This window comes from Lissotriton vulgaris, chromosome 7 (assembly GCF_964263255.1).
Source record: "Lissotriton vulgaris chromosome 7, aLisVul1.2, whole genome shotgun sequence".
In the NCBI taxonomy this organism is placed as follows: domain Eukaryota; kingdom Metazoa; phylum Chordata; class Amphibia; order Caudata; family Salamandridae; genus Lissotriton; species Lissotriton vulgaris.
The window spans coordinates 491,315,727-491,536,270 of NC_141695.1; the positions used below are offsets into that span (position 1 = coordinate 491,315,727).

The 220,544-nt window shown below is 46.7% G+C and overlaps 1 protein-coding gene across 1 annotated transcript; it reads right to left on the bottom strand.

Annotated features, from left to right (window-relative positions):
* Nucleotides 1–56,317: 56,317 nt before the first annotated feature.
* On the bottom strand, nucleotides 56,318–187,030 carry SCO1 (synthesis of cytochrome C oxidase 1). Its single transcript, XM_086930560.1, has 7 exons — nucleotides 186,791–187,030; nucleotides 180,032–180,160; nucleotides 156,276–156,366; nucleotides 117,433–117,630; nucleotides 89,623–89,715; nucleotides 88,865–88,980; nucleotides 56,318–56,975 (listed from the first exon to the last, which is right to left on the bottom strand). The coding sequence occupies exons 1-7, from the start codon at nucleotides 186,965–186,967 to the stop codon at nucleotides 56,841–56,843; spliced, it is 939 nt and encodes a 312-aa protein (XP_086786686.1). The 5' UTR covers nucleotides 186,968–187,030; the 3' UTR covers nucleotides 56,318–56,840.
* Between the last annotated feature and the right edge of the window lie 33,514 nt (nucleotides 187,031–220,544).

The following is a 220,544-nucleotide window of genomic DNA, read 5'->3' on the forward strand; positions in this document are numbered from 1 at the left end:
TGAGAAGGCAATCTATACAACTCACAATATTGTTATCAATCCAAGGCATTATCAAACACTTAAAAAAATGTATGAGCTCCATAATGTTCCGTACCTGTGAACCTTACTTGCTAATATTCATCTGAGAGCTAAATTATGAATATACTAAGTAGTTAAGTCACATATGCTCTTTGATAGGTCAATAAATGCAAAGTTAAATACATTTTATAATGAAAAAAAGTGTCATGGTCACATGTTGAGCTTCAAGGGCAACTCCTAGGGACACACCAAAGGTATACAAACCCAACATGGCTTTTGCAAGTGGGGACAAAGATGGCTCCGTTGTGCACATAACTGTGTGTAAGAATTCGTTGTGATACCAAAACATTTTTGGAACTGCAGGTTCCCAGCTTTCCAGGCGCAGAGGCCATCCTGGGTGGTTCCGTTAAAAACACCAAAACCAAAACAGGGTCTGGGCTCACTGGCAATAAGGACAAGCCTCACTATCAGTACACTATAAACCAAAACATAACACCAGTATTGCCAACTTGATTATACTTGGACCACGGGTGATCACTCGAATCACTGACTGAAACAGTGACTCTCGGAGAACAGTTTTGTCCGAAATAAATCAAAAATGTTTTTATTTTTTATATATCACATCTACCATATCAATGGGCAATTTTTGTTTTTTAGATATACATTTGGATAACTCCACAGTAATATGTCAAAACAACAAATGAGAAAACGAATACAAAAAGACACTTTTTAACAGATTGACACCTTGCATTCAACATTCATACGGGACAACAAACATATAAATAGACATATATACACAATTGAACAGTTGTATTTACAGGATATATTTTGAAAAACAACGCATTGGAACAAACAACTAAACCATTGTCATATGTTTGGGAATAGATCAACAATTCCTAATGCTGGATAGAGAAGGTCTACGCGTTTCGATGACCCCTTGTTGTGGGGAAATCTCGTCAGGACCAAAAAAGCCTGTGAATGGAGAAACAAGATTGGGTCAGCTAAGGGGACCGGACTCTACCTCTCAACGTATCAGAAAGAATAAGTGGAACTAATCCTACCTTAGAGTTGCTGGGGGCTCATTTGAGATTTAAACTGTAACAAAAACGGAACCTGTGTTAACCCATGGTTAAAGACGCAGAGAAACCGCAATCGCATTTACATAACTATCTCATTCACTCGTGAGTACTTACATAGTGTGGCGCGGTGTGCGCTCTCAAAAGGTTTTGTTCTCATCCATACGTGGAAGTGGAGATCTAAAAAATGGAAGGACTGGTAAGAGATCTAATGGTTTGACTGGTGGTAGCAGCTGTCGGTGAACCGGGGACTACTTACATCAGGTTGAAGCGTGGAGACGGGGCTGTTTCCCGGATCCGCACGGTGAAACGCCTTGTAGGATTAGTTCCTGAAATGAAAGGGAATGCTACTGTCAGTATTGTTCGTGGAGACTACGTGGGCGGGATAACTGATCAATCACGGCTTCGTCAAGTTGTTCGGATCTACCTGAAGGTTTTTTGTATGATGAATATATCTGGGGGTCCACGTTCATCGGTCTCTGTCAAGTAAATGCAGGTACCGGCATCATCCAGTTCGGTGCTTCTTGTCTCGTGTGTCCTTGTATTTAACTCACTTCCTGGTCATAGGATTTGTGGGGATTGTAGTTTTTTTGATTCGTCGTCATGGAGACGTTGTTTCTATCAAATGACCTTAGGTGTTCTCATGTATCCTGGTATTGTGGGAATTGTAGTCATTGGTATTCGTCGTCATGGAGACGTTGTGTCTGTCATGTGACCTTGTGTAGTCGGGCTCACAGTCCGCGCAGGAGACGGTAACTCGAATCTTTCATTGTATAAATTTATAGACGGTAAATCTCAGAGAGTTCGTTAAGGCCATTGGTAGCTGTATTGAACTTGACAATAAGCATGGCTTCATGACGAGATAGTTTTGCCTCAATATCTCCTCCTCTGGGATCCTTTTCAATTTTTGCGATGACTGTCCATTTCAAGTCGTCTAGTGTATGCTCGTGACTGATCCAATGATTGACCAGGGGAGCAGTAACGACTTTCTTTTTTATGCGAGATTTGTGTTGCGTGATGCGGCATCTAATTTCTTGGCTTGTTTTTCCAATATATAGCATGTCACAGGGACATTTTATGCCGTAGATGACGTATTTAGATTTGCAGTTCGTGAACTTTTCGTGTTTCCAAAAAAGTTGTTTATGTTGAAAAGGATCCCAGAGGAGGAGATATTGAGGCAAAACTATCTCGTCATGAAGCCATGCTTATTGTCAAGTTCAATACAGCTACCAATGGCCTTAACGAACTCTCTGAGATTTACCGTCTATAAATTTATACAATGAAAGATTCGAGTTACCGTCTCCTGCGCGGACTGTGAGCCCGACTACACAAGGTCACATGACAGACACAACGTCTCCATGACGACGAATACCAATGACTACAATTCCCACAATACCAGGATACATGAGAACACCTAAGGTCATTTGATAGAAACAACGTCTCCATGACGACGAATCAAAAAAACTACAATCCCCACAAATCCTATGACCAGGAAGTGAGTTAAATACAAGGACACACGAGACAAGAAGCACCGAACTGGATGATGCCGGTACCTGCATTTACTTGACAGAGACCGATGAACGTGGACCCCCAGATATATTCATCATACAAAAAACCTTCAGGTAGATCCGAACAACTTGACGAAGCCGTGATTGATCAGTTATCCCGCCCACGTAGTCTCCACGAACAATACTGACAGTAGCATTCCCTTTCATTTCAGGAACTAATCCTACAAGGCGTTTCACCGTGCGGATCCGGGAAACAGCCCCGTCTCCACGCTTCAACCTGATGTAAGTAGTCCCCGGTTCACCGACAGCTGCTACCACCAGTCAAACCATTAGATCTCTTACCAGTCCTTCCATTTTTTAGATCTCCACTTCCACGTATGGATGAGAACAAAACCTTTTGAGAGCGCACACCGCGCCACACTATGTAAGTACTCACGAGTGAATGAGATAGTTATGTAAATGCGATTGCGGTTTCTCTGCGTCTTTAACCATGGGTTAACACAGGTTCCGTTTTTGTTACAGTTTAAATCTCAAATGAGCCCCCAGCAACTCTAAGGTAGGATTAGTTCCACTTATTCTTTCTGATACGTTGAGAGGTAGAGTCCGGTCCCCTTAGCTGACCCAATCTTGTTTCTCCATTCACAGGCTTTTTTGGTCCTGACGAGATTTCCCCACAACAAGGGGTCATCGAAACGCGTAGACCTTCTCTATCCAGCATTAGGAATTGTTGATCTATTCCCAAACATATGACAATGGTTTAGTTGTTTGTTCCAATGCGTTGTTTTTCAAAATATATCCTGTAAATACAACTGTTCAATTGTGTATATATGTCTATTTATATGTTTGTTGTCCCGTATGAATGTTGAATGCAAGGTGTCAATCTGTTAAAAAGTGTCTTTTTGTATTCGTTTTCTCATTTGTTGTTTTGACATATTACTGTGGAGTTATCCAAATGTATATCTAAAAAACAAAAATTGCCCATTGATATGGTAGATGTGATATATAAAAAATAAAAACATTTTTGATTTATTTCGGACAAAACTGTTCTCCGAGAGTCACTGTTTCAGTCAGTGATTCGAGTGATCACCCGTGGTCCAAGTATAATCAAGTTGGCAATACTGGTAGTCCGTTAAAAACACGGCCCAGCTAAATACAAGGAACTCATTATTCTGAGAACTGCTTCTGGAAGAGAGTTGCAGAACATTTGCCTCCGCAAAGGGATTCCTCCTGATTGAGGACACTGCTCTTGTACTTTGAAAGACGCTTGCTCATCTCTCTAAAGGCGCTTGTGCCTAGAACTCTGAAGAGTAAACTTTGGTAATCAGAAAAGGGTGATTGAGTTCATAAATCAGTGCCTGAGGGTCAGAGTGAAGAGTCTCTCAGCAAAAACCGATTGTATTAGAAGTCTGGGACTCAGCGAAGAGGAGAAGCGTACATTTGGTTCCATCCTTTTAGGTTTCGACCATACAGATACAGACAGTGCAGTTACTATGTAATCTCAACCTATATATGAATGTGCACACTAATGTTTCCCTTTCAGTGTCATCAGATTGCAGTTCTCATCTATATCTGGACTTGTATTATTTGAATCATATTGTTAATTCTTATATATTCACATATTGATTTGAATAGTAATCTGCATTTAAACTGAATATGTATCTATAATCATGTATTTAAACGTGTACTGAGATTCTTGCCATGTTAATTTGACCAAAGGCCTTAGCATTTGAATTTTCTGTTTAATCTTCAACGTGAAAGTTTTCTGTAGTTGCCATGTTTGTCTTTCCTCTGCAGGTGCAGTAGTATGATTTCATTAAGAGAGAAAGGCACATTTCCTGGAGCCACGGCAGAGTTGCTGGCACAGGCCACTTCTGGGACGCAGATGGGTGCAGCCGGGCTTGCCTTTGGTGCGACTTCTGCGCAGAGTCTCTCCTTAAATGCATGTGGCCCAAGGAAAAGCTAGAGTACACACTGCCAAAAATGGCGCCTCTAGCTGTCCCTAAGTGAGAAAAATGGCTGACTTAGATGAGTAACGTTTTAGCTACTCCCAACTTCCCTATCGATGTGCAAAACTTGCAGCTGCAAATACAATATGGCAACATGGAAAATGTTATAAAAACTGGCTTTAAAACAGGGAAAATCAATCGTGTGCCAATCGAAAAGAACCTCAATACTGTTGCATATACTAAGTGTCTCTTTTTTTTTTTTACACTGAGGGAGACACATGGTGCAGTGAATACCACTAGCATAGGGGCGGATAATATTATAGCTACAGACACCCATCTGGGGGTCGAGAGAGGCAACGGGTCAGAATATGCAGGCTCAGATGGAAAATTTTACTCAATGTCAGATCTGACCACTCCATCAGATAAGGAAAATGAAGAAAATGATGAAGACAGCCTAAGTAACCTTGGTGACTGGGGGACAATGCCGGGTGAGGAAGAACATGACGGTTATGAACACGGCATAACCTGTGAGACAGTCAGGAAAGTGGCAGAAGTGGCAGGAAACCTAGACCAGAACCAAGGCGACCCATGTGCCCAGTTTAATCTGGATAAGGAGGAGATTACCGAAGATGCAGTCACTTTAGGGCTGATATACAAAAGCGTAATGGCTCACCGGAATGAGACCAGAGCTGAAGGACTGCGGACACAAGGAGCGGTGACGAAACTCCAGAATACAGTAAGGCGCTTAGTGAAAACCTGTACCGAGATAACCACCTGGGTGACGGAGGTGGAACAGCGAGTTTCCTCAACTGAAGACAGCCTGGGAAAACATCAATCGGCCATTGAGACACTGCAAAAGTCAAAGTCGGACACAGACTGGAAACTCACAGATCTTGAGAATTGCGCTAGGCGCAATAATCTACGTGTCTTGGGCATCCCGAAGGTAAAGAGGGGTCGAACCCCCGTAGTTTCATCATTCAGGCGTTCAGGGAGGCCTTTCCGGAACTAAAATCTTGGAACTGGGACATTGAAATTGTTCACGCACATAGGTTTCTGTTTGCGAATCATCGGCGGCGTGACAATGGTCAGAATGCATAGCAAAGGGCCATTCTGATCTGTTTGAATAACTTTCTTTTAAGGGAGGCTTTGTATGATCTCGCACGCCCAGAGAAAAGGAGTAATGGGGGTGGGAGTGAGTTTTTTGTCCGCCCTGACTTTTGCCCAACAACGGTGAATGAAAGATGGCAAATGCAGAAATTAATTGCGCCGTTCCAGGCAAAAGGCGCCCAATGCTTTCTACTCAACCCGGCTAAACTGAAGACTATATTTAAAGGACAAACTCGATATTTCACTTCTGGGTCTGAGACTCAGCTATATTTGAATCAAATGGACAAACAGGCGAAATTTTAATTCCAAGTACTAGCCCTAAAAGCTATAACGGACATGTTGCACTTGTGGGAGGGCGTTTGAGTTGAGGTGTAATCTAAGAGGGTGACTAAGGGTGATCAGGGGTGTCGGGGAGGTAACTTCGTTTTGTTTTTAGACTATAGGCTCTGCACATTTAATGGTTTGTTTTCCCCCATTAAATTTTCTTTTAGGCAAATTTTATTCTGGAGTCAGCATTGGAAACTTAGTGCAGGAATATTGGATAGGCAATTGGTACCCTGGGGACAAGGGCCTGAAATACTACAAACATGATGTAATGTTTGACTTGGTCGTAGATAGAGGCCTGATCCCTTAGATTATCTGTGGATCAGAGAAATACTATATGTATGATGTAATGCTTGATATGCTGGCTCTTGAGTTAGAGTTTATGGGGGTATACACCTGTTACAACGCATTTGTTACAACGCACTACTGTTACAACGCGACTTTTACAACGCATACCATTACAACGCATTGCGCTGGGGGGCGCTCTAGGATAGGGAATAAGTATAATTTACTATCCAACACCTTCCCTAGGGTCCACGGGGACTGGAGTTAGAATAGTAAATTATACTTACCACTATCCAGCACCTCAAATCGCTATGTGTTGTAATAGTATGCGTTGTAACATGGTACATCCGTTTATGGGGGACATCCTGAAGAGGATATAATAAGCCTGAAGCAAGGCTGGTGATTCAGGGTGTGGAGCGACCGAATCTGTGGGGGGAGAAGGGGAGTCATGATATGCAGTGAAGGCACTTCTACATCGCAGAGGACATGGTCCTTAAGCCTCGCGAAGGGTGGTGGCGAGGGTGGGTGGGTGAGGGCGGGGAGGGAGGGGGTAAGGGGGTGTGGGGAAGTGGGGTGGAAAAAGAAAATAACACATGAGTTAAGGTTGGGAAGAAACTTGTATTTTGTTGCTGTCGGTGAGCACTTTGCGAAAATTAGTTTGATCAAAGGCGCAAAATTTGAAGTGGCTAAATGGCAGGTAGGGGTCTAAGGGTGGGCACGCTGAATGTTAGGGGGCTGAACTCAGTGGAGAAAAGACAAAGAGTTGCACAGGAGATACGGGCTTTGCAATGTGATATCATATGTCTACAAGAGACCCATAAGGTTTGGTCTAAGAGACAACTTTTAGCAGAACTACGGTTTAATATAATTGTATGCACTAAATATTCAGGGGCGGCTAGAGGAGTGGCAATTCTTGGCAAGAATTATATAGGTACTACAGGGAGGATACAATCTGATGGGCTAGGATATTGTGTAGAAAAGAGGGGTCCCAGTAGAGCTTAATGCATTTGTTTGGATTTATTGTAGAAAAATCAATCAAATATAAAAACAACAAGCAATGTCAGTTAATCACAATGCATGAGCCATATCATTTAGTAAAATAAAAGTGCCCCAAGAAAGGGAGGGGAGTGGGATAGCGTGATGCTGTGAAGGAAAAGGACAGTGAGGGAATAGAGTTGGTGGCAAATTATATATTGCAAAGTTAATTCAAAATGCAATATGGTTTCATGGCTTCAGATCCCTGAGCCGTAGAATCGGGGGATTATAACATATCCCAAAGTTTTTAAACTGTTTCTGTTGACACCGAAGTACTCAAAATCATGGGGGAGTGTCAACCGAACAAGATATGGAAGTAGCCGTTGACGTTTCGACCCCACGCTACACTTGTAGGCGTATATATAGCCTTACATCGGGGTCTTCATCAGGACAGGGTAAACAGCAAGGGAGCACTACAATATCTGCTCAGATAGAGCAACTTGCATGGCTATGTCCACATTGTGCACGCTGGACCGGATTTAAGCGTGGCTGGTTGCAGTCGGCAACCCCGGGAAGGCTGAAGTTTTGAGCTCCGTGATCGTTTATATAAGATGCGGCGAATTTGAAGCGATCGTTAGCGACGCTCCGCCGAGACATATCTATGAGATGGCATACCTCGTACTCTCACGGGCTATATAGATTCCTGTGTGTTCGAGTAACGTGACTTAACCTCCTCAACCAGCCACGCTTAAATCCGGCAGTCAATAAACGCGGAAAGGCTTCGAATTACAACTTTGTGAATTATAAAACAAGATGCAGCATATCCGTTGTGACCCTTAGTGCAACACCGCCGTTGCTAAGCAAAATTAGAAGAGCAGGATACTCGTAACCTTCGTGGTCTTTATAGATCCTGTCTGTTGGTCCAGCGTGCACAATGTGGACATAGCCATGCAAGTTGCTCTATCTGAGCTGATATTGTAGTGCTCCCTTGCTGTTTACCCTGTCCTGATGAAGACCCCGATGTAAGGCTATATATACGCCTACAAGTGTAGCGTGGGGTCGAAACGTCGACGGCTACTTCCATATCTTGTTCGGTTGACACTCCCCCATGATTTTGAGTACTTCGGTGTCAACAGAAACAGTTTAAAAACTTTGGGATATGTTATAATCCCCCGATTCTACGGCTCAGGGATCTGAAGCCATGAAACCATATTGCATTTTGAATTAACTTTGCAATATATAATTTGTCACCAACTCTATTCCCTCACTGTCCTTTTCCTTCACAGCATCACGCTATCCCACTCCCCTCCCTTTCTTGGGGCACTTTTATTTTACTAAATGATATGGCTCATGCATTGGGATTAACTGACATTGCTTGTTGTTATTATATTTGATTGATTTTTCTACAATAAATCCAAACAAATGCATTAATCTCTACTGGGACCCCTCTTTTCTACACCGTATAGCACCCAGGTCCCATGTGGATTCCTTGGGTAGAACCCCCCCCTTAGTACAAAGGGCTAGGATATTGGGCAATAGCAGAATGTGTTGTGGGCCACACTAAATTTACTGTGTGTGTGGTATATGGGGCAAATCTAGATGAAGCGGAAACTCTCAATTTTCTAAATGTAGAATTAGCAGCTTGGCCCACACCATTGATCATGTGTGGTGATTTTAATATAAACCTAGCACCCAACGCGTTAAATAATGAGAAGTCGAGATATACTGGCAGGAAGCCGAGAGTATTTAAAGCCCTACAGGCCTCATGGGAGCTCATGGATTGGTGGATGTGTGGTCGTTTTTAAGGGGTGGGTCACCTGGGTACACTTTTTTTTCTTTTCCACATCGGACCTTGGTTCGATTAGATTATTTCTTTACTTCTGTATTGTTGTTAAATCAGGCTGCAATTCAAGTATATCCTAGAGTGACATCAGACCATGGGCCAGTTGCAATGACTCTATCTAGCATCATTTCTAGTGAGCGTCCACAACAGTTCTCCTTTGATCGTAAATTATTGACCGAACAATTCTTCATTGAGTATATGAATGAGTGGATCGTATCTTTTTTTAACATTAATCGCGGGAGTAGTAATGAAGGTTGTGTGTGGGACTGTTTCAAGGCTGCCTTTCGTGGGGAGACACTGAGTTTGGGTCTGTATAATCAAAAAAAGCAGACAGCTGAAATAAAGGTACTCTACCAGGAGTTGATTAGGGCCGAAGAGGCGCTCATGGTGGCGATACAGGCAGGGATTAATATAGATGATGAGATCAATGAAGTAGCGCATCTGAAGGCAAGGGTGAATCTGAGGTGGTCCCAGGAAGCAGCCAAGAATTTTTTTGCTAAAAAACAAATCCACTATGAATATGGCGAGGCAAGTGGCAGATGTCTCGCCCAAAAATTAAGAGCAAAAATTGCAGCCCAGCGCATTGATGAGGTACTAGATCAGAATGGTGATTCTGTCAAGGACGAGCAGGGTATCTTGGAGGTATTCAGGCAGTTTTACGTTATATCAGAGTGAGGAGTATAATGGTGATAATGCTGCGTTATTGATTAGTCAATAAAGTCTGAAGGATCTTTCGGTAGATGATAGGGCAATGCTGGAGGGGTCCATTACTTTGGAAGAACTAGCGGTAAATGGATTGGCTCTGGGAAAGGCTGCAGGCCCAGATAAATTACCATTGGAAATATACAAAACGTTTTTTATTTATTCATTTATTTAAAACATTTGTATAGCGCTGCTGTCACCTTACAGGCATCCTGGCGCTGAGAATATCTCCAGAGGGGGAAGCATGGGGGGGGCAGCAATAAAGTGGCCAGCAAGTTAACATTTAGGAAACAGCCAGGTTTTGACCCGTTTCCTGAAAGGGAGGAGTTCTTTCGTTTGACGGATGTCTAGGGGCATGCTGTTCCATAGTTTAGCAGCCGCAACTCTGAAGGATCTGCCTCCGGTCCTGACTTTTTTAAATCTCGGTACTTTTACAAGGCATGCCGTTGTAGAGCGAAGGGCTCTGGTTGGGATGTACCAGTCAAACATGGCTTGCAGAGAGCTGGGCCCAAGGCCCTGCAGGGCTTTGAAAACGAGACAGAGGGATTTGAAGGCCACTCGCTGTTTCAATGGGAGCCAGTGTAGTTCGGCCATCGCCGCTGTGACCGATGATCTCCTAGGCCAACCAAGGGCCAATTTAGCAGCGGCAGATTGTACTCTTTGGAGTCTGTCTAACAGCATGGCTGGAGACTCGAGTAGCAACGCATTGCAATAGTCGAGGCGACTAAGAATAGTACACCTGACTATTAAAGCCCGGGCCTGTAAGGGAAGTAGTGGCAGGATCTTGCGTAGGGAGCGAATGAGGGCCCATGAAGGTGGACACTGTTTTCGCAACCTGGGCTTCCATGCTGAATTTGTTGTCCATCATAACACCCAGATTGCGAACAGTGGTGACCGGCTGGGGTTTTTCCGAGGATTCAGGGGGCCAAAAATCCACCGGGAAAGGGCGAGGGATCCGACTTCCGGCACAGAACAAAACCTCGGTTTTGGAGGCGTTGAACTGTAGTGATTTGTTGTGTAGCCAGCCAGCCGTGTCTTGTAGACAGTCATGAAAGGATTCCAAAGGGATCGATTCCTCACCCTCCCAAGAGAGGATGAGTTGAGTGTCGTCAGCGTAATTGATCGCCTTTAGCCTATGAGATTTTATCAACGTGATCAGTGGTTTGAGATATACGTTAAATAAAATCGGGCTAATGGACGAGCCTTGAGGCACCCCGTGAGATACCGGGGAGAAGTTTGATTGAAACGGAGGAAGGGACACAGCCTGCTCCCTATCCCGCAGGAAGGAGCGAAACAAGTGCAGGGCAATGCCACCCACCCCGGCCTCCCTCAGTCTCTTCAATAGAATCCCATGATTTACCGTATCGAATGCGGCAGACAGGTCCAGCAGAATCAGAGCTACTGCCTGACCCCTGTCTGCACGCATTCGAAGGTCCTCCATGGCGGTGAGTAGGGCTGTTTCGGTGCCATGGGCAGGGCGGAAACAGAATTGTATTTCGTCCAGGAAATGATGCTGCTCCAAATGTTTGGAGAGACATGAGCTCACCCAAAGCTCAGCAATTTTTGCAGGGAATGGTAGCAAGGAGATGGGTCTGTAATTCTGTAGGCACTCTGGGTTTAGGGAGGTTTTCTTTAGCAATGGCGAAACAAGAGCTTGCTTCCAAGAAGCAGGGACTGAGCCACTACGCAGAGATTGGTTACAGATCCTGCAGAGTAGGGAAGAGTTCCTCTCCGGAGGCCTTCCAGATTTTGTGGGGGATAGGGTCCAGAGGAGATCCAGATGAGATACTGTGAGCCAGTCTGTCGAAGTCCACCTCAGTAATAGGGGGGAGCTCCAGCAGACAATCCGCATGCTGCCATCCTGGGTTCTCCACTCCGATGTCTATAATACCTTCCCCAGAGCAAGGGGGGCAGACCAGTGTAGGGGAGGTGCTCAGGTTGCGAATGATGGCTTCTATTTTTTCATTAAAAAACACTTTTAAAAAAGGATCTCTTAGCAACAATGCTAGCAGCACAGAAAGGCTAATCTTCCAAATCATGGCAAGAAGCAAGTATAGTGGTATTTCATAAAAAGGGTAAACCAGTGAATCTACCGGGATCATACCGCCCTATATCGCTCCTAAATGTAGATGGAAAAATATATTCAAAGATTTTAGCGAATAGACTTTCCATGGTCATCTCGGGTCTTGTATCAAAAACACAGCATGGGTTTATCCCGCAGCGGAGCACTACTAATCATGTTAATCAAGTGATAACTTTACTTGACTATGCTAAGGCAACTAGGGAACCCTTTTGTTTAATTTTATTAGTCGCCGAGAAGGCCTTTGACCGCGATGCATGGTCTTTTCTGTGGGTTATTTTGAAGGGTCGAGGATTCGGTCCAGAGTTTATTAAATCAGTACACGTCCTGTATCATCATCCGGTAGCCCGGATTAGTACCATGGGTTTGGAATCGGCGGTAGCACAAATCTGTAGGGGGACTAGGCAGGGTTGTCCCTGCTCCCCCTTATTATTTTCTTCATACATTGAGCCTTTTTTAAGAATGCTGGATACTAATATGCATATAACCCCGTTAAAGGTTCATATATATCAGGTTAAGCAGACCCTCCAGGATTTCGCGATTTCGCGGTTTGCCGCGAAATCGGCACTTTTGAAAAAATGCCGCGATTTTTACAAAAGTGCCCGCGAAATCGGCACTTTTGTAGAAAACGCGCGGCATTTTCACAAAAGCCGCTATATCCTGGGGGATCTGATGCTGGCCTTGTAAGTTTGCTTTCGTTGGTGTGTAGGTCCCTGCAAAACCCAGGCCTCCAGGCCCCTTCGAAAAAAAGTAAAACGCATCTCCCGTGTTTGAAAGTTTGACCTCGCTGGACAGAGCAGGGGGTTACTCACGTACTTCGAGTTGTAACATGCATTTGCGGTGTGTTTGGATGTAGCCGCCTTTACTGGCTGCACGGCCGGGGCCTGAATCGTGGCGTCCTTTAGTCCGAGAAAGGCAGAACCAGAACGATTAAGTGTTTCCAAGGCACACTTTTTAAAGTGGACTGCCATCTACTGATTGGACGCGGCTCCTGCGACGAATAAATCAAGGGGGTGTCGCCGAGAGAGGAAGAAGTGGTGCAAAGGTTGCAGTGACCGCCCAGGACCCAGATCACATTGTATAACAGCGCATGTGGTTGCTGAGCGAGCTTGTGACAGGGCCGGAAATGACCAATTATTTAGTCATTATTCTCCTCACTGATGCTTACTGAAGACTGAAACCGCAAAAGCTGACGGCTAATCGGCCTACTGATAAGAGAACTATTTATTTCACACATACACACACTGAGCATGCCAACAAGCGTGGTTCCCTGAAAGAACACCGTCACAGTCACACATTCTTAGGCAGAGAACGATGTGGAAGGAGGGGTGACGAGGGAGGGACCCAGCAAATAGCACTACAGCGTCACTTCAATAAAAAGACCTTTACAGGCTGATGTGACATTTATTTTACAGTGCTCCATAAAGCAACGTGCACCTGTGCTGGTAAGAAAGGTGACGTCAAAAAATGAAACTGTAGATGATTGCATGCAAGTACAGCCCTGCTTTTAGTGGATGGCGCACCATAGGATTTTTACCTTGCAGAACAAAGTTCAGAATTGATGCTTCGTCATCCCATTGATTTGAATGGTGAGTGTGCTGACAAGGGGTCAGTGGGATTTCTTCAGGACCACCATTTGCAAGTCGGGTGTGGGTGGTAGGCATGTGGGGTTGATATCCAGCTACAGGTATCAGTGGGATGGTTTATTGCTAACCCATTCAAGGACTTCATTGGTTTTGTATACCAGTTTGTGTAGGAAAAATGGCTAAATAAAATGCCGCTAAATTGCCGCTAAATTTCCATATTTGTGCCGCTAAATTTCCATTTTTGTGCCGCTAAATTTGCTAATCCATGCCGCTATATCCTGGGGGGTCTGGTTAAGGTGTTGGCATATGCCGATGACGTGGCAGTGGTCACGTCCAAACCCATCATGGCAATGCAAGCTATCAAGCAGCTGGCGTAGAATTTGGTAAATCGTCAGGATACAAGTTGAATTCGGCCAAAACCCAGTTACTCAGTATAAATATACCAAGCTATACTGATTCAAGACTATGCCAAGAGGTGGTATATTTGGGAGTTACGTTACGAGCATGTACAACTTCTTTAGTTAAAGTTAATTGGGATCAACTCCTGGTTGGTGTACGGAAAAAATTAGACCAGGCAGAATGCTTATATCTCTCATTAGTGGGACAATGTAACCTATTAAAAATGCTGATTCTTCCTCAAATTTTATATTTCTTTCGATGTGTACCCCTAGAAGTTCCCAAGACAAGTTTAGAACAACTGCAGGCAATATGTATGCGCTTTATGTGGTCCGGCGGTAAAGCACGAAGGGCTAGGCGCTTTATGATTCTGCCAAGAAACTTGGGGGGCTGGTCGGTACCAGACTTTACATTATACTACTACGCTTGTATGTTACAAGGAATGGGAATTTTACTAACCGGCAAAGGTTCAGCAAGGCCTGCGGATTGTCCTTCGATCTATCAAATGTTGCTGGGGGTAAAAGTTAAAAATTGCCTATTTATGCATCTAGAACAAAGCTATTACAAACGCACGCGCTTTAAGACAATGGAGGCTGCATATAGGGTTTGGCGTATAGTTAGGGGGCTACTGGGCCTGGAAAAAATAACGTGGTACACTCCATTGTCATCGTCGTTCTTCTTACCTGTAGATGTGTGGGATAGAGTAGTATACAATTGGAGGGAGAAAGGTATTGGAGTGGTGGGTGACCTGTATGATGCTAGCTATTTTAAATCTTTTGAACAACGAGAACAATATCTTCTCCCTAGACAACATTTTATGAAATATCTACAGATTCGAAATTATTTAATGTGCACTGGGAGTAACTTTAAACCGAATCCTGTGATTGAGGACATTATGAAAGGGGCAAGGATTGGTGTTCTATATAATCATATGTTAAATACTAAAGAAGATGATATAGAGCAACAGAATAGTAAATGGGGCGCTAAACTTGTCAGACAGGACATTCAAATAGAAATTTCATTAGGTACGGCTAAAGGCTTATTCCTGTCTGCAAAGTTGGCGGCGCAACATTTTAAATCAATTTACAATTTATATTACACCCCAGACAAAGTGTCCAAATGGCCGGGTAATGCAATAGGGAAATGTTTTCGTTGTGGGCTTGCTTCAGCGGATGATGTCCACATTTTCTGTACATGCACTGTATTAGCTCCCTTGTTCTCTCAGATAGAAAATTTTATTTCGGCAGTTGTGGGTAGCCAGATACAGTTATCAGCAACACAGATATTATTTGGTGTTGAAATGGGCATACCGAGCACCAACATTCCGAAGAAGCATGTTAAGTTAATCTTCTTAGTGACTGCAGTCTATAGGCTGTGTATTGCATCTGCATGGTTGCAACAAGAACCGCCTGCTTTTGAAGCTTGGCGGTCCCGGTTTTTTTCGGTACATAACATGGAGCACAGCTTGTATGTTTTAAAGGGCTCCCGCAGAAGGAAGATCGGGGAACAGATATGGGGGTTAGTTACAAATTATTTGGAGATGTAAGGGGGGATTTAAGGGGAATGTCTATAATTTATCTCGGTCCTAATTGTGGTTGCCCTTATGGAATGTATACCTAACAGCTGGGTTTTTTGTCTGCTTTTTCTCTGTCTTTTTCTTCTTCCTTTTTTTCCAGATCATTCTTGTAACTATATGTGTTAAAATGATATGATTTGAATTTGCATGTGCTCGACAAAAGGTCTTCTTTCTCCTTTTTCTGTTTTTGTACCAACCGACTCATGTGTTTCTGTATAAATAAATAAAAAATAAATAAAAAATGTCTTTTTAATGCATGTGGCCCAAAGAAAATCTAGAGCACACACTTCCAAAAATGGCACAACTAGCTGTCCTGAAGGGGGAAAAATGGCCGATTTAGATGAGTGAAATTTTAAGCTGCTCCCAACCTCCCTACTGAGGTGCTAAACTCACAGATTCGATTATAATGGGCCAACACAGAAAATTTCATGAAAACTGGCTTAAAAACAGGTAAAATCAATCGTGCAAATCGCAGATAGCCCTAATGCTCCCGCATCCATGCAGCAACTCTCTTTAAATGCATGTGGCAAAAACAAAAACAAGCTAGAGCGCACACTGCCAAATATGGCTCGTTCAACTGTTCCAAGCCATCTCTAGCTTAAATATTAAGCCCCTTATCATGTGAAGTGCAACGTGCACCTCAGGATGATTTAGCTAATATTTGAAATCAGGTTTTTCCTATCTGTCAAAAGAGGGATTTGACTTATCTGTGCCGGTAGCAGGATTCAAGTTGCTGCTGTCAGGCTACACAGGGTAGGCCTGGAGTCTGACACTATAGTGGGTAGTACAGCAGGTGTTGTAGTCCACAAGAGGCGTTTAACTTTCCATCCATGCCAAGTGTGTATTTTTACACCATATACTCTGGCTTTCTGGGTAAGTTAAATGTGGCAATCAGCTTTTAACCCAATGTTGACATGTTTTACGGGTCCGAGATCACATACCGGATCACCGGATAGCAGCGACCCAGTGTTGTAGCTCAAGATTACCAGCAGGCGAGTCCCCCTAAAAAAGGAAAAACTAGGAATTACCACACTAAAGGGTTTACTGTAACTAGAGACAATAAATCACTGACACAATTATTAGTCCTCCAGTTTTGAAAATGAAGTGCACTTCTTAGGCAAGTGCATTCTTCTAATTAAGTGCCATCACTCACAGTGGAAGACAGCCAGTGGTTGAAGGTTCCTCACCCATTGCCCCATACAGTATGCTGTGGTGGGATAAAGCAACATTTGAATGACAGTTGAATAGACCAATGGATGAGGAGGACTGATCCAAAACACCTTTGTATTTATAAATAAATACATGTGTGATTTGCATGTATGATAACTGTGATTTGCATGTATGATGACTAACTAGAGACAAAAAATCACTGACACAATCATTAGTCCTCCAGTTTTGGAAATGAAGTGCACTTCTTAGGCAAGTGCATTCTTCTAATTAAGTGCCATCACTCACAGTGGAAGACAGCCAGTGGTTGAAGGTTCCTCACCTATTGCCCCATACAGTATGCTGTGGTGGGATAAAGCAACATTCACACAAAAATACACAAAAAAACACAAAAAATCACTGACACAATTATTAGTCCTCCAGTTTTGGAAATGAAGTGCACTTCTTAGGCAAGTGCATTCTTCTAATTAAGTGCCATCACTCACAGTGGAAGACAGCCAGTGGTTGAAGGTTCCTCACCCATTGCCCCATACAGTATGCTGTGGTGGGATAAAGCAACATTTGAATGACAGTTGAATAGACCAATGGATGAGGAGGGCTGGTCCAAAACACCTTTGTATTTATAAATAAATACATGTGTGATTTGCATGCATGATATTTTTCATTACATGACGCAGAACATATCTATGGCAGTCTTTAGACCAAACTTAAAAAAAGCCTTTTGCAGACCAGGGCGGATTTATTAGGGAAGCCGTGCTTGGATTTTGCATTGATTTACGAGGAACGTCCTAACCCGGAACTGCATGCTGCAGATACAGCAGGGGTCAGTTCTGGGTCCGATGATCTACGTACAACAAAATTCACGTGAGACTCAGAAAGGGTTACCCAAACAAAACAAAAGCACGTCTCCATTAGTCATGTCTCCTGGTTCCAATGCTGTACAACTTACCCGAGCGCACCACGAAATCTCAATGTGCTGCGCGGGGTCCTACAAAACAATAACCTAATAGCATTAATAATAGGAACGTAGGGTGTATAACAACAATATACAGGCAAGCTGGTTTGGTGACAAGCTATTCAAATCTGTCAGATCACGCATGCGCTGCTGTGACATGCAGGTGACGAATACGAATCCTGGGAGGCCACTTCAGGCGTTCATCTTTTGGAGGCCTAGAGCGTGAGAACCGGTGAACTGGGTAACGTCAAGAGACGTCAAAACTGTGAAATGATTGCTAAATAAAAATAAAACACGTAGTTATCATAAGGATCATCTAATACAACTGAAAATCTGAGCAGACCAAGCCAGAAAGATTAACAAATAAGCAGCTGTACAGTAGTCTCACTTGCAGAACATTGGAAGCCAGCTGCTGCTGTAAGGCCGAGACAGGCCCGGCTTGGCTTTGTTTTGTGCCGCATTCTTTCCAGAGCGCAGCGTCTGATGACACCTACAATTGCTATGGGGTATGCCTCGCATCCACGGAAAGAAATGTCTCCCATGTGACTTTGACATTACGGGTTTAAGCAGTGCTATTATAGAAGGGGCGCAGGCTGCCAAGGGGCGTCAGTTTCCCCCTTAAGAATGTCACAGATGTCGTTGATGCAACCAGATCCCCTGTGTTCTTGTCCCTTAAAGAGCCGACAGAGGAGGGGGCAAACCGCAGTGTGAAAACATTGTACTGTCCCTTCATTTTCTCTTACAACAGCCGCGTCTTTTTGCCAAGACCTCTCTTATTTAAAAAAAAAAATAGATTTTGAGGCATATGTGGCACCTTTAGTAGTCTCCATTGACCGGCGTTCCCTACAAAGGGAAATGCGTCCTCACCTTTCTCAGGGTCTTCGGGCCTAATATCTAACACAACCTAAAACTTCCCAGCGCCTTGATGATATAGCGCATAATCACAACACAGACTATGTTCCAAGCTATAGCCAGGGACACGGGTAATGCCAACATTGTTTAGATCACAAACTCGAAAACTCTCTCCTCCAGGCATTTAAATGGTCTATTCCTATAATGCAGTTTGGCAATTTTACAGCTACTGTAATAATTGTGACTGTCAGCAACGAACTCCGGTGCTGGACTTGGAAACGCTTTACTTTGAGAACTCGCATATATACGGGGTGGGGGGTAAACGGGGAGCGTGGAATCATTAAGAGCAGCGTGTAACCCACTGTTCACAAAACCTGCCCCAAAAAAACTGGCAACGAGGAATGATACATACAGTAAAGCTCTTTTTCGTATTACTATATCTGTGATAAAGAGGCCGCTTTTTAATTTAGCTTAGGTCGTTAAGCCGCCAGTTATCAAAATCAAGATAGAGAATATTTGTGTTTAATTATGATAAAATAGCACAGATGATTTCACATTAGCTTCCCACGGCTTCGCCGGAGGTGACGTCGGAAAGAGCGTGACGGTCCTCTCACAGGGTTAATGCAGCTCTATCCAAGCTTATCTGAGGACCAAAGAGGTCAAGAATATAAAGGACGAGGCCTACAACGAGAACATAACGTAAATCGAATAAGCTATAAAAGCGTAGCATGAAGGAATGTATGAGACCTTGTGTATCCTTCAGAAAAAAATGTTGCAGATGAGTAACTTGTTCTAATGTTTATTCGCCCTTGCAGACCTCTTAAGTTAACCTCTGCTGCAGCAAGAGGTTAGTTGTAAATCTACCACAACTCTCTGGAAGACCGAAGGACAACGCTACCATATCAAGACTTGTTTTGATATACCATACAATAATGACTAGAGAAGGGCACTGACGTAACGAAACTTGAGGGGGGCCCCTGCAAAGTACGTGGAGGGGCCCCCTCCGGTCTTAATCAGAGGCTCTCTGGCCAGAGTACTGTGCTGAGGCTGTGAGAGCCTGTGGTACGCCAGGTGCAATGAGGACCAAGTGACAGCATGACATATTGTTTATATAGGAGCCCCTATCAACAAAGCATAGGTGGCTCGCACGACCTCGTAGAATACACCCCAAGCTTTCTAGTGCTGGTTTGACTGCTCTCGCTGCAGTGATGTACTTTGAGGAAAAGCTATGAAAATATTGTTTGCATTTTATCCATTTTGCCTGAGAGCACTAGAATAAAGCAAATAAATTGTTACCGGAGACATATGCAATTCAGTGGCGACTTTGGGAAGAAATGAGTTTGTATCATAAGGACGTCAGAAAAGACTGATACGGCCTATAACTATCTTCCCTGACAGCTGACACCCTGATGTAATGTCCAGAAGAAATGCAATCGACGAGTGTAAGGCTCAAAGGGCAAATTCATTGTGCTACTTAGAGGAAGTGTAGTAAATCTTTCCTAGAGGTATCTAAGGAATTGAGAATCAAATATGAATTTAAATAATGAGCTTCAATCAGGAGTGAATAAACCAGCAAAAGTATCTGTTAGATATCCCTTTACTGTCCCACAGCATAAATCCTTCTCCACCAGATAAGAGAGCACTGCAGTGTGAAGAATATCAGATTCCAATGGATCAATGCACTAGTATGTACGCTATCCAGAGTCGATAAACCACATGCTCTCTCCACTGAGCTAGGACCTACTTAATAGCAGCTGCAACCTGGACTTACTTAATGGCAGCTGCAGGGCAGACGTATAGCAGATGCGCTGCTGGCGCACCAAATGCGCCCTAAAGGCAAGCCCGTCTGCGACTGTCCCGATTCTACCTGTACCCATCGCTACCCTGCTGAAATTCTGTGCTTACAACACTGGCCACTGCTCACAATACTGCTGCCACACAATGCATGTAGTTCCTGCAAGTGTTCACATACACCTGTTGAAAGTTCTCATACACTGTCCCACACCCTACACCCACCACTCCTACACCAACACCAACAGCACCCAGCACTACACTCACTCACTCTCATTCATAAAACAGCCATATGCTTACACTGACGCCAAGACCAAATACCACTCACACAACACGTCACACTCACATGCATGCTTCTCAAGACCTGCTCACTAACCAAACTCGCTACAGAGATATTGGACCTACTACACGACCACACTCCCTCACAGAATCACGTCTAAACCCAACCTGTGCACCAGACATCATTACAGCCATCCCCACCAGCTACAGGATCACCAGGCAAGGTCCGCACAAGCTCGGAGGAGGAGTCGCTATCATATTCAAAGATCCCATCAGTTGCATCACCTAAACAGACACCCGCACCATCTACATGGAACACCTTACATTCAAGATACGCATCACAGCCAACTTCTCTCTGGGGGGAACCCTCATGCACAGACCAACAAGACCCTGCACCACTTTCACCAGCAACATCCTAAAGCATCCTCGCACCCCTCATCATCAGCACCAGCACCTTCAACCTCCTCGGAGACTTTCATTTTACCTAGAAGACCACACCAATCCAAACTTTACAGCCCTTCTTAAAAACCTCAGAAATCTTGGCTTTATCCAGCTAGTTACTGAACCCACCCGCACCGCCGGGGACCTATTGGACCGGATATTCCCCTCAATCAACAACCTAACAGTTGGCAAGCGGGCAACCATGACCTAAACAGACCTCTCCCTCATCAGTTTCATTCTACACATACTGCACCACCACAGCTGGAAAACCATCACAGGTCAGTTGGTACACAGAGGAACTCAGGCTCATGAAACGCCACTGCAAGTAACTGGAGCGCATATGGATCTTATCTTATCTTATCTTAGGTGCTATTTGTAAAGCGCACTGACGCCGAAGCTTCCTGGCGCAGTCATATCAAGTCAAGACCCCACTGATAAAGACATCTTCAAATCAGCCCTAAGAAGCTACCACCAGCAAATAAGTAACATCAAGTGCGCAGTTCTTGTATATTGCATCAATGCCAGCACTAACAGCAGCAAGGAAAACTTTGCCATCATAAACGATTTCACTGTGCCTTCTACCGCATTCAGAAACATCACCCATTCACAAGACTGTTGCAAGAAGCTTTTGAAATATTTCTGTAACAAAATGACTTCCATATACAACTTCAATACTCAACTGCATCCCGTCACCATCGCAACTCAACTTCCCATAATAGCTGACACTGACCTTGTGGCATGCCATCGCCACCATCATTATCGCTGCTAATATGAAGACTGTGAGAAATTGGGTTGTTAGTTGAGGGGGGGTGAAACCTTACTCAAGCAACAGCAGCAATCCTAGTCAGCGTGAACCACAAAAAGGCACCAAATTAATCTGTGCTTAACGCTGTGGTAGACACAAAGGAAGAAGGTAACCAGGTAAAATTCAGGCGCACAGCATAAGTATGGCAAATAGTAAAGCACACACAGTAACAGAGTTCTCAAAGCAAGAAAGGGAAGGTCACCCACTTCCCCACAATCCCAAAACGATAGTTCCAGGTGCAACAAGCTTGATAGTTCCTTGCTGAGCTCTCCTCCAAAATGGTGTGTCATATACAGTGTCACTCCAAATCTCCAGTGATTCAAGTAGTCCACAATATCAGGTAGTCCAAAATATAACCAATAGTATCTAAATAATGTTCAATGGCCACTTCAGCTAAGACACCAAGGCTCGTCGTAGTTCACAATTCCAGTTTATTGAAAATCCTTCCAATCAGTATAAAGTAATTATAGCAGCCAACACGTGTTTCGTCAGGCATTAATATCATGCCATACCGACTTCTTCAGAGCTGCAAGCCAAGAAGATGTATTAGCAATATAGGAGACTGTACAAAAGACTGTTCAAATTTAAAAAAAAATTTACACTTGGACAAGTCACCATCTGCGTGAAAAAACATAGTCCTTAGGTGATCATATTAGAAGGAAAACACCGATAAAAATCACTGGAGATTTGGAGTGAGACTGTATATGACACACCATTTTGGAGGAGAGCTCAGCAAGGAACTATCAAGCTTAACGCTGTGGTAGCTTGGCAAAAAAGCAGTCAGGCTTAACTTAGAGGCAATGTGTAAAGTATTTGTGCAGTAATCAAATAGTAATTAAAGGAAAAGACAACACAAGAAAACTCCCACACTAATTTAGAAAAATAGAGTACATTTTATTAAATCTTCTGACACTAAAATGACAAGAATCCAATTGGTAGAGCCAGAGTTATGAATTTTTAAATTTGAAAGTGTAAAATAATGCCTAGAAGATCTAAGTGTCAAGCGTTGACATCTAGTCGTGCGAGACAGGGGAAAAGTCAAAAGTTATGGCTGACCGCAATGGAACGCTGTTTGCATAAACCAGGTGTATTGGGCCCAGTCTTTGCTTAACTTCGGACTTGGAAAAAGTTTTTGAGAAAAATTTCCGAGAAGGTACAGTTCAGTGGGCCAAGGAAGCCCATGGAATCAGAGGAGGATGCGCCATCATCAGGGAGTCTCTAGATTAAGTCACATTGACAATTTCTACATTTGAACTTAGGATGTCTTTTTTTGGAAGTCGAAAATCACCAGCGGGACGAAGCTGCAGGCGGTAGCTGACAAGGACTTCACAAGGGTGGATATCTCTTTAGGCAGCAAGGCAGTTCTAGGGGTGCAACAAGGCAGTCCTCTGGGTGCAGCACGGCAGTCCTCTGAGATACACAGCAGGCTTGTGGAGAAGTGTGGCTCACTGGTTAGAGGAGGCAGACCTGGAAGCAGAGGTCAGCCCGGGACCAGGGTTCAATTCCCGGCTCGGCGTGGTCTTGAGTCCTAAAATGTCCATGGACTTGACAATTCTCGCTCCGGTGCCTACTCGATTCACGGGTTCACACTCTGCGACTCTGGGCAATAGCTTGCTTAATCTCCACAATGGCCCCTCGTGGCGGGATGCCTGGCTTTCACCTTGTGGATACCCTGCCGGGGTTATCTCACAGGGGAATACCAGGATGGGTTCCCTAAGCAAGAGCTTAGAGACCGGTTGGTGATTTGCGCTATATAAATTCCTGTACATTTACATTTACAGGCAGCAGGGCAATCCTCAGAGTACTTCTGCAGGTAGTGAACTGATTTGAAGAGTGGGTCTGACAGTCCTATTTTTATACCCGATACCTGCCGTTAGTGGAAGAAACTTCAGGAGGTCACACCCACAGAATTGTCTGGAATTTCCTGCCATTGTGTGGCTGTCCGGGAGGAAGATGATCAAATAATAATGACAGTGAGGCACACAAGTGTATTCCAAATATTAGGTCTGTTGAAAAAATGAAACTTCATGGGTGCTAACGGGGTGTCTCCTGGCCAGTCCGGGAGTGAGTTCACAAATGTAAATAGCACTGAGTGAAAGTCCTTAGTGTCCCCCTGTTGCACTCCCTTGAATGGTCCTAACAGGACCTTAAACAAATTCCTCCACTATTCTTTTTGTTTCTTCAGAAATCATCCGGATCGTTCGAAAGGAGGACCCATAAGTCTGGTGAGGACAATATTTAAATTGCATACTGGAGATGGTGGTATTCTGGGAGGAATTATTCTTTTCAGTCCTTCCATAAACGCTTTGATTGCAGGTACTCTAAACAATGACAAATGTTGTCTGTTTTGAAGATATGCTGCTATGGCAGCAAGATGTAACCTAATTGAGGAGTACGCTAAGTTAGATCTTTGCAGATGTAACAGGTAGCATATGATGTTTTGTATGGAAACATCTAAGGGGTTGACGTAATTTTACAATACACAACAAACCTTTTCCAATTTGCTGCATAACAAGCTGTAGTGGTAGGACGTCTTGCTTCTTTAATGACATTCATGCAATCAGGTGGACCTCAGGAGCCAAATCGCTAGATTGAGCTGCATTGGGTCTGGATGCATAATCTCTCCATGGTTCTGTGGTAGTAGATGTGGGGAGAGTTTTAATTTGTGATGTGGTACTACTGAGAGCTGTAGTAGTGTGGTGTACCATGGTTGTCTTGCCCACGTTGGTGCTATGAGAATCAATGTGAGAGAATGTAGCTTGCGTACCACTAATGGAATTAGTGGGAGAGGTGGAAAAGCGTACGCAAATTTGTTTGACCAGTTCATCCATACTGCATTGCCTTTGGATAATGGGTGTGGGTATCTGGCAGTGAAGCTTGGGCATTTGGAGTTGTGGTGTGTAGCAAACAGATCTATCTCTGGTTGACCCCACTTTTGAAAAAATGGTTCAAGAACTTGAGGATGAATTTCCCATTCGTGTATCTGTTGTCTCTGACGACTTAACAGATCTGCCACTTGATTGTGAACTCCTGGTAGATGTTCTGCTAACAGAAAAATATTTTGAGGAATGGCCCACCTCCATATGCTCTGCGCCAGCCGGGAGAGCTGTAGGGAGGGTGTCCCTCCTTGCTTTTGAATGTAGTACATTGCTGTCATATTGTCTGTTCGGACTAGTCAGCTTTCTTTGATAGGTAATGTTGAAACGATTTTAGAGCTAGACAAATCGCTAGTAACTCCAGATGATTTATGTGGAGTCGTTTTTGTTGCAGGGTACATGTACCTTGTACTGTGTGTCTTTGTAAATGCATTCCCCATCCTGTGAGAGATGCGTCTGTGGTTAGTATTATTTGTGGAACAGGTTCTATAAACGGCCGGCCCTTGGAAAGGTTTTTGGTGCTCCACCATTGCAGAGAGCGATATGTCCGGTCGTCTACCACCACCAGATCTGTTATTTGTTGCTGAGCCAGATTCCATTGACTTGCCAAGCATTCTTGTATGGGGTGCATTTGTAGTCTTGCATGTGGTACTGATGGAGCAAGTATTCGCACGTTACACGACTTGCTTGAATTCAAAACCCTCGCATAACGTTTAACGTAATAACAAATTTGTTTCGTTTATTTTTCATGCACTTTTACACTACACGCGGGTGTCCCAGAGACGCTTGCCTATGTGTTTATTAATCCTAACTACGCTTGCAACTAATATGGTCGCTGCTATGCGGGATTTCAGTCTGCGCATGCGTCGGTCATACCCATGTGATGTGACGCACTCGTAGTTCTGGAGAGATTTTTTCGCTCATGCGCAATATTGCTAAAAATGGCCGCTTTGTTCTAACATGCTCTTCGCTTGCCACCGCTGCTTTTGCTCAGCTGTTTATTCTGCTTAACTCCTAATGCTATAGATATTAGAAAGTAATGGTATACAGTCATGGTATACAGTGTATTCATTTTTTCTGTATTTCTAATTTGTTTTCGCTTACTTTTCATGTATCGCTTATTGTGGGCCTGGGAGCGGGGAGCCACTCCATCTTTGAATCCCGGGTAGCCCTAACCACGTGATGAAGGAAAACTGAATCATGCAGTAGTGGAACTTAGCCAGCTGGCTGCCGTAGCTGAGATGCTCCTGGGATTCAACCTACGACCCAGCGAGAAGAGCCGAACTGCACCTGAAACTGTTACATTTTGATATTCCACTGTGAGCTCTATTGTATTCTATGAACCGTATGCCATAAAAACTGGAATGTAAGGGGTGGGTTCAAGAAATTGAATATTAATTGTGGGAAGACCACATTCTAGGTGGTGACAATGACCTAACCATCTCTCTTGTCCAATCAGAAGTTGGGGATCCTTTCACTTGCAACATTGGTGGGTGGTCTACTGACCCGAAAACAGTATAACTAACCTAGGTTTAGCTAGAGAAATTGTCCGACTTGTCCGAATAGCCGATCTGTCACTGACCCGAAGACACCGTCCACATGATGAACTCCGTCCACTCCGGATCTCCGACCGACCCCTGCCCTCACCACGTCTTCAACAAAGCCGACGCTGTCATCGCACCCCACCTGCGGGACATCATCAGCACCTCATTCGACACCGCCACCTTCCCCGAGAGCTGGAAGCACGCCGAACTCAGCGCTCTACTCAAGAAACCTACAGCAGACCCCACCGAACTCAAGAATTACCGCCCCATCTCTCTACTCCCGTTTCCAGCCAAAGTCATCGAGAAGACCGTCAACAAACAGCTGGCCGCCTTCCTCGAGACGAATGGATCCCTCGACCCATCGCAGTCCGGATTCCGTGCCAACCACAGCACCGAGACCGCCCTCATCGCCGCCACTGACGACATCCGAGCCCTGATGGACAACGGAGAAACAGCGGCCCTCATCCTCCTAGACCTCTCCGTGGCTTTCGACACGGTCTGCCACCGCACCCTAGTGCAGCGCCTCAGCAACGTCGGAATCCAGGAGAAGGCACTGGAATGGATCGTCTCCTTCCTCGACGGAAGAACACAAAGAGTCCGCCTACCACCGTACAAGTCAGAGGCCACCGAAGTCATCTGTGGCGTCCCTCAAGGATCCTCGCTGAGCCCTACTCTCTTCAACGTCTACATGAGCCCCCTCGCGGCCATCGCACGCCAACACAACCTCAACATAATCTCCTACGCCGACGACACCCAGCTGATCCTCTCCCTGACCAACGACCCCGCCGCCGCCAGAGCCAACCTGCACGAAGGGATGAAAGAGGTAGCCGAGTGGATGACGACGAGCCGCCTGAAACTGAACTCAGATAAGACGGAGGTCCTCATCCTGGGCTCCTCGCCCTCCGCCTGGGACGACTCCTGGTGGCCCCCCGCCCTGGGCACCGCACCCAAACCGACGGACCACGCACGCAACCTGGGTTTCATCCTGGACTCCTCCCTCTCCATGACCAGGCAAGTCAACGCCGTCTCCTCGTCGTGCTTCAACATCCTGCGCATGCTTCGGAAGATCTTCTGGTGGATCCCCACAGAGACCAGGAAGACCGTCACCCAGGCCCTCGTCACCAGCCGACTGGACTACGGCAACGCACTCTACGCCGGAACCACCGCCAAGACCCTGAAGAGACTCCAGCGCATCCAGAACGCCTCAGCCAGACTCATCCTCGACATCCCACGACACAGCCACATCTCCGGACACCTAAGAGACCTGCACTGGCTCCCGGTCAACAAGAGAATCACCTTCCGCCTCCTTACCCACGCACACAAAGCTCTCCAGGATCAAGGCCCGAGCTACCTCAACAACCGCATCAACTTCTACGCTCCCAAACGCCACCTCCGATCTGCCAGCCACGCCCTCGCCGCCGTCCCACGCATCCGCAGAGCCACTACAGGAGGAAGGTCCTTCTCCTACCTGGCCGCCAAGACCTGGAACTCCCTCCCGGCCGACCTGCGCCTGACCCAAGACCACCTCTCCTTCAGGAAGAAGCTCAAGACCTGGCTGTTCGAGCAGTAGCGGCACCCCCCGCCCCCAAGCGCCTTGAGACCCTACGGGTAGGTAGTGCGCTCTATAAATGTCTTTGATTGATTGATTGATTGACCCTACGAACTCTATAGGTGATTGATACAGAGAGCTGCGGAGCACTCTGTCCGTAATTTCCACAAACTCAGTCTGGGGTGGAGAAACCTTTGAGTGCTGGCAAAGCACTTTGCTGGGAGATTCGAGAACCCAATCAGGGTTATTCTTGATATTACTTTAAACAAAGCTTGTATGAATATCACTTGTGTCTTGATAATGCGATAAAATCTGCATACATTGAGTCAAGCAAGAGGGGGAGATATACATCGAAATTGGTATTATTTATAGGCACATTAAATTCAATGAAAAAACAGTACCCAAAATTCAACAGTTATTAGACTGAAAACAAGAGTAATAGATTATAACCACACTCAGGGTTCTTGTTATACCAAAATTGACATATTTATTTACATCTTCACAAAGTAATTATAATTATAAACGGCGCAAGAGGACTATCACAGTATAGTCAGTGAGAAGGAAAGGGGTGCTCTCGTGATTTAGAGAAGAAGGAAGGAAAGATAGCATTTATAATATACAATATTACTATTTACACAACAAAAAGCAGGAAAACTTCCGCTGTCAGTTTTTTGGCCTGTCCGCAACAATTCAAAAAGGGGGGGGGGGGGGATGAAATTGGACTGGGGGAGGTACAGGCAACCAAGAATGTGACCGTTGACGTTTTGACCCTGGTGCTGGGAGCAGTTTGGATATCTGGAGTTAGTGGCCCTTGGGAGATGGGCTCTGACCCAGAATTTTTCTTTTCCCATCAGTCAGGTGAACTGTCTCTTAGAAGCTCGGACGAAGGTCCAACCTGATCAGCATCTTTGGTATTGTACCCGCCAATTTACATTAAACCACACTCTTGTGCTTTTACACTAAGCAGTATCTAACACCCACCTCGTCCTTGTACCGTAGGTGTTTGATCCAGACCATCCGTTGGATCACGGCCACTCTCTTCCCTCCCTCCCCCCCACCCCCCTCGCCCCTACCCCACCTAACCATCATTGTCCTGAAGAAGACCCACAGCCGAGGTCCTAAATACCCCAGGAGCACCAGGGTCGAAACGTCGACGGTCACATTCTTGGTTGCCTGTACCTCCCCCAGTCCAATTTCATCCCCCCCCCCTTTTTTTAATTGTTGCGGACAGGCCAAAAAACTGACAGCAGAAGTTTTCCCGCTTTTTGTTGTGTAAATATTAATATTGTATATTATAAATGCTATCTTAATGTCAATTTTGGTATAACAAGAACCTTGAGTGTGGTTATAATCTATTACTCTTGTTTTCAGTCTAATAACTGTTGAATTTTGGGTACTGTTTTTTCATTGCATTTAATGTGCCTATAAATAATACCAATTTCAATGTATATCTCCCCCTCTTGCTTGACTCAATGTATGCAGATTTAATCGCATTATCAAGACACAAGTGATATTCATACAAGCTTTGTTTAAAGTAATATCAAGGACCACCTTCTTTTATATCATTTATACCCAAGTCCTTTGATTCTGTGGGTGATACCCCATTGATTTAATCAGGGTTATTGGCAGATTCCTTGCAGAGAGAGCGTAGCGCAGGCGTTGCATCCGAAGCTGCAGGTGTTGGTCATACCCTTCCGTGAGCCCAGTCCTGATCCAATCCTGGGGTGAACGAAGAGGAAGAGTTCTCCCAGTTAATTTAAGGTCCAGAGGGGGGGAGACAAAGGCAAGCAAAACATAAGGGATACCTCTAGAAGGACCTATATTGCTTTTACAAGGAATACATCCTGACAATATTCACAAATAGAAGGATGCTAAACAGGAAAGTCAGAACTTCAAAATATTATCAAAACATATTTTTATTTGTTTTTTCGTATATTTTAGTTTGAAATATTTGTGCATCGGTACATTTCATTTTGTCATATAACATCATTGACAAAAGTTCATCAACATTCATAATACAATTTATATAATTAAATAAAGTGCAAGTTAAGAGAATGAGAAAAAGAAACGTGCCCCTAACATTCTAATATAATCCTAGCATACATGCATACATACTTACATACCAGTCATATCTCTACAGTAGTTTAAAAAAACATACCTAACAACATAGATACAAAGACTAAACACAATAAGACAAAAACCCAAAGGTGTACTTGATGGTTTACAGTTAGAACCTAGAAATCATAGTTCTGCCAGTTGTTCATTGGTCTGTGTGTCATTGACCAATCTATATCCAGATTGTGGATGTACGGCCGACGTACGTTTCGGTGATGATGTCACCTTCCTCAGGGCCAAGAAAACAAGTAACAAGCTAACATATAATCTCTACAGGGGTTAAAAGGACAGGGGCATTGCAAAGTTTATTCTTTTTCTGAAAATAAAGAAAACATTTATAAATATATAATCATTCAATAAAGTTTGCATAAACATTAATAATCTTTAGCATCCTATACATGCAATGGTCACATTAAATTAGTATTTTCTGAAGTATTTGCACTGGCTGCTCAGAGGTAGCACCTATAACCTTGTTACTATGGGGTCTAAGTAAGATGAAGACTTAAAGGCAAAGCAGAGAAAGGGTAACTTGAAAGCAAGGCAAAAAGATAGAAAGTTAGACAAAAGAGTTTCATCGAGATTGCACCCAGTGCGGTAATTCTGCTATACTAGTAAGCAGTGCTCTGTTTCCCAAAGATGTGGAGCAGGGGAGTATAAAAGGAAGCATTTTTACCTATTTGAGATTCTTTTAGATACACATTGGTAGGGTGTATGTAGAAAAACAGCAGTAGATACTGCGTCTAGCAGTTGTTGGTAGAGAGATTTCTGAAATTTTTTTTATTGAGACTAGTAAGCGGATGTTGGGGAAGGAGCTGAGTCTGTAAATGAGGGATGTGCTGAGGCGTGTTACCTGTGCTGCATAAAGTGCATAACATAACAGGATCCACAGGTAGATAGCAGAAAGTTGCTCCGGTAGGTGATCATGCAGATTGGCGCTTGTATATGGGTGAAGTATTTCATCTATTCATTCTGCATGAAAGAGGGTGGAATTTCTATAAATGCTCTTATTCCTTAGATACATTAAGATGAGTATAAGTGCGATGAGTGAAAATTAAAAGGTGGAAAGTATTGGATACACCTGGTCCTTTGACATATCACTCCCGAAGTGTGAAATTTCATGTGGATCAGCCACTACATCTGTAATAGAATAATGAGGCGTTGTAAATAAATCTATGTTGAATGGTTCGCGTTTTTTAGAAGATTTAGATATGTGGATTATAGCCTGTGGTTCTCTTCGCCTACTCATATGGGAATTAAAACTTAATGATAGTGATATAGAGCGACGGGCGCTGGGACATGAGCGTATTATGCGCTTATGCTAACGATTATACAAATGGGGCCGCAAGCAACACAGCGGGGAACTATGAGATATGGGCTAATAGGGCACCTTTGCTGACAATTATAAGAGCGGAGCCGCCATTAACATATTAGCGCCATTAAGTGCAGTGTTATCAAAAGATGCGTGCATACACTTGCAAAAGAGAGCCTGACTAAAGGTTGGAATGCAGCTATCACGGTTGTCGATATATCGAGAGCGTAGAGTTATAATAGGCAAATTGTCGCTCATTAAATGAAAAACATGTTTTTTCTTAGTGTACCTATATCAGCGCATGCATGCTGGCAGGACAAATGCATAAACAGAGATCGGTTGTTGGACCCGTAAAAAAGCCTTGTCAGGCGCCGATTATTACCAAAGTTATTCGCTCTGTCAAAATATTAGGTGACTATGTGAGGCTATCGCAGTAAGTCACCGAAGTTTGTAGATAGCATGTGTGGTAAGATTTAGAGGCTACAAGAGATAGTAAAGACGCATTGTGTTTAATGCTAAGAAAGCGTATGTGGCGCAGTAGGAGTCTTACCTTTTTAAGCAAGGGCTAACGCCGTGGCATGGGGTTCCGGGTCTATCCTGAAGTGAAGATAGCTATTGAGGGTGGAGACGCCGAGTTTAAATAATGTAGTGAGCGCCGGTTGCTGAAAGGGATCGATTACAGCTGAGTGAAGTACAGACATAGGCGTAGGATTAGTCGAGAAGCTCCTGAATTCTAATAGGGCTGTGGTGAACACAGAGGAGGGACTACAGGGGCAGCAGTCCGGGGGGGCCATATTGGAGTGAGTCCCCATGATCGGTCTGTGAATGGAACTGAAGGGGAAATGAAATAATTACTGAGACATGATTAATCTGTAATTGTTGTGAGGTAAAGACAAATATTCAAAGTAAAATTATTTACATAAAAAATGAGCGGATGAAAGGACGTCTAATGACTAACAAGTATTTATGCTGAAAAAAGATAAAAACGAAACATAGATTGTGGGCCTGTGGGATTTGTGGAGGTCCATAATTGTGTGATACAGAATTGGTTCTCAAAAGACACTCATGGGCTTAATGCTTAAATGAAGATAGTTTTTACAGGTAAATTCCTTCGGTGTAGGCAGATGGATGTTAGAGCTGGACCATACATGCTGTTATAGTGTCACTATCCAGGAAATTTCTCCGTTGTGTCCATATCGGACTGTGTCAAGATGGTATATCCAGAATGTCTCGCGTTTCTTTCAGACACTCATCGAATCTTTGCCTGGTGGTACATGGACACGTTCTAAAATCTGCCATCTCATATCTTTCTCTGTGTGGCCATATTGTTGAAAGTGTGGTACCATAGGAGAATTTATTTTTTGAGTTCTAACTGCAGATTTATGTTCAGAGAATCTCGTGCGAAATTCTCTGGACGTTTCTCCTATGTACCCTATCTCACATGGGCACTTGATGAGGTATATGATATTTGCAGTTCTGCAGTTGGTAATTTCTTTTAGATTTCCTTTTTTTTGGCCATATGTCCATTTATCTCCTGGGATTATTTGGTCGCATGCGTGGCAGTTACCACATTTGTGATTTCCTTTGGGTAGTGGGTTCCCATCAATTGTGCTCTGTTTGTTGGCATCTTTGTTTTTCCATCTGCTGTGTACCAATTTGTCACGTAGATTTTGATTTCGTCTGAATGCTATAGTTGGTTTGCATAATTCTCCTTCTTGGTCATTGGTGTTAAGTATCTTCCAGTTGTTGTTGATCACCTTTCTTATCTTGCTGTTGATGGTTGAGTGATTTAGAACACAGACAAGCTTCTGATCTGGGGATTTTGGTGTTGAATTGAGCAGGGCGTCTCTGTTGTAATATTTTGCTCTCTTCATGGAGTTGCGTATCAGGCGTTTGGGATACCCTCTTGCAAGTAGGCGTTCTGTTAGTTTGCTTGCATGTGTCATGAAATCTTTGATGGTTGTACAATTTCTTTTTATCCGTAAAAATTCCCCAAACGGGATGGAATCCTTCTGACAGTTGGGGTGAAAACTTCCATGTTCTAAAATGGTGTTTTTGGCTGTCGGTTTTCTATATAGATCGACTATTAGTTCTCCTTCTGTGTGTCGTATCCATATATCGAGGAATTCTACCTTGTCAGGTGAGAAGTTGTAGGTGAATTTTAAGTTTGTGTCTGCCAGATTGAGCCATTCAATGAATTCTTTTAACATGTCTTCTGTCCCCGACCAGATGAAAAAGACATCGTCAATAAATCTGTGCCATCTGGAGATGTTTTCGAAGAATGGTGCGATTTCATTGAAGATGTTCTTGAGCTCGAATTCTCCCATATAAATATTGGCTATGCTGGGGGCACAAGAGGCCCCCATGCTGACACCTTTGACCTGGTGATATAGGTCATCTTTGAATTAAAAAAAATTGTTTTGCAAGACTAATCTAAGACACTCCAGTATGAATGTGTTAGGTCTGGGTCCTGGTGTTCTAGTTAGAAGTGCTGCTACTGCTTCAACAGCTTTGTCCTGTGGTATGTTCGTATATAGAGATTCAATGTCACATGTGACAAGCAACTGTGTGACATTGTTGAAAGGTGAGTGCTCTAGGACTCTAATCATGTATCCAGTATCTTTGATATAGGAGGCATAGGTGGTGGTGAGTGGACATAAGAAGGAGTCTAAGTATTTCGAAAGAGGTTCCGTGCTGGAATTGATGGAGGCAACAATAGGTCTTAGTGGGGGGTCAGATATATTTTTGTGTGTTTTTGGAACACCGTAGATGGCGGGAACCACTGGATTGGTGTTGATGAGATAGTCCATTTCTTTCTGGCAGATGTATCCTTCAGTGAAGGCTTTGGAGACCGTTTCCTTTATTTCTTCTGCTAGGGCAGTTAGGGCTCGTCTGTTTGTTCTTTTGTACTGCTCTTCTATTCTTAACATCTGGTTGATTTTATCCGTATAGTGGTTGGTGTTCATAATGACAATTCCTCCCGCTTTGTCGCATGGCTTGATTATGATGTCTGGATTTTCTTGTAGTTTTTCAAAGCTAGTCGTTCTTTTATTTCTAAATTGGTGTGGGGTTGTGGAATATACTTCAGCACAGTACGTCGGCTGTACATCCACAATCTGAATATAGATTGGTCAATGACACACAGACCAATGAACAACTGGCAGAACTATGATTTCTAGGTTCTAACTGTAAACCATCAAGTACACCTTTGGGTTTTTGTCTTATTGTGTTTAGTCTTTGTATCTATGTTGTTAGGTATGTTTTTTTAAACTACTGTAGAGATATGACTGGTAAGTATGTATGCATGTATGCTAGGATTATATTAGAATGTTAGGGGCACGTTCCTTTTTCTCATTCTCTTAACTTGCACTTTATTTATATAAATTGTATTATGAATGTTGATGAACTTTTGTCAATGATGTTATATGATAAAATGAAATGTACAGATGCACAAATATTTCAAACTAAAATATACGAAAAAACAAATAAAAATATGTTTTGATAATATTTTGAAGTTCTGACTTTCCTGTTTAGCATCCTTCTATTTGTGAATATTGTCAGGATTTATTCCTTGTAAAAGCAATATAGGTCCTTCTAGAGTTATCCCTTATGTTTTGCTTGCCAATCCTGGGGTGATCCTGTCCTGACTGTCCATGAGCTGTACCTGCTTGCCTACTGGCATCCTAAATCCTTGAGGGTAATTTCCCGCCTTTCCCAACTGACCCGTGGCCAGGGTTAGTCTCCGTCCTGTTCTAGGTAAATATAGTCTGTGTGGGTGTTTGTCTCTCAACTCTAAACTCTCAACTCTGAACTCTCAACTCTGAACTTTGAACTCTGAACTCTCTTCTGAAATAAAGCAAACTTGCCCATGTTACTTTCTCTATCTTTGTATAAAATTGACTTTTCATGCAAATGGTTTTCTAGCCTGTTCCATATTTCTCCCTACCTTTAGTCCAACCACTGAAACTGTTTTCATATAAAGTATGTCCCAGTCTTACCCTCCCTATAGGAAATAAGTACTTGTTGATATAGAAACTTTCATGAGTGACGTTTTCTCTTTAACTGATAGCATATTAGGAAAGTTACTTTGATTAGCGTGTTCCCTTTCTTTACCCGCCTTTAGTAACTTTTTGAAGGTCTATTTACTATAATAGCGTGTTTCTAGTTTCCGTCCCTTATATTTTTCCTAAAATCTAAATGCTTCTTACATTGATTCATAGCTACACTGTATTTCTGATCTTAGTCATTGATAGTCTGATCTGTGTAAATCTTATTCTCATGGCATATGATAACGAAAATAATAGATAAAGGTTTTTGAAACTTCTTGAGTGTGTGGTTATTACAAGGTATAAACAACATTTTAAATGTATATAATATTGGTGTTTATCTACTTGAATCTCAAATTCAGCTCCTGATCCATGGTAATCATAGGTACCTGTTCTTGAGGATTGGTAAGTCAGGTACACGTAAATAAATAGAAAGGAAACTCGAATTACTGATAGCGGTGTGTAGGTTACCTGATTTATGAAATAGTGGTTAAACACGTTATGGGCCCAGTAGTGCATATTTGGTAAATCAGAGTCGGGTGACCTGCACGCTCTATCAGTAATTTTCTGGTAGCAGAGCTATGGTTAGGACTAGTTGAGACAAGTAGATAGGTCAATTGTTGATAAACCGTGAAATTTAAATGTGCTGCTAAAAATATTTTATTTGCAAAAACGATCGATCGACTGTAAATATATTGTTTTGAAATGCTATGAAATGTTTTCTTTTAGGTTGTGATAAAAATGCTGCTATATTAAATGTTTATTAACAAATTGTTAGTGATTGTTATATGTTGTCTGGAAATTCCCCGGGGGATAGAATAGCGGGTGGTGAGTAGAATCTACTCCGCAGCAAGGTCACTGGCTGTGAGGAAGATTAGTTCATGGTTAGGCAGAAGTGGAAGCGCTAATTAGGGTTTTTCTGAATGAACAGTTGAATAAATGGTAGCAACGAGTCCGCTAATGAAACTTCAGTTGTGATATTACCTAGTAAGGGTCACACGAGGAAGGAGTAGTAGGTTCATCGAAGCTTGAGTGATAGCAAAGGAGTTCACTGGTGAAACTTTAGACTTAGTATATATCCCGGATAGAGTGGATGAGTCAGAAGAAGTAACAAGTTCTCTAATGCTTGTGTGAAGGGTAGGCATAAGGGTCTATCCGTAGTGTATGAAAAGTAGACAGAAGAGGTTTACTTGCAGTGAAACAAAGCGTTCTTTATAGACACTCGAGTACAGTGGCGAATGTTATACGTTGTATATTAAACTAAGCACTTGCACTTTAAGAAAATTCAAAAGTTTCCGTTACCTTGTGAAGGAGGGAGTCGGTCGCGGAGCAGCGCTGACGTCACTCTGTGTCGCGCTGGTATTGGTCGAAGCAGCGGGTGTGTAACAAAGCTAGTATTGTAAAGGAGGGGTGAGTGCCGGAGCGTGAGACAGTGTCTCGCGAAAAGGCCACGCACCCATTGGTCAAGGATATTTGCAACCACAGTGTTGGTTGGTTGGTGAAATTTATAAGACGCGCTAGCATTGGAAGCACATTTGTAAACAAAAATTATGCACTCAAAGCTTGAAGATAGCTTGACGAGGTGTATGTGGTATCCCGAATTTTTACCTGATCCGAAAAATCTAGGTTTCCATAAGGAGCAGATGCTAAGAGGCAGACCTTACAATATGTACGGAAACAAGAGGAAAATGTCATTTGCTGACAAAATCAGAAATTATTTCAAGAAAGACAAGCCTATTAGAACTAGAGAAGGTGTAATCATTCCACCACCTAATACTCCCGCATCATTTATGTTTGACAAAGGTTATCATACCTGCGTATGGTCGGAGAATTGGGTAAAGTATACCCAAGACGATGGAATCCTAGCATTTCCCTTAGATGGTACCTTTAATAGTAGAATTCTGTTTAATTTGAGGACTCGAATGAATGACTTACATCCCAGACCAAGATTAACGCAATATGAGGCTTTGGAAGAATGGGAGATTGAGGCACTAGAGCGAGACAGACCCAGAATGGATAAGGGAGTGAGTAAATTGTACCCGAAATTACAGGGGGAGACGAAAGAGAAAAAGATGAAACAGTGGAGACAGAATATTATGGTCGAGGGACTAGTTCCAGTATTTGGTATAGAGGAACCTGTAGGAGAAAAAAGCCTAGAGAAAACTAGACACCTAATGGCTGCAGGTGATTCAGAAGATGAATACTTGGAGGATTTGTTTAAGAAAAAGCCACCCCCTTATGATGAGGAGTCAGGGTCTTTGAGCTCGAAAAACACATTCTTCAGACATCCTAGAAGGAGAAGTGCTAGTGAAACAGATACCGCAGGTATAGGCAATAGGCAAACAAATAAAGACGGATTTTGCAGACCTGACCCTACTGTCCCAAATTATAGACCGTTCGGTGATGAGAGATCAGGTGTGACAGCCCCAACTGCCCCGAGTCTGTATCCTCCTTTAGTTCCACAAGTATTACATGACGCATCAATCGACAAGGCTTTACATGAACGGGAAAAGGAAGCCTTAATCAAACAGCGAAATGAACTCATCCAGACCATAGGTCAGATAAATCCCAGCCCTGAAGCTTTGACAATTCCAGTAACTATTGGTCCCGTTGTTCCTCTTTATAGGGATAGACAGGCTAGTCCAAAAACTCCAGTTATTGCACCAGCTGTAGCACAACCCAGAAAAGAGCCTCTCATAGTTGACGATCAGGCAAGTGAATGCGAATCTGTGGTCTCCCTGTTGGATCTGCCCATAAGGGAACCAGAGAGCAGTGTACCTCGAACGAGAACACAGACTAGTGCAAGGGAAGTCCTGATAGACACAGCTTCAGGTACTCGAAGTGCCACAGTGGTGACTCCGGAAGAAATAGATCGATGGACCAGAGAATTAGAAAAGATAACTCCCCAGCCAAAACCATTAGATATTTACAAGCTAAGAATAGAGTTGGAAGAACTAATGGCTGGAAACGTGGGACTAGACAGACTGAACACTCTTAGTGAGGAAGAATTACTGTTCATATGTGTTGGACTTGGCCCTTAAGGCAGGTTCACCCCTAATCTTTTTGGTTTAGATCTGTGATCTGTATGGATGATTTTCTGGTCTGTGCGCACTTTTTCCCTGTGTCCCAGAGTAAAGTGCGTGCATGTAGTTAGGCTGGCCTGCTCTCCCATAGGGATGCATGGGGAATGTCTGTGTCCCTAGTAGTTCCTGATGCGTGGGGAGTGCAAGCACGAATTTGGTATGTGCGAGCTCGTGGGAGTGAATGCTTCGGAATGGTGTATGTGGCATGTGTGTGTTATGTGTAGAAATGCCACTACTAGGACTTGGCATATTAATGGAAAATATGCCTGCCGTGTGATTGGCTGTAGCTGGCTGGTGAGCCTGGCTCCAGGAAGGCTGGATGGGTCTGCCCGGTGGTGAGTGTGAGATTAGCATGTTGATGGCTTGGGAGGAGTGCACCTGGTCCCTGATGGGCCTGGACTTTCCCCACACAATGCTGGCTCCACCCCCTGTAGTGCGACTGATGTCCCTAGCCCTGCCAGTGAATAGAGAGGGTGGTTGAGGTAAACAGAGTACTTCAAAACCAGCTGCGACTGGTTTTCCCCCACCCTGCACCCACAGACAAAGGACATTTACAGTATAAGAAGGGGCTGTGTCCCCATACAATTGGTCCTTGGATCTTGTTGTGGATCCTTGCCAGAGGGGGCTGCTGCTGCTGCTGGGGCCAGGAGGACCGCCACTTGGACTGTCTCCCTGCCTGGAGACCCAGTGTGCTGGCTCTGGCCCTGCCTTGCCCCTCTGCCTGCCTCCAGACCTTGCTGGAGCTTTGCTGTACCTGGAAGCGCTCTTATTTTGACTTATAGCGCTAGGAGCGCTTTATTTTCCTTTTAGGGCTGAGCGCGCTTCTCTTGGCGCTTGAGAGCGCTGTACTTTGTCCCTGAGCGCTGGGGAGCGCTCGTTGTGCAGCCGGTGCCCACCCGGCATCTGCCTGTTTGGATTTGCCGTTTTTTTTACTTCGAGTGCCCACCTCGGATTATTGCCATTTTAGAAGGCCGGTGCCTACCCGGCATTGCCCTGTGTTATTTTATTTATTTCGAAGCCGGTGCCCACCCGGCATTGCCCCGAGATCACCGCCGCAGCCCAGGAGTGTGTGTTGCCCCTGCCGGGTCCGCCTCCTGACCCCCAGGGCCGCACTGCCATTGCCGGCCCCGGCGGAAGTGAGGCAGAGTGCACCGTGACGAGGCCAGGCGGGAGACGAAGGAAGCTGGCTGCCGCGTCCGCGAGGCTCCCCGAGTGAAGAGGAGCCCCGCGCTGCCCAGCGAAGGTGAGCTAGCAGTGTCCCTGCCCTCGCAGCTCCAGCGAGCACCCGGTGAGTGCGGGGGCGGGTCCTTGGGATTCTTCGAGCGGCCCCAGTTGGCAGAGGGCCGCTCCAACGCTGCAGCATTTCTGTGTGGGAGCAGAGAGGCTCCTGGGGGCATTGTTTGATTCCTGAGCCCCCCGTGAGGGACTCCAACAAAGCCTTACTTACAGTACGAGCCCCGAGGCTCAAGGGGGCAGTTGTTTTACGAGCCCAGAGAGGCTCCTTGGCAACATCTATTCTTTGAGCCCACGAGGCTCCTGGCCACATCGATTTAGAGCCCTGAGAGAGGCTCTGTGGGCATTTCATTTGTGTAGAGCGCTGAAGCTCTTAGGTGCCAGTCACCTGTGTTCTTGAGCCCACGAGGCTCCAACGTTGCTCATCTTGATTTACAACTGTCCAGCACTTAGTGGACAGTTGCTACGTTTAGGTTTGTGGTTTGTGCTGCCTGCGCAGACCCCCTGACATTGAGACTCAGGGCATTCAGCCCCTTTCGAGGCCAGTTGGCCTGCGGGATAAGTTCTAGTGTTGTGCTACATGCACCCTGCGCATTGTAAGTTACTGATGTATGTGATTCTTGCGCAAATGGAAAGCCAGATGGGCAAAGAAAAAGGAAGACAATAAGGCCAGACCGAAGACTTCTGAATATGTCCTAAAGGAAGTCGATAAGCCAGAAACTTTGTATCCCATGAGAGAAGTGCCAGGGGGAAAATATGTACATGTACCATGGTCCCGACAGGATATTGTGTCTTTTACCAATGATTTCCCGAAGTTAAGAGAGAAGCCTGTTGAGTGGTATAGGCAGGTCGAGTGATTCGTCAAAGTCCAAAAGTGCCTCCTGAAGGACCTAGATTGGTTCTTCGACATTGTAGTTCCTGTAGATTTATGGACAGAATGTAAAATTGCAGTTGATTGGCCCAGTGAGGAGTATGAAAGAGACTCAAGAACAGGAGCTCCCACTCCGAATGTAATGAGGCAGTATGATAAGGTAATACAATATTTGAAAGGGAAGGTGCCAGCCGAAGAAACTTATTGGACCCGCATAGATAGAACTACCCAAAATCGTGATGAAACTGTTCACTCCTATTATGAACGGCTGTTGCAGGTATTCAAAACCTACAGTGGAATTGATAACATTGAAATGAAGGATATGACCCATTTCATTTATCGATTTGTGTTGGGATTGAGACCTGAAATCTCCCAGTGGATTAGAGATAACAAATTCTGTTGGCAGGGAAAACCCATAGATGAGGTCCTGAAGTACGCCAAGTACTGTGAAGATGAGCTGGAGAATAAACGGAAGGCCTTAAAAGAAAAGGTCATGTGGGCTCATGTGAAATTGGCGGAACAACAAGAAAAACATTTAAGTAAAATGAATAATAATACCCCGAACACAAGCTCTGGGGGAGGAGGGAAACCCAGAGTTAAAATGAGTCGAGAAGAGGCCATGAAGAAATTTCCCTGCCACAGGTGCGGTCAGATAGGGCACTGGAGTGATGAGTGTCCACTGCTACAAAACAGTAATGTCCAAAATAATGGTTTAAATCCACAGGTGCAGAAAGAGGGGCCACGAAAGACCCAGCAACAGGTAAAACAGAATCAGTTGCCTCGCGCTCCTAGACCTAACCATAAGAACCAAGCTCAGCAGAATGAGGGGGTCGAGGAATGGGAAGGAAGGGAGGCTAGAAATGCAGCAACCTCGCAATTCCTGTTGAATTATACATTTCTCTGTGATGAACCTTACTGACGGGGCCTGAGGGGGGAGGACGCGGAGTGCGTACTTGGCGCCTCCTTGCCGGTAGACAAGACAGGGCCATACATTGAAGGAAAGGTTGAAGGAAATGACGTCACCTTTCTGTTAGACACTGATGCTACCCGTTCTACTGTGAGAACAGCAGACGTTCCTAACCTACCCCTCTCCGGAGAAGCTATCCAAGTAGTAGGCGTGTCAAATCAGATAATTAGAACCCCAGTAACTGAACCCATGGAGATCTCAATAGGAAATTTTAAAGAAATGCACAGATTTGTTGTCTGTGATTCTAGTCCTGTGAACTTATTGGGACGTGATTTGCTGTGCAAATCTTTTGCACACTAAAAGGCGTTGAAATCCAGACTCCAGTTGAAGACGGATTGTACAAATTAATGTTGCTAAGGCCTGACTCAGAAATTAAGAAATTGACAATGCAAGACTTACCTGAAGAGCTCCAACAGACAGTGATACCCGAAGTGTGGAATTTCACTGGAAAAGATGTAGGATTAATGGCAAATGTAGACCTGATTCAAATAGCCATAAAACCAAATGCAGTTTACCCAAATACCAAGCAGTATAAAATGAACGCAGAAGTGAAAGCCGGAGTTGCCCTCGAAATAAAAAGATTGCTAGAAGCCAACATCATACAGGAAGTAATGAGCAGTCCTTGTAATTCGCCCATAATTGGAATCAAAAAGCCTAGCGGGAAGTACAGGGTAGTGCAAGACCTGTGCAAGGTAAACAAGATTTTTGTTCCTTGTTGTCCTATTGTGCCAAACCCCGTAGTGATTTTGTACCAAATTCCATGGAATGCTGGATGGTTTACCATCATTGACTTGTGCCATGCATTCTTTTCTATCCCATTGCATCCAGACAGCAAATTTCTTTTCTCATTTGAATTCGACAGTCATGTCTACGTCTGGAATCGTGTCCCTCAAGGGTACACAGAGAGTCCTTCTATTTTCAATCAGATTTTAAAAAGATGCCTTGAATCATTAGTCTTACCTGGAGAATCAGTTTTGGTCCAGTACATAGACTACCTCCTGGTGGCGTCTAAAAGTCGGAACGACTGTGTTACTGATACCATTGCATTGTTGAACCATCTAGGTAAAGGAGGGCATAAGGTGTCGCCAGACAAATTACAGTTCTGCAAAAATTCTGTGAAATATCTGGGGCACCAGATAGAAAAAGGTATCCGGAAAGTTACTTTAGAAAGGATTAGGATAATTTGAGACATGGAATTACCCCGTACTCAGAAAGACATCAGAATGTTCCTGGGAGTAGTAGGATACTGTAGACAGTGGATTGTGGGATTTGCAGTCCTAGCCAAACTATTAATAAAAATGACCAAGAAAGGAGCAAAGGATCCAGTCGAGTGGGATGATGAAAGCATGACATCCTGGATAAAATTACGAAACTGTCTGTGCTCAGCTCCTGCATTGGGAATGCCTGACTATTCAAAGGACTTCGCCTTGTTTTGTGACACACGAGACAATTGTGCACTTTCAGTCCTGACTCAAATTCATGGTCTAATTAGATGTCCGGTGGCATATTTTTCTGCTACCTTAGATCCAGTGACTGCTGGATTGCCTGGGTGTCTGAAAGCAGTAGCTGCAACTTGCACGAGTCTTGAACAAAGTGAATCCATTGTCATGGGACATCCAGTGACTGTGTATGTTCCACATGCAGTAGTAATCCTTCTGACCCGGACAAAGACTCAGGACCTCACACCTAGTCGGCTGACTAAGTATGAAAGGATTTTAGTGGGTGCTGCAAATGTAACTATCACTAGATGCAATATACTGAACCCAGCAACTCTATTACCAAATACACTGGCTGCAGAAGTCAGGGAGGAGGTTGAGCATAACTGCATTGATCTCACTGAATACAGCACAAAACCACGCCCAGATATCAAGGAAACAGCTTTGCCCATAGAAGACTGTGAATTGTTTGTAGATGGCTCTTGCTTAAGACATGAAGATGGAGGTCTAAGTGCTGCCTATGCTGTGGTCACTCAAGAAAAAACAATAGAAGCATCCTACCTATTTGGAGTAAAGTCTGCACAAGTAGCCGAATTGGTTGCATTGACAAGAGCGTGTAAAAATGGGAAAAACAAAAGAGTAACCATATACACTGATAGTCAGTATGGTTACGGGGTTGTGCATGACTTCGGCCAATTGTGGCTGCAAAGAGAATTCATGACTTCCTCAGGTACCCCTATCAGAAATGGAAAAGTGGTACAGAACCTACTGGAAGCAATCCAGTTACCAAAAGAATTGGCTGTGGTCACGTGTGCTGCTCACAAATCTGGCAATGACAATATGACAGCTGGTAACCGTTATGCTGACCAAATAGCCCAATATTGTGCCCGAAACAAAATGTCATTGAACATCACTTTGGGGGGAGTCGGAAACAGCTGCCAACTTATGGTGTTTGAGGATGTATCAACTTGGGAGGAACTGAAAGGGTTGCAACTAGCAGCAGAACCAGAAGAAAAGGCAAGATGGGAGAAAGATGGCTGCCAACCAAGGGATAGAGATGGTGTTATTGTCTAAATGGATGGTATGCCTGTGTTACCAGACAGCATGGTTGCTTCTATGGCAAGACTGATACATGGAGACTCGCACATAGGGAGAGATGCGATGGTTCGTGTTTTTAGACAAACATGGTACAATTCGAAGTTCAGGAACATTGCAGAGGCACTTTGCCAGAGGTGCTTAACTTGTCAGCAGTTTAATCCTGGAAAGAAAACAGTGGTGTTACCAAGTACAATTGGAAAAGCAGAGGGTCCTTTTTTATCAGACTACAAGTTGACTTTATTCAGTTACCCATTTGCAGAGGACATAAGTATGTTCTTGTCATAGTCTGCCTATTCTCAAAATGGGTGGAAGCTTACCCAGCTAAGAAAAATAATGCCATCACTGTAGCCAAATTGTTACTAAGGGAACTGATACCTAGGTTCGGTTTTCCAGTCACAGTTGAATCAGACAGAGGTGGGCATTTTGCCAATGAAGTGATAACTCAGCTCTTCGAAGCATTTAAAATTACCCAAAAACTGCACTGTGCATATCATCCAGAGGCTTCTGGAGTAGTAGAACAGCTGAATGGCACTATAAAATCAAGACTGGCAAAAATGTGTAACTCTACTGGATTGAATTGGATAGACGCTTTACCCCTTGTCCTGATGGGACTAAGAAGCATCCCAGACCGAAAAACAGGCCTGAGTCCCCATGAGATACTAATGGGAAGAGTGATGCGGCAGGCATGGGTACCAGGACACAAACTGCTAAGTATTTCTGATGATTTGGTACTAGAATACTGCAAGCAGCTGGGTGACCAAGTGCGTTCTATCTCTCACCAGATTGGGGAAGACGCCGTCGCCAGGCCAACAACTCCAGTCCATAATCTGAACCTAGGGGACTGGGTTGTGCTTAAGAAACACACCCGAAAGAGTTGCCTAGCACTGAAGTGGGGAAAGCCAAGGCAAGTGATTCTTATCACTACAACTGCGGTGAAGTGTGCAGGAGTGCCAAAGTGGATCCATGCAAGTCATACCAAGAAAGTGACTGAAAAAGAAGCGGCTGAAGCTGAAGGTTGTACAGCTGAAGGGTCTCCAGACGATGGGCCTGAAATAGCTGAGGACGAACAACCGAGCACCAGTCAAGACGAATGGTACCCAGCAGATGATCTGGCTCTTGATCAAATAAGAACCAGGAGCTACACCTATCTAGATAGAGAGTGGGATAGAGAGGACGAGACAGGACTAGAAGGAGAAAATCAGATAATCGAAATCCATGACAGATCTGATGAGGAAGGAGGTCAGATAAGGACAGGACAGGTCATCGACACACCTCCTACAACTCCAGAAACAGAAAAGGGACAGTTAGAAATTAGGGCAGAAGTTCATGCGGAAGAAGATCAAGGGTTCGAAGTGCATGAACAGGATCAGATAGAAATAGACGAACGTGTTCAGGAAACAGAATCTGAGACAAACGAGAGTCAAAATCAGCATACACCTGAACCAGGCCAGCCTAGAAACCAGGCGGAAGAAACTGAAGTAAGACCTGGAATTAGTCAGACAGGAAGGGAAGAAATAAATGTGCCACTACTGAACGAAAACAAAAGGGCACGTGAAGAAAGCCAAATTACAGTGCCATTTAAAAGACTTAAAAAGAAGAAAAATGAACCAAGATTCATAAAAAGACTGAAACTGAGATTATAAACTGTGGAGGAAAAGCTAGAAGACAGAAAGAGGGCTGCCAGTGAGAAGGAGAGGGCTGGAGCCAAGCCTAAAAGAAGAAGTGACAGAATAAAAAGACAAAACGAAAAATATCGGAGTCCTGAATGGACTTACCTAGTATTAGAGGAATTTGAAGACCTCGAGATAAGTGACGGGAGTGACGAAGAATCGATTGCTGATCAGGGTTCCGAAGAAGACCCCACCTGAAATTTAACCTGCGTAAGCCACCTGTGTAAAGTTACATAGAGGGGTTGGAAAAAAACTTCTTCTAAGCCAAAATGTCTGATTCAAATGTGAATGGAAGACCTAGACAGAATTGCTGTAAAACATGCTGTAAAATATGTTTGTGTAGTGTAGCAATAGCACTGATAATATGGATAGGATTAACAATCTCAATACCTTTCATGATAAGCAAAGACTCTAACCTGTACCCTACTAAACTAGTGACAAAGGACTCAGATGTTCTGCCGACAGAAGAGACACCACAAAGTATAGAAAGACGCGAGAAAACATCTAGCCTTAGACAGACAAAAATGGATTTAGATGCATCAGATGAGAGAGGACTACATTATCAGAGAATCAAAAACAGGACACATTTAAATGTATTTGCAAATCTTTTGGTTCACTATGTAGTAGCCATGGAAATAGAAGACTGCTATGTCTGCATGAAGCTACCCACTTCAGTAGCTGAAGGTGTGACCTATCACCATTTACCCTTAACCTATGGAATTTCCTGTAGTATTTTAGCAAGCCTATTCTATAGAGGAACTTTACAGTATTACTAATCTAACTCTGACGTAATATTTTCTGAACTTCCTATTCGGGGAAACCTGAACATTGTTCACACCAAGAGTGACGTGACTCGTTATATGGGAGAATACTTTCTGACTATAGGTGACATAGATTTAGGTGAAGCACACAGAAATAATTTGACCTGTTCATTACATGAACAAGAAAAGATGTTTTTAAATATGGCAGAGAAAAGAAGGGAGAGTTTCCAAAGAAAGGCCAATGACAAAAGACAGAAAACTCCTAAATGGGCAGAAAACATGGAAAGTACCTCAAATGGTGAAGAGAACGCTGCACTGTTACTGGATTTCGAAAGAAAGGGGAAACTTTGTCTTCATAGAGAAAAGACTAGTTATTATAACAATGTATTCATCGGTTCCAGTGAATGCAAACACAATTATAAGGTAATTGGAGGTTGGGGTTTAAAAAATGGGTCAGAACCTGTGTTTCCCGGAATGTATTATATATGTGGAAACAAGGCTTATTTCAAATTGCCGGATCACTGGTATGGAAGCGGCTATTTTGGCATTGTCTTCCCGAAAATATACCATGTGAATGACGCCGCTGGAAGCAATGAAAATACTAATGGTTTAGTGCGTAGTAGAAGAGAAAGTGTAGGAGAAATTATAGGTGATATATTTAGTGCATTGATACCTAGAGTGGGAGTGGTTCTGAATACACATCGAATTTGCAAATTGTCTACAGTGGTGGATCGGTTATCTACTGACACTGCTGCTGGTTTTCTGCTGGTCAATACTGAAATGGTTGCGATCAGATCAATGGTTTTACAAAATAGACTTGCTCTTGATACCTTATTGGCAAAAGAGGGCGGAGTCTGTAGAATATTGAAAGTGCAACATTGTTGCACTTACATTCCAGATAAAAGTATTGAAATTAAGAAATATGTGAGAAACAGAACTAATTTGGAAAAAGAACTCAAACCACTGGAGGTTGACAGTGCCTGGAAGAGACTAACTGATGGTCTCTCCTCTGTAGGTAGTTGGTTTTCTAACATAGGTAAAAGTCTTGTGAGTAAAATACTGATGCCAATAGCAGGAATTAATTTAATTGTGCGAATAATAATAATTTGTTCTAAATGCCAGAAATGCAAAAAGAAGTATGCTGTGAATAAGAGAGGAGTGAAACGGAATGTTGAGGAGCTTGAATTGGAAGAACCGAATAATCAAATTTAAAAAAAATGAAGAATTACCATCCTAATAAGGATGCAGAAAAAAGGCTCAACAAAAAGTTTGTTGAAATAAAGATGCGTGAGATGTGAAAGAGAAAAGTTGGCATCTGGTTCCATTAATAGTGATGATAGTAAATATCATCAAAGAGGGGATTGATGGAGCAAGGATTTGCACGTTACGCGACTTGCTTGAATTCAAAACCCTCGCATAACGTTTAACGTAATAACCAATTTGATTTGTTTATTAATCGTGCACTTTTACACTACACGCGGGTGTCCCAGAGACGCTTGCCTATGTGTTTATTAATCCTAACTACGCTTGCAACTAATATGGTCGCTGCTATGCGGGATTTCAGTCTGCGCATGCGTCGGTCATACCCATGTGATGTGACGCACTCGTAGTTCTGGAGGGATTTTTTCGCTCATGCGCAATATTGCTAAAAATGACCGCTTTGTTCTAACATGCTCTTCGCTTGCCACCGCTGATTTTGCTCAGCTGTTTATTCTGCTTAACTCCTAATGCTATAGATATTATAAAGTAAGGGGTGCAGTATAGCCTATCATGGTATTTTTTCTGTATTTCTAATTTGTTTTCGCTTACTTTTCATGTATCGCTTATTGTGGGCCTGGGAGCGGGGAGCCACTCCATTTTTGAAGCCCGGGTAGCCCTAACCACGTGATGAAGGAACACTGAATCACGCAGTAGAGGAACTTATCCAGCTGGCTGCCGAAGCTGAGATGCTCCTGGGAATCAACCTACGACCCAGCGAGAAGAGCCGAACTGCACCTGAAATTGTTACATTTTGATATTCCACTGTGAGCTCTATTGTATTCTATAAACCGTATGCCATGGGAACTGGAATGTAAGGGGTGTGTTAAAGAAATTGAATATTAATTGTGGGAACACCAAATTCTAGGTGGTGACAATGACCTAACCACCTCTCTTGTCCAATCAGAAGTTGGGGATCCTTTCACTTGCAACATTGGTGGGTGGTCTACTGACCCGAAAACAGTATAATTAGCCTAGGTTTAGCTAGAGAAATTGTCCGACTTGTCCGAATAGCCGACCTGTCACTGACCCTACGAACTCTATAGGTGATTGATACAGAGAGCTGCGGAGCACTCTGTCCGTAATTTCCACAAACTCAGTCTGGGGTGGAGAAATCTTTGAGTGCTGGCAAAGCACTTTGCTGGGAGATTCGAGAACCCAATCGGGGTTCTTGGAAGATTTCTTGCAGAGAGGGCGTAGCACAGGCGTTGCATCCGAAGCTGCAGGTGTTGGTCATACCCTTCCATGAGCCCAGTCCTGATCCAATCCTGGGGTGATCCTGTCCTGACTGTCCATGAGCTGTACCTGCTTGCCTACTGGCATCCTAAATCCTTGAGGGTCCTTTCCCACCTTTCCCAACTGACCCGTGGCCAGGGTTAGTCTCCGTCCTGTTCTAGGTAAATATAGTCTGTGTGGGTGTTTGTCCCTCAACTCTGAACTCTCAACTCTGAACTCTCTTCTGAAATAAAGCAAACTTGCCTATGTTACTTTCTCTGTCTTTGTATAAAATTGACTTTTCATGCAAATGGTTTTCTAGCCTGTTCCATATTTCTCCCTACCTTTAGTCCAACCACTGAAACTTTTTTCATATATAGTATGTCCCAGTCTTACCCTCCCTATAGGAAATAAGTACTTGTTGATATAGAAACTTTCATGCGTGACGTTTTCCCTTTAACTGATAGCATATTAGGAAAGTTACTTTGATTAGTGTGTTCCCTTTCTTTACCCGCCTTTAGGAACTTTTTGAAGGTCTATTTACTATAATGGCGTGTTTCTAGTTTCCGTCCCTTATATTTTTCCTAAAATCTAAATGCTTCTTACATTGATTCATAGCTACACTGTATTTTTTATCTTAGTCATTGATAGTCTGATCTGTGTAAATCTTATTCTCATGGCATATGATAACGAAAATTAATAGATAAAGGTTTTTGAAACTTCGAGTGTGTGGTTATTACAAGGTATAAACAAAATTTTAAATGTATATAATATTGGTGTTTATCTACTTGAATCTCAAATTCAGCTCCTGATCCATGGTGATCATAGGTACCTGTTCTCGAGGATTGGTAAGTCAGGTACACGTAAATAAATAGAAAGGAAACTCGAATTACTGATAGCGGTGTGTAGGTTACCTGATTTATGAAATAGTGGTATAACACGTTATGGGCCCAGTAGTGCATATTTGGTAAATCAGAGTCGGGTGACCTGCGCGCTCTATCAGTACCATGAAAATGCAATATGCCATTATTCCTATTAGTTGCATGAACACTCGAGCTTGTAGTGAGTGTTGTGGCTGGAATCTTTTCATGAGATTCTACATATTTTGTATTCTTGTTGGGTTGGGGTATGCTATTGCTTTGGAGGTATCTATTGTGGCACCTAGATACTGCTGAGACAGTGACGGTTGGCGATGTGACTTCTTTTGACTTACTGTAAATCCTAAGTTGTGCAGCATGCAGATCGTTTGATATGTGTGCTGTACACATTGGTTGTGAGACTTGGATTTTATTAACCAGTCGTCCAGATATGGGAAGACATGAATGTTGTCCCTTCTTAAGTGTGCTGCTACTACTGCTAGACACTTTGAGAAGACTCGAGGTGCTGTAGTTACTCCGAAAGGGAGTACCTTGAATTGGTAGTGTTGACCCTCTAGTACGAACCGTAAGTACTTTCTGTGAGATTGATGAATGGGAATGTGGAAGTAGGCGTCCTTGAGGTCTAATGTGGCAAGGAAGTCGCCTTTCTTTAGCAACGGTAGAACCTGCTGTAGTGTGACCATATGAAAATGGTCTGATTGAGTAAACACCTGTGTTTTGATGCTGTTTTGGGACTGGTCTATTGCATTCTTTTGCAGTAGAGATTCCACTTCTTGTTTTAATAGTATTAGGTGTTCCTGTGACATGGGACGCTGTCTGGGTGGTATTGTTGGAGGAGTGTAAGTGAGCTCGAGGCAATAACCTGACTGAATTATTTGTCTCACCCACCAGTCTGTGGTGATGGAGTTCCAGACAGGTAAGAACGGTTGTAATCTCCCCCGACAGAAATGGAATGGTCTGGGGGGATGGAAGGGAAGTCACTTATTGGGGGTAGAGGCGTTGCAATTGTTGTTGCTTCTGCTTCTGCCTTTATTGTTTGTTTCCTCTATAACCGCCTCTATAATATCACTTACTGGGTGCGGTTTGGTTGTGCGCTTTGTAAGAAGAGGGGGTGTTATCAGTTTGGAAACCTTTAGAGGCGCCCCTATATGAGGAGCGACAAAAGGAAGGTCTATGGACTTGCGTTTGTAAAACTCCCATTGATTTTGCCGTACTTGTAATTTTCTTCATCTTTTCTAGTGCACTGTCCACTGCTGGACCGAAAAGATGTTGTTGGTCGAATGGTTGGTTTAAGATACTAGCTTGTACGTCTGGTTTGAACCCAGAGATGTGTAACCATGCATGTCTGCAGAGCATTACCCCTGTATTTACTGCTCTAAATGCTGTGTCTGCAGTGTCTAGTGCGCATCTTATGGAGGTATTTGTTATAACCTTGCCTTCTTGTATTAGATCAGAAGCCCTAGTCTTATATTGTTCTGGCAACTGTTGCATGAGTGACTCTAACTCATCATAATGAGCTCTGTCATATCTCGCTAACAGGGCTTGAGTGTTAGCAATCCTCCATATGTTGGCTGCTAGTGAGATGGTACGTTTTCCTGACGCATCTAAAAGCTTAGACTCTTTGCCGGTGGTGGAGCATCCCCTTTTGTCTGGAGTTAGCTCTCTTTCTCACATTTGACACTACCAGAGAGTCCAGTGGCAACTGTCCTTTAATATATGCTGGATCAGTTGGAGCCGCTTTGTACTCCTTTTCTAGTCTGGGATTAATTACCCTGTCTCTGACTGGGTCTTTAATTATTTCTGGTGCGTGTCTTACCACTCCATTAATTATTGGCAGTGTGGTTGTGGTTTCAAGTGACATTAACAGTGTGTCCATTAGAAAGTCTTCTTCTACTGGATCTGTATGTAAGTCTACTCCATGAAAAGTGGCTGCTCTATGAATGAGTTGCCTGAACCCAATGGTGTCATCTGGGGGAGATGGCCTAGACGGGTATGCCTCGTCTTGTGGTAGATCTGGTGCATTATAATCTTCCCATGGGTCACTTGATGGCCCAGTCATATCATATGGGTCATTAATATCATCCATTTGATGCTCACTCTCTACCTCTAGTGAGTAGGTATCCCAATAATCCTCATCTTGAGGTATAAGGCTATGTGTACTATCTGGTGAATGTACAGGAGAGATCTCTACTGACATTTCTACTTCTGGTGAAGGAATTCTTATAGGGGAAGTTTGAACATGCTTTTTTAGAGGAACTGGTGGTGGTTTAGGATAGTCCATTTTTCAGGCACTGTGTATACATGTCCAGTCTTTGGATGAATTTTAAGAGTCTTTTGCCTTGCATCAGGTTTGAAAAGCTCTTCTATTAGCAAATCCTTTTTCGGCATTGATTTATCTTGTTTGGGGCCGAAAGGTTTAGGCTTTGCAGTTTCTATTGTCTTTGGAACGGTTTTTGGTTTCAGTTCCGAAGACTTTTCTTGTTTTTTCTTTGGATCGGTGCTTTTTGGATCCAAAGCCTTTGTTCCCGGGTGTTTAGATTCGCCTGCCCTTGGAGCCGAAGTATGTTTCGGTATCGGAACTGTCCTCGGGTCCACTTTTTTCAGAAGCGGGGTAGTTTTCGGTTCGGTAACTTTGGGAACCTCCTTGGGCGCCGAACATGGTTTCGGCTTGCCTGTTTACGGTACCGATGGATGTTTCGGTGCTGGTGTTGACTTTGGCTTAAGAACCTTCTGCTTTTTGGGACCGACAGACTGACTCGAGCCCGAGTCGACTGGAGGCTTTTCAGTACTCTTCGCTGCAGAGCCTGATCGGAAGCTGTTGGTCGTTGTGCACCTTGACCCGAAGGTGGAAGTGGAACCAAAGCCTGTCCCGGTATGGTGGGGTGAACAGGGTCAAAGCTCTTACTCACGACCTGTTGACCAGCTGGAAGAAGATCGTCATCTTCGGATCGATTCTCGTCTCCAGAAGCTGAATCCTCTGCTTCAGAAGCGACGTCTTCTTGCTGTTCTTCGGTGTTTACCTCGATCGGCGCCTCGTTGATGAAGAGGTCTGGTGTCAACGACGATGACTGCTCCATGGATCTTCGAGCTCGACGGTCCCTGATTATTTTCTTGGACCGGAATGAAGCGCAGTCCTCACAGTCTCGACTCTCATGCTCTGGAGACAAGCACAGGTTGCAAACCTCATGATGGTCAGTGTGGGGAAATTTGTGTCCACACTGAGGGCACTTCTTGTAGGGTGTTCTTTCCATGAGCCAAAGGCCCAATGGCGCAGTTGGGCCCGACGAACTCTGGAATCGAGAAGTATAGCCTTTCTTCGACACGGTTAACCGGAATCAGTGTCGAAGACGGTGTCGATGTTGTAGATTGTTTTATGTGTTCGAAAAGAGATCGGTATCAGGACCGAACAATGAACACATCCGAGCCCGATGGCGGAAAAAAACAATCTAAGGATGGAGTCGATGCCCATGCACACCTCGATATAAGGGAGGAGTCATCCAACAGACAAAGACTCTTCCAAGATAACAACAAAGTGTAATCATCCGGGCCCACCACCAGACGGTGATCTAATGCTATAGTGTGTGGTCTGCAGCCCATATGCCTCGAACATTAATTTATGACTTTTCACTACCAGAGCACGTAAAACTTAAAAGTACCAGTCCACCTTTTTTAATGAAATGCACCCTGCCCTATAGGCTGTTCAGGGCCTACCCTAGTGATAACTTATATGTAGTTTTATGCTTGACAAATGGTTTATTTTGTCAATTAGAAGTGGCAGTTTAAAATTGCGCAAAGGCTGCAATGGTTTTAAGGGGCTACTTAATTGCGTGGCACAATTCGTGCTGAAGGCTCCCTAGTAGTATTTAATTATCAGCCCTGGGTATATGATATACCACTTTACTAGGGACTTGTAAGTAAAATAAATATATACATTCGACCATGTTATAGGGAGTGAGCACACGCACTTTAGCACTGGTTAGCAGGTGGTAAAGTGCACAAAGTCCTAATGCCATCAAAAAACAAATTCAGTAACACAGGAGGGGAGAAGGCAAAGAGTTTGGAGGCTAACCACCCTAAGCCTAACAGTTCTAACAAACAACATCCAACCGGAAGCCCCATTTTAGCCTTGCCTCCACCATGCCTTCACCAAAGGACTATTACCAATCAGAGAATCACTAACACCCATCGTCAACGCTTCTATCAACCTAGCCACATTCCTGGACACCTGCAAACAACCCACTGCCATGTCACTGCTCAAGAAACCATCTGCTGACCCAGTCACGCTTTCCAACTAGAGTCTCATCTCCCTCATTTCAAAAGTCTTCAAGAAACTAATTAACCACACCTCACCGACCAGCTCACCAACCACCGGCTTCTAGGCTCCACACAGCACAGATTCAGGCCCAATCACACTACAGAAATAGCAATCATTACCACCACAGATGACATACGCATGATCCTTGACAGAGGATATATGTCAGCCCTCATTCTCCTGGACCTCTCTGAATCATGACATGATCTCACACCTCATCCTCATCAGGTGCCTGCATGAGACTGTATCCAAGGACCTGCTCTCTGCTGCATCAGCTCTTTCTTAGTGGATAGAACACACCTTACTCCTCGGAAGCCCAAAAACAAATCTATGAAGTGCCTCAAGGTCTATAGCTCTGCCCCACCCTCTTCAACGCATACATGATCCCTCTGGCCAAATTCATCCCCGCAAACGACATCTACATCCTCTCCTATGTCAACGACATGCAACTCATACTTTCCATCCTGCAGAAGACCCCCACACAAGAAACATGTTCACAGCCTGAATGACCAAAATCACTAACTGGAATAAAGACAACGGTCTCACGCTTACACCAACAAGACAGACATATTGGTCTTCTGCAAGAACACTTCACCATGGGACTCCAACTGGTGGCCATCCAAACTCAGACCCACATCCACACTCAGCACCCACGCCAGGAACTTCAGAATAATCCTTGACAGCAACTGCACCGTCACTGGATTCTGGTTCCACATCCTGAAGATGCAGAGGAAGATTTTCTAATGTCTCCCAAGCAACACTAAAAAAATGGTCACTCACTCCCTAGTCCCCAGCCATAAGGACGACTAACACCCCCTATCCTGGAATAATCAAGCAACTCATTAGATAACAATAAACCATCCGCAACTCGGCAGCCAGATTCCTCCTCAATCTCCTACATAGAACTCACATCATACTACACCTCAGGGAGCTATACTGGCTCCTAATACAGAAATACCCTAATTTCAAACTCCACACACATTCAAAGCACTACACAACTTAGTCACCACCTACCTGAACAGTCACATCTCCTTCGACCACCATCCAGAAACCTATACTCTACAGGACTCCTACTAGCACACATCCCACACACACAGAACCAGATCAAAGAAGATGAATGTTCTCTTAAAGCACTCCTAAACCATGGAACGGCCACCCACTCCACATCAAAGTCTCCTGCTCTTTTCTTAAATTCTGAAAGAAGCTGAAGTCCTGGAATTTCAACTAACCAACCTACCATAGGTAGGATTAGGAACACATACCTGTTCAGTGCCAGGATACCCTCACAGGCGATAGTGTACTTTACAAATACACATGACCTGCTTGCTGAGGCCAGGAAACTGTCTGGCACAATGGGCTCAAGTCTGAGCTCACTCTCACAGCAGTCCATTTCCTAGACACAGTGGCTGTGTGTCTCCTTCCCAGGCAGACAGCTCTTGTGATACAAATTGTCCCTTCTCAGCAAACAGGAACTGGAAGTTGAAAAGATTGAGCCCCACTTTTATATACTATTCCCAACTAGGCAATATGGTTCCACTGTCTATGCGCACGAACTGGTTTGGTGTAGTACTTTTTCGAATTTCGTTTTGTGCCTGCAGCGCAGATACACTGTTTGAGAAAAGACAATGGCTCCAAGTAGGAATCCATAATGGACCTGAATGGCTTCAGCATTCACACACAACATGGAGTCCTGCTATCATTCACCATACATACACAAGGACTCAACATACATGCAGGGATGACAGCACATGGTGTTAGAATGACATTTAAGTGAAACTTTACATAAGTAGGACAGCAAGCAACTTTAACCAGTTAAAAAAGCCTGCCCAATACTATGGATTCTAAAACGGTAAGCCTTACGGACACTCACAGCCCTTTTCAAAGGACACAGGTGATAGTCTAATTTCTGCTATCAAGTATTGCTTTGGTGCCTCTGTTGACCTCAGACTCAGGCCCCTGGGCATATGCCTCAGAGACCTTGCATGATTTAGTGTGTGTTGGAGCCTAAAGAAAATCAGTATACCAGTTTCACATGTACTCTAGTTGCTCAATGTACAAGTAGACATCAGTAAACTACGCAGGGGATATTTCTCATCCGAACAGGAATCCTCGGATCTATAAAATGAAGCAGACTTTGCATTGGAGGGGTAACACATGCTCCCAGATTGGACTTATATTATGAGCGACAAAAATGTACTATATGTTCTCAAACAAGAACGTCTTCGAAATCCCACGGATGTGGACTGAACATACTTGGTAAATACACAAAATAGATTATGTAAATGAGCCTCACAGTCAGTTACAGTACACGTGCACAGGTTACATATGAATTTGTCATTTAGCATTTGTTTAAGTTTACAAACATAACTAATCCACTGAAATTAATAATACGAAAACATTTTATTGTTTGGTTCCCAGGCAATCAAATAAATAACCATACAGATTAAAGTAGATATGTATTGTGGAACAACACAAATGTAATCATATTGGTAATCAATGCCAAATAAGCACGCATTATGGTGGTAAACTTAAAAAAGTGTTTAGAATATTCTCCTCCAGTTTATAATATTCTTGTCCAGTTATGTGTTACAGGGGTTATTGAAAATGGAATTCAAAGCAACACCATGATCTTCTTCCCAAGAAGTAGTCCCAAATTATGGAACTATAACACCGATGCTGGTAGGTAGTTATATGGGGAACTACCAATGATCATAGGATCGGAGGACAAGGGCGTGTTTAGGCTGTAATATTACATTTGTGCACACCTTGTTAACTCCGCAGGTAATGCACGTTAAAGCTCCAAAAGCAGCGGAAGCAATCTCCTTCAATTTTCTCTGCATACCTAAAAGTCATTTCGAAAAACAGGATCAAGTTCATGATCAGCAATAGGGCTCAGCACTCTTAAATTTTATTTGTTTTGTTTGAATGTTCTCATATGTGCGGCAATTGAAGCAGATATTTCTGTATTTTTCTTGTTCTGTCCGTAGTAATCAAGAAATTCACCATCTGGTCCAATCAAGTACATAATGATTGTGTGGTCCACCTATAAAATAGATACAATATTGAAAATATAAAAGGTGATTGAAACAGATTTTTATACACATCCATAATCATTTTTTTGCAGTTACTATTTTCACCATCACTTCCATGGAATAAGATTTTTTATTCCAGAGAAGACCACTGCAAACCTAAGTGATGCAATCAGATAATCTATGATCGAAATGAGTCTCCCGTAAAAACAATGTTATAAGAAGACACAAAAAGCAGAACCTTTGGAAGAATTCAAAATTGCTAACAACAGCATTAAAAGAGTCTTACAAAATATTGCACGATCCTAAACAACACACGAGTCCTTAGAGAGATATCTGCAAAGAAGCCCAACCTGAAGTTATAAACTCCCGGTGGAAATAAGAAATTTGGGGTAAAGGTGGTGGATGTTGAATGTTTACATGAATGGAACCCAGAATCACAGGAACATATTAAGGATGCAAAATGAAGAGATTTGGAGAGGGACAGAAAGGCTTAGCAACGGGGTGATAAAAGAAAAGACATAGAAATGACAAGTGTCGACCCAAAAATTCATGCAAAATTAGCTGAAACATAAAAAAAATGTAAAGGGAGAAAAATTCCAACGTTTCAGACTTGAAACACTTATGAATATGCCAAACTTATATAACACAGATCAATATTGAATATGCATGCTTGATCAACTTAATTGCCAGTTTTATAAAAGTAAATTTATATTATGACCGATACAATAAACAGATCTGTTGTGAAACCAGTATTTTGAGCAATTTAAATACTGGACAGTGCTCAGATCAGTTTATCTCACGACTAAAACCCCAATACAAATGTACATAGTTCATAAACTTTAGCATATAAACAATCACCATGCTCAAAACTGTATGTATCGTCAGATATAGGGGCACAGTAGCGGAATCGTAGAAAGTGAAGACCTACTATCCTTAGCGATCCAGTCACTAGACAGGAGTGTGGGAGGTGCCAGCTACGTCGAGAGGTGAGCAACAGTTTATTTTCTTCTAAATGCTTGTTCCGCTGGCTTTCGACTCACAGGCTCAACGCTTTCTCAAAACGACCAACATTGAGGCCTAGTGTTGCGTTAATTCTGTAAAGCATCTTAGCTGTGCCTTTGTGACATTTTGGGATAATGCACTGCAGTAGCATTTCAATGATGAGGAAGGGCGCCTGGGTATGACAAACTGTATCTTTGGGACTGTATAAAAGAGCTCTGCGGGTGATTGCCAAGTCCTTGTTGGGCTAGGATATCCTTCTGCGGCGACACACATGGGTGGATTGAGCAAAAATAAGTAGAACAAGAAGCTCATAAGCACACATCCGAACGCCGCATGAAAATGCATGCATGTTTTGTGCTGCAAACCAAGGAAAAAACTAGAGTACGGTAAGGAACATTCACCTATCATATACAGGAAGTTAAAAAATAGACAGCTAGCTCCTTGATATTCATGAAGACAAATTCGGGCAATTATAAAATGCTCCAAGTGTGACACATATTATGTAAGTTCCCACACATGAACAATAATATAAATTAAAAGTAACAAAATATTGCAAAACTTATTTTTTCTCCAATTGGGAAGAACCAGCTCTCATAAAGAAGCCACTATGTTTCTGCTCTAAATACACAAAGTCCTTCACGAACCCTGACAAAGGAACCATAATGGTGATGCTGACCAACCCAGGCACAAGGAAGGATATACTTGGGAAGCAACTATGAAGAAACTAGGTCTAAGAAACAGAAAAAAAGCACATCCATTTTAGGTCGAGCCTATGGCAGCGTGCATGCACTGCATAGGAAATCAACCTCTTGGAATCACTTCAGTTTCAGTAGAAGCTCGATTGGCCTTTGCGTCTGGCTTCAGCCCGCAACTGGCCAAAGGCCTGTGGATGTCCCAGCTTCTTTAGAAAGGTTTACTCCCAGAGAGTTTTGCTCTCAGGCGCCAGCAGCAGCGCGCAGGGGCCATCTGTTTTTAATCAGCATGGGCGCGATTGTTTCACATGCAGTCTCTCTCCCCCTCTTCACTTCTGCCAGCTCGCACTGACTTGTTTTACCTTCGAAACTGAGCGCAGCGCCGCTTCACGGACGCCGTGCTCGGTTTATTTACAAATGTCATAACTTTAACACTCAGCGCAGCGCCCGCTTCAATGACACCGCGCTTAGTATTAAAGTTAATAAATATCTAAAGAAACCTAGCGTGGGGTCCGTATTGCATTGCAAAGGCTTGTTCTGCTGAGGTGTTCTTTTTTCATTAGGATTCCAGAGCAGCCGTTAGAGGGGATTCTGAGGGTGATAAATATTGAAACCATGAGGTGCAAAAGGCCTCGGGAAGGGCCTGATTATTCACCATTTCTGGCATTGGAACAGCAGGTTACGCAGCGCCTTCTCCCCATTCTGAAGCCAGACTTGGAGCGCACAAGGTCTGTCATGCGAATTGGTGTAGAGTTTAAAGAGTGGAAATCGCTCAGGCAAACATATCAGGCACATTTGGATAGGATACTCCAGCTTCCAACTGAAATACCAAGTATATTCGGAAGTAAATGAGCGCATCTCGTCAGCTCGAGCTGTTCACAAGGCCTGAGAGAAGGTAGAGTGCACGCGCAGGTGATGGCACGTGCCGCTTCCTTACTCCTCCAATAGAGGGAAGCCACAGGTGCTGCAGAGAAGGCGCTTTTCAATAGTGATTAATTTCACTCCACTTCAGCGACCCCTGGGGAATCGTGTCTGCTCAGGATCACCGACTCCAGAGAGTGCATCAATCATGAGGGCAGCAGGGGGGATGAGCTGATGTCGACAGCACAATCCGAATGGCGATGTACAAGGAGGAGCTGATTAACTCTCGGTAGACCACACTGGAGGAAGGCCGGGCTCAAGCGCCAGGGGTGCCCAACTAACTCTTCTGTTGCGCGCCACTTTCATCCTGATCCCAGTGCACCCTTAGACCCTGCACCAGATGGGCCCGCTTCAATCCTGCTCCAGAAGTTTACCCTTACATCATGCACCTGACGGGCATCCTTACACCCAGGGAACAAGTCCTAAACAAACATTGGCATAGCCAATAGGTCTTGCCTTTGGGACCTTATAAGTGTTTAGCCATGCAACAGTTGATGTTGCACCAAGGATATTGTGCTGGATAACTAAACACTTATAAGGTCCCAAAGGCGAGACCCATTTGCTCTAACAATGCTAGTTTTTCATGGCACTGGTGTCAAAACGTATGCAAGAAGTAGGGCCCTACTGGACATTCTAAATGAATTGTTGGATTTGGGGCTATCTCCAGCTTTAGAACTTAAGTGGCCCATGAATACATAGCGAAGACAAGATATTTATTTTTACTCGGGTTCACACAGCTAAGGAATTGTTCGACAAACTAAAAGCAGACTTCATAGGACCATCATTAGAACAAGGGCCTGGGAGTTTTATATTCGAGTTCTTTGACCACTATATATTGTGTGGGGACAGGGGGGGGGGGGGGTTTCAGGGATAAATGATGATCCAGAGGCTCCTTCCTGCTCCAGGTATTTCATTTTATGGGCAGGGATTTACTCCTTCATACCCTCTTCACTTTATATTCTATCTCTCACCCTTTTTCTAACCCAACCAATATCATTTTACACCTTTTAACAGCGAGTACATTTTTAACCCATGCGCTAAATTAATATATTGATTTTGCTTTATATGTTGTAGATGTTATTTTTCATAATTCAGGGTTTTGGGTATGGTTACTGATATCCTGTCTGTCAAATTACAAGTGCCATTGGACATAATGCACTTGAAATACAGCAGACAGGATATCAGTTAGATTTGTGACAGAGTAACTCGTTCGCCAAATTCTGAATCAAACCCTTAGTACTATAGCCCTTCCTCAAATCTGTATTAGGGCTTGTAAACATACTAATATTCCATTAAAGTAAATAGAATAAACAAGACCCAATTCATGCAGTGCAAACTTAAAATTGGGTTAAATCGACTTGGTCATCCCATGTGGTACAACATATTTCATTTTCAATCCTTTCAGGAATAAAGCATATGGACCTACTTTCATCATCATAATCTCATCCAAAAGTATACTTCTTATAGAAATAATTGTCCAAGTGGTAGGAAAAAGTACTTTAAACAAGCAGCAACAGTTCTGGGATTGCTCAATTCCTTGCTTTTTCTGGACCCGTCTGAGAACACAGACAGAGGACGAGTAAAATATTTTCACGGGCCCAGGCTGCAGAATGGGACTGCCTGGAACTTTATGATAAGGGGTCAGTGTGACCACAGCCCGTGGCCCAGCATTGGCTGCTACGCCCAAGGCAACAGCACTCCCATCAAATAGGCCAGAACCGGCCTACCAAACAGCAGATGGCCGAGTAGCGGACAACAGCAGCGGAGATGGCAGCCTCACTGAGATCTGGGGGGAGCTCATCACATCCCAAGTCAATCTCCCTCAGGGGGTCCACTTTGAGCTTGGCTCGCTCAGAGGTGCCTGGACTTTAGGACACCCTGTGAGCAGTCACTCTGGGCATGGCACATGAAATTATTTGAGCCCTGACAGGATGGCAGCTGTGTGTCCTGAGAGGCATAAGCCTCGATTGAGGTACTGTTCTGTGGTGGCTGCATTGCATCCTCGTGTGCCTCAATGTGCTTGGCTGAGGAGAGCTGGAGAAGTACTTGGAGTCCGTGCTGTGTGTGACTCTTTCACTGTTTTGCACTCTGTTTGCTTTCTAGGCTGGCTGGTCTCTGTCTTATTGAGCCTTCTGATACGGACGTATTGGGCCCTCACTGAAGGGTCTTAGTTTGTAGGATACTTGACTTACTTTGAGCAGGATGCATCTAGATCACAGTCCAGGGTGGGGGTTGAGGGAGTTCTATTGTATGTTCTTGATTGCTTCTTTTGCTCTCCTTTTTTGTTAGTAGGTGTGTGGCGGAGGTGACAGTCTTGTGTGGCTGTCGGTTAGTGCTTCTATTGTGTGGCTGGTGTGGGCTGAGGGGGCACACTGAACTGCACAAGTGCTCATCAGGATGGCTGACAGGATCCGATAGATCACCTCGAATGTACTGGGCTTCCCAGCAAAGAGAATCAAACGCCTGCCGAATGTCAACAGATAATGCGAGCGAGTCTAACAGAAGGCGTGCGTGCATGCCCAGAATGTGGATCATCTGGCAGATATTAGGCAAGGTACTGTGGGTAGGTATAAAACCTGTCTGATCAGGGTGTATCAAATCACGCCCATGTGGCAAAATCCTATTTGTCAGAAGGAGTGGTAGGAATCTACAGCACAGGGTCCTTATATTTCATGGGCAGACATACAATCATGGCCTCACAGAGAGAACATGGGTGTCTTCATTGTCTGGCTCTCATAATGGGGAGAATGGGGGAAGTCACGCTTCGCTATATGCTGCCGTTTGAAGGGGGCGCTGATTGATCTAACTCAGTTGCACCATCGCTGGAAGGCTGGTTTGGGACATGTTTGGAGACTCGACCAGGAAGAAAACTTTGGCGTTTGCCCACAAGTTGTCCCATAATGCTAGATTTAAACGTATCCAGTTTTACTTCTTACACTTGGCATTCCTCACTCCTCGACGTATTCACACCATGTTCCCTGGGGCTTCGTCAGCTTGCACCTGATGGCACGCCGACGACTTGGGTTTCTATCCTACGGTTTAGACATGCCCGGTGTTGGCTGCATGCTGGGATGCTGTTTTACAAGTTATCTGTCAGGCCATAAACAGACTCTTTAACTGCTCCCAACAACTGGGCTTGGTGGACCTCCATAATTAAGGCGCAGTTGGAAAGGTGAAGAACAGATCTAGCGCTCATACTTCCCCGAAGGCAATTGATTGGGGCAGGAGTTGTCCGAATGGGCAGATCATGAAAGGGAGGCGCTCCAGAGAGAGGAGTTATAAGGAGTGCGCAGGGTCCCTATTTTGCCTGCATGGAATGCGATTTTAGTGGCTTTCCCCAGAATAGATGCCCAGGGACAAATATTAGCCGAGGAGGTGGTTTCTGTGGCTCCCTCGCCAGGTGCATGTGTGCCCCGATAGTCCCGACCACGTTTCTGTTGTCTGAAATGGTGCTGACCCTGATCTGTGAGGAGTATGTGCCCATTTGTGAGGAGTATGTGCCCGTTTGCTAGATGTGTGCGAGATGGGGGAATGCTGAGATATTAACTGTGATTGTGCCTCCACCTCTACAGCACTGCAGTGAAGGGACATTGTGAACTACCGTGCCAGCCTCAACTCGATGTTATGAATCCGTGAGATATGCACTTTATTTTTATTATCCCAGTTTAGAATGTATGTCGGCAGCCTGGCTTTATATGTTTGGTGATGTAGCATTGTTTACTTGAAACCTGCATTAAATATGTTTTTATAAAACAAGCACCATCAGTGATCCTAATCTTTAAATTCTAGATTACTGAGATGCTCACTGCAATGACCTCGAAATGCCTTATTCCAATAGCATAATATAAAAATAAAATTTACTTTAAATACTAACAAATGAGAATATCTCAACAACAACTACAAAACGTTCAAGTACAATTTTCTTTACAAATACACATAACGTAATGTGTCTTCAACATTTCAACTTCAGATTGGTAACTTGACGCTTCCATCACAAATAACAATCATAAACGATCTCCAGATATTTTTACTGATACAGTCGTACACTAAAGTCCCTAGCAATTTTCCGTTAAACAGATTTATTTGCTTTATAGAATGATGTTTTTAGGTCGAGCTGGAGAAAGCAATGCGAAGCATTGCATCCAGCTCGACAACTAATGTTACCCGCCTCCTGGGAATCTGAGACAGGGGTCGGGCACGCGCGGCGATAGGTGTCTGTGGACGCGCACGTCCAGGCCGGCGCCGTGCACATCTCCTGCCTCAGATTCCCTGAAGTGCACAAACACACACACACAGCCACACTCACGCATGCATGCATGCACACACCCACACACACACACACACACACACCTCCCGCAACTTTCACACGTTTCTCAATTTCCCCCAAAGTTTTCACTTTTGTTCCCTCTCTCTGCTCTACCCCCCCTTGTGGGCATTGACCCTCCCCCGTACCCCATCAGGGGTAACCCCACCCCCCCCCATCCCCCTACTCACCGGTCCCCGCTCTTTCTCCGTCCATCGCCTCTTGTACGCCATCAGCAAGCGGAGAAACGGCCAAGAACACTCTGCGGCTGCGCGGAAGTGCGTGCGCCCGCCTGACGTCACTTAGTGGCTGAACCTTACGGTAGGCAGGCGCGGGCCGCAGGGTCCCTCTGAACAGATTCAGATCAGCTTTCACCGCCGCTCCTGTCCTAGAGATCCCAAACCCTCCCAGCCCTGGCAGCAGCCGGCGTGGTTTGCCCCCGACAGCCCGCCGCACCTGCAGCATCAGGCGGTACTAATGGACTTTTTACGAGATGGGAAGTCAAACACGAGAACCAACAACCGGAAGCTTTTTTTGGTTGCAGAGTGCGGCTCGACTAGCATGAGGACGAAACGTACCATTCACCGACCTGTACCATGAGCGATAGCACCGCTGTTTTGGGTATGCAGGCTAACTCTCTGGCAAGGCAGTTGCTGAAAGGGCATTACGGCGTGAACAGAGCCCGTCACATCAGGCTGGTCTTACATATGACTCACAGCCATTTTGAAGGCCGTACTACTCTCCACTGAGACAGACGTGACTGACACTGCCCCAGCCCTAACAGCTGCGCAGTAGATCAGGCCACCAAACAGCTTCTGACGCATGTCACGGACTATCTCAGCCACTCAGATCTTGCTGCGATAGTGGCCTGAGAGGAAATGTTCTAATTTCATGACAGGGAGGACTTCTCTTTGCAAATACGTCGGACGTGATTTCTAAGGTGCTTTTTTTATTCCCATGCTCTGCCCTGCCTTAAACCATGGCCCCTACAATGTGACAGCCGGGTAGTGATGTGTTTAATTCACACAGCCAATTAAAATGAGCAGGGCATCCATTAAAGGCAGACATCAGGATTACCTCTGGCTTGCATCTTGCGCCAAGTGAGTTAAAATACGCGCCACGGACCCATCAGTCATATGATGTCATAGAGACGGCATTCACCCTATCTGAGGGTCAGCGCTCTGCCGTGGCCTGGCAGCTGCTTTTAGGGGCACGCTTCCTGCCTCAAGCTCTGTCGCCTCACACCCTCTTCTCCAGGCTTATTTCTGCTAATTGACATATTTATGTTTCTTACTTTTTACTGCACGTCAGCCTTGCCCAGAGAGGCACGGGAGCGGAAAATGTATTGAGCCACATTGCTTGAAAGTTACTTTTTTCAAAGCACAGTCATTTAGTTTACTTCCTTTTTCAATTGAGATTTTATTTTGCAATTGTACTGCCTTTAAAATGTTTGAAAAAGTTCAAATAGGACTTAAAAGAAGCATTGCTTGGGGCATAGCCAAATGGATGCAGAGCGACTGGCCAGCGGGCAAACAAGTCAATTGGGTAAATGTTGGGACATGGGCGCAAGACACAAGGTGCAATCTATATTTCCTCATGACATGCCTATGGCAAGGCACCGGTTATGTCTTGTAATACTATCTTCCCAATTTGGTGTTTGTGTTTGGGAGCTGTGTAGTGAAGAGTAAGCCTGTTGGAAACGTATCCAGCAGACAGGAGAATGCCCAGACGTGGAAACATTTCCTCTCAGCATCTGTGTAGGAATCTGAAAGGAGAGGCTTCCAGACCCAATAGTCTTGTGTTCCAGTGCACCAGTGCAGAGTGCAGTGCTCCACTGAGCTTCAGGGTCACATACAGTGTGCTGTGCTCCACAATACTCCAGAAATGATGCGGAGTGTTGCAGCCATTTTGAGCCATGGGCAAGTGTCCAGGGCCCCACCTTTCAAGGGGTGTCCTGGTACACTGATTGGGACAGTCAGAAATACTGTAGCAGTAACAGTCCATACACATTCTTGTACAATCTGAGAGCTGCACCTATCTCAGTATACCACTCTATGACCTCGGTCTTCGCCTCTCTCTCCACCACTCTATGAGCCTGCCACTACGTTCTCTACCTCAACTCTCTTACTACCTCAACCCCTCTCTCTGAACCTCACTGCTCTGTTTCCATTTCAACTCTGTACCTCGGATCAATCACTCTCAGCCTTCTCTCTCTAATTATTACAGATCTGTACCTTTCCACTATCCCACTCTCTCGTTCTACCACTGTTCCCTCTACTTCATCTCATTTACTATCTTATCTCTTTCTCTACAGCTACATTCTGTGCTGTAACTACCATTACCTTTTCCCTTCATCTCAGCGCTTCTTCTCTACCTCACCTTTCTCTGCCTCACCTCTCTGCCGCTTTCTCTTTAAAGTTCTCTATACCTCATCTTTTTTTAACTCTCTACCTCACAACTCTCTACACCAAGGTTAATGCCCTTGCATTTCTGGTGCTTGCTTACAGCAGTTCTAATATCTTAGAGTTTCTTGTTGCTCAAATAGGTGTAATTTCTATTATTTATTTTCTATTATTTATATAGGTTTCTGTTGTCTATATTGCTTGATTTTGCTCGTAGGATAGTGTCACTCATAATTTTTCATGCATGCCCATTTAAAGTTGCTGTTATATAAAAATGCACACATTCTACTTGCCACAGCTTGAGGGGCAGTGGTTGTGTACAATGGGACAGTGCACTTCAGCTGTATCCACGCATGTAAATTACAGGACATTTAAAGGAGCACTTGTTTAGTGACCTACCTAATCCAGTGAGATATTTCACTGAGTCAAGTCAAGTCAAGTCAAGTCAAATAATTTATATAGCGCGCTACATACCCAGAGGGTCTCAAGGCGCTTGAACAGGGGTGGGGAATCCAAGTTTTAAGTTGCTTTCTGAATGCTAGGTGGTTCTGAGTGAGGCGAAGGTGAGTGGGAAGTGAGTTCCAGGTTTTAGCTGCCAGGTAGGTGAAGGATCTTCCTCCCATGGTTGTTTTGTTGATGCGAGGTACAGTGGCAAGGGCTTGGTTGGAGGAGCGTAGCTGGCGGGAGGGGGTGTAGAAGGAAAGTCGAGTGTTGAGGCATTCGGGTCCCAGTTCGTAAAGTGCTTTGTGTGCGTGGGTTAGGAGGCGGAATGTTATCCTCTTATTGACGGGGAGCCAGTGGAGGTTTTTCAGGTGGCTAGAAATGTGGTCTTTACGCGGGATGTCTAGTATGAGTCTGGCTGATGCGTTGGAGTTTTTTCTGAAGTTTTGCGGTGGTACCGGCGTATAGGGTGTTACCGTAGTCCAGGCGGCTCGTGACCAGTGCGTGGGTGACCGTTTTTCTAGTTTCGGTGGGGATCCAGCGAAATGTTTTTTTGAGCATGCAAATAATGTTGAAGCAGGATGATGAAACGGCGTTGACTTGTCTGTTCATCGAGAGTGAGGGGTCCAGGATGACGCCTAGGTTCCGTGCGTGGTCCGTCGGGATGGGTGCTTTTCCAAGGGCCTCAGGCCACCAAGAGTCATCCCAGGCGGAGGGGGAGGTGCCTAGGATGAGGACTTCTGTTTTGTCTGAGTTCAGTTTCAGACGGCTGTGCTTCATCCACTCGGCTACTTCTTTCATTCCTTCATGTAGGTTGGTTTTGGCGGTGTTTGGGTCTTTGGTGAGGGAGAGGATCAGTTGTGTGTCATCAGCGTAGGAGATGATGTTGAGGTTGTGTTGGCGTGCGATGGTCGCGAGGGGGCTCATGTATACGTTGAAGAGGGTGGGGCTGAGTGAAGATCCTTGTGGTACGCCGCAGGTGACTTCAGTGGCCTCTGACTTGAATGGTGGAAGGCGGACTCTCTGAGTTCTTCCGGTAAGGAACGAGGTGATCCATTCCAGTGCTTTTCCTTGGATTCCGATGTTTCTGAGGCGTTGTAGGAGGGTGCTATGACAGACTGTGTCGAAGGCTGCGGAGAGGTCAAGGAGGATGAGGGCGACTGTGTCTCCATTGTCCAGTAAAGTTCGAATGTCGTCTGTTGCTGCGATGAGGGCGGTCTCAGTGCTGTGTTTGGCTCGGAAGCCGGACTGTGAGGAGTCGAGGGATTTGTTGGTTTCGAGGAAGGCGGCAAGCTGGTTGTTGACAGCTTTCTCGATGACTTTGGCCAGGAATGGTAGGAGCGAGATGGGGCGGTAGTTTTTGAGTTCGGTGGGTCAGCTGTGGGTTTTTTCAGAAGGGCGCTGAGTTCGGCGTGTTTCCAGCTTTCCGGGAAGGTGGCGGAGTTGAGGGAGCAGTTGATGATGTCCCGGAGGTGTGGTGCTATGATGGAGTCTGCTTTGTTGAAGATATGGTGAGGGCATGGGTCTGTAGGGGATCCAGAGTGAATGGAGTTCATCAGGCGGATGGTGTCCTTGGTGGAGATAGGGTTCCAGTCGTTGAGGATGTTCGAGGGGGGTGAGGGTACGGCAGAAGGTTGGGAGGGTTGGTCTCCGGGTAGGTTGTCGAAGCTGTTGTGGATGTCTGCGATTTTGTCGTGGAAGAACGAGGCTAGGGAGTCGCAAAGGGTTTGAGAGGGAGTGATGTTGTTTGAGTTGGCTGAGGGGTTGGTAAATTCTTTGACGATGTTGAATAATTCCTTGCTGTTGTGGGCGTTGTTGTCTAATCGGTCTTTAAGTGCAGCTTTCTAGGCAGTCCGGATCAGTTGGTGGTGTGTGCGAGTGGCGTTTTTGGAGGCGTCCTTGGTGCTGGTGTTTGGGTCTTTTTTCCAGGCCTTCTCGAGGGAGCGACAGAGTTTCTTGGATTTCTTAAGATCATCGTTGAACCAGGGAGCGTTTTTGCTGCCTAGTTTGTTTTGACGTTTTTTCAAAGGTGCTAGGTTGTCGGCGCTGTTGGTTAGCCATTGAGTGAAGTTAATGGCTGCTTGGTTGGGGTTCGAAGAGTGGGCAGGGGGGTTTTGGAGAAGCGATGAGGAGATCTGGTCGATGGTGATTTTGTTCCAGTTTCTTTGCAGAGTAGGTTGAGGATGGTTGTTGGTTGTGGTCTTTTTGTAGACAAAGTGAACGCAGCTGTGGTCCGTCCAATGGAGAACCGTGGTATGGCTGAAGGAGATATGTTTGCTGGAGGTGAAGATAGGGTCGAGTGTGTGACCTGCGTAGTGAGTGGGGGTGTTAACAAGTTGTTTGAGTCCAAGGTTGGCGAGATTGTCCAGTAGGGTCGTGGCGTTGCTGTCGTTGCTCTTTTCCAGATGAAAATTGAGGTCTCCCAGTAGAATGTAGTCCTCGGAGGGGAGGGCGTGTGGGGTGATAAAGTCTGTGATGTCTTCACTGAATTGTGCACGGGGTCCTGGTGGCCTGTATAGGAGGGTGCCCTTGAGTGTGGTCTTGGGGTCGGTGTGGATCTGGAAGTGAAGGTGTTCGGCGCTAGCGAGGTTGACGTCTGAGCTGGTTGAGATGGGGATGGAATTCTTATGGACGATGGCGATGCCTCCTCCTGTTTGCTTGGTGCGGTCCTTACGGATGATCTTGTATCCTTCCGGGATGGCAATGGTGATGTCTGGGGCTGAGGAGGCGTTCATCCATGTTTCTGTTAGGAAGGCGACGTCCGGAGAGAATGTGTCTAGTAGATTCCAAAGGTCGATGGCGTGTCTGTGGACCGAGCGGGTGTTGAGCAGGATGCATTTAAGGTGGTTGGTGTCAGATCTCTGTTTGGTGTTCGTGGATGTGGAGTTGGTCTTGGTACTGTCATACTTGCAGGAGTTGCATGTGAAGGGTCCATGGGTGTGTCCAGGAGCGGCTTGAGCGCAGTTGGGGAGGCGGCCGGGATTTAGGGCTAAGAGGGTGGAGGCGTCGTATGTAATGCGGGTGGGGTGGGTGGGACGGGGCCAGGGGGTCTGACGCTGGGCGCGGTCCAGGCGCGGACGGGCGTAGACGGGCTTACCTTTGGCGTTGGCGCGGCCGCAGCGCGTGGCCCCTGCGCGTTGGGACATCTGCTTTAAATAGCTAGTGGAGGGGGCGGAGCGTGGGAGGGGCAGCAGCTGGGAAGCGGTAGCGGGGAGGAGGGGCGGGCCAGGGAGCACCAAAACAAAATGGAGGGTCAAAGGGAAAGCCAGGCAGGGCCAGCAGATGCAACCCAGGACCGGGGGCAAAGTCGAAGTGCCAGTAACCTGATTATGCCTCAGTAAGAGTCGCGCCGCTATGTACAGCAGAGCAGGCGAGCAAGTCAAGGTGAGGAGCTATTTTCCACACTCGCGCTATGTTACCAGGCAGATTCAATGTAAAACGCAGCAATCAAAGCACAGCACAGGAATGCGATGCTGGTAAAATCAATGGCAGCAAATGAAGCCTAAACAATTAGCGATATCAATCTTCAATGGCAGACTCAATGGCAAAATCAATGGCAGCAAATGTAGCACAAACAAATAACTATACCAATCTTCACACACACTCGCGCTCTGAAATCGTGCAGATACAGTGTAAGACAGAAACGCGATGCCGGTATAGTCAATGGCAGATTAAATAAGCACAACAATAACGATACCACAGGGCAAAAGGTACGAGCAGGAGGTGGGATCGGGGAGCGTTGGTGGAGCGACCGTGCTGGACAAGGTCCTGGCGGTCACAGCTTGTCACAGGAGGTGGAGAGCCCTCTATTAGTGGGTGGGAGAGGCGGAAGCTGGGAGGCGGTAGAGGGGAGGAGGGGCGGGCCAGGGAGCACCAAAACAAAATGGAGGGTCAAAGGGAAAGCCAGGCAGGGCCAGCAGATGCAACCCAGGACCGGGGGCAAAGTGGAAGTGCCAGTAACCTGATTATGCCTCAGTAAGAGTCACGCCGCTATGTACAGCGGAGCGGGCGAGCAAGTCAAGGTGAGGAGCTATTTTCCACACTCGCGCTATGTTACCAGGCAGATACAATGTAAAACGCAGCAATCAAAGCACAGCACAGGAATGCGATGCTGGTAAAATCAATGGCAGCAAATGAAGCCTAAACAATTAGCGATATCAATCTTCAATGGCAGACTCAATGGCAAAATCAATGGCAGCAAATGTAGCACAAACAAATAACTATACCAATCTTCACACACACTCGCGCTCTGAAATCGTGCAGATACAGTGTAAGACAGAAACGCGATGCCGGTATAGTCAATGGCAGATTAAATAAGCACAACAATAACGATACCACAGGGCAAAAGGTACGAGCAGGAGGTGGGATCGGGGAGCGTTGGTACTTCTATGTCTGATGTTGGTGGTTGTTAGAGGCTGCGGACTGGGGAAACAGGGCTGTGTGTTTTTCTCTGCCCTGGAAGCCCCTTTATATCTAGTGCTTCACAGACCGTGCATATATGTGTGCATTAATTGCTTATCCTATAAAATACTATTTATGTATGGACAACATATTTTCAAAAGGGACATTTTTGCATTACATTTGTTTAAGATGTTTAAGGTGCTTCTAATACAACATATGTTTTTAAATTTGAAAAGCAGAAGCATCAATTGCTGTTCAGAGTATTTTTGGTATTTACGAGTTTGAGCTATTGGTATTGTAAATGCAAATGCGTTTTAATTATGTTTCTTTTTTTAAAACATGGATAAAAGGCATTGTCATTTACAATGCCAAAGTTTAAGATATTGGCAATGTACATGATAATGCCATTTATTTATCTGTTTTCAAAACCAACACATGGATGAAGGGTTTGTCAGTTACAATGGCACTTTTGCAAATGCAAGACCTATTGCATTGCAAATGCTGGTTTTCATTTTTGTCAAATTAACTGTTAAAATTATTCAGCTCAGGTAGAGGGTGCTAAAAACAATATGAGTATAATACATCTTCAGTGTGTACCAACATTTTAATTGTTCTCGCTACTAGCCTAGGGGGGAAACTTATTTTTCTGGTCATCTCGGAAAATCTAATAAATCTAAGTTGATTAAACATGGAGGTAGCTCTACAGATTTGCCACAGTCTGTCATCCGCTTGAGTCCATGCTGAAAAATAACTAAATGCTTAGCTGAACTGCGCTGAATCATGTTTGAGTGTGCAGTCCTTTAATTAGCCAGAGCAAGTTGCTGTCTACTGCAAGCTGCTGGAGTTTACAATATATTTTTTTCTATCTCTTCAAATTAAGTCAGTGCTAGAGACAATATAACAGTAGAAACAAGCCACTTATTTTGTTACAGCCATAGATGCTAAATGTGCAAGTTCATTATACTGTCATTAGTCCCCATTCTGCTCTAACACCTACCTAACTTCCTTTTTTAGATATTTTGGAAAATGTTCACACACTTTGTAAGACTCTTGGAATAACTGTGCTGTAATGAATTAACTGCTCTGTAATTTTTACAGACACACTTTGTTTTGTAATACTTTTTCACAAACCAATCATTAAAAAAAAGAAAAAGAATGTTGAGGGATTAGTAACCTCACACTACATTCTCAGTGAATTCTGGTTACAACGATCCACTTTTAATATGATGTAAAGTCCTTGTGGAAAGTAAAGCGACGGGAGGAGCACTGGCTTTTTAAAAAGAGTCAGCCATTTACAACTGGGCAATATGCTTTGGTATGACGAACATTAAAACTCCAAAAGTGCGGTGTCCAATGTTGCTCATGTCTTTACAAACTGCACAGAGAGGTACGGAATTCACCAAGGTAAAAACAAAGACATTCTAATTTTAAGCAATTGGGTCCCAAACTAGAAGTTAATTTGGAACCTTGGGTAGAAAACGCTGCCTAGAAAGTAACTGAATATTAAAGACTTGTCCTTATCTCAACATGTTCTACATACAGCAGCCTCTTACTTATTCCCTCCCTCCATGACTTGTGGCAGACTGCTCGGAGTAAACCAAAAGCTAACATTAAACAAGACCTCAGTACAAGGGGGAGTAAATAACAACTGTGGTATGAAATGGACTGGGTTCTTGAGGCCCATTTGCCTCTGGTCGACACCTTCCTCGTGGTGAGGGTCAGAGGCTTACAATGATTGGTCGTACAAGTTGTCAATAGAGACAGCAAACTTCCGCCTTCTAGGCCGCCAGCTATTCCTTCTAAATAAGAACATCTCCATGGATGACCACTTAATGAGCTGTCTAGCCCACAGTTAACACAAGGGGCCCTTGCTTGGCATCCATGCTACTGCATTGATGTTTTAGCAATGATAAAGGTACCGGCTGACGCAGACGTACGGAGGCAGGACACAGACTTTGTCTTCTGCGAGTGGCAGCGCCGTTGGGTGTTCGCCGTAAACTGCCTAACCGCAGCCTAAACTGCCTAACCGAGCCACAGAGACACACAGAGCAGGCTGGGCTGGCACTCAAATTATTCCGCGGCATCGCCCACTCCTCCACATTGAAACGGAAAACTAGCCGCATTGTTTGAATTGCTGCAGTGGAGGAGACGCGAGAGACGTCCAAGAGACCGGACCACAGCTACGAGACAGGCGGTATGGTCCAATCACATGGAGGAGGGGGAAGAGCAGTAAGCTGGCACTATTGCTCCTTTTTTTCTTGCCAGCGCTCTCCTCAAGCTCAAGCCCCAGCTTCCGCCCCAGGCTCCTCTTATTCTGTTAAACTTTGTTAAAACATACACTGGCAAAACTACCACATTGCCACTGGACTCTAGTGAGACTGAAAAACTGAAAGGTGAAAGGAGCACCTGCAAGACGGGCAGAGGAGGACTGGCTTCCTGAGAGCATAGGAGTCCTCCATTTGTTATGAACGTGAGAGCCTGAGCCTGACCCAGAGCATGAGAGTTGGTGACATCGGGTGTGACAGGCACATGCCACACTTCCTCCCACATGTGCGGAGGCGGTCGGCGTTATGCCAGCGCAGCTTGCGCTGCGGAGAGGTTTACTTCACTCTCCCCCCACTCCCCTATGCTCTCTATGCCACCATCTCATCGGGGTTGAGCCTGGCAGTATCAGCGGAGTGGTGATCTGATTTGGCTGGCTGACTTCTACAGGAGTGGATGAACTTCATTTGTGACAGATTAAAAGGTCGGAGGGAGAAGAAGAACAGGATTCGCCACATTCCAAGGTGTAAGCCTAAATGATTGAGATTTCCTATGGTACCTGAGGAGCCGGACATCTCAAACCCACCTCAAAGTATGAATGATTCCTGGTCTCCAGTCTCTGACGATGGGCAATATTTGGGGCGTTTGGAGATCCAGATTTGTAAAGCGCGAACAATCACCCGTAAGGGTGTCTAGGCGCTGGGGGCCGTCAGGAAGATTGAGCAAGCTATTGCCCAGAGTCACATGGTGCTGGGCTAACCTGCCGCCAGAACCAGGGATCGAACTGTGATCCCCAGATTTCAGCGTCAGTCGCCCAGGCCGCGGCGCCACACCTCTCCCCCTCCCATTTCTATGGTAGTTGACCCTTCATGGAAGGGATTAGGGGATTTGGAAGGGCAGCAAGACAGCTGGGTTCCCAAATTTAATGAGTGGAGAGTGGAAAACACCTGGGAGAATTTTAAAGTACATATTGATCTGGATATAGTGCACCGAGGAATTAGTAAAGACCATAACCCGGTGAACCTAACAGCACAAACCTATGCTGCTGTGCCAGATTTAGGTCAGGAAGTGCATAACGTCCTCTCCATCCTTTCTGACTGGGGTACTCTCCCAGTACGGATTGATCCCAGCCGAAGGATATTTCTGGAAGCATATCCCTTCCTTGCTTCTCACTCAAGGCAGATGTCAGTGTTGGGGTCCGATCTAAGGTCAATAAGTCATGTGCTGGACATAGGTCTGGGCATGCAACTTAAACTCTGATCTGTGCTTTCCTGTTTGATACTGAATCAGCTTTGTTCAAGAGAAGCTCACTGTTGCAGTTGATATCAGAAATAGATGGTTTAAGATTAGTAATAAGCAAAGATATTGAGCTGGTCTATCTAGATTTTAGTAGTGGTCCCCAAATACTAGAGTCACATTTAGTTCAGTGATAATTGCAATGCTAGTGTTGGCCAACGCCGATTATTTTAGAAAAAGAGGGATAGATCTGTTCCCATATGTGGACTCTTTGGTGGGCCGCTTGAATCCCACAGGAAAGACTGCCAGGAGTTAGGTAGTATGTTTCCCAAAACAAGAGGTGTCATGAATCCGAAAGATATTTAAATCTCGGTGGGTAGCTCCTCGGGAAAAAGAGAGATTAACATCACAGGACCGGAGGTTCTAAGAGCCAACAAACCCTTAGTGGATGGCCCAGTGGAGTTGGGTAGCTGGCTCGCTGAATGGCTTAAAAAAAACACAAAACTCCCTATGCTGCGGAGGTAGCCCAATAGGAAAAATCTTACCTTGGAACATAGCGGGTGTTGGAAATTCTAATCTTAAATTAAACTCCTTATTAGAACATGATCCTAAAATAATTTGTCACCAAGAAACATGGAGCTGTGTAGATTTCAATTGAGAACTTTTTGTATTTTGTTGTGCAGCAAAACCTTCAACTAAAGGTCATGCAAGTGGTGGCCTAGCTTTGTTACTCTGCTGCACTATAAATTGGAATCCTGTGGTTTTTCTCCATCCTTCCAAGTTTTGCATGGGTTTGAAACTTGGGTTGGGTAATAGTACTAGAGTTCTGCCTGCATCCTTTTTTCTGTAAATGTATACATTCCACCAGGGAGAGCAACTGATTCTCTGGTTGAATCTATCTTTTCCTTTGTGCACAAGACAAGTATCTCAGAAGAGTCCACTTTGATACGGATGGTGGGGGATTTTAACGCTAAAATCTCAAACTGTTCCTCTATGGCTTTTTCTAACCATGAGTTGGAGGAGGTATGGTCCATTCCAGAATCCTTGCTGCCAGGCCACATTAGATCAGATACACAGGACTTGTCTTTCCTGCATAATCTGAGAATGTGTGATTTCATGTTGTTGAATGGCAGATTCCCAGATGATTCTCCTGCCTCTTTCACCTTTCATGGTCCGCGTGGGCACTCACTGATTGACTATATGGTGGTATCCTATCAACTCTTTGGTGCATGTACGCTTTTCAAGGTACTACCTACAAACGTAAGCGATCATGGAGTTCTGTCAGTGGATGTCAACATGGAACTCGAGTTGCTGGACCTTTGGAATCGAAGGGATGATAGCGTTATATACAACAGTTCTAGTGGTCGAACTTTTTAGTCCAATAATAGTCTCCCATGTTTTAGGAGGATTGTCGAAAATTTGTATCCTGGCCCTAGCCAGGAAAATCCCATCTCCAGGTTCTAGAAGACATTGGCCCGAATTAGATTGCGCAGAAGCAAAAAGCAAGTTAGCAGCACTAATCCTTTAGTGGCCAAATCACGGGAGGTAAAGAAACTAAATTGCAAGATTAACACCCTAATAAAGGAGCAATTTAAGAACTCTTCAATGTCCAGACAAAGGGAAATTAATAGATTAAAACAGGCAAGAAAAAGAAAACCGGCATCGGAGTGCAGAGGGGTGGAAGATGCAAATTGGATAAAATTAAGAGAGGTTGCACAGTCCAGTGTTACAAGGAAATATTGGGCTTTAATACCTAAATTGTGTGATGGGAGAACCAAAGCAAACCCCATTTTGATATCTGTAGAATGGACCATATACATTTTTCAGTTATATGCACTAAATTCCTCGGCTGGGCAGCATACAGACTTTGTCTTTGACTCCCCTGTGGGGAGAGATTACGGCCCCCCTCGTGTAATGAAACAGAGGGTTTCAATAAAGGGGCAAGGTATTGCGATGGACCCTGATGATGTTTCAATTGCAATAGTTAAACAGGACCGCGCAGCATGGGCACAATTTCTGTCCTGGTATTTTCTCATTGTTATGCACATTGGATTATTCGGTCATCCTGGAAGGGAAGTATTGTGGTCCAATAATATAAATAAAGGACCAAAAAATTCCCCTGCTAGCTTTAAGCAGATCACATTATAGGATGCGACCGGAAAATTGTTTGCTAAGAGCATACGCCTTCCTCTTCAAGGATTCCCATGCACCTGCTTAGGATAATTATCGCTTTGCACTCCTCCACCTGGACCCAGGTCCTAATGGGAGGAACTTAGGGCCCGTCAAGTAAAATAGAGACCCACAAAGGGCTGAAGCAAGGGTGCCTACAGGCTCCTCTTCTCTTTTCTCTTTATATTAATGATCCTCCGAGAAGGGAGGTCTTTGCAAAGGGGACCCCCAAAACTAGAAAATATGAATTTAACCTCCCTGCTATATGCGGACGCCGCCATTTCATTAGACCTAACTCAGTCAGTCAAAACAAACTTTATTTGGTTTGTTACAACCATAAAAGTACAATTTGCATCTTATCTTACTAAACAGGAAAAGTAAAAGCAACAGAAAATACCTAGCACGGCGGTATCGATAAACATATTACATCTTAATATACATATACATAACTATCATTTTTAAAATCGAAATGGTATCACAATTAATTTAAAAAACACTTAATTCACATCTATACATCAACTTCTTAATCATACAGCACTATTTTAAACACTTGTTTCACATTATTTGATGTCAGGGACCTATATTATTAGATCTTACTCTGTGCAACTGAGGAATGCCTTAACTTTTTTCATATATTTCCCCAAGGCACAGGCTATGTCTAAGTTCTCCATTTCCATCAACAATTTTACGGCTTGCATCCTATTTGTAATACTGTAATTTTTAAAAATAGGACATAAAATGTCCTTCCGCAAATATAAAAACCACATACAATCTAATAAAATGTGTATAATATTACAGGTAGTGCCTAAAGTGCAAGTGCAGAACCCGTTACAACTTATCATTTGATTTCGGGCTCCATTATTCGCGTAACATGGGTTTATTCCAATTCTCATTTTTAGGACTTCTCGCCTTAAGTTATGACTTGGTAGCCGGTCTACATATGGGAAGTGCTGGTCAAGCTCCCAGGCAGATGTCATGTGGGCTACCGAGCTTTTTTGTGAGAGGTACTCCCGGTCATAAGTGCGGGACATCTCGGTGCCTTGGAGCCTTAGTTCTCTCTTACCTATTATTATATGATCTTGTAGCGGGCAGACCTTCAGATCGAGCACCCTGTATGCATTCCTTATTGATGTTCTAGCCTCTTTTGCCCAGGGTAGGTCGCTCTTTGTAATTTCCTCTTTGGCCCACTGAGAGATTTTGAGGAGCTCATCAGTTCCCAATCGCTGCCAGAATCGTACAAGGGCCATACAGGCGGTTATCGCCCATGAGGTAATTCCCAACTCAAGTCTGGCCGCCTGTACCATGGAAGATTTGGGCAGTCCAAATAGGCTTTTTAATATATTTCCCTCCTCTCTATCCCAAGAGGTCTTACAGCTTAAGTAAATAACTTCGGCTCCATACAAGAATTGAGGGGGCACCATTGCTTGATAGGCTTTCAGGGCCGGTCTGTCTGACATTTCTCCGTATGTATTGTTAAATCTTTTTAAACCTTTCACAGAGGCCAATGCCCTCATTTTTAGTGCTTGTACATGAGTATGCCATTTCAGGGTACCAGAGAACCACATTCCCAGATATCTATAGTCCGCTACCCTCTCGAGCAATACTGTGCCCAGGTACCAAGAGAACTTTGTTTTCTTCCTGCCAAAACAGACAATTTTTGTTTTCTCCATATTTACTACTAGTTTTTTGGTAGTACAGTATTCTTTGAATCGATTTAATTTTCTTTGGAGCCCAATTTCCGTCTGATCCATGATTACCAAATCATCTGCATAGAGAAGGCATGATATCTGGTTTCCTCCCAGTTTTGGGTTAGCCCCTCTAACCTCTCTCAACTTTTGAGGCAGGTCTGCTAAGAACAGGGAGAACAATAGGGGGGCAAGTACACAACCCTGCCTTAATCCGTTTCCAATTGGGATTCTCTTCGTCAATCCTCCCTCCTTATCCAGGATTATCTGTGCCCAATTTTCTGTATGCAGTTCTTGGATTAGTGCTAGCAGGTCACCCTGTATTTCATAACCAACCAATGATGACCACAGCTGATCCCGGTCCACCAGGTCGAAAGCTGCACGGAAATCCACGAAACAGGCGAATAATTTTCCCCCCTGATCGATCGACTTCCGTGCAATGGACCAAAGGGCAAAACAGTGGTCAACAGTTGAGTGGCCTTCTTTGAATCCTCCTTGTTCTGGCGGTACTATTTGTTTGTTGTCCACCCAGCCCTTTAGTATACCCAAAATTACTTTTGAAAACACCTTTTCGCCTATATCCAATAAGTTTATTAGCCGACTACAAACGCGACTTGCCGAGCTAGCAAGTTATTCAGAAGATTACTTCTTAAAAATAAATATTTCAAAAAGTAAAAGTATGTTTTTTAGATAAAGGGGATGCCAAGTTAGGAAAAATATGCACAGATCCTGGGGAATGATCATCAAGTAAGTGCTCCAGTAGCGATCATATTGACCAATGCAGAGGTAAAGCAATCTCTCAGGCTTCCGCAATTAGTTGACTTTAAATGCATTGTGGGAAAATACATTTTGCACATGTGTTATCAGTTTATAAAATTAGAATTCCTCCAGCGTTATGCCTGTGAAACAGTAGATGAACAGCAGTGGGATAATTTTGAGAAAGTAGAGGGGCGTATCTGGCGCCAAATGTGTAATCTGAATCGTGCAGCACCCATAGCGGGATTCCGCTCAAAATCGGGCTACTTTCCACTTATGTATTCTCTATGACTACGTGCTTAAGATGGAGTAATGCACTATTGAACAGTTCTGAAAACCCTTTATGGGTAGCAATGTATGAGGACATTTTTTACACCCTGAGGGGAAAATGTGTCCTCTTTAGGAATTACCAGAAAGCCGTAAATTTGTTTGACTTTGAAAATAGCTGTACAGGCACTCTTCCCAAACAAGTTTTGAAAACCAGAATTGTAAAAAACCATTTACAACGTATCACGTAAAAGATATATGGCACTGTGTGCAGCGCATCCCAATAATGACTGTATAGTGGGGAGTAGTATTTATAAAAAGACACAACCCTATGTTATATGGAATCTCCCCCATGGAGTGCGCAGAGCAATCTTGTTGCTTCTGCTGAATTTACTTCCGTTAAGAATTGTAACAGGAGCTTTGGAGGGTCTGCGTATGCAGTAAAGACTTAGGGCCATATGTAGGTAGCTTAATACCGGTCGGTAACGGCCAAAAATCGGTAAATTTGACGTTACTGACTGGTATTTAGCTTTTTCTAATGTAGGTGGCATGATTTTAGGATTCGGTAATTTACCGATTCGGTAATTTAAGGATTCAGTAAATTACTGATTCCTTAAAATACCAAATCAGTAAATTACCGAATCCTAAAATTCTATGTAGGGAGCACTCAAGTGAACGCATTTTTGATTTAAGGATTCGTTATTTAAATATCAAAAATCTTTAAAAAAGCAATTTTGTGCTTTTTTAAAAGTGCCATGTGGCAGACATACATGCCCTTAGGGCATGTATGTGTGCCACATGTGCACACATGCACGATTCAGGGGTGCAACAGGGTGTCAATGTGACACGCTGCCACCCTTGAATATGTTCCCCCTATTACCGATTTGGTATTTACAGAATTGATAATGGTGAATGGCTTCCCATTAATTCCTATGGGCCTCCAGGCCCATAGGAATGAATGGGAATTACCTACTCAGTAAAAACCGATTCTTAAATACCGAATATTACCAGTTCGGTAAAATGTACCGAATTTTTACCTACATACTATTTACCGATTCTTAAATACCGAATCGGTAAAATTCGGTATTTAAGAATCGGTAAATAGAGATTACCTACATATGTCCCTAGGTCACCTATGTGGCACTTGTGTGCATGACTTAAATCATGTCCTATTTGTCTGTCCACTACTACACCCTTCACGGCGTTGATTTCTTAGATCTTTCTTCTAAAGTATAATATTACCACTGCTGAGGAGGCCCCAAATTGTCATCTGACCCCTCCCCCTCTCAACCAGTCTGTTTTAAAATGTATAGCTTTGTAAAATAATTTATAAATATATTTTAGAGAAGGAACAGCTCTGCGCTTACGCTCTTATTTCCATGTTTGCTGTTATGAATAACGTTCCGTGCAATTTAATATCTATCAACCAAGATTTAGGTATTTATCATGTTCGAGCATTTGCACTTTTCTATGTCCCTTTATGCTGGTAGTTACTGCATACTGTATCCCGAATTTTAGTATTTTTTAATTCCTTCATAAGATCATTTTTAATCCTTGTATTATTACAAGCATATTTTTTGCATCCTCGCAAACGCAGAGTCGAAGTTTTCTAAAGATATAATGGTATAGTTTGCCTTGTTCAGCCCTTGCTAGCTTTGTACTTGCAAGGACTCCGAAATTGATTCTGTGCTCATATTGCTCCTCTTTGCAATTAACGCGCAACTATGAATTTTGCATTATTTTATGAAACTGAATTTCTGATGCATTGTGGTTTTATTACCTTTTTTTAAAAGTGTTATCAGATTTGATACATTGAATATATGTTTTCATGTGGAACACCTCGGAGCTCCAAATCATAATAAATAAAAATGAAATTGAAATTGCAATGACAAAGGACAGCCTGCAGATGTATTAACCCCACTCATGACGAGCTCAACTCGTCATGAGCCACAGTGGCCGTGTGCTCATGACTAGCTCAGCTCGTCAGGACCGTTGCACCGCGCCCACGCTGGGATAATTCCCCTGCTGTGCCCATATTTCCCCTGCCCATTGGAACGGGTGTGGTCGTGACGAGCTCAGCTCGTCATGAGCACACGGCCACCGTAGCTCATGACGAGCTGAGCTCGTACCGAGCACAGCGGGGGAATTAGCCCCGCAGGCAAGGGGTTAAATTCAGTCCCTGCCTTTCTCCTTGACATTTGGTCCAAGAAACATACCTAGGGGTAGTCTCTTTTGCAGGGCCAGTTTATCATGGTATCAATGTGCCACCTTCGTAACAACATTGCAGTGTGCAGACTACAAGCAATACCAAATGAAAATAATCTGCTCTTACTTCATGATGTAATTTTTTAAGTATTTTTTGTAGAACATATGTGTAAATTCTGCAAGAAAGTTCTTTCTCTCGAAAAACTCCAAACATCATTAGATATCGATTTTGAAAGAATCAATGCAAAAGCAGTGTTTTAAAGATCATAAATAACGTAGTTCAGGGTATCGTTGCTGCTGTAGTGAATGCACAGTCACTATGAGCGTTATTACAAAGTATACTCGCTACAATCGTAGCTCAAACAAGTTACTGTTGGTCATTAGAACTAGTGATTCTGCAATTCAGCCGAAGCAATCAACCGTGGGCCCCCACTGCACCCAGTACCTGAAGGAATTAACTAAAAAAGCTCAGGATGTAAATAGCAGCATAAACTGTGATACTTTCCAGAAATATTTCCTGGATAAAGTAGATGCCATTATGCTCGAAATAAAAAATATGGGGCATGGCCTCATCGAGCAACAGGCTATCCTAAACCAAGCTGCCAGCTGCTTAGCAACATTTCCCCCTATGGACTCACTAACCCTTGAATCGCTGATGAGGAAGACAAAATCAGGTTCCCCAGCAGATCCTTGCCCCCCTAGTATTTTCTGCTTGGCACGACCTATGTTAGAGGACCATATCCTAGCCACACTGAATAAATCCTTGAGCACCGGCAGGCTCCCCACTAGCTTCAAAGAAGCTTGTGTAAGACCGTTGCTAAAGAAAGTGGGGGCAGATCCCAACGCCTTAAAAAATTACAGACCCATATCCCAGCTGCCTTTCCTGTCCAAAGTTCTTGAGCAAGATGTGCTTAAATCTCTGTCTAGCTTCCTGGAGTCTAACCATCTACTCCATGAGAGGCAGGCAGGTTTCCGCGCACATCACAGCACCGAACTTGTCATGCTTTCGGTGCTGGATGAGCTCAGAAGGATGGCTGACAATAAGAGACCGAGCGCCCTGATTTTGTTAGACCTATCAGCGGCGTTCGATACTGTCAGCCATACCCTTCTACTGGACAGGCTGGCTGGGGTTGGGATTCAGGGCTCAGCTCTTCGGTGGCTGGAATCATTCTTATCTGGGAGAACCCAGAGAATCCAGATGGGAGATAGCATATCAGGAGTTGGAGGTCTGACCTGTGGTGTCCCCCAGGGCTCAGCGCTATCCCCACTCCTGTTTAACTTATATCTGCAGCCTCTGATTAACACACTAGCGGAGATGGGCTGTCGGGTGTTCAACTATGCCGACGACACACAGCTGCTGTTGGGCATAGATGACACCGTACAAGCCCAGTCACACGCCCAGAACATACTTAGATATACAGTTCACTGGATGGCTACTAACCAGCTAACAAGCATTAGAAATGCAATAGGTCTCGCAGCATTAGAGTTAGTGCTTTTAGAATTGTTTATGGGTTTTTTTGTAAATCTTTAGCATTTTTGTTCCCTGTAGCCAATGCTAAAGAATTAAAAAAAAAGCCATAAACATTTCTAAAAGCTCTAACTCAAATGCTCCGAGACCTATTGCACTGTGTGAGGGTGAGGGGTTGAGGGTGAGTGAGGGTGAGGGTGAGTGAGGGTGAGTGAGGGGTTGAGGGTGAGTGAGGGGTTGAGGGTGAGTGAGGGGTTGAGGGTGAGTGAGGGGTTGAGGGTGAGTGAGGGGTTGAGGGTGAGTGAGGGGTTGAGGGTGAGTGAGGGGTTGAGGGTGAGTGAGAGTGAGTGTGAGTTAGGGTGAGGGGTTGAGGGTGGGTGAGGGTGAGGGGTTGAGGGTGAGTGAGGGTTTGAGGGTTAGTGAGGGTGAGTGGGTGAGTGAGTGAGGGTGAGTGAGTGAGGGTGAGTGAGGGTGAGTGAGTGAGGGTGAGTGAGGGTGAGGGGTTGAGGGTGAGGGGTTGAGGGTGAGGGGTTGAGGGTGAGGGGTTGAGGGTGAGGGGTTGAGGGTGAGGGGTTGAGGGTGAGGGGTTGAGGGTGAGGGGTTGAGGGTGAGGGGTTGAGGGTGAGGGGTTGAGGGTGAGGGGTTGAGGGTGAGGGGTTGTGGGTGAGGGGTTGAGGGTGAGTGAGGGTGAGGGGTTGAGGGTGAGTGAGGGTGAGGGGTTGAGTGGGAGGGGTTGAGGGTGGGTGAGGGTGAGTGAGTGAGGGTGAGGGGTTGAGGGTGAGTGAGTGAGGGTGAGGGGTTGAGGGTGGGTGAGTGAGGGTGGGTGAGTGAGGGTGAGGGTTTGAGGGTGAGGGGTGTCCCCAAACAGAAAGTTCCAAACTTTGCCATTGGCATATTCTAAACCTCACTCTTAAACATTACATACCAACAGTCACTATGCAATGCTGAACAAACCCGGCAATTGGTGAAAACGGCCAACTTTCAAAATCTAGAAAAGTTAATGCCCTGTAACAATTTTGTAAAACCCCGGTCAAAATCGCCCAGAAAACAACCCTGAATAAAAAATAAAACTGACAACTAAATAGATTCCTACTTGCCTCCCTACTGGGTCCATAGACTGACACCAAAGGACATCATCAAGAATCAAGAGGATGTTGAGCGTCGTTCCCGATACTCTTTCAAAAAAAATTGCGAATAAACGTGACTAAGCACAGGTCTACGGCGCACGTAGCATGGTTAAATGACAGGTACGGGAACAACTGGTACTCTGAGTAGCACATGGGCAGGACTAAACTGCGTGTAAGCAGCACGCGTTGTGAAATTGATGGCAGGTTGGGGAATGATAGCTGCTACAGAGCAGACTAAAAGCGCGTGTAGGAGAACTAATAGTAGATAGGGCCATAAGTGAGGCTATGAAATACAGGCAGAAAAAAAACTTTGGGACACGTGCGTAGAGGAACAAAGGGAGGAGGTGGAAAGCTGATAGGGGGGAGGGGGGTGGTTGGTATTATGGCGGCGCTTGCATGCAATATACCTGTGAGGCATCGGTAGTGAATAAGTCCTCGGCGGTGGCTCGAACACACATCAGAGGGGGCTGTGATCTGTGGGGAAACAGGGGTTTAGGACATTGGGTCAGGTAGGCGTGATCACGGGAGGTGGGCGCTAGAGGCAGTGTACCTGATTGGTCTCTGTAGCCACTCGCAACAGGGTAGTAGGTAAGGACGTGGATCCGGCGGACAAAAATCGATGTCTTCTGTCCGGTTGAAAGTACGGTACATCCACGGGGGTACCGAAATGGCCGATACTGAATCTGAGGGGAGAGAGAGAGGTACTGGTCAAAGGACTGCGAGGCCAGCGCAAGTAGCCAAAGTAGCAGCCTTGATGATACACATACCTCTGGACGTGTATGGAGTGCTTCCGGGTCAGTCAGGAGCCTCGGGCGTAGTCAGGGAGACCAGAAATGTCTGGAAGGAAGTAGAGAGGGGGCGAGGCCAGGTGACGTGGAATCGTCCAATAGGTCTGGGGGAGGAGGTGGGGAAGGGGCGTGTCGCACAGAGGGGTTCGCACTGGTATGTATACACAGGGAGAGCGAAAACCCATAGGAGTCCGAAGGACAAAAAAATGCACTTGCAGGGAGGGGAGGAGGCGGCAATGTGGCAGGAGACTTTAGAAACCAACTCAGCCCTGTGCTTTACCGCAGTTCAACCTCAAATCCGAACAAGAAAGGGTGGAGGGGGCAGGGGAGGAGGGGTCCGGGGTGGAGGGAAGGGCCAGAGGGACTTGATGGGAGTGGTGGGGAGGAGGGGGAGGGTATAGAGAGAGAGAGGAGGAGAGACAGGACAGGGGGAAGCAGCAGAGACACGGCGGGTAAAATAAACAAATAACACGGCGGGCAGGGGAGGGGGCGGAGAGGGGAGAGGAGAAATGCGACACGGAGGGAAGGGGATGGGGCGGAGCGGGGAGGGGGCGGAGAGGTGCGACACGGCGTTAGACGGAAGGAAGAGAGGGGAGGGGGAGGAGAAAGAGAAATGCGACACGGCGGGAGGGGGCGGAGCGGGGGAGAGGGTGTGTGTGTGTTGTTAGGAGACGGACGTGCACGCGCACGCGCTTTTAAGGTCAATGCGCATGCGCATAAGCTCAATGCGCATGCGCATTGACCTTAAAAGTCACGGGCACTGCAAGGAATCGCCACGATTCCTTGCAGTGTGGATAAAGAGTGGATAACTCGCAATAGTCTCGCTTGCTCGATGCGCATGCGCATCGACAGGCGAGACCTAAAAATTAACCCGGAAAAAACAGAGGTGCTGATAGTACCATCCAAGTGTTCCTCTTGGAGTGACATGTTCTGGCCCCAGGAGTTGGGCCCAACTCCACAGCCAGTTACCACAGTCAAAAGTCTTGGCATTAAGTTAGACAGTGCTCTCTCGATGACCAACCAGGTTTCCACTGTGGTTGGTACCTGCACTGGTCTTTTAAGACAGCTGCGCAAACTAGTCCCTCTCCTCTCCGAGCCGATGCTTCGCACAGTGGTTTCTGCCACCATAGTGTCAAGACTCGACTATGGAAATGCGCTCTACTTAGGCCTGCCAAAGACGCTAATTAACAGACTTCAAGTAGTCCTAAATGATGCCGCCAGGCTCATTTTTAATCTCCCGAGGAGAGCGCATGCCTCCCCATTACTAAAGAGTCTACACTGGCTGCCAATCGGGCAGAGGTCCATCTTTAAAAGCCTCTGTATAGCCCATAAAGCCATCTATGGGCAGGCCCCGACCTACATTAAGGAACGGATTGAGATATATAGACCGGAAAGAAACCTCAGGTCTTCAGACGCCCAACTCCTTGTTTGCCCACGTTTCAAACTGGCTACAATGGGAGGGAGATCTTTCTCGGTCGTACTACCGAACCTATGGAACGCCCTGCCCGAGGCACTCCGTAAGGAGGGTAACCTGCTCTGTTTCAGGAAAGCCCTGAAAACCAACCTTTTCAGAACAGCATACAACTCAGCGTAATTCCTGTCCTTTCCTCTACCCTCTCGGTCCCTTGGTTGTTATGACATGTGGTATAAGCGCCCTGAGACCTGCAGGTGACTTGGCGCTATATAAACCCGCAATAACAAATAACAAAATAACAAAGATGCCAGCATCGTTCACGGGCAACTGGACTTGGCGTGGACACGGCGTCGCACTCAGGCCTCTCGGGCTGGTAGTTGACGCAGGTTCAACTGGCATCCCTCGGCAAGCACGCTTGGCTGAAAGAGCTGACTGAGGGATTCCCTTGGTACAGCGTTAATTCCGACACGCCCGCCAAGCTTAAGGGGCCGCACTAAGGGATTCCCTTGGTTCAGCATTAATTGCAGCACGCCCGCTCGGCTGAAGGGGCCACGCTGAGGGGAGTTCGCTCAATGCGGCGGTGGTTAAAGGAGAATAGCAGAGATGATAGTCTCATCTCTGAGGGAAAGGCAGTCACGAGCAGGAAGGGCTACCAAGCAGAAACTCCGCTAAGCCAAAACACAGCGCACCGAGCCCAGCGTGATAGTTCCCCACATGAGCTGTTTTGGCTCTCCCAAAATGGAGCAATTGTGTGTTGCAGAATGGCACAATGAGCCGGAAGTAAACAGATCATGATGTCTCTGATGTCCCTGAGACTTCGGGGAGAACAGGGAGCAATCCAGCAAGCCCTTGGAGTCTCTCGGGGACTTCGTCCTTGGTCCTCTTAGCAGGGCAGAGGTCAGCAGGCAGCAGGGCAGCTCAACAAAGCAGGGAAGCAGTTCCTTAGAACAGTCAGGCACAGAGGAGTGGCAATCCTTCAGCACAGCAGCCTTTACCCCAGCAGAGTTTCTTCCAGGTCCAGTTGTACACAGATTTGATAGGGCCAGAGGCCTGATACTTATACCCAAAAGTGCCTTTGATGTAGGGGGTGAGTTGAAAGGAACTCTCTGAAGTGCACAAGGATCCTTTTCAGCTGTGAATTGAAGACAGGCTGCAGGAACACTGACCAAAGTTAAGAGCAGTGAAATGTCCACTTTCTAGAAGTGGCATTTCTAGAATGTTATGTTACATCCAACTTTACCACTAAAGAGGATTTATCATCAGCATTTCAAAGATATTAAACATGAAGTAGCAACTATTTTCCAATCAGTTATTACAGCTTAAAGGTATCTTAAGAAATCTTCAATGCTAGCCTAGGGAAAGAGTAGGCCTCACTGCAGTGAGAAACTAATTTAGCGGTTTTTCACGATCAGGATATGTTAAACTTAAACGTACTTATATGTAATAAAAGTGTCGTTTTAAGGATTGGCAAGTGGTTTTAAATGCCAGGTCTAAGTGGTAGTAAACTGTGCATACAGGCCTTGCAATGGCAGGCCTGAGACAGGTTTGAAAGGCTACTTGTGTGGGTGGCACAACCAATGCTGCAGGCCTACTAGTAGCATTTAGAGTACAGGTCCTGGGTACATGGGGTACCACTTTACAGGGAGTTAAAGGTAAACTAATTATGCTAATCAGGTATACACCAATGATACCATGTTTAGGGGAGAAGTACATGCACTTTAGCACTGGTTAGCAGTGGTGAAGTGTTCAGAGTCCTAAAGACAGCAAAAAGATACAGCAAAAAGCAGGAGGCATAAGGCAAAACTACGGTGGAGACCGTCCTAATGATGACAGGTGTAACACCCACATTCCAAGCTCCCTACTCTTCAGGGGTCAACATCACCTCTACATTAGCATTCCAACTTCACCTCACTGGAGCTCATCACAGGCAGGTTAAAAAATCTTTAGCAAAACAACACTCACACAGAATTCTGTCACACAAAAGATACAAAACAAAGATTACAGAGCACTGTAAGAGATAGAACCCCCGAATTGGAAGCAGTACACAACCACAGACATCTGTTCCAACCAGAAGAACCGTTTTAAATGTAGTGAACCAGCATTACCACTTGCTGTGCCATTTGCTCTTCTGTGAATACTAAGATTCTTTCTCTCACAGATGTTACACTTGTGAAGGAGCTTCCAAATGCTTACACATTTTTTTTTTTTTTTTTAAATTTTTATTTTGCACTGGTGACACAAAGAACCAAAACGTTTGTCATTCAAGGTAACTTCCTGTTGCCTTACTGAAAATGCCCAATGGTTGTAAACATTAATTTGTTAATATAAGAGAAGGAAAGATGCAACAATGGATTCACTCACTATGTAGTCGTTGTCCTCATCCTTGGGCCCAGGGCTGTAATAGACTCTGAAAGCTTTGGAAACCTGTTCAATTTGTTCTGATGAACCAGTCAATCCAATCAGTTTTGGAGAAAATTCTAAAATATAAAGTATAAAACGGACTACATAGGAATACGTGACGGCAACGGAGATCGTAGTTATCAGTAATTATAGAAATGTCAAGCCATTAAAGCACCTGTTGATCTAGGAATCTTTAAGGGCACAGCAAATATTTACTGACTCTATTATTTCAATTTTTTCCATAATTTGGAACTTAATTTAATTAACATCAAAACATATATTTCTCAAAGTTGAAGAACACTGTACAATAAATAGTAAAGAACTCTTCAGCAATCTACACAATTGCAGGATGGCAAATGTGGAATTCCTACTTACGTGGTTGACAGCTGCTTTGTCAACTGATTTTATTAGGTTCAAACACCTAATTCACTGCCGCTATCCATTTGTGTACAAGTGTATTAGGCTCAATAAACTAATATGAATAAAATGTAAAAAAAAAAAAACAAGTAAGCTCGAACCAGCTATAAAACTGTTTTAAACCCCCCAAAAAAACATTTGAACAGAAATCGATGAATAATTACAAAACCCACCCCAAACGTGTCTTAAATACACTCTGCACAATATGAACACGCAAGAGTGGTCCCATTGATATGCATAATATTGTTTTTCCACCTGTGAAGGCCAATCTAATTACAATACACAGGTCATAAAACACTTACCTTTGATATACTTGGCAATAGCTTCGGGACTGTCCCGCTCAGGGTCAATAGTGATAAATAACGGGATCAGGTTTGGCAAAGTGGGAATATCATCTGAAATTTTAACATAAAAAAATAAAAGTCATTAGAATAGAATAGACATTTTACACACCAATGTGTGAAACAGCCTAGTCAAATTAACCTGCAGGATGAGGCAGAGGTGATGGAAATAAGGTGTGGGAACTGTTAACGCACCACAACATAACCTCTGACAATTTAAGCTAGAGCAGCGTTTCTTAACCTTTGACTTCTATGGGCCCCCACTTAATCATTTCTGGAACCAATGGACCCCCACTGAATCATTACTGGAGTCCTGGGATCACCCACAGAGTCATTAATGGAAGCCCGGGAAACTGGCCTAGCATTTTCTTTTTTTTTATTCAAACCCAGAACATTACAATGTATCCTTATGCATAAATACTATCTGTTCTACATTTCAATTCTCCAAACTACAATTTACAATAATTAACATTGTTAAGAACAGTTGAGTAAATACATTTGATGTGATTTTTACAATACAGTTCGCTGACATTGACCCATTCCTTATCCTAAACAATTACCACTCTTTTTTAGGTCCTCCACTCATTCTTGTTAAGGGTGAGTATTTTACCTTTATTAAACATCAATTGTACTTTTATAGCTATTAGCCTAATTGGTCTGCTAATTGGTTCATCTTATCTTTCCAATCTATGATAGGGGACCAGATCTTTTTTACCTAGCCTCTTAGCACGTCTGCCCTTACATTCATAGAGAGGCATCTCCTGCGTATATACAGAAACAGCAATGCTAACCATACCTGAAAAGAGAGGGTGGAGGGGGCTCCACACCCTTCCACCTAGCTGCAATTAGTATCCTTGCAACAGCTACCGAAACAAATATAAAATAAATCTGTGTTGAGTGAATACTGTTATCATACCCCAGAATCATAAGTGTTGGGCTCATTTTCATCCTGATCCCGAATATTCCTTCCCAAAATAGTTCTATCCAATTTTTCAGGGGCATGAGCCTAACACATTCATAAAACGTATGGATCAGGGTAGCTGGGCCTTCCAAACATCTAGGGCACTAGTCATCTATTCTTTTTCCCCATTCAAAGAGTTTAGCCGGTGCGTAATATAAATTAAAAACTGTTTTAAAATGCTGCGCTTTCAAACTTGCTGATAAAAATATGTTTGCAGATAGTGCCAGTGAATTATCTATATCGACATCCGGGTCGCTAAGCTTCCCAGCCCAGCTTACCTCCGTTGTTTCGAGGTCATTCGGGAGTTTTTCTGAGATACCACTGTAAATATGTTTAATTTTACTATCACCACCAATGATTGCCTCCATCAAAGGTATATTATCCGTACTTATACCGTCCCCGATTTTATTCAGAAACTCTTTAATTTGTACGTATTTAAAATACTGAGTATCCGGGATGCCATACCTTTGAAGTAGAGTGGTAAAAGGAAGTAGTTGACCTGAGTATAATATATTCCCGACTGTTGTAAAGCCATGGCGCTCCCATTGTCTGTCCATTACATCATAGAACTGCAGGGGAAACAGAAGAGCGCCACAGAGGAGTGTACTTGCTATATTTGGGGAAGTTCAGAACCTTACATATTTTGCTCCAAATCTTCTATGCACAGTGTACAAACTTAAAACTTACTTTTTTGTAATAGCTTAACTCTAGTTGTCGAAAGAGGAGTCCACCAGCCTTTTTCCGCAGAACGAGTTCATTTATTGTTGGGAGGTTGCTATACCCCTGTTAAATAAGTTACTTACCTTCGGTCACGATATATCTGTAAGAAACATTAGTTAGTGCCAGATTCCTTACCTTAGAATTACCCCCGGGTGTCAGACTGGATCCGGAAAGTTTTCGTCAGCAGTGCCCCTGCGCGTCGGTAGGTGTCGTCGTACAGCTCTGCATATGTCGCTGGCGTCGTAGTCGCTGAGATGATGTTGCTGGAGCTACTTAAACGCACCCACGCGCGCTGACATCAGTTCTGTACACGACATTCCATGCCCGGAACGCAGAGCCATGCAAGATACTGACCACTGGTCCATTTGAAACAAGGCCCTGAAAGGGATGAACTTAACCCTAGAAATCAGTTCGCAGAATGGGTGGGTGGTGAGGAATCTATCACTAACTAATGTTTTGAACAGATATATCGTTACCAAAAGGTAAGTAAATTGCTCATCTGAAAGAAACAAGTTAGTGATAGATTCCTTACCTTAGAATAGATACCCCAGCAATACCAACCCCGGTGGTGGGTCTGCAAACAAAGATCACACCAGAAAGTCAGGGAGAACAGAACGGCCAAAGAAGCCGTTTCTCCGGACTTCACTGTCAAGGCAATAATGCTTAGTGAAAGTGTGCAGCGAGGCCCACGTGGCTGCCTAACAGATGTCTTGCAGGGGGACACAGCATTCCAATGCAGTAGTAGCTGCTGTCGCCCTGGTAGAATGGGCGCACAACCCAGTCGGAAGTTCCTTTTTAGCCAGAGAATAACAGGCCTTGATACACAAGACGACCCAGCGGGAGATAGTCCTCTTGTGTACAGCCCGGCCTTTCTTGGCACCCACGTAGCCAACAAAGAGCTGGTCATCCACCCAGAACTGTTGTGTGAGATTCAGGTAAAATGAGAGCGCACGTTTTGGGTCCAGAAGGTGGAGCCTCTCTTCCTCTCTGGAAGGGTTCGGAGGCGGAAACAAAGTGGGCAAGGTGATAGTTTTCCCGATGTGGAAGGCAGTGACAACCTTTGGCAAGAAGGAAGGACGAGTGGGAAGCACAACCTTGTCCGGATGTACCGACAGAAAAGGAGGCTTACAGGAAAGAGGAGAAGTGGAGAAGCGTGGCTCAGTGGTTAGAGGCGGCAGACCCAGAAGCTGAGATCGGCCGTGGACCAGGGTTCGATTCCCCGCCTCGGCGGGTCTCGGGCTCAAAAATTCCACGGAGTCGACAATTCTCACTCTGGTGCCTACTCGACTCACGGGGTCACACTCTGCGACTCTGGGCAATAGCTTGCTTAATCTCCACTACGGCCCCTCGCGGCGGGATGCCTGGCTTTCACCTTGTGGATACCCGGCAGGGGTATCTCACAGGGGAATACCAGGACGGGTTCCCTAAGCAAGCGCCTTGAGGCCCCTGGGTTAAAGTGCGCTATATAAATCGAAACACATTTACATTTACATTTACAAAGAGCCTGGAGCTCACTCACGCGCTTACCGGAGATGATGGCAACCAGGAAAGCAGTCTTCAAAGTCAATAAACGAAGAGGACAGTTGTGAAGCGGCTCAAAGTGAGCACACATCAAATAGGTAAGAACCAGATTCAAGTCCCACTGCGGCATCACAAACGGAATAGGAGGGAAAAGGTGAGTAATGCCTTTGAGAAATCTATTCACAACAGGGGACTTGAAAAGAGAGCGCTGATCAAGGAGCCTGAGCAAGGCCGAAATTGCAAAAAGATAGCCCTTATAGCGCCCAGAGCAGAACCCTGCTGGGCTAGAGAAAGAAGGAACAAAAGGACTTCTGAAAGAGGGGCAGAAAGGGGATCCACAGCCTTTTCTGTGCACCATGCCACTAATTTGTTCCACCTGCAGGCATATACCGATTTAGTGGAGGGATGCCTTGCTGCCAGAATGATATCACAGACTTCAGGAGGCAAGTCAAAAGGAATCAACTGTTGCCGCTCAATCTCCACACATGTAGGTGGAGGCTGGACAGGTTCGGGTGGCGGACCATTTCCTGCTGCTGAGACAAAGGATCCTCCTGAAGACGAAGTCTGATTGGAGGATAGATGCTCATACTGAGTAGCTCAGGATACCAAACTCTTCGAGCACAGTCCGGGGCCACAAGAATGACTTGGGCTCGGTTGTGTCTGATCATCTTCAGGTAGAAGTGGTATAGGCGTACAAGAGACCACAGCTCCACTCGTGACGAAAAGCGTAGCTGAGCCGGATTTGATGATGTTGCGCGTTCTCTTCGGTGGCGAATCGATCTAACAAAGGCTCTCCCCACTGTTAAAAGAGCCCTTGCGCCACTTCCAAATTAAGACGCCATTCGTGATCCATCAGGCACCAGCAGTTGAGTTTGTCCGCCCTGGTGTTCAAAGAACCTGCCAAGTGTTGAACTATCAAGGAAATGCCTTAACGTTACAGCCATGTCCAGAGACGCAGTGCCTCCTGACATAGGGTCCAAGACCCATCACTGCCTGGCTTGTTGCAATACCACATGCCGGTGATGTTGTCTGTGAACACCTGCACTACTCCCCCTTTGACAGAGGGAACAAATGCTTTCAGTGTAAGTAGGATCACCCGGAGCTCCAGAAGATTGGTATGGAGCCTTGACTCCGCTGGAGACCAGAGGCCTCTGATCTTCACCTCTCCCATGTGGCCGCCCAATCCCAGGAGAGACGCATCCGTCACCACAGTGTGCTCCAGTTGGGGAAGGGAGAGGGATCTGCCGCTGACCCAACGTTGGTTCGTGAGCCACCACTGCAATTGTTGCGCAGTGCCCTCCGAGATCTGGACGTACTCGGACAGGTCCCCTTAATGCTGCGCCCACTGGAAATTCAGGTCCCACTGCAGAGCCCGCATATGCCATCTGGCATGATTGGTCAGCAGGATGCAGGAGGCCATGAGGCCCAGCAGCATCAAGGTCATCCTGACCGAAACCCACAACAAGGGTCGACAGATCGGAATCATAGCCCGAATGTCCTGGACTCGCTGTTCGGGAGGAAAACCCAAAACTGCGCCGTGTCCAGAACTGCTGCGATGAAAAGGAGCTTCTGAGAGGGAATCAGGCGTGACTTCAGCACGTTGATGGAGAACCCCAGCAAATGCAGGAGGTCAGCTGTAGTCTGGAGGTGGGAGACGACTGCCTGGGGCGAGCCCGCCTTCAACAGCCAGTCGCCAAGATAGGGGAAGACTGAAACCCCTGATCTGCGCAGATGAGCTGCGACCACCGCCATCACCTTCGTGAACACCTGAGCGGTGCTGGTAAGGCCAAAAGGGAGCACGGTGAACTGAAAATGCTCGTTGCCTACCGTGAACAGCAAGTAACGCCGGTGGACCGACAGGACGGGGATATGAAAATAAGCGTCTTGCAAGTCCAACGCTACCAACCAGTCTTGCGGGTCTAGGGCAGGCAAGATCTGAGCAAGTGTGAGCATGTTGAACTTCTATGTCAGGTAAAAGCAATTGACGTACCGAAGGTCTAAGATAGGACGCAGGCCCTTGTCCTTCTTTGGAACCAGGAAGCAGTGGGAGTAACAACCAAAACCTGTCCGAAGTGATGGTGCACCAGTGGGGGAGGTGATGGTGAATCCTGCCACCCACTAGCGTTTAGTGAGCCTGAAACACCGGACTAGGAGGGTTTGGAGGCAGTGGCGGCAGGGGAGGTGGAGGACTGAGCCGCTCGCTAGCCCCGTGAACCACCTCGGCACGTCCCACAACCACGGCAGTGCTGAGACTGTTGCTGGGCAGGCCTGTGGCTCTGAAACAAGCGTGTTTGGGGGCCCCTTCCTTGACCACGAAAGGAGTGAAAAGCAGAAGCGGAACGAGCGTGCGTGGTGAAAGGCCTAGGGACTTGGCCGTAGCCTGTGAGTCCTTAAAACGCTCCAAGGCGCCAGAAGGCGAGTGCCATCAAAGGGCATGTCCATCAGAGTGTTTTGGACATCCCCGGAAAAGCCAGTTGTCCTCAGCCAGGCGTGGCGGCGTAACGCCACTGTCGTGGAAATCGCCCTGCCCAGCGAGTCGGTGGTGTCAAATCCACAACGATGTTAACTTGGCACTGCCCAAGAGGCATGCGGTGTTCACAGACCGCAGCCCTGAACTGGCAGAAGTAAACCGTTTATTTCCAAACGGTTCCAGTTTCTTGGATTCCCTATCCTGAGGTGTGGAAGGGAATGACCTTGGGGACGCAGAGGCTTGGTCAACCAATCTCTATGGGGTCCGGTGTTAGGAGAGGAAAATGAGGTCGCCCGCGCCCGGGCGATTGGCCACGTTCTTATCCACAAGAGCCCCCGTGTTGGGCCTGGACCAGGTGCCCAAAAGAACGTCTGAAAGTGCACCATTAAAGGGCAGCAGCGGCTTCGTAGAGGAAGATGCTGGCCGGTGCACTTATGTCAGAAGGTTAGACCTGACAGCCACTGTAGGGAGCTCGAGGTGGATCTCCCTGGGGTTCTCACGGGGCCGAGACCGGAGTGATCAACGACAGCGGGCCGGAGCCGGTGACAAAGAAGAGCGAGGACCCCCAGTCAGACACACGGGCCAAAAGGTGTTCTGGCGGGGCCCGATGGGCCAAAAAGGCTGCCCATGGCTGACAGGAAGTCCTTTAGCAGGGCCAGAGTTGCCGACGGACCCGGGAAGGGCGGGTAGGCCATCAGCAACTGCGCATGCTCCGCCGGAGCAGCAGGGTTGGCACCACCCGCACCCTCAGCCATGTCACATGACAGGCCAGGGGAAGGCGAAGAGCGACAAAGCTTATTCAACTTCTTGTGTTTCGCCTTACCTGACTCCGAGTGCGAAGACTTTGACGAACGAGGGAGGGGGTGGCGGCTCCGCGTCCGGTCCCTCGACCTCCCACGGGACCGGGACCTTGAATGGCGCGGAGTCGACTCCTGGGCCTCCAGCAACTATCGGGACCGCTTCTGCAAAGTTTTCGGAGCCATGGCCCAGCAATCAGGGCACGACTCAGAGTCATGGTCGCACCCCAGGCAGTAGAGACACTCACGGTGCGGGTCCGTCACCGACATCGTGCGGGGACAAGCCACGCAAGTAGGCGCAGACCCTCTCAATAGGCTGTGGGAACCCTCAGGGGTTCCCGGATCACGGTTTAAGACCCACTGAGCTGCAGAACGAGAGCCTACAAAATTTTGTTTTTAGATCTGCTGTTAGCCAAAACCTTTTGATTTTATTAAAATTATTTGAATAAATTAATTACATGAAGGGACTTTCAGCCACCTCTTCTCAGCTATAGGTCTGTTGTTGTTTGAGTTACATTTTGCTTCCACCCACTACAGCACACATCATGGGGTAATGGGCCAGCTTACTCCAGCGACTGGTTACCTTCACTTTCAGCGACTGCATTTTGCTCTTTCACACTCAGCACATCTGGACACAAGGTAGTAACCTTAACTGCTGGTGCTTTTGTTTTATAATTACTTTAGTATTGCCATTTTATTTAGAGCCTGAGGTCAAGGAAGGATGCTTTCTACTCGATGAGAACACAGGCCACATTCAAACTTTATCAGTTACGGTCTCCTGCCAATGCTATTGTAAAAAAAAAAAAAATAAGTGGCTCTTTTCACAGCATAACAGACTGTGTCCATTTGAATCTGTTCTGTATTAAGTCTTTTTTTGTTACTATGCATGCAGTACACAAACCAAAAGCTGCAATATTATTAATGTGAACTCAGAAGTGCACAATTCTCCAGCACACCTTTATTCTGGACTAAGTTTCATCAATGTTTTTAAATAAACTTTGTTCAGGAAGTAAATCAGCCTTCATCATGTTTACCTTGGAACATATGCAACACTTTTTGAAAATGTCTTTCTTCCCACTTTCTTGGTTTCTTTCCTTCTCCCTTTGTTTCTTTCTTTCCTTCTTTCTGGCTTTTTTCTCTCTTGCCTTCTTTCTATCTTTTCATTTTCTTTCTCTTTCCATCTTCCCTTAAATCCTTCTGTCCATCATTCTTTCCATCTTTTTACTTATTTTATCCTTTTTCTTGCTATCCTTTCTTTTTCCTTTCCTGCCTTCATTCCGTCTTTCGATCCAGTTTTTTATTCTTTTTTGCTTTTCTTCCTTTTTCTTCTCTCTTTTTTCCTTTTTTCTTACTTTTTTTACATCTTTTCTTCCATCTTTCCTTCTTTCCTTCCTTCTTTCCCTTCTTTCTTTCTTGCTTTCATGCCTTCTTTCTTTCTTGCTTTCATGCCTTCTTTCTTTTTTCAAGCTTCATTTCTTTCTTGCCTTCTTTCTTCTCTTCTTTCTTTCTTGCCTTGTTTGTTGCCTTTTTTCTTGATTTTCTTCCTTCTTTTTCAAAGGCAAGTGGCTGACTGCCAACAGCAGAACGATAAGCTTTTTTAGGTCTGTGCTAGCCAAGCTCTTTTAACCATGCAACACATAGTTACTCATAGGGACTGCCTGCTACACTTCATCCTTTTGTCTGTTGTTGTGTAATTCACATTTTTCTCCAACCGACTCTAGCATGCATCAAGCCACTGGCTGACTTCATTATGAGTTATAGTATGCTTCCCTTTTACAATGAACACATTCATACATTTTCTTTTACCTTAGTCAATGATTTTTTTAGAATGGTGAAAACCAGCAGCTTCCCAAATAAAAAGATTTTGCAAAAATCATGACAAAACAAGAATTACCATAAGGCTGGTGGAGAAGGCTCGACCATCTGGCTTTGCCAATGCTTCTCAGGGGTTTTTGCAATGATTGAAATCAGTGGCCGATCCTCCATGGGGGCGTTTGGGGGCCGCCCCACTGCTTTCTCGCCGTGCGAATAGGCAGAAACAAATAGTAGAGAACTTACCATTTGTTTCTGCCTTCTCGCACAGCGAGAAAGCAGAAGTTCCTGGTTGAGAGAGTGGGCGGCGTTACTCGAGGGCAGGGGGGAGTGGCTTTCCCACTGTTGTTAATACTGTCTGTTTGGGCAGCCTGAGAGGCTGTCCAAACAGACATTATTAACTGTATTAAGAACAGTGGGCAAGCCGCTCCCCCCTGCCCTCGAGTAACACCTCCCACACTCCCTGCTCTCTGTATGCTGCAGCATACAGAGAGAAATGACGTGGTTGGGGCAGCCGGCCAAACCAATCACAGCGCTGTGCTGTGGCGGAGGGGAAGGAGGCTGCCTGCAGCCTTCCTGCGTGACGACGAGCACGACTCGAAATTCAAAAGAACAGGACGGCGGGAGTCGGAAGTCTGGAGTCTCGGAGTCGGAACTTGAAGGCGGGAAGAAGGTAAGTTTGACTTTTATTTATTTTATTTATCCTGCTTCCCCCCCACCCGTTATGCCGTCCGCGACTGATTGTAAGTGTGTTTTGCACTTTGAAATTCACATGGTGCAATTTTGACTCACAGTCACAAATTAATATTTTGGAGTAAAAAGCCCGTCTGGGAGGAGACGTCATCCAATGGACTGCTGGTTCTCATCAACACAACTCCACAGCTCTCTGCTGCTTCACCATACACACGCCGAGTTTACTTTTGTTATTTTTGTTGGAAGCCTGAATGCCTCTGCACATGTTTAGGAGAAGAGGGACACTTGTATTTCTGGAGGTGCTGCCTGGTTTGTTTGACAAGGAGGGTGTCTCTTGCCACTCATGTGCTGTCAAACTGTGCAGGCAGCAGCAGTGCACACCAGCTTGTATATACTGCCAGTGCCAAGGCATTTGCACTGCTCGCTGTTGATGTGTGAGACGGGAGTTTGCACTGCTGCTGCGGGTGAGGCAGTGGATGTATGAGAGAAAGAATCTTTGGGTCAGCAGGCTTTTACATTTGTTGAACACAGTACAGTCACCTTGAGTAATAAACCCCTGGGATAATTCGATTTGGTGCCTGGGTTTACTTGTTTAAACACGCAAGGGTGTCTGAAATCTGACATGCCATGGGGATATACCACCTCAATCATTAAATTAGCAGGGGTGTCATGGAGGAAAATGTATCCATACACCTGGTTGGTTTGAGCACTTCTCATTTTGTTTAAGTAACTCCGTAGGTTTGTAGCTCGCTCATGCATCTCACAGTTCTTAGCACCAGCAACTTAACAAGTTGTTTATTATTGCTTGAAAATGCACCATATGCAGTCACTGACCATATGTCCACTCGATTTTCAATTTTTTCAGGGGGGGGAGTGGGGTGTTGGGGGTGTTCGGGCACGCGCGCCACGCCCCCGCCACTTTCAAATGTCACCAGCCGCCACTGATTGAAATGTGTTCAAAGATAGAGGCATAAGCTAACTTCTAAAGATAAACTGCTGCTAGTTCTTCCAACAAGAAAATGTATGGTTTATTAAACTTGAACCCAAGGAACATATTGCGGGGTAGAAAGAGCGCGAAATGAGAAGGTTTGACAGTATGGAAACCTTTTTTGTTAAACATGCGTAAATAACAACCATTGAGGAACACTATCTCTTAATCCTTTACACAAACCATGACCTAGTCATTCTAATCTAGGTGATACATTCCATACATTACTTCTTAGTTTTAATTATGTCATATTTGCATTACAAATGAATACCAAAGCCAGAAAATTACTGCATAGTGTCTTATTGGCTACTATGTCATTTACCTTACAAAGTGGTACTCACTTAGGCGCCCATTAGGATGGCGGACGGACCTGCGTCCGTCCGCCTCCCCCGAGGTGGAGGGACAGTCCGTAGGGGCAGTGGCGGTCCCTCTGTCGGAATTAGGATGTGACCGCCACCCTGGCGGTCACATCCCGTATCTTTAACCTTGCGGATGGTGCAGCTTGAAGCACCACCCGCCGCAAGGTTAAAAATGCATGTATTGCATTTACATGCAAAAAGCGGCAGGCACCGCGCGGTGCCTGCCGCTTTGTGCATGTAAATGCAGGGGGGTACCATAGGTACCCCCATGTGCACCCCCTGACACCCTGGGGCCCGCAACGGGCCCCCAAAGTCAAAAGACCACCTGCTTTTCCTGCCCCATACTAATATGGCTGGTGGTGTCTGATAGACACGGCCACCATATTGGAGCTTTTCCGCCACGGTCGGAAGGAGACCGCAGCGGAAAAGCGGCGGACGGTTTCCCCGTCCACGAATGACCCCCCAGCCATACTAATCTGGCGGGGCGTCTTTGAAGGCACTGCTGCGGCGATTCCGCATCCTCCGGGCCGGCAGTGGCTTCCGCCGGCCCGGAGGATGCGGAATCACCGCAATCCTAATCGGCCCCTTAGTGCAGATCAAACACAAATCTGTGAGAAAACAAATGTCAGCGGGTGTTACTGTTTGGGTGCTTTACAAATTTAGTAAATTAGATTATATGATGTTGTTTTACTGTAACTGATCAAACTGCTTCACAACAACAACAAAAAACATACCATAGTCTTTCCAGCAACATTCTGCGCTGAATGTACAGATATAAATGTGCAGTATTGGACTTGGCCCTTTTTGCAGGGTCATCCCTGAACTTTTTGCCTTCCTCATGGTATTTTTTCTTACCTGGAGTAGGTGGTTTTAGGACTCTGGGCACTTTATCACTGCCGTCCAGTGTAAAGTGCATGTGCTCTCTATGGTAAACGTGGTAAGATTGGTCTACATCTGTTTGGCGTATTTAATTTACCTATCAGTCCCTTGTAAAGTGGCATCTCATATATCCGGGCCAGTACATTAAATGCTACTGGTGGGCTTGCAGCGCTGCTTGTACCACCCACCAAAGTAGCCTTTCAAACCTGTCTCAGGTCTCTGCCATTGCAGGGCCTGCCCACGCAGTGTACTGCTGCTGCGACGCGACATAAAGTGGATGCCACGTCTGTGACTCCACTTTTACTACATATCAGTCACCCCTAAGGTAGGCCGTAGCTAGCCCTATGGGTAGGGTGCTCTGTAGGTGAAAGGTAGGACATGTGCCTTAACTGTGTGGCATGCCCTGGTAGTGACAAACAGCCATTTTTGTTTCTCACTACTGCGAGGCTGCCCTCTCATAGGAATGCATTGGAAATTCCCTGATATGCGTTTCAGTGGTAATTCCTGATATGAGAGGAGTAGCGTGATCAAGTTTGGTATGTTTGGAATAGTGGTAATAAATGCTGAGTAATGGTGTTCGCAGATTTATTAACTCTATTTTAGAAATGCCACATTTAGAAGTGGGCTTTCTGTGTGCTATGTGTCTTTGTGCATGCCTGGTGTGTATTACATGTCTGGCTCTGGGAGGAAAGGGGCTGGGGAGGTGCAGTGGCTCCAGAGGGGCTCCCGGGTGAGTCAACGCTAGGCTGAATAGGTCGATCTGCATTTGGAGTAGTGGGAAGAGAAGCACCTGGGCCTGAATAGGACTTTGCTTGTCTTACACAATGCTGGCTCCGCCCCCCTGTGGGGTGTCTGGGGCCAGAGCCTGCAATAACAAAGGAGGATGTTGTGCACTGTAAATGTGTTTTCAAGTGCCCCCCAGAACTGGTTTGGACCGGGCACAGAGCCCTGTGCCAAGGGGAGAATAAAGACACAGACTGATATAAATATTGGGGCTGTGACCCCATGTTGGGGGGAGACTTGCTGGAGCTGTGGGACAGAAAGACTGCTAGGCACCAGGAGGAACCACCACAAAGGATCGCCCCTAAGTTGGAGGGCCCTGTGGGCCCAGCTATGCACTAGTTGATTCCTGGGATATAGCGCCTGGCGAACGATTTTTGACTCTGAACAGAGTCTACAGAAACTTGGGAGGAGCACCCTTGGCTCTGCTCCCTAACCAGCACGAGTGAGGGTGCTGCCGTCGAGTTCTTGGAGAAGGGGGAGTAGCCGGTGTGCGTGTGGCGCCCGCCCCGGCTCAGTAGTGTGTGTGGTGGGTGCTATGCTGCTTGTCCCCAGGATCCCAAAAAGTTGCAGAGACTTTGCTCCTTGAAGCGAGGAAGTTATGTTATGTTAAATATATTTGTAGAGCGCAGGGTTATCCGGAGGTGTCCTGGTACTAGTGGCTCAACTCTACTGAGAACAGGGTAACTTGGTGACAAAAAGTAGCTGGAGGGAAATTATAAGTTAAAAAGCCAGGTGTTGAGCCGTTTCCTGAAAGCGAGGAGGTTAGTGGAATTCCACAAACTCCAAGGGAGGGCATTCCTCGCTTTGGGCGCACCTGTAGTAAAATTCATACCCCCCCCAAACAAAGCTTTCTTCGTGTGTGGTTCGCTCACATATTTGGTTCCTAGTGAGCCGAGGTTTTTTTTCGGAGAATATCGTCGAAACTGGCGAGTCTGGAAATCGGGACCCTGCCCATGAAGTGCCTTAAAGACAATACAAAGTGACTTAAATTGCACCCTTGTCCAAATGGGCAGCCAATGTAGTCTTTTAATTTCTTTGGCTACCGATATGAATTTGGGGGTGCCGGTCACCAGCCTTGCTTCTGCATTTTGCAGGATCTGCAATCTGTTAAAATGTCGCTCTAGGATGTTTAAATAGAGCCCATTCCAGTCGAGACAAGATAATGGATGAGACAACTGTACGTAAACTGTCTTCTGGCAGGAAAGGTTTGATCTTTTTAACAGTTTAAGGGAATGAAAGGTGGCCGAGGTTGTAGCATTTATCTGGTCCTCAGTTCAGTCTGTCGTCCACCAATATACCTAGATTTTTTGCCTTCTTTGTGGGCTTAGGGAGGATATCCAGGTCTGCTGGCTACCAGTCCGGGGTCCAGAAATTAGCCTTATTTCCAAACGTGAGGACCTCGGTTTTGCCTGAGTTTAATTTTAGTTTCACTGCTCCCATACAGTCATGGAATTTCTTGCTGATCCCTACTTCTTGACCTGGTGGTAGTGACAACAATTTATGTGCCATCTGCAAATGACGCAAGACTAAAGCCATATGATCTGATCAAAGGTGTAAGGGGTGCCACATACACATTAAAAAGGGTCGGGCTAAGGGACGATCCTTCTGGAACTCCACATGGTAGCGAAAAAGGTTTGGAGTCCAAGTTCCTAAAGGACACTGTTTGTTTCCTGTCCGTTAGAAACGCTTTTAGCAAACCCCATGCCTTTCCTTTGACTCCCAACTCTGACAGACGGTCCATCAAAAGGTTATGATGGACAGTGTCGAAGGCCGCGGATAAGTCCAGCATAATGAGGGCCGCCTCACCACCTTGGTCCAGGGCTTTCCTAATTTCTTCTGTTAACTTTATCAAGGCGGTCTCCCTGCTGTGCCCTACTCTAAAACCGTACTGCGTGGGATCTAGTAACTTGTTTTCATAGAGAAATGCACTCAGCTGAGTGTTTATTTCTTTTTCCACCACTTTTGCTGGTAGTGGGAGGCGGGAGATGGGCCTATAGTGGTTTGGATCCCTCGGGTCCAAATTATTCTTTTTCAAAAGTGGGATTATGGAGGCCCTCTTCCAAAATCTAGGGAAATCACATGATTCAGTGTGGTGGCAATCGGTTCCAGGGCTAATTTGGCCACTGTCACTGGGCAGAGGTCATAGGGAGAACCGGATTTAACAGAGCCCAATAGCATCTATGTGTCATTGATACAGAGTGGATCAAATTTCTCAAGTGTGGGAAATACTCCTATGACATGCTTGGAACCTGTCCTTCTATTTCCTGAAGCTCCTTGTTAGAGTTGGTTAAAAGCCTAAAAAATAACTTCTACCTTATTTTGGAAGAACTTGGCAATCTCCTCACTCATTTTTTGACTTGCCTCGACCCTAGGTGGACTTGGGGATGCTAGCCTAGATATGGTTTTATAAAGTTCTTTGGAGGAATGTTTAACTATATTAATTTGATTTTTAAAGAAGAGCTTTTTTGTGTTGAAAACGGCTTGTTTATAAGCGACGAGACTTTGTTTGTAGACATCTTTCTCTGCTATAGTAATTTTTTTACGCCAGTTGCGTCCAAGCCATTTACAAATTAGTTTCTGACTTCGGAGTTCTTCTGAGTAACATGGTGAGGTTGGTGAAGCTCGTTTGGGATGTACAAATTTATCCAGGGCTAGTTTTTTTACACGCTGCGTCAACCCATTGAGTGTATCATCTGGTAGCATCTTCCACATTTGTTGGCTGTGGCTGCAAGGTGATATTAAGCAGACCCCCCAGGATATTGCGGCATGGATTAGCAAATTTAGCGGCACACATATGGAAATTTAGCGGCAATTCTGCGGCACTTTATGTTACTCATAATCATTAATTTTCAGCCTGAAATCAATGGAACTATTTAGCAGAGTATTCTACTTTGAATTAGGCAAGTTTAAAGTATCTGTAGCGCTACAGAAGCACAGCTCCAGTTCTAACCTCATAGGAGGGAGCTCCCTGGGATGTTCTAGCACCCATGAATGCACCCCTTCCGGGGCGCCGCTTCTTCCTGGATCCGTGAGGCAGAACACCTCTTCCTCAGGCTCCCTAGGACACAGGTTCGTAGTGACCGATCCCAATAAGTGAGAGAGACTGCAAAGGGAGGTCACCTCCTGCTTACCTGGTCCAGTCCTCATAGGAGGACTTGAGCAAACATAGCCTCTAAAATGTAATTAAACCTCTCTGAGTGGAGTCTAGTTTCCATGGCTACATCCAAAGTAGTCCAGGACAAGCTATTGAAGACCCGACCAATGCTGCCGCTGCCCACATGCTTTTATTTTCTTGTTTACCTTTTCGTCTCCTATTTTTCTTTTTTCCCCTGCTCCCATAAATGTTACTTGTACGCATGGTGCTACTATCCTGTGGCGCAGGAAGTATTTGTTGTAGATAATTTGATAAATATTTTAGATGGTGTTTGAAATCCCACTTTAGTAAGCAAAATACACAACCAATTGTGATTGTGTGTTTGCCCAATTTTAAACTTTTGTAATGATTTTAAGTAAACAAGCAATGAATCTTTCCTTCTTCAAGTAGGTTTGCAAATGTTTCTCTTTTTACCACGAACTTGTGAGCCCTAAAGAAGAAGCCTGCTTTCTTCATCAGACAAAGCTTTGCACACCTTGCTAAGAGTCTCTGGAGCCGAACAGCACAGACACCACAAAAAGTGATGAGCAGAACTGTGCCAAAACAAGTTCAAGTTCAAGTTCAGAGATTTGTTTAGCGCTCTACTCCCCCAGAGGGTCTCAAGGCGCTTGAGGGAGGTGTGTGCTTTATTTATAGAATATCCAAGTTTTTAGTTGCTTTCTGAAGGCGAGGTGGTTTTGTGTAAGGCGGAGGTGGGTGGGGAGAGAATCCCAGGTTTTGGCCGCTAGGTAGGAGAAGGATCTTCCCCCCATGGTGGATTTATGGATACGCGGAATGGCGGCGAGGGCTTGATTGGACGATCGTAGTTGGCGGGAGGGGGTGTAGAAGGACAGTCGTGTGTTGAGGAATTCGGGTCCTTGGTCGTAGAGGGCTTTGTGTGCGTGGGTGAGGAGGCGGAACGTTATACTCTTGTTGACGGGGAGCCAATGAAGGTCTTTCAGGTGGCAGGAAATGTGAGCTTGCCGAGGGATGTCCAATATGAGTCTGGCGGAGGCGTTTTGGATGCGTTGGAGCTTCTTCTGTAGTTTGGCTGTTGTTCCGGCGTAAAGGGTGTTTCCGTAGTCCAGTCGACTGGTGACATTTCCTGGCTTGGACAGAAACTGATGTGGGCACGGCACAGACCAATTTGTGTGCAGCGTGGCACAGACAATAGCTGCTCCAGAGGGTGTGACAGAAGATGGAAGAAGTGTGGGGGGCTGGGAGGGGCAAAAGAGGTTGCAGGAAAACATACCTCAGGTTTGGTGCGTAATTTCTGCAGCACCAGAATGGGCTCACACGAGGAATCCGACATCTCATTGGGTGCTACTGAAATCTGTTTTTAAAAAAAAATCTAAAATGATTTGTCATACATTAAAATGAAGAACCGATTTGTTTTATATGTTTGTCTTTGGAATGGTGTTGACACTATTTCTTTCTGATTGGCAATAAACTTAAAGATGGGGTCATTTGCACTACCGATTTAAAAGCAAAGACAACATTTAAAAAATAGCACGAGTAAATGCTCATGGAGATACGGATGCTGGCCTTTATGGTGGTTGGTAAAAAAAAATCCCAACACATGTGTAACCTTTATGACGTTAATATGCCACTTCCAGTGATGATGACGGTGATGTGTGGATGCAACAGTGTTGCAGCCATGTGACACCATCTGAAAAAATTACAAGTTGACCCGTCTGGAGGAAGTCTTATCTATTATAAACTTTATTTAACTCCTAATAAGGTGGAGGTTTTTCCACTGGAAGAAACAGTTCAAGGCATGCCAGGTCAGAAAACGTGTAATCACGGGAACTGTAAAGATGCCAAAGAAGTACAATAGTGATGAACAGCAACAGCTGCCAAATGTCTTTTATAGAGAAAGACTGGGGGTTCTCACTTAGTCGAATAGAGAAACAAGGCCATATTGTCTCTTCCTGAAAACCTATACAGACACTCTGTTCACAAAACCAAATCTCTTCCTGTTGGAGGGTTAAGAACTTGTTGATGGGAGCTCTGTTTCCTTCGGGTTTGCAAGTCCTGGTTCAATCCATGAGTCAGGGGGCTGCCGAGAATTTTTTGATTGTCTGTGACTGAGTCAGTAACAAACAATCAAAGTGAGCGCTATAACGAGATGGCCACAAAAGGTTCTCGTTTCCCAAAAATTAGGAAATTAGAGAAATTTTGCGGGCAGTTTTGTAAAAATCGCTACATTTTTACAAAACTGACGATTTCGCGATTTTTTTGCAAATCGCGAAATCCTGGAGGGTCTGATTAAGCAGTTCTTATAATTCAGATCCCACCACTTTGTTCCATGCCCTAGTTTTTATCGGAGTTGGCCCGCCGACTGGTTTGTGGCACTAAACTGGGGTGGTTAATTCAAATAAGATTCCTACATGGTCAATCCAGACCAAAGGTATCGTTCCTGTGTAGGTTATATATGGATGATTGGAGAAAACTCCATCCAGTGTGTGTCCTGCCTTGTGGGTGGGCTCGTTTACCAATTGGATAAGGTCAGCGCTGCTCATCAGATCTAGGAGCGCTTTCGTATCTGGATTCATGAGGGCTTCCAAATAGAAGTTAAAATCTTCCAGAATGGTAAATGAATTGGAGCGGAGCCATTCTTCAAGTAGGGTCCTAAGCGTAGCTAGAAAGGATGCTCTGGACCCCTGCGGTCAGTGAATTAAAATACCCTTGAAGGAGCGATGGGGCGATAAGCCAACATTAAATGAAAGCGAGTCGAGCCTGACCTGGGGCGTGGCCGGCCGAAGGAAGCAGCGCCGGAACCGGAAGACAGGCAAGCTTGTGCCTGACTGGAGACGGGGCTTCCTCGTACAGAGGAGAGCCTGGGGGTCTGTCCCAACGAAGACGGAGCATCAAAGGCTTGCTGGACCACGAAGAAGGACCGAGCCTCGGGGGCTCCCTGCTGACGCGTCTCGCGGGACACAGAGGGTAGTCCGGAGCCTTGCGGGCTCCCTACTGATGTGTCCTCCCTACTTTTGAGGTCAACGCTGGGAGCTCACTGGGAGCTCCAGAATCCGTCCCGATTGGCAGTGAGGAAGAGAGGCCCCGATGTGTGCGGCTGGCACGGCACACACTTGGTGCAAGTTTGTTTGCACAGCTGCACCACCAGATTGCGAGCAGCTGCAACGTGGGGGCACTCCAGTTTTGAATCAAGGGTGTAGCTGCACCACCGCCCACTTTTTGCGTTACGTAAGTTGTATTGGCTGCATCGGCAGCCAGTGGGCCAGTTTGAAGGCCTCAGGTTAGGTGAGCCCCGACTTTGGGGACAGAGGGCATTGTGGGGAAGCCCAAGACGGGCCTCAGAGGAAGGCCAAAAAGCCTGGTGTTATTCTCCATGTTTTGGTTTGGCATATGAGCCGCAGGTGAGAGTGTATGCCTATGTGGGGCCTGAAATGTCTGCGAGGATGTACTGCAATACTGCAGATAATGTTTTGCATAACTTGCTATGTTAGGAAGTGCTATGATGTTTATGCCTCATGATTTATGCCCAATATGTTTATGCCTAATGTGTGGTGCTAAGAGCACCTTTACCAGTAGTTACTGGTTGGTTTCTCTAACTGTACAATTGTGAGTTCTAATGGTTAGGACAGTGGCCCAATTGCCACTGTAATGTATATAATCCCCTGTAAAGTGATACCTAGAGCCAGGTGGCACAGTGTATATATGTGATTACGTTCTAATGTGTTGTATGGATAAAACAAATGCTATTTTATATAACCTTGTGTAGAGTTTCTTTTGTTGTGTGCCTAGTGTGTCGCTGCTGTGCGAGTGTGTTGCGCAAATGCTTTACACATTGCCTCTGGGATAGGCCTGACTGCTTTGACAAGCTTTCAAGGGGGTGAGCAGGGGTTATCTTCAGTGTGTAACTCCCTTGCCCTGACTAAAGTTGTGGTTTCTGCATGGCTTAGGCGCATGCCCTAGCCAACCAGAAACCCCATTTCTAACATGCAGAAATACACAGTACCAGTGTCACTGCACGTTTTGCCTCATTTTTACTTGGCAATAATAAATCTAATGTACAGTTTTTTACTCTATCGGTTTTTACCCCATATTTAGTGCAGGAAATAAATAAGCACCATCCATCTTCTTTAGAATCAATTGCCGTTCCATATAGTTACCATCTATTGTTTGTGACATTATTTTTGTCGCCACAGGTACTAATACACCTTCTGTTTGCGACACTGGTGTTCGCGGCAGGATCGTTAAATCGCGATACTACTGGTCTAATCATTGGCCCTCAAATGCTGGTTAAGAATCAGCTGCTAGTCATTCAAGCATATTAGTCCATCTTTAGAGCTTAAGGTCTTTGTTGTAAGTAAGGTGTCAAGAATAAAGTGCTCACCAAACGGAGTTCTTATCAATAGGTGCTTAAAACATATTAGCAAATCACACAATTATAAGGTGACCACTAATTTCCGATTACTAACTACTGGCGGTCGCCAGTCGGTACTTATAGTTAGGACCTAGTTTCCAAAGAAAATCCACAACATTCTATTTGGAATAACTTTGGCGCTGGTGGACGAATCTTCGCAAATTTCTCCAAGACAAAGTTCTGCTCCTTCCCTGAAACCCCCTACACTGCATGGGTCGAGCAAGTAACTCTTGTTGTCTTCGGTGTGGCCACCCGCAGGGGGACTTCTATCATATCATTTGAGACTGCCCCACTATTCACACATACTGGACACAGGTAATGGGAGAGTTGAGTGAGGTGTCAGAGGCAAAGCTTTCTCTGGAACGAAAGTTTGTTTTACTAGGGATAACTAATGATGTAGACCTGAGCCGCCCGCACCTGATCTTTGCAATGCTGGCCTTGGTGGTGGCGAAAAGAGACGTGGCGCGGGCTGCGCTGTCAGCTTCCCAATTAGTGGAATGGAGAAGGGGAACGGACTTGTATATGACGGCGGAAAGGGTCACCTATAAAGCAAGAGGCTGTCCCCGGAAATTCCGCAGAGTTTGGGGAAAATGGAGAAGGTACCATGGTCTTGATGGGGGTCTGGGATCGGACTGACACACTGAGGGTCCTGCTGAGTAGGGCTATGTTCCAAGCTGGTGGGAGACGGGACACCGGACACGGAACCCTGGCCCGAGGGGAGTCGCTGGATAATAAAAGAGCACTGCAGAACGATATCTAGTACGCGGAAGCGGGGTCTTGTTATGCTGGTAATTCCGATGTTGTCAATGTGGATGGTGGTTGGAGGGACGGGGGGCGCCTGGGTGTGAGGATAATCACTTGTGACTTGCCAGCTGTGTCTCTGTTGGTTAAAAAATCTAATAAAAACATTTCAATAAAGGAGAAAGAAAAAAACTATAAAAAGAGCCTCTCTAGATAAGCTAGGGCTCCTATTAGACCATGGTTTGGATACTGGTGAGGCTCCGATCATACACAATTCTGATTATACAATACTCTGAACATACCAGGGCTCCGTGGAAGTGTTTCTCTTAAATCTATTTTGTCCAATAAAGAATAATGAATAATAATCAGTTTATGTTGGATCCACCAGGAAAATGACGAGTTAATATGATTACAGTTGAAACAAGGTTTTTAGGAGGTATGGAAATGTGCTTATTAACATGATTTAAATGTGTCACATTGTGCCCTTATTTCCTTCTCCGTCTCTCTCAACCCGATATCCAAAGCCCCCCACGCTAAAAACACCTGGGCGCGGAATTGGAATAGAGTTGACTTTCCCACCCTCACGTCCCACCTTCAGAATTTCACCCCGTCTCTCTCTGGTCTCTCGTCCGACTCCCAAGCCAACACAATTAACACCTGGTTGGCTAGAGGCTGTGACTCAGTGGCTCCCCTGCGTCGCATCTCTGTTCGGCGACCAAAGGAGTCTAACAGGTGGTTTAATGACCACCTAAAAGTACTAAAACTGTCCACTCGACAGGCAGAAAGGCACTGGAGGAAAAACTACTGTCCCTCACTCAAATCCCTTTATCTGAAATCACTCGCCGAATACAAGATCGCAATTCTTGCCGCCAAAACCTCCTACTTCTCAACAAAAATTATGTCTGCTGAAAACAAACCTAGGGAGATCTTTGGCAAAGTACAGGACTTGGCTTACTCCGACAGGGCTTCACCTCAAATCCCCCCATCCCAGCCTCTCTGCAATCAATTAAACACTTACTTCCTTGATAAGATCACTACCATCAAAGCCAACATCCCCCCCCCCTCTTCAGCCTACGTCGGCCCTTCTCCTCCTACCGTTCAAAACCTTCTCACCTCCATCCCCCCCCTCACTGAAGAGGTATTCCTGGACCTACTTCCCAAAGTAAAGTCAGGTTCACCGGCAGACATCTGTCCGGCGTGTATTCTCCAACGAATCTACTCCTCTTGTCCTGAACTCCCCATTACCTTTCTCAACAGCTCCCTAGCGCAGGGAGTAGTGACCCCTACGCTTAAATCTGCCACCATAGTGCCCATCCTAAAAAAGCCTGGCGCTGACCCATCCATCCCAGCCAACTACCGCCCCATCTCCCTGCTGCCCTACTTGGGCAAGGTGCTGGAACGCTATGTCACCATGATACTCAGCACCCATGTAGAGGCCAATGGGGGATTGGCTTCCCGCCAGGCTGGCTTTCGACCCAGGCACTCGACTGAATCAGTCGTGGTATCAGTCCTGGACAACCTCAGGAAGGGCATGGATCATAACAAACACCAGGCCCTGGTACTCCTCGATCTCTCGGCCGCATTTGACACGGTAGACCATACCATCTTACTGTCCCGTGTCAAGGCGGCTGGAATTGAGGGAGCAGCCCTGGTGTGGCTTTCCTCCTTCCTGAGGGACCGCACTCAGGCGGTCCGGCTCGGAGATTTTACAACCACCCCACTCCCCGTCACGTGTGGTGTCCCCCAGGGTTCTTCCTTGTCCCCCCTACTATTCAATCTTTACATCTTCCCCCTCATCTTCGCTCTTCAACAGCTGGAGGTCACCGTGTTTAACTACGCGGATGACCTCCAGCTCATATTTGACCTATCCTCTTCTCCCCTCTCTGTCTCCAGCTTCCAGCACACCATGACATTCATCAGGGACTGGATGAACCACAACCATCTCAAGCTGAATCCGGACAAAACCGAGCTGGTTCTTACCGGAGGTTCTTCCAGTCCCTGGAACTCTCTCTTCTGGCCCCCCACCCTTGGTCCCGCCCCCACTCCTTCTACCACGGTCAAAACACTGGGGGTTAAAATGAATAATCAGCTTTCCCTCCACTCTCAAATCAGCTCCGTGGTCTCCTCCTGCTTCCTCACCCTCCGAACTATCCGCACTGTCGCTCGTTTCTTCTCCCCTCAGGCACTCAAAATGATCATGGCCGCTTTAGTCATATCACGACTAGATTACGCCAACGCCCTCTACAATGGCATACCTGCATACAGCCTAAGGAGGCTACAGGTGGTCCAAAACCAAGCCGCCCGGCTGGTTTTTGGTCTCCCACGTTACCACCACTCCACACCCCTCCTCAGGGAGCTTCATTGGCTCCCGATCAAGGAACGTTCTCTGTTCAAAACCGCCTGCATGGTTTTCCAGGCTCGTCAAGGCACCGCGCCCGCCTTCATCTCCTCACTAATAAAAGAATACGTTCCCTCTAGACAACTCCGTTCCTCCTCCAAGTCCCTCCTCCAGATCCCACGCTTCAGACGCAAAAAGTGGGGTGGGTCTAACTTTTCCACCTTGGCCCCCACTTTCTGGAACTCTCTTCCAGACCACCTACGCGCGTCTACCCACTATGTATCCTTTCGTAAGGATCTAAAAACGTATCTTTTTAAACAGGCATTCCCAGTGTAATCCTCCTCCCCCGGCCTCAATCCCGGGCTCCACTTTCATCTCTGTAGCCAATCCCTTTTACTAGCGCCAAGAAACCGTTTGGTGCACGCTGCGCTTTATAAATGTTTTAAATTAGAAATTAGAAATTTAAGTAAAAACTCCATCTTGGATAAAATGAAGGATGTTTCTGTCATTCACTCCCGTATTCATCCCCCCACCCCCTCACATCACACCCAGCTGTGCATCTTCTCTCATTATTAGCTCTGCAGATCAAAGACAGCTGATGTCATTTTTTTACAGCTATGAATACAACGCTTAGAATGAATTTTCTAGTGTACCTGATGTTTTGCAACATCCAAGAACTTTCTGCTGCAGTTCCGCTGCCTAAACAGGTCCTACTCATTTGTGTGAAATTATATTGTTGAAATGTTTCATTTTTTGTTCGAACATCTCTGGGTGGCAGTAGCACGAAAGATGTCGAGTGCTTTCTGAAAGTGGGATGGTGCTTATGTGTTAAGGTAATGACATTTTAACTTTTGATTGGCTAAAGAGCTTTTACATATGATCATACCATAAAGAATATCTGTTTTAACTAATTTGTTATGCAAGAATTGTGTATAAGAACCCCAGGCCCAATTCACAAAGATACTCCGGAGTCGTGGCATAGTCTCCACAGTCGTGGCAGAGACTCCACAGTCGTGGCAGAGACTCCACAGTCGTGGCAGAGACTCCGAACTACAGTTCCTCATTGTGGACATAACACCACAACTGCAGAGGTTCTTTGTGAATCGGGCCCCCCTTGTTTTGTGGCGGAGACTGTGTTTGGATACTTTCCTGTACTAGTAGGGATCCTATCCAACCTTATCCTAATTATGCTCCTCATTTGGAACTTATAATTATTTTTTTGATTTTCTAGCTATTTATTTGGCAGGGCTCGATTTTCAGATTTTTGGAAAAAAACTAACTTTTCCTCGATTTAGAACCGAGTTATCCAGTGTGGTTCTAGTTTATGATTTACTTCTCTGTTAAACTGAGGTTGGTGCGGAGGGTGCCTTTTTAAGCAATCATTTCTAGTGGGAGAAATGTATGAGGTCAATTTTGGAGTTTTTGAATTTTGGCCCGTAATAAAATATTGGGGTACTGCTTTTACTCCCGCAGCTCTATTTATCAGAAATATTTGAATAGTCACGGGCTCGGTACATGTAGAGACTGATTATGAAAGTGCTCAGTTTCAACTAACTTTCTGCCCTCTGAATATACTAGCAGTATCGTTTTGAGTTATGATTATAGAAGAGTTCGGGATAGATCATTGCTCTCTTTCCTTATTTAGTTTCTGAGCAAGCATTTTGTGATTTACTCTGGAAACGTACAGTCCAGCATTCCCTCTATTTTACAAAATAATATTGTAAATAAAGGTAGATTCAACTTGCGTGAGCACACACTTACTATGTGAATTACTGAACATCTTCAACTTGATAATCCCCGCAAAGTCTTGTCAGAGTTAAACATTTATGAGCTATTTGCAAATGTAAGTTTGATTTCACATGCAAAAGTAGATTTTTTACTCATTTAAGAATTTAGTCACATGAAGATTATCATGTGACAAAATCTACTCACAGGGTGTGTGAACGGTGTTTCTAACTCCTCTCCAGCCACTTCCCACCCTGAAAAATGCTGCAAATTTACTTCTGATGGGGCCAAGAGAAAACATTTTCCAGGGTGAGAAGGTAGTGTCTCCATGCAGGGAACTATTTTCACTCTGGATGTAAACGAAATAAACATTTTAAAAAGTAAATTTACACTTGCACAGCAAAGATTTACGCATGATCAAATTTACAAAGAAAATATATTTTTCATGAGAAAATGGAATTCACAAATCTCAGCAAGGAAAGAGCCTCGAATCTTGCAGCTGTTGCAGTTTTCCAGGCCTACATCGGTAAACTCCTGTGAATTTCTGAAAGCCGTATATCTGCAGAAATGCAATGTCACAGATCTGCTGATGCACGTTCAGACTTTCTTTAAGAATCGGGCCCATAACTAAAGTATTTAAAGAAAGTTCTACATTATCATTTAAAGTGTTTTCATTTTGGAATAAAATCTTCAACAAGAGAGCTTTCAAAGACACTTACAGTAGTTGTGGCGGCCTCTTGTAGAGTTTTCCCCTAAGCTATAGCTGTCTTAAATGGACAGTAGTCACCTTTCACTCATATTTTGCAACGCTTGGTGGCCCTGTGGATACTGGAAGGCACCGCCCTTTTCTCTGGCAATCTATAAGGGCACCTTGTGAAAGACCTTGTGAGCCTCCAGTCCTTGACAGATTGTGCTGCCACCCATGCCGTAGGTTCTGTAGTACTGTGGAACCTGTCCAAGACCTGGTATGGAGTGACAACAATTGCGCACAACAATTCGGGGCTAAAACAGACCTCAGCATCATAGTTTACAGACAGCAGTTCCCTTCAATTGCCCCACATTTTCTGGGGATCTAATTAAATTAAGAGAGTTTTTGAACTCCTAGAGTGAATTTTGTCTATTGCTCTGCACATTTTGTTCAATATCAAATCAAGGTAGGTTACCTGACCAGTTGTCTTACTGCATCTGCTTTGCTTTGAGAAACTTCATTACTAGGCAACTCAGATACTTTTCTTACTGTCAAATTATGTTTTCTGATCAGCCTTTAAAAAGATGTTTCAACATCCTGATATATCACACATGGCTGCTTCAGCAGAGTTTTCAAAAGTATTCATGTTAGCAGACTAATAAAGTACATATACATAAAAAAGAAAAACTGAAAGTTTTAAAACACTATAAATGTGAAAGTATTTGAAACTGAAAGCTAAAAAATAATAGGGTATCCTTATTTTGATTTGTAGGAGCAGCGCAAGTACAGAAAATGGACTGAAGTATGGATGACTGGCGTCCTTTTTAGAGGTAAAAAGAATATGGGACAATGTAACATAAAATTTGTCTTGTAGAAATAAAACTACATTTTGCAAACCTTAAATCCACCCATCAAATTTGCATTTTTCCTATATTTTTTGTTTGTGAATAAATAAAATATTCGATCATTTATACTCATCTCTGTATTTTGGGGTAATGTTTTGAGGTTCAAACTGTAGAAATTGCTTAGGCCGGTGTCCCCAGCTTGAAGTAGCCATTGAATGGGGGTCCCCAGAAGTGTAGAGGTTAAGAACCATTTAGATAAGGTATTGAGAGTTGAACAGGTTTTTTCATTTGGTTATCATCTACAGTCTAACAGGCAAGCAAAATAAACTATGCAGTATGCAGAAATATTTACAATTCTACTGTAGCGCAACTCAAGATGAGTGTGCTTCATGTTTGCCAATTGCAATTTTCTTACAACAGTTTAACTTTTTCTATTTTCACCTTATTGATCCTTTGATTCCGGTAGCTACTAAACTTATTTTTTAAAGTTGCATCCACCTCAGCAACTTCACAAAGTTTCAGGGAGATCTGTAAAGCAGGGGCCGAGAAAAGCGGGGGCGGGGGTGGCAAATTAGACACAGCTACAGCCAAAACGGTTGAACGGCATGACACCATATTTGTCCGAAAACCAGAAACTGAGCTTCAAAAAGGATCTGCAGTAAAGAAAAGAAAAGCTTTGTATATACAAGGGGCACCAGAGATCCATCCTTGTGGCACATTCATTTTAAGGGGAGGCGGAGGGTTGCGCGTGGCCTCCCCATATCTGTAGTGGACGAGTGCATGCAGCACCTCTCCAGAGTCTTTTAAAGGTCCCGGGTACCCCATCCCCGGAGGCAGAAAAACATTTGAGCGCTCTGGTTCCCACTCTGGACACCCACAGTAATTGCTGGCCATGGGGCTGCGGGGGAAACAGGGCCCCCACAACAGCCCCTGTCAGCTCCCCAGCCAGCACACGTCGTGGTGCGGCGGGATCCAGTTGAATAGGTTTGATCCTGCCCAGTGGAAGCAGCATTTTTCTTCTTCTACCGGGCAGGTGTCAACCTATGTTCCATGCCAGAAAGAGCGTGAGCAGGTAGTGTAAGTTCTCCCTACCCACACTCTTGCATACAGCTAACTGCAGGGTTCCATGGGGTGGGTTCCCCAGGACATTGTTGCTCTTTACCCCGGAGACCCCACTGGATGGCTCAGGAGGGGGGGGAAGCGGAGGGGGGGGGGGGGGGGGGGGGGGGGGGACACGCACCCGCACCAAAAATTATAAATTTGCCTGGCCATTGGGTCTCCGGGTCCTTAAGTGTTGGGAGGGGCCGCCATGCCCCACGCCACCACCCCCTCCCCCTCCCCACCAAGAAAAAACAGCAGCAGCCCCACGGGATGGGATCCTAGAGGGCCCTTTGGAAGCTCAGAGAGGGGCACCCCCAATACCCTTGCCAAAAAAAAAAATGGCCCTGGCCCTTTTAATAAGTTGTTAATAATTTAATCGGAATTGTGACCTAGTGGATAGGGTGCCCTGCATGACTCACTGTGTTGATGAACAAAGCAGAAATGTAAATTGTGTTCAGTACGGTTAACATAGCACTTGCCAGCGCATCTACACAAAAATAATATTGACTGTATCTAAGTACATTGGCGCCCTTTCACTTAAATATGCAGTCACTTTAAACAATAGTATCAATAAACCACTTGCAGCAAGGGAACATTGTCTACGAGCATGTAGATCAGCTTTTAGCCACTAGAGGGCAGTAACTCAGCACAAATAAATTACCATTGAGAAGTTGAGTAGTAAGTCACAAATTCAAAATTTTCTATAAATGGAAAAAAAACTATTGCTTTGAAATATATTCTTCGTGCGTCATTTGTAAAACTGTGGCAATGAGATCTGATTTGCAATACAGAATTAATCTTTATAGAAATCACTAAAAATGAATTACCAATCTCGTTAACGACAAGAATCATCTTCTCAATTTCATCTGGGCAGATATCAGGGCAGTGAGTAAACCCGAAATAAATGAGCACAAACTGTCCGAGGTAGTCTTTGTTGGATTTGGGCAGTCCGTTGTGATCGATCAACGAGAAAGGACCGCCGAGCAACGGTTTGCCGAGAGAACGTTTTCGCTCCCGCTCCAGTTCTAAAATCAGAAGAAAAAAACGTTTTTATTATGGACTTGTCTTGCAAAACTACATTTACGTAAGATAATATTTAAACATAAAATAATTGGCTGCTTGTGTTGTGAATCGTTCTTTGAATCAAATTGCCACAAACTAATTTGCTGACGATCTAAGACAATCGAACTAAATCAAATCTTATGGTGAACAAGAGGGAAAACAAGCATTGGCACATTTAATAACATGGCTGATGGCATACTCCTGTGTGTTGAGTGGGAGTTACAGGTCACGAGTAATTCAAACCCTGAAAGCTACTTTACAGATGTTTGTGCCCAACTGTGTTTAAGTCAGCTGGCTGCAGAAAATAACACCAACAGTGCCAAAAAGGTCAATAAGTGTGCAATGACCGAGGTAGGGAGAAATGTCTGCTTCTACGGCATCGGACGTAACGACCATGAGAGGCTATGCACTCCGGAGCACACGAGTGTTTCTTCTGGTTCGATGTGATAATCCTGAATGCTATAACCCAAAACAGCATCACGTCCTCCCAGGACAACCATTAAAACAATTGGGTTTTTGTTTGTGTTTGTGACGCAACAATGCTTTATTTGTTAGACATGGGTACAGCAGCTGTCCATCAAGACCTGATGTAGGCATATTGCATCCAACATACAATCTATACATACAGAAAAGGGCATTAGGTCAGTCCCATTCATGAATTGGTTTAGTATGTTGTCTGCCACATTTGGATCTAGCCCATCACTTTCCGTAAGGCCGGACAGTAAACTCCGCTCCGTTTGTGGAGTTTTCCAAGTTCCATGGAGCACTGAGAGTTCCAAAAAACTCCGCTCCGCAAAGCAGAGAGATGTTTTTTCCTAGCTCGCACGTGCCAACATTAAGTTGACGCGTGCGAGCAAGGAAAACCCAAAGCAGACCACCTCCCTACAAGATTTCTCAATGCGGGCAGTCGTGGATAGTCCAGACTGCTTGCGTTAAGAAACCTTCCATTTACATGGAGGAAGCTGCTGATACAGAAAGAAGCAGCGTCCTCTTGCTCTGCACATGGTGCAGTTCGCGCAGGTTTTCCAGCAGGGGACAACCGCCCGGCGCTAAAAATCAGAGTGAACGGCACGACCTAATGTACTCCGCCGCTTGTGGAACTCCACGCAGAGCAGCAGACTTTTTGTGTCTCTTTGCAGAGTTCAGCATAGCGGAACTGCATAAACACCGCCCAGGCCTACTTTTCGTAAATCTTTAAAGTCAGGAAATAATTCATCTACTGTCTCCCCAGCCGCAGTCTTTGAGCTAGGGGGCAGAAGCAAAGAATGTACTTTCTGCCATATCAAGGTCAACTTCACCCCAGCTGCCAATCAAAGAAACTGAACTCAGGCGCTTGAGAGAATGGAGCAACAGCAGGTAGCTGCACTCCATCTTTCCCATCTGTGTCCCCAAAGCTACAGCCCACAGAGCACTACTGTCCGCGAGGCCAGTTAGCTTGTCCTAAAAAGGCTCTGCTGTTCTGCTCATAGTGTTGCCCATTAGATGGCAGGGCTGGGATCCCCAAATAAACCCTCTACAGTCCACCAAGGATCCTTGTAGAAGGCAGGTAGTCCTTGGGAGCTGGAAAACCTTGCACTGCGGTGCCCTTTCTCTGCTACGAGATCCCCTCGCAGCCTTTGTTTTGTTGCTTGAGTTTACAATACTGAGCGAGGGAAGCAGCAGCAGTCATGTGGCTCCACCCTGTACTAAAAGACACAAAATGGTGGCTACAGAAGGATACAGATCGCACAGTGCATGGAGAAACCGTGTCTACTGTTCGAGCAGGTTCCCATCAATGGAAACATCGCATCTGCTAATTAGAAATGATGTGTTTTGCCTTCTTAAACAAAGCACATTGAATTGGAAGGAGTGTATTTCACTTTCTGAAACACTGTACGTATCTTTAGATTTGACAATATCCCATTTTTTCAAAACCTTGCTATTTCATTGTAGCCATTAGAAATGCAATGCCGGATCTTTATTTTATGCTTCAAATATCATACCATGCACTGGCCTCTACCGCATCGACCCCTACTGACACAGGCTTCTTTTCCTTGCACAGAGTGCTGGATAGTAGCACAAAGGTAAAGTACTGGCCTTCCATGGGACATCGGTACGCAGCCCCCTCAATTGGTCATTGCTACCGTATGATTACATTTTTAGTTTAGTTATAGTGAAAGTCTTAGTAATGTGGCCAGTTCTCTTGGGCTCAGCACAGTACAGATGTTTGCTTCACAGATGATGAGCTGATATGACTATAACTAGGGCCACTGGAATTATGCGGCAGGAGAAGGCCAAATTACGCAGCGGGATTGAGTAAATTATGCAGCATTGTTGAGTAAATTAAGCGGCCAGAAAAGGCAAATTATGCAGTGTAATGCAGCATATTTTTAAATACTTTTGCTTCGGTATTCTGTACTTTTTACACTTGTTACACGGTCTGGGCATTAGGTGCACCTCATTGTTACCAGTTTAATATACAAATATAGCAATAAGCAACAGAAAGGTGACCAGGCAAAATACCTTCCTTCCACTGCACTGCAACACAAACCTCTGTGTTTTTAGTAACTTTTGAACCGTTTGAGCTAGAAACAACAACAAAAATCTGTTAAATTAGTAGATTATGCTGCAGATGATGGATGACGTGGCAAATCTATAACTATGCGAAAATCGCTGCAGATGACCATTCGCATAATTTCAGTGGCCCGGACTATAATCTGCCAGTGGTTCTTAACTGTCCTGCATGCCTACCATTCGTGCTGTGTTTTACAGGTATGACTAATGTCGCAGGAGCGGTGGAAAGGCTATTCCACCTGGGGAGGGATTTTTCCGCAAGAGTTCTTTACTGCCAGGTCCCATATATTGATGATGGACAAGGGATAGCTTATCTCAACTGGCTGGGGTTCAGAGTTAGAAACTCTCCGGAGGACTCTTGATTTATTTTTCTGTATTATTCACGAGGAAGGTGTAGACATTACTCTTCTCATGGGAGTAAAAAAAATGAGCTATTATTCTGGGGGATATGCCATATTTCTTTCAGTGAGAAGCAACCTCCTCTACTGCTAAAGTGGAGTTGTGGTATTGAAGCAGACTTAAGTCCAAGGAGTCTTGAAGTCGTTTATTGCGTATGTACTCCAGCCAACATGCTCAGTACACAAGGGCCCAGGACCTTTCCCCAACTGGAATTTCAACTGAACCACAACACAAACATTCTGGAACTGAATCTACACTTCTGCTTTACCTAATACAATTCTGGAGCACTAACAAACAAGGGAAATGAAAGATAGAGATACCACGGGAGTCCACTCTTTCTTTCTTGATATGCACAATGAACTCTCAGTCTAAGCATTTCTGTGTTTGGTTTCAATCTGCAAGATCTAACCAGATTCTGAATAGTGGCACAATTTATATTTCCATTAACTTGAGAAACTGTACTATCAAGTGATGGCTTTAAATTTTAATTTCAGGCCTCGTAGTACAACTTTGTAGGCTACAATCTGGCAACTGTATTGTTTCACCTAGAGGGCTGTGTGTTGAAACGTTGAAACTATTTTATGTGAAGTCCAGCTGCCAGTATGTAACTGGTTCTAATACCACGCAGGGCATTTCCTGATGAGGACGTCATCCCACAAATAACAAGAACTGCTTTGAACTGGATCACAATGACCGATGTAGGAAGCGACAATAAAATATGTTATCACATTATCCATGTTCTAACAGGAAAACGCTCACCGGCACAGCAAGAAGAACCACAAACCTGAACACTGTAAGAGTGACTGAATAAGTGCACAAAAGGTCGTTTTTCGAATAGGGTGACAGAGATAACGCTATACCTTGTATTTACGATGCCTGTTTTTACTGCATTCTTACCTATCAGCGCGCACTCAGGAGTGATTCCCAATCCTCTCAGTGCTGTGGACATTATAGGAATAACCTGATTTACCTGAAGACAGTCGGACAAATCTTGTGGTTGCCTAAATTGATCGACTCATTTGATCAGTACAAGTACTGACAACACTTTATATAGCTGCTCGATTCTGAGATGCAACTTATAAATCATGTGTTTGTTTTCTGTGACAAATATGCCCCACCAAAAGATTTTCAATACGCTTTTTAGATTACATTTTCTATAATAGTTTGACTGTATGTTGCTTTTGTTTTACATATTTGCATGGCAAATGGTACAGTCACTTTAATGATGAAAGGCAAGGGTCTGCTTGAAATGTAGATTTAGCACCAAATAGGATTGTACTACCGTATCAACCCACAGGTTCAGCAAATACTGTTATATGATGATTTAACAATTTAAATTGTATGGATTCATTTAAACAAAGAGTAAAATTGATGTATGTTTGGGAAATCATTTAACTATCCAAAGAGGTTTTGTTTACTGTAGAAATACCACCGGGGTACAAACAATGTGTGACAGGATACGCAGCATTAGGATATATGCAGTGATGCTTGGTACGTGACAATGATGTCAAGACAATGCACAGACAATGTTTTGCAGGTGTATTTTTTAGGTCTCCCTTAAGACAATGCATACGCAGAATGCTGGAAGATATTTCGTCAGTTTATAGTGGGCTTTGAGCTCGCCCATTGCTTACCATTGGTTGGCTTAATTGTCACTATCATTTGTTTGCTTCTTATTTGTCACCTTCTGTTGGCTTTCCTTCCTTTTGTTGTGTTTGTACCTCCCCTGGTGCATGGACGCATTAGTTGTGCCCTTTAACTGCTCATTTTAAACACTACATTTTCTTTTTGTTTAACCACTATATGAGAGTACAGGTGTTTTCCAGCTTTCTCCATTTTATACTTTCTCGCCCAACCTCAATACCATCTTGCTTTCTCTTGTCTTCGTTCACTTACTGTTCTTGCATCCGAACACCCCTTGTCAGTTTGCTGTCCCAGCCCCTCCCACACACCTCGTCAGGCTTATGCAATCACCTTTCTTCCCCAGCCCCTCCCATCCACTCTTTGTTTCAGCTTGCTGCCCCCGCCCTTTGCTATATGCTTGCTCTCCCATCCCTCCTGTCCTGTTGTCCTCTTGCGTCCCCCATCGCCTCCCGCACCCTATGTTGTCAGTTTGCTACCAATACCCTCCTTGCTCTCTGTTGCCAGCTTGCTTCCCCACTCCCTCCCGCCCTTCGATGTCAGCTTGCAGCCTCAGACCCTCCCCCCTGCACTGTTGTCAGCTTGTTTCCCCAGCCCCTCACCTTATAGCATGACTACTAATCATTGCCAAGCAAACAGATGTTATAGACAAGACTGGTTGGGCTTTGCCAATGCTTGTTTTTCTATTCCCTTTCTATGTTCCTTGTGTGTTCACCTACATTCAGCTTCAACCCCTTTTTAGGTTTTGCCTGGCCATGCGCTTTGCACATGCGCCAAAAAACCTCTTGAGTTGTGTGTGTGGGTCGGGATACGCCCCCTCCTCCGATTGGCTAGCTCCATAAATGGAGGCTAGCCATTGGGAGAGGGCTCCGTCCGTCAATCTCGGACCAGATTCGGGGGCGTTCCCGAGATTCTTTGGCTTTTGGCTACGTCACGCGATGTCAGCCAAAAGCCGGGAACGCCCCCGAATCTGTCCCGGCATTGCCGGCACCTGCCTTCCTGCTCCGGCGTCTTCTGCGTCTCTCCTCCCCCTTTCCCGCCCTCGCTAGTAAAGGAGGGGGATTTACACCCCATTTCATGAGCGGTGCCAGTGCTTGTTTACGTGCTTGAGTAAAGCCCGCAGCACTGATGTGTAACCCTCGCCGGTAGGGCCGGGACGGCCACGCTCCAGCTCCGCCGCCCGCTTCTCACCCCGGTTTTCGTTTCTCAGTTGTAGTCGTGTGCAGGGTTTTCTGCCCATGCTCTGTCCCTGGCTGTGTGTGTTCAGTGCGCTCTGCGCGCTCCGTCTCCTCTCGGTCCGCGTCCAGCCTGCGGCTCTTCTCGTGCCCCCCCTCCCCCTTGGGCTGCCGTCCCCACGCCTGCTCTGTGTGTCCTTTCATCTGATGGGGTGTGCATACCCACTCTGTGTGCTTGTGTCTGTTGTTTCTGTGTCTGCAGCACCAAGACGCTGCTGCTCTCTAAAATTACATGTTACCATACGCGTTTGCATGTCACGCAGCCAAAGGGCACGCCACACGTACAAATCCCGCCGAAACTCTTGTGTGTGCAAGCTGTATAGTCTTATAGAAGTGGTTGTGCAGCATGCCCTCGTGTTCTGTAACACAACACGCACTCAGCTGTATAACCACAAAAATGAGCAAACGACGCTCCCTCGGCGCGTCTGTGTGCTGCTGATATGGGGATTCCTCGCAGCTGCCAAAAATAAAGATAAAGAAAGCAAGACGGGGCTGTGTTGAAGCGCTGGGTGGAGGGTGGGATGGATAACCGAAGCGCTGCACGAAGACTTTAGCGCCTAGAATCCTTCCGAAATCAAGGCTGTGGGCGCTCCTCTGACACTTATGTCTTTCATTGTTTTTAACTGTCCGTTTGCGCTCACAACTGGTGAGGATCTAAGTGTCCGGGCCGACCCTCCCCTGCCGACCCGAACGGGCCCGGAGTCTGCCGCATAATTCCCGTTTGCTTGTCATGTTTAGACCGCAGTTTTATATTCCGTTTCACTTTTCCCCACAGAGCGCTTTAAAATAGGACGTGTTGCTTTGCAGCTGTTCTGTTTACTCAAAGTGCATCTCTTGAACCGCACAAAGGATCGTGGGAGCCCCAGCCAAGGAGGTGTAAGGGAGGCAGGGCGGATGGGCTTACTTCCACGGAGGAAGCACGGAAAAGGCGTGTGCATTACAGGGTTATTCCTGTACAGGAAGCCGGGCAGGATGCGAGCAGGGGGTGCGGGCAGAGGCGGTCTGTGAAAGAAAGCTGGGTGGGGGTGCAGCCTACAGTTTCACTGTTGCTGAGTAAGCAGGGGCAGGGTGTGTTCAGCAGGGTTTACTTGTGTGCGGTAAGCAGGGGTGTGACATGTACATTGCAGCTTTACTTTCAGAGAGGAGGCAAGGCCATGAGGAGTGCATTGCAGATTTGAAGCAGGGGGTGCGTATATTGCATTTGACTTGGGTAAATTATGCATTTCAGTCTGGAGTTGTACTTTTATAAAGGAAGCAGGGATCCGATGCGCGCCCAACAGCTTTACTTCTTAAAGTAGGCAGGCGGTTTTAACACCTTTACGTGTGAGGTCGGCAGGAATGTGATGTCCCCTGTACAGTTTCGTTTTTGTAAAGTAAGAAGGGCTCCGATCCGCGCCGAGCAGCTTTACTTTATAAAGGAAGCAGGGCTCCGATGCGCGCCGAGCAAGGAAGCAGGGCTCCGATGCGCACCACGCAGCTTTACTTTTTAAAGGAAGCAGGGCTCCGATGTGCGCCGAGCAGCTTTACTTAATAAAGGAAGCAGGGCTCCGATGTGCGCCGAGCAGCTTTACTTTATAAAGGAAGCAGGGCTCCGATGCGTGCTGAGCAGCTTTACTTTATAAAGGAAGCAGGCCTCCGATGCGCGCCGAGCAGCTTTACTTTATAAAGGAAGCAGGGCTCCGATGCGCACCGAGGAAGGGAGCAGGGCTCCGATGCGCGCCGAGCAGCTTTACTTTATAAAGGAAGCAGGGCTCCAATGCGCGCAGAGCAGCTTTACTTTATTAAAGGAAGCAGGGCTCGGATGCGCGCCGAGGAAGGAAGCAGGGCTCCAATGCGCGCCACGCAGCTTTACTTTTTAAAGGAAGCAGGGCTCCGATGTGTGCCGAGCAGCTTTACTTTATAAAGGAAGCAGGGCTCCGCGCAGGCGAAAACCTCTTGAGTATTGTAGTGGAGTTAGGAACGGCCCCCGTCATTTATTGGCTGGCTCCATAAATGGAGCCTAGCCATTGGACGATGGGGCTGTCCGTCAATGCCGGACCAGATTCGGGGGCGTTCCCGAGATTTTTTGGCTTTTGGCGACGTCACGCGACGTCAGCCAAAAGCCGGGAACGCCCCCGAATCTGTTCCGGCATTGCCGGCACCTGCCTTCCTGCTCCGGCCGTCTTCTGCGTCTCTCCTCCCCCTTTCCCGCCCCCTCCCGCTTGTTTCCTGATGCTGGTCCCTCCTAGAGCCCCCCTCGCTCCAATCAGACCTCCCCTCGCTCCAATCAGACCCCCTCCCCCAATCAGACCCCCCTCCCCCCCCCTCTCAACGCGCGAGAGCACGGACCCGAGCCCCGGGTGCCTTCTGTGGGAGGCCGAAGGAGGCATCTCTCACCGGGCACGGCCGCTCCCCTTGTTAATTATATGGAATGGTTAATTCTTACTTGAAATTTTTAATGCAAGCATAACATAGCTCTGTTTAGACGGCTGCGGGTTTTCTTATTTTTTTTCCTTCTTTTAACTTTTGTGACATTGCACTGCCCTGCCAAGTCTAAAAGTCCTAGCTTAATCGAAGCTGGTAAAACTCTGGTTCAACGAAAAGGAAGTCAAAGATGCAATACACAAGTGGCATCGGTGGGGTCTACAGCTTACAAAACACGAATTTAAGGGGCTGTGTGGTGGGAGGTGGATGACATGGCGGCGGAGGCAGAGTTAAAGACAGGAGGTGAAGCAGAGGAAGGACTTGCAGCTTCCGGGTGCGTCTGAAGACACTAGGGCAGTATCTCTTCAGGAACCACAGGCATTTACAGAGATTGGGGACTAGAAAGGCGCCTTTTACTCTGACGAGCAGAGCATCTGCGGCTAGAACACTGAGGCGCCGAAACAAACATTTCCTCTGGACAATGGGGGCCATTTACAAAGGCGGATCCGGCGGGGCTTCCCGGCGCTTTCATGTATGGGTTCGAAATACGCCTCGTCTGATCTGCCACAGACTGGGCCGCGCGGGGCGCTCCAGCGCGCGACGGCTGCAGGAAGAAGGGCAGCTGCCGGCCACGTCCCTGGAGAGAGGCATTGAGAGGACAGCAACGTACTGTTGCTTCCCTGACAGTCAGGAGGGACTCATTTTGTGCGCAGGAGACTCCATAGGGGTGGGACGTGGACCGAAGCAGTACATGGGGATCAGAATGTCACGTAGGGGTAGGATGTGGCCTAAGGGCCAGAGCAGTCGACCTCAAAGCTGGGACCGGGTTCGAGTAATCCTCCTGTGATTGTCGGACTGCCCCCGCGATAAAAAAGAAAAAAATAACCTGGATCGCCAGTAAACTAACCCGACCTGCATAATCAATAAACTTGTAAAATAATGTTTCACACATAGAGTTGCCAAGTCGTTTATTATGTCGGCAATAATGGAATTTTATGCTCTGGGTTTCCCGCCCACCCACCTCCTCCAAGAGCAAGTAGTACCAATACTACCCTGCAGCCAGCGCCCATCCACCTCTCTCACCAGGTCACTCTTTTACAATACAGGGGCCAGCTTTCCTCAGCGGTCTATCAGTTTAGAGCTCAACCATAGCGTCTCTAACAGGCGCACTGGTTAACGAAGCTTTCATCAATGATTAACAGGGAAGCATGCCATGGAAAGATCCGAAAATGTGCTTGCAACGCAGACAGTGTGCAAATAACGGGGGAGGGAGGTATAGTTGGATGGACAATGTGAGCGGTCAGCGAAACCTGCAAGAATGCAGATTTAATTTTCTGAACAGCAACAGGGACGTGTGTACCAGAAATGCCACACAGAGGCTTACATTTCAGAGCGAAAGGACTTCAATGGAAGGCCTCATTCAGAACAGGGCACATGGCAGCTTCGCACCTCATCCAACTCACCTCCGTGGGCACCCTAACTGGTGATGCATACCGCCTCTTGCCTAACTGCCAACCCCCCTGCGCCATTATGCCGGATTTATTTCTCGGCTGCCATTTGCGGGCCGGCCAATGGGTAAAGTTTGTGATTGTTCACCGGACCCAGAGACCTCTCTCTCCTGTGCCTGGCTCCTTGGCGGATTCTGCCTGCTGTGTGTGTAAAGTGTAAAACGGCGCACATCCCACGCCGCAGCGTTCGGCCTCCCGCCTAGTGCTTCCCTCCGCTGCTGGTTCTTAGTGCGCGCAAAGATGGCCTCGAGGCTGGGTCTGGGCACGAGTGGGTGAGGGAGGGCTCAACCATCAGGCATCATGCAGGGCATCCCGAGAGAACGAGGACCCGATGGCTGGGCTGCCTCTGTACACCTGCATCTCTGGGATGCCGACCCACAGGGCTAAAGAACAACCCGAAGCCCTGTGCCAGCAATAGGCGCTGTGAAGCACAACTCAGAGCCCAGCCAGGGCTGCGCTGGGATTGGCCCAGCCGGCCGAGCCTCCGCCGCGTCATCACTAGAGCTGCTTCCTCTGCTCTGACGCGGACACGGGCAGTCAGGTAAGTTTTCTTATTTTTTAAAAATGTACTTTTTAACCCCCTGGCGCTCTGTACACTCTCCCCTCCTTCGCCCCAACCGACCTCCTTCTCACTGTCTCTTCCTAGTTCTCGGTGCCTGCCCCTCACACTGTGCCTTGCTGCCCGAGCACCGCAGGGGGCACAGACAGGCACGGCATGGGGGCATGACCGGATACTGCACGGGGCACGAACTGTCAGCATGGGGGCACGGACTGGCACACCGCAGGGGGCACGGACCGGTACAGCATGGGAACACGTACCGGTACAGCATGAGGGCACGCAGGGGGCACGGACAGGCACAGCAAGGGGCATGACCGGATACTGCATGGGGCACAGACCGGTACAGCATGGGAGCACAGACAGGCACAGCATGGGGGCATGGCCGGATACTGCACGGGGCACGGACTGACACAGCATTCGGCCACGCACTGGCACAACACGGGACACGCACAGTATGGGGGCACAGACTTGCACAGCATGGGGCATGGCCAGGTACGGCACGGAGGCACGGACTGGCAGAGCATGGGGCATAGAAAGACAGTGCACAGGGGCGTAGGCAGGCGCTGGATGGATTCATTATCAGGCAGTGCACAGTGGCATGTAAAGGCAGGGTACAGGGGGATAGACAGGCACTGCATTGATACATGTCAGGCACTGCATTGGCATGGAAAGGCAGTGCACAGGGCCGTGAGGAGGCACTGCAATGATACATTGTCAGGCAGAGCACAATAGCATGCGAAGGTAGTGCACAGGGGTGTGGGCAGGCAATGCATTGATACATTGTAAAGCTGTACACAATGGCATGTAAGGTCAGGGGCTAGACAGGCCCTGCATGTGCACAGCAACGTGGGCAGGCACTGCATTGAATCATCGTCAGTGCACAGGGCGTGAGCAGGCGCTGCATCGATACATTGCACACTAGAGTATTAAAGGGCTGCTGAGACCCAGAGATGCTGTTGTGACCAGGTTATGAAGGCACCTAAAAGGCCAGAGTCAAACAAGCAGACCGTGGGCACCCAAAAAATGCAATTGCAATAGAAAACTCGATCATAAATTGCTCTTACAATAGTGGAAAATCTGCCAGAATGGCGCATTTACCACCGCAGGAAAGGAGCATTGCGAGGGCCGTCCGTGCAACATGCAGTGAGAAAATACAAGCTCAGGAGTGTGTGAGTTTTTGCAAACATTTTCCAAACTGTTTGACGATCCTAGAAGTGGGCGAATGGATGAGTGGGCGGATGGATGAGTGGGCGGATGGATGAGTGGGTGGATGGATGAGTGGGCGGATGGATGAGTGGGCGGATGGATGAGTAGGTGGAAGGATGAGCGGATGGATGAGTGGGTGGATGGATGGATGAGTAGGTGGAAGGATGAGTGGATGGATGAGTAGGTGGAAGGATGAGCGGGCGGATGGGTGGGTGGAAGGATGAGCAGATGGATGAGTGAGAGGATGGATGAGCGGGTGGAAGGATGAGCAGATTGATGAGTGGGCGGATGGATATGTGAGCGGATGGATGAATAGGTGGAAGGATGAGTGGATGGATGAGTAGGTGGGCAGCTGGAGGGAGGGACGAGGGAGCGGATGTATGATGAGGTCGGCGGGCGCCAGCTTTGATAGATGAGTGGGTACCGGAACGGACAAGTGGGCAGCTGGGTGGGTGAATGAAGAGATTGGCAAGCGCATGCGTAGATAGATGAGCGGGTGGATCAGTGGCTGGGTGTTCAGATGGGTTAGATGAGTGGTTGAATTTGCTATTGTAAATGACAATGCCATTTATGTTAAAAAAAAACATAAATAAAAATAATGTCAAGAGCAATGCCAATAGCTCTAACTTTAACAAAGGCAAAACCATTGCATTGTAAATGCTTGTTGTTGGTAGCAGTTGAGAATGGAGATCTTTATGTTAGAGCCCATTTTTCCGTGAGGCCGCCTTGAAGGGACGGGGGATCAAGAATCGGGGAATCTGTTTCTATTCATTCTTATTGAGGAGCATGACCCACCCAAGCGCCAAGCCTACGAAAGGAAAGCTAATGGAGCAAATAAACGTGCGCGTGGTGGAAAGGATTCACGAGGGATGACTTCCTTCTGTGATCTTGCTGAACTATGAGGTTTGATTTCAAGCACAATGGAAATCGAAAACAACAAAAAGAGATTGCCTACTCGCCTGACAGCTTAGATGAAAAAACCCCACACTAAATAACGTCATTGCCAAGTAAGAACATTGAATTCACAACAATGGTGAAAGAAATAATGAGAACTTTCAAAATTATTTGTAACACGAATTTGCAATGCGTTATGGGACTTGTATTTTACATGCAAAGTCAGGTGACATTTTTTTTGTAAAATTTTTATTTGTTGCATAGTAAACAGAAAGAAGGAAATATAGAGAGAGAAAAAGAGAGGAAAACAAGCGGCAATAATGCAGTAGTACATATGCAGGACTGGGCAGAGTCCTCAACAGTCACATCTGCTATGATAATGTCCAGCAAGTAGACTGTCCGGGGTGCAAGGAGATCCAACAGCAGTGCAGGAACCGCTAATCCTACGTTTCCGGAAGCCTCGGTTGCCTCCTCAAGGGAGAAAGTCAATCCAGCAAGTTCATGGGTCTCGATGGCCCCCGGGTAAGCAAAATCTCCCCGTATCTATGCAGTGCCGCAACAATACAGAAACCCGCCCCCCAAACTCCCCCCCATCCCACCACCCCGAACTTTCCCTCCCCCCAAGGTGGTGGCGCCAACAGACATACTCATTCGCAGTCGCACAATCACTCAAGTTACTTAAATCTGAAAAAGATGAAGAGCTCGCAGGGCCGATGGGCAGACCGTTGATGGCAATCCTCGCGATAAGAATCGAACCAAAGGTCCCCACTTAAACAAAGTTCTTAAAATTGCCCAGGAAGATGTCCGCCATTCTCTCCATGCTCATCAACCTCCACAGCTTCGCGTGCCACAAAGATAGAGCCGGGCCGTTGGTTTTTTCCAGGCTGCAGCCAAAGTAAGTTTAGCTGCCCCCAGACAGAGCCACAGTATTTGTTTGTCCACCTTCGTTTGATGCTCCAATATTGGGTCCCGAAGGCCCAAGATGACAAAGGCCATGGAATCCGGGATCGGATACCCCAGTATTTCTTTGATATGTGACAAGATCTCAGTCCAGAAGGGCCGTATAACAGGACAATCCAACCATATGTGGCTAAAATCTCCCAGCAGACCACAGCCCCTCCAGCAGCGGTCTGAAGACGCCGGGGAAATGCGATGCAGTTTGGAGGGGTACAGGTTCCAGTCAAACATAGTTTTAAAGTGGGCGTCCCGCAGGGCCCCTGAGTGATTATGAGCCCTGATGTCACGCCAGAGACCCTTCCATTCTTCCTCCGCAATGTCCCTACCCAGAAAGCCCTCCCAATGGTTCATGTAACACGGACGAGGAGAGATCGCAGTACAAAGCAAGAGTTTATATATAAAAGAAATTGTTCCTTTCATCGTGGCTGTCCGCAAGAAAAAGGCCTCAAAGAGTGAGGGCGGTCTAGTCGCCGGTTCCCGCATGTCCGCCGAGGTAGCCCAGTGGATCAATTGGGCATACCTAAAATGCTCCGTAGGTGGAAGGCCATAGTCGCGCATGCAGTTAGGAAATGAGAGGGGCTCCGTGCCGTGAAACAGGTGCGTAAGGGCTCTACAACCACCCTCTCTCCAGAGTCGAAACGGCCCCTCCTGCAGCGCCGGCGGAAAGGCCGGATTAAAATGTAGAGGAGTAAAGGGGGAGGGGAACGTCGTCCAGCGTTCATCCCCCGTCACCGTGTCCCACACCTTCAGGACAGTGCTCGTGGGTGTGCTAATATAAGCGTTTCTGGGCCTGTCCACTTTAGGTTTCCAGGCCAGATCCCAAATCGACCTTCCCGCCACACTCCTGTCCATGTGCAGCCAGTGTTTCTCAGACTCTTGTTGTGACCATTCCACCAGCACCCGCAACTGTGCCGCTTTGTAGTACAGGTGCATATCAGGGAGACCCACCCCCCCCTCCTCCCGCGGGTGCAGCAGAGTTGCATAGGAAAGGCGTGCCCGCCCTCCCTGCCGGATGAATTTCAGCAAGAGAGTCTTAAGGCGTCGGAAAAAGTCTATCTCTATAGGGATGGGGAGCGCCTGGAAGAGGTATAGGAATCTGGGAAGGAGAACCATCTTAATGGCATGGATCCGACCTAGCCAGGAGATGTATTTTGGCTTCAATCGGTCCAGTTCCCCACGTACCGCCGAAAGCATAGGAGGGAAATTAGCTGTGAATAGGGACCCAATGGAGGGTGTCAACCGCACCCCCAGGTAAAGCAGGGAGGCAGATGCCCACGCCAATGGTGTAAGTGGGCGGAGTCGCTCCATCTCCGCCGGCGGAAGCGTCAGGTTCAAGATATACGATTTGCCGAAATTGACTTTGAATCCGGCCACTTCCTCATAATCAGAAAGTAATGATTGAACTTGCGGCAGGGATTGGGCTGGGTCCCCTAGCGACAGCAACACATCATCTGCGAAAAGGGAGATTTTATTCTGTTCCCCCGTAAAGGGGATTCCCTATATTTGCTCCCAGTCACGCACCGCCAGGGCCAGGGGTTCAATGCTCACAGCAAAAAGGAGGGGCGATAGAGGACAGCCCTGCCTGGTTCCCCTGGAGTGAGCGAAACTGGCGGAGCGGTGACCATTAATGACAACCCTGGAGGTAGGAGTGCTGTAGTTTGCACGAATCATGGTAACTTGGCGTGAAAAGCCAAAGGCCTCCAGGGTGCGGAATAGGAATCCCCAATCCACTCGGTCAAAGGCCTTTTCCACATCCAACCCCACCAGTACCGCCGGGATACGGAACCGAGAGGCCTTCTCTACAAGATGTATAACTCTTCTCAAATTGTCATGTGTCTGGCGGCCCTTAATGAATCCCGATTGATCTGGGTGTATTATTGCCGGCATCAGATCCTGTAGCCTGCGCGCTATGATGGTGGAATATAGTTTAGCATCAACATTGAGAAGAGCTATCGGACGATATGAGGAGCACTGAGACAAATCTTTACCCGGCTTTGGGAGCACCGTGATCACTGCCTCCGCCATGGAGCCCGTTGTTCGGCCCGTGGTCGCCATTTCATTGAAGAGGGGCACCAAGATATCACAGAGTTCTGAGGCAAAGGATTTATAGAACAACGCTGTGTAACCATCGGGTCCCGGTGCCTTGTGGAGCTTCAGGTCCCTGATAGCGTCCAACACCTCCGACCTGGCGATGGGGGCAGCAAGATGGTCATTCCACTCCTTCGATAACCGCGGGATGGGGAGGTCCGCTAAGAAGCTGTTCTGAGCCACTGGATCCAAGGCGTCACCCCTATACAGCGTCTCATAGAAACGGCCAAAGACAGCGGCTTTGTCCCCATCTCTATGGTGTAACGTCCCTGCTGGATCCAGGATGCCTCCAATATAGTCTCTCTCCCTTTTGTCCCGAAGTTGACGGGCCAAGTGCTTGCCTATTTTATTCCCTTGTGAGTAGGAGGTACGCCGAAGCCGAAGGAGGGTAAATTCTGCGCGGTTGTTATAATGGGCCTTAAGTTTACCCCTGACAGCAGTCAGTGACCTAAGGGTCAACCTAGATGGATCGGCTTTGTGGGCTTGTTCCAGGACCGCAAGTTCCGCCTCCAATTCTTCCCGCTCCTTCCTCCGTAACCGGTTGAGGTTGGCGTTGAGACTGAGGCAGGTGCCCCGCAAGGAGGCCTTGCATGCATCCCAAGTATTAAAAAGGGAAGTGTCCGAAGCCAGGTTGAGGGCCAGAAAGTCCCCAATCGCTTTCCGCAGCTCCCTACAGGAGGTGTCATCCCGAACAAGTGCCGGCGGGAAATACCATTTCCTCGTCCCATCTCCTCCGGTCGGCCAGTGGAGTCCCAGCACCAGTAGGCTATGATCTGACACCGATAGAGGGAAAACGCTAGAGTCACGGGCATCTCCCCTGAGGGCCTGGCTGACAAAGATATGATCTAGCCTGGAATAGGTATGATGTACATGGGAATAAAATGTGTAGTCTCGCGTGTGTGGATGCAGGAAGCGCCAGCTATCAATCAATCAATCCAAGGTCACCAACCATGCTCTGAGTGTCTCCAGAAAAAATCCCAGTGCCCGCCCTCCGAGTCCCAGAACAGTCCAAGCCCTCGTACCATACCATGTTAAAATCCCCCATAAGGATCACATGCCCCTCAACAAAATCCCCCGCCCTGTCCAGCAGATCACGGAGAAACCCATTCTGCCCCGAGTTAGGGACATACACCACCACAAATGTACAGCCCGTGCCATGAGTACCCCCTTGACCATCAACCAACGCCCCTCCCTGTCGCAGCTGACCCCCGTAGGTTGGAAGTGAAGGGACGCTCGGATCAGAAGTGCCACTCCTCTATGTTTAGTAGCTGCTGACGACCTATAAATGAGCGGGAAGTGCTTATGACGCAATCGAAGCTCATCCTTACGCGCCAAATGAGTCTCTTGGAGTTCCACAATGTCTAAGTGGTGATCAGAGATATATTTCCACATTTTTTGGCGCTTCTGGGGTGAGTTGAACCCCTTCACATTCCAAGTCCCCACACTAATCGGCATGGGAATAAATCAAGCTCCCCCCTTGCATGTACATCTCCATAATCTGCCCATGCTCCCTTCCCCACAAAGGCAGCCAAGCAGATCCCCAAGCCCCAACCTGCTCCAAATCGTCACCGACCACCGTACTCCCCTCAAGGCCCAGAACCCCAGGTTCAATGACAGCTCCCACCCAGGTAGTAAGCCCTCCCAGGAGCCCGCCTGACAGGAGCATAATCAACACAAGTGAAAAAGGACCAAAGCATACTTCACAAACATTCCAGACGCCACCACCTAGCAACCCAACTCCCCCCCCAGGCCCCCCCCCACGCAGTCCCCCCCCTCGACGCCCCCCTCGACGCCCCCCTCTCATCCCCCCTGCAAACAGAAGAACAGGAAAAACATGAAGAAAAAACACAGTTCACTGAACCTGAACCTTGCACTCCTCAGTTCCAGTAGACCATAGTCCGCAAGGTCCCCCTTGGACTGGAAGTGGGGTTGGGGGACCGAAGTAGTGTCCCCCAGGGCCATGATCCGGGGTGTCTTCTCCAAAAGTACAATCAACCCCAAAGGACCCCAGGACTCGTGCCCCTCCGGCACCAAACCATCCGTGGACTAGGGCTCAGGCTGCTCCAGAGCTTTGTTGGGAGTCTGCCAGCGTGGCCGATGCCACCGACGCCACCACTTCCCCCCTCTCTTGCAGACTAGCAGTGCGATCCGGTCGCACCCGGTCCGGGGACGGGCCCACTCTATGCCATGAGGAGGACCGGCGACGCCTCCGAGATGGTGAAGTATTCGCCTCCTGTGCTGGCGCGACGTCCTCCAGGCCCAAAAGATCCTTCGCCACCTGAAGAGAGCGAATCTGCGCCAGCCTGTTCTGCCACCGAAATAGCATGCGGAATGGATGACCCCATGAGTAGGAGATATTGCGTTCCCGCAGGAAGGAAGTCACAGGTCGGAATTCTCGTCGCTTCTGGAGGGTCGACGCCGCCAGGTCCTGGTAGAGTTGCGGACGATGCTCTCTGAATTGTAAAAATGGGATGGATCTGGCCTTCCGTAGGATACGTTCCTTCAACTGGAAGTCGTGGACACAAACAAGAATGTCCGGAGGAGGTCCCCCTCCGCGCCTGGGCAGGCCGACTCTATGCACTCTATCCATCCTAATGTCCTGCATCTCCTCTTCATCCAAGATTTGTAGGAAGAGCGCTTGGACATATCCACGCAAGTCCCCAGCTTCACCGTCCCACGGCACAGCGCGAATGCGGATGTTGTTCCGCCGGGAACGGTTCTCCAAATCTTCCGTGTGGGTCTGGAGGTCCAGATTTTGTTCCATGAGCCGGATGATGTCCTGCTGCAACTGGTGGACATCGTTCGCCACACTCCGGTCATGATCTTCCAGTGTTGCGACCCTCTCCCCAATGCCATCGACGTCCCTCCGCACTTCCCGGAGATCCGAGGCTAACTGGGACCGAAGCTCGGAGATATCTTCCTTAATAGAGGCGAAAAGCTCAGTCATAAAGGCCTTGGTGATGGGGGCATCATCATCCGACTGCTTGGACGACCCGCTGGCACCAGGAGATGCCAGCTGCTGAGAAGATTTCGGTGCGCCATCTTTCCCAGGCCTCCCCTTGCGCAGTGTGTTGGACATCTTGGGATACCTGCTGTGGCGGGAAGGCAGGACGGCCCCACTCGATCCCCCGCAGTGTACGCCACCACCACACCTCCTGTTATATCCGGAGATGGGGGGGGGCCGTGGGCCCACCAGACAAGTTCAAAGGAGGGCCAGAGAGGCGGGAGAGCTGAGCAAGCGCCCAGTCAGGCCGGCGCAAATACCGCTCCCGCTGGATCCGGTTGCTCGATGCGGTGGCTACCAATTATCCAGGCCTCTCTGCAATTGTGGCCTCCCAACAGGAGTGCGCTCCCTCTCTACGCCGTGGGGTCCCCCGGCAGAAGGCAGTCCGTGACGGCAGCGCTCCAAAGAGTTAGTCCGGCGCTACCCTCCTCAGAATCAGACCCGCCGCTACCTCCAAGCAGGGAGCCCGAGCCCGGGGAGCGCCAAGTCTCCAGCCGTCGAGATCACCACATCTTCCAGTGCTCCCAGCGGGGATTCCCACCTCTACCGCGTTGCTCAAAAGGCCCCAGCGGGACCCCGTCTGGTGGAGTAGCTCGGCCGGGAGGCCCGTTTCAGGTGGGAGGCAAAGGCGGTATGGGCGTAGAACCGCGACCGCTGTGTTCGCAGGCCCAGCCGGCCCAAGTGCAGAGTCCGTCTCCTCGCAAATGCGAGGCCCAAGGTAGCCGCCTCCGTGTGCCAGAGCCAGCTAGTAGCAGGTCGGGAGCCGTGGGTCGAGGCCGGCGCGAGCCCCTGGTAATGTCCCGCCAAGTCCGTCTCGGAGCAGAGCCAGGATTCGCTGGAGGGAAGGCAGCGATGATGCTGGGTACCTACAGGTCTCTGGGCCCCCTCCGCAGTCTCCACCGTCCGGCCATGGAGTATGGGTTGCCAGACGGTCCGGGCCCCCCCCCCCAGTCCAATGCGGTCCCCCGGCGTCCACCAGTCAACGTCCAGGTGCACCTCAGGGTTTTATGCAGGTGGGGGGACCGCGGCCGAGCCGCGCCGCCAGACCGCCGATGCGGGACCGGGGGGGAGGGGAAGCAGCGAGGCCGCCGCACTCACCAGGTCCCGCCGATCACCTCCTTCAGTGCCCCACGCCGATTGACGCCTCCAGCGGGGCGAAGAGGTGCTGTGCTGGTCGGCGAAGGCCGGTTCTGTCTCTCCGTCCTGACTCCGGTGGAGCCTACTCCGCACAGTCGCGGACCGGAAGTCCGGCGCCTCCCTCCACGCCAGGCCGGGGATTGCCAGGCCGCAGACCGCCGCTGCTGCAAAGTTCACTCGTGGGACTCCCCGGCCACACCTGAGACTCCGAGCCGGATCCCTCAGCTCCAGGGGCCACAGCAGGTCCCAGTCAGGCGAAAAGTAAGCCGCTGCTGCCGCTATATCAAAGCTTAGCTGGGTTTGGCGCCGGAGGGACACGAAAGAGCGTCTCACTCCGTCGCCATCTTGGCCACGCCCCCTAGGTGACTTATTTTAAATGCGCGCACAAATGCACTTTGCTAATCAGATTGTATGACTTCCAGCTGTGAACAAGGCAGTGGCCGAAACGTTAGCTCATGGAAGTATGCTGCGCTGCTATATGCATGAATAAAAGCCTGTTTTCCAGTATTGGGCCTCACCTTTGCTACACTGGATGGTGTTTTTCTGATGGTTTCTCCGAGCCCATTTTTCCGTGAGGCCGCCTTGAAGGGTCGGGGACTCAAGAATCGGGGAATCTGTTTCTGTGCATTCTTATTGAGGGGCATGACCCACCCACGCGCAAAGCCTACGAAAGGAAAGCTAATGGAGCAAATAAATGTGCGCGTGGTGGAAAGGATTCACGAGGGATGACTTCCTTCTGTGATCTTGCTGAACTATGGGGTTTGATTTCAAGCACAATGGAAATCGAAAACAACAAAATGAGATTGCCTACTCGCCTGACAGCTTTGATGAAAAAACCCCACACTAAATAACGTCATTGCCAAGTAAGAACATTTAATTCACAACAATGGTGAAATAATTAATGAGAACTTTCAAAATTATTGTAACACGAATTTACAATGCGTTATGGGACTTGTATTTTACATGCAAAGTCAGGTGACTTATTTTAAATGCGCGCACAAATGCACTTTGCTAATCAGATGGTATGACTTCCAGCTGTGAACAAGGCAGTGGCCGAAACGTTAGCTCATGGAAGTATGCTGTGCTGCTATATGCATGAATAAAAGCCTTGTTTTCCAGTATTGGGCCTCACCTTTGCTACACTGCATGGTGTTTTTCTGATGGGTTTCTCCGAGCCCATTTTTCCGTGAGGCCGCCTTGAAGGGTCGGGGGCTCAAGAATCGGGGAATCTGTTTCTGTGCATTCTTATTGAGGAGCATGACTCACCCACGCGCCAAGCCTACGAAAGGAAAGCTAATGGAGCAAATAAATGTGCGAGTGGTGGAAAAGATTCACGAGGGGTGACTTCCTTCTGTGATCTTGCTGAACTATGGGGTTTGATTTCAAGCACAATGAAAATCGAAAACAACAAAAAGAGATTGCCTACTCGCCTGACAGCTTAGATGAAAAAACCCCACACTAAATAACGTCATTGCCAAGTAAGAACATTGTATTCACATCAATGGTGAAAGAAATAATGAGAACTTTCAAAATATTTGTAACACAAATTTGCAATGAGTTATGGGACTTGTATTTTACATGCTGTAAGAAATGGGGGTTACCCAAATCTCCAAAGGGGTAGCAGGGCATCAAGCGGGCAGGCCAAACTTCGAGGACATGTGAAGCATTCACGCAGTACCCACAGTCAACACATCAGGCACACCACAAAAGAGGCAGGACACCAGTTTGAGTTGGAAAAAGATAGGTAGTTTAGTAGTGTTTCCAACCTGCAAGGCAAAAGAATGCAAAACAGTAGTGTCACAACAGGACGCCAATTGGCGCCAGAGCCAAGTGAATAAAGGGGGGAATTATTTACATCGGCAGTAGTCCATGCTGAAAGGAAGAAAAAGGATGGGATCAAAATGACGTTCGATCTGGGGCCAATCTGGCGGGGCCAACTCAGACTCTCATCCTTAAGGGAAGGCTATAATTGCAAAATTCTACATTAGCATAGAAATACATCATGCACAATAACGCCAACCCAACCCCTGTTAGGGAAAAACATTAGGGCATCACGGCACATCATGGACAGGAACACCTGTAATAAATCAGCCCGTCTGGCCCATTAATCTGGTACATAAACAAGGGCCTGGAATAACACATCAGGCCAACCTATTGACCAACATAAGGCGGAACATACATCGCCCAGCATAAATATCAGGTAGGGGCCCTCCTCATAGCCAGGAACACCTGTAAGGAAATAGCTAGGCTCCCTCTACCAACAACCTTGGGGCATCAACATCAGGGTGTACACAACAGCCAACCCTCATTACTTCTAGACTCCCTTAGACATTTCCTTGCCCAGACTTCCTCTATAACTGGGGACCTCAGGACAACCCATAAGGTAGGTACCTATATTTGCAATGAGGGGGAATAAGACTATCCCAGAATATGCAATAAGGGCAACCGGCTTGCTCCTGAGTTGTTTGGTAGGGCAGTTAGTTGCAGGAAAGTTAGGGCAGTTCAACAAATCTGGAGCCCAAGTCACAGGTGCCCTTCGCAATACGGGGCGCCTGAGAGGGTAACACAGTCCCAGGGGGCGGGCACCGGCAATGTACCCCGTTGCCCCCCCTTCACCAACTTAAGACAGGCCCCACTCACCGGCTGCTCCTGGGCTCTCTCTCGCTTAGGGTCCTCAGCAGGCGCAGGGCTTCACTGAAGAAGGGCAGGCACCGACAATGTGCCTCGATGCCCCCTTCTCTCTCACGACGACAGCCGGGCCCCTCCGTCCTCACGGGGGCCCGGGACTTAAAGGTAGCCACCGCGAGGCTTCCGGCCCCAAACAGGGGCTCTCTTCAGCTTCGAAGGGCCCGCAAGGCCTCACTCAGGCCTATGCAGGTTCGAGGTAGAGGGGGCAGGCACCAGCAATGTGCCTCGAGGCCCCCCCTTACTGCGGCGTCGCCTGGGCCCTTCCTCCTTACGGGGCCCCGGGGGTTCAAAACGGCCTCTGGGCGGCCACACTCGTCTCACCCGGGCCTCCTTTCTTCACGGGGGCCCAAGGTTTCAACACAGCCTCAAGAAGGCCTCCAGGGAGACACGCCAGGCACTCGTGGGGGAAAGCCTGCCTGGCTTTCCTTCCACCACGCACGGCTCCCACAGCACACTCGGGGCTCCCTTCTCCGGCCGCCTCAGGTCGGGAGGCGGGGCTGGCACCGGCAGTGTGCCCCGTCCCCGCATACCTCACCGCCCCTCGCGTGGGGGCACTGACCGGCGGGGTGGCCTCCCGCTGCGGTTGCTTCTCTCGGGGCTCCCTTCCTGGCACGGGGGCCCCGCAGTGGCGCTTCACCTGGGTCCCCCCTCCCTCACGGGGACCCAGGGCTTTGCGTTGTTCCTCCTGGCCTCCTCGATCCGGGCCACAGACCGGCGGGGTGGACTCCCGCTCCGGTCGTTCTTCACGGGGCTCCCTCCTGCCCACGGGGGCCTCGCACCGAAGCTTCACCCGGGTCCCCCTCCTACCTCACGGGGACCTGGGGCTTCGACTCGGCTTCCCCTGCCTTCCCGGCCCGGCAACCAATCCCTGCGCGGCGTTGGCGGGGCGGGCCGATGACGCGGCCGGGCGCCCCCGTCACGTGACGCGAGTGCCGCGGCCTCAGGGCCTAGCGCGGCCCCTTCTTCACTTCGGCGGCCCTCTCCAGGTACCTGGGGCCGCCGCAACGATGCCCCCAGCAGTGGGGGGGTCCCACGGCAGCGCCGGGCCACGGCGGTGATTTCCGGCAGCAACAAGGGGTAGGCTCCCTTTTTAATTATTTATTTATATCGGCCAAGGCGCACCTCCACACCGGCGCTATTCACAGCCTGCCACAGTCTCCTCAGCAAACGGCGCTATTCACAGCGCTCCGCTCCTCCCTCGGCCCACACCACTTCCAGGGCCAACAGCACTCCGGGGGCCACACCAGCCCCATGCGCTTCTCTCCCCACAGCGCTTGGTAGGCAGTCCAGGGGCAGATTAAGAGACACAGTTCCTCGGGGGCACAATCCTCCCTGGGCAGCTCCTCCCAGTCCAGCGCTTCCACAGGGGCCACAACTTCCCTGGGGGCATCAACCTCCCCAGAATAGCGCTTGCCAGGCAATACCTCAAAAGGGGCAACAGTTCCTCCAGGCAGCTCCTCACGACCCAGCACTTCCACAGGGTCACAGCTTCACCAGAGGGGGTAGACAGTCCTACTCCTAACCTCCAGAGGCGCTTCTTCATCGCAGCGCTGGCGTAATTCCCGGTCCCCACAGTGTCAGGGACCTGGGTAGGGACCCTCCCTTGTCAGGGGCCCATGGGGACGGCAGAGGGGGGGTTTATAGGGGTGCAGGGCCCAGCTCACAGGCCCATGTGGCGGTAGCACCTCACAGCAGGTCCCCTCTCTTCTTTGTCCCAGCGCTGACTGACTCTCTGGTGGCATTCCCCCTTACTTATACCCTCGTCCCAGGCAGTGCCAGAACCTTCTAGAATGTTGGCAAAGCTGGCCTAAACTGGCTCAAGGGGAGGGGGTGAGCACCCTGGGTGCCAGGCTTTCCCTCCAAAAGCTAGGGGTAGCTGGGTAATATTATCTAGACCGCTGACCTATGGCAGTCCAGTGGCAAAACCCATGGCCATGGCATCCATTTTAAATACAATACATTTCAGTCAGGTGCAGTTCTAAAATGGGGAAATTCACAAGTGCTCACACTATTACATGATATTACATTTTCAACAAGGTGTCTCACACCACTCATGGCCTATACAGGTTTAATCCCATGGGGGAGACATCCTAGACAAGGGGGTCAAAAGCGAAAAATTTTGGGGGAAAAGGCCAAGTCCAACACAACTCCCCCCCAGCCAAAAGCCAGGGTAGACCGATCAATGCCTTGATGGGCTTCCCTGCTTGGGGCGGAAAAAGGTGGACGCAGGCCTGCAACTACAGGAGCACCTGCAGTTTCTCCTCCACTCTGGAACCCAATGGTTCTCTCTCGCAATCCTCCCTTCACCAACAAAACCACCCCACTGGTGTTCCCTAGTGGGATGTTTTTCCTTCCTAGAGTGGGAGGCTCTAGCCTCAGGCTTGTAATACTCTTGGACCACTCTTCTCTCTCCAAATTGCCACTGGTCCACCCATCTGGGGTCTACACCCTCAGACTGACCAGCCCTTAGGGGCGAGGCTCTCCTCTCCCTACTTCTCCTCCTAGGGTTCCGCCATCTCCTACGCCTGGGGACACCCTCACACAACCACTCTCTCCCCAACCTGGAGTCGAAACCCTCAGGCTGAACCGGTGACAGGGGCGAGTCCTCCCTCTCCCTGCACCCCCTCCCAGATTTCCGCACCCTCCTAAATGGAGTCGTACCCCCGAGAGTCAAACTTGGGGGGACTCTGAACACAGATGTCCCACCCGCCAGGTCCGGCAAACTCTGAATCTGGCCACCCAAACCGGGATCTGCGCCCTTTGGCTGAGCCGGTGACAGAGGAGAGACCTTCCTCCCTCTGCACCCCCTCCCAGAGTTCTGCACCCTCCCACCGGGAAAAGTACCCCTGGGAGTCAAATTGGTAGGGACCCGAATTACAGGTACCCCACCCTCCAGGTCAGGCAACCCCTGAACCTGGAACCCCAGTCCAGGATCTAAACCCTGTGACTGGTCAGCCCCCCGAACCACTGGAGCTCTGATACCGGATTGTCCGGGTTCTCCTGTCACTAGGGGATCCCCTTCACGAGAAGGTACCTCAGGACAGCCTAGACTCCCAACCTGGGGCTTCCTAAAAGAACTCTCCAGGTCCTGTGACTGTGGTTGGGGCAACTCGGGACACCTCCCCGTCTCACTCCCTCCTGTAGATGGGATGTGAGGCCCTACAACCCTCTCACCATCCTGGGACCTAGCTGGGCCATTCTTAACCTCTCCCGCCTCGCTGGGTCGGAAGATCCCCGCACCACTCCTTTCAGGATCACCCTCCAAGGTCCTCCCAGACGCTCTGGCACTTACCCAGAGGTCTGCCTTGCAAGTTCCCTGGGGTCTGAGAACCCACACTGCAATAGATGGTGACGCAGACTGGGGAAACAACTTCTCAGCATGTACTCCCGGATAACGGCATGGCACAGCCCTTCCCAATCCTCCACTGCTCTCTCCACCAACCAATCCTCCAGTGCGGTCCAACACCCCTCCTCAAACTCTCCCCAGGACTGGTGGGACAGCTTTCCCCTGCCCCTAAACACTAACCCGTCCCCCTCTTCCTGGGAATCAGGCACCGTCTCCTGGGCTTTGGGAGTGGGACTCCTTGCACTGGACCTACACTCGCTGCCACCACTGGATCCCACCCTCCTCGGTGAATCCAGACTTCTAAAACCACTCTCAGGGGACAACCTACCCACCTGAGCTGATCCCTCTCTGGCGAAGGCCCTCTCCGCCTCCGCCATCCTCTCCTGAGCTAGGACTTTTTCAGTCTCTAGTAGCTGCTCTTCTACCCTCAGCTGCGCTAAGCCCTCTGCATGCCTGAGCTTTGCCAGCGCCAGCTGATGCTCCCTTTCTTCCCTCCTATCCACCCACTCTTCTGGGGACAGGGAAAGGGATTGGGCAGTGCCCCCGGGGCTGGACCCAGTGCTGGACTCCCTATCTACGGTGTCCTCAACAGCTCCTGGCATCTCCGCCCTCTCAAACTCTTCCTCATCGGAGTAATTACCTCCCAGGGTTCTGGATGGGGAGCCCTCTCTCTGGCTTCTAACCCACTGACCCTTCAAAAACTCGGGAGGGTAGTCAGACAAGTCCCCACCAATCTCTAAGGGCTCTCCCCTCTTGAAGGCCTCATAGATTAACAAATTTCTCCTGATGTTTCCTACTGGGGGTATCCCTCTCTCCAGGAGGAAGTCTATCACCTCCTGTTTGGTGTACTCCATCAGTTCCACCTCCTCATAAACCAACCCCATCATGGCGAGGACTCTCGGGACACACCCACAGTGGAAAGAGGGGACACAATTTCACAAAACACTTTCAGGAGGAAGCAATATAGCAAACAATCCAACAATAATCCCCACCACAAGGCTCTACCTGTGGCCGCTGTGGTACTGCGTAAACACAAGTCCTATCCCACCGCTTGCCACCAATGTAAGAAATGGGGGTTACCCAAATCTCCAAAGGGGTAGCATGGCATCAAGCGGGCAGGCCAAGCTTCGAGGACATGTGAAGCATTCACGCAGTGCCCACAGTCAACACATCAGGCACACCACAAAAGAGGCAGGACACCAGTTTGAGTTGGAAAAAGATATGTAGTTTAGTAGTGTTTCCAACCTGCAAGGCAAAAGAATGCAAAACAGTAGTGTCACAACAGGACGCCAATTGGCGCCAGAGCCAAGTGAATAAAGGGGGGAATTATTTACATCGGAAGTAGTCCATGCTGAAAGAAAGAAAAAGGATGGGATCAAAATGACGTTCGATCTGGGGCCAATCTGGCGGGGCCAACTCAGACTCTCATCCTTAAGGGAAGGCTATAATTGCAAAATTCTACATTAGCATAGAAATACATCATGCACAATAACGCCAACCCAACCCCTGTTAGGGAAAAACATTAGGGCATCACGGCACATCATGGACAGGAACACCTGTAATAAATCAGCCCGTCTGGCCCATTAATCTGGTACATAAACAAGGGCCTGGAATAACACATCAGGCCAACCTATTGACCAACATAAGGCGGAACATACATCGCCCAGCATAAATATCAGGTAGGGGCCCTCCTCATAGGCCAGGAACACCTGTAAGGAAATAGCTAGGCTCCCTCTACCAACAACCTTGGGGCATCAACATCAGGGTGTACACAACAGCCAACCCTCATTACTTCTAGACTCCCTTAGACATTTCCTTGCCCAGACTTCCTCTAGAACTGGGGACCTCAGGTCAACCCATAAGGTAGGTACCTATATTTGCAATGAGGGGGAATAAGACTCTTTACCCCAGAATATGCAATAAGGGCAACCGGCTTGCTCCTGAGTTGTCTGGTAGGGCAGTTAGTTGCAGGAAAGTTAGGGCAGTTCAACAAATCAGGAGCCCAAGTCACAGGTGCCCTCCGCAATACGGGGCGCCTGACAGGGTAACACAGTCCCAGGGGGCGGGCACCGGCAAAGTACCCCGTTGCCCCCCCTTCACCAACTTAAGACAGGCCCCACTCACCGGCTGCTCCTGGGCTCTCTCTCGCTTAGGGTCCTCAGCAGGCGCAGGGCTTCACTGAAGAAGGGCAGGCACCGACAATGTGCCTCGATGCCCCCTTCTCTCTCACGACGACAGCCGGGCCCCTCCGTCCTCACGGGTGCCCGGGACTTAAAGGTAGCCTCCGCGAGGCTTCCGGACCCAAACAGGGGCTCTCTTCAGCTTCGAAGGGCCCGCAAGGCCTCACTCAGGCCTATGCAGGTTCGAGGTAGAGGGGGCAGGCACCAGCAATGTGCCTCGAGGCCCCCCCCTTACTGCGGCGTCGCCTGGGCCCTGCCTCCTTACGGGGCCCCGGGGGTTCAAAACGGCCTCTGGGCGGCCACACTCGTCTCACCCGGGCCTCCTTTCTTCACGGGGGCCCAAGGTTTCAACACAGCCTCTAGAAGGCCATCAGGGAGACACGCGGTGTCCAGGCACTCGTGGGGGGAAGCCTGCCTGGCTTTCCTCCCACCACGCATGGCTCCCACAGCACACTCGGGGCTCCCTTCTCCGGCCGCCTCAGGTCGGGAGGCGGGGCTGGCACCGACAGTGTGCCCCGGCCCGCCTACCTCACCGGCCCCTTGCGTGGGGGCACAGACCGGGGGGGTGGCCTCCCGCTGCGGTCGCTTCTCTCGGGGCTCCCTTCCTGGCACGGGGGCCCGCAGCGGCGCTTCACCTGGGTCCCCCTTCCCTCACGGGGACCCAGGGCTTTGCGTTGTTCCTCGCGGCCTCCTCGATCCGGGCCACAGACCGGCGGGGTGGACTCCCGCTCGGTCGTTCTTCACGGGGCACCCTCCTGCCCACGGGGGCCCCGCAGCGAAGCTTCACCCGGGTCCCCCTCCTACCTCACGGGGACCCGGGGCTTCGACTCGGCTTCCCCTGCCTTCCCGGCCGCCCGGGCCGGCAACCAATCCCTGCGCAGCGTTGGCGGGGGCGGGCCGATGACGCGGCCGGGCGCCCCCGTCACGTGACACAAGTGCCGCGGCCTCAGGGCCTAGCGCGGCCCCTTCTTCACTTCGGCGGCCCTCTCCTGGTACCGGGGGCCGCCCCAACGATACCCCCAGCAGTGGGGGGGGTCCCCACGACAGCGCCGGGCCGCGGCGGTATTTCCGGCAGCAACCAGCTGTAGGCTCCCTTTTTAATTATTTATTTATATCGGCCAAGGCGCACCTCCACACCGGCGCTATTCACAGGCTGCCACAGTCTCCTCAGCAAACGGCGCTATTCACAGCGCTCCGCTCCTCCCTCGGCCCACACCACTTCCAGGGCCAACAGCACTCCAGGGTCCACACCAGCCCCAGCGCTTCTCTCCCCACAGCGCTTGGTAGGCAGTCCAGGGGCAGATTAAGAGACACAGTTCCTCGGGGGCACAATCCTCCCTGGGCAGCTCCTCCCAGTCCAGCGCTTCCACAGGGGCCACAACTTCCCTGGGGGCATCAACCTCCCAGGAATAGCGCTTGCCAGGCAGTACCTCATAAGGGGCAACAGTTCCTCCAGGCAGCTCCTCACGACCCAGCACTTCCACAGGGTCACAGCTTCACCAGAGGGGGTAGACAGTCCTACTCCTCACCTCCTGGGCGCTTCTTCATCGCAGCGCTGGCGTAATTCCCGGTCCCCACAGTGTCAGGGACCTGGGTAGGGACCCTCCCTTGTCAGGGGCCCATGGGGACGGCAGAGGGGGGGGTTTATAGGGGTGCAGGGCCCAGCTCACAGGCCCATGTGGCGGTAGCACCTCACAGCAGGTCCCCTCTTTTCTTTGTCCCAGCGCTGACTGACTCTCTGGTGGCATTCCCCCTTACTTATACCCTCCTCCCAGGCAGTGCCAGAACCTTCTAGAATGTTGGCAAAGCTGGCCTAAACTGGCTCAAGGGGAGGGGGTGAGCACCCTGGGTGCCAGGCTTTCCCTCCAAAAGCTAGGGGTAGCTGGGTTATATTATCTAGACCGCTGACCTATGGCAGTCCAGTGGCAAAACCCATGGCCATGGCATCCATTTTAAATACAATACATTTCAGTCAGGTGCAGTTCAAAATGGGGAAATTCACAAGTGCTCACACTATTACATGATATCACATTTTCAACAAGGTGTCTCACACCACTCATGGCCTATACAGGTTTAATCCCATGGGGGAGACATCCTTGACAAGGGAGTCAAAAGCGAAAAATTTTGGGGGAAAAGGCCAAGTCCAACACATGCAAAGTCAGGTGACTTATTTTAAATGCGCGCACAAACGCACTTTGCTAATCAGATGGTATGACTTCCAGTTGTAAACAAGGCAGTGGCCGAAACGTTAGCTCATGGAAGTATGCTGCGCTGCTATATGCATGAATAAAAGCCTTGTTTTCCAGTATTGGGCCTCACCTTTGCTACACTGCATGGTGTTTTTCTGATGGGTTTCTCCGAGCCCATTTTTCCATGAGGCCGCCTTGAAGGGTCGGGGGCTCAAGAATCGTGGAATCTGTTTCTGTGCATTCTTATTGAGGAGCAGGACCCATTCACGCGCCAAGCCTACGAAAGGAAAGCTAATGGAGCAAATAAATGTGCGCGTGGTGGAAAGGATTCACGAGGGATGACTTCCTTCTGTGATCTTGCTGAACTATGGGGTTTGATTTCAAGCACAATGGAAATCGAAAACAACAAAAAGAGATTGCCTACTCGCCTGACAGCTTTGATGAAAAAACCCCACACTAAACAACGTCATTGCCAAGTAAGAACATTTAATTCACAACAATGGTGAAAGAAATAATGAGAACTTTCAAAATTATTTGTAACACAAACTTGCAATGCGTTATGGGACTTGTATTTTACATGCAAAGTCAGGTGACTTATTTTAAATGCGCGCACAAATGCACTTTGCTAATCAGATGGTATGACTTCCAGCTGTGAACAAGGCCGTGGCCGAAACGTTAGCTCATGGAAGTATGCTGCGCAGCTATATGCATGAATGAAAGCCTTGTTTTCCAGTATTGGGCCTCACCTTTGCTACACTGGATGGTGTTTTTCTGATGGGTTTCTCCGAGCCCATTTTTCCGTGAGGCCGCCTTGAAGGGTCGAGGGCTCAAGAATCGGGGAATTTGTTTCTGTGCATATATAGCCGTGAGCAAGGCGGTTATCCGCCGAAACGCGTAGGGTTTTTTGAAGGCTTATGGTTTATTAATAAACCGTGAATTTGACCACACAGACGGAGTACTAATATTTATTTCTTGTGCGGAGTGCGTGGTACTGTAGAAGTACGTGAAACTGTATGTGTGTGTATATATATATATATATATATATATATATATATATATATTATATATTATATATATATATCTTGTGTAATCTATGCTATAACCTAGATTTCCTTATCACTGCAGCATACTATATCCCAGCTATGTGACAAATACTACATTGAACACATGTAATTTTAATTTAAGCTTGACGTTTATTACCTGTACAGTTAAATGGAATTAGTTTCATTTTTTCAGGAAAATACAAATAAAAAGCTATACAAATATATCTTTGACCACAACCTTTGCCTTAAATCAAAAACTTAACGTACCCAGGCTTTCAAAACCTAAACCTAGCCCGATCTTTCATTTGATTATCCAAATTTCAATGAGATATGTTTTTTTGGTTTGCATCAATTTGATTTCGTTTTTCAAATAAATGATTTTCTGATTGAATACTTTAATTCTTGATACGCAGACAGCTAGCATTATCACAAGATCAGATAAAGGATTGCAAGTATTTCTAGCACTATCTGTGAAAATCCAGACATGTGTGAACAACTAGTTCCTCTGATTTCCGTTCCTTTGCGCCCTTGCCCTCTGTGCCCCCCCGCTCCCTGTCGCTGCTCCCCGCAGCCCGCCCCCTTTTCCTTCTGTGCCCCGTGCCCTCGCCATTGGCCGCCCCGCTCCCGCCTCCCAGCCGCTCTTCCCTCCCACTTCGCCTCTTATGGAGGGCCCCACGGAAGCGCAGCGGGCGCGACGCTGGCATGCGAAGGTGCACCAAAGGCAAGCCCGTCTGCGTCCGTCCACGCCTGGACCACGCCCAGCGCCAGAACCCCTGTACCTCGCGCCCCCCGCAACACCAGACTGCACTACGACTCCAGCACCCTCTACGCACTCAACACCGTACGAGACCACCCCTGCTACCGGGCCACCCCGAAGCGCACCCAAAGGCCCTTCGCTTGCCGGAACTGCAGATACACCAGCATCCAGACTATAAACCACCAGCCAGCGAACCCAACCACCTCCGATGCATCCTCCTCAACGCCCGCTCCGCTCGAAAGCACGTCATCGAACTCTGGGACCTCCTAGACTCCACCGCTCCAGACGTCGCCTTCCTGACAGAGACCTGGCTGAACGCCACCTCAGCACCAGACATCGCCATGGCCATCCCACAGACCTACAAGATCTCCCGCAGAGACCACACCAACGGAGTTGGAGGGGGAATCGCCATCATCCACAAGGACACCCTCAGAGTCTCAACCAACACCGACGACACCCTCACAACCGCCGGGCACATGCACTTCCAGATCCACACCGACCCACACACCACCCTCAGAGGAACTCTCGTCTACAGACCACCCGGACCACGGCCACAGTTCTGCGACACCATCACCGACCTCGTCAGCACCCACGCCCTCGCCTCCACAGACTACATCCTCCTCGGGGACCTGAACTTTCTCCTCGAGAACAACAACGACGCCAACTCCACCGCCCTGATCGACAACCTCTGCCTCAAACAACTCGTAACGACACCCACCCACGCTGCTGGACACACACTGGATCCCATCTTCTCCACAGGCCCCCACATCTCCTTTAACCACACCACCGAACCCCACTGGACCGACCACAGATGCATCCACTTCACCTTCAGGAAACCCACCACACACCACCGCACCCAACATCTACCACGCTGCTGCTGGGGCAAGGTCACCAAGGCCCAACTGACTACCACCCTCACCCTGAGACCACCCGCCGACCCCACCGACCCAGACACCGCCGCGACCAACCTCAAACAAAGGATCAACAACTGCGCTAACACCCTTGCCCCTCTCAAGACCTCCACTACTAACCACACCAACATGAAAGCAGCTTGGTTCATCGAAGACCTCCGGACCTCCAAGCGCACCTGTAGGAAGCTGGAGAAGAAATGGCTCCACGACCGAACACCAGACAGCCACACAGCCCACAAAAGCGCCACCCCCAGACACCACCAACTCATCAGGACCGCCAAGGGGACCGGTTAGACAACAACGCACACAACACCAAAGAGCTCTTCAGCATCGTGAAAGAACTCTCCAACCCTAGCTCCAACACCAACGACATCCCACCATCACAAGACCTGTGCGACTCCCTAGCCACTTTCTTCCATCGCAAGATCGCCGACAGCTTCAACTCAGACACCCCCACACCCACCACCGATTCCACCACCCTTGCGATCTCCACCCGCACATGCCGCCTGACCGCCTGGTCCACGTCAGCGACGAAGACACCATCAAAACCATGAACTCAATCCACTCTGGATCCCCATCCGACCCCTGCCCTCACCAAGTCTTCAACAAAGCCAGGACAACCATCGCACCCCACCTCCGGAAAACAATCAACAGCTCCTTCGAGACAGCAACCTTCCCGGTAAGCTGGAAGCCCCCCGAGATCAACGCCCTTCTGAAGAAACCCAAGGCGGACCCCAAGAACTTCCGGCCCATCTCCCTGCTCCCGTTCCCGGCAAAAGTGACAGAGAAGATTGTCGACAAACAGCTGACCCATTACCTTGAAGACAATAATGTCCTGGACCCATCCCAATCTGGCTTCCGCAGCAACCACAGAACCGAGACCGCCCTCATCGCCGCCACCGACAACATCAGGATCCTGATGGACAAAGGAGAAACAGCCGCCCTCATCCTCCTGGACCTATCAGCTGCCTTTGACACGGTCTGCCACTGCACCCTATCAGCACGCCTCCATGACGCCGGAATTCAAGAGAAGGCCCTGGCCTGGACCACATCCTTCCTCTCCGGCAGAACCCAGAGCATCCGCCTCCCTCCCTTCCGCTCAAGAACCATCGAGATCATCTGCGGCGTCCCACAGGGATCCTCCCTCAGCCTGACGCTGTTCAACATCTACATGGCTCCACTCGCCCACCTCGCGCGACAACACAGCCTCAACATCATCGCCGACGACACCCAGCTGATCATATCCCTCACCGAAGACCCCAACACCGCCAAAGCCAAACTCCACAGAGGAATGAAGGCTGTCGCCGACTGGATGAAGGACAGCAGACTGAAGCTGAATTCAGACAAAACGGAGGTCCTCATCCTCGGACCCACACCATCAGCCTGGGACGACTCCTGGTAGCCCACATCGCTAGGCACACCCCCGGAACCCACCGACCACGCACGCAACCTGGGTTTCATCTTCGACTCCTCCATCTCCATGATCAAGCAAGTCAACCCCGTCTCCGCCTCCTGCTTCAACACCCTCCGAATGCTCCGCAGGATTTTCAAGTGGATCCCTCCCGACACGAGAAAAACAGTCACCCAGGCCCTCATCACCAACAGACTCGACTACAGAAGCGCCCTCTACTCAGGAACAACAGCCATGCTCCTGAGACAACTACAACGAATCCAGAACGCCTCAGCACGACTGATCCTCGACGTCCCCCGGCGCAGCCACATCGCACCCCACCTGAGAGGCCTGCACTGGCTCCCAGTCAACAAAAGGATCACCTTCAAACTCCTCATCCACGCACACAAAGCGCTACACAACACCAAACCATCATACCTCAACAACGACTCAGCTTCCATGCCCACACCCGCAACCTCCGCTCTGCCACCCTCGCCACAGTTCCCCGTCTCCGGAAAACCACCGCCGGCGGCAGATCCTTCTCCTACCTCGCCGCCAAGACCTGGAACGATCTCCCTGCCAGCCTACGACAGACCCAGGACCTGCTGGCCTTCAGAAGACTTCTCAAGACCTGGCTCTTCGATCAGTAGCAGCCCCCCCACCCACCCAGGCCCCCCAGCGCCTTGAGACCCTCAAGGGTATGTAGCGCGCTTTATAAATGCATGATTGATTAAATGCATGATTGATAGCTTAGCCTCAGCAAGGCCAAGACCAAATAACTGTTAATAAAGAACAGAATACTGTTAAGAATGGTTTCTCTTTTGCTTGACCTATGTTTGGAAACTCAGAGTGCAGACAATGAAAATCGAAAAACTATGGGCACTATATGTAGTACTTGGATAATTTTCAACAGCTAGGTCAATAACTTATCTTCCTCGCTTGCAAGAGTCCCGCCGCCTGTTGTCTGAGTTGGATGGGCCTACACATGCTAGCTCTGTTACTGGGGCTAAACTCGATTGGGAATGCTCTTCTGGCTGGCACACCTAAGAGCAATGTAGGTAAACTGCAAATCTTACAGAATGTAAGTGTCAGGGCAGCCACCGAAAACATCAAGGACAGCTCATATCTCTCCCACTCTTTGTAAGTTGCACTGGCTTGTAGAGGCCTCTCAGATTCAATATAAGAGCCTCACAATCGCTCATAAATTAGTATCCGCTAGTAGCCCTGACAAAGATTTGTGCCAGACAAAGATCTGTGCCTAATCAGTCAATAAATAGTAATTCGAGATCAGCCACAACAAAACAGCAGAGTACCCCTAAAAGCGTTAGAAACAAGTAATGGCAAGACAAGTCAACATGGCTTGCATTTAAAATGCAAGGGTTGAACTATTGGCTTTCCGAAATAGTGTTTTATAAAACAGAGAAAAAACATACATAACAAAAATGTGAATTGTCGCATGTGGATGCACCGGTGGTAGTCTTGGAATGTTTCGTCTTAATGAGAAGAATCAATTTCAAGGTAGTCATCAGTGCGTCATTACACACGCATGCGCATGGACGGCAATTTGGAAACAGGTTTCATGAAAGAAATAGTATTTCAAGACAGCCGCCATTGCACATGTATGCATTGTAATGTCACAATGCATGTGCACTTGTCATAATTTACCAGCAGATATTTTGGCTTTTTGGTAAGTTTACTTTACTGTTCTAAGATGGTAATTTTGAAACTGTATATTTAATTACTCAATTGTAAGTGTAGTAGTGCAACAATGAAGGAGCGAGTAGCAGTGTGCAACTGCTGGATCACTGCAAAAAATAGCTGTGTGCATATATATATATATATATATATATATATATATATATATATATATATGTGTCATTATTGGGAAGAAAGATAACAAAAAAGAAATAGAAAGTTAACAATGGAAGAGCAGGGAGCTATGGCAGATCAATGGAGGAACTGGTAGAAGAGGATAAAAACAATCCAATCGTGGTGAGGAGTGGGAGAACAACAGTGTAAGTGGAGTAGGAAAGCAACACGCATAGTGGGTGAGGTGTGGATACTAAAAGCTACACAGGAATGAGGAGGGGTTGTCAGTGCACTGGAGAACTAGTGGGGACGCAATAGGCAACGGAAGATCAGGGAGGAGTGGAAGAGAAATGGGTAAATGGTTGCAAAGCAACACACACAGCAGTATTCTGCAGCTTGTATTCAAAACGGTCAGTGTCATGGCTTGGAAACCTGAAACCTGATAATAAAAAGTACCTCTAAGAAGGAATGCTAATAACTTTACTTTGATCTTACATACAAGATTAGACTTGGCAACTAAGCATCATTTAATTCCTGTCTACGGTGTGTATTTGTTGAAAGGGGCTACTACTCCAGCTACCATTTTAGTGCTGTCTACTTTCATTAGAAAGGCTTTCAAAACAGGACAGTGTACACGTCTATGGGTGCCTCAGTAAGTACAGTACCATTAATATAAATGGGGTGACCCAGAACAAGTCGAAAGGACTGGGCATCAATCAGTACAGGAGACAAAATAGTCTTAGACAAAAATTAATTGTAACAATAAATGAAAAAAGCATTAAAAATTCATGTGCGATTAAGTCCTGCAAGAAAAAGGGGAGAGAAAAGACAAGCCAAATACATACACAATTAAACCAGTACTCACTGATATGGTTCTACCAAAAAGCACAATAAGTCAACTTAATGGCAATTTATTCATATTTACTTCAGAACAAGAACTCTCACTTGAAATGTGGAGAGAGGGGGTTACTGCCAGGCAGTGTGTGGAAAAGTGCAAAGATTGGTGCTCGTGTGAAAAGACAAGAAGATTGGAAGGAATAAATAAAGAAATGATTCTGCTACGTTATATTGTGCTAAGGTCAACTATCCTTAGCGATGAGGAAAGCCTGCCCCTAAAGTCATTCATAACATCTTCATTCTCGTTGTTTCTTATTTTCTTATTTTCACAGTGATACTGCATCTGTGAATGTGGTCAAGGGGTGGGGAAATAAAAGGGTGCAGGCCCCAAACGACGGAACCCACCCATTTCTTTATTTATTCCTTCCAATCTATTCCCTGTATAGCTCTCAAAGGGGGCTGGGGCGGGATAGCCAGAGAGAATGTCTTGCTTCTGCTGAACTCGTGACGTCCCTTCATCACCATATCAGCCGTCTGATCTCTAGGCACGTGACACTGTCTCTACTCCTGGCTTTTAAGCCAAGGGCAAGTTGCATGCTGGGCATTGTAGTTCAGCCTCTAGCATAATTTACACAAGCTCAGCAGTATCATCACGCAGAGTGCTGCTTGCTGAACAAGATCTGCTCAAAAGCCATTGCAATTAAACATTGCACGCTGAATACTAAGGCTGGTGGTCCTCAGGCCTCTTTAATCCACCATACATTCCCTGTGCCTTTAGCTCACAAGTTCAGGTCTTTGCTTTCTCCCTTTATGACGAGTTTCCTCCTTTGTCTTCCTCCCTCTTTCCGCTTTGTATGTTTTTCTTGATCTTGCTCTGGTTCCCAGTTCTGGTGACCCTACCTTCCCCCAACCCCGGCAACGACCGGCTCAAATTAATTATTGGATCCACCATTCCATGGCATACAGCCACTTTACATCTGGGACTCCCCCACCTTGTTTTAGTGTGGCAGAGACAGTACTGTAGTTCAGGGCCTCTGCCACCGAGGAAAAGTTGTGTCCCTGGCTTTATGAGTCTGCATACCCACAGTCTTGTTTCACAGCCGTACTACATAAGAGCACGGAAATTAACATGGTTATTTATCATAACAGGTATTAGCAAACAAAAAGATCCACCTCAAAGAGGTGTACTGTATGTCTAGAAATGTAAGGCATACACAACGTTTGTTAAAATACCCCTCACACACCAAAAGGACCCTTGGTGTCATGCTTCATCATCGGGGTCTTCCCGCCCCGCTGCGGGACGGGCGTGCTGCGACTGGCGACTACGCTGGAGAACTTTGATATTGTAAGTGCTATGTGAGGTGTGTCTGTTGTGAGTGAAAAAGGGTCAGGGATTCTCCTTTGGGTGTCAACATGTTCCGAAGCTGGAAATGCTTCTTCGTCAGGACAGGGTATGATCCCTTGATCACTCACTATGTTGCTATCAATATACGAAGAAAAATATGTACAAGTGATATTAAAATACAATACCCATGTGGTATGGGTATAGTTTTTCTAAAGCTCTATCAGTATTTCTGAGTATAAGCTAGAAACATAAGGAGTCAATGCTCCATGAGCCTCCGGGTTGAGAGGTAGGATGAAACTTTCATATTAAGTCATGCAGTCATTGCTTCCGCTCTCGTCAACCCGCGGTTCTGTGGTGTCATACACCATGGAACCGCGGGTTTCATCCATATATTTTTGGGCCATTTGTGACACGTTTGAATGAAAATAATTTGTTCCCAAAATTGCAATTCCACAGGAATTTTAAAAAAAACAATGCGAGTGAATTTTAGAAAGTCAGACATTTGTAACAGTAAGATATTTGTACATACTTTCCTCTTTTTCCTTTTTCATGTATTTCATGCCAGCCATCAAAGCCCCTCCAAGAGCAACAGTCAGCGCCAAAGACTTCCAGGATACAGGCTACTAGGAAAAAGTAGGCAATAATGAAAGCTTAATTTCAACAAACATGTGTTGAGGAACGACTTTGTAGCACATTAATTCAAAGATAAAAGCCTACATATAAAGAGGTAACCAATTAATTCACTATAAATTCAAGTAAGACAATAGTTAGAAATAGGCATTAAAATACAAACAGGGCAATTTTATTTCGTTAATAGACACATGACCAAGGTAACACTCGCAAAGTTATTCAACTCTGACTTCTTTCTAGCAGGCCAAACCTCCTACCCAATCATTCTGTATGTGTTTTCTGGCTCCAAATTAAAATGGGCATTTGCTTTCCTATTTTATGTACTTTGTTTAAAAGGGAAAGACTAAGCCGATAAAGTGCAATGCATATAAAACAGCTTTAAGACTTGTGCAATAAATAGAGCAATAGTGGAATGACCAGAAAAGATATAACCCACTGGGCTCATGCATCTATTTTTTCACACTACATGAAACGCAAGCGGTATTTTGACAAGTTTATATATAGTTCATTTAAGCCCTCAACAAGAGAAGCTCATAACTTCTGAAAGCCAAGGGTCAGTATCTATGCCGATGTTACTGGCGCCATGGAGAAATATGAGGTGCCCAAATTTTGTGAAAACTTCTCATGTTTTACCTGGTGATTTTGGATGCTCAAAGCACCTGATATTTCCAGGGGAGAATGAGGAATTACACAGGGGATCGGAGCCAGAACTATTGATTTCCCAGTAGTTCCTCAGTACTGAAGTGATTCTCAGGGTTAACACTAGAATTCCCGGCATTATTGTACCCCTCGAGTTAAGAGGACTGTGGTATTGTTAACATCAGGGGTACAGAATTAACACCCCTACATCCACAGCCACCTCAAGCACACATAAGTAGAGTAAGTTACTAGAGTCCAGATGAAAGAGTGCATGGACTAGTGTGGCTTGCAAATAGGGTAATTCTGGGTAGCAGTATATCTTCAATAGTATTATGCACTAGACTAACCTCCAGGTAAATTCATAGTGTGGAAACAATTTTGCTGTTAGACCTTCTATCGAATATCAAACTCTGAAACATATTCAGGTGGTCCAGCTGACCCTCATCCTCAGCATTTGCATCATTGGCAGTGGGAACCAATCCTCACATCAGGGTGTTTGAGATGGATCATGGCACTAGAGATGATATGGCATGGTTTCAGCGGCTTTTGTAAAATACAGAGATAAACTCTGCTGGTGATATTAGGATGAATGTAGGTCCACATTTTGCCATTCTTGGCAACAAAGATCAGAATCATATCCACTGCTTAGAAAGACTTGTAAAGAGGCGTCAGATCTTCAGAAATTTAGCCACTCAATAGAATTTTCCAGATCCATTCCAGGCAATATCATATCATCATTGAAGCTTAATGTTGGCTTCCAAAGTCATACCTGAATCTGTACCATGGCAGCAAGGACGGGCAAGAAGGATAAAAACTCAATAGTAACATAGTTCATGTGTAGGTTCCATCACCCACTGCTATTCCACACCACAAAGCAAAGCATGCGTTGCTAAGGAAACAGTAGATCCATTCAACACCCTCTGCGCCTGTTGCTGCACTCGGGTCAGTGTACCCTGCTCTGCACACAACGTCTGTTGATGTTACATGAAAGGTTTAAACTACCAATTAATGCATCGACATGTCTCTTCACGAAGTCAGGTGATACTAAACAAGCCTTTTCCTATGACTGCAGATACCTGCAATGCCAAAGAAGTTAAGCAAGGTGTCACCAAAGTCAATGTAATTCCAAATTCATTTTTCTTCTCTCTTCTGCTCTGCAGAGCAGTTATTTCGATCTCCGACCCAACTGTGTTCAGAAATGTAAACAAGCATTTGCAATGCAATCAGTCTCGCCTTTGGGGCCTAATCCGTATTTAGCCATACAGTATATTCTCTGCAGCTGGGGGCTAGTAGCAGTTCTACCGGGATGCAGGGAAGCGAAACAGTGTGTCTCCAATCGAGAACTAGCTGTTTGCAAAATGCCATGTAATGTGCAAGCAAACGTTTTGCTTCACTGCAATAAAATAGGACGGGGTTTTGGTTGCTTAATGCTTAATGCATGCACTCTCCCTCTCCCTTATTTATTAACGTTTATAGCTGCTGTCAATCTGTTCTAACTTTGGCCTTCTCTTGGGAATGATACAATTATGTACAAAATACCGACATAGCCTTTACTGTAAACCTAATATTGCATCTTATTGACTGCTATTGAGGCACTGATTTATGTGTTCCAGGCTGAACAACCGGTGCTATTTTTCAATTTAATATTTTGTGCTAAAAGCGAGTAGCCGTAGGATACAAATTAGCCAATTAAGGGGATGGGAAAGAGGTTAAGTTTTGAAGTCAGAGAACAAGAAGAGGAAGACACGGAATGAAGCAAGAAGCAAGCAGCAAGCAAATGTAGGTGACAAAGTTAATAAACGGTAAGCAATTGGCAGGTTGTAAAGCCCACTATATGCTTTTGGGAAGCTCAGAAAAGGTCTTTTAAAAGCAAATGCTAAAGTGAAACCTTACAGAAACGCATAATGTAAAACGTTGAGCAGAAGCTGCTACAAACATTGATGCTCTGTAAGTTTAGTGCTATGTGCCTAGTAAGATGACAGGAAGAGAGCACCTTGAGAAAGATGTGGGGGATACTCTGGCCACAGATGGCTTGAGACCACCATGGTTTGAGCCAGGCAGGTCAAATGTTCAAGGCTGCAGAAAAAAAGTTAGTGACTGAGCTGATGAGACAGTAAGACGCCCTCATTGTGGCCAGTACTAGGGCTGAAGAGATGCAAACCCTCTTGAGGGAGTTCTCTACTCTTAGTTTTCTTATGCCAGATTTCCCTACTAGCCACAAACCTGATCACGCTGTGAGCCCTGGACCCTTAGGAATTACCACACTAGCGCTTAGAAGGATGAAGACAGAAATGGAGTTGGAGAAAATGACAGAAGAAAGGGTGTTTTAGAGAGAAAAGCTCACTCTAGAGGAATTTACATCAGTGAATGAACGGCAAGCCTGCGAGCCAATAAAGACCCTGAAAGAAACAATAAATAGAATGAGATTAATCAGAAATAAAAATAGAGATGTAGGCCTCAACTAACTCGTTATTTATCACTGATGATTAATGCTGATACCCCAAGGATCAAAATTCACATATCCAAGTACTTATCAAGCATATTCCACTGGTAACTATTGGAAGGTTTGACCTGCCGATATCCACCTGGGGAAATCTCCTGAAAACTGCAAATAAGTTGGCAGCACAGAAGGTTCATGAGAAGAAAAAAATAGCAAATTCTCAGAGACTGGAGAGTCAGGCAATGCAACATTTAGGACATTTAGCAATTAAATGAGGAGGAGAAATCTAGACACAGGCAGTGCATTAGAACAGAGAAGCAGTTGAGGAGAGAAGCAACAATTTGTTGGGTGAAAAGAACTGGCAGCCAATGAGGTGCAAGAAGCAGAGTTAGGGTACCAACTTTAGCTAAGGTCTTAGCGTGCGTGAGACACCCACCCTTTTATGCCGCCTGTAGGGAAGACACCATGGGAAGCTTATTGTATAGGGGTACAGGCATCAATAACCTTTTCAAGTGAAAGAAAATTGCTAGAACAGTATGCAGCCAAGAAATCCGCCCCCTGGTTAGTTATCCAAGAGTTAGCACAATAACCTGGTCAGTAATATGGGGGATCATCAGTTTGTTCAGCACCTTGCAAATTGGTACCTGCTTAGTTAGATGACCATCTGATTCTAGGTCAAGTATGAGAGCATTTCTTCTATATTCAGTGATTCAAGCATTGCTCTCTTGTCAAAATTCAAGCAGCAGTCCAGTCATCAATACTGAGCTCAACAGCCACAATCAGAAACGCAAGCATCAGTTTTATGCTTATGTTTGGCACATCTGCACCCCTGTCAGCATTAAGAGTGAGGGTACGCAATCAGAATTTCCATGATCAGAGCTCTGAGAATCAGCACCACAGTCAGAGAACTGAGCAATAGTACCATGGTCATAGATCTGAGCATCTGTACCTGGGTAAATAGGGCGACCTCCTCTTTCTGGGTCTTTACGGACACTGATGTATTTTCCTGGTCTTTTGCATGATAGCCCAATGTATTCTTGATTTTGTAGTTGTGTTTTTTTTCTATTGAACTGATTAGATGAACAAACATGAAATTAATGATTTGCCAGTGAAAGCTTTAGGACTGGATACAGTGTCTAATGATCTAGAGTGAGTTGGTCACCCTACTGATTAGTGACCTATGCATCAGTTCACCAGTCTCAAGACTGAGCAATTCCCTGTGTAAGGTGCAAGGACATCAGTCCCAATTTTCAGGTATTGGAGCACTAGTACTTTGGCAGGTAATGGGGCATCAATAACGTGGTTGAATTTCAGCTAGTTAAGAAATCTGAGCATCATTTCCCCTAGATGGTGATTCATTAAGCACCAGAACATCTAACACTTGTTAGTGATCTGGTCAGGAGTAATATAGTTAATATTTCCGCAGGACAGCATTACTATCCCAGGTCAGCTATTTCCGAGTTGGTTCCGTACTTAGGCACCCCTTACTGCATAGTTTGGGATCACATCAATGAGTGTTGGGGGATAAGATGCAGTCTTCTCCTATTACAAGTTCCACGAGGTGTGGGAGCACATCCCGCAAAACTAAATGAGTTTCCGAGTACATTCTGCTCCTACTGAAAACAGGAGGAAAATGTCAGTAGAAATGGGCCCGGATTCCAGAAAAACACGCAGAACTGGACCTAGTAAATATGCGTTCTGTATGTTTTGTCCAATTCCGGGCCTAGATGCTCATAATGACTAGTAATAGGGGTTGCGTTACAAAGAACAAATTTTTTTGTAAGTACGTGAATTAACATATATGAAATAGTTATTATACCTGGTTAAAGTTCTACTGAACTGTAGTAGAAGACGAAAGTCAGGAGGACGTTTCGAAGAAGCTTTATTTACAGGTAAGCTTCACCCACGACAAGCAGCAACCAGCCAGTGAGGATCCCGGGATACAGTTGACCCAATCAAACAGAATCCCCACTAACTGATCCCTACAGTCACAGTGCAACAGCACAGCACATTTCAAAAGATAATGAACAAGAATAAAGGACTGCCTCTCTCATCAGTGTCCTGGTTACTGATTTGTCACAGCACACGACCCCGGTACACAACATGCTAAAATGCCCTTGCGTCCGTGTCTGCTTGTCCTAATGTCTGTGTTTCAGTGTATGTAGGTGCAAAGCCCAAGTCAGTGCGAATAGTAAGAGCATGGAAGGTTACCAGATGATTCCTTGTTATTATCGACATTGTCATTTTAGCCATGGATTTTCCTTTTATAATTCTTTGTTTTCAAGTCAGTTAGCTGAGTAAATTAATTAAATCTCCAACTCTGAGGATTCATTAGTTCTTATAGGAAAGAAACGTGGTGGGTGTATTTTCCACTGCAGGCACACGCCGGGGAAAACCTAAGTATGGGTACTGTCGGTTTGAGTGTCAGTGACATGCATTAGAATGGATGTAAGGCATCCTCCACTGAGCTGCAACACAGGATACATGCTGTAGCAAACTACTAGGCAGTCATCTGGTGTGAGATGTAGGTCACCAGGGACGCAAGAGAGGTGTTGTCAGTGTGCCTGTGCGTAGATATGACAAGGAAATAAGGCAAGTTAGTGCAGTGTGTGCAATGTGCATCTATCTCGGTGGTAGCAGGTGGTGGTGATGGGGACCGTTGATGAAACACGAGAGGAGTGTAAGCTGGGCAGAACTCACCTGTCTTTTCCTGCTTCATGGCTGGCAGCACATGGCGGCAGTGACCTGAAACTCAAGAGTAGCAGAGTCTTGTGTAACAGGACAACAATGTTTTTACTCCTAGGAGCTGAAACACGTGGCCCCTTTTGGCTACCGTCACTTGGGAGGTTTCTCCTCAGCTTAAGTGGCAGCCATCTTGAAAGGGGAAATGAACCAGCAATCCGCCAGCGCCTTCAAAATTTAAATACCAAAATATTCTTGCTACGAACTGACTGAGCAAAATTGCAATCGTCATATGACGTTATATTCGCGGACGATACTACTAATTATATGTTTAGAAACTGTATTTAGTAAGCACATGAAAAAAATCTGACATATAAACGTAAATATATTTTAAAGATTCTGTATTCCAAGTTATTTTGAGGAAAACTAGCATTTTGATTTTTGCGCTTGCAGCAAACTGTGAAATCGACCATTATAATGTACATCATGGATTTACACTATCCACACATGCATCAATAGGCCTGTCTTCTTTCTATGTCGCTTGCGAAGCCCAAGATCCAGGTGGTCCATCCGGAGGTCTAGAAGCATCCAGCTGTCTCAGTGGAAATACAAGATACCGGCTGAATCTTCAAGCAGTGAGGATAAGCGATGCATCGATGGCCCAAAACAAGCATTTGCAATGCAATAGGACTAGCATTTATGCGAGACCTATTGCCTTGGAAGGGGGAGCGCGAGCGGGCAGGAGCACGACTGGAGTGCGCGGGAGAGGGGCGGGCCCCCAAGAAGTCATAGACTGCAGGAGGAGGAGGTGGGAAGGGAAGAAAGTAGTCTGTGTAGTAAAGGGGCCAATAGCCATGGAAGGATACAAATGACTGACATGGCTGTCATGGAGAGGGACTAATAAGTATAGAACCAATCGAAGACAACATTTATAACCTAAGCCAATGAAGAAGATGGGCGGAGAGTGGGCGGAGCTCCCATGAAGCATCCACACTATAGTGTATATTGCATGTCTCGAAGAGACAGCGGAAGCGTTGCCTAGGCGAGACCTAAAAAAAAAAAGAAATTCAGTGGTTTGTCCCACATTCATTGCAAAACAGCATAGATCAAATATGGTTAATTCTCATGCCTGATGTCCAGCCATAGGATTAAGTGGTGAAGTATTGCTATGCTTAAAATAGTTCTCCTCCACTGCTCCCTGGAACTATGTGCAGATAGCAATAACGTCAACTGAAATACTCCTCTTCCATCAAACGAACAACCTCTGCTACACAGCCCGGCTCCCCTTTCAGCTATCCCCTCCATGCTCTCAACCACCATCATGACCATGTCAATTTAGTATGCAATATTTGCCCTACTAACAGATGCATATTCAAATTTCTACACCCATTATAGGGATTCACTCTTTCCTCAGCTTTTGCTATGCTCATTTCTCAACAAATATGTGGAGCAACAGCAGGGTATTGGGGAGTAATGCCTTTCACATTAACTCTGTCGGTATTATTAAATTGAAACATGAGTTTGTCAGCCCCAGCATCTTGTTGATTTGCAGAAACAACTTGTCTACCTCCATCATTGTCAGGACAGTTGTGAGGAAAGGCTATTTTGGTCATGTGCTATGCAAATGAACAACACCTTCAGGCAGATCAAGATCTATGATTTTTTTTATTCTCACTCCATTTCCACCATGCTCTCTTCACCCTGCTTTCAGCTGTCCAAGATGCATTCTTTCCTTTAGTCCAAGTCACAGAATATATACATCATTCACATTATGTCAGGATTTATCATTACACTGTCTCGCACATGCCAAAGACTGGCGTCGGTCTCATTGTTATTTCACTTCTCTCCTCCTCCTTTCTTCCTTAGCTCTCTGAGCCCAATCTCTAGCAATTCATCCAAAGCCACCAATTTTGCATAACCAGCTTGCTACATCTTCAGCTAATAGCCCAGATAAAACTTTTTAACTTGCTGGAGACTTGTGGTTAGCATGGAAGGTGCAACATACAGATCGTTCATTCAGGTATTCAAAAACAGCATTTTTATCATATTTTAAGTTACTTAGAATTGCCATGAAAACAATGTTCAGAGCACTTTGCTCATGAAGAGTGCAAGGTCCTTCTCTGTAGCTTATGCCCCGGGTGACCTACACAATCTATCCACCACAAGAACAGCATACTCATTGCCTCAACTCTTCTGTAAAAGGTGGCCAATAGATTCAATCTGTATAGCATTTGAAGGCTCATCCCGTGTTACTTCACTCTAGAGGGCATCGCAGATCTTACTGTGTGTGGGACCAGTGATGCCACAGGCACGGTAAACAACAGTACATATGGTGCTAAATATCCTCCATTATTCCTGCCAACTTTGCCAGATGCTTTTAACACCGATATCAATTAATTACCCTCGTTTACTGAAATCACATCAGCCCAATGCGTAGATATTCCTTAGAACTACTCTAGGGTACCTAATAATGACTCAGCCACAAAGCCACCTTGCTCAAGAGTTCCCTCTGTGTGTTCTTCACAACAAAAGCAGTACTCCAACACCTTTTCTGTACATACTTTCTCCCTGCTTCCACCAGATGTGTCATGGAGGACCCATATACTAGGGTCATTTTGCTAACAAGTGTTCCCCTAGTCTGCATAGATCAGTAAATACATTGCATGCCTTTGCCACGCATTTTTTAGCAGGCATGTTTTTACTGCGAATATGCATTTACAACGCATGCCAATACCACGCATTGTTTTTAGATTTAGAAACAATGTATTTGTAGGGGAAGACCCCCTCCCAACTTACCTTAAATGCGTGGCATTGGCATGCGTTGTAAATGCATATTCATTGTAAAAGTATGTGTGCTATAAAATGCATGGTAAAGGCTGTTTCCACATAGATCGGGTCACGCTCCCACTGGAGTCCTGTCCTGCATCTCTGCTCCTGCTTCTAGAGCAGCCTTTAGAAAAGCCCTCATCTGCAGGGTCCTCAGCTAAGTTCCAGCAACTACTGTCACTCACTGAGGAAACTCCCCTTCTGCTGCTTACATTGTAGTCTTATTTGCTGCCCTTCTTCTGTAGACTGGGCCGTGTTTTTTGGTATGTGTGGTATTTGGGATTTGCTCTTTAGTGTTTTACTAAAATCTTCCTCTAGCTTTATTGTGAAATGTTGGACAGATACTGCGTGCTGGGTTCTTTGTGGACAGTTATCGCAAAGACTCATAGAATGATGGATGGGGCTTCCATGCGTGTAATAAGCTGAAGGGAGATTATACACAAAGGTAAACTTACCCATGAGTAAATCGACACATGAAGTATGCATGGGCCTATTTACGGGCAGAACACGAATGACAATTCCACACTTTTTTAAAGATGCTGGGATTTCCAGCAGATGCTGGCTTAAGTGCACGGATTTAGATTGCTTCTAAAATTCCAGCAAAAAGAGCATGCCTCAATGGGGGGGGGATACAAAGATGCTGAAGGTTTCCTGAACCTTGTTGTACTTAAAGGCTCAGACCTTCTGGCTTTATTTTCTACAATGCGTACATATCTGTGACTAACCCACCCTCAAAACCAGTTTTCTGGTCTTGTTTGTAAAATTATCTAGCCATAAAGGCTGGACAGCCACCCAGAAGGCTTGGGGTATACTTAGTCAAAAGTTAAATCGAGCATGAACTTTCTTGCAGATCATTCTGTATTTGGAGGTAGACAACTGGGAGAGGATGTGGTGCAGCGTCCAGAGATGCCGACTCGGGAGCTTGGAGCCGGTGTTCAATTCTCGGCATAGGCGCAACATCCTGTGATTTTGGGTAAATCACTTAATCTCCCCGGGCTCATGAACAGCACCTGGATGCCCTCACGGGTGATAAGCATAAATCTACAAACTTTAACTTTAAACTACAGCTTTTTCAGAAACACTACGGCCTACATATTCAACATGGTCATCCTTCAGTTTTAGGGCAGCTGCAAAGTGTACCGAATGAGATAAAAGCTAGTTCCAGAAGATGGAAAAATTAACAACGAGGCCCGAAGGTCACAGTGTGTTTTGAAAACCATGCATTAGAGCAGCTCTAGGAGTTTCCAATTGAAAACAGTAGATGGCAGATATATGTTTGCAGGAGAAGAGATGTGTAGTTTCTTTAACACTCGCCATGGTGATCAATGGTCACCCATGTATATCATGTACTTCTCATGACATCATAAAGGTCTGAAGACACATGGCCTATTACTCTGCTCAGGAACATATGCTATATGATATGGTTTTAGTGGTGGCATTGACTGTACAAAAACCATACAATGTCATTCCATGTCATCATCATTATATTTAATAATATATATATTTAATATATTATATTCTATTTTATTTATTAATATATGTTTATTTCATTTACTGAGTGCACTAAGCCAAAGGTGTCTTGGCCTTAATGCTGGTAAGAATTAATAAGCTAAGGTGCGTCAGATCAAGAAAATAAAAAGGGGTTCAGGACTTTCCTAAATTCCAGATGATTTCACATAACTTGCAAATAATTTGGCAGGGTATTCCAGTCAGTGGTGGACTAAAGTAAGAAGGCCTGGCTACCCAGACGGCCTTTAGGCAAGCAGGGAATACAAAGTCACGAAGAAGAGTGGTGGACCGGACATCCTTGACATGGTGTTCTCACAATGTTTTGCCTTCCATCTTCCTATTTTTGCTGACAATAGGACTTGCACACTTCACAACTGCAAACCAGTGCTAAGGTGCTTGGGCCCCCTCTCTAAAGCATGGCAACATTGGCTTCCACCCAATTGGCACATTTAATTTACTCATAAGTCCCTAGTAAAATGGTACTACCTGAACTCAGGACCTGTAAGTTAAATGCTGGTAGTGGCCCTGCAGCAGTGATTGTGCCACCCGCTTAAGTAGACCTTTTAAACATATCTTAAGCCTGCCAGTAGTGCCTGTGTGTGCAGTTTTGAACTGACCGTTCGACCTGGCAAAGTAAACGTTTTGCAAGGCCTAAACTTTCATTTTTATTACATATAATATTTAGGGTAGGCCCTAAACAGCCCACAGGGCAGGGTGCAATGTATTTAAAAAGGTGGGTATGTAATTTTAAGTTTTACATGTTGTGTTAGTGAAAAGCTCTTAACTTCGTTTTCCACTACTGCGAGGCCTGCCTCTCACATTGGATAACATTCGGTTACCGTATTACATTTAATACGTGATAACTTTCAATTGGGAGAAAGGGGCGATCTAGAGTTCGGTGTCTAAAAAAAATTAAACCCTCTTAAGTCGTAACTTGGATTTTAAGTAACAATTCTGAAAATGCCACTTTTAGAAAGTTAGAATTTTTTTTTGTCCCAACCATTTGGCGCCTGCAGCATGTATCCTGGGTCACATGACTAGGTGTAGCTGGCAGTTGGTGTTTGAGTGTTTCTCTCAGACAGTAAGACAAAGAGGGAATGGGTGTTGGCAAGATGGGCCATCTCGGATTTGATAGGGGGGGGGGCAGATCTGTCAACTACCACACTTGAACATCACATAGACTCTTCCGCAGCACACTCACAAAGGTTTGATACTAATTCTTTGTGCCCCTAGACAAGCTAGGGCAAGCAGGCAGGAAAAGGGTGTAAACCTACAGAACCTGATCCTACTTCAAAGCTGGCACCAGGTAGAAAGATTGAATCTTCACACCCAAATGTACAGTACGCCTCTGGAAGACTCCAGAAGGACTGCTACTCTACCGCTATGCTGCCTGAGTAAAAAGAACTGGACCTGCATCTTGACCCCAGGACCACCGGGTGCTCTGCCAGGCCAACTGTGGTCTTTGGGGCAGATCCTATGCAGCACAACACATCGCCCTGCAGCCCCGCATTAGAACTGCTGCTGTGCAACAAATCACTAATGCAGGAACCTGCATCGCAGCCTCTCGGAACTGCCTCTGTGTGACACATTCCTGATGCAGGACTTTATATTGCAAGCCATTGTCGACATTATCCTCGCCGACGCCGGACCTTGCATCAAAAGACTCGTCAATTGCTTCATTGGAACTGGTCCTGCGCGACTCATCCTCAATGCAGGACCTCACATTGCCGTCCGCAGCTCCTCGAAACCACAGTTGCATGATGCATCCTCAATGCAGGATCTCTCACCACTCACAACAAGGATTTAAGGTACTTTGTTAAGAAGGCCCAGCTTGATCCCTGCATACGGCCCACACTCCATCGCTGTCAGCCTAAAGTTGTACCCTGGTCAGGCGTAACCAGATAACCTAGGCGGCGTCCGGAGCGGTGAGGCGGCCTGACGACCTAGCGGCGCATTAAAGCCTTGTCGGAGGCTGGCGGCAGAGTCACTGCGGGCGGCCGAACGCCATATCAGGCCCCTGCTGTGGAGTTCGACAAGGATGCTTTGCGGGCCCCGGGGAGTCCGGCGCCGAGAGCAGGTGCCGAGCCCGGAGCTGAAGAGGTCGGCAGCCCGCCTACCTGAGGCCGGGGCGTTTGGGTCTACTTGGAGCTGGAGGTGCGACGTAATCCGTGAGTCCCTGAATGTGCTGCAGCTGCGGCTGCCGCTGACGGTCCCTGGTGAGGAGCAGTGGGGGATTGTTGGCAGCGGGATTAGCAGGGAAGACGAGGAAGCGGGCGCAGGTGGCACCGTAGGAGTGCCCTGACCTGCCCCGGTGGGGTGACACGGAAGAGTTTGGGGGGTCTGGAAACGCAGCCTGTTGAAGCCTAACACTTGCAGTGACGGAGCTGGCTCGGCCTCTTTGAGGCCTGACCTCGGCAGCGGGCAGCGGTGGGAGCAGCAGTGCCCGGTGGGCTGCGGAGAGGCGGACAGTGCTTAGCCGGTGCTGGGAGCCATAGGAGAGGTGTTGACCCAGAACCGCCCCCGGGCCTGGCAGACTGTACGGCAGGATTGCTCGTGGCGAGGACATTACGCTACAAGGCCAGTAGGTAAAGGAGGGTCCCTGATCTTTTCGGCGCATTTTGAAGGCCTTCTATCTAGCGCGCAGGCACTGACGGAGACGCTGCGTGGTACGCATGAGCAGAAGTGTGGGCAGTCGGCCTGGCGATCAATATCTGAGGCATCACAGCGGTCTCGAGTAGTGAGCAAGGCGACACAGGACTCACTCGGCCCTTTTTTCCCTTCCTGCCCTGGGCAGTGGCATCTGGCCTGGGAGGCCATTAGGATGACGACTAGACAGAGGAAGGACAAGCCTGGGAAAGAGGGGACGCCAAAAGGGGCTGCGCAGCTTGCATCCCCGGTGCCGGACAAACCCCCGCAGCGAGGTAAGAATGAGGAGCCCGCAACCAAGGCCTTTATGAAAGAGCTCTTTGCCGCCATTAAGGAAGACATCTCGGAGCTGCGCTCCCAACTGGCATCTGACCTGCGTGAGGTGTGGAGAGATGTAGACGGCGTAGGGAAGCGGGTCGCAACGTTGGAGGAGCATGATTTGGGGACGGCGGAGGACATCCATCGGCTTCAGCAGGACGTGATCCGTCAATCTGAGCAGAACCTGGACCTACAAGCTCACGCAGAGGACCTGGAAAATAGGTCTCGCCGTAACAACATTAGGATCTGGGCGGTGCCATGGAAAGGTGAGGGGGCAGACTTGCGAGAGTACGTAGAGGCCCTTTTCAGGCACATCCTTAACAAAGAAGACCCGCAGGGGATTCAGATGGACAGAGTACACCGAGTTGGTTTGCCGCGGGGCCCCAAAGCCTCTCCCCCTGATATATTGGTGTGCGTCCATGACTTTCAGTTGAAAGAGCGGATCCTCCGTAAGGCACGCAACTTGAATCTCCTTCAGTTTCGGGATCACCGTCCCTTGCTATTCCAGGATCTAGCGGCTTCTACTCTGCTGAAGCGCCGAGAATTCAAGCCAGTCACCAACCACCTACGGGAACAGAATGTGCCCTACTCCTGGGGGCATCCGTTCCGGCTCATCTTCAGATGGCAGAATAAATTGGTCCAGGTGCGGTCCTTGGAAATGGCCCTGGGCATTTTAGGCTTGGAGAGGTCCGATTCACCGGCGGGCGATGGCACTTCCTCTGGTAGATGACGACGACGCTTGGCGGACTAGCAGAGAGTGGGAGGGCCAGCATCTGCGAGGAAACCCGACTTGTCCAAAAGTCTGCAGGAACAAGGAGCGGCAGTGGCTTCTGTGGCGCTGGTGACTGACGCAGCGGCGGCGGATGGCGAAGAGGGCACGTGAGGTCCTGAGTGGGCTGATTGCAGGCGTCGGAGGGGGCTGCCCTTATGAGGTAACTCTTGTGATCTATGTCCTGGCCCGTGAGGGTGTCCTGTATCAGGAACTAGAAGAATATTGACTGGTGCCATCTCCCCTTGCCTCTGGGGTCTGTCTTGCGAACTGTCGTGTGTTGCTTTCTCTTTGTCCTATTTTGTTCCAGTTATGGGGGGGTTTGTTGCTGATTGTTGGAGGGGGGGAGGAGGGGAGGGGAGTGGGACTCTGCATCAGCTACAGGGGGTTGTTAGATGGGTCTACGGTCAAGAAGCACCCTCTCCGCTGTGGTGGGGAGGCTATGTGGGGGGTTTATTCTGAGTATTGTGTTTTTCTTTTGGGGGTGTTGGGGGGGTTGGGGGAGTGGGCTAGGGGGGTTGTGGTGGTAGCAGGGGTTTGCTCGAAGATCTGATTCCAGGGTACTCAAGAGTGGGGTGGGTCGATGAGGGGGAGTCCAGGGCAGAGAGGTCCAGCGAAGCGGTTTGGTCTTGGCGTGAGAGGGTGGTTGCATGCTACGCTCGGGTCCTGGCGGGGGATGGAGGTTGGGGGAGCCAGACACTCGATCACTCAACATGGAGGGCTGGGGCGGGCGGCCTTTGAGGAGCTGTATCGAAGGAACTCCCAATGTTGCCTCTAACCTTAGGGACGACGTTAAAGGGCTGAATTCTCCCCAGAAGCGCCAAAAGATCTGGAAATATATCACTGACCATCAACTAGATATAGTGGGCCTACAGGAGACCCACCTGGCCAAATCGGAGAACTCACGCCTTAAGCATCAACTGTTCCCACTAATATACAGATCCTCCGCCACCATGAAGCAGAGGGGGGTGGCCCTTATGTTCCGCTCGACCCTACAATTCCAACCTCTGGGTGTACAGAGTGACAGGGAGGGACGCTGGGTCATGGTTAGGGCCTCTTGCGGGGTAGGCTCTGCACCTTCCTTGTGCTGTTTGCACCTAACACTGGGCAAAATGTCTTTCTACATACCCTGCTGAGGAACGTCGTTGATTTAGGTGAGGGGCCGCTGATTGTCATGGGGGACTTCAATTTGGTGTGGCAGAAGGACCTAGATAGCACGCACTCACAGAGGTCGGATATGGGCACGTTCTCCCCCGACACGCAACAACAAATTTCTGACTTGGGCCTTTTTGATGCCTGGTGCTTCCTATACCCCCAATCCAGAGACTTCACCTTTTTCTCCCATGTCCACTGCTCCTATTCTCGAATTGACCACTTCTTCCTGAGCCAGTCCCTTAGGGGGGGGATCTCCGGGAGGCCAAAATCTTCCCACTATCGGTCTCTGATCATAGCCTGCTCACAGTGGGTCTCCAGTGGGGCGCGAGGAGTAAGGACAGTCCAAAGTGGTATTTCCCATCTTCCCTGGTCCGGGACAAACCCTCCTGTAACAAGTTGCGAGGACTTATAACTGAGTTTTTCGCACTCAATGACCCAGGGGACACCACGGTCTTCACCACTTGGGATGCCTTTTAGGCGTGTTTTTCGCGGGCATTGCATGGCACTGAATGCTGCTCTTAATCGGCAGCGCGGTCGGGAAAGAGACCAACTGGAGGAGGAACAATCCACATTAGAGAAGGCTTAGATTGGGATTACGGCCGCTAACGGCCGTCAGAGGTAAACTCCGGGCCCACTATAATAATAGGGTCGAATACACCCTGCTGAAACTACCGCGCCTCTCCTACTCCCAGGACAACAAAGTGGGGAGACACCTTTCCAGGCAGCTTCGGGACAAGAGGGAACGGGAGTAAGTTGGGGGAATTCAGAACACACGGGGGGAGTGACACACCAGGACGAGGCGAAGGCTGAGCTATTTAGGGCCTTTTACAAGACTCTTTATACAGGGGATAACCTTGATGTTAATGCTCAAAACTAATACCTACAGGGATTAGCACTGCCCCAGGTTTCAGCGGAATGGAATGAGGCGCTCTCTGCCCCCTTCACCAGGGACGACGTGCTGGCTGCCATTAAAGCTGTAAAGCCCCACAAGGCCCCGGGGGCAGATGGGTATACGGCCATTTTCTATAAAACTTTCGCCTCTGAAATCTGCCCATACCTAGTCCAGCTGTTTAACGGCATGGCGAAGAGGGCGAGACCTCTCGCACAATGGCAGAGGCACTAATATCTATCATTCCCAAACCCGGTAAGGACCCCAGTAAATGCGCCTCCTATAGGCAGATTGCCCTCTTAAATTTGGATGCGAAGCTTTACTCCTCTATCATCGCCCAGCGGCCCAACGACCTGATGCCGGCACTCATAGATACGAGTCAGGGTTCATCAAGGGGCGCCAGACCCATGATAACACACGGCGGGTGATACACTTAATTGAAAAAGCCAATAAGTTTAAAATCCCGGCGGTTCTGGTGGGCCTGGACGCCGAGAAGGCGTTTGACAGGGTGGACTGGGGATTCATTTTCCGCACGCTGGCCGCCTTCGGCTTCTCTTCTAAATTTTTAACAATGATTCGGGCAAACTACCTCTCCCCCCAATCCCGAGTGGCGGTGAATGGTTACATGCCTCCCTTCTTTGAGCAGTCTCGGGGCACTAGGCAGGGTTGTCCCCTGTCGCCGCTGCTTTTTGCCCTTAGCATAGAACCACTGGCAATAGCGGTGAGAGCAAACCTCGACATTCATGGACTGCCTTCACTGGGGGGTCTCATTAGATTACTCTCTTTGCAGACGATGTCATCCTCTCCCTCTCAGATCCGGCCCACTCTCTTCCTTATGTGCAAGCCGTACTGGAGCGCTTTGAAGTGGTGGCGGGGTTCAAAATTAATTACGACAAATCTTACGTCCTTAACCTCAAAATCACCCAGTCTGAAGTTCCCCATCTCAAGTCGCGAACACCTCTTCCATGGACTGATTCCTCTATTCAATACCTGGGGATACACTTGACCACCACGCTGGGGAAACTGTACTAACTTCCCTCCGCTCCTGGCTAAGATCCAGTCCGAACTGGCCCGATGGAAACCCATGTTCATTTCCTGGTTAGGGAGGATTCATGCGATTAAAATGACCCTTCTTCCCAAGCTTCTGTACCTATTCTAGTCCCTTCGTATAGACCTCGACAGGGAATTCTTCAGGCGAGTGAAGTCCATGATGCTGCGTTTCATCTGGCAGGGGGGCCGGGCGCGCTTCTCCTTCGCCATCCTACGCAGACCGAGGAAAGCGGGAGGCGTGGGGCTGCCTAATAATCACTTGTACTATAAAGCTGCACAACTCCGTATACTAGTAGAGTGGTCACAACAAGAATCAGAAAAACACTGGCTGCACATGGATAGGAGCGTTGCAGGGAGAACGATCTGGGACTTGGTGTGGAGGCCCAAGTGTGATAGAACCAAGAATGCCTATGTCAGTATCCCCACTAGCACCACCCTGAAGGTTTGGGACTCAGTCTCCAGAGATGAAACGTGGACCACCTTCCCCTCCCCCTTCACGCCCCTACATTTTAACCCCACCTTCCCCCCAGCGTTACTCGAGGGCCCCTTTGGGGCTTGGAAGGAGGGCAGTTGCTTAGCGCTCACACACCTATTTCACAACTTTGACCCACTCACCTTTGAAAGCTGTAGGAGGGATTACGGGGTTCTGGAGAATGAGCGATACCACCACGCTCAATTATTACACTGGGTGCTCTCCCCCCAGGTGAGGGAGGCGGCCACTCAGCCCCTTACGAGGTTCGAAGCCTTCTTGACCAAGACTTCCTCCATGAAGGGGTCATCACTTTCATCTATGGGTTACTACATACCACTGCAGTTTCCCCTAGGCCTCGGTATATGACTATGTGGGAGGGGATCCTTCAACAGGACATTTTAGACGCCGAGTGGACACACTTATGGTCAGACATTGCCAAGTTTAATCATTCAGTGGAGCTTAGGGAGGCACATATTAAGACCATGATGGACTGGTACCTACACCCCGCCAGGCTGAAATTGATCTTCCTGGACACTTCCGATAGATGTTGGAGGGGGTGTGGGCTCTTAGGGGACTTCCAGCACATTTGGTGGGACTGCCCCATTATCCGGCCGTTCTGGGAGGAAATTCTCGCCCAAATTAAAGAAATGTTGGGATACCCCATACCTACCTCGATGGCTTCCACTCTGTTGAGTCTTCGTGCTCCTTGTCTCGAACACCAGACCAGGGCGGACAAGAGGATCATGTGGCTCAGCATTGGAGCGGGCAAAATTACTCTGGTCGCAGCGTGGAAGAAGAAAGAGGCTCGGGCCACCTCTCTTTGGCATTCGAGGCTCTGGAAATTGTTGAGTATGGAGAGGATGGCACATATTTTTCTGGACGATTTTAAGAACTTTGAGTTTCGCTGGGGCCCGCTGGTCGCTTTCCTCTCCAAGGGCCTACCATCCGCCGTGTGTTCTCCTAGCGTTAGAGCTCTCCACTTGTTTCAACTCTGAATCTCTGCCGCTACACGTCCGGTAACCTGTCCTTAGCATGTTGCTAGTGGGGAGGAGGGAGGGGTAGGTAGAGGGAGGGGGAGGTAGAGGGAGGGGGAGGTAGAGGGAGGGGAGGGGGGGGGGGGGTTGTTCGAATTTTATGTTCGTTATGACGTCTCTCATATTGTTCACTTATATTAATGCATGCCAAGTCACATGCCTGTGGAAGGGTCTGTTAGCAGTGGAGTGGTGTGGCTCACTGGTTAGAGGCGGCAGACACGGAAGCAGAGAACGGCCCGGGATCAGGGTTCAATTCCCGACGCGGCAGGGTCGTGGACCAGGGTCAGCGCACTTGATAATTCTCGCCTCGGTGCCTACTCTAATCAGGGATCACACTCGGCAACTCTGGGCATTAGCTTGCCTTATCTCTACAACGGCCCCCCACATTCGCAGGGGATGCCTGGTTTCACCTTGGAGATACCCGGTAGGGACCATCTCACAGGGATAGCCAGGACAGGTTCCCCAGCGGTCTGCAGCGCCACGACGCCTCAGGGCAGCAGTGCGCTTTACAAGACACACACATACATTAGCACTACTGTAAGCTGATTGTGGTCAACTTTCCGGGAGGCTTAAGCGTTAGTACGCATTGTTTTGAGCTTGCACAACCGGGACTCTTAGCTAGCCGCTGCCTCCAATGCATGCCGAATGGTGGCTCACATGTTGGTCGGTCGGCACCTCCTAGGAAACCACGCTATATATAGGAAGCTTGATCACGGGGACCTGTCTCCAGCCCATCATTCTATCCTCTGGCTGCTGCTCTTGCTACCCCCTGCGTGGGATGATGTGCGGGATTGTCGCATGTTTCTTTTTTAGTGTTCTCACTATAATGTCAATAAAAATACCTTTGACAAAAAAAGACCAAAAACGATAAAATCCACAATACTATACTTAAAAGTTCACAGTTCAGAAAATATGTTGATTAAAAAGAGTTCCTTTTGTGGATAGCTCTGTCCGGGCTACCACGGCGTTGTGAACAACAAAATCCAACAGTTCTGGATGGTCGTGGGGTCGCAGGCCAGCTACGGTGTCGGGAAGACCTGCAAAACAGTACCTCTGAGAAATGCAGGGCAATGGGGCCCTTGAATTCTCTAGCGTTGCAGGTCGAGCTTCTCTCTAATGGAATCAGGAGCGCTGGCAGGCGATGGGTGCTGCGTGTGAAGGACAGCAGGCCGCCGCGCGGTGCCCCGAGGTCGCGGTGCGAGCAGTGGCTTGGTGGCGGCGTCAAATGGCATAGTCGGTGAGACCAGGGTCGCGGTGGGAGATGAAGGCGATGCTCACCACAGTGCTAGTAGGTCACGGTGCAAGCAGCGGCGGCGTCGTTGCTGAAGCGCTGTCCTCGGCTGACGAACTGGAGTTGATGGCGCCGGAAGGCCAAGGCTGCGGTGTGGGATGAAGGCGTTGCGTCGTGTGACTTACGAGTGGTGCCCTCAAACCACGGTGCAAGCAGCAGCATCGATTTCGGCAGGGGGTGGGGGCGTCAAGCAGGCCAAGGCTTCCTGGTGAAGCCAGGCGGTGAGGAGTGCGGCGCCCACAGGTAGCGGTGCGAGCAGCGGCTCAGTGGCGGCATCAACAGGCGTTGTCGGTGAGACCAGGGTGGCGGTGCGGCGGTGCTATCTGCGGTGCCAAAACTTCAGCGTGAAGCGAGGAGGTGCAGAGTGTGGTGCCCACATGTCGCGGTGCAAGCAGTGGCTAGGTGGCGGCATCAACAGGTGTTGTTGGTGAGACCAGGGTATCGGTGCGGCATTGCGGAAGTGCCCTCTGCGGTGCGAAAGCTTCGGCGTGAAGTGAGGCAGTGCGGAGTGCAGTGCCCAAGGCGTGGTGCAAGCAGCGGCTAGGTGGCGGCATCAACAGGCGTTGTAGGTGAGACCAGGGTATCGGGGAGGCGTTGCAGCAGTGCCCTCTGCGGTGCGAAAGCTTCGGCGTGAAGAGAGGCGGTGAGGGTCCGCCGGTGCCCTCTGCGGTGCCAAAGCTTTGGCTTGCAGCAAGGCGGTGCAGAGTGTGGTGCCCGCAGGTCGCGGTACAAGCAGTGGCTCGGTGTTGGCGTCATCGGTGAGACCAAGGTTGCGGTGCGGGTTGCAGCGGTGCCCTCTGAGGTGGCTTGAGGTCACGGAGTCGGCAGCAGCGTTGTTGAGTTGCTTGTCCTCTGTTTGTAGCACAAAACAACAGTCCCCAGTGCTGTGGGCAGTAGAGTTTGAAGTATTTGTTGTTCCTGAGACTTCGTGAACAGGGGGCAAGCTCTACCTCAAGCCCTTGGAGAGACTCAAAAATTGGGTTGCAGAAAGTTCAGTCCAGGCCTTTCACTGCCCAAGACAGAAGCAGCCACTGCAGGCCAGCCCAGCAAAGCACCCAGCAAAGCAGTCGTTCCTTTTCGCGCTTCTACTTGGCAGTCTTCTTGATGCAGATGAGTTCTAAAGTTCAGGGGTTTGGGACCCAGTATTTATGTTAAAAATCCTTTGATCTTCCAGGCAGAGGGTGTCTGTGCCCAGCCAGAATCAGTTGGGCCTTATCTGGAGTAAATTCCTGGCAGAAGGTGGAGACGGCATTGGTCAGACGCAGACCAGGCCCTTTGAGGTGCAAGGAAATCTCCTCCCTCTTCCCCCATCGTAGCCCGGGTCTATTCAGCCATTTCCTGACCTACATAGCCCCTCGGTCCCATCAGCCTTCTGTCATCCAAAACCCAGACAGGCAATCCACATTCCAGCAGAGGCACATGGGATGACTGAGCAAGAAAATACCCACTTTCTAAAAGTGGAATTTTCAACCGCAGAATGTAAAAATAACCTTCACTAAAAGATGCATCTTTAGATTCTGAGTTCGGGCATACTAAATTTCATTTTCTTAGCGAATTCCCTGGGCCAGTTATGTTTATAAGATGTTATAAACAAAACCTCCCATTCTGTCCTATAGGGACCGGTTAGCCTTGCAATAGTGAAAAACGAAATTGGCTGTAATTCACTATTAGGACATGCCACATACACAAGGGCATGTCCTACCTTTCACATACACGGCACCCTGCCCACAGGTGTGCCTTGGGCCTACCTGAGGGGTGTCTGACATGTAAGAAAAGGGAAGGGTAGGGACCGGCCAGTGTGTGCACTCGCCAAGTTGACATGGCAGTTACAAACTGCGTGCAGAATCTGCAATGGTAGGTCTGAGTTACCGTTTCCAGGGCTACTCACGGGGTGGCACAACCAGTGCTGCAGACCCCCAAGTAGCATTCGATTCACCGGCCCTGGCACATGCAGTGCACTTTACTAGGGGTTAACAGGTAAATCAAATATCCAATCATGGAAAAAACATTCCATAACACAATTTACACAGAGAGCATATGCACTTTAGCACTGATTAGCAGTGGTAAAGTGCCCAGAGTCCTAAAAACCAACACAAACAGGTCAGGGGAAAATAGGAGGAAAAAGCAAAATGTTTGGGATAACCCTGCAAAAACGGCCATTTCCAACACTCAGTCAGTGCTTTGTGCTACTAGGCACTATTTTTATTTAAATCTTTAAACTTGCATTTCTCTGGTTCTACTAATTGGATTTTTGTCATTTTGGTCTCTAATATTATTTTCAATGTTACTCTATTTCTATAAATTAGTGTGGGGTTTTTCTTTTGTTGTGTTTTCACTTCATTACTATTTGAAGTGCTGCATAAATACATTTAACACATTCCCTCTAAGTGAAGCCTGACTGCTTTTGTGCAATGCTACCAAAAGTTTAAGCACAGGTTAATTTGGGGTTGGCCTGTGTTTCACCCTGACAAGAATTGTGGTTGCTCCTTGAGTAGGGTTTCATCTACCTCAACCAGTTACCCAATTTCCAACAAAGAGGAAAGAAGTTGTCTGGCTGGATTGCATTTCAAAATCCACTTAGACATATAGTTGAGAGAGTTTACATAGAGGACACAATAAACTATACAGAGCACCTAGAAAATAATAGTTACAGAATAGCCAGCTAATGTAAAGCTTTCAAAATAGGCTTAGCATTGCTGTAATGTACTGCAGAAACTACTAGGCATGCTGCCCGTTTTTGAACTGTTTGAAGTTGGGTCGAAAAAAAGATTTAATACCATGAGGCTAATATAATAATCTAACTTGGCACTGATTTTAAACTTGAAGAATCCCACCTGCTTTTTGTCACAGAATGTTGGCAACTATGATTGTCCCCTAGGGTACTAGCACTGGGTAGGTGAAGGAAATGCACAGTGGCTCTTTCTGGGTTTGATGCAGATGTACAATCTGTGTGTCCAGAGGAATTAATTGATCAGAAGCGAACATTTCAAATACAGTACAGAAAGCTGGTCTTAGAATGTCATCCACATTACCAATCGAACATTGATTGCGAAGAAAATAGATTAGTATTCAAATAGATACCCTTAATAAGATAGACAGGGCGATATGAAACAATCTTCCATCAGTAAAATGTTCCAGCTTTTATCAGCCTATAAGAAGATAAATCGTACTGTTTTGTCTTTTCTATCTTATAAAAGTGATGAGCACAACAATGTTCCCAAGATGGATAATGACTTTGCTCTAAAGGGGTACTTTTGCTTTATATTTATTTAAGTTGTGTATGTATTTATATTCATAGATCAGAAACCCTTCTAGAAAGCAAAGGAGGGATGTACAACATTTTAAAGACACAAACGTGTGTCTAAGTGCTTTCAGCAAAGAAAGGGTGAATGGCATCTAAAGTGTGGAAGCCCCATACTGACTTTATGCAGGTAACAACATTAGCAACAAATGAAAATGTTTAATCCAATGTTTCCGAATCATTGGGATTTTCTTTGGGTAGCATTCAATTCTGTTGTTTTTTTTATCTTTCTGATTATACGCAATGACACGATTTTACATTTTTACACAGAAAACATTGGCACAAATTAATCCAAGCTACAACGAATTAAGACAAGGTTCTATCAACGAACACTAACTACTATTAACCAATGTACAGGTTTTTTATAAATGTGCATCTATTTATTTTTTTCGGTGACAGTGTACTATTAAAATCTGATTACCTCTTGTTTTAACTAGAAATGGATCCTTGCCTCACTTTCCTCAAGATCTTGTTGTAAAAGAGAAGTGCTCCATTTTGGCACACGGAAAAGACCATGCCTTAACAGATGTAAGCATGGAAGATAAAGTAGATTTGGATGCCTCATATAAGCAAATCGTATTTGTTTAAATAGCTTGTAACCAAAACACAGTTAAAATCAATGTGACTTCCTTACCCCTGGTTTTGAAGCACCTTTATTTGATTTCTGTCCAGGTGGCGGCGGTGGTATCGTAGCCAGTGATCGCAAGGGCAAATGCTGTATATTCCACCATTTTGACTTTATATCAATTTTAATACGCAGCAACTATCAATGGAAAAGAAAACGAGTAAGTGGCTCAGAACACATTAATTGAATTTGCTAAAGCTGTACATATAACTTTTCTACAAGAGAATGTGACTCTTCAAGAAAAATGTAAAGTTTGCCAAAGCACTTAAACCGTCTTACAGATTGCTTTATTTATACGTATTTCAACAGACAGAGGCTTTAATTCTTTTTAGGCTGGGTAGAGAGCTTTGGGTTTGTCGCAGAACTGTTCCATTGAACGAGAACATGAAAAGGACTCTACTGCTCAGTTAAGTGTATGAGACTTCTCCTTGTACCACTCATCATAGCTTCTGACAGGCGCAAATGTATGTTACAATGCATGTGCATCAAACAAGCCACGTTAAATATGTGCCTGTAGATAGTTGCTGTTAGGAGTTATAGTCTTATGCATAATTTCAAAAACATTGAGATGGACTTCATTAATTATAGCTGCCAGAAAAAGAGCAGGGCTACTGGCTGCTATAAAGTCAAAGAAAATACACCTTTTTCCATTTCCCTGTGACTGACGTGTAAGATTAGTCAGCTGACATGTTAACATTCATTAGCATATGTTAACAAACAATAGCTTGTTTTTTTTTATACGTCTGATAAGTTTCATCTTTCAATTAAATCGGTAGGTCTCCGGGTAGCATAGATATTTTGTTGCACTTGCCACTTCTGCAGAAAAAAAAGCAAACCAAATTAACATTAGTTTTGTAGTTTTTTTAAGTCCGGTCTATCCATGGTTTTTACTGTCTCGGCACCCTCCCATGTAATAAAAATAATCATGAACAAAAATAAAAACAACTATTTGCAATGCAAAAGGTCTCGCATTTGCGAGAGTTTAAGCTATTGGCATTGTAAATGACAATTCCTTTTATTTATCGGTTTTGATAATTAACACATAATAAAAGGCATTGTCATTTACAATGCCAATAGCTCAAACTGTTGTAAAGGCCATGACCTATTGCATTTCAAAGAAGAAGCTGCCATTGTCCGGAGCTGCTTGGAAAGTGAAAGCACGCATGGCGCGCTAAAAGTTGCAGGAAAGCATGTCATACCTGCGGTAGCTAAGACTTATAGTGTAACAACAGAAGTAAAAGGGCCAGTCCTCATGAGAGTTTACAAATGAAGACAAGGTGGGACTGACAAGCCTATTAACGAATCAGAAGCCAGCATTTATGAAGTACAAGGACACAAGCCAATGACAAATACGGACAGACAACGGCCAGGGCTTCAAGTACATACCCCAATACAGCATGCCTTGCAGAGCAGCGCATGAACTGACACCTAAAAATACCATATATACATACATACATACATACATACATAGAGGGGCTTTAGGCCAGCCCTCTTTGACTTCCATTCAGATATCGATTTGCCAACCACAGAATGCAGTTTGGGCCAAACGGCAAGCCAGCTTGAGCTATTGGCATTCCTACACTGTAAGTGACAGCATTTTCCTGATCACATATGATCATCCAACTAACAAGAAATGCAGGTCAGTACTTTTTTCTTTCCATTTTTTATCATTTTTAGGTCTGACTTGGCAGCACAGCTGTCGCTAGACCTGATGTGATTAACAGAAAAGCTTTCAAAACGAGTACTGAGAGGGGAGCTTGCTAAATTTGGCTGCTCTGAGAATATGATTTCATTTGGATAGGAGTTGTGTGCTTCCTCTAAATACGTACTGAAATCGCACTCCAATTGGATGGTGGAGGGTTAGCCTCACCTAACATGGCTGCCAGATTCCAAAGTAATGATGCAGTGGTGTGCAAGAGGTTAAACTCTCCATCACACTGCCCATCACAGCCAGGAAAAACCTGGCGGTAAGGGGCAGTGAAAGCTGTTCAATGCTGCTTCCCTTACCACAAGAGAGAGCCCCTTAGCAAGGGGACCATTTTGATTTTAAAAGGAGTTTGGAGTTTTGTTTTTGAAACTTAAAATAAATGAGTTCGATGGACGGCTTTATGATGTTGACGGAGCTGGGTGTCAAACTTAAATAAAAATTAACATGAAGCGCAATGATGGCGGTTCCTCCCAAGGCTTTAGAAATTATAATCAGCTTGGTAGTCATTTCTAAATGTGTTGGGCGGGGTAGTCTCAGCTTGGCAGATGTGAATTCCTCCGTCAGGCCAACATAGATACTATGTCCGCCAAATAATTAATTGAGCATATATATAAGGCAATTTTCATCCTGGAGAATACACAAACCTAGTACCCTCACTAATCCAGGTCACTACAGCCTAAAGATGCAGGTGGAGGACCCTCACAGGACCTCTGACCCTCATCCACAGTACTTAGGCTGGGGTCTACAGCTGCCACCTTGTTGCCGAATGATTGACTTTCCTAATGAAAAGAACTGCCCACTTAAAATAAAGAATACCCCTGACAGAGTCACCCCTTGGTACCTCCACCCATGTTAAGTACCCCAGGATCCCTGCAACACCTATCCTCTGAGAAAAACGAATCCATCTCCCATACCATTGGACTCTAAAACCCCACCAGGTCAACTGGAAGTGCCCCCATCCACTTGAAGCCCGCAGACATGCGTTTGCTCAGGTGGAAGCAGCCCAGAGCATCTTAACCTAACTGCGCAGCACCAGCCTTATCTTAGAAGGCGTACACTAGTGTTCAGCATTCTCAGTCTATAAATTTTGAGTAAGAACCGGCTAGTGAAAAAAATAAAAAAACAGTTAGTCAAAAGCAAAAATGTCCAGTGGGATAAAATGGTTAGAACCCATTTCCTACAGAAACATATCTTGCCTTAGCAGCAGCAGACAACCCTCTTTCCTAAATCGATAATGTAAGTCTGTAAACTGGCAGCCAAAAGGTTTGTGCTGTTGGGGGCCGGGGCTACTTGTCCAGAGGAAAAAATAAACTTGATGAGCTGCTGTCTTAAACCCCAACTAATATGTCCTAGGCCTGGGCTATATAAATTTGCCAACCCCCTGAAAGACTAAGCTTTTTAAGTGTCCTTAGCAGTAGCGGCTGGTGACATTTGAAAGTGGTGAGGTGTAAATACTGCACTGTGGCAAGAGAACTACCCCGAACCACCTATGGGGGGTTCCGGGGGTCTCCCCCGCGAACATTTTGAAAAAAAGAGTGGGCAAATGTTGCATTCTAAAGCAAATTTGAGAAAGAAAATAGGTGGTTTGGCGAACACATCTCTGGAAGTAGCTAGATAAGTCTCTTTGCACTTGCACAGATACATCACTCTCCCTGCATTGACATAGGCACAGTCACCCTACACTCCTAGACCCATTACTCACCCTTCTCTGACAGATCAGTAAGCCAGCATTCACCCATCCACATCACTCACCCTGGACTCACACAGGCACACTGCTCAACCTGCAGTCACACAGACATCACTCACCCTGGACTTACACAGGCACACTGCTCAACCTGCACTCACACAGACATCCCTCACCCTTCGCTGCAGTGCACTCAATAGGTTTAATTTATTACAGCCTGTCCAGGTATTTGTGATACTATTTTAAAAAATGTAATTAATCCATTTTAACAATAATATACAGAGAATTCCTTCAATTACATTGCTCACGGTGACCATAATGTGCCATATAGACAAAGCATTAAACAACAGTGAAAATGATAACACCCTTATAGCATTCGGATTCTGTCCTGAAAAATTCAGTCATTCCAATGTTTGTTTTATGGAAAATAATTATTAAAAAAAATAAACTTGTGTGAAACAGGAAACAGACAAAAATGTATTTACATGTGCAACATCAAAGGCGAATAGAGATATCCTGCTTGGTTCATAGCTATAAGGCAGCAGTCAGCTGCAGCGCTTCATGACTTCCAGCCATGTGCTTTGCTTAAGTATTTAGCTTTTTAAAGTGCCCGACCCCAGAAGAAACAACAGGATTAAATAAAGCAGACCAAATCACAGAAGGCTTTGTTTAAACACAAACACAACACCAAAGTCCATCTGCCTCTGTAGGTGTGTGCACTCCTGATGTAGCGCTGTCATTTATAACAAAGTATGAGGCGCTGAGCAGGAGAGATGTTTAATATCCTGATTAATAAGTAATTGTTACCACACTAGATGCAGAAGCCATACCGCGCAGTAATTGAAACCGCCAAAATCAATAGTGCTGACAAGCTTAATTAAATAGGTCTCTGATGAGCCCAAACAGCATGGCGGCGGCCCACTTAACCCTTCCCCGGAGCAGCCTTTGATAAGAGGCAAAGTTCGGCGTGATGGATTTCGCCCCTGCGTTGCCGTGGGTGACTTACAAAGTGCGGGCAGAGTGTGGTTCTTACAGCGACACCCCTGGGATGTGGCCCCTGCTGGTGTTCAGACCCTGTCCTTTTGTCTTCTCTTGCACTTTGCATGCACCCCTTGAGCCTCTTGGCTTCTTCTGCACTCCACTAAAAGCACCTTGAGCCTCCTAAATATTCTGCACTCCTCACGAAGCTCTCCGAGTCTCCTGCCTTCTCGTGCACTCTAGTTGCTGCACTCTGAACCTCTTGGCTCATCACCGTGAGGAACCCTGATACTGCTGGCTTTGTCTACTCGTGACATGCATCACGATCACGCTGAGCCTCTTGGCTTCTCCCACACTCTGCATGCACCTCACTCACCTTCCTGGCTTTTTATGAACCCCACATGCACCACCTTAAGCCTCTTGACGTCTCCTGAGCTCTGCACGCAGCATCCTGCACCTCGTGGCTTTTCCTGCACTCTGCTCGCAGCACCCACCCAGAGTGTCTTGGCTTTCCTTCACTCCTCATGCACAACCCGAAGGCCGGAGCCTCTTTACTTCTGGCTGGTTGTCACCGCGATGGTGTCCTGGGACTCGCCAACAGCTCGTTCTCCAGATGACAATGCTAGTGTCTTCCTAAGTTCCTAAACGGTTTTGTTTGGCTGATTTCCTAGATTAGATATAAACGCTTTACGTTGCCCGAGTCCTCATAAATAATTGAATGCCATTCGGCAGGGGAATCCCTGTTTATTATTGCTGTGCTGACGCACTCGCCAATGCTCTGGTTTGGGCGCGAGAAGAGAGGCACTTTATGGGGGAAGGAATCCGAAGGCTATGAGAGAAAGCGACGACCTGCATCCTTCGAGTGGACACTCCGGGCACTTGGGACCGTTCAGATACCCAGGGACCAGACCCCTACTGCACACCGAACCTTGGGCCGGTCGCGGCTCGCGGAGGTGGGAGGGGGTTCACGGGGGGAGGGTGGCAGCAGGGTTTGGAATTCAATTAAATATCAAAAAGAAGGAAAACTTACCTCAGCCCTTCGGTCCGCGCCACCTCTGCGGCTTGGCGTCTTGTACACGAACGGCCCTGGAGTGGCCCCTCTTAGCCAATGCTGGCCCTGCCAGCAGCACCAGGCATGGCAAAGGGCACTGCTAATTTTCGCCCGAGGCACGCCCATTATGGGCATGCGCAAACAAGGTAAAACACAAGTGCGCATGAGTGGACAAGGTGCCCTCCATTCCCACTCATGCGCACTTGTGTTTTGCTGCTACACAGTCGTCAGTCAACATGACGCCAGACCCCCCCCCTTACCCCCCCTTCGTGGGCGATCCGACGTCATGCTGACTAGTTTAGTTCTCGCGTCTTTAGTTTGAACTATGCCGAGGGAGCTGCGGGCCATAGGGGCTACGCCCCCACGCCCCAATGGACGCACCGCGGCTGGTCCTTAGCTAAAAAGCAGCACTAGCTAATAATCATGATACATGACGTGGAACCACTTGGTATTTATATCTTGACTGCAGTTAAAGGTGTCTCATGAAATGGAACCACTTAGCATTTATGTTGTGACCGCTTGTGCGCTCTTATGTGTGGAGCACAATAAAAACAATCAACTCACTATGATCTTAAATTTCGCAGTAAATTTCATATCAATTATCACAGTCACAGAAACTTCCTGAATGCTGCAGGAAAACAAAATTGCTGCTTTTGCAAAGATCTGGAGTGCAGGATGCTCAGCTTCATTCCTCTACTTCAAAAAGAAATACATTTCTACTGTGGATCGATTGTACCTGAAAGCAGGAGTCTGACACAGGTAGCCAGCCTGTTGTGCGATTAAGGATACTGGGACTTAAAACAGGTGGGAGGAGGGGGAGGAGGGGGAGGAGGGGGGAGAGGGGGGGGGAGGGGGGTTGTACCAACACACTTTAGCTGTGAGTATTTGGGTCTCGAGCGCTACCATGAAGGTTCTGACTTTTGGCTGCTTGGAGCCTGAAGCTTGGGGTTCACCTCATCCATTTGTAAACACCGTACACACCACGTGGCTGCTATGTAAAATACATAAAGCAGAGAATGGATCATTTAAAGCCCGACACACAGTTGAAGCATTATCTGGCCACGATTATATTAACTACATCTAACCCCTTGCAATGTCACGAACCGGACTGAAAACGTAAGTAGCGCTACTCAATTAAAAGTTTAGGTCACGCCAACATGTAGCCGTCTAAGTCCTTCGTTTGTGCCCCTGTTCAGAGCCAAGGTGCGCGCAGTCCTACGTCTATGTCTGGACCACCGGTCACTAGCAACTGCTTCTTGTATGCGTCCACCAAGGTCCACCCCACTCTATCCAAATACGTTGGTTAAGTTATCCCGATCGATTGACAAAGTCGGCGTATTTACCTACCTGCTCCTTTCGCACTGAACTCAGTAGAGGGTATTGTTCTCTGTATAAAGCGCTGTACCAGCATCGTGGGGGGACCACCAGATAAGAATGCCCTACAGAACGTCGAGCCAGACATAGTAAGAGACATTGGGAGGAGGCACCTAGCGCCGAACCAGTGCTTCGCAGCACCACCGCCATCCTGAACACACATATGAATGACCTACTACACTCATGCGTAGAAACAATAGAAGGACAAGCATACATCTCCATACTGACAAATAGTTCGGCCATCTTAAGCCTTACTGGAATGCCGCGGAATGACAGATACGTAGTAGGCTTAGCGGCCATATCTGAAAGGATCGAAACCTCGGGGTATCCTGCTGGCCTTCATGCAGATGTCAACTTCGGGAGGGACTGTTTACAGTATGAAAATGATAAGTGTTATGTAAAACTTTAGTTATGAAACAAAATACTTAAGGCTAGTATTTTACAAAACAACGATCTGGTGTATAGATGTTCGCGGACTAAAGCAGTTGTTCAGTCTTTGAATTTTGAAAGTAATCATTACAGTGTGTTCGTTTTTTTGATTCTAACATTTCAAAAATTTTAAATTCTAAAATTTATAACTGATAAAAATAAGAGACAACCTTTGGTATAGTAGTAAGGTTTTGGCTGCATAATTCTCATACCTAAATACTTAATCCTAGTTTACCAATTTGTGTAATCTTGGTTACTTTAATTTATATTCCTGTATCTCCCTAGCTCTCTTTGTTGCTAAATGGAGATAGTGTAGTTTAGGAATATACACTAGCATTGAAGGCATTTTTTTAAATCTAGCTAAAGCTTTACAATTCTCTCCATCTCTGTGTCTCTAGTGGTCTCTGTCCTCTTTGAAATGGCTTGCTGTCTGTTAAGTGAGAGACACCAGGCAGCGGTGATGACAATGCTCCTTTATTTAAGTTAAAAGAACACAACCCACCGGCAGAAGCGGAGGCACGCAGCCGCCGGTCAGGTCACCAAAGTCACAACCGTTCAACTCAACTGTCATATGTAAATTACCAGCTGGCATTCTAGAATGCCAGCTGGTGGTGAACAGGGTAGCGCGAGGAGGGGACGGAGGCCTGGGGGGACAAAAGAGGATGAAAGGTAAAAGGGAACAACATAACACATCTCCTTCCTAATGGAAGAGATTCCGATGGCTGCGAACAACTTACCCAGGTTAATTCGCATACAAAGTCTTTGAACTTGCTCCGCCTGACACAGTACGCCCACATCTACTGGTGATACTTTCCTCGATGGCAGGTTCGCATACGGACTCCTGTTCTTCCCCCGATGATCCTGTGCTGTCAGCACTAGGGTACTCAATGGGTTCACTGCTACTGAGGTCTCTGTTTTCTCCTATAGACTCTATTTGACACTGGTTGGAAAGAGCATTGTCGGTCTCAGATTTGTGCCCCCTTTGTTCTCTAATGTTCTCTAATTCCTGCTCCCTCTTTCTCACTCAGACTCCTCTTGAAACAGCCAATCAAAGTTCCATTGTCTCTCCCAGCTGGTGGATGTCTCCTTCTCGGACGGTTTGACTGTATTAGACTCTACAACACTTTTGTTTCCTGCATCGTGCCTCTTCTGACAAGTAGATAGTGCAGATGCATGCCAAACTTTCCCATCGGTGAGAAGGGCAGAATTGCACAATATTTTTTCAACAACTAAGGGTTGAGTGAATCTGTTCTGTCCTTTCTCGATGAGACCACTTCTTCTTACCCTTACTGTATCTCCAACTTTTATTGTAAGAGGTTTGCACCCGTGTTTTAAGTCAAATCGTTTTTTGCATTCATTTTGTGCTTTTTGGACATTCTTCCTGACTTCTTCAGCAGACCACTCTGATCTTTTACTCGTCTTAATCCAACCCACATTGTCTTTGGAAAGTGGTGTTCTTCCTCTCATCATTTCAAAAGGGCTGATACCTGTATTCTTCCCTGGTGTTATTCTGTACGCCCAAATCATTTTCTTTATTTCCATTTTCCAACATAGCCTGTTGTTGTTGGCTAGTTGTATGGTTCCTTTCAAGACTCTATTAAATCTTTCCACAGCTCCGTTTCCTGCTGGGTGATAAACGGAAGTGGTTTTGTGAAGGATACCATCTCTCTCTCTCTATGAAGTTTTTGAAGAATCCAGAAGTAAATTGTCTTCAGTTGTCACTGACGACAACTTTGGGTATTCCTTCTCAAGTAAAAACATGGTTGAGAAACTTGATAATATCACTTGATTCAATTTTGTTGAGTACTTTGATCTCCGGCCATTTTGACAAATGGTCCCCCAAAACAATGACATAAACCAGTCCTCCTTGGTAACGTAAGGGGCCCATAACATCAATACCAACTCTCTCCCAGGGCATCCCTGGGCAAGGCAACGGATGCATAGGTGGTTTCAATGTGACTTAAGACTTATCAGCGTTTTCGCATTGGACACAGTTCCTGACTTTTCTCTCAATTTCCAAATCAGATCCTGGCCACCAGTACCAACCTTTAATACGTTGTTTAGTCTTGTTGATGCCCATATGCCTCTCATCAGCAGAAAACAACTAGGGGTTGGCTCTAATCAGTAAGGCTGAGCCCAAATCATTAAAGAACAAAAGTGAAGTGCCAGTACTGATATGGGTTAATTTAAATAAACAAATAATCATCCAGAACTCGAAGAGACATTCAAGAACGGGGATCGCTAGTTAATAGCGTTTTATGTTAGCAATTTTTTGAAAAAAACATTACTCTTAAATTTTCAGTTCATCATACAAAGAGAGAAATATTCAAAAAGGACACATAATACATTAAAAAGAAACTAACTGTGCATCAGTCATTCATTCCTTATTACATGCATATCACAAGCATACAATAACATTCAACCAGTCGGAGAAAAAAGGCAACAAAAACATATAATACAATATATATACAGTATAATACAAAAAGAGAAAACAAAGCCACAGTCTGCAAGACAATTTTATAATGGTATTAGAAACAATTATTTATGCTAAGTACATTCCTTTATATTGAACCTAGTGGTCAAAAATCTTTTAGAACTATTAGTTCTAGGTAATGTACAACAAGGGGCGGCAGGAAAGGTTCATTCGATAACCTGCAGCTCTCGCAGACCAAGATGTGGCAAAGCCTACGCGTTTCGAATCCCACCAAGTTCTTTGGGATTCTCTTCAGGGCCTCATGTGGTATCAATAAGTGTGGATGCCAAATGATCCGGAGGGCATCAAAGCTAATTAAACAATGTGCTCTATGGCTGCTACATAGAAGCCGATTGTTCCGATGATAAATCACAAACTCTGATTTGAATTCCGCATCACTCGCGGGATTCGAATTAAGCACAACTTCTTCCATTTGGCCCTTTCCATCTTATTGACGCGACGAAGCGCGAGTATAAAGCAGCCACACGCCCGACTTCACCAAACTCCAGACTTCTAAAGCTTCCGAAGACGTTCATAACGACTATAGAGACCGACCATGAAATGATTGTTTCACTCCGTCCGGGCCCTGAAACACTTCATTCCATTTCTGGGGCTCTTGTTCTGATCCTGGCTTTGTTTCACCGCCTCCCTACGGACACTTTAAAAAGAGAGACTGTTGCACTTTATACATGAGATCGGACTCAAGTTTCTTTAATTAACTTTGATGCCCTCCGGATCATTTGGCATCCACACTTATTGATACCACATGAGGCCCTGAAGAGAATCCCAAAGAACTTGGAGGGATTCGAAACGCGAAGGCTTTGCCACATCTTGGTCTGCGAGAGCTGCAGGTTATCGAATGAACCTTTCCTGCGGCCCCTTAATATAAAGGAATGTACTTAGCATAAATTATTTTTTCTAATACCATTGTAAAATTGTCTTGCAGACTGTGGCTTTGTTTTCTCTTTTTCTATCATACTGTATATATATTGTATTATATGTTTTTGTTGCCTTTTTTCTCCGACTGGTTGAATGTTATTGTATGCTTGTGATATGCATGTAATAAGGAATGAATGACTGATGCACAGTTCGTTTCTTTTTAATGTATTATGTGTCCTTTTTGAATATGTCTCTCTTTGTATGATGAACTGAAAATTTAAGAGTAATGTTTTTTTCAAAAAATTGCTAAAATAAAAAGCTATTAACTAGCGATCCCCGTTCTTGAATATCTCTTCGAGTTCTGGATGATTATTTGTTTATTTAAATTAACCCATATCAGTACTGGCTATGCCCCTCATGGCATATGTCCAGGATTCAGCTTTTTAGTGACTCAGGAGGTATCACCTTCCCTTGTCTTAAAAATGAATCCGCCTTCTGCAGACAACTCATTCCTGAGTTTCCAGAATGGCCTCAACTCCTTTCTAATGTGTTTTTTACTTGGCCAACCATTGGTGATATGTTTCTTCACTTCTTGTATCACTCCATCCAGTTCGTATTCTTTTATCCAAACTTCTCTTCTTCACTAATGTTTGCCACACAGAACTCATCTTCCTTACATTCTTCCTCATTTTTTCTTGGTAGGGGCAAACGACTGAGAAAGTCTGCCACCATGTTTCTTGCTCCTGGTAGGTACTGTACTTCATAGTTGTAGTCCAATAACCTGACTGACAAACGTGCCAATCTTGGAGAAGCATTATTTAAACCTTTCACTGGCGTAAATGCTCCAAACCCCACACGCATGCCAATGCCTCACGCTCGATCACTGAGTATTTTTCCTCAGTGGAGGTGAGAGAGCTTGATGCAAAGGCAATAGTTACTTCCTTTCCTTCTAATCCAATTTGCTTTAGTACAGCCCCGATGCCTTTGCCACTAGCATCTGTAGTGACGACACTCTTAAGACTAGGATTAAAAACTTGTAACGGTGGTGCTTCACAAATTTCTTGTTTAAGAGTCTCGAAAGCCTTCTTGCAACTTGCAGACCATTCGAATTTGTTTTTTCCCATAACTAGTTGTCTAATCTCATATGTTTTTGTAGAAAAATTCCGTACGAATTTAGAGTAGAATTCTAGCAACCCTAAGAAGGCTCTCACCTCCTCCCTGGTTTGTGGCTCTAGAGCATCTTTAATGGCTTTAATCAATTCTCTTTTTGGTTTTATGCCTTCAGGGGTGATCTCATGTCCCAGGTACGTCACTTTCTTCTCCGCAAACTTGCACATGGCATATTCAGCTGGAAATCCATGTTTTTGTAGGATTTTGAGTACGTGTACAAGTTTTTGATCATGGTCGACATGGTTTTTACCCATCACGAGGATGTCATCTTGGAAGATGAGCACATTTTTTGTTTCTCTAAAAATCTCATGCATGAGTCTCTGAAATAGCGCCACCACCAGCCGAAAAGGTACTCTTTTAAACCTATAGCACCCGAATGGCGATATGAAGCTGGTTAGGCTCCTGCTGTCTGGGTGTAACGGAACCTGGTGGTATGCGGCGGTTAAGTCTATTGTAGAGAATATTTTCATGTCTTTTGTTAATGAAAGCATTTCGTTTATTTTCGGCAGGGGGTATTGGTCGATAAGGATGTTTTGGTTGAAATCGCGTAAGTTAATGCATAATCTCAATTTATTATTGGACTTACGAGTAACTACCAATGATGCAACCCATTCCGATGACTCCGTTGGCTCAATGATGTCTGCCTCTACCAACATCTTTAATTATGCCGTTACTTCTTCCCTTAGAATGAAGGGAATGTTTCGCACTTTGTGTATACAAGGTACAGCTCCTTCTTTGAGTTTTATTTTGTGTTGGAACCCTTTCAATTTGCCGATGGTACAGTTGAAAACTTTAGGAAAACTGTTCACAGTATCTTTAACGAACCCCTTTTCTTGTTGTGGTAATAGTACAGGCTCAGCACTGTTAGGATTTAGCGTAATTCCTAATCTTCCTTGGTCCCTCCATCCTAATAGGGATGGTCCCTCCATCCTAATAGGGATGGTCCCTTCGCTGCCACGTATAATTTACTGGTTGTTTCTCTGTCTTTGAATTCAAATTTCAACTCCTATAACCCATAAGTTCTATGGGTTCTCCCGTAAATGTCTTCAATGTGATATCAGGGGATTCCATCCTTTGCCCTAGAGCACTTTGAAATTTCTCTCTCCATACTTTTTAATTTACTATAGTACATGGAGATCCTGAATCAGCCACAATTTCAATGTTCACTCCCCCAATGGCAACTTTGCATACAGGTTTCTTTTTCTTATTTTTATCCTTTTCTTGCTCGTCACCATCTTCAGTCACATTGAGTACACAGAGATTGTAATCAGACTCATCAGAGGAATCTTCTTCACACTCTGGGTTACCATCAACTAATCCGACTCTTCCGCTTACTTTCCTGTAGCACACTTTTTGAAAATGTCCCATTAAACCACATTTGCTACATTTGACATTCCGTGCAGGACATTTCCAATCGTTAGCCAAATGCTTATAGCTTCCACAACGATAGCATTTACGCTGAGCCCCATCCCTTTCTCCACTGTTCTGCTCTCTTCCTGCACTTCCTTTGCTTTTACTCCTATATTTATCCGTCTTCCCTGTCTTGTTGCCACTTACTTTAGCAATCACACTAACTTCCTCCTCTTTAGTTTTGCTCTCATTTATTACTGCTTTCGCACATCTACCAGTTAAATCCGCTCGTTTAACAATGTCAATTACATCATTAAGTGGCTTTTCACCTTTGGCCCATAGGACGTCTTGAATATTTGGGTTTGCGGCACACATAACAATCTGGTCTCTTATCAATTCATCATGCAGTTCCCCACATTTGCATGTTAGTGCTAAATTCTTGAGTACAGCTACATAATCCTCTATAATTTCTTCTTTCCTTTGTTTGCGGTGGAAACATTTGTACCTGTTCACTGCAACGCAGACAGTAGGCTTAAAGTAATTGTCCAAATCTTCGAATGCGTTTTTGTACACATCATCTTGTACACCTTCCCTTACCTTCTTGTTAATTTTATTGTATACTTTTAGTCCACCAGCCCCTAGGCAATGCAATGTATATTTTTTTGTTCTGGTTTCAGGGGTTCTTCCTCACTCTCACAAGTAGATATGTAATTTATAAAATACTCACGACATTCTTCCCACTTCAGTGGTGGTGCTCCTGAAACCGCTAAAAATGCTTGTGGGGGCGATAAATTGTATTTGTTATTGCTCGCCATATTCTGTTCTTAAACGGTGTTTCTGCTTCAAAGTATGAATATTCTATTTCCTTTTTATACAAATATCAATTTTATCTTTCACAACTATATATTTCCACAGGCATCACATTTTTTTTTAATCATTTATTTCTTTTCTGCAGCTCAAACTCATGTATAATCTTTTATCCCCGCAATTCTCACTTGGAAAGTGCCATTCAACTTATACAAGACTTGTTATTATCTGCATGCAAGTCCCTCTTTCTTCGTGGCAGGCGTGTATACTTTATCCGATTTTTCCGAAATTGACTCCGTTATATTTATTTCCTTCTATGAGTTATTTCCCAGTGAGGTGTAACATCAGCGTGCTCTAGGTTTGCGAGCTAAAATGCTGACAAAACTTCTTTCAAGATGGCTTTCCGCTACGTGCTTACGTCAGCACTCCCCGCTAACCAGCCAGTCTCGCGCTGATCCGGTCTTCTCCTTACGATTTCACACGACGTTCAAGCACCCCATAACAGTCTCGCGCCTCAACTTTGCAAGACAATCCAAGTTCTTTTACAACTCCATGCTTCATTCACGAGTTACATCTGTACACCCGACTTTGGCTGCTTAATCCCTTCAGGTCAGTTTCACAATTTAAGGGATTGGATCAAATACTGTATATTTTCACAGTTCACGCTCCCTCGTACCTTGTATGTTTTTAGTTCCTTCAAGGTCGTGCTTCACCAAACATCGGTCTTCCTTAGATGTTATTTGCTTCCATTCAATAAATCATCTCTTTATTATCAAAGTGGTCTGTTGCTGCATGCGTTGATTTTTTTCTTCTTCTCCGGTGTGTTGTTATCCCCTCACCTCGTCGCCATTGTTAAGTGAGAGACACCAGGCAGCGGTGATGACAAAGCTCCTTTATTTAAGTTAAAAGAACACAACACACCGGCAGGAGCGGAGGGATGCAGCCGCCGGTCAAGTCATCAAAGTCACAACCGTTCAACTCAACTGTCATATGTAAATTACCAGCTGGCATTCTAGAATGCCAGCTGGTGGTGAACAGGGTAGCGCGAGGCCAGGGGACGCGCGAGGAGGGAACGGAGGCCTGGGGGGGACAAAAGAGGATGAAGGTAAAAGGGAACGACATAAAACTGTCATTACTGGGAATAAGAAAGAAGAACATTTAGGAAAGACATGGGAATTACATTTATTTATTAACATATTGAAATGGAGGACGATTTAAGCAGGCTAAAGCTATAATAATGTTTTTTTTTCTTTACAAATCGATCGATCGGTCCCAGGATGCTTGTTTCCGGTCCAGGGAAGACATGGCTTGGCAGTTCGGGCTGGACTGTTCCCATGAGGCACAGGGTCAGACTGATTTGCATATGGCCATGTCTGAACTGGGGTGGCTGAGTGAGCTAAAGAATGGTGATGGATTAAACCCAGATCAGTTGACTGGGGGTGAGTGTTTGATTTGTTCAAACGCTCCATCCATCATCCCCTTTTGTATCGCTTTGTTTGCCCTAAGTTGGCAGGGTATGCTCAGACCTGAGTTCCTTGCTCACTTGGCCACTGGATGCAAGATAACCTGGCTGATGAGGATTATGAATCCGAAACTGGTCCCAGGATGCTTGTTTCCGGTCCAGGGAAGACATGGCTTGGCAGTTCGGGCTGGACTGTTCCCATGAGGAACAGGGTCAGACTGATTTGCATATGGCCATGTCTGAACTGGGGTGGCTGAGTGAGCTAAAGAATGGTGATGGATTAAACCCAGATCAGTTGACTTGGGGTGAGTGTTTGATTTGCTCAAACGCTCCGTCCATCATCCCCTTTTGTATCGCTTTGTTCGCCCTAAGTTGGCAGGGTATGCTCAGACGTGAGTCCCTTGGTCACTTGGCCACTGGATTCAAGATAGCCTGGCTGATAAGGATTATGAATCCGAAACCGGTCCCAGGATGCTTGTTTCCGGTCCAGGGAAGACATGGCTTGGCAGTTCGGGCTGGACTGTTCCCATGAGGCACAGGGTCAGACTGATTTGCATATGGCCATGTCTGAACTGGGGTGGCTGAGTGAGCTAAAGAATGGTGATGGATTAAACCCAGAGCAGTTGACTGGGGGTGAGTGTTTGATTTGCTCAAACGCTCCGTCCATCATCCCCTTTTGTATCGCTTTGTTCGCCCTAAGTTGACAGGGTATGCTCAGACGTGAGTCCCTTGCTCACTTGGCCACTGGATTCAAGATAGCCTGGCTGATAAGGATTATGAATCCGAAACCGGTCCCAGGATGCTTGTTTCCGGTCCAGGGAAGACATGGCTTGCCAGTTCGGGCTGGACTGTTCCCATGAGGCACAGGGTCAGACTGATTTGCATATGGCCATGTCTGAACTGGGATGCTGAGTGAGCTAAAGAATGGTGATGGATTAAACCCAGATCAGTTGACTGGTGAGTGTTTGATTTGCTCAAACGCTCCATCCATTATCCCCTTTTGTATCGAATGTCACCAGCATAAATCAGGAGGTGTGGCATATATTATATTCAATTCATGAGAGCTTCTACAGCACATGGCTACCTGAAGGCGTCCCATGTTGGTTGAGTCATAGTGTTACACATGGATGATTAGGGACCAAACATGGAGGTTTTAGTTGGTAGTGAAAGAACAAGGATTTGAGCTGTTTCCTAAACAGTGTCTCCTTGTCTAGGCTTCTTAATTCAAAGGGTGATGAGTTCCAATGTTTAGGGATAAGATGGGTGAACTATCTTCCTCCCATCTAGTTCAGGAATGAAACAGGTTAGAGTAATTTCTCAACTTTTATAAAGCGACAATTCTATGGCAGTGCCTGGAGGAAAGTATTATACTTTGCCTTTCTTTACTTTTTATACAGCAGTTCTTATCGATGTACAATCCGAAACAACTACAAATCCCAACAGCAGGCGCAATAAAGAACAAAATAATACATAATCTCAATATCTAACTACATAGCTCAAACATTATAGTAATTATAGTATAATGAAACACTGCAATATTAGCCTCCGTCTCTCATGCTGCTGCTTCAGTCAAGTTAGACCTTTCCCTTTCTTTAAGGTTTGAGTGATTATTAGGCTTTAACATGTTTTTCCCTCCATGCACCTCATTGGTGTGTCAATGGCTGGCCTCTAATTGCTCACTGTCTGTATATTTTCTTCAGATAAGCAGAGTTCAACTGGCTCGATATTTTCAAACATGAATAAAAAGGAGCATACGATTATGTAATCAGTTTATCTCAATTCACAGCATTATAACAAATTCCATGCAGTTCTATATCCTCTTATGGTGATGTCCAACCAAATTCTTCAGGACTCTTATATGTCTGTTAACATCCTCTCTAATGAAGTTTTTTTATTTTAACAATTGCGCATAAGCCTAGTCAACACGTTTCATCCATTCGGACTGAGGGTGTGAAGTTATCTAATGACCAGTGGTATGCACACAGAAGGGTTTATCTGGCACACTCATGTTGGCATGTAACGAGGAGTATAAGACACATAATATGTCACCTTAAGCGCTACTCATAAGTGCTCTAATGTGTAGGTTGGCTTGTCCAACTATACACATACTTTTATCTAGACACCTTGGTGTAATACATATTGATTATGGATTAACATAGATGTCAGCTTCCACTAAACCCATTTGATTCAGGAGGGGCGATATAATGAGTTCTTCAGTTGTACACCAGCAAATGCATGACACGTGCATGTTTCGTTTTTTGCATGCAGAATGAGGACCGCTTCAGATAAACCTACAGCATGTCTGACTAGTGCTATGGGACACTGGTGTAGCAATTGCATTGGTGCTTTTAACATATGAGAATAGCAACTGGCGGCGGGATGGCCCTAATAGATGAAATAGCTCAGATGTGTCACGCCAGGTGCACAAGAAGGGCATTGGTGGATACGTGTTTTATCAAATGTGAAAATGCTAGCCTTATGTTTTTTAATCACAGAGTTCATTTGTTTGTTCGAAGACCTACGTTTCATGAATGTGGAGGCGTTTGTGGAATTGTTCATTATTAGACAATAATGGTCCATACAAGTGCGTAACAATACACATCCTAGTTAGCTTGATATAGTCTGCACCTTTTTAATGGTTATCCCTGGGACTCGCACGTGGTGACACACTAGTCCCAATCTCACTGGGTGTTTTTGACTCATGGCATTAGATAGATTGGAACACGTTATTGTGACGCATGCACAGGAGTTGTAGAGCGTCAATGGCAAGAGCCACCCATTCACGGGTGATTTTCCCAAGCGTGGACGATAACTACATGGTTTAGGATAACTGTCTGTATATAATTATTAATGAATTATTAATTTTCTTGCAATAGTCAATCAGGCTGATGTTATGCAAAACTCATAGATTGGTGTTTTTATAATGATTTTTGTAATTGTGCATGTGCTCATTATGTGTGTTTCAGCTGTGACGATTATTTAGTATTAGGATTAGATAGAATCCCTGTTAAGCACGTTTCACTTTGTTGATTGTTTTTGCACAAATTGAGTTGGGGATTAGTCCACAACAGTGTAAATAAGACATTTAAAATGCAATGGGTATATTACGCGTAATAGGATTTTTAAAAAGGGTTCAACTGTCGATTGGTGCTGGTTAAAATCAGTTTTACCCTGCAGTTTTGAATATATGACTACGATTTTAGCTGGATTTTAAACGTTTAAAAAAAATGATATTTAGTTTTAACGTGTCATGATAATGTAGGAGTGTCATATTGTAAGTTTCAATTAACTGAACAATAAAGCATCTACTACTACTTCTACATGGTTTTGAATAACTACTGTAGGAGAGTAGGGTCTGCAATCCTATGGTCACCCCCGATTTTTGCTTTTTGCTTCACCGGTTTACGACTTTCCCTGGCTGTGGGCCTGCTAATCAGAACCACAGCCTAGCTGTTCTCTCTCTAAATTGACAACCATGTACCTTAGGTGCATTTACCAATTGGTACTGGGCCACCTTATCAGTCCCTGTACAGCATACCTTAGGTATCCAGTGGCATAGGTGTACCCAGGGCCTACCAGGGGCTGAAGCATGTATTTTGCCACCCCTGGCTGGCCATCTAAACTGACACAACTGGCTGCACGACAGCTGGGGCAAGGTGGTGTAATCACCCTTTGCTTTAGATATAGTTCCCTATATCTAAACCTAAAATGGACATATATATTCCTATCAGTCACTCCTATGGCAAGCCTTATCAATCCTGAAGGCAGAGTGCTTGGAATTATGTGAGATGGTGCTCTGGCATGAGCTGAGCCCGTTTGCAGCTTGCGGAACCAAGTCCTAATAGCTGTTCCATGATAACGCTATACCATATACTCTTAAGTGCATTATGAACCTCGCGGTCAAATGCCTACTTTGGTATAGCATTATCAAAACATGTCGAGTAAGGTGTCATAAGAATTGGAATACTACCCCCTCGCCAATTCTGGCAACGGGGGTAGCATTCCACCCTTCTAGAGGGACACGACATGTATGTAACTGTGAACCCCAGTTAAAGTTAACTCGAGCCTCAGAATCACAAAATGGATGCTGCCACCACAGACACAAGTCTGACCTCCTGCTGCTGGGAGTCCTCCCAGCGAGGGAGGCTCGGACAAAGGGTTTCCTGCCTTGCGAGGTGCTAGCACCACCCCAGACAGGATTTTGTGTATTAGGTAGGACAGGGCTGAAAGGAATGAGACATGCCTGGGGCACACAAGGTGTCCCTGTGCATACTCCGGTCTAAACCAGTTCCTGGGGCACTCCAGCCCCAGAGCTGGCGCAAGACCGGACAAAGGATAAGGGGTGTAACCACCCCCCTTCCTGGTCCCACCCAGGGGAGGGACCTAGTCGTAGTGCAGCCCCCTTTAGCTGAATAAAGGTAGGAGCTGGTCCCATTCCCAGTTAGATTAATCTTGACAACTTCCACGAAGAACTCTTGACCTTCGACCTCCTGAACGATCAGAAGACTGAAGAATCTCCCCTATGGTCAGGGAGTGACCATCCTGCTTCGCAGGCACCATCAAGCTCCTGTGCGGTTTGCTGCAAGTCCTTTCTTCCTGGAACCCGACGACCTAGCTCGACGAGACCCGGACCTCCAGACTCCTCTGACCTCTACCCACATCCACAGCACAGCTGAGACACGTGGGTGCGACGAGCAACTTGGAGACGGCCATCTTGAAAAAACCTGCACAGCGCTTCCAGCACGACCGCCGAGGGATCCTCGAGTGAGTGCACTGGGGTCTGAGAAGCCCCACACCAACGCAGCTCCTGCACCAAAGACCAGCCCCCCAGCATCCACGAGATCTGCGTGGGGCCCTTTTGCCTTGTTGCTGCTTGTCCTGTTGTCTGGTCACTTGCCGGCTGGCTAGTGACCTCTGAGACGACGACCCGAAGATTTCAACACTGCTGGTCTGGTCCCCCAGACTGGCCCTTGCTTCCTTGTAAACGAGAAGCACCCCGGACCCTCCTGGTCCGCACCAGACGCCATCTTTGTTCCACCGCGTGGCTTGCACTTGCCAAGGCCTGTTGACCAGATCGACGACCCAACACCGCCAACAGCAGCAGACTACGTGGGACAGCTCGTGCCTCCTGCCTGGTCGTAGAGAACAGCTCCTGGTCTGCGCAGCTACAGAGAGAAGTGTCCCGTCCTCCACCTGACTGCGGCAACAGCACCTGGTTCCCTCCTGGTTCCAGCACCGTCACTGACTAGTGACCGAGACTCTGTCCCCTTCCCTTTCAGGACTTCTTCTTCCTAGTTCCATCCTTGGAACCACCGGACTTCTCCATCTGGTCGCCTGCCAGCAACTCCTTGTTTCAGGCTTCACCGAGATCAACGCAGTAAACCCGACACCACTTCAGCCCTACCTAGTGTTCAGGTCCACTGTTGTTTTCCCTCCATCCAGCCGGGTTCGTCCGGAATCCGTAACTCTTTAAACTGTAGCATCCATAGACGTTGGTACGCATCCCGCGTGAGAGTTTCCACTCTGCACGTGAGTCCCGTGGGCCTCCTGCTCCTTACTTACCCAGTTTGTAGCGTAGTCCCAGCGATCCTCCAGCCTCTGGATCTCCTTACAGTACTTTCTTTCCTCGCATTCCATTGTTTCTAGTATATGGTTTGTCGTGCCCCTAGGGCACCATTGTAAATCGTGCAACTTGAGTGTATTTTTCCTAAGAGTTTGTCATATGCTTAGCCCTCTGACCTCATAAAGAGTTCAGAGGTGTATGTTAGTTAATAAATACTTGTTTATTTTCATAACTACCTGTGTGGTGTCCTTTCACTTGGTATTCAAGGGGTTATGTGTGGTAAAACAGCTGGCTTCACATGCCAATAGAGTTTAGCCTAAGACTGCTTTGTCCATGCTACCATTAGGATAGCTGGTCTATAAGGTTGACTTACAACCAATCACCATAAGGGTTGTTTGGACTGATACAAGGTGATCACTAGAACTAGTAAGCATCATATGTCAGGCCAACTTCTCACATTGGTGTGCAGCGGTTGGGATTTGAGCTTGCTGTTGTTTTTACCAAATATAATCTTGAGATATCATTTGAAAGATCACATAAGGTACCATAGGTACATATAACAAGCTTAGAAATACTCTGAGTTCTACTGAACCAGCTGTTGTAGTAGAAAGGGAGTAGCACACCCTGACTACAACTCTTAGCAAGGGATCAGTAGGTAAACCCATAGTGTAGGTAAGTGCACCACTTACACCTCACTAGAAAAGCATGTCTATCACAGGAGAGAACTCAGTGGCTCCCCTTGTGACAGTTGACCCTCCACAGGTCATGTCAAGATATGCAGCTCTTAGCTTCCAGGAGATGAGACAATTGTGTACCTCCAGGAAACTAAAACAGGGCTCTAACCCTACAATCAACTTCCTGATAGGTCTCTTAGAGACATTTGATGCCAGAAGGGCTTCTAATCCAGGCCCATCTGATCTTACAGGGGAAGGCATACCCCCACCAGAGGAGGACTCCAATTTCCCTGAAACTGAAGAAGTGGAGGGAGATGGAGACTCATCTGATGGTGAGGTAAACCATGGTCAGGGAGGAGTCAGCAGGCTTACCAGGACCAACTTAAGCATACATGAGAATGGAACTGGGGGACCCCCAGGCCCATCCTCAGGCAGGCTTAACCTTGGGAATAGACAAGTTAGGTCTCTTTCCAGAGGCTCTAACAGATCTGTTCATACCCATGTCTCTCAGGCATCTTCTCAAGGAGGGATGCCATCCCCTCTGAGAAGAGATCATGAAGCCAAGATGAGGGAAGTCAATCTGAGGATTGAGAGGGAAGAACTTGCCCTTGCCAAAGAAAGACTTGCCTTTGCCAGAGAGCAGAAATTGAGTGAGGCAGACCCCACTGGTGGCAGCATTATCATTAGAGATAAAGACAGGAGTTTTGATACTAGACACCTGAGTAAAATAGTGCCCCCCTTTAAGCAAGGGGATGACATCCACAAATGGATTACTGCTTTGGAGAGGGCCTGCACCGTCCAGTGCATCCCCCAAAGTCAGTGGGCAGCTATACTGTGGCTCTCCTTTGAAGGTAAAGGTAGAGATAAGCTCCTCACTACTAGAGCTGAGGATGCTAACAATTACCAAGTCCTGAAGAATAGACTGATTGATGGGTTTGGCTTAACAACTGAGCAGTACAGGTTGCTGTTCAGAGACACCCAGAAAATTCAGTCTCAGGATTGGGCTGACTTTGTTGATTGTGCCACTAAGGCTTTTGAAGGCTGGTTACTGGGAAGTAAAGTTACTGATTACACAGGATTGTATAATCTAATTATGAGAGAACAAATCTTAAGTAATTGTCAAAATCAGTTGTTGCATCAGCACCTTATTGACTCAGATCTGACCTCTCCCCAAGAATTGGGAAAGAAGGCAGACAGATGGGTCAGGACAAGGATCAAGCAGCAGAACCAGAACCAGGGTGGTGGCCAGAAGAAAGCAGACCAGAAGGGTAATGAGAATAAGCAAAACGACCAGAAGTCTTCAACAGGGCCCCAACAATCTAAGGAGGGTGGGTCCCAGAACTCCCAAAAGAAGAAGAATAATGGTCAGAAGAAACCATGGTGCCAATACTGTAAAAGTAATACTCACTGGTTTAGTGAGTGCACCAAGAAAGGCCCAGCTCCTACCACTACTGCCCCTAAGGCACCTGCAACCCCTAGTTCAGTTAGTAGTGGTAGTGTTCCCCAAAAAGCTATAGTGGGGTTGACATTGGCTTCTGAGGCAGGCTCTGACCTAGTCAGAGTACCTACCAGGCTGTTCTTGTTTGTACTGGGGACATGGATTTGACCCCTACAATAAGTCCCAGTACTCTGGGCAAGTACAGGCAAACGCCTTTGATCAATGGAAAGATGGCTCAGGCCTACAGGGACACCTGTGCCAGTGTCACTATGGTGACACCAGCATTTGTGGACCCTGGACAGGTAATACTAGGTTCAGACTACCTAGTGACCAATGCTAGCAATGTCACTACCAACCATAGTATGGCACTTGTTAATTTCTCCTGGGGAGGAGTAAATGGCCTCAAAAGGGTTGTTGTTAGTTCAGACCTCCCAGTGGACTGTCTTTTGGGCCATGATTTGGAATCCTCCTTATGGTCAGATGTGGAGTATAGGACTCATGTGGAAATGTTAGGTTTGTCAGCACATGTCCTTGCTGTGACTAGGTCACAGGCCAAAAAATGCCCAGCTGAACTAGTGCTGGATCCTGGAATAATGGACCAGACACTAACCAAGAGTAAGAACAGTAGGGTTAAGGCAGTGCCTTCCCCCTTGCCTCAAGGTGAGGATCAGCTCTCACAGGAGACTGACCCAAAGACCCCAGAAGGAACTGTCCTAGAAGAACTTGAGCCTGAACAGGTTGAGTTTGTTGGGACAGGGGGACCTTCCAGGGCAGACTTGAGACAGGCACAATTAGACTGTTCATCTCTTGAACCCCTCAGACAGCAGGCTGCTGCTGAGGCTGCAGGGAATGCCACAGGTGCCCATAAAGTGTATTGGGATGATGGACTCCTTTACTCTGAGGCAAGAGACCCCATGCCTGGTGCTACCAGGAGGCTGGTCATCCCCTTGTCTCTGAGAGGTTTCCTTCTCACCTTGGCCCATGAAATTCCCCTTGCAGATCACTTAGGCCAGAACAAGACTTGGGAAAGACTTGTCCCACACTTTCACTGGCCTTATATGTCTGAGGACACCAAAGACTTTTGTCGTTCATGTGTCACCTGTCAAGCCAGTGGCAAATCAGGTGGCACAACAAAGGCCCCCCTTATACCACTACCTGTGGTGGGGGTACCCTTTGAGAGAGTGGGGATTGACATTGTTTGACCAATGGACCCCCCAACAGCATCTGGGCACAGATGTATACTGGTGGTAGTGGATCATGCCACCAGGTATCCAGAAGCTATTCCCCTTAGGACCACTACAGCTCCTGTTGTGGCCAGGGCCCTACTTGGAGTTTTCTCCAGAGTAGGGTTTCCTAAGGAGGTTGTCTCTGACAGAGGTGCAAACTTTATGTCAGGATACTTGACTGCTATGTGGAAGGAGTGTGGTGTCAATTACAAATTCACCACCCCCTATCACCCACAGTGCAATGGGATTGTTGAGAGATTCAACAAGACCCTCAAAGGGATGATAAAAGGGTTACCAGAAAAGCTTAGGCGAAAATGGGACATCCTTTTACCCTGCCTTCTGTTTTCTTACAGAGAGGTCCCACAGAAGGGGGTTGGTTACAGCCCTTTTGAACTTCTCTTTGGGCATCCTGTAAGAGGACCCCTGTGTCTTGTGAAGGAAGGATGGGAGTTACCTCACAAAAAGCTTAAACACGACATAGTGGACTATGTACTTGGTCTCCGCTCCAGGATGGCAGAGTACATGGAGAAGGCATCTAAAAACCAGCCAAGAACTGCAAAAAGCTTGGCATGACCAAAAGGCTGTCCTTGCTGTTTACCAGCCTGGACAAAAGGTGTGGGTGTTGGAGCCAGTGGCCCCAGCAGCTCTCCAAGACAAATGGTCTGGACCCCATACTATAATTGAACAGAAGGGAGAGGTCACCTACCTGGTAGACCCTGGAACTCCCAGGAGCCCTCACAGAGTACTTCATGTGAACAGGCTCAAGGCATTTGTCAACAGGGAAGACATGGGCTTGCTCATGGCTACAGATAAGGGACAGGAGGAAGAGAGTGACCCTCTCCCAGACCTGCTCACTCAGAACCCTGATGATGGGTCAGTAGATGGTGTAGTCTTTTCTGACAGCCTCTCTGAGCATCAACAAGAGGATTGCAAACAGGTTCTTCAATCCTTTAGACAAATGTTCTCTCTGACACCCAGTCAGACAAACTGGTGCACCCATGAGGTGGACACTGGTGACAGTCTGCCTATAAAGAGTAAAATCTACAGGCAACCTGACCACATCAGGGACTGCATAAAACAAGTAGTACAAAAGATGTTGGAATTGGGAGTCATTGAACCCTCAGAGAGCCCTTGGGCTAGTCCTGTAGTTCTAGTGCCTAAACCTCACACCCAGGATGGTAAGAGAGAGATGAGGTTTTGTGTAGACTACAGAGGCCTCAATGCTGTCACTAAGACAGATGCCCATCCAATACCAAGAGCAGATGAACTCACAGATAAATTGGCTTCTGCCAAATTCTTGAGTACATTTGACCTGACCGCTGGCTATTGGCAAATCAGGTTAGCTGAGGATGCCAAGGCCAAGACAGCATTTTCTACCCCAGGAGGTCATTACCAGTTTGTGGTGATGCCCTTTGGTTTGAAAAATGCACCTGCCACTTTTCAAAGGTTGGTGAACCAAGTCCTCTCTGGGCTGGATGACTTCTGTGCAGCATATCTAGATGATATTTAGCTCCACCTGGGAGGATCACCTGATCCACCTGAGGAAAGTTTTGGAGGCCCTGCAAAAGGCAGGCCTCACTATCAAGGCTACCAAGTGCCAGATAGGGCAGAGTCAAGTTGTATACTTGGGCCACCTTGTAGGTGGAGGCCAAGTTCAACCTTTGGAGAGCAAGATACAGGCCATAAAGGACTGGGCTCCTCCAACCACCCAGACACAGGTCAGAGCTTTCTTGGGCCTGTCTGGTTACTATAGGAAATAGCCGGCTGGCTAGTGACCTCTGAGACGACGACCCGAAGATTTCAACACTGCTGGTCTGGTCCCCCAGACTGGCCCTTGCTTCCTTGTAAACGAGAAGCACCCCGGACCCTCCTGGTCCGCACCAGACGCCATCTTTGTTCCACCGTGTGGCTTGCACTTGCCAAGGCCTGTTGACCAGATCAACGATCCAACACCGCCAACAGCAGCAGACTACGTGGGACAGCTCGTGCCTCCAGCCTGGTCGTAGAGAACAGCTCCTGGTCCGCGCAGCTACAGAGAGAAGTGTCCCGTCCTCCACCTGACTGCGGCAACAGCGCCTGGTTCCCTCCTGGTTCCAGCACCGTCACTGGCTAGTGACCGAGACTCTGTCCCCTTCCCTTTCAGGACTTCTTCTTCCTAGGTCCATCCTTGGAACCACTGGACTTCTCCATCTGGTCGCCTGCCAGCAACTCCTTGTTTCAGGCTTCACCGGGATCAACGCAGCAAACCCGACACCACTTAAGCCCTATGCACCCGCAGCCTGTGGGTTAGGTAACTAAAGCTTCTAGGTGCTGAAGTCAATGTTCACTATCCTAGTGTTCAGGTCCACTGTTGTTTTCCCTCCATCCAGCCGGGTTCGTCCGGAATCCGTAACTCTTTAAACTGTAGCATCCATAGACGTTGGTACGCATCGCGTGTGAGAGTTTCCACTCTGCACGTGAGTCCCGTGGGCCTCCTGCTCCTTACTTACCTAGTTTGTAGCGTAGTCCCAGCGATCCTCCAGCCTCTGGATCTCCTTACAGTACTTTCTTTCCTCGCATTCCATTGTTTCTAGTATATGGTTTGTCGTGCCCCTAGGGCACCATTGTAAATCGTGCAACTTGAGTGTATTTTTCCTAAGAGTTTGTCATGTGCTTAGCCCTCTGACCTCATAAAGAGTTCAGAGGTTTATGTTAGTTAATAAATACTTGTTTATTTTCATAACTACCTGTGTGGTGTCCTTTCACTTGGTATTCAAGGGGTTATGTGTGGTAAAACAGCCGGCTTCACATGCCAATAGAGTTTAGCCTAAGACTGCTTTGTCCATGCTACCATTAGGATAGCTGGTCTATAAGGTTGACTTACAACCAATCACCATAAGGGTTGTTTGGACTGATACAAGGTGATCACTAGAACTAGTTAGCATCATATATCAGGCCAACTTCTCACAACTACCTGTAAGCTTAAACAACCAAGGTGGTCGGGCAAGGTTGATTGTAGACAACCAGTTTACTGAGTTGTTGGTAGTGGAGTTTAATTTGTACGTTGTCCAGATTAATACAGGCTCCATGTATTGATGTTTGCATACCCTTGAAGTAGATGATACACCAGTGGAATACTCCCTTTTTGGGTATAGTCGGTCCGTAGATGTAGTGTTTGGACTAGAGATTGCTAAAAGTTGAGGAGCTTATTGACTGATAAAGAATCTGGAAATGAAGTCTATGTTTAAAGATTGTAATGGACGTCCTAGGATTCAGAATTCATTCAGCCTTTCCTACCCTCAACTGCAAAAATTCTTATTATATAGAAGATAGTCCATCTAACAGAACCAAAGAAACAAAGAGTGAGACTAGTGGGACTTCTACCTTCTTCTACACAAATGTTATTCAGGGTCTTCTATAATACAGAGCCCTCCATAGATTGAAAATAGCTCTTGTACAGAAAGGTCTTTCTTATTTAGGCTTGATTTCTCTATTTGACGAAGCCAGACTGGAACTTCAGTGATGGCTTCAACATATGGAAATGCTGAACGGGAGAGTGATCTTTTGACCCACACGGGCCTGGTCATCAAATCAATGCCAGTAGGACTGGTTGGAGTACTCAATGCAGATCTATGTCCACAATAGGGAAGGGATCTCATCTAGGCTCAGACGAAATGTGAATTACACAAACATTTGTGTAATTTAAGGAGTTTTGCATTATGCTTTGCCTGCTAAATTTCCAAAAGAATGCCATTATGCCACATCACGTAAATACTCTATTTGTGGCAAAAGTTTACAGCGAGTGCATGACAATAATGTGAGCTGCCAGAATGTCATTGGCTTTTGTTGGCAGCATTTGTGGGTTTTACCACAAAATGCATACTCACATCAAATTGACACATTTTGTGCTAAAATATAGTGCTAAATGATGGATTTGCATTTCGTGTAACTATGCAAAAGCAACATACGCAAAGTTCCCACACCCATATCCAAACATGAACTTCAGCTCACTATCAACTGTCTGGAGTTGCTAGTAAAGTCCTTCACTGTGAGATGTTAAAAGAAATGTTGTATACTTTTTGAAAATAGACAGCATTTTAGCTACATATTGTACAACAACCTAGGATGAACGAAATCCAAGATGTTGGCAAACCTAATGAAGGATTTTTGGCACTACTGCCTGGACCATAATATTTAGCTTATAGCAGGTTACCTGCCAGATAAGACCAATGTAGTAGCGGACTGGAATTCCAAGGGCCTACAGGATTCCAGCTTTGGAAGCTGGATGCCAACGTTTTCCTGACACTGAAAAACATCTGGGTCCTTGCAGCATATACTTGTGTGAGTCATGATTGAGTTGCCAGCCAGAACACTTCCTCAATTGTATCTGGGTCAAAGGCAAAAGCCAGAAATGCCTTTCTTCATGATTGGCATATAAAGTACCTCAAGTTATCTTACTCAGGTCAGACAACAGCAAGCATTGGTGTTAGTGACTCCCTTCTGGAGATCTTGGTTCCTCTGGGGCTGTTTTCAGCCCCTCCAGTTCTAATCCCATAAGATCCACTCATTCTGAAGAGCCCCCTGTTCTTTCTTGGATACTTTCCGAACAATTACATTTAATGGAAGGGCACATTTTGTTGAATGATTGCACCTGTCTTGCTTATTGCAAGACGCCTCTTAGGCCATCAAACAAGCTTGACCTTATGAGATATAGATTACTAAGGACCAGATTGGTTGCTTGGTGCCTTGAACAGCACTTGAAAAACACAGGGGCAGATGTAATTGCAGTTCTTGATTCTTTGGTCTGAATTGGTGATTCATGGGCTAGCAGACAGACATACAAATGCCCACAGATTCACTATCTCTGCAGGCCATGTTTTAGTTTTTAGTTGCACGTTTGGGGAGCAGTTTATGGCCAGGAAGCTTCTTAAAGGGTCATGTTTGTCATTTACCCTTAAAACCAAGGTACAGCATTCTGTGGGATGTTAATGTGGATTTCAAATTTTGGAGGCATGGCCAGCTAATGCGGTTTGTCTCGTTAGCAACTTATAGTCAAACTAGCTATGTTAACTCATGTTTAATATCATGTAAGAGAATGGCTGATGTAAAAGTGTTCATTCTTAATGGTTGACTGTTTACTCCAAATGGGGTAACTTTTGTCATTGCCAAGAGAACTAAAACATCTACAAGATCAGTGTCTTATCCATACTTTCCAGGAAATCTACATCTCTGTGTGGTTCATTGTTTAAAAGACTAAGGGCCAGATGTAAGACCATGTTTGCATGCGCAAATGGGTTTGCAAACCCGTTTGCTCATGCAAAAACAGCTTGAGGAATGTACAAACCATATTTTGTGAGTCGAAATTTTGTGCGACTCTCAAAATAAGGCTTTGTGAGTTGCTATTAGGAAGAGGTTTCCTCTTCCTAATAGCAAGCGCAACCCTATGTAAGAATGTTTTGAGTCCGCATTTGCGGGCGCAAAACACTCGCAAATTACCACCCTCTTCAAGAGGGTGGTAATGGGGTCGCAAAAGGGAAGGGGTCCCCAGTGGACCCCTTGTCACGATGTCAATGGCCACATACAATAACCACTAACCTCTGAGAGATGATAGCAGGAACGATAGATAGAAGTAATCCCCCCTTCTTCTCCAGGACGCACAACACATAGAGCGAAGTATACACCACTATACGTCTATGCCCCCCAGGGAAAAGGGAAGTGGATAAAATAATAAACTATGCCAAAAGACTTCTCCTGTTGCTGGGTTCTGTTTGTCAACAGAGTGGATCATTCACAGAATCAAAGGAGCGTCTAACCCAGGGGTAACTGCAGATAAGGAAGGACAAGAAGGCTTTGATTAGGACACCATAAGCAAACTCTTGAAAACAAAGAGATACATTCCTTTAGCGTATACTACATGTTAGGCAGTTTCAGAACGTATAAGAAAAGGTTTTCTGGTTGTAGGCAATCAGAAGAGAAGGAACCTCGCTCAAGTTTCCCACAATCCATTCAGGGAAAATGCCTACTCTTTCTAGTGCAACGCACTTGTAAATCGAGCAAAAATCAGCAAGGCAAAAACGTTAGAAGCAAAATCAGCAAGGAACGGTTAAAAGTAAAATCAGCAAGGCCACATGAAGAAACAAAATCATCAAGGCAAAAACGTAGGAAACAAAATCAGCAAGGCAAACGTAGGAAGCTTGAAACACATGTGTTGGAGCAGCCAAGGCTTATTGAGAACACTCGTAGTGTGCACAGGTAGAGTACTTCATCCCAACGTATCCGGTGTTTAAGTACAGATTGGTAAAACGTTAAAGTAAAACCCCTCAGAGAGACTAGCGTGACTGAGAACGGAAACGCGCTCCTGCGCTGTTCTCACTTGTCACCGTGTCTCGAGGCACGCCCGTCTTACTGGAATGCAGGGAAAACAATACCGTGGAAACAAAAGGGAGGTCTACTGTCCTCCAGACGCGGTTTCTCAAACGCCGCTATGAAAAGCAGTGCAAGGGCGGAGAAAACCCAACAGCGCGCGCTGTACTCCGTCCTCCACTGAAATACCTGTCGGTTATGGCGGGGTCTCTTGCGGGCATCTGCTGCAGGACTACTCCGGGAAACAAGGATTGACAAGCCCCGTTTCACGGTCCCGCGGAACTACCGGCAGTTTCCCTGAAGCCTCTGGGAAGCATAGTCCCTGGACACCAGGCACCCTCCGGTGGATGATTACGGTAATGGCCCCTCCTGCCTGTTCGAGAAAGCCTCGTAAGCGCTACACCCCTTCCCCTTTGCAAACCCAGGGGAAAATATTTTTAAGGGCAGGCAGTGGTCCCAAGACCACTGCCTGCCTTTAAAAAATGAAAAGAAAACGTTTCTTTTTTTTTCTAATAAAGGAAAACTGGCTGCATTAAAAAAGAAAACTGCTTTATTTAAAAGCACTTTCCGGGGCTGCTTCTTCGAAGTCAGCTCTGTCAAGGGGGCAACGATGCTGCCATACCCCTTGACAAACCTCCTGTAGTACCCGGTGAGTCTGAGGAAGGCCCTCACCTCCGTTTGGGTCTTGGGGGGTTCCCAATTCAGGATGGTCTCAATCTTGGGTTGAAGGGGCGCCACCTGGCCACTCCCAACTTGGTGTCCCAAGTACACCACGGAACCCTGCCCGATCTGACTTTTGCTTGCCTTGATCATGAGGCCTGCCTGGCGCAGTGCCGACAACACTTCCCATAGGTGTCGCAAGTGTTCTTCCCATGTGCCTCTGAACACTGCGATATCGTCCAGGTAGGCAGCACTGAACGCGTCCAGTCCAACCAACACCCGGTTGACCAACCTCTGGAAGGTGGCAGGGAAGTTCTTCATCCTGAACGGCATAACCAGGAACTGGAAATGCCCATCTGGGGTTGAGAACGCTGACCTCTCTTTGGCCCCGTCAGTTAAGGCGATCTGCCAGTACCCAGAAGTTAAGTCAAACGTGCTGAGATACCGAGCAGCCCCCAACCGATCGATGAGCTCATCAGCTCTGGGGATGGGGTGCGCGTCGGTCTTCGTGACCAAATTGAGTCCTCGATAGTCCACACAGAACCGGAGTTCGGGTGTGGCTCCCGGCGTTGCAGCCTTCGGGACCAAGACCACTGGGCTGGCCCAAGGACTGCTGGATGACTCAATCACCCCAAGAGCAAACATCTTCAAGACTTCCTCCTTGATGCAGGCTCTTACCCTGTCAGTCACGCTGTAAGCCTTGTGCTTCACCGGCAAACTGTCTCCCTTGTCCACATCATGGACGCACCAATCGGTGGCACCGGGAACCAGGGAGAACAGATCAGGAAACTGCCCCAGCAGCTGGCGGCAGTCACTTTGTTGTTCAGGGGTCAGGGAGGGTGAGAGGTTAACTCCATCCACTGACCCGTCTTTCTCCGAGGCCACCAAGAGGTCCGGAAGAGGTTCTGTCTCCTCTTCCATTCTGTCATCGGTTGCCATGAGCATGCCCACTTCGGACCTCTCCAAGTGGGGCTTAAGGCGGATAACATGTAGGACCCTCAAAGGGTTCCTGGGAGTTTGCAAGTTCACCAGGTAGGTGACAGGACTCTTGCGCTCAACAACCTCAAATGGACCTGTCCACTTATCCTGAAGTGCACAAGGCTCCACTGGGGCCAAGACCCACACCTTTTGTCCAGGTTGAAGCTCTACCAGAGTGGCATTCTGTTCGTAGCGCCGCTTCATCTCTTCCTGGCTGGCTTCCAGATTTGCCTCAGCAAGTTGTCTGAATCGCCTGGTCTGGTTTCGGAAGGCCAGCATGTAACTGTATACATTCTGGGGCGGTTTCCTGGGAGATTGCTCCCAGCCTTCCTTTACCAGACTCAGAGGTCCTCGGACCGGGTGACCGTACAAAAGCTCAAAGGGACTGAACCTGAGCGACTTCTGTGGCACCTCTCGGTACGCAAAGAATAGGCATGGTAAGAGGACGTCCCAGTTACGCCTCATTGGTCCTTCTAGGCCCATGATCATGCCTTTCAGGGTTCGGTTGAATCTCTCAACCAACCCGTTTCCTTGGGGGTGGTAAGGAGTGGTAAACTTGTAGGTTACACCACACTCTTGCCAAAGGGACTTCATAAATTTCGATATGAAATTGGTGCCCCGGTCAGACACCACCTCTAGAGGGAATCCCACTTGTGAGAAAATTCCCATCAGCGCTCGTCCCACCACGGGGGCCGTCACTGTCCTCAGAGGGATGGCTTCCGGGTACCGGGTGGCATGGTCCACCAAGACCAGGATGAACCTGTTGCCCATGGCTGTCTTGGGATCCAGAGGCCCCACAAGGTCAATTCCTCCCTCCACACTTACCACTTGCCTGGCAAGTTTGGCAAGTCCTACAGTGCGCATCTGAACTTCTGTGCATTTGGGGCCAATAGAAGTGGGTGACAAGCCTGTCATAGGTCTTGTCCATCCCAAATGTCCTGCTAACGGTACATTGTGAGCCATCCCCAGTAGGAAGGCTCTGAACTTCTGGGGTACCACCAGCACACGGGCTGACCCAGGTTCAGCAGCCTTAGGCTCTGAATACAGGAGATCATTCTCCCAGTAGATCAAGTGTTTTCCGGACTGAACACCATTAGCCTGGTCTGCAGCCTGCTGCCGCATACCTGCGAGAGAAGGGACAATGGGTCAGCTCAGGCAGGTCTCCCAGTTCGGCAATCTGTTCCCCGGCAGGCTCCAGGGCATCCCCCTCGAGGTCTGCTTCCTCCTGGGCCGTGGGAACAGGGGGGGCCGGCTGTCTGCGCCCCCTGCGCCTTCTCTCTAAGGCCGGTTCCTGGGCCTCTCCTTCAGGCTCCAGCACTTCTTCAACACCCCTACTGGCTGTCATGGACCTGGTAGTCACGCATGCCCAGTCGGGTAGGCCCACCATCCGCAGATGAGTCGTTTTCTCCACCTTTCTCCAAGGGGAGTTCTCCAAATTGTTCCCTAGCAGACAATCTACAGGCATGGAGGTCCTCACAACGACTTGCAGAGTACCAGAGACCCCCCCCCCCTCAAAGGGAACCTGAGCCATCGGACACTGGCTCTCAGAATTGTCAGCATTGACAACCCTACAGTAGGCGTGTGGTACCACCTGCTCCTGAGACACCAAGTGCTGCCGGATGGCAGTCACAGTGGCTCCTGTGTCTCGAAGAGCCTCCACCTTCTGCCCATATTTTTTAGTGTTACTGGGGAGGTAGTTTTCGGGGACCATCTCACTGTCTCCTAACAAGACTAGGGTCATCTGTACGGGATCCCCACCCTCTGGGATTGTCACTTCTCCCCCAAAATTAACGCTAGCTATTTGCCGGGGGGGAGCACCAGTGGGTGCAGGTTTTCCATATAAGCGACACTTAGGATCAGTGGCAATGTGACCCTGGTCGCCGAACCTATAACAGGCGATGGGCCCTCTTTGAACAGGTTTACCTGTTGGGGCCCAGTTTTGCCTCGGGGGCGGAGGAGGCTGAGAACCTTTCCCTTGGTTCCCTTGGGAATTACTTTGGGGGCCTTTTTGGAACCCTTTCTGTTTTCCCCTGTCCCCCCCACTCTTCTGCTGGGGACCCTGCCCACATTTGGCTGAGTCTCCCACTGGACCCTTGTGGACCCTGGTGCTGAGCCAGCGGTCCGCTTCCTCAGCAAGCTTCCTCGGGTTGGACAGCTTGCTATTGATCAGGTGATGGCGTAGCTCAGGAAAACAATTAGCGGACAAATGGTCCCATGCTACTAAATCAAGCAGCCCTTGAAAATCATCTACTTTGCTACCCTTCACCCAACCATCCAGCGCTCTGCAGAAAAAGGTCACATACTCCACATACGTACTCCCAGGAATCTTAGTACAATCCCTAAACCTCTTTCGGTACATCTCCGGGGTTAACCCAAACCTGGTCATGAAGGCATCTTTCATGTGGGGGTAGGAATTATATATTTCGGCAGGGAGATCTAGCAGGGTGTCCCGCCCCTCGGTCAGGAACCGTCCCCACAACCCCGCTCCCTAATCCTTCTCAGGGATCCGGTGGGAGGACATGGCTACCTCGTAGGCCTGAAACTACTGCCCTATGTCATCCCCCTTAAAGTACTCCTTCACCACATCTTTCGGTACTTAGACCCTTGACTCTACCTGCAATGGAGTTGTGCTGCCACTAGGAGCTGTGTCCAAACTTTTTTCTTTCAGCTCCAATTCTTTGAGACGTATCTCATTCTCTAGCTGGAGTCTCTTCTCCTCCATCGCCATCTGTCCGGTTAATCTTGCCATCTCAACTTCATGCGCTCTGGTCGCGGCCCTGTCCGCCAACTAATCTGGTGACAGGCCTCCGTGCACCTCGACAGGGCTATCTGGTGGATCCACCACCAGCTGATTCTCTGGATCTCTTGATTCTTTCCATCTCTCAGTGTCTTGATGGTTTGGGCTTTGTTTTTGCATCCGGTTTGGGCGACTCGGAATTTCTGGCAGAAATTTTTCAGCTGCTCCACTTTGTAATTTTCAAGCCCTTCCCAGTCGACGTCATCTAGTCCAGAGATGACAGAGGGTGCTCTCACGGGGAGTGAACCAGGCATGGTTTGATGATACAAGATCTCTCGGCAAGATAATAAATCTGTGGCTTTGTTATAGGTCTGCTCTCACTACGTGGTGATCAGTAATTTACTGTACATAAATCATAAATGCAAATTCGGAATCCTCACCGCTGCCTCCAATGTTAGACTCGGGGGTCTCTGGTTGGCAACTTGTGACAAACAGGGACCCTCTCCTCTAGTCAGGGTAAGAGAACTACTCCTTTAGAAATAACCCTTGCTCACCCTCTAGGTAGTGTGGCGCGAGCAGACAAGGCTAATCTTTAGGGCGATAGTTAGTTAAGCATTTATGATCACATACAGGAAACCCACTGACCCACCACAAACGGACACTAGTCGTAGGATTGTATCAAAAATAGGTAGACTTTATGTAAAAATATATGCAGAATTATCACAAGACCATATAACGTTTAGCGAATGAAGGCCACCAAATTAAAATAGGCAATTGTTCTTAAGTGTTCTTGGTCAGCAAGGTACGATGACAGGGAAAACAAACGTTGCGGACCCTGGATCCGATGCGAACTCTGGAGAGAGTTCCAATATACTTAGTGATGAGTGTCAGAGGCGTTTCAGGCGCGGCTACTGGTGAGGGCGGACCCTGGACGAGGCCAACGGTTCTCCAAAGGATCTATCCGGCTCGGAGCCCCCTTGAGGTGCAAGGCGGGTGAGCGGGACGGTGTGGAGGGTTGTGGCGATCCGGGATCTGAGGCAGCTCACGGGGCGGGGTGCCGTTCAGGCCTGCGGGGCGTACTACTTCTTAGCACACCAGTTCGTACCTGTGGATCTGTGTGGGGCGTCGCGTTCTCGGGCAGACGGGTGCAGCACCGGGCCTTCGGTACCACAGTACAGAAGACCTTCTTGAGGTGCGGCACGGCCTTGGTATGCAGGAGGGCAAAGCGAGACAGTTGGGTACGCTACGACGTACGGACCGTCCGAGGCTATCAGATGCGCTCCGTGCAGATTCCGGCGAGAGAAGATGAGAGGCGCACGGCGTGCTCCGTAGCAGGCAAGGTGATAGGAGAGCGGGCGGCCCGGCACTGAAGCGGAGAGCGACTCAAGCTTGAGCAGGGCTCTCTGCGGCGGGGCGACCAGGCTCCGAGCTGCCACGACCTTGGAGGGCGAAGGCACCCGAGTCACAACTCTGGCGAGGGAATAAGAACTAAAGGCCCAACAGCAAACAGGCACATGCAGAATAGAACCCAATGGACCTGGGGTTCCGTTCAGGGGGCAAGCTCGTGATCAAGCCCTTGGAGATAGTTTCAGGCACAAGTCTTCAAAGTCCTTTCTGGTCTTTTCCTCTCCTTCCTCAGCAAGGCACCACTGCAGGATTCCTTCTCCTCAGCTTCTCTTGGTCCTTCTAGTCGGGCAGAGGTTCGTCGTGGTCAAAACTGGATCTAACTTCTTAGGAGCAGGGCTCCTACCTTTATACTCGGTTTCTTTTGTCTTGGCAGGCCAGGGGGCCTGAGCCTGGTTCAACCCGGTTTTGGAGTACTCTGTTGACAGGCGATGCCGTCTTCTTTCAGGGTGCAGGGCAGGGACATCAGACACTCCGCAGGAGGTAGAGCCAGCATTGTGGTGGTGGAGCACAACCCTATTCAGAGTCAAGGACTACTCCGCCCACCCATCCTGGTGTAATCACTCTATTCACCACCTGGTCACCCCAACTGTCCCCGGGAATTCCCCAGCCCTGTCACTCACACAAACCCAGACAGCAGATACACATCCTGGCAGAGGCGGGCTGAAATAGTCAGGCGAGCAAATGCTAACTTTCTAAAAGTAGCAGTTGCAAACACAGGATATTAAAATAAACCTTGCTAAAGGAAATATTTTATTATTCTGAGTTCAGGCATACCAAACTCGACATGCCACCGTGTTCCGGGACTGTAGCGTGTAATAGTTCCAGAAGCTCACCTTGGCCTAAGGGAACAGGCAGCCCTTACAATAGTGAAGAACGAAAAAGGGCGGTAATTCACTACTAGGACATGCCACACACATCAGGGCTTGTCCTACCTTACGCTTACAATGCACCCTGCCCGTGGCCCTACCATAGGGGTGTAGGGGTGACTGATATGAAGGTTAGGGAAGGTTTCGGGACTGGCAAGTGTGAGCACTTGCACAGTCAGCGTGACAGTACCAGACTGTACGCAGGGTCTGCAATGGTGGACCCGAGGCATCTTTTACGAGGCCGCTTCAGTGGGTGGCGAAACCAGCGCTGCAGGCCCACTCGCGGCATTTGTATCTACAAGCCCCGGCACTCCTGGTGCACGTTACTGGGGTCTGACAGTAAATCAAATAAGCCAATCATGGAAATCAATTACGGATATACTTTACATAGGGAGCATTTGAACTGCGGCACGGATTGGCCGTGGCGCAGTGCCCTGAGCATCGAACACCAGCAAAAACATCTGAGGCACATCAGCGAAAAAGTGGAAGGGAGACTCACGCCAAGGTGCCAGGTCTAACACTTTACATTTTACTTGCTTTCCTGGTTGATCCTGGCTTTCTCCAGCTTCCCTGAAAAGGAGAAGCGCCACAGACCTTGCTGGTCTGCAACAGAGCCAATCTCGACATCCTGCGTGGGTTGCGGTTGCCAAGGCTTGTTGGGTTCAATCCGGATACCGACACCGCAGTCATCTAAATCCATCGTGGGAAAGCTCGAATCCAGCGCCTGGTCATCGTCGATGCCTCCTGGACATCGTGGCTGAAGAGACAAGTTCGACTACTCCACCTGAAATCACCCAACATCGCCTAGTACCTCCCTGATTCCCTGAGGCAGGGTATGCTCAGACGTGAGTCCCTTGCTCACTTTGCCACTGGATTCAAGCAAGCCGGGCTGAAGACGGCTGGAATGCCAGAAACCGGTCCTCGGAAGCTTGATTCCGGTCCAGGGAAGACATGGCTTGGCCGTTCGGGCTGGACTGTTCCCATGAGGCACAGGGTCAGACTGATTTGCATATAGCCATGTCTGAACTGGGGTGGCAGAGTGGGCTAAAGAACGGTGATGGATTAAACCCAGATCTTTTGACTGGGTGTGAGTGTTTGATTGATTCAGATGCTCCGTCCATCACCACCCCCTTTTTTACCACTAGAACTAGTGGACATCATATGCCAGGCTAACTTCTCACAGCTTCACCTTTATAAAGTTTTACTTTAAGCCAATGAAAAAACATGTCTGCAAATGAGAATGTAAAGCTTTTGAGTCCTCCTCTCCAGATCCTGGCATAGAATATAAAACATACTAACTTTTGCGTATGAAATTTTCAAAGGCAGAGAGTATTATCAGGAATTGTTAAGTTGTCCTATAAGTAATATGTTTGCATGTTCTTACCCTCATATTGAAAGCTTGAGGTTGTTCTTGATATGCTAAATATCCTCCCTGGTTAATTGAAGTATAGTGGTGTGTGAAGTATGATTCAAGACTACACATCTTTGGACTTTGACGAGCTGACATTTAATAGCGTCACCTGCGGATGTCCGAGCAGTGCTTTGGGCTCCAACACTCATTGTTTTCCAAATTAACCACTGTTGAAAACAAACACATGTACAAAGTTCACTTTCTGATGCCAAGAGACTGTATTTGTAGCGTTGAGGTTGATATAATTTTAGTAGGGTGAAAATATAGATATAAAATATGATTTTCCTATCTTTCAGCTTGTCTCTTGTCATAAAGTGATTATTTTAACTACCTATTATTTTTCAGCCAACAGTACATAGCATGCTGGAATTTGAATGTTTACTCTTATAAGTATAGGCACACAAGTTCCTCCATGATTAAATGTTAAGCGTATTGGACTGTTAAGTATATCACAGCTACATATTTATTGAGTTGGTTTTTATGTAGTGCATTTCTCCATTTACTTTAAGAATGCTGATGGTTTGACAAAAATTACCTTTTGATTTAGGGTATGAGGAAAGTTATAGTCCAATCAGATGAGGTGGGAACTCGTTCCAATATTAAACTTTTCCTGATTCCTGCCCAGTCTGTGTGAATTTCAAATGAAGACAAGTCTACACAACTCAAGTTTCCTTTCCCGCTTATGGTACATTCCCTCTAAGTTTGAGGTTTGCACTTTATATGGTCAGGGGCCACATACTACCAGAGTCCTCCCTACATTTTTCAAACTTTTGATGAGTTGACGGTTAATGAAGAGTGTGGTCTCCTAGTAAAGGTTCGTAGATGGTTGGTCGTTTTTGCAATCCTTTGCTGCAGTTTGGGCTTGTATTAAAGTGCGTTTGGAGAACTGTGCAAAGGACCTTGAACTTAATCCTTGCCTACACTAGTTGGACTTTAAGGACGGTTTGTTTTGAGGCACTTGCATTCATGTTTAAAACACTTTCTGCTTGACTAGTTCTGAAGCCTTTATAGTTTTGCAATAAGTTTCTTGGGGTGTAAGTGCATTGGGATAGTCCTTACATGCTATGGAAAGTGCTCTCATCAGTTCACCCGATGGTTCTTGTGGAATAGTTGCACGATTTATAGGACCAAAGGTACAAAGGTCCATGGAGTGGTCCGTGGCCCAGGCCAGTCAAAAAGTAATGAATCATAGTGGTGCTGCCCAAACTGGGCAAGGACACCGCTAAATGCAGCTCCTATCAGCCGATATTGTTGCTTAATGTTGATCTAAAGTTATTTACAGGCATCTTGGCGGCCCGTTTGGGACACCTTATGCCTGGTATAATTGATCCAGATCAAGCCGGATTTATCCATTCCCGACAAAGCAATGACACAACTAAACGTATACTCCACCTCATTGATAAAGCACACTGCACTAATATGGATGCTCTCCTCCTCTCGGTGGACACCGAAAACGCGTTTGACCGGATGGACTGGTGCTTCCTGGACAAAACCTTGCTTCATTTCGGTCTGAGGGAATGGTTTAGAGCGTGGGTCCTGAGCTGCTATACTAAACCTATGGCCACTATTAGAGTAAATGGGGTTACCTCCACACCTTTTGAGATACAGCGGGGGACCCGGCAGTGATATCTGTTGTCCCCCTCCTTTTTGCTTTATATGCTGAACCGTTGGCCCAAAGAATTAGAGACAATCCGGACATAGAGGGTATCCCATTTGGGGGAGAATGGCATACTATCAGCCTCTGTGCCGATGATATTATCGCCTCCTTGGAGTCTCCAGCACACTCAGTCCCTGCTTTTCTGAGGGAATCGGAAGTTTTCGGTCACATCTTGGGCGTCTAAATTAATGTGGGGAA

Coding starts and splice junctions, on each gene's coding strand:
- SCO1 (XM_086930560.1), bottom strand. CDS start 186,967: ATGGCGGTGGTGCTGCGAAGCACTGGTTCGGCGCTAGGTGCCTCCTCC. Junction 117,631..156,275: donor GAAAAAGGAAAAAGAGGAAA/GTATGTACAAAT, acceptor TTCTGATTTTAG/AACTGGAGCGGGAGCGAAAA. Junction 89,716..117,432: donor TCTTGTCGTTAACGAGATTG/GTAATTCATTTT, acceptor TTAAAATTTCAG/ATGATATTCCCACTTTGCCA.